This window comes from Trichoplusia ni, chromosome 15 (genome assembly GCF_003590095.1).
Source record: "Trichoplusia ni isolate ovarian cell line Hi5 chromosome 15, tn1, whole genome shotgun sequence".
NCBI lineage: Eukaryota > Metazoa > Arthropoda > Insecta > Lepidoptera > Noctuidae > Trichoplusia > Trichoplusia ni.
The window spans coordinates 9,588,315-9,876,672 of NC_039492.1; the positions used below are offsets into that span (position 1 = coordinate 9,588,315).

General features: G+C 34.7%; 14 protein-coding genes across 20 annotated transcripts in view; 7 read left to right on the forward strand and 7 right to left on the reverse strand.

Annotated features, from left to right (window-relative positions):
- Nucleotides 1-5,611: 5,611 nt before the first annotated feature.
- Nucleotides 5,612-44,699, reverse strand: LOC113501095 (allatotropin-like). 3 transcript variants are annotated; one of them, XM_026882109.1, is made up of 8 exons: nt 44,492-44,605; nt 23,538-23,726; nt 21,516-21,635; nt 20,758-20,868; nt 20,468-20,569; nt 18,951-19,035; nt 14,864-14,951; nt 5,612-7,345 (listed from the first exon to the last, which is right to left on the reverse strand). In XM_026882109.1, the coding sequence occupies exons 2-8, from the start codon at nt 23,722-23,724 to the stop codon at nt 7,301-7,303; spliced, it is 738 nt and encodes a 245-aa protein (XP_026737910.1). In that variant the 5' UTR covers nt 23,725-23,726; nt 44,492-44,605; the 3' UTR covers nt 5,612-7,300. The 3 variants fall into 3 exon arrangements, with proteins under 3 accessions (XP_026737910.1, XP_026737909.1, XP_026737908.1); XM_026882108.1 differs by lacking the exons at nt 20,468-20,569; nt 21,516-21,635 and having other exon boundaries at nt 44,492-44,699; XM_026882107.1 differs by lacking the exons at nt 14,864-14,951; nt 18,951-19,035; nt 20,468-20,569; ... (2 more) ...; nt 23,538-23,726; nt 44,492-44,605 and adding an exon at nt 11,066-12,198 and having other exon boundaries at nt 6,293-7,345.
- Nucleotides 44,700-57,772: 13,073 nt separating this feature from the next.
- On the forward strand, nt 57,773-67,226 carry LOC113501340 (proline-rich extensin-like protein EPR1). Of its 2 annotated transcripts, none has more exons than XM_026882464.1 (9): nt 57,773-57,963; nt 62,226-62,355; nt 62,474-64,516; nt 64,641-64,836; nt 64,944-65,196; nt 65,475-65,738; nt 66,210-66,417; nt 66,687-66,825; nt 67,059-67,226. In XM_026882464.1, exons 1-9 carry the CDS (start codon nt 57,946-57,948, stop codon nt 67,189-67,191), a joined length of 3,384 nt encoding a protein of 1,127 aa, XP_026738265.1. In that variant the 5' UTR covers nt 57,773-57,945; the 3' UTR covers nt 67,192-67,226. The 2 variants fall into 2 exon arrangements, with proteins under 2 accessions (XP_026738265.1, XP_026738266.1); XM_026882465.1 differs by lacking the exon at nt 57,773-57,963 and adding an exon at nt 58,077-58,094.
- Nucleotides 67,227-72,440: 5,214 nt separating this feature from the next.
- LOC113501341 (sodium-dependent proline transporter-like) lies at nt 72,441-78,640 on the reverse strand. The gene is made up of 12 exons (XM_026882466.1): nt 78,149-78,640; nt 78,003-78,074; nt 77,364-77,607; nt 76,696-76,900; nt 76,212-76,350; nt 75,795-75,923; nt 75,221-75,446; nt 74,823-74,935; nt 74,590-74,715; nt 74,080-74,277; nt 72,857-72,988; nt 72,441-72,765 (listed from the first exon to the last, which is right to left on the reverse strand). The coding sequence occupies exons 1-12, from the start codon at nt 78,161-78,163 to the stop codon at nt 72,742-72,744; spliced, it is 1,623 nt and encodes a 540-aa protein (XP_026738267.1). The 5' UTR covers nt 78,164-78,640; the 3' UTR covers nt 72,441-72,741.
- A 5,359-nt stretch (nt 78,641-83,999) lies between these two features.
- On the reverse strand, nt 84,000-89,801 carry LOC113501343 (regulation of nuclear pre-mRNA domain-containing protein 1B). The gene is made up of 6 exons (XM_026882468.1): nt 89,547-89,801; nt 88,028-88,264; nt 86,800-87,020; nt 86,351-86,459; nt 84,646-84,821; nt 84,000-84,222 (listed from the first exon to the last, which is right to left on the reverse strand). Exons 1-6 carry the CDS (start codon nt 89,695-89,697, stop codon nt 84,076-84,078), a joined length of 1,041 nt encoding a protein of 346 aa, XP_026738269.1. The 5' UTR covers nt 89,698-89,801; the 3' UTR covers nt 84,000-84,075.
- Nucleotides 89,802-91,419: 1,618 nt separating this feature from the next.
- LOC113501344 (mannose-binding protein C-like) lies at nt 91,420-180,926 on the forward strand. Its single transcript, XM_026882469.1, has 5 exons — nt 91,420-91,539; nt 134,349-134,666; nt 164,573-164,673; nt 179,227-179,335; nt 180,009-180,926. Exons 1-5 carry the CDS (start codon nt 91,455-91,457, stop codon nt 180,257-180,259), a joined length of 864 nt encoding a protein of 287 aa, XP_026738270.1. The 5' UTR covers nt 91,420-91,454; the 3' UTR covers nt 180,260-180,926.
- On the reverse strand, nt 124,810-126,322 carry LOC113501342. The gene has a single exon (XM_026882467.1). The coding sequence runs from the start codon at nt 126,282-126,284 to the stop codon at nt 124,899-124,901; it is 1,386 nt and encodes a 461-aa protein (XP_026738268.1). The 5' UTR covers nt 126,285-126,322; the 3' UTR covers nt 124,810-124,898.
- Nucleotides 180,927-195,331: 14,405 nt separating the features above from the next.
- Nucleotides 195,332-217,579, forward strand: LOC113501289 (protein FAM135B). The gene is made up of 18 exons (XM_026882395.1): nt 195,332-195,458; nt 206,005-206,222; nt 207,329-207,575; nt 208,341-208,370; nt 208,727-208,870; nt 209,174-209,345; nt 209,585-209,754; nt 210,222-210,428; nt 210,557-210,627; nt 210,711-213,401; nt 213,537-213,670; nt 213,751-213,880; nt 213,953-214,072; nt 214,324-214,512; nt 214,826-214,991; nt 215,624-215,832; nt 216,518-216,765; nt 217,275-217,579. The coding sequence occupies exons 1-18, from the start codon at nt 195,382-195,384 to the stop codon at nt 217,461-217,463; spliced, it is 5,412 nt and encodes a 1,803-aa protein (XP_026738196.1). The 5' UTR covers nt 195,332-195,381; the 3' UTR covers nt 217,464-217,579.
- A 4,005-nt stretch (nt 217,580-221,584) lies between these two features.
- Nucleotides 221,585-256,167, forward strand: LOC113501570 (protein FAM49B). The gene is made up of 4 exons (XM_026882772.1): nt 221,585-222,172; nt 237,118-237,249; nt 244,930-245,207; nt 252,469-256,167. Exons 1-4 carry the CDS (start codon nt 221,858-221,860, stop codon nt 252,731-252,733), a joined length of 990 nt encoding a protein of 329 aa, XP_026738573.1. The 5' UTR covers nt 221,585-221,857; the 3' UTR covers nt 252,734-256,167.
- Nucleotides 256,168-256,298: 131 nt separating this feature from the next.
- On the reverse strand, nt 256,299-258,481 carry LOC113501571 (nuclear envelope phosphatase-regulatory subunit 1). The gene is made up of 4 exons (XM_026882773.1): nt 258,295-258,481; nt 258,002-258,073; nt 257,350-257,484; nt 256,299-256,495 (listed from the first exon to the last, which is right to left on the reverse strand). Exons 1-4 carry the CDS (start codon nt 258,350-258,352, stop codon nt 256,350-256,352), a joined length of 411 nt encoding a protein of 136 aa, XP_026738574.1. The 5' UTR covers nt 258,353-258,481; the 3' UTR covers nt 256,299-256,349.
- A 774-nt stretch (nt 258,482-259,255) lies between these two features.
- On the forward strand, nt 259,256-263,506 carry LOC113501328 (enoyl-CoA delta isomerase 1, mitochondrial-like). Its single transcript, XM_026882451.1, has 5 exons — nt 259,256-259,404; nt 259,590-259,821; nt 260,506-260,652; nt 262,192-262,404; nt 262,795-263,506. The coding sequence occupies exons 2-5, from the start codon at nt 259,591-259,593 to the stop codon at nt 263,053-263,055; spliced, it is 852 nt and encodes a 283-aa protein (XP_026738252.1). The 5' UTR covers nt 259,256-259,404; nt 259,590; the 3' UTR covers nt 263,056-263,506.
- Nucleotides 263,507-265,280: 1,774 nt separating this feature from the next.
- LOC113501327 (enoyl-CoA delta isomerase 1, mitochondrial-like) lies at nt 265,281-268,433 on the forward strand. Of its 2 annotated transcripts, none has more exons than XM_026882449.1 (5): nt 265,281-265,706; nt 266,181-266,432; nt 266,919-267,065; nt 267,222-267,434; nt 267,980-268,433. In XM_026882449.1, the coding sequence occupies exons 2-5, from the start codon at nt 266,196-266,198 to the stop codon at nt 268,244-268,246; spliced, it is 864 nt and encodes a 287-aa protein (XP_026738250.1). In that variant the 5' UTR covers nt 265,281-265,706; nt 266,181-266,195; the 3' UTR covers nt 268,247-268,433. The 2 variants fall into 2 exon arrangements, with proteins under 2 accessions (XP_026738250.1, XP_026738249.1); XM_026882448.1 differs by having other exon boundaries at nt 265,282-265,706; nt 266,146-266,432.
- A 1,624-nt stretch (nt 268,434-270,057) lies between these two features.
- On the reverse strand, nt 270,058-281,138 carry LOC113501329. Its single transcript, XM_026882452.1, has 22 exons — nt 280,912-281,138; nt 280,072-280,313; nt 279,838-279,919; nt 279,626-279,757; nt 279,240-279,394; nt 278,690-278,770; nt 278,223-278,495; nt 277,947-278,038; nt 277,389-277,552; nt 276,986-277,141; nt 276,669-276,746; nt 276,319-276,471; nt 275,650-275,785; nt 275,367-275,501; nt 274,965-275,118; nt 274,376-274,504; nt 274,200-274,296; nt 273,489-273,685; nt 272,802-273,040; nt 271,894-272,665; nt 271,489-271,772; nt 270,058-271,311 (listed from the first exon to the last, which is right to left on the reverse strand). The coding sequence occupies exons 1-22, from the start codon at nt 280,970-280,972 to the stop codon at nt 270,093-270,095; spliced, it is 5,031 nt and encodes a 1,676-aa protein (XP_026738253.1). The 5' UTR covers nt 280,973-281,138; the 3' UTR covers nt 270,058-270,092.
- A 415-nt stretch (nt 281,139-281,553) lies between these two features.
- LOC113501330 (dynein regulatory complex subunit 3-like) lies at nt 281,554-286,279 on the reverse strand. Its single transcript, XM_026882453.1, has 9 exons — nt 286,003-286,279; nt 285,526-285,893; nt 284,855-285,027; nt 284,197-284,406; nt 283,927-284,067; nt 283,603-283,804; nt 282,938-283,123; nt 281,977-282,116; nt 281,554-281,733 (listed from the first exon to the last, which is right to left on the reverse strand). Exons 1-9 carry the CDS (start codon nt 286,100-286,102, stop codon nt 281,586-281,588), a joined length of 1,668 nt encoding a protein of 555 aa, XP_026738254.1. The 5' UTR covers nt 286,103-286,279; the 3' UTR covers nt 281,554-281,585.
- A 324-nt stretch (nt 286,280-286,603) lies between these two features.
- Nucleotides 286,604-288,358, forward strand: part of LOC113501331 (TOM1-like protein 2) — a 15,433-nt gene continuing 13,678 nt past the window's right edge. For 2 of the 3 annotated variants that reach the window (XM_026882454.1, XM_026882455.1), the window contains exons 1-2: nt 286,605-286,740; nt 287,007-287,254. In XM_026882454.1, the coding sequence (XP_026738255.1) occupies nt 286,686-286,740; nt 287,007-287,254 (303 nt within the window). In that variant the 5' untranslated portion in view covers nt 286,605-286,685. Of the gene's footprint in view, nt 286,741-287,006; nt 287,255-288,358 lie in introns of all 3 variants that reach the window. The other variant, XM_026882456.1, reaches the window with a different exon arrangement.

Genomic DNA, 288,358 nt, shown 5'->3' on the forward strand with positions numbered 1-288,358 from the left:
TGATAGCGTAATTATTAAAAACAGTAAAGTGCGAGTCGTATTCGCGACACTCAGGGTCCCGTACAAATAGGCTAAAGAGAAAAAAAATTATGATTCACTTTTATATTTTTTTTTCTACAACGACATAAATTACACATAACTTGTGAAAATTTCAACTGTCTAGCAAATCTAACAATAATATCTATTATTGTTCAGGTCAGTCTGATAACGGAAACATACAGTTTTTGCTACGCCCTGTATACAGTGTCTCACAAATATTTTGGTGTCTAAGGCACAAGAACCCTCTACCTGGCTTTATACAGAAGGTTTCTAGGCAACGAACTTTTTGCGCTATAAAATAATAATTGAAACAAAACTGTATGGAAGTTTCAAGGTTTAATTTAACTAAATTAATTATCCATATTGACAACTTTATAGATTGATGGACTACAATTGTTTAAACTGAAGTTAAAGTTATGTGAAAATGATAGATGACTGTTTTTACTCATTGATTTTTCGTTTTAATATATAAATAATTAATAAAGTATAAATTAATTAAATCTAATATCTATCAGTTTTGACTTTTAACATGATTGAACGATTTCCTTTGTGAGTGTGAAAACGGTTTTTTTTTTAATTTCGTCAAAAAACAATATTTTAGATCAGCTTTTTCTCTACCTTCTATACAATGTATTCAATATCTAAACCCGACTAAAATCCAGACTTTACAATAGAGGCAACTGCCCAATCATCATCATCGTCATCATCAGGCATAGGCCACTCTCATCTGCAGCAAGGTGGGACGACTATATTCGTAAGCCAGCGGGCATTTATTGGAGAAGGAGAGCTGTAACAGCGACATTACATTAGAAAATATCGATAGAGAGACTTTTTTTCGGCTGTGAAATCAACAAATGAGTCCTTCCACTTTGGGTTCAGCGGAAGGAAGTGTCCGACTTCTACTGACTAAAACTCATCCACTTTTCTTCCTTTGCCATTCATAAACGACATCCATGTTAACCGTTTCGGACAATCCCACCGCCCCGACAGGTATCAGGCCCAAAAGGCACCCTAACTACCCAATAACATATGCTAATTTGATAGCCCCAACTAAAGTCCAACTGCCAATCATATTATTACCTAGTTCGTAAACATTCTCATGTTATGCATACACCTGATCATCAGGCACTTAATGAAGTTACTCCAAACTTTGAAGTTCCCGAAACTTCTCACACTCCGCAAGGAAGTTTCTCTGTCATTGTTCGGCCACTGCAACTGGTTTTCAATTAATTTTGTATGTGACTTGCAAGGCAATGTCCAATATCCTTTGTGCCTCGTAAATTCGTTATTTTGTCTGTCTTGTGTTGTCTTATTGGGTTACATATACGAAATGTTTGCATATCTCTAAGGAGATTTCAGTAATATGGATCATACTAGAAATTTCTTTAAGAAACTATGAACTACGAATGTAATGGGCCAAAATAAAAAGGCGAAGAGTAGGATTCCGAATGAGATGGCGTTCGCGTTGCTACCTGAATGCATACCACAAATAATGGAGTGTAAAAAGCACCCCCTTTAACGGCCAAGCATAAATAAATAGTCATGGGCCAAATTTTTTAACTATATTATTTTATTTTAGTTAATTAATTCATATTTAAGACTATCTAAAAAGCTCGATTGATTTTTCACGAAGTTCGATTTGCTACGGGAAGTGGCAAGTACGCAGATCATTTTTGTTAAGACCTTCTTCCGGAGCCTCGCAATGGGTAAGCCGCCGCTGGCCAGAGGTATATAAACTCAAACAAATAGCTAAAGTTATTTACTGGCAAACTGAAACTGACTGATTTATGAAGTCATGTTTTTTTAGTTCTTTCACACTATCTAGTTTATCACAAATCAGTAAACATAATTTCGCTCACGACTCTGTAAACCAGGTAGCTTTAGTCTACATCAGTAAGTACGCTAATTGTCCATCGAGTGAGAGATAAAGCAAGCCTCCATGGGTCAGCTATTCCCCTTTAGTTTGCAGTCAATCGCGTCCCACGTAAACATGTATTCTAAACAAGTGGGAGGAAGACAGCGCGTGGGAATTGACACACGGTGCAGACACGTATCATATTCACAAACAGGGAAAATGCAGTCTGAAATTGTGAGGACCCCCTGGTCCTTCGAGGTTAAGAGGTCACCAACTCTAGGTAGGGACCCTTCCCTACCTAGAGTTGGTGACCTCTTAAGGTAATATTATTGCGTAATTAAGTGATGCAACGGCTTACTCACGCGTATTTATCAGAATTGCCCGAGTAGTTCCTTAATCATGGGCAGACGCGACGGCGTTGTTAGGAGACGAATTCCTGGTAATATAGTCAAGTACGTAAAGACCACTCTGCGTTACGAGTCGCGGGTTCGATCCCGCTTATTACCAGCATTTACGTGATTCACGAATGCTTGAGTATCTAAAAAAGTAAAAATATAAAAAAAGAGTCATAAAAAACTTTTATTGAACATTTTCTGAAATATTCGAACTCAAAATATATTTAGGTATTTAATTTGGATTCAACATCACTTTTCTTGTTATTTTACGAGAAAAGGGCACAAGAACATGCGTAACACAAAATCAAATGTCAAGCCTGAATAGGTTTTAATAAGACTTTGTAAACAGACGGGAAAAAAGTTATTTTAGATATACAATGTACCTGTAAGCCGCTGGGGTATAAGCAGAGGTGTTATAAACCTGTTATAAAGCCTCCTTTCACCTCCTATCCTATTAATAACAATAGAATATTAAAACTCTTCACCGATAAACTTTATGCCTCGATAAATATAATTTTCGTTGGTAGGTTAGCGCTGTGCTTGAAAGACTAGTATGTCAGTTGTTAATATTTAAAGGGTGATGTTTTATAAATGTAAAAAACCGGACAAGTGCAAGTCGGACTTGCGAAAATAGGCTACGGAAAATAAATCTATTCAAAAGTTAAGCTTTCAAGTTTTTGATCGTTGTTTAATCTTGTTTTTTATTTTTATTATTTATTTTAAGTATTTAGCTATAACGGTTCAAGCGACACGGTGACAGATGGACAGGTAGACAGCGGAGCCTTAGTAATTGAATTCAACTTTTACTGATTGATTACGAAACTCTAATGGCCGTATCAATATTATTTTCATTTCGTTATTACAACCGATAATTAAAATTAATATCGGGATTAAGCAACATTCCTACTGTTATAGTCCAGTTTCCTCTTTATCATCACTTAAAAAGAAAACTCCTGGATCCCAGTAAAATATATTTGAATAATATATTAGTATTAAACAAATGTATTCTTTGGATTGGTTACCAAAGTTTTTTGTTAATATTAGTGTGGCGGGAGTTATAAAGGTCGGTTATATTATTAAAGTAAGTAAGGACTAGACTTTTACCTTTAGTTTACTAGAAAAAATGTGGTTTTAGATTGTAAGTATATTTAAAGTTAATATCACCATTTTTTTTTCATTTAAAATGACCACTTATAATACCGGTTCTGGTCCAATTACATTTTGGAACCGCGCAAGTAAACACTTTTTTCTAAAGCGTCTTTTTTAGGCCCACCAGATTCATTTCATACATTTGAAACATCTTCAAAAAATAATCTGCGGTTTATCCGGAATTCAAAGCCGTATACCCGGAAACCAGATGAGGATAAAAACCTTATTATTTACCTTAATTCGATACAGTCACATATGGAATCTTGTCTTAAGACAAAGTTACTTAAAACACTCGTGAAACACTCCTGGCTGCTTCACACATCCGAACTCAGGTAGAGCAGAATGTTTTCTAATTTAAAACACTTACATACTTATGTGTGACTTTTGAATTAAAGTAATACGTCAAGACAATGAATGAAAGAAAACAAGGTGTTCGTTGAGATCAATGAGATTGAATTAATGATGACAATCTTTGTCAATTTGTTTACCTAGTGCAGATAAGGCAATTGCACGTGACTTTTATTTTTATTTATCCATTTAATGAATAAAAAGATTTTTATAAAAAATCATCATTATAAGTGTAATAAAAGAGTTTTGTTGGCTAGCAGTCAAAAAATCACTGGTACTATTTTTGACACTCGCCGTAATAATAATTGTTTGGTACAGAGTCTCGCGGTATAAATGACTTAGAAATAGTAAGGGTCCATCCTGGTACTTTAAGTGTGGGTAACGTTAAGACAGGGACCTTTAATTCAAGTTGACTTGTAATATAGTGCAAGGATAACACCTTTTGTAATTGTCTTAGTACACAACAGCTTTTAAGGCCCATTTCCGTAAATGAACAAAAGTGTATTAGGTGATAATAATAAGCTTTGTAATAGTATTTTTTGTAGTAATGTTTGATTAAATGCCTTAATGCATTTAAGGTTTCCTAACTCGATATTTTTTTTTTAATAATTGTTGGTTTCTTTGTATGATAGATAAGTCAATCATTAGTCAAACAAAACAGTTTAAAAACAAAAACCTACCTATTACGGAGGCACTGTTGTCTGTCCATATTCCAAAAGGATGTATCTCATTAACCGTGATAGACAGATGAAATTATTACTAATGATGTGCTTCTACTGCTGCTATAACTACACTAGTTGTTGCCCGCGACTTCGTCCCCGTGGGTAGAAGATATAAGTTATGATTTATACCTGCCCTGATTTTTCACATTTTCCATTGTATCTTCGCTCCTATTAGTCGCAGCGTGATGGTTTATAGCCTAAAGCCTTCCTCGATGAATGTTCTATTCAACACAAAAAGATTTTTTCAATTTGGACCAGTGCAAACAAACAAACAAACTCTTCAGCTTTGTATATTAGTATAGATATACCCTCTGGTTAATTTGTTTATTGCCTATTTATTGAACTCTCAGTGTCGTGAGTCCGACTCATACTTGGCCGTTTTTTGTTTAATGCGTTGTGTTTACATTCAGAGAAATCGACTTACATTTGAATGTGGAATTTAAACCCAAAGACTTTTCACAGTTTTTCTGTCGCAAGCTGGAACGATTTCACGACGACTCTAAAACTCTTTTCAATTTCATTTATTTTATAAAAAATATTCCATTATAAAAGTAAGTGGAACTATCCAAATATACGATCACATGTGTCCAAATATATTGCATCAACAAAATATACTTTAATTAGATTCAAAATAATTATCTTTAAGTAATGAGTTTAGGTGTTTATTAAATTATCGTTTGGGGGGACATTCCGCTTTGTACGACCTTCTGGTAATTTTAATTAATTAATTGTAAATGTATTGGTGTAATAAGTTTGAATGGTAATTAACTCATAGAGGTGTGGTTTTGAGGTTACTCCATGATATTTTGATAGTATATTAATATACATATTATTTTTATTAGATATTAATGAAAATAATATGTATATTAAATATACTAGCTGTTGCCCGCGATTTCGTCCGCGTGGTTTAAAGAAATATGTTAAGGCTTTTTGTTGTTTTACACATATTTTCAATTATGCCTCGGGAACTACTAAAGAAATCGGGATAAATGGTAGCCTATGTTCTTTTCTAGATCAAAGATTATATGCATGCCAAATTTCATCCAAATTGGTTCAGCCGTTTTTGCGTGTAAGGAATTAAAGAATAAGTAAGGATTGTATGGTGACGAATAGTTAAGCTTGCCACAAGTCTGCTATATCGATCACAACCACTCTACATAGAGTGTAGCGACAAAGGAGATGAAGTATTGAATATTTTATTCTTAAAAAAATATTTATTAGACTAAATCTGAAGCTCACTTTAATGTTAGATATTAAAATGAACCCATTTGAAACAGACTTTCTCACCAGTTACAAAGGTGCTGAAATGTCGAACCAAAATTTAATTAATAAACGCGTAGAGGTATTATCTAACTTATAAAACCTGGGCAACAGCAAAATTGTTGACAAGATTTATATTTGTACGAAAAAACTATGTCAGTTTTACAACGATATCGCTGTCGCGTTCTCCAAGTTAGATAATAAAGACCTAAAGACCAGAAGTTGCTAGCATGGTTGATTTTTAGATTCTGGGGTTGAAGCTGTTACATTTAATTTTAATTAAATTCCATTATTATTGACTGACTTGTGTGTGCTTAAGGAGTGTTAAGTGTGAGAACGAATAGTATGCCCTGGCGATCTGCAGTGTCCTAGAAAAGTAAAATAAAGCATTCAACTTGGCCTATCGCGGTCCATGCTAGAACATAGGCCCCCTTCAATATATTATTGTAGCCAACATATAGCTAGGGTCTTTGTAGATTTCTCTACAAAAAAGGTACACTAGTGTATATGAAGTAAAAGAAAAACAACTTCGATACCCGATATATTTATTTTATTTCATCCATAACGTCGACAGTGGTAATTAACGAACTAATTATATAATGGGTATCCAAACATTCAGTTTTTGAATAATTTATCGCCTAAAAATATTTTATAGTATCCATTACAATATTAATTACATGTATGTATGTAGAGAGAGTATTTAAGACTCCAATATATCTTTATAATTCCATATATGAAAATTGACATGAATAGGTAGAATGTCCCAGCCTAAATTAAAGAATTCACTGACTATAAGACTCGCCTTTCCCCTTAGATAAAGTGAAGATCACATCGAAACATATAGAAACATGAATAAGAATCAAATCAAATCTAATACTAAATACATTTAGTCTTGTACCTCTTAAATTACTCTGAAACTACGATATCATTGGTAAGGATAAGACGATTGGCTTCGTAACCTGACCGAGTACAAGTTTAAAGATTTTGAGTATCTAACAGATGGTAGTATTAACAGCTGTATTTCATAAGTCGCTTTGTCAAAAGACGCCTTTAAGTGTCATGCTGTCTCCATCACCGTCTAGTGGAATGTAGAGACACTAACAGAACGTTAGCCGAGGGTTGTCAACGATACAGCTGAGTTTGCACTCAAAGTCAAAATTATGAAGAAAACAGTTAAATCTACATGAGTATATCATTTTTTATGACTGAAGAAAAAAAAGTTACAATAACAAACATTAATCTACATTTTAGATATAAAGAGTATCTCTATGGACAGACAATTCTTATGCCATCGACATTATACTTTAAATTATTTACAACAATCAATATATCCGAACAACAATACCGCTTAAAATTAACATTTAATGAAGGAAGGATTTTTTTTAAGTTTTTTTTGTTTGCCAAGATATTTTGATATCACAGTAACGTTACAATTTCTGTAACTGAAAGATAATAAAAGGCTATACATAAATATGAAGGCTGTAACAGATAAACAATACGTAGATACTCCAGTTATTAACAATTAAATATGTTTAAACCACGTTCCGCAGTAGTTCTTCTGATGATAGCATGCCGTCCTGCGAACAAAGTCAGGGGGTTAGGTTAGTTATTCGAGTACCGTTCAAAGTGGAGTCAGACTAGGTGTTATGATGTCTTTTATTAATAATTAAACATCTTTTATAAGTCTTCAACAGGTTTATTTTAATATTCAAATTGTTAGATACACAGATACAAGGTAATGCTCTCTTATTCCATTATCATCAACTAACTACTCTATTTAATCTAGGGAGGTTACTATTCTACCATAGACTATGAACCATAATAATCGATACTCAATATTCGACTAACCATATAACATCCTTCCCTTTTACATTATTTACTTGAGATTATACTGAACTACTGACTTATACATTTACTATAAGAACATTTAAGTTTACAAATCAAGTTACTTCCAAGCTAGATAATTAATAACAATTTCTTACTGAAGTTAACTATTAAATTCACAAGTGATGAAGACTCTTATTTTTTCTTAGTTACAATCAATCATATGAAAATACAAACTTCTTAATTATTAATTAAATTCTTATTAATCATGTAGATCTTACTGATGTATCAACTTATTAATTAAACAAAATCTTTAAGATAACCTGGTCTTTTAATCAATCTACCTGATCTGGATGCTCTACTACTTGATGCATCATTATTAGAAATAACTTGCCCTGAAGAATCCCTATCTCTAGGTGTCACATTAGTTTGTATGTCATGTCCTTGAATCTTTTGCCTCTCTACTTCTTGTCTCTCACTAACTTCACAATCTCCTTGATCTACTACCCTGCTCCTATCATGATATTTTCCTCCTTTAATCAACATTTTCCTATTCCTAGTTAAAATATTTCCCGACTCATTTCTTACTTGGTACGATCTAGGTCCACTACCTTTCCTTATCACTACTCCACTCTCATGAGGTTTCTTACCATTCTCATCCTGTATTTTAACAATTTCTCCTTCTTTCAACTCTGGTAAGTCTCTACTTCCTTTATTATAGTATTTTTTCTGAATTTCCTGTTTATTTAAAAGTTCTTGTTTATGTTTGTCCTTCCTATCCTGTTGTAAATCTAATTTTGGCAGAATTGTCTTAATGTTTCTATTGAATAACAATTCTGAAGGTGATTTCCCATCTGTTGTTACAGGAGTGTTTCTATACATTAACAAACCTAAGTAAATGTCTTTCTTATCATAAATTAGCTTTTTTAACAATTTCTTAACAGTTTGTATGTATCTTTCTGCTAATCCATTCCCTTGGTGATGTTTTGGACTTACTATCTTATGTTTAAAATTCCATTCTTTAGCAAAAGTTTTAAATTCACAGCTACTAAATTGAGTTCCTGCATCTGTATAAACTATATATGGAATACCATGTCTTGCTAGGATTTCTTTAATACTGTCAATTGTACTTGTTGCATATAAATTATTTAATGGTTGTATTTCTACATACTTACTATAAGCATCAACAATCAATATGTATGGTTTTGAATATAGAAAAAATATATCTATTGACAATATTTCCCATGGTTTTCTTGGAACTTCTTTCTCAATCATTGATTCTTTCCTATTAACATTCTGAAAACTTTTACATGTGTCACAATTTTGTATCAAATCTTCTATCTCTTTATTCATATTTGGCCAAAATACTGAATTTCTTGCTAATACCTTGGTTTTTTCTATGCCTAAGTGTGCATAATGTATTTTCTCTAATATTTCCTTTCTTTTTGATTGTGGTATTACTATGTTTCTACCTTTTACAATTAATCCTCTTATATTACTCAACTCATCTCGGTAACTATAGAAAATTTTTGCTTTACTATCTATTAATGACTTATTTTCTGGCCATCCCTCTAAGATATATTTATTTACTGCCATTAATTCTTCATCTTTAGCTGTTTCTAACACTAATTCGTTAAGTTTTTCATCTGATATTCTAAAACTTTCCATAATCATGGCTACATGTGTTTCTACTTTTAAATCTGAATTTTCTTCTGTTTCTGATAAATGTGATCTACTCAAATGATCTGCTACTAATAGTTCTTTACCTGGTTTATAATTTAACTCAAAAGAATAAGGCTGTAAAGCCATTCTCATTTTTTGCAATCTCGCTGGACATCTATTTAGTGGTTTAGAAAAAATTGCTACAAGCGGTTTATGATCAGTTTCTACTTTGAACTGACTTCCATACAAGTACTGATGAAACTTAGTTACTCCATATAAAATTGCTAAACATTCTTTCTCGATCTGACTGTATTGTTTTTCAGTTTCTGTCATTGCCCTAGAACCATAAGCTATAGGTTTTCCTTCTTGTAATATGACACTACCTAATCCTGCTTTGGAAGCATCAACACTCAGTATAATATGCTTACTCATATCAAAATAACTCAAAACAGGTGGTTCAATTAATAATTTCTTCACATTCTTATATGCTTTATCTTGTTCAGTTGACCATACAAAAGGTACATCTTTCTTAATCAATTGCCTCAATGGTGCTGTTACCTCAGACACATTGGGAATAAATCTCGCAACATAATTAATCATACCTAAAAACCTCAATAATTCTTTCTGAGTTTTTGGTTCTTTCATCTCTACTATAGCTTTTATTCTGTTCTGATCTACCTTAATTCCTTCTGTTGTTAATACATGTCCTAGGTACTTAACTTCTTTCTTTTTAAAATTACACTTCTTCCTATTAAATTTAATATTATATTCTTGTGCTTTTTTAAGTACTTGTTCTAATATTCTGTCATGTTCAGCTTCTGTTTTAGAATGTATCAAAATATCATCTATATAAAGTTCTACTCCATCAATATCTTTAAATATTTCACTAAATACTCTGTGAAAAACTTCTGGACTTGAAGCTAAACCAAAAGGCAACCTATTGAAATGAAATCTTCCAAATGGTGTATTAAATGTTGTTAAGTTTTTACTATTATTTGATAATTTTATCATCCAAAAGCCTTTATTTGCATCTAAGGTACTGAAATAATTACTTCCCTTTAACTTTGCTATTATTTCATCAACATTAGGTATCATCATTTGTTCTCTTTTAATTTGAGTATTTAAATATTGTGGATCTAAACAAATTCTCATAGCTCCATCTGGTTTAGTTGTCATAACTAATGAACTTACAAAATCTGTCGGACCTTCTGTCTTACTTATTATACCTAATTTTTCTAATTTATTTAATTCTTCCTTTAATTTATCTTTCAGTTTAAACGGTATGTGCCTATTCCTCTCAATTTTGCCTTGCCAACCTTCTTTTAACTGAATATCATACTCATAGTTTTTTATTTCACCTATACCCATGAAAACATCTTTATATTTCTCTAATAAGTCTAGATTTTTAGCCTGAATACTATCAACTGTCTCATTATTTGTTCTCTGAATTAAATTAAATTTTATTAAAGTAGGCAAACCTAAAATAGGTACATAATTCCCTTTACAAACTTGCAATTCTATTTTCTGAATCTTATTATTTATTTTTACTGCTAGTTTAATCTTTCCCAAAGTTTCTATCTTTTCATTACTATAAGTGGTTAATTTACAATTGGTTTTGTCAAACTTACTTATACCAAATCTGTAACAATCATTCGCAGATATAACGTTACATTGTGCACCTGAATCTAATTTGAATTTTAAATTCCTATTCAACTCGGTGAAGTATACATACTCATACCAGTTTCTTTCTGAATTAACATTACTAATATTAATAATATACATATCACACGACTCACTATCGCTGGACTCACTTTCTTGAACAGCTTTTACTGCATCTCTTGCTCTGCATTTTCTTGCGAAATGGTTCATCTTTCCACATTTCTTGCATTTCTTCCCGTAGGCTGGGCATTTTCTTTCACTATGTTGAAAGCCGCACCTCGAACAGTCGAACTTCTTTTCTTTCTGCCCGTCTCGTTTCTTATTCTTATCTTGATTTACATTTTTCTTCTTAATACTCTGTACTGCATTACTCATTCCTGGTTCATTAGCAATCTTTTTAACTTGTTCTTCCGCTAGTTCTGCTGCTTTACATATTTGTATTGCTTTGCTTAGTGTCAAGTCGCTTTCTCTAAGTAGTCTGTCTTTTAATCTCTTGTCAATAATTCCTGTGACTATCTTATCTCTTAGCATTCTATCTGACAGATTTCCAAATTCGCATTCTACGCTTAGCTTCTTTATATCAGTAAAAAAACTATCAAATGTTTCGTTTTCTTTCTGGTTTCTGGTGAAGAATAAATGTGAATTGACACTTTCATTTTTTCTTGGTATGAAATATTCATTAAATTTCTTGATTACCTTTTCGTAGTTGTACGCCTCATTTTCCTCAAAATCGAATGTTGCATGTATGTCCTGGGCTTCCTCACCCATACAATGCAAAAGTAACGCTGTTTGCACTTCGCTAGTTTCATTCTTGGCTCCTGATGCTAATCTATATATTTCAAATCTCTGCATAAATTTTTTGTATTCCTCCATAGATAGGTTTTTTAAGCCTGTAGGGGGTTTTAGTCCCATAATTCCAGTGGATTTCATTTTTTCTTTTTGTGCAGACTCCGCCATTTTCTTGTTTCACTTTGCGTCTTTGTTTTGTACAACCAACTTGCAGAACTCGGAACACGTCAGCGTATCTATTTGAATATGTCACGAACCTGATTTCTTCGATTACGCAGCGCCATGTTATGATGTCTTTTATTAATAATTAAACATCTTTTATAAGTCTTCAACAGGTTTATTTTAATATTCAAATTGTTAGATACACAGATACAAGGTAATGCTCTCTTATTCCATTATCATCAACTAACTACTCTATTTAATCTAGGGAGGTTACTATTCTACCATAGACTATGAACCATAATAATCGATACTCAATATTCGACTAACCATATAACACTAGGTGACCGAGAAAAAATTGTAGAGCAAAACTTTCCCACGTAAATGTGAATGTTGAAAAAAATCTACAATAAATCTAAAGAATGAGTTTTATACTCGAATGTTACCGGGTTTAAGGGCTTGAATAGGACAAAAAAATCATTTTATATATTAGATGATATTGGAGTAAAACTTTGCTTGTACTATGAGTTCTTGAATCAAGTTGCCGTTGTAAAGGAGAGGCCGCTATGAGCTACGTATTACTCCAGCTGGTGTCCTCAACGTCAGTAAGTTGACGTTAAAAGAAATGAGCTCAAAAATGTTCAGTTAACAAACCTATAAAACTTGGAGACCTTTCTTAATTTTTACATTTTCAATCAACATAAAAATCAATTAAGTAGTTAACGTAAGGCTTGTGTAAATATTCCTAAGAAATTTCAAGTAAGTGCAAAAGTTCGTGTGTTGAAATTCGTTGATTTTGTGAACAACCAAGTTTCAATTACATTGGTAATTAAAATCTTTTGCCAAAGTACATACCAACCTACTCATAAATTTCAACATTACAAACTTTTGGAACTTTTTGGGAGGTACTCTTTCGTAAGGAAATTTAAGTTGCCCTTTTATGGTTGCTACAGGCATTAATCTTTTAATGTTTCTATGTTTAAAGCCCGCTATTGTAAGGTAGAGTTCCTTACGCTTTCTTGGAATTATCCGTGTTGTCTTTTGTTTCCCAATAGTCAGAGGAATTGAGTCGGGTTCAACAAGAAACGGTTTCAGTTTACTTAATACAAAGCACTCAGAGTTCTAGAATAACCAATATAGGTGCTAACGACGCGCGACGGTACACGCTTTAGAAAATACTTTTGAGCAGATATTTTGCTTGTTTTATCGATAATAGTGGTCTTAAGAAGGGGATAGTGATGATACCGTAGTTGATTCATTTATTTGAAGTTTATTTGTAGCCCTAAGGCTATCTAATGAACTTATTTCAGTTATTGAAACCTTCTTGATAACATTCAATTCTTGTAAAACGATGTGTTTTTTTTAGATATTTGTAGTTGCTAATAGCAGTATTAAATAACAATACTTAGTATTAGTATCATGCCGTCTTTCTCATCATCCCGTAAAATGTAAGAGTCAAATAGACATCACTTGTCAAAGTATCTTTCTACAAAGTAGGTTTTAGACGATCAATAGTAACTGTTACTTAAAGTATCATGGTTTAGGTGTACCATTTGCATGAAGGACTATCTAGAAAGAACGCGTATTGTCCATCGCTTAGGTACAGGCAAACGCTATGTAGTAAGTGGCTTGAAGCAAGAATCTTCCCGTGCATAATAATTACACCTTACGAACTTGCGTGTGTTTTGTAAAGTTAGATTTATGTGACCTAAAGTCCTTAGATGTAGTTTAGACTTGCAAGCTGACGTGGCTTAGATGTTGCAATATGTGTTATGCAGTTCAAAATATACATTCTAGTACAAATATGTTTATCTGTTTCTTTGAATATTTGGTTTGGTTTGTTGTGGTTTTGCGATGGTTGACAAGTCTAAATTTAAATTATTCTTGTAACAAGCGACTGAATATTACAATAGTAATAAACTAGATCATTCGTAAAAGAGCTTCTGTTAATTTTTGAGTTCTGCAAGATTTTTTCATTTAAACTTTCAACCAAATTTATCTTTACCCTATGTAGCTACGATCAAAGTTTTTCTCCTTGTGATACAGATTCAGTAGAGACTTTTAAATTTTAATTTAAATTCTCAAGCTTCAAAGCGATGCGGAATCAAATATTGACTCTACGTAATATTTCACTTCAAAAGAATTTCCTATCCTCCCACATTTAATATTTATGACACATGTTCTGTGACACGGAATATAGGCAAGTAGATGGAAAGGGCATGTGTCACTATTGAGAGGAAATGATCAAAAGATCCTTCTTTTTCTGACAGGTTTAAATGAGTTATACTTGAAGCTGTATTTTACTTTCCGCTGTCTTGTATTTTTTTTTCACCTTTTTGCACAGATGAAAAGGAGCGACTAAAATCCAACAACAAATGAATACATATTAATATTTGGCTGTACCGCTAAATCTTAAAACACGGCCGTTGGGGTTTTGTAAACGAGACAGCTTAATATACGTCGTAGAGTGGCGTCTCTCTTCAACACAACAATGGCGCTTGGTTCCAGTACAGCGGCTATGGTGGGGCATTTCCATCTATTTGTTTAAGTTCCATGTTTTGTATTTCTGTAGTTAACCTAGCACCGCTTTAATTTATATTTTAATAATGAGATGCCGCAAATGAGGTCGGATATTCATATCGATGACACTTCTGATTATAACTTATGGATACTATTTGTATGTGTTTTCATTTGGAGTATGTAATTAAAAATACTTTGTGTTGTGTCGAGAAATTTTTTTTAGACATGTGAGTTATAATGCATGATTACAAGTCGAAGTATTAAGTCCGCAGCAAAAATTTTGAAAATATTATTTTAATTTATTGATTATATTTTTATGAATTCAAACAATCCAAGTTAATAAGTCGAAATAATTCTTAGTCTTCATTTACCAGGACTTATAAAGAAGATCACCCACTACAAGCTATAAAAAAACTTGTGCAGTATTGAGTTGGTGTATACGTGTAGAAATATAGTAAAAAATATTAAAATTAAATATTTACCTGATTGAGATCAATGAATTTGCGAACAACAGATCGCGCGAAGTCCGGGTTGGTCAGCATCTCGTTTACGAACCAGTCCAGGGGAATGCTGTTAACAAAAAGCTCACATAAATATAACATTTAAATAGCCACACTCCTCTTCTAACGATTCTAATACATTGCTGATTGTAGGACAGTACTAATAAGTGTTGACCAATGCAATGTTTACGAAGACTCTACAAAATTAAAAAAACAGCACAGCTAAGTCCAAAAGTTACGTGTTATATGTATTCTAAATTTCGCCGAAGACACAGTTTTCGTGTCATGAGTAAAAAGGGTGTTACCACGATTGTAAAGGCGCACTTATTTTCGATGGCACAGCAGAAATGTTCCGCGGAAACATTTGGAAACTGTCGCTCGTAACCCCAAATAACGTTTGAAGACAATTTATTATCATTTAGTCTGATGTTAATATTAATATTCACATGAAAAACTATTTATGGAACACATTTCTGGACTTAAATTGTATAGAATCGGATTAGTTTTCTTTATTTATTGAATCCGCTACGGTTGGTAAAGTCTACGATGTGTAGCTTTAAGTGCTACGATCGTAGCACAGTCGTAGCATTAGAAGTCTAATACAGAAATTAATGCTTGAATACTACTTATAATAGGTATGTGTTGAACAGTATATTCGATCGGTTTACTTTGTCTACGTCTTACTAATTAAAAATAGGCTTTTTCACAAACGTGTCAAATAATCATAATTATCGTTTTTTTATGTCATTGTTTAGACGACATCATTTTATTTGGCTCATTAACGTGAAATGTAGTCAGCGAATGTGTCTTGTTAAGTTGATAATGTTCAAGTCATTCATAATTTTGCTGTTGTTAAGATCATTATTTTGGAATTTGTTTAGGTGTTTGATTTTAGATTATGATGAAGAAATAAAAATGTAGACTTACAAAAATTTTATTTTTTGCACACTATTGTTTTTTATCTTAAGTCAATTTGTAGGTATGTATTCTAGTTTTACTAAAATGAAATGAAAATTACAAACAAATACGTGAAGCTACTGTATTCTACATTCTACTATATTCTTCACAAAATGATATTAGGTAGTTTCGATTCAATAAGGTTAAAAGGTGCCAAAAAAGAAAATCTTCGTTTATTTTTAACCCAATATGTAATGTCTACTTATGAAAGTAAACAAGGGCTATGTTTATCCAAGTCAAGAGGTGGCTCGGATTGCCGATCCGATCTGCAAATTCGCAGCCTTATCGGCTAAACAGAATGGCGGGGGCGATTTGTTTGGCCCCAGACTTATCCCCGCAAAGCTCACTTACGGAAAAGTTCGGGTATCTATACCAGGAGTTTATTTCTATTACTCTTTTCTTGAAGAAATTCGATACAAAGTTTTGGCTAAGTAAAAATCGGTTTAATTCTTATGGTAAGTAATTTAAAAGAATGGCTACAAAATATATCTAAAAAACGCTTTCAAAATTCATGGTCTTGTAATAAAAAAAAAGATTTTTCTGCTTATACATTACAATACTTAAATATACAACAAATTCTATTTACGCCTACTTATACTCGATAAATATTAGTTTACTTTAAAGTAACGAAAATCACCGAACAAAATCAAATCTACACTGGACCTATCTACCAAAAATATCCCCTTTCAAAATGCACTGAACAGAAAGTAATTATTTATTTATCTAGATCTTGTATACGTTCATAATGGGATGTCCCACCTTCCCAGCTTTTAACCACAACGCCGATCTGATCAGCATCGGAGCCTTACTCAGCAAATGAGCTCGCCCACGCTGCACTGGACCACAATCGAAACAGGTCTAATGGATATTACTACTTGATTTTTAATTAGATTTGTTTTATCTTTTTTAGTGGCAAATTCTGATGCATAGTTAAAATATTCTATTATATAGATTTAAAAGCAACATAATTATCTCATTCTCATCACAGCAGTTTCAACAATTAAAGAATTCATACATAAGATACAATTTAAATTAACATTTATCGATTAATGTTTTACTACCTAACCAATTCATAACATTTGGTAGAGTCAGATTCTAGTTCTGCGATTATCAAACTAAGATATATCACTGAATATTTTTCAAAACTCGACAGCGTCTCTAACCTTCATAACTTAACTCATTTCTTCATAAGGACGTCTGGTTGTTGTAACTGTTTAAAAATTACCATTTAACAATGCACTTAGATTCAAAACCGCTGTTTCTCGAAATAAGAGTTACAAAAAAAACCCTCGCTGAACTCACCCCTTTGTTTAATTAAATAAATCGTCACGTTGCTTAAACCGCTAACCATTAAATTATTATCGAAGTAAATGTCGAAACAGTAATGTTCATTTGGAAATTCCATAATTAGTTTGTCGTACAATTAATCGTTTTAGTTAATAAACTTGTTCGTATGGTTTCACAGCAAATTAATGGGAAATGATGATTGTTCGAAAATGTTATCTGATTTAGAAAATGACTATGTTTTAAGTTCGGATGGTTACTGTTTTAACAAAGGTTATTATTCACTAAAGTCTCGTCCGACAGTTAAAATCGATTTTAATATCGATTTAAGTATGCTGTTTTTATCATGATAATCAAAATGAGTAAAATCATTTATATCAGATTTATTTGAGTAGAGTTCTAAATATGAGACAGTAAGTATGAAGTCTAGAGTGATCCTTATGAATATTCATGGAGTTTTAACGTACCTTAAAAACAAATGATATCTAATTCAGTTACAGACACTTTAGCGAGTATATAAAAGTGCATTTTAACGTCTAAACTTTTCAGTTACATTCTTAGATAGCCTACACCTTAGATACCAGCTTAAGTAGCTTGAATATCACCAACGCCTAAGAAAGCTTCTTACAATTTTACAAAGGAACAAAACCTTTTCTAATACCTCCAATACCTGGTATTACAGCTTCTAAAGTACATAAAATACGTAATACTACCTGAGAAGTTATTCCAATTTCAATTCTCACGGATCTATCAAGATTCTCCAAAGAGTAAAAAGACACCTCAATTCTTCAATATAAATAAAACACGCCAAACGGCACATACCCCAGTGTTCTCGTCCGCCATTGTGAAAAGAATTATTTAAAAGTGTTTAAAGAAAAGATGCGATTTAAAATTGGAATAGCCTTTCGGAATAAAATATTTGACCTTATTTTAAAAGACCTTTTTTTTTAATAATGTGTGAGCAATGTTCTTGAAAATAAATGCGGGATGAAAAGGAAAGTTTTTAATAAAATTGCGAGTTGAAAATGTTTATAAATACTGCTTTCTCTATTCGTGTACCTATACGGAGCTTTTGTGAGTAAAAATGTTTCCTATATAATAAAGGTTATATTTTATATCATGAGTAGGTGTAGTTTTTAATTATGTTTCTGGTTTTTAAAGTAGTCGTGTTCTCGAAAATCTTTTTTTCCACTTTTAACAAACATGACAGGATACAAGCTTAAGTATCCAATAATCACTAATATGTTCAAAAAAATAGTAAAATGGCCATACTTTAACAAAAATATGTACCACAATTCTCATGTTTTTAGCACATGAAAACTACTTGGACCCTTGTTACTTCTAATAATAGTCGTATTATAGGATAAAACATGACTTCCCTGTCAATATCCAACCAGTGTGTGCCTAATTTTGGGCCGAATAATATAATAAGGCCTTGTTAGTGTCACCTTTTTGCTGTCAATAAACTATGCAATAGAAAGGTTTGTTGACAATTATTTGTCTTGAAGCTAGAATGTTGTACTTGAATTTCATCTCTATGGGAAACTATTTAGAATCCAATTTACTGTGTCAATTTCATAACATAAGGTTGGATCTTTTTTTTCGTTTGTAGTCATTGATAAAATAATCACTCGATATACCAAATTATTGCGTTTATTTTAAAACATCTTTTAAGTTAACAATCCTTTTCCTTCAAAAACAGAAGGAACTTCAAAGAAAGATCGAAAATTCATAGCACTATAATAATAATATGGTTGGCCAAGATTCATCGACTGACTAAGCACAGAATTGTATGTATTTTATAGACTTATTGAACATCAATATTTACCTTTCGAGAGTCTTCTCATCACCACCTTCCTGTCCCTCCCTCTCGGGTGACTCTAGCATCTCCCAGAAGTTGTCCAGACCGTACACTGTGGAGACAAAGCTATGTTATAAAAGTACAAAAAATTTATATATGCACTCATAATTCGTACAAAAACTGATCGTAAGATTAATTCTTGAAAATGATGAGTTTAGTCAAACAAAAAAAAACTTGATGCTTTAGAAAGTTTACGTTATTTTTACATATATTTACAGTTAGCCTGATCGCATTTACTGTTTCATCGGATTGTCCAGTTCAATGGTAGACTAGAAAAAAGTTAACAAATGTATCGTTTTGTTTCGTTGAAAATCTAGGCTTTCATGCCACCTTTAGTACCAGACAATTCAACCTTACGTTAAGTTTTTGAACAAGAATGAGAACAAAGCCGTAAAAAACAATTGAACTCAGTATTACATTCGATTGTTATCAATATAAAGCACATTATTTCTTACAAATATAAGCTGGCTTCAGTATATAAAACTCGGCCAAAACGAGAATTGACTGAAGCGAAAATATTCATTAATAATATCACAAATGAGAAAAGAGCAAATCTTTCCTCATTTCCACCTCACAATGACACATTCACATGACGTAATAAGCAACATTAATACATCTCATCATTGACAATAAAAGCTTTTTATAAGCACAAGAAGCTAAGAGGCTCAATCTTTGCTGAAATGACCTCTCATCATTCTATTCATAAGACGTTAACAAGAGTCAAAAGGAAACCCCTGTCTTCTCAACACACGAACATAAATACAGAGTCAACAGTGCCTGTACTGTGAGCACTTGAGGTAGTGTCGTCGCGAGTGTGGAAGGGAAACGGCGCGATACATTGCACGTAATGGCATCTCGCTCGCACAACAGTGACAGATCCTGTCTTGAGATTTCATAGTAAGTATGTACTAACTACATGAATAAGAGCTCAGACATTCAGGACAGATTCATGTCTTACGAATGAAGAGATATTCTGGTAGACCCTCCATCTTAATACAACCCCAAGTGTTACCACAAATCGTAAGATAATGTTTATATGCTCTCTCTTTTCTGTCATATTATAAGAGGAGGAAAGATAAAACATAATCTTTCTTTTAAAAACGTTTTCTGGCAACGCGGTTACAGAATAAACGCCACTTAATTTTAAGTCGCTGCACCTTTTGCATCTCGGTTTTTTTAAGAGAAATGAAGAGATATTCTGTAACGACTTAAAATTAAATTTCGTTTTTTGATATGGGTATCTATGTTTTTTTCTTTTTGATATTGACGGCACGCCACTGTGAACGTGTTTCGATAAACAAACATCGCATGTTTATGTTGGTCCACGCTGTCTGGCCAGTCCCCTGAGGCTTTCATTCGGTCGATACGAATATTTGTCATATAAACAACATTTCTGCGACTTCAAGCCGGTTTCCAACGACATCCAAAAGTCACTGATAGTGTGATTTCATTGATATTGGATCGGGGATTATCTTGAATTATACCTCCATCGTTCTTTGCCAAACGGGCTCTTTTCCCGTAGCCCCGGGCGATAAGTACGTTTGAGTTGGGTCTGAACGTCCCCCTGGTCACTCTTATTTCTTCCTCTGTTAAAATGCCAAGTCATAGGGGAAAATTAATATAAGTTGTCGAAAGCGAACAAAGCGTTATCACTTATTTATTGCAAGCGTTTATTTTATGTTTTAATCTTTTCCGTGTTTAGCTTTAACTTGTCGGTTAAATGCTTTTTGAGAAGCTTCGAAGCTCTTCAGCGCTGCTTAAGCTTATATTTTACCTTCGTCATTGCTTTCGTCATTACCACTCCTTTTGCCAAAGTCATAGGCTACCATGAGATCGCTTTTGGGGTTAAACTTCTTGCGAGCGTGACCCTCAAAGCTGTTTTGGTCTGTCGACACATGATTCTAGTTAGACATTGTTAAAACATCACCAATACAGTCATGATTATGAAAAGCACACAAAAACAAAACTAGACACGAGGATGAAACTATTGAACGACTTCCAAAGTTTCAATACAACAGGTAACATTTCTCGCACCATTATGAACGAATTAGTTTTCAACTTTCAAACGCCAGTTGTATTTCAATTCATTTCGAATATTTTTCTGAAGTTGAAAACACGCTCCTGTGTTAAGAGAGAATTGAATGCTTCGTTAATTAAAGACAAGTTTAAATAAGTTTTTGAAATTTAGTTATAAGTGTGTTGAATGTACATTTTATTCGAGCACAATCTCGCACGAATGTCATTCGTGTCTTCTCTCTGAATAGAGGAGTTACCGAGTCGCTTACTCGTACGTCAACCTACACAAAATCGAGCGGTAACAAGATTTATATCCTTCCACAAACACCTGCAAAGCAACACAGCTCTGGAAAGGGCCTGTCCAAAGGCTTGGAACCAGTTCCAATTGGATTTAGCTTTCATTGCCAAACACACGAGTGACTGTGCTTAAGTCTGTTACGCGGTCTGGGTTTCGTTAGCTTCGGCGATTTGGCCATTCAGGGAGCGAGGTCGGACATCCAGCCAGGTTCTTTGTACCTTCAGTCTCGGTCTCCGGGGATCGTTTACCGAAATCTCTCGCGACCCCAACAGTGGGACTCTTAAACGTGGGCGTGCCGCGTTGCGCTCGGCTCGTCGGCGTATGTTGTTCTACGTCCCCTTCGGGAATAATAATGTTACGTTTCTTAGATTTTTTACATGAATAAAGATACAGACAGACAGAGTACCGACGCACGGCGGCTACTTACAATATAAACTTATTTACCTTTCCCTAACAAATAACAAGGACATATTGTTACTTTGAATGTCACTATCCCGTCTTCAAAAGACTATGGTAATCGCCTGTATTACGATTCAATACCACAGTCAAACTTTACATACGAATACGCCGAACAATGACAAGTGAAAAGTTGCACAAACTTGCCCTACAATTGTTGATTTATTTGAATTTCAATAAAGGCGAATGTTAGCGGAATAAAATGTACTCCTATAACAAAATTTTCGTATTATGCGGTCCATTAGCGACGAACCTGAACTAGTTATAAGTTGACGGGTAAGATGGATGTCCTATTATGTGTTAAACCCACTCTAGGTTTATCAAAATTTATACCTAATTACAAAATGCATGATTTTATTATTTAATTATGTATAGTGAAAGTCTGACGAGTTTATAAACCGCCTGCGCCAGTATTTATATTACAATATAAAAAAAAAAAGTTATAATTTAATAGAACGTAAAATGCCATTGAACAATTTTTAGATCTATCATTTTAGAAATGATTATAAAATATTTACAAAAGCATTTTACTGTAAATTCGAAATGTTATTGTAACTCAGTTTAATTAAAAGGTCTTAAACAGTGAGTGAGGTAAGTACCCTAAAAACAAACTTTTAATTAAATATCGATATGAACAGACAATAGTTTTGTAAATAGTTATAGTAATAATTAAGGAATTCATTATTGGACAAGAACCTGATTTTCAAGTCGATACTTGATGTATTTATCGTCATTTTCTTTCAAATATTCTACTATCTGAATACATGTAAATTACAAACGTAATATACGAAGCTTAAATATGATTAATGAATTCACGAAATGTCCGCGTTCTATTTATTCTCAATTACTCAAAAACTTTTTTTTATCATTAGAAAATGACGCTTCACTTTAAGAGTCATGACTACGAAACAGACCACGTGAAATAAAAATCTTTTTTTGCTTAGAAGTTCATTAATACTGTTAAAGTTAAAAACGAATAATCCTGCAATCATCTTAACCAACCTGAAATAAAATTGTGTATTAAACAGCATAGTGATTAATTACATGGACAAAAACACAATGGAAAAAAACAAAGGATAATTGAGAAAAAAGGTTTTATTGTACACTAATAAGGGATAAAAAAAAACAGAGTGATTCAGAAATAGGCACAGACATTCACATCAAGATCTTGTACAAAACGTGAAACAGCTAAGATGGTTTAAAAATAGATGAAGGGAGATCTAGGACAAGCCTATTTAATCCCAGATTAACATTTGACTGATCCACGAATGTTTTTTCTAAGTCAATGTGCCTACTTTGTGTTCGTATGTGGTTAAAATGTTTCTATTACGAATCCATAGTTTTTTAAATGCCGCCCGCCCCAATAAATTGAATCCTTGTATCGCGGGGACTGGCAAAAACATTCAAGTCACAAGCGTAAAGACACCCAGACTATGCACAACCATTTTTGGAACATAAAAACGCTTGTCGTGCGCGGGAATCGAACCCGCGACACGTCGCGAGTGATACTGTGAGTTTTTCGTGGTAACCTCAATCACTCTATCTCCAGTGAAGCAGATTCATAATTATCCATCAAATAACCGTAAAAAAACTGCTGGAGAAGAAACGCCTCAACAAACTTCCTATCAGGACGCTGTCTTTCCGTTAACAGCATAAAATAAAATCAGAAATAATTCAATATTCAACAAAATCAAAAACTATACAAATTTTAAGGCAACATGATACATATATTCATCATATATCTATATTCCTGTTTAAACTAGTTTATGTTACATGGTACTCACGTTCAGCCCGGGTGTGTGGCCTGTCACGCTTGCCGAAGCCCCTAGCGGTCATCATCTCGACGTTCTTGAAACCGCGCGTCGGTCGCTGCTGCTTGGTGCGAGCGATACGACCCTCGGGAGCCGCGGCCACCACGCAGAGGCAGGCCGCCGCCGCCACCGCCACAGCCAGATGTATGGAGATATTCATAGCTGGAGACAAGGAGATAGAAGGGTTTAAGGGAAAAAAAAACTGCTAATAAGTCAAATAGAGTTATTTAACCAGTATAATCAATTGAGACGTCTTTACAGGCGAGAAGTGGATGTGGTCGAGTCTGGACGAGGACGCAGGACCGTAGAAACCGACACGAGAAAGGGGAGGCCTATGCCCAGCAGTGGGTAAAGCCTGTGGATGATGATGATGATTTCGCCTTTGGAGATGAAAAAACGATGGTAAAATTTTAAATTCTTTTTTTGGACCAAATCCGCAGCTTTTGCGATAACTACAACATTTTATCGTTTCTGTAATACTCATTGTATTAAATTTCTTTTAGTCGATAAAAATCAGCAAAAGACCTCATTAACTTAACCTGTAAGAGAAAATAATCGATAAATATTTTTCAATAGAGAAACTTCAATTTCATTAGAAAAAAATACCAAACTATAACGTTACGAAGCAATTACTAATAAATACATTTCGAACACAATTCCATCACTTGATCATTTTGAAGTTTTCTTTAAGTTAGTTAAGGATACCCTTTAAATACTCTACAATGTCCTAAGACAACACTTGTAGGAAGACAACTCCAACTCAATGTCAAATGAATAATAATAGACGCTTTCATAACATTATTCGAACTCCATACTATCAAAAATAATCTATAAAAAGAACTTCATCAAAGCAAAAATCTCGACAATCTAAAAGTATTGCCCTTATAGTTGAACCGCGACTGTTCTTGTTCTGTTATATGGTTACTAATGACTCAGAAAGGATAATCCAGTTAAAAATAAACGAGCCTAAATATTTTTTAGACAATCCCTCAGAAATAGGGTAATGTTTTCATGTGCGTTAGGTGCGTAATATGATATTCGATCCCTTGTTAAAAATAATGACTAAGTTATGTTTAGTAAGTATAAGCTTTTTCCGCGACTTTACCCGTGGTTGCCGCTAATAGCAGGAAACATAGGTATTAAACGAGTAAAAAGGAAAGACACAGAATTTCAGCTAGGCTAGAGGAGCTCGTGGCTAAGCTATAACCGCATAGGTGAATCGATCACAGGTTAAGCTATGCTTGACGCGGTTGGTCCGTAGATGGGTGACCATCTTTGTCATAACGAGTTCCTCCGTGTTTCGGAAGGCACGGAAATCGAATTGGAAATTGTAAATTGTGGGTCCCGGCTGATATTCCTACATCTTTGACAGTCGTTACAGGTAGTCAGAAGCTTGAAAAAGTCTGACAACCAGTCTAACCAAGGGATATCGTGTTGCCCAGGTAACTGGGTTGAGGAGTAAAACACTGGTACTTACTGAAACCGGTTAGACTGGTAGCAAAACCCAACAAAGTTGGGAAAAGGCTAGGCCAATGATGATACAGAATTTCAGCTAACTCTAAAATTGATCAAGCCGTTTAAGTGGGAAGAAGTAACAAACACACATTATCACAATTTTTCAAGTCCTATAATAATTAGACAAAATGACAAAAAAATACGAAAAAGGTATCACAGAAAGAGATCTCTACAAACAATTGTTTCTCACTTAATTAACACTCCACAAAAGAGATTTTAGTCTGTATTTAATAATACCAAAACGTGAAATTCACATTTGGCTGGCCAGTCCCTATCTCATGTAAATCGTACAAAATGCTAATTAGAATCCAGCGAAGCCAGACTAAACATAATCGCTAAACATGTACTAGATAGACGCTAAATTTAACATTGTTCTGAATAATCTTTACTAAATATAATTATCACAGATTTTGGGAGACAATTAGTAGTATTCTGATGTCTCTGAAGGCAATTCACTGTCAATTTATTGATGTACAAAAAAGTAGATGCAACAGAAATAAAGGGACAATAAAATATTGCTTGGTGACGACTAGGACTGTTCGAAGTTATGTTTTTGCGTTTGAACAATGGGTAAATTTATTTTCTAGATTTGTAAAGTTTAATCTAACAATTTCATTTTTTGTCCTGAGTCTGTGTGCATGTGACTTCAATGTTTATGAAACCACCGCGACAAAAGGATTAAAATCCTTACTCCGAGAATTTTCATAAAAAATATTTTAATAAAAAATCTACTTCACAAATTCACCACGCTCTTTATAAAACATCACGGCTTAGCACAAGTTCAACTGATTTTATGTTCGTGTTAAACATCAAAATTATATTTTTTTTAATAATTGTGTCAAGTGCTGGTAGCTCGCAAAAGGTAAGTGTTTTGCTGGTATTTTAATGATACTTAAGGTAAGAGCCTACACATTTTTACGTAATATTAAAATATAAGAGCTCAATTAAAAATGTTATTGCGTAAACCAAGCACCATTGTCATATAAATGATAATTATGCTTTCGGCTTACTTAGTTCCCAATATAAGACGCATTTTCTAAAAACAAAACGAATTAAAATTTCGAATTCTCTCTATTATACTTTTAACATTTAAAATGTTATTACATTTTTTATTTACTCTCGCACAATTTCACTAACAAGAAGCGCTAATTCATTTACAAGTCACAAGAAAGAGCTATATAATTCAAACTCAAGCACACACGACATTCAGTTCTAAACCCTTGGGTAATTACCTCTCCGAGCTCAAAGGTACAATTCAATCTGTTTGCAACGTGTCCCAAACTTGCATGTAATAGGATGGCCAGACAAACAATGCTCCGTGTCACCGGCTTGTCAGGCCCAGGGTGCTTACATCCCCCTCTAAAAGTAATATAATTCAATGAGTGCAAGTAGGACAGCACTAGATGATGTAGAGCGGTATCTCTCTTCCGCAACAGCAATAACGTTAGACTAAGAAGTCGTGGTAGACCCCATACCGGACCGTACATCGTACACGGCGAGAAGCCCTAATCCGGAGCTAATCTAACGGTACATCCGGATCTAAATCGCATTATACGATACGTCGTCGGACCGTTTAACCTGTTCTGTATGTTTCACCCTGAGTGAGAACAAGTGCAATGTCTAGATGATGAAGTAAGATAGGAAATAAGGCAACTTTTGATGTATTCGTCCTAATAAGCATGAATGTATGTCCGCTTTATTATTTCATCATAATCTCTGAACGGCGAGACTGGTTCTGGTGCAAAATTAGGTGACCGGGCCCTCCAATACATAAACATGTCGAAGAAAAAAATATCCAGTGCCAAAACGTCCCCATGCTTCTCCTATACAGGGATGACATGCTTTGATGATCACAGCTGATTAAAGTCATGAATAGATATGAACGATTAGGCGCATGACGGCACAAAAGAATTGCGGATACATTAACTTCAACAACTGTAAAGAGAAAATTAAAACGACTCAAAAGGGAAAGTTTTCCTTAGTCCAATTTGGAAGTTGTTATATTAAACAAAAAACTGTTTAACTTTGTACGGAATATCAACAAAAGATGGCGAAAAACGGACGGGTTATGTTTCGTCTCGTACCAGCATTTCACAATGTTGCCAGCTGAACTAAATATTTTTCCCTAAATGATATTGCTCCGAACCTCCTTAAAAGGAAATAAAATTGCAACAAACAAATGAGTAACATTCTTCACCTAAAAATATCTACAAAGAGAACTGATATTAAAAACGTAACAGCAATCTTCCAACTTCATAAAATATGAACCTGAAAATATACTGCAATATCTTAATATGGAGACTAAATTGAAATTGCACCTGTCTACAACAAATTTGTTGTCATTTTTTAGCTTGAATGTTGCAAAGTAATAGTTATTACTATTTTAAATTGAAGCAAACAAGGAAGTTTGTAAACGAAATATTCATTATATGAATTGCAGAAACGGAATATATTTCAAGACAGAATATTATAAAAGGTCTAATATTGGACCATGAAACTGCAGTCCTTTTTTCTCCTGCAACTGGATGATTTATCTAACTGTAAGCAATTTGTTCTGAGTGAAATTTCTGTGCTATTTTCCATGGTAATTTCGTATGTATCCTTTAGGTTATACCAAGCCAGTTTGTTTACGCGTCTCATGAATATTGATAAGGTTTCTTTTCAATATTTTGTACATGATCCGAACGAATATCAATGTCAATCAAGCATGGATTAGGAAGGATCTTCGAATAGGCACATTGAAATGGGACACCACACATTATATTTTTATAACCATTCAGTTTCAAAAAGTATGGCATTGCAGACCTATTAAAAATCTTAAGGTTTTGAATTTTGACACCTAGAGCGTCAACAATCCAGAAACTAGAGTTTGAATCATAATCTATCATTAAACAATATTTTTGTTTCAACAGTTTCATGAATATCTTTTTTACCTTACTATTAACTACATAAGAATCTTTGTCACTCTCATTTTCATTACGTCATTATCGTCATCTGACTGTGATGGTGTTTAACTAGGAGTAACTGCCTATCTGACCTTCAACCTAGTAAACTGGGTAACGAAAGCGATACCCCTTAGTAAGTCTAATTTCATTACGTATGCTAAGAAAAAATAAACACGTAATTAATTTGTATGCCATATGAATTAAGACGTCCTCTACCCAATTTTCTGGTAACTGAGTGCCCCAAGAGTGGTGCCACAAATAAGAGAATTAGAAATTGTTTCCCGAGCTCAATTGGGAATAGACAACAGAGCTTTATTTATTTAGCTAGTTAATTGCAGATTCCTGTAATCGGTGAAATAGTTTGGTACACAGTTAAATAGGGTTCAGTTAGAAATTAACTTGTAGTTGTCCAAAAATTATTAGCTGTAATCTATAAGTTCAGTGTGCAGAAAATTATATAGTCGACGTTTTTAATTCATATTTTACGCACACTTTCTTCACATTAATCTAGTAAGAATTTCTCTATCGTAGGTTTTAAATAACATTCGAAAATCAGAAAGATTTTCCAAAATCAATAAATTTTCAAAAGAGGCAAAAAAGGACCAGAATCTGTGTACTTATTTACTGACCAACAACCAGAAATCACGATAAAACTAACACTGAGATATAATCAGCAGAGTGGGCGTAGTTCAATTATTGTTCTATTTCTAACAGCGACCTATCTAAAGCCAAATAAATTATTGCTTTTCGATACCGATGATCATACTGAAAATCTCAAAATTGTTGGCAACTTGCATTGTGTGGAGATAGAGCTCCCACGCTACGCCCCCGTACTAGTTCACTAGTGGTTCTTCCTATTATTTTTACATGAACCCTTCTAGCCATATGACATTTCTACAATTGTAAGCGAGGGTTATAAGCTAAAGTCGCTAAGCCCACTGAACGTGATGTGTCGCGGGTTCGATCCCCGCATAGGACAAGCATTTGTGCGAAACAGAAATATTCATCCTGATTCTTGGTGTCTTTGCGCATGTGGGTAAGATGGTTTCAAAAAATCATTATTGCTGGAGTTTCTTTTTATTTGAAAAATGAGAATACAAAATGCTGATATGGCGATAAAAGGTCAACTAATCACGTCATTTATCGAAACGAATTTTCATTTTTACCCATTTAAGCGCTTTCTACTGTCGTTAACAATTTTATTGTTAAAACTTCACTTGGCTAAAGGAGCAGAACACATTATAAATTGCAATAAAACCCCTCGTGTCGTAGTATACGCTTCGGATACGCGAGGGATCTCCATAAATTGGTATAAACTGATTTGAGGTTATAATGCTTAAATCCCTATTGGCAAACGTATTGGTAATAGCAGTTTGTTCTTATTAGACCGGGAATTGTATTGTCTAAATGTCAAATCTTCGAATAATTTGATATAATGGTGAGTAGTTTCGGTTAAAACTGGGTACAATGCACCAAGGACTTAGTTTTACACGATTTAGTTAATTGACTCAAAGCCTTATGAAACTTAAGGTTTTAATGCTCATCCAAAACAACAAATAAGAATTCCTACAAATCAAAACCGGGGTTAAGGGACGTTTTTTACTTGGTAATTTTGATTGGTGGCCATTTAATTTGAAATATTGTTTTTCTTTACCCTATATGTGCCTTTAATATCGCAAGTCCGCTTTGCATTTGCGAAGTTTATGTTTTTATTTACTTTGATAGACAATTATATTTTTCAGTATTAGGTCTATTCCTAAGAGTATATCTGTAAGAGTGTACAGGATATACGTCATTTCCGAAAATAACCTCCTTTGATGTACCAAATAAATAAATACCTTTTCTAATCTCATATAAATCTTCTTCAAATTCTAACGCAATGAATTAAACTAGTCAAGCGAATATCTTTGAGCACATAAGAGGAAATTTATAATAGAATAAAATGCGAGTTTATGAAAAGAACTGCGTGAGTATATGTTTACCTTGTGTGGTAAAAAGTATACGTTTCACGAGATTTAAAAGGTTCACGTTGTTCAAACTGAATTTTTCTCCTTTTTGAGGTCGAATTCTCTTTATCTATTAATAGAGTTAGGTAATTTAGGTATAAGTTTTAGCCACTTTTCGAGGCAAGTCTTGGAGGAAAGTTAATATAATGAATATATTTATAGTCTCTTAAAATAGATACTTTTCTAATTCTATCCAAGTATAATCCTATCCGTCAATTTTATTATCATTCTCTCATATTCCTTAAATTTGGGCAACTAGAGTTGTAAATTTATTTGTTAAAGAGTCGATTAGGAGAACTCAATTGAAAATTTCGTACTTCAAAAAAAAGTAAATAACACTCAGACATTTAAAGATATTGTATACACAACTCTTTATTATTTCCGCATTTCAGTAACATAGAAGCCATATGAAGGCATGACGTCCGTATAGAAAATGCAACACATAATGGATCACTATTTATAACTTATCAACCTAGACTTAGAGCTTAAAAGGAAAATCTTAGGTATACTAGAACATTAGATCATCTGCCTACCCACATACGACTACCTGTCTTGATATAATGGCGACGAACACGTTTCCATAATACGCTATTCGGATTGTCTTAAGCTTTAACCTAAATTTTACCAACATAACATTTGGGAATTCTTCATATTGACCATGAGTGTTCCAAACCGCACTCAATTTCAAATTATTGTTGAAAAAATGCTTAGGAAAACACTAATAGTGTCATATTAATCCAATTTCTATCCATTCATCGGCCATTTTAAATAGTATTTACTGAGAGGTATCAAGAATCATCTTGATAAATCAACACATTGATAAAATAATGACATGAAATTATAACAAACTTCAACCAGTCACTTAACCTAATATAATTTCATAAATAGTTACCGAACGCTGGCTCTATCAAAATTGATTACGCAAATATACTTATAATTACTCCTAACTATGACACATGGGCCGTTAGCGGTGTTTTTGACAAGTATGGGCAAGTCCGGTCCCCGAACTGACAACAGACAGCTGACTACGCCCTGTCTATGAAACATGTGCTTGCTTTAAACGTAATTGGAAAACTTAATACGAATAATAACAAATTGTTACCCTAGTAGGTTTCAAGTTTTGCGATGGAAGAGGTGATTGTCAACCTTTTTTTGGAACGAATTTATATTATAGGTTGACACCCTATTGCTCAAGTCATAATTAAAAAAAAACCTATGTTCTTTTTTACAAAAGTAGCAATGGCGGTCTCTTCTAGTATCGTTTTTTTTTTTTTGGAATGTCGTAAATTTTTATACCAATTAAATCTTGATAATGTTGCTTTTCACCTTTTTAGTTTCCATTCACCCCAAATGACAGGTTTTTTTAATAGTAATTCGGAATTGAAGTGTAAGTTATTCATAAGCTGGTGTCTAGTTTTATGAAAGCTTTGCGTTGGAATGGGATTTATCCCAGAGGTCGTGTTTTAATTAGTTTTAACACAGTCAGTAAAAAAGTTAGATTGACAAATGTAGTTCGTTACTCACAAGAAAAAAGAAGAATAAATATTTTTAACCATTAAGTAAACCTTGTAAAAATATTAAACCGCTTTTACAGTTCTTTTATTAAATGACTTATCAAGCGAAAGACACATTATAATTAAAATATTTTTCTTTTATTATAAAATTATGACACTCGAAAATTTTTCTTTCAATTTTCAAATTGATAAAATGTTCGTTAAATTTTTTGCAGATTTTTCATCTTAACAGCTTTTTTGTTATCTCAGGCGGGATTGTCTTTTAGGGTCAAAACGACTTATGAAGAGCTAAAAGCGTGGAATTTACGAAAACCGCCGAAAACTTAAGACATTTGTCTCATTTTGAATATCAAGTTATGCGTAATATAACCATTAATCTCACTTACAAATTAATTTATAAAACAATTTCTTATTGAAACCAAAAAGTACTTTATTTCTTTTGTTTCTTTAATGACAACATTTATTATCTATTTTGATAATTTCGAATTTATAAGTAGTGCAAATATTATTATCAATTTTCAACAATGTGTTTCTAAACATTGGTTTTTAATAAATTTTACCTGACCTCAGAAATAGGATACGATTTCTCTTACAATTTAGTTCTTAGTAACATCAGAGAGCAATAACTTTAGAAAAGTGAGAAAAATCTCGTGAAGGCAACAAATAGTTTTCTTCGCAGCAAAGACCGAAGTTGATAAACTGCAATGCTAGGTACTAGACAGTCGCTTCACTCGCAAACCATTTCTTCCAAGTTAAGAAAATACTTCACTTTGTAATAAAAGATAATATAATACCATCTGAACAAAATATCTCTGTTTCAAATGTGAAAGACACTCGTTTGCGTGGGATTTTAATATAAAATAGTTTTACAGTAAAATACCGAAGATTTACAAAAATAGTTATAAATTTCCTAAATCCAAAAATAGTTAAAAACTATCTAAAACGATAACCATCTTCCATAGCAAAAAAGATCAGATTTTCACGAACACTTCTCAATAATCCAAATTGAAAATCAAATAGGTAATATTATTCTAGTCAAGTCGAAATATTTCTATGCCGACAACGTTTACTTTCGGTCGCGAAAATCGGATTATAGACCGGCCAAGAATTTTACACTACGGATCATACATAACATAGCAAATCACTCAATATCGCATACTACCGACGTCAAACATTTAAATTTATGATCGTATAAAATTGAATTGGTATAGGTTTTTATGTTTCAGTTTTAATACTATTAGCGGTTTTGTACTGTCGCTCCGTGATACTGCGTCATTCAGTTAAAGTTTAAGTTAATTTGTATCAAAACGGCGTATACCCAAAGGGTAAAACTGAAGCCTATTATGTAGGCCCCACTGTCTGTTGTAAGTCAAAAATTGAGCTTAAGTAACGGTTTGTATGGTCATAAACATGAGGAATTTACCCCTTTTTGTAAATTTGTTTTTCTTTGGCTTATATGTACGGAACCCTCGGTGTAGCAAGACCGACTCACACTTGACCTATATGAGTTGGAATTAAAATATTTTAAAACTAAAATATGTCTGCGTACAATGTTCTCAGGCCTATTCCACCGTTAGCAGTGTTTAAAAACTTTTGAAAAAGTATTAAAAAAGCCTGATGATAAGAACATTTCAAACCGCAATAGACAAATTTTTGCTCTGTGTAAAAACATAACAAAATATTTTATTATGATTGCGTACACTTATACTTAACATAAAACTTGGTTTTAAATACTTTTATGCTTTCTGACTTGTCAAACAAAAGATCTAAGATAATTTAACTAAAAATTATGGTAACCCCTCATTTTAGCCTGGATGTCTTTATGCATGCGACTTGAATGTTTGTGAAAGTCCCCGCGACGGAGGGATGAAAATTCCTAAGTGCGGGGGTCACATTAAAAAATAATTGATACCACAGTTTTGAGCATTACGCTTGACTCGCTTTGACTTTCAAACAGCCTAATTCGAAAACCTACTATTTCCATTTCCAAACATCATGAAGCATACGTTTGCCTATTTTTCTTTTTTAGGCAGAAGTAATTAATCTTCCCGCTTCATCAACTAAAGAATCTAAGAAACAGTAATCATATGAAGTGGTAAATGTAATTTGCTGGCCATTAACGAAGTTCAAAGCATACCCAAAGGAAAAGTAAAAGTAATTAATGATAATTAATATATACCTTCAATTAATGGTAAACAAAAATATGGCGGGTACATAAACTGCTGCTTTTATCGATTCGGAGACAGCAACCAAAAGTGTTTCATTCAATTAGGACTCCATTAATTGTTGCCAAGTAACGCATTACATTAAATTTATTAAGCGAAGTACGCATGTCATATTGGTGTTATTTTAAACGTTATTTATTTATGAAACGGTGTGTTATGAGTTTAGAGAACGGTCATTACTTGGAGCTGTTCCAATTTAGTTGATGTCTGGCTGTAAGTTGTTTATAATTGCTTGTTCTTTATGAACTTTGGAAATTACTAATACATTTAGTAATTTATATGAAAGAATATATCATAGAGGAAAAGGTGATGTTTCTAAAAATGGTGTTTTTTTTACTAATCTTCCTATACCTATTTTTGCGAATTATTTGAAGCACAAAAATTCTAGACAGCAACGTCAATTTGCTATTATTAAGTCAAGATAATTTCATTATCAATAATTACAAGAATTTTAATTTGTTTCATATTTCAAGATGTATATATATATACATTTTGAAATACCCAGTCAAGTGCAAGTCCGTAGAAATATGTTAGGGCTAAACCAAAATGCTATGTAAAATCGCCTATAACATTTTTGACTGTACCGCTGTATGACCGTATATCGTGAACCGTAGCTGGACAGTTGCAAACAAGCACTAATCACATATTTCTATTACCGCGTATAAAAATATAGACTAATAAAAAAATATCGAGGCTAAGCAACAAGAAGGCTTCAAGAAAAGAACTTACAGAAAATGTTCACTATTACGAACGCATGCTGTAAAAAAATACGCTGAACCGTACCACAACTTACATTAAACTCTTAACGTTAAACGAGCCACTCGACACCGCTTCAGTTGACTTCAAAACTCTCAAGTTGCAAGTATTTTCAAGATAAAAGCGAAACAGATACTGCATTCGCCATTCAGCCAACACGCGGTAGATCAAATCATTTTTCCACGCGACGCTATGTATGCGTGCGATTTTAACAAGACAGCTTTAATTTGTGAGTGAAAAACTAATTAAAGTTGGTAAAAGGTTGGAAAACTACATCGCTGTGTATTTATAAAAGTGAGAATAAAATAAAATATGCTTTATTTTACAGCATAGCAGTAAAAATATTACATGAAGTGCCTGACAACCTTTGGATTGACAAGAATCAATCTCTACTAATAAATGTGAATGTCAGTTTGTTTGTCGATTGTCATGAAACTTTGAACAGATGTTCTTGGAGGGATTAAAAATGACATAGGGTCTGTTTTAATAAACTTAAAAAAAAATTATTATGCTTTAAAATGATATCAACTAATAATAATGATATGACTTTAAAATGTAAGTTTAACACGCATGTCAAGAAAAGTCAGTATACTAATGTGAACTATACTTTACTCTGATTCCAGTTCCAATGTCTTAATTCCTTTGAGCAATTAAGACGTCCAATTAAATCTCTGCGGTTCAAAATCTCGAATTAATTCAATCATGAACTATTCGAGTAAACACTTCACTTAAACTAACATAATGTTTTGGACCATTTAACATAATTGCGAACTTATTCTTGAACTTTCCAAACTATTGTTCTGACAATCGAAAATCAAAAACACCCCTGGTTTCACACATCTTTGAAAGAATAAGGCAATCTGTCCCGAAAATGTCTGAATATAGACATTATTGAGCCACGGGGAAATATATAACTTTGTTTATGCTAACATTTGTACTAAGCCCTCCGCTAGGTTTGTTTAACCAGGACATAACAATAAAAATTGAAGGCAATTACAAGGGATTATAAATTATAGTTCAAACACAAGTTATTTGTGTTTACAAAGTAAACGCAATGATAGATATATTACTGTATTCCGTGTTGTGTTAACCTCAAAATGGCCGTCGTACATAATCCTTCGGAAACCGTAATTCTAAACATTATGTACTTATTCATGTTTAATGTGTGAGATTACGGTCCGAAACGCCGCCAATGAGACCTTAGGTCCCTATTAATGGGATTAAATTTAATACGTGCTAAACTAGATTGTAATTTACAGTTTTGACCTCAACACATTTGCATAATTTATAGATAAATTGTAATTAACTAATTAATTATGAAATTATTCGTTAAATACAACCTTTATAATGATGCAAGTGAAACAAAACTTAAATTACGTATAAAACTACCTACACAAGAAAATTTTCGTAATAAACTTTTATTAAGTCAAATTCAAAGTGATTCAAACTAAATATTCCTATTTTAAAAACAAATATTGTCAAACTATTTCAGGAATTCAAATTAAGATCGAGTCTCAAACCGTCTCGTCTCAAGTATTTGATATTAACACGTTTGCAAAGTTTCGTGAACGGGTTCAACTGATCACACGATGACGATACGACGGTATTAAACATGCTTAATCAATGGTACACTTGCGATTCATCCTGTCCCGACCGCAGACCACTAATGAATTGAGGGTGGCTACCACGAAATCCCAAAGTAAGATTGCTACAAGTTAAAGAGCGAGAGAGCGTTATCCAGCGTAGAGCAACATCTCGCTTCCACGCCGACAACCATCTTTAGAGAAAAGATGGTGGTAGTAGCCCAGAAATACAACCTCCTCGAATCAACCTTAAAGGTGTCAAATCTTGAAATACTCTATACAACCTCACAATGAGGTACTATTAATTATATTTCATAACAAACGCCATGTCACCGTCTGGTTAATTGAAATTTCTAATACAATGTGCTGGATGAGCTGAGCCAGCGATTTTTGAAACACTCAATTATTTGTTTTCTGTTCAAAATGCTCATCCCTGGGGAGGCTTGTTTTGTGTTTAACGCTTGGTTTGCGATATTTAATGAACATTGGTTAATTAGAAACGGTAAAAAGTACCTTCAGACTGTGTTTAGCATGTTATTTACTAAGAGAGTAACCCTCGGAAATATATTCTGTAAATGCCTAAAATCCTAAAATATCACCAACAATTTGCAACGTACGTCACTCAATTCTTTTTCCGATCTCGTTGTAATACAATTTGCGGATGCTTTCATTGTCTCCCCTCAAAATTAGGACGACTCAATACCGTTATTAAAGAGTGACGTCACGAGAATGTACTACAACTCCAGTCCCTGTACCGAGAGCTCTTAATATACGGCTGTGTCCACTGTGGAAGGGAGACAAGACTATGCGAAAAGTAGCGCTCCGTTTCACTCCCCCTACGGTTGCAGAACTTGTTTAAGATATTGTGGTAAGAGGGCGGATACAACTGAATCAAAATGTGGGTATAAAAGAAAAATATAACAACAGCTGCAACGAAAACACAATGATTGGTGAGAGTGGAAGCTACGAACGTGCTCGGATTTTATGCGCTACGTGAATTTTGAAACCAATTTTGTTTATTACCCGTCTTGTAATCAATTTCTTGAATAGGTATTCATTGAGCACTAATTAAAGAAACAAACTATTCCTTTTAAGTTAAGAATCAATAACACACTTTATTTCTAGCCCAAACTTTAAAAACAATTCAAACCAACAACAAGTCTTAATTAATACAAATATTGTTTTAATGACGACAATAACAAAATTAATACGGAAAAGTTTAAACTAATATTTTTCTTTGAAATCATGTTAAATACTGTTAAATACACAAACTTGAGTTAATTAGAAGTTGTTAGTGTCTGGGACTTGTCGTGTAGTCTTGCCTGGAGGCATTTCGTTTACGTGGGACTTGGAGCTTAGTTAAACTTTGCCTTAATGATATTCATGACTACCTTCAGTAAAGGCTTTATTCCGAAAGAATGGGAAAAGGAAGTAATCATCACACGTGTACGTATAAATCGCGAAAGAAGTAAAAGTATCAAATTTAGAAACAATTTTAAACATAGAGAAAAACTTGAATTAAAATTAACCGCGGACAATCCCGATAAATAAGCGTCAATAAAACGTTATGGTATTTATATAAAGAAGGATCTTCACGATTGTTGCTATAAAAATTTGTATGAGAGAAACTAGATGATAAGATTAAGTTGTTTTTTTTTTGTTTTTCATTAAAATGTGCAGCAATACCGCTACCTTTAAATCAAATAATACAATTATTGTAGTTTTATTGTAGTTTTTAATTTATTATTTTAATATGACAAATGTTTCACAATTTTTAGCACAAGGTGCCGTCTAGCGCCAATCTTACCAATTAATATACTTATATATTTCTAAAGCATAAATTACACCCAGATATTCTAGGTTGTAATCGAAGTCGCTACTTATGATATAGCAGTAAAAGCCACTGACCACTAGACCAACAGACCTGCCAAAATATCCTAATCCAATATAATTGACAACTTAATACAATTCATTAGTTTAGTTAAACACCAAAATTATGTTAATTTAAATCGCGCTTACAATCACGATAAATATCCGTATTGTGTTGATCCAATTAATTAAGTAAAGCGATTTATTTGGTCAGAAATAATAAACAGATAATCCTACAAATTAGTGAACATAAATGGTGTCTTGACAGTTTTAGAAGAATTTTATTGAAGCTTATAAAAGTTTGTGTGGCATTTAGTTTCCATATTAAAAAAGAGGATTATTCTGTTTTATTCCGATTAACGTCATTTTTTTGTTCGTTAACCCATTTGGTCCTACATGTTTTGATAATACAATCCTTTACTTTCGAACTTTTAAGTTGTCACTTTGCTTATGATCGCATTGACGGATAAGGTGGCATTATAATACACTGATGGCGACTTTTTCTTAAACTCTTGACTTTGTATCAATTCTCGTAAAACAGAGCAACTTATACGAAATATTTAAACAAACCACGTTCGTGGGATCGGAAAAAGCTGGTTCTTTTACACACTACTACAATAATTAAATATCAGACTACCGAAACTAAGATTCAGAAAAAACATATATATTACTTGTAAACTAATTGTTTGTATTAAGAAATTTGACCTTAAGAAAAATTATACTAGAAGTCGCCTACGGCGGGTAAACTTGCAAAGATCATAAGAATACATTTCTAAGAATAGGATCTTTAAGTTTTTCCAAGCAGGTTTCATATTGTGTGGGGTAATCACCGGAAAATACATTTACTGGTCCTTACCCCACGCCAGCCTCGGAACAAGGGGTACCCGTAATTAAATATTCATAGCGTTTCACTTTCAGGTTGGTACGGACAGTTACTGAGTAATATGAACCACAATTTTTATATTTTAGATAATACGTTACTTATTTTTGTACGTGAAATTGTTTGTCTGATGAGTTACATTTCAGTGACTTTAGAAATATAAAACTTCTGTAAAAATCATACGGTATATCAGATTAAATAAAAAAGTACTGTTCCCTAATTCAGAATTTGTTGCCCCATTCTAATTCCCCTTTTCCCACCCACAAACAAAAAAATAAAACATTTGCATTAAAAAGTCGCTTAATAGGGCAATATTGCCCAAATGCCTGTATAAATTGCGCTTGAAATGAACATGGCAACACACTAATAATAGTCACGTACCCAACCTGTCACTCGCAATAAAAAACCGTGTAAAAAGCTTCTGAAATTCAGGTACGGCCATTAACTGGCTTATATAGAACCCTTGCTATACTTATATCGAACTGTGTACCTTAAAAAGGATTTAATAATACCATTTTAAGGTGTAAGGGACCAGATGACACTTGAGTATATTCTCACAGATGTTATTCTGACAGTTGTCTGCTTGGCAAACATATCATGAAACTACTCACCGTCATAATAGTCACAACGTAACCGGTAACGTTGTCCTACACCTTCGTAACTGCTCTTTGTACTTGTATAAATGTAGGTGTGTGACCCGTATCAAGTATTTTGATTATTCAAAGCGTGTAGGAAAATAATAATTATTGTACTGTCCAGTCACATGCCATTTTTTAAACAAAAGAGTTTCTATTCAGTCTTCGATTAAACCTCTCTACCGCCGAGTAAAATTTGAATTTCTATCTCACGATTTTTAATTCTGGTGAATAATAACAATAAAAACGTTTATTGCCAGACGTGAATATTACTGAATTTTTACTTTAATGTGACCATCATAACTTGTATATGACATCATTAAACTTTTCAAACTGTTAGCACATTTAAAACGAGTTTTGTAATTCACGTTCAAAATGCATTTGAAATGAATGAATGAAATTAAAACATTTTGATTGGTTCACGGATTTCATTCGTATATATTTTAGCGTCATGGTCGACATTCCGAATTCAAATGTAAAACGTTTTGAACTGAACTGAATATAAATGCTACTTTTTGAATTTGTTCTTTGCTAGTTGTTCTACAAAAGAATACTGATTGAATTATTCGTGTACAATATATTCATCTAACTAAACTGCTTAATACTTGAAATTCTCTATGAGAAACTCTACGCCATTTTTAAATACCAAACCTTGTTGAAACTCTGGAGCATCGGTTAAAAAGTATTATATAAATGTGTTATTGACATCGTGACTCAAGCTTTTAGCTTCAGTAGCTCTATCAAAGCCGACCAATGTAATTATTTACTCAGGATCAACCAGTAATAGTTCGATACAATCTTTCGAAAAAACGACGCTGTCTATTTTTGGCACAGGAAAATGCCAACTTGGACACTTGAGCAACCAATAGTTAAAACAAAAAGTAATCCTTGTGTGAAATAAGTAGGTATACACACAATTATCTCAAGTGGGTACCTAGTTACTGAAATGAGCACACATTTTAAGCTATCTTGATATATCAAAAGTACAAAAAATATGATTTAATTTCGAAAAATCGAGAGCGCTTCGTTTAATCATGTGATAAATTAAATATATTATTTATCTAATATTTCTCCTAAAATAGGAAATGGTTGTCTCATACAGGAAAACGTGAAACTTTTAAAAGATGAAGCCACGCACGACTAATCTAAGTAGATTATATCGATTTGCTATCTTAATTTGAAACTCGATCGAAAAGGAAACTAAATTACCTACTTTTAGATAAACGCCAATAATGCTATTGAGGAAATAAGCACTAATTCATTTCTAAACAAAAGGTTTTGACCGTAAAGCATAAAAAAAGATTTAAATTCAAAACAGAGCTATTATGTAGAAACCAATATTCAAAAACTAAATCAAGCCATAAAATTCTGTTATTGTTTTAAATAGAGAATAATTCACTTTTTTTTTAGCTCCGATTCAAATTGATCGACCATGACGTTATACATAATTCTGATTTCAAAAACTTGGAACGGAACGTTAAGTATGTCCTCTACTGCGGATACGGGTATAAGTGGCCCTTGATTTTCTCTTTTATTTGTTCAAAGATATTTTCGATACAAAATTTTGATGGCAGGTTTTAATAACGACGAAGAACTTTGCTGAATTTGATAATATGAATTTATGTCATACGATAGTTTCGCCTAAGGAATACTAGACTGTTCCACGTACATATATTAATAACTAATAAATATATAAACAAAAATTTGGATAATTTTGAAACATAAAACCCACAAACAATTTGCTTAAAAATTATAATGATTTCTACGTATCCTAAAATTTTTCATGAATTATATTGTGCTGAAAATATAATAAACTGTACCTTTTCGTTACAAATACAATACCAACTGATTGGGTTACCCAATAAAGGTTTCAGTTATAATTTTCGCCGATGGAATAACAACCCTTTTTGACCAAATAATACAAATTAGAATTTTACGATCTCCGGAAGAAATTCTCGAAAGTATTAAATTATAGGTATAACCGCTGGGGGGCTTTTTTTAATCTGACGCCCATTTTTCCAATTTCAAATTAAGAATATAATATAAATAAGAAGTTTTATCAAAAACTTTCTGGAGCTACGCTATGAAAGACTACAATTTTATAGATTCTACATCTCTACCTACATCTTTCTCTAAATTGGTGTCACCTAACAAGTTATCCAGAGTCCTGATAGTTCTTTCGTTCCGACTGTCCATTACAGTTTTAAACTTTTCTCGTTCTTTCTATGCAATTCTAGATCACTTTGAAACCCTCAACATTTGATACCTTTGTAGGATACCAACTAAACCTATATTATTTTCGAAAGACAAAATTTTATAAACGGCTCCATATTGGCTGTATAACGAATGGCCATTACTATAATAAAAAAAAGTTACCTTACAATAATTTGACAACCTATTTTCCCACTAAACAGTTTTGCTTAAATTTCATGAAAGTTCTAAAAAATGCTACAAAAATAACTAGACACGTAAATATTCTTACATAAGAAGCGCATGTAATCTAATGAATACATAAACCTCAGATCCGGGAATACCTCAGTTGCTTTGATAAGGTAGTTCAATGTACATATACTGCATACATATTGGCTTCTTTACAACTTTAATGTCTAAATTACTGCACTCTCTTCTCGTGTTCAATCTCTCCAAACTTAAAATAACCAATCCTTTGGTCGAGCTTCAATATATTAAACTATTCGTTATTCCAACAATTTTAACAAAATATTGCAAGCACATCTTGAATTATGCATCCTTTAACAACATTTCAAATTCATATTTCGAACGCAAGTTTGCCAACATTTGAAATATAATGCAATTCTAGTCAGTCTATTGTTATGATTAAGAATCTTTTTAACCATGAACTAAATTGCGTAATAAGCTGGAAGTATACTATTAAATTTTAAAATGGTACAGTTTTTTTTTCAAGAGCTTGATCCGCACTTGGTCCAAATTGTTTTAATTCAGTTAGCTCTCAATATAAAATTTATTAAAAATATGTCTATGTAAAATTAATTTGTTACTACTAAAATAGAACACGAGATTTTCGGCAAATTATGGCTTTACGTGCTGAGTATTTATTAATCATTTTTAGTTTCGTACTCATTTTTTATTTCTTTAAAACGAATTTCGTTAAACAAATTCTTATTCGTAAACCAGGTCCCTTTTTTCTATTGAATCCTTTATGACATCGGCCGCCGGCGGACAGAATCTGTCACCTAAATACCTGTCCATTGTCTAGTATTTATTTTTAAAACAAAAGATCCTAACCGTGACGACCAGTAATTTTTAGTTCCGTTTTTAAACTGAGGAAATGGAATGATTTCGTCATATGCAAGCGAAATTCGCCATTTTGGATTAAATCTTTGTTGACGACAAATTAGCTTGGTTCCGTTGTCCGAGTTAATTCACAAAGATATAGCATTTATTTTCTGGCTGTTTCATTTTATCTCTATTTCGGATTTGAACTTTGTTTCTATTTACTTGTTTATTGAATTAGAGGTCTCATTTATTATGCATTAAGTACGACTTTGCAGTCATTCAATATTAAAAAAAATATATCCATGCAAATAGTTGATATCTATTTTGAAGTTCTTAGATTTTTTCAGTTATTGTTATTTAGTTAGTAAGTTAGTTTTATTTTTCACGAAAGCAACTGTGCTCCGAATCTAGACTGTTAAAACTGGGATAATTTTCTACAGCTTAAATTAATTGCCGGTTTTTTGATCAACACAAAGAATTAACAACTTCCTGACGACATATTGCCCTTTCGCCTGCCACATCCTACATCCAGACCCAGTCAAACACCCTTTGATCAGATCGTGAGCAACTGTCCTAACACCGGATACCTTTGAACCTCAACTTCGTTGATTGTTAACTCGATAAGGAATTCATTTGTATCCGAAATACAAATATTTCACAAGAATTAGAAAGTTAGCTGCTTGTTCGTTTGTTACAAAGATTCCTGCTTTGTTTGTGAAGATTAATTTTAAAGTTTAACTTGAAAATGGATTTTGTCAATGCAGAAGAAAACCACATAGTTTTCTTCTTACATTTATTTGATTAACTTTTTTACGTTCGAAACTAAAATGAATTTCACTTTTCTTTTTTAAATCATAGAACACATATAATATTACGTGTGTTAGGCGTAAAAGAGTTTTTTTTTATGACTGGATACTCGTATTTCCTATTTCAATTGGTTTAAAATTTTGTACCGATTTCAAAAGGAGGAGGCGTTTCAATACGTTTCATTTGGAGGTTTATATATTTTAATAACATTCTAAGTAACATAATTACGAAGTATTTTTTACAGTATTTCACGAACATAAAAATACACAAACGTAAAACATAATCTTTTGATGCAGATGTAGAAAAATCATCGCGGAACATTTTAATTTAGTTAACCACTAACTATATCTGTAGTCCGAAGTAGTAAAATTTTAATTTCCGCATTTTTTATGTACAGATTAACTGAACAATATTTTCTCAAATAGTTTTTTTATTGATAAATCGATAAGCAATTTATGAAATAGTTTTATCAGTGCTGTCGGGTCTAATAGATCGCATCACATAGGTCAGTTGACACCCCTACACCGATTTAACCATAAACGATGCCTTATAAATAACTTATCACTGGCCGGCGTTTTATTCTTACGGTTATTTTGAGATATTTTTATTCCATGAAATATTTAATAAATATTTTAGGTTAGTTAATTTGGTACGACTTTTTTTTTAAATTGGATTACTTCTCATATTAAATACATATTAAATCTGCAAAAAATTACGTAAATTTATTTTGTGTGTTTAAATTATTGAACAATCAGAAATATTCTTAAATTTAATATTTAGCAATTTTCTAAAGTGCTAAAATTTTTTATCATCAAAAAACGCCCTATACTTTATCTAACTTCAAAATCTACACAAAAAAAAACTCTACGATATTTTTCAAAGAATTCCTGATTTTTAGATCTCCTAAACAAGTTAATACAGTGACTAACAAACTTACCTTTAAGTTTGAGTTGTCCGTAACTGTACGTGTAGTGCACTGTAACACTGCGAGCTGTGTGGTGCGCGTGTCGAGCGCTGAGAAGGTTACACACAAATGGCCACAGAACCTCGCACTCCCCAGTTATATACCCGATAGGCACTAGGGGTACAGCCGAAAGCGTAGCGGTTGGTGCTAAGCTGCTACGCCGCGCCCAGCGTAGGCGTGCGTAGGCATCGGCCTACGGCATGCTACCATTATAATAATGTATAGTTAATAAACTCTTAATCGAATGCATTGTTATAAGTTGATAATTCGATATTTTTGCACTATGTTCACTTTTTAAGGAGGTTTCTAATTAAAAACGATTTATTTTCCACTAGAACGCTTTCCACTAGACGATTCTAAAACGTTAGATATTCAAATCTATGTTGAATTAAATTAAACCAAGAGCAAAATGAAAGATATATACTTTAAAGTAAGAGGAGTTAAAGAATGAGTTTATAAATTTAAAACGCTACGAGAACGTTGCAAGTGTCATTGCTTAAAAAAATGTAACAGTTTTATTAACATCTATTAATTTAACGTCGTATTATCAGATTAGTGAATTTATTTTTATTTTCATGATGTCAGAAATAAATAGGGTCTCGAGTTTCTTTAATGTAGCATTAGGATTGTCTCTCCAAGTGACATGAGAACTACCTTATTTATTTTGTTTTCAATTGAATTTATTGCAATTTGATAATTTATACCGTGTGCATTTCTCATCGTGATTGCATAATTTCAGTTTAATAGTAGTTAGTTATATGTATAATTTTGTAAAATATTAAGTGCTAGGTTAGAGTGAGTCCATGCTCAAATAAAGAAATACAGAGGAAAAATGGGCAGGTACTTCTAAAACCATATATTTTCCTTCCATTCAGAACTGGTCCCGTCAAAAAATACAAAGTTTTATCTATTAGATAGCCATATTGGCCAACGAGGTCCAATGAAAATGCAAAGTTCCGAAATAAAAATGGAAAAGTGTATTGTGATCGAAAAAAAATGCTTTGGAAGTTTAATAAATGTCCTTTGCCCATACTTCCTTCGTTACCAGCTAATTCGGCCTGAAAATTACAATAGCCGTGTCCAGTACGTTGTAAGGTCATCAAAAACATTTCCGAAAAGTTTGAGGTTATTTTTAGAACGAAATATTTTTATTAAAATACTTTTCTGCTTAGGATTCGTCGGTAATTCTTTTGTCAGATATTTCGAGATTTTAAGCATACTTTTTTGTGTCGAGAGGAAAATTGTATACAAGTGTTTAGGCTAAGTAGCTCTTTTTGAGTCCTTTGCAGTGGAGAAAATACGCGTGGAAAAAGAAGCCTTCAGCTAAACTTTACGGCCGTACCTGCCAAATTGAGAGACTGATTAATAATTCGAAACAAGCTAATGAGGGATCAAATCAAACGATTAGACTTAATACTGTTATCAAAATGACATGTCATTACAAGCAGCAGCCTTTCACGATCAGAAAGCCCTACCCAAGATCATATTTGCATGAAGTTCACTATTAAATGATAACGTAGGTCCGACTTGTGCAGCTAACCCTACTTTACGTAACTAGAACTAAAATGGGTTAAAAAAAGCTAAAAATCGTAAGTGCTCATCTGACAGGTAAGGCTGGGGTAACGATGTCAGCTGTGCAGAACAGGCAGGTAGATTCGTTGGACATCTAATGACTATCCTATATCGGTTGTTAGTGAGATGACATGACGTTTTGTTGATTGTTGTTGCTTCATGTATGGTTTGACTATGGCCTAATAAAGCCGGGTTTTGGATAGTAAAGCTGGGTAAAGTCTAAATTATCATAATACGGATAATAGAAAGAAGAAGAAAGCGAAAAACTCCCTCTTTGTTTGTTTTCTATCTTATTGCTCGGGATGACTTTATGCCTGATGCTTTATTTCCGGCAAAAGGACAACCATTATTTGAGTTTCTAGATTGATATTGATAATACAATTTGTAGAGTCCAATTAGCCTGCAACTAGATCCTTTACTAAAACTGTAACAGTTTTGTAAGCGAGTAGTGCGGTGATTGGCTTCCAGAAGTTCACATTGGCAGCAACTCCTGGAACATTCTCTTCCTGCATCATGACCCATTTAATAAGCTGTCCAACCGAACGTATACCACCACAAAGCTATCAGTGTATTATAGCAATACTTTTTGAAAAAAAAACAATATATTCTTTGCATCAACATGATGAGCAGGAGAACTTGTGCGTATGTAGTGAGAGTGTGGGGCTTCTCCGTTTGGTACCAGTTTCTTTGGCTTTCTTTTATAGCCACGACAAAAAAAGGTGGAGTACCTTGATACCACTAATGAAAATATTTATTGTCAAAAAATTTAGGTCTCTTTGTTTAAAAATAACGCTTGTGACCTTTAAAACTCCTATTTCCTAGGGATTGATACTGATCTTAATGTATTATTTACACGATAGACACTTAATTAATATCACTGGACTTGTATTTTGACAGTCTTACGTTATTGTCTGAGGGTCATTTGATGAAATGGTATAATAAACTATTATAGTTGCTAATTGATTATCCACCACAAAATTTCGCCGCGGTTTCGGCACTTTAATTCTAATTTAATTTATCCATACATTGTAACATGACCTGGTTAGCAGATAAACGACATTCCTTTTTCAATATTTAGATACAAATTATAAAAGCTGTAAAAAATTCTGGAAATAATGTTGCTTCAAAATTGTCACGTGATTCATTGTCATTTTATGCATTTGAACGCTTCAAATCCGAAATCGCCACTCAAAGACTATTTTAAGTCAGTTTTCCACTACCAATAAATAAATACTTACTAAAAAGGTTCTAATAACAAATGAAAGCCTGTCATTGGATTCCTCGTTATTATTTAAAGTATATTACAGTGGAAAGTGTTCATTACATAAGTGCGGCGTAAGTGATCAGTGACGCATCCGTATCCTCCATTGAAGACAGAGTATTAAGTAGATGGAGTAGTATGAAAAAGAAAATGACTTGGCAATTAAATTAAGTATTTTTATTTAACACACTGAAAATTAACACGAGAAACCTCAGTAACACAGGATCCGCATTAAAATAAACAGTCAAGTGCTAGTTGGACTGAAACATTGAGAGTTCTGTACAAAAAGGTTGAAAAAAACAATTTTACAAAAATGTTGACTAACCATCTCATTTAGGATTGTTTGATGATTTCATTGGCGTTACTTAATTTCGACCTGTGAAAATGTAAACTCGTTTATCTTACAAGGTTTTTAAGAAATGACTCGTGTCGTCGGACAGACACCGGAACCTTAATTATGAGGTTACTTTAGAACCCTTTAGGTACAGAACGTAAAAAATAAAATGTCAAGAAAATACCCTCACACTCCATTCACTTACTAATCTGTGTCCTCATCCCATACGCCGGATGAAGTGGTTCACTTAATCACTACTGAAATGGTTTTTCAATAGTACTGAGAACACAAACCTACTACATAGGTTTAACAGTAAGTGCAATGGTTCTAACTTGTAATCACATTTGCATGCATACGTCTTTAGTTGGTTTCGTTTGCAAGGCAAGGAATACATAATTTCGACCTATATTTAGCTCTGCCTTTTCTCATTTAACTTTCAAATAAACATTTGGTCTAGAAGTAAAAGGTCCTCTTAAAAAAAAAAGTTCTTAAAAGAAGCAGTAATCGTTTTTATCAACTAATGACGGCTTATTTCAATTTATGTAACCTTTGGGGAATACATTAGTATTACAAATAGGTATCCGACATTAACATTCGAGTTCAAAAACAAATCAATGAAATAGAGAAACCTATGTAGGAAAATTCTGTGCCTGAAATCGTTAATGGGCGGATGCCCTAACATATTCTGTGCCTGTTTCGTATCTCCTTATCTTTGATTTCTGTCAGGCAGGGGTCTGGGACACATCACCCAATTTTGTACGGTCAGGGAAGATCGTAAACCAATGAAAATTTATAAACTGGCAAAAATGTTCAAAAACATGATATTTCAGTCATAAAAATTCAGGTGTTCGAGTATTTTGTGTTCTCTGTGGTCATCATCATCAGACTCTATTCTAACCGGATGCAGCAACGTGCCAGTGATAACAAGGAGTGTACAAGGAGTGATCGCCTATCGAACCTACTCAACCCAGTAACCTGGGCAACACGACACCCCTTAGTCAGGCTGGTAGTGTCAGACTTTCTAGCTTCCGACTACCTGTAATGACTGTCAAAGATGTATGAGTAAAACCCGGAACAAAAAATTTAACGTTCATTCCGAAACACGGAGGAACTCGTTATGTCATGATGGTCACCTATCCATGGAGCCAAAGACCGACCGTGTCAAGCGTAACTTAACCTGAGTTAATTTAACTTGTGTATTATAACTTAACCACAAGTTCTCCTTTTGTGTACTCTTATATCTAAGTTATACTTAGTTGGGCTCAGGACCCTCATGACGGTGTCATGGTGTTCCAAATTTTTGTTGCTGACGGTACGTTTATGTTATGTTCCCAATACGACGCCTCTCACTTTGCTTACATTTTGTCAAATCAATTTTTCATTCGTTTTCTATTTATCCGGAAATAATACTACTTTTGAGTATTATTGAGATTTGTGTGGTTAAACGCTTATACTGGAATATTTAATAACATGAAGTATTTTATTTAACGACGAATGCATAAATGGCTCGCAAAAATAAACTAAGGGAAGAAATCATGTATTAGTGCTACGAATAAATCATGCCTGCTTATAATTATACCATTCAAATACATACGAAATTATTTTTATAAACAGAGTCATGTACCATGTTTATTAAAGAATCAACTTGTTAACTCATGTGTTCCTTTTATTACTGCAAACTTAAATTTTTAAAGAGTATCGATAGGTTATGTTGAAAATACACGCAACAAAAAAGGTACATCAGAAACGAAGCAAAAAGAAAAGTTTTCTTTTATAGCCAATTTCAGGAACAACCGTGAATTTTACCTTTTAAAATACAAAGGCTGGGAATGTTGTAGTCCGTTGGAGCAGTAACAGCTGGCTATCAGGATAACTGCGGAAAATTAACTTAAGTTTTAATGTTTGAAAATCAAAATGTTGAACCGATTTTCATCACGCATAGCTTGGAACACTTCGTACTAATTTACCTTTTAAAGAATAAAAAACAAAATCAAAATCGGTACATCCGTTCACACACGTACACTTAGTTTCGTTATTTGGGTAATCCTCGAGAACGGAAGCTGGTAATGTCAACTCTTACCGACTTAACTTGAAGAACAGTGCAACGTTTCCCGCAATTAGTCGGTGCGCGGCAATGCATAGTGATTTAGACACGAACGCCTACTATACCTTCTAATGTAAGGTTGTTACGGTTGTAAAAGAGACAGCACTACACCTCTTGAAGGGAGTTCTCTTGCTCCTACAACGGATTGTGATGGCCATGGTAGCTACCCTGATCGCATGAAACAAAATATACAAATTGTTTTGTTTCTTTGTTCATAACTGTGAGTCTTTATGAACTTTTGTTACTCGCTGTACCTACCTCGCTGCCTTAGCCGCGAACTCCGGAAATTTCTGTATATTTCTTCAATAGTAAACTATCAACACAAGGAAATTAACTACTTACTTCAGTCCTTATTAATATTAGCTGTTGTTCAATATCCTTTATAATTTCTGTTAAACTGTTTATGTGAATCACGCTGCAACGTAATAAATGGTATCAGAATAATGTTAGTATTATGTAATTTGTTTGGGTTCCATTCTCAAAGGGTAACAAAATAACACTATTAAGACTCCAGTATCTGTCCGTCCGCATAACACCCGCCTGTATCTCATGAACCATAAAAGTATGTATTATATTTATATGTCTGTTGTTGCTGTAATAACAAATACGAAAATAAAAATACGATAGGTCTGCGATAAATGTGATGGCTGACCAAGTTTTGTTGCAAATTTTTTTTAACCCTAGTTGTTCAGAACCATGAGTGTTGCGAGTCCCGCGTGTACTCAACCATATTTTTTTTTTGTAATTTAGCCTTTTCCCTATCCCGTGAGTCTCATGTGAACTTTTCTATTGTTTAATAAAACTATTGTGTCTATTGGCGGAATAGCGAAGTAATTAAATAGCATAGTAGTTTTTTTACTCGTTAATAAGTTTGCAGGTTTTCAGGTTAAAATGTAGGTATTTTTTTCTTTGGTATATAGAATAATATAGTTATGTAAAAAAAGATAGTGTGACGATCTCATGTACTGCAATATAGTAAGCTAAAAATATTATTTGAAACCCAAATCAAAAATCAAATCAGAATCATTTATTGGAACAAAAAGTAGTGAATAGCATTAATTAAGCGTTACTTTAACATCTAAATTAATATAATCCTTTTCAATTATAACAGTAAACAAAAATATACTTAAAATAAAAAGATTACTTTGTTTGAACCAGTTTCTATGTGATTAATCATGTTTGTTTGAAACGTGGGTATTCAAGCTTTGTGTATCATAAAATTGTTCAAGTTACGTAGGATGCATTACTCAAATGAAAGAGATATTGAGTAATTTATGTCAGAAGGATAAATAAAATACCAAAGTATGGATTAATTAATGATCTCCAAGCTATTTTAATTTATTTATTTAAAAAATGACTCTTTATTAAGGAACCTAGTTCTCGTGTCACGGAGGGTTTCACAGACGTTAAGTCAGATACACAACGATTTGTGCCGCCTCACTCTAGAGTTGGAAGAAAGTAGAAAGAAGGAAAATGCATTTATTCGCCGCTATGACGCATATCGCGTAGCAGCATTATGCTGAGCGAGGACCGTATTGCGAGATTGTTACGCATACTACCGCCTCATGTTTGATTTGTATACAATACATATAATATTTTTTTTCTTTTTTGTTATCTTTTTCTTTATGTTATATTAGTCTGTTGTGTTATGTATGCGTTCAAGTTCGCAATAAAACACTTTTTCTTTCTTTCTTCTTTCTTTATATTTATTCTCCTAGTAAAAGTCTTCCATTTTCCAATATAACGAAACTCTTACTTACAATTAATAAAAACTGGCCAAGTGCATCTAGTGCGACAAGCACTCGAGTTGAACTAGTGACTTTGTGTCCTTGAACATAAGCTAAGGAAAAACAAATTGGTGGCTCATCAAATTTATAACGGACAGACAGACAGCGATGTACAAATAGAGTTAATTTTTTACACTTTGGAAAACCTTAACAGTGTCTAAGTAAAAAACGAAATAAACTTTTAGCTGATCGGGACTTGCCACGGAGTGATTCACAAACATAATATATCCATATAATTTATAAGTAATTATGTAAAAGCTTAAATTCAAGACTATATACATAACCACTATTATTCGACAAGTTAAATTTTACCGAATACCTCATCAAGTGAGGATCGCTCAAAGGTAGAAACTGGAAGCTTAGTGCCACATAAGCTATCAAAGAACTACTAACTAAGGCATTATACTTGTTTCATATCAACATAAACAGCCATTTAGGGGTTTTAACCGGTCGACGGAGGTATGGTTCTCGAAGGTTTATATTACGAAACTAGCTGTGACCCGCGACTTCGTCACCGTGGTTAGAAGATATAATTTATGATTTATAACTGCCCTGTTTTTTTTCCTTTGTGTTTTGTCGCAGCGTGATGATTCATAACCTAAAGCCTTCCTCGATGAATTGTCTATTCAACACATAAAGAATTTTCCAATTTGGACCAGTAGTTCCTGAGATTAGCGCATTCAAACAAACAAGCAAACAAACTTTTCAGCTTTATATATTAAAAATAATAGTATAGATAGATAATATATATGTATGTACTTACTTAATAAATGTTTAAGGTTTTGTATATCGAGTACTCTAGTGACATCGTAATATTAGTGGTTTGGTAGCGTTCATGAATGTTATGTACATTTTATATTATCTAGTGATTTATTTAAAAAAAAATAGTTTTTATTTGTCAAGACTACAAAGCCTTAAAAAACTGTTCAAGTGCGAGTCAAAGATCCGTACAAATAAGTAGTTTAAATATTACCAATTTACGGAAAACAATGGGATCCCTTTAAATTTATGACCGTACTAACAGTTGCTTACTCGTCATTGTGATGTTTCCTTGTTTTTTAGCGGCAACAGAATAGACCATTTGTGAAAACGGCACAACAGACGGACAGCGCAGCCTTGTTCTGTTTTAACCATTTGGTTACGGAATCCATAAGAAATGATTTAATGACAATTTAATTTACATCTACCTGTATACCTACCAGTAAAGCAGCAAAAAAATATATTTCTAATCGAAACCGGCACACCGATACGGCTTGCAAAAATATAAATTGTTATTGTTAGCTCAACAAACTTATTTTTACTGTCGGAGTTTTGTGAACAAAAGCGAAACTTGTGAGGCATTACTTTAAGATTTGTGTTTGATTTTATTTCACGTGATCGGGGTAAGCAAGCGAAAGTGAATCACATGTTTTTGAGTTTTTTTTTTATTGGAGCTAGAAACATCATTTAGCTTATTAAGATTTGGGACAGTGACATGTCGGTATCTATCTTTTTGTAATATTGGTGTCTTAGTTGTATATGCATTGAGGCGTTAAAAGAGAACACTCATTTCATTAGTCTATTTAAAACGAAAAAAATATGTATAAAGAAATAAAAAAATATATTAGTGAACGCATTTTATGTACTTAGATTTATTAAGCAAGTTGACGATGCAGACTTAATTTTTACTTACAAAAGCCGCGTTTTCAGTATATATTTTCAGTACTAGAAATTTGTTTTCAAACATTCCAAACTGAACGCCTTTTTTTCAGAAGTTATTTTCATTCAGTGAAAAATTTATCAAGCTTTTTTTTAGATGCATGGTGTCAATAATGTGGGCTTCTACCGTGGTTTAATTTTTTATTTATTTCATTAGTCATCCTGGGCCCCTAGGCACTGGCCTAAAGTGCCTATTTTAACTGCCTATTTTAACAAGAAATCATTCAATCATGAACAGCGAAATGAAAAACTGTAATTAATGAACCTTTCTTTGCATATGTAGAGGAAAGAGTTCTATACTGCTGCAATTCTGCCAGTAGCTGCGTAGATAGGAATCAGTGTCATCAAACTTACTCATTGACGGTCTGATCTCGGACGCTCTTTACCTCCTAAAAGCAACACTAGCACAAGGCCCACGTATGAGTCTGGATCTAACACCAACGAAAGCAACATCTCGCTTCCACAGTCCGAAGTGCCGCAGTTTTATTTAAAGAACCGCTTATAGGTCCCTGAGAGACACTTATTTTCAGCAGACTTCAAAACGGAGGTTGATTTTTATATATATATATTTATAGGTCTGATTTTTTTTATGATTGTGAAGAACTTCGTCCTCGATGCACCGAATATGCTGATTTTTTTTATTGAAAGTTAAATAGCAGTCATTTGATCCCACAAAAAAATCATCAAGTTTGGCTCAATCGATTTTATTCAAGTGTTCTGACTACAAAAAATAATGTAATTAAGCCCGTATGTATAAGGAAATTACTTTCCCAATTTATTTCGCCGTGACCTTCTGAATCCATGGAGGTTCTTATCTAGAGATCTTATTCTTGAATGATTGGTGTGTATAGTGTAATTGATTACACGGTCTGATCTCGCGTCTAATTGTCTGAATCTCATTGATGGATACCACGTTGCTTGAGGCGACGGATTGGATTCACTTAACAGCTTTAACGATAATGAGAGTGATTTTTTTTGTGTTGTTTGGATGAAAATAGTTATGACTTGGCAGTAAGATGATTCTTCTTGTTCGTCTATATTTTAGGCTGTTCAGTCAGGATGGAAAATCACTTACCACTTTACGGATTAAGTAATAATGAAACCGTAAATTTTAAAAAAAAAAACTTTAATGAGAATATGAATTTATTTATTTCAATGAATTAAGTTTTGAGTAGTGTACTCAGTGTAGTTAGTTAGTGTATTCAAAACAAAATTAAAAAGCCAAAGTCGAACTCGCGACCCCAAAAGCTCCCTTAAAAATAGGCAAAAGAAAAACAAACTGTCACTCTTAAATTCTTAACCGAACCAATTGTTGCTAGCCCCGTTTTATATTTTTATTATTCGTCCAGACTATTTAAAATAGAGACATAGAGTATACATATATCATACTTCACAAACAGTCTTGCTCAATCTCAGTTTGAATACAAGAGAACAATCAGAAGTCGGGTAATATTAGCTAGATGTATCTTGCATAACTATAAATGCAACATTATTGAAAACCCTTACGGCACATGAGTGATGCGAAACCGACATCAACTGAGAGAGATAGTCGCTCAAGATAATTATATACTAACATTATCAACCTTATTGGTGAATATTATTGGATAATTCAAACATAATAACTCCATCAGGAACTCTTGACCTATCAGTTTAAATTTGTCTACAGTACCTACCTAGTTTGTTACAAAAAACCTCCGACAGTAGGAAATATAGTACCCCACAAGTTTGAAATGGCTCGACCGATTTTTATCATTCATGTTTAATAACATACGCACATATTCAACTTTAATACAAAACAAATTTAATTGAAATCGCTGTATCTGTTCTTGAGCTATGATGCCACAGGCAGACTAAGCTACGACTACAATCACAAGATGATCGATCACAGATTAAGTTTCACTTGGTTCCGTGGATGGGTGACCATCGATGTCATAATGAGATCCTACGAGTTTCGGAAGAAACGTCAAAGTGTGGCCCACCAGTTTTATTTAAGTACTTACCTTTGACAGTCGTTACGGCTAGCTAGAAAGCCTATCGACCAGTCTGACTAAGTATATATGGAACTTTAGTGGTACTTTTTGACAAAACATACACTTCTGTCACATCACTAACCGCAGTCGAAATATAATTCCAACAGATCATAAACCCATACAACATTCACGGAAAAAACAATTTTATGTACCTACTTTAAGATTCAATTTCCTGCACCCTGTTCTCAAGAACAAAGTAACATGCACTTTCATTGAAAGTTTGTTACTGAATATATCGGAAACGTTTTGCATTGTGTAGCGAATGTTTTTTTACTCCGTATCTTCGCTTCAGCGATACCAGGAAATGAAAAGTTATGAGAAACAAGGTGAATGCTAAAAGCTATCTCATATTGAGATTTCTTACATACGTTGTGGAAGTGCCTTGTGCAATAGATAGTGTGTTATTGTTATGCTATAGATATATATTTATGATTTCAAAACTAGAATTTGAAGAATATGCCGATAGTCGAGTGGTTGAGGACGCCACGCTAAACCCACTGTGCGCGACGTGTCGGGGGTTCGATTTTTTTTTATAATGGGTTTTCGTCTGTTTCAAGTTTTAACTGGGTATATAACAAATGGATGGATGGGCCATCTACAGCTGTCTGCTATTTAAGAAGAAACATCTCGGTTTCCTATTACTTTACTCTTAACAGTTCATGCTAATACTTCGTTAACAAAATATTTACCTAAACTTCCATGCGATAGTTAATTAACTTAGCATTCCCACACCGATTCACTTAGCATTATCGTAATTTACTAGAAAACGCTTTGTTTAAATATTAAGATGAATCTTAGGTACCCGCCTGACAGTAGGTAATTTCGTCCTGTCAAGTGAAACGAGTCAAAGAGATCAAGGTGAAGCTTCAGGCTAAACTTAAACCAACACAAATTAAAAGGTTAAACGCCAAGATTTATAAATACCGTTATCTTCCCCTTAAGTTTGTAAACATGTAGATACTAATACATTTTTTTTAACACACAGCTGTGCAATTAGCCTAAGTGCTGACTTAATTATTCACTGGGCTATTTTTAATGACTATACGTAAGTGTTGACTGAGTTTATAATGTCCCCGCTGTCTCATGATGTCTGCCGCTTTTAATGAATAAAGAAAAAACAAATTAAGAATGTTACCTTCAGTTTCAGATTACAGACGAATTAAGTACCTGTATTACAGTTAATCAGAGCATTGATAGCTTCGTATAACGGTTTCTATTTAAGTTATGGTTCGTGAACTTTTTGTAATAAACCACATTTTTGAATAAAATAGACGCTTAAATAATTACGTATTCAATAAAATTATTATTAGTTTATTAATCAATTATTAGTAAAAAAAAAGGATCAGAAATATTAATAGTATTATACAAAAAAAAAAACTAGAACGTTATCTAACTAAACACACAAAACTATAGTTTTGTCTGATCCATTAGCCCAAATATTATCTTTAATAAAAATCATGGAAAAGCAATATAATAATGTGTCACGTAACACACGTAGCATTTGAATTGGCGTCGAAGGTAAACAGTCCAATATTTGTTAAGATGAGAGGGTAAGAATATTTCGGTAAGGTGGGATAATCACGTAGGTGTATCTACGGCCGATATTGCCATTTGGTTCAGTCTTCATCGATTAGTATCGATAAATAATCTTTGCTGTAAGGAACTAGGTGCTCTTAGAAGCGCTTGCCTGAAAAACATCAAGGATGTCATCAAACGTGACACATAGATACATAAATTATTAAACTTACAGGAAATCGTATAGTCATAAATTGAAATATAAATAAACAGATAATTTGATAAGAAAACGGTGTACTTGTGCACTCCAAGGAAGTTTCTGGGACGTTATTTTCGCGTTTAAAGTTTTATTTTTATATCCTATTATTAGCCGTCATAATAACTACAAAGTTATTTCGAAACCGCAAGGTTTCTTTAAGATATTGAAAATCTGTAAACCTGAATAGTAATTTTCTCGACAACTCCAGACCTTAAACTTGGCAGTCCCTAGTTAAACTAACTAGATTGTACATTAAGTAGAGACTCACTATGTGTGTACGTAGGTACTGTATGTAGTCAATAAGGGGAAAAAAATCTTAACTGTATCGTCATACATTAAAGTAAATACTGGTATCGCCATCTATAGGAGAAGAAGAGACTCTTACTTTCATTAAAATCCGAACACCATTGTCAAAGCGCCACTGTAGGTGCAGGTATAATAGTGTTCTAAAATATTACTTTTAACTGTTATCGCTACATTCTAACTCTCTTTTACTTACGAAACCTGCATTGGAAACTTTTTATTTATGATTCTTATTTAAATTAACCAATGTTTACCTCGTCTGTAAAGTGTCTATGAAAACTATTGTCTATACCGAATTATTATGGCGCACATCCGAGCAAGTGTAACAACTCTACAAACTAATCATAATTTAGTCTTTGGTTATACTTTATGGTTGAAATATTGCTCTGCTATTGGTTACACTTCGGTGACTTAAAAATGGCGCGGGTTTTGTCACATCCTGTTATGTGTTGGGAGAGTGCATGGCCTCGACGTTGATCCCGTTCTAAGATATTTTTCCAAAGCCGCTGCTGTATATATAATATTGACGGTGTTAAATTTCGTGATGGTGTTCCTAAAAAGGCCATGGATTTGATGAAAACGGTAAGGATAATATAATTGCAGTACATTTATGTAAACATTTGTTTGGCTTTTGTTTCTTGTTTTGGTGATATTGAAACTGGCCATTACATTAGAAAAAATATCTCTTTCCAGACATTGTGTGCACGTGGGAGGTAAGTGCCAATAGTTTTTGATACGTAGATAGTGTCCAGTTTCGGATTTACGCATTAAGAATCACCAATATGTTGATTTGTCAATACTCTGATGGCACCCGGCAACTGAGCGTTGTTACGCCATCTTATAGTCCTCCAAATGTTCCGCATATTTTGCAGTTTTGCGATACTGCAGGAGGAATTTAGGCGCTGAAAATCATGCTTTAGTCGAAAGGTATTCCAATGGAAGTCTACTCGACAGTAAGTGGTTTAGTAATAGGTATGTCATTTTCACTTTTGCATTAAATTTCATGACTCGAAGAACCACATGTGCTATAGATTTGTTGTTGTTTAGTCGGTAAAGAAACTATTGTACAAATCAATTAATGTTTTGTATATTATTACACGGTATAGGATGTACTTAATTGATATGGAGAGCTTCGGTAAATACAAAGGCTCGAAAAGTCCTGAATCAGATAACCTATAAATTTGACAAGCCGTATTAAAGTCCAACGTTCAAACGGGTTGTCATTTCTATACATTATACTTCTTAACTCAAGGTTACCTTTTCCTTAAAAAATATCTAGTAGACAGTCAAGTCTATGCAATAAGTTATTTCATAATGCATTTGTAATTTTCCCATTATAGGTAAATATATTCATAAGAATCTTGTATTTACCTATTTATTGCACACCAATTAATAAACTTATACCTCTAATGATTAACACTAATTAGACTTCGTCCCCTGTAAACAATTAGTGGTTATATGTATTGTATGTAAAAAATACCTTAGAATAAGACTTACCTGTTACATAACCTCAAAATCTATTTGAGTTTCTTAAAATGTTATGGAAATGGCATGCTGTTCTTCATCATGAGACAGGTTAATATTTATATCACATTGATTATGCAAAGCTGGAAATTTCACACCTATGTAATGTACGGAACAAATGTAAATTATAAAAATAACAAGTATTTTTACATAAGAATAAGTAAATTTCAGCATTATTCTACTCACTTAAACAATAAGTAATAAGAAAATGATGTTCTACATTTTATCCCAAAGGTCAAGATTTTCTTTAAAAGAGAAGTATGTTTGCTATGCATCAAAATGTTAATAAGTTATCTTTTTGTTAAAAAAGAACATTTTGGAAGAGACACCTTTCCCAATCTTGAGATGGTTTTTGCTGCTAGATGCCTAAGTAAATTATATTCAGTTGAATGAAAAGCAAGTTAAATTAGTTAAACTAGTTAAATCGGGTAAGGAAAACCATTAATGAATAGGTGATGAATGAATGGTTGATCTAATGTTAGAAAAACAAACCTTAGTAAGAAACTGAAATACCAAAGATTCTTAATCTGACACCAACCTGTTGCACTATTTATTCTTACCAAGAACTTTAAATCGGTAACATGGATACAGAGAGTGACTAATAGAAATATTATGATGCTAACAGTAATTGCATGAAATTTGTGTCAACTTTCTTTAGTGCAGAAAAGGAATAACCATATACCTTTTTAACAACGTAAGCTTCTGCCAATAAAGAAAGTTTTCACTTGTGTAGAAAAGGCCAGTTTTACTTACCGTTTTTATTTAATTTGCTGTTTTGAAGGTTATATTTTTCTTTACTTTGATAACTGATATGTTTATGGTACTTATATTGTGTGTATTTATTTATAAATTTATATTGTGTGAGATATTTTGGTCATACTTTTAATTGTAATGTTCAGTGGCTTGCATAAGTTCCTTCCAAATATTGAAGTCATGAAAAGTGGTATTACCAAATTTTGGTATAATTATCAGTATTAATGGAGGCCACTGTTCATATTGATGCTCATAAAAGAGTAAACACAAATTATAGCAATGAAGTAGGTGAAGCACTTGGTGAAGGTTGTCAATGAATATTAAAAACTAAGACTAATTAACAAATAGTAAATTTCTACATATTCACGAGTAAGCCATAACTTTGCTGCAATTCGTTATCTGTCACAGTCTTTTAACAAGGATGATCATAAACCGACAATGCCTTTTATCTATACTGTTTGTTATTAACACGATTTGTAGGATAATGAAATACAAACCAATGACTCCGACCTATTCAGTGCCATTTAGTTAAAAGAAATAATAAATTGCATTATTAGAGTCAGTACAGTAATTGTTGGGGATAATATTCATGTCAGAATGCCTATAATAATTGTGAAAGATTTAAGATGGCCTCCAAATGTTTTAAACACCTGTATTCCCACCTCTAATTAAACATGGTAACTTATGAACACAGGCTAAATCATTAATTAATTCTGATTATAAAATCAATCAGATGAAATAACATGAATTAAAAACCATGAATTGCAATACATGTAACAATTAGATGTGATAAGAAAGGGTATAAGTTTATATGATTGCAAAAGTTTTTCCTAAGTTACATTCATTATTATATGGCTATGCTAATAATTTAGTCATGAGTTAGTAACTAAGTAAAATTCTATCGTGTATACTAATACAGAATATAAATTATTCTCTATCTGAAAGTTAAAACAACAATTTTATTTGCTTCTGCGAAAGTGCAATTAGAAAGAATTATTAAAAGTTGATAAGCAAATGAAATTGCATATTATGGACACCATTTATGGAGTTGGAATGTGTTTGTAAACCAATTAGTCCTACTATGCAAGCATGACTAGACTAAAAAGTGCCTATTCAAACAAGATAGGCATGATATACAAGTCAAGTGATTAAAGTCAAAATTGTTGTGTCACACCTATGTATTGAATACTTCTAGGCTTTTGCTAGAAGAAACACTTACTCCTTAGCTCAATGAAATCGAGCACCCAGTTTCTGATTCATCAATCTTTTATCAATTATTCTGACCATGACTGTGACTAGTTATTTAAAAGAAAATCTACTATTCTGTGCTTTTCAATAGTCACAGTTTTCTCCAGCGCATTTACTTAGATAGACTAAGTAGTTCTTGCCAAAACTGTAGTCTGTAATCATGAGCTGACACAGTGGTGGGGTTATGATTAATTCTTATACATCTGCCTCACGGGAAATATAAAGATACTTGACATAGGTTTGACACATGACTAATTTTTAAATCAATGAGTCTTTTACTTCCCCGGGATATTGTGTTCTATTTTAAGCCCATATGTCATGTGATCTCTTGTATTATTAATGTAGCAGTTTCAGCACTTCTTTCACACATGCCTACATATTGAATTATTCAAATCCTGAGCTAATAGGTTAAAACTAGTATTTCCATGTGTTTTGAACTCTCATTATTCTTCTGAAAGGCTCACAAATTACCTTTGCCATTAAAATAGAATTGTTCAGTTGCCTGAACAATTAAAGACTTGCGTCTTTAATAGACAAATTATAATATTGTTAGGTATTCATAAAAATAACACACATGCATAAAGAAGCAGCTCAAAATTAATCTTATTTGTTATAAATTGTTTTGACAATCAGAGTATAAGCAGTTGGCATTTACCACAAGAATAGATATTTATAAGTTTTCTTTATTTTTCATACTACAACGTTATAATATAACATTGTAGTATTATTATATAATAATATATATATAATACATTATATAATAATGAATAATAATATTCTCCTACTGTAATGACTGATAATAATGTGTTAGAATTATAAATTATTATAAAGGGGGGCTCTATCCATACAAAGTTATTGTTTTTATCTTAAACACTACTTTTGGCATACAAGTTTGTAGTAACATGTAGTACTAAAACAGTATGTATGTTTTCCAATGTCTACAGTGGGAGATGGTTGATAAGAAACTTTATTTCATTGTTTTTATCAGCTAATAGAACTATACTGTTCTACCATATATTATACATATGTAATAATATCAGTCAAGTCAGTTTCAGACCTTCCCATCTAATCATATTTGTTGCAGTCAAAGAAAAATGTAAAGATGTTTTGACTGTGTAGAATGGAATGGTGACATGGTGATATAATTGAAGTTCTGGAAAAAGGCCGATTTTGTATGGAAAGTGATAACCCTTCTTTATTTAATTTGTAGTTCTTAGTTTATGTATACTCTATAGATATGTTTCATAGGCATGGAATAAATTATGAAGAATCATGGGACAATAATGTAAGGTTTGTATTAATTTTATGACATGTTTCAGGACTATGAGTTCCTAGACTTATCTGATGTGAAGGAAGCAGAATTGAACAGACTGCAGTGCGCACTGTACGAGCGGATACCGGACATCTCGGCGACCGCACTCGCCGGCGGCTGGAACGAACCTAATATAGGTAATAACACTTACAAATTACCCATCAAAATATTTATTATTATTAAAAGTTGTTTAGTCGCAGTTTGGCCCCTTCTGAATATCTCAGTGTATTGACACAATGATTCTGTTGGCATCAGATCCGTCATCGTGTTCATCGAGCACGGCGGGCGCTCCGACCGTGTCGAGCAGCGTGGACAGCCTGTCGGGCGGCGAGTGCGAGATGGCGCCCCACTCGCCGGCGCGCGCCGCCCCGCCGCACCACGCGCCGCCGCCGCCCTACGCGCAGCCGCCGCCCGCCTACCCGCCGCCGCACCACCACCAGTGGCCCGTGGCGCCGCCCAACGTGTACGTCAGTCAGGTCACGGCTAACGTCAACGTGCACGGCTACATGGGTCAGTACTACCAGCCGCAGCCGCAGTACGCACCGCCCGCGCCGGCCGAGCGAGCGGCGCGCACGCAACGCCGTGACCGCCGCGGCAAGCGCGCGCCCTCGCCTCCGCAGCAGCCGCCGCCCTACTACCTGCAATACCCGCAATACTACCCTGCGGCGCAGGCGCAGGGCGCGCCACTCTACCACCTCCCTGTCTACCAGCCGCTTGTCTACGGTCCCTATGCCTATCCGCCCTATTATCCTGAGTATCCTATACCGGTCGAGGGTGATGCCGACAAGGGCCCAGAGGACTACCCGCAAGAAGTTGTCATGGAACAAGAAGCAGTAGATGCATATTATGCAAGCGCACACTACGCCGCACCGCCTTACGGGGCGCCCGTGGAGGGCGGCGTAGAGTACATGCCACCGATGTACCTGCCGCCACCCCCGCACCCGCCGCCCGTGCCCCCTGTGCCCATGCCACAACCGCAGCAGCCGCCGCCGCAGACAACACCGCATCAGTTCAATGTACATGCTAAAAATTTCGTACAGGGCCAAAACAAAACGTTTACACCCTCAGATAAGGGTCAAGAACAAAAACCGATGTCCACGCCACCGACTGCTTCGGCATCCGCGGGATCAGTGGAATCTCTGCCAATTAAAGATCTCAAAATTGCCAAAGGACCTGGAAGTCCTAAACAATCAGATCGTGTCAATGAACCTATGCAGGCTAAAATGTCTCCTGGTGACAAAGTAGCCACAACGAATAAATCAGATTTATCCAAGACCTCATGGAACATGACAGAGAATAAGGTTGAGCAGCCACTTTCAAATCAATCTCCGGCAAATAAATCTTTCCCTCCAACTGCACCGTCTACAAATCAAATGACCCCCACAAATAAGATTCAGCCTGCGGTGCCTAAACCGATCAAAGGACCTGCCGCTCCATTTTCGGGTGGTAAGCCGCCTACAAAGCCGGCAGTTCCGCAAACCATTGTCCCCGTACAGCAGGCTGCCTCAACGCCTAAAGCACCATTCGGCAGCAGACAAAAGCGTGACGGCCCCTCTAACCGCTCTCCGTCCAATGAAAACAATGATGTCTCTGAGCGAGCTACGGCCGCTGGCGACCACGCTAAACGCGAACCACCGCTACCGCCGAGCAAGGCCCCGATGCCGATATCTATCACGTTGCACGCGGCCGGTCAGCCGTTGATAGTGACTAACAAGGCGCCATTCGGTCACTCCCGCAAGGGAGCCGCGCCCCCGGAGCCGCCGCCGGCCCCGCAGCCGCCCCCGCCCGCTCCCACCGCGTCGGACTTCCCGCCCCCGCCCACGCCGCGCAACCGGGGCGAGCCCGCGCCCGCGCCCGTGTTGCCGCCGCAGCCACAGCCCGCCCCCGGCAAGTCCTGGGCCAGCTTATTCTCTAGTAAGGCCAGCGGGCCGGCAGCACCCGCCCCAACCGCCACCCCTGCGCCTGCGCCCGTCGCGCCTATGCCCGAGGAGCCTCCCAGCCCGACTACAGCTACTCCGCCTATTCCCCCAAACGTTCAGAAGCCGGTGGCTAAAGTGCCACCGTTCGACGCATCGCCGCTGCAGGCGACGGTAACCGACAAGAGTTCTCCGGCGAGTCGCGCGGCGCCGGCCGCCGTGTCGTACTCGGAGAAGACCTCCGTGAACGCGACGGCGGGGGGAGCGCGCGCCGCGCCCGCGCCCGACACGCGCGACCTGCCCGCCGGCAAGGACAACGCACCCGCCGCGCCGCCGCAAGCCTCGCCCTTCAGTGACGATCCCAACTCATACAGGATGGGAGGTGAGACTTTATTTATCTATTAAGTAGAAATCTCTAACAGCTTATTCCAGTGTAGATTTTCCATTATAGTCAATTTATGTATTGAGTAAACTTTCAAGTAATATTTTCTTTTTTTCGTTTGCAGAATTCTTGTCTAAGTACCAGCTAGATAATCGACCAGTGTCACTATTGCCGCGTGGACTCACAAATCGCTCAAACTATTGCTACGTCAATGCGATCCTACAAGCGTTAATTGCTTGCCCTCCCTTCTATAACATGCTGAAGGCGCTGCCGTATCAAACACGCAGGGGCAAGTCTAGCACACCCGTTATTGACTCAATGTGAGTATTATTCGATTAACTAAATAGCATTTTTTTTGTCCTGTTCTTTATTGTTGTACGTTTAAGAATGATAATGATTAATTTGTGATACTTGACTCCTGGCGCAGGGTGGAGCTGTGCTACGAGTTCAGCCCGCTGTCGAGCGGCGGCGGGGGTGGCGGCGGGGCGGGCGCGCGCGGCGGGCGCGGCGCGGGGCCGCCCGCGCTGGCGGTGCCGGGCGGGCCGCCGCTGGAGGGCGGCGCGGGGCTGCGCGTGCTGCGGGCCGCGCGCCCCTTCCCCGCCTCGCAGGAGGGCCGCCAGGAGGACGCCGAGGAGTTCCTCGGCTGTCTGCTCAACTCCCTCAATGACGAGATGCTCGAGGTATGCCTGTCTCATGGTTATTACAGTTCTTATTTTTTTGTGCCAGCCTTGTCAGTATTCCGATTTTTTTTAAATCAGCAATTGAATTTTCTATACTTAGGTATTGCTATATTATACATAGATGTTACTGTCTCTTTTTACTGCTTCTGAACTTCCTATAAGGGTTTAAGGTGAAAGTAACATTTAACCATTTAAATCAATGTTTTTACCATAAGTATTATTATAATTTTACAAGCTCATTATCAGTAGTCGACAATAAAACAAAATGTAACGTACAGCTGATGAAGCTGGTGGAGCCCGAGGAGCCCCGCGAGGCGGCGGCGGTGGTGGCGGGCGCGGGCGCGGCGCCGGGCGAGGACGACGACGAGTGGAAGGTCATGGGGCCGCGCAACCGCGGGGCCGTGGAGCGGCGCTGGGCCGCGCGCCGCACGCCGGCCGCCGACATCTTCCGCGGCCGCACGCGCCTGCGCCTGCACCGCGCGCCCTCGCACATCGTCACCGACGCCGTGCAGCCCTTCTTCACGCTGCAGCTCGACATCGAGGTACCTCACACTCTTGCGGCAAATGACCACAGCTCTCCTTGCACATACGATACTGTTTTGCAACAAAATTGCGGATGGCTGGACTACAATTTCAACCTACCTCGCACAGAGTTTCAGTCCATTTTTATAACAATGTAAAATAACTCTTTCTGAACTGCTTAATGCTCATTGCTACTAGTCTTCATGCTTGTTCACACAAATCTTGAAATAAATATGTAACACGCGTGCAAGGTAATCATTGCGATAGGTACTAGATTCTTCTTCTAACTGGCTCTGCGACCATCTCTGTCACAGCTAAAGCAATATGTTTTAGAAAAACCAACATTAAAATGATGTTTTTTATTTTTCGTCTCTGAAAGTGATAAAGATCACTTGAATGTTGACAAAATTAGCTGATTAAAAAGTAAAAAATAAATATAAATTGAATTTTAACTCCGAAAATATCTTAATAACAGTCCATAAAATTTTCAGCGTGCCAACAGTGTAAAGGATGCGTTGGAATTGCTAGCCGGTAAGGACACGCTTGAAGGCGTGAACGACGCGTGGCAGCAACTGTCCTTGGAGCAGCTGCCTGTTGTGTTGCTGTTACATCTCAAGTGCTTCCAACTCGACGCCGATGGACACACCGCCAAGATCGTCAAGAACATCGACTTCCCGATCGATTTGAAAATTGATCCAAGTATGTATAGTTTTGTCTATATTATTTTTGATTCTTTGCTCAAGCCTAGTGTGAATGATTAGCTCTAGCTGTACATTTATCAGGCTTACTTTTTTTTGTAGTGGTATAAAGTTAATAACAGTGTACAATGATGTACTTATTTTTCGTCTCTGAATACGTCAAACAATGACATTCATATGTGGAAAGCAATATCTGAGTCAACTATTAATTACTATAACAGTGAAACATAATTAACTTTTGATACTAATATTGTTGTTTTTGTCGTGTAGAAATAATGTCGTCAAAGCTGAAATACACGTCGAAACAACGTATGTACAAGTTGTTTGCTGTCGTGTACCATGAAGGAGTCGAGGCAGTTAAGGGGCACTACCTTACTGACACCTACCATGGACAAGTGGGTTGGATAAGGTGAGTTTAATTTAAATTTTCATTATCTGACTAGTTCTCATAAACTATCGCCCATAGATGTATTGTAGCAGGAAATTAATGAAGTATTTTACAATGATGTAATTTATTTTTCGTCTCTGAACGTGATGCGCAATCACTATAAATGTGGACAAGTTTTACTGAGTAATTAAAAGTACATGCTTCATAAGTCCTATTACGCGTGTCAGAGGATTGTAATGTGTATCGTGTGGCAGGTACGACGACTCGACGGTGTGCATGGTGAGCGAGGCGGCCGTCCTGAAGCCCAAGCCGCCGCGCATGCCCTACCTGCTCATGTACCGCCGACACGACACGCTGCCGCCGCACCGCGCCAGCAAGGCCGACTGACCGCCCGCCGGCCCCGCAGGCCCGCCCGCCGGCCCGCCCGCCGGACCGCCGGCCTGCCCGCCAGCAGGCTCGCCCGCCTGTCCGCCGGCCTGCTCGCCCGCCGACCGCGTCCTTCTGCAGATCTGACTCGCCTAATCATCGTCGTTCTAAAGTACAAAGTTGACGTTTCGTTTAATAGTTTACCAGTGGCGGCGCTGTAAAAACATTGAACCCGCGATGAACGATTGTATAATTAATATTTAGGTTACGAGCATGATTATTGTAAATAGTATTTAGTGTATCCGAGAAGAGGAGGCCGAAGCGTTGCGTGACCCGAAGGACTTAAAGTGTCATGACTCGAGGATTAAAATGCAACTCCTCTTTTCTGTTTGTAATTTTTCTCCTCGACAAAAAGCAATAGGCATGATGACAGATTTGAAATTCTCTTGTAAAATTGCCTTTCTAAACATTGTTTTGCATGAAAAAATGCATTTTATCTGCGTTTATTAAATTGTTCGATTCTTAATTGTCATCATACTTATTATGTTTATATAATTATAAAAAATGTAAAAAAACAATGTAGGTTAACTACTACTGAATTCATGATACATATTATTTCTGATCAAATCAACATTAAACACTGATTTGACGTAATCAACTGTTACATAGTACAAACGGTTTAACCATGTGATATTAGTCACGAATGGACCGGCAAGCAGTTACAAAAACACATATTATTATGTTTTAAGTGTAAATGCTGTATTTTGAAATATAAAACTGTATTCGAAGGAAAAATAAGTAACTTGAATTAGATAAGTTAGTTGTAGCATTAAGATATAAATTCTAGGGTCGTGGAGTATTAACGCTGGCAATGTTAATGGTAACGGTGCTTTGATGGACTGACTATGTGGAAAGTGATATGTACCCTAACAATACTTGTGATAACGGAGTGCTCGGAGACGATAACAGCAGATTGTTTAGTTGTACACTCTACTGTATAGATATTGTTATAACAATATAAGTGTTAAATATAAATAGATTATATTATTATCTCGCCGTTGGTATGATGTGAGGAATGCCTGTTTTTAATATTATTCAAATTCATTGAACTCTTATGTTTATTCTGTTTGAAAATTTTTGCAACAAAGGATGGTAATGTGATAATACTATGTAAACACTGTGTTATCACACGAGTGTTTTCGCGAATGCCAACTTCATTTAACGATCAAACTAGCTGACTGTTGATGTAATGAAACATATGTATTAGTTAATTGATCTATAAAAAAGCATTAAAAATGTGACTTTGCCTCGGAAATGAGCGAAATAGCACACGTGCTCTCGTATGTTAGTGTCCACTAGTTAATAAAATATCTATTTTGATTTTTGTATATTAATGAAAGCATTGCTTTAGAGTTGAGTAGCTAGTTTGATAATACAAAGTTATTAATAGCTATGCTATCCATTAAAATTTATTATTATAAATTGATAATAAACCATTTTGATCTCACTCATATTGTTGTTGTTTGGGAATTATCACGAGTTTGGATGTAAATTTCCTTAAAAATTATGAAGGCAATACATATTGCCTTATTAGGTATTTGAATGCTATTATTACGAAATTGACCAAAAAGTATGGATATTATTTGAAATTGCTGCTGTTCTAGCTTTTCTACTTAGTGTTATGAAAATCATAATAAAGAAGCCAACATTATTTAGGCGTTGAAAATGATATCTTATAATGCACTACAGTTGTGTCCAAATTATAGTGAAGGAGTATTTAATCTTGTAATTAGTCAATTTACTATTACTATAATGAAAACGAAATAGGTTTAGTTTTGTATGATAGTTTACTAAAACAGAGTTATATGTACTAACTTGCTAGGCTTTTTTATGTATAACTTGGTTGTTGTTAATTCGTTTATTTTGGATTGTGGGTAGGTATAGTGTAGTTAGCGATTTTATTGGCGATAACATAATGTTAGTTTACGCGGTTCTGCTTATGAAGAAATATGTGGAAACGACTATGGGATGTTCGAAAAACAATCATGCGCATTTTGAATCAAGACGACAATCTTTGCCCTTTTGCCATTGTTTCAACTGACCGACAAGCCTATGTAAAAAAGTTATACTGATTAATATGTTCCTATATTTTAAGAGCATCAGTTCCTATCACTAACGATATTGAAAATAATACTTATCTAACAAGTAATGCAATATAATGCTTTTTTAATTACTTCTTTTGTAAATTTTGCATTTTATTTAATTTCATGGCCTTTTCAAGAGCAAATTGTGTGATTTTTTATAAAAACATCTACAATTCGCTTCTTAAATACTTTCGAGCTACTGTCGTTTACTCGACCCCCATTTGTAGTATTTATAAAATACTTGTGACGATAAAAACGCTATGACCGTCACTCAATTGAGAATTAAATTGCGTAGCTATTGTAATAATAGGCGACGTCTTGATTCAAATCGCGACAATTTCGACCATCCCTGCGGCATTTATTGCGTAAGGCATGAGTTATAAGATATTGATGCAGCTGCTTGCAATTGTACATAACGATTACATTAAAATATGTTCCATAAGAATAACACGAATTTATTCCTCGTATTTTTAATAGGATTAACATTGTTGATGACCCGCGTAACTGTTGGTCGACGAAACCCACAGCATTTTACTTGCACAAGTTAATATTATTTTCTATTAGTTTTTAATAATCTGTTCCTATCGGTTTGCGATATTTATTTATCGATTGTGAAGCATTGCTGGATTTTCTTTTTTTTTACTGTGTTTGTATGGTTATGGAAATAATATTGTCAAAAACTGCATTGGAATTTGGAAAGTTTACGTTGAAGGCATCATTATAGTTTTTGTTAGATTATATTAATTTAGCTATTAGCTAGTGATACCAGTAACATAGTGAAAGGCTTGTAACGAAAGTTGGTGTATTAGGTGCAGCCTTATCGTAACCGGTACGTACTAGCGTGTCCTCCAGTGTATTAGGTGGAGTTGTATGCGTAAGACTGAGCGCAGGGTCCCCGAATGTCTGTTATTTATGTTTTATTACGATGTGAACACGAGCACACTTAGTTGTAAGATTTTATAGTAACAAACGCTGCCTTTTAGTTAAGTGTCTGTGTTGCGTATTTATTGAATGATAACTAACTTAATTTATATGGAGTAACCAACCTCGTATAGGATCGCATCTCAGTTGAGCGCACTGTATAGAGTCAGATTAATTGATAATTATAAGCAATCGAAACATGTTTTAATAGTTATATTGGTCAGTTGTGATGATCATGACATACATAGTGTATGTGAACTAGCCGCGTTTATACCTTTTTACTGGATCACTTAGTTGGCTGTGACGTAGCCGTCGTAAGTGTTACTGTAGCCACATGTTCGTTCATACAAACTTGTATCAATCGCACGAATCACAAACTTAATGTACATCATTACAATGATAATTATACTAATCAGTATCAATGATAGATATAAAATTGTTGCATTATGTATATTAATTTAAAGAGTTTAATCAATTTGTAAACGTTCCTGATTATAGTTTATAAATATCAGATCAAAATAGTTATGAGTGAAACTATACTACTTTTTAACTAGTTTTATTTACAGCGGAGAGCAGGCTAATTTATATTTTTATTTGTTCGCGAAAAGCAATTTGTTACGATACTTTTAACATTGATTTTCAAACTGGAATTATTGAGTAATATTTTATTGATTGTGTATATCATAGTATATTTATTATCTGAGGTTTCTTTAAAAAAAAGGTAAGAAACCTCGATTAATAGTTATCTTATACATAATGCTTCAGTAATTTCAAATACGGGAGCTTATCACCCAGTTTTAAATAAGATTTTAGTGTCTATTTACTAAACATAATATATTTAATGTATAAATTTTATGTATAATGTTCCGCTCTCTGTATATGTAGCACAAAAAACTTAATTGGGATTTGTCCATAATATAATACATAACAGTTTATGGGCAATTCGCGTTTTCAATGAATTATACAAAATTCATGCCAGTAAAAATATTAATTGATTTTAAACTGTGTAAAAAGCATTAAAAAATAAATAATTTCTTGAAAATAACTAGTCAATACTTTTGGTATCCCTTACCTTCCGTGATTTTGGTGCGTAATTCTAAGAATTATACACCTCAGCAGTTTTATATAAATTGTTTAATTTGTAGATTCTATGAGAACGCGAACCTTGTAACTTGTTTGAATTCATACATATTAGGCCTAGATTGTATTAAGAGTTTTGACCACAATGCTTACAGCAAAACCTACAAAAAAAAAAGTGTAAAATAGTATATACCTAATAGTTATTTTATAGAATTATAGATTGGCGTGACTAGTACATTGTACGGTGGCTGAATTCATAGTCATTGGAGTAACAAGCGTGTATGACTGTTGATAGATATTTCATATTATGTATATCAATTTATAAATATCTTTCACCCAAGTCGTGTCAGGAATTCAAGTCAGCGTGGCCTATAGTTGCGCCAAAATGCCAAGTGATTAGTTTTCGAAAAAGTTCGGTCCAAAATCTACGTGATTCTAAATTATATTGAAACCAAATATTTTTTTGTTATATGTATATCGTACATGTCGTGAACAAGTTGTTTTTGTTTTCAAACTACTCATCTAGTCCCCATCAGATTAATACTGTCTTTTGGTGCAATGCATATTATATTTATTAAAGAAAAAAAATCTATCGTTACCGTCGCCATAAATTATTTACATAAATTTGTTAGTTTGATCACAAAGCAATATCTGTAAAAAAAATGAAAATGGTAGAATCTGAGTAACATTACAATGAACACTTTGGCGGTCTATCTACTTAGATTATAAAACTTTAAAAAAGATGTATGTAGTAATGCTTATCATTATTATTTTTATATGAGAAGTTCATTATTTAAGTTACGGTTAATTTTAGAGATAAGATCCAAGGCTGTATTAATAGAAGGAGTGTTTTTTCCCAATCAAGCGAAGCTGATTTAACGTTTTTATTTAACAAAACAACTGAATTAAGTATTGTGAGAAAAATACTCCTGTTGACCATAATAAATAGTGTGCAATTTAAAAAAAAAAGACAAAAAAAATCCAATGTTTAAACATGGTGCATTATTTATTATGATCAGCTTTCTAAGTTGTTATGTGGATATGTGTGTATGACTAATTATAAAATAATCCTTTATTTTGGTAATAAATTGGTGTTATGAAAAATTTTGTGAATAAAATAAGATGTCATTCTGATTCCAATGTTTTATTTGTCGAAAAACGGGGTGTTGACTGGGTAAGAAACGTAAAGGTATATTGATTTTCTCAGCTATATAAGAATATTCGACACGCATTTTTGCAAATCTAAAGTTCGAGTTCTTTAACGAGTAAGTATGTCTGATAATATCTGAATAAAATAACTTTAATCGGGTTCAATAATAACTTTCATCTCGATATTATTCATTTAATCTACCTGACGAACATTGAAATAAAGATGTCAACTACGAAATTGAGAAAATGTTCACGTCAACTTCTTATTCTTTCACAATCATTTTTCATCTCGCACGATATTCTGAAAGTAAAAGAAGGAAAATTGATTATTGAATAAATCAAAATATCCTGAACGTATAAGCTCTGAATTTTTATTAAAATGACAAACCCACCCTGACTCTGCATTTGAAGATCCCGTAGAAGAGCATGACGATGCCTATAGGCAGAACTGTTAGGGCGACTAGAAGCCAGCCCGCGAGAGCCTCCCCCGGCGGCCATGAGCTAGACCCGCCGGCAAAAATGCACTGCCGAATAAAAAATTACAAGTGACGACGAGATATCAGAATAGATAAATACGTAATTAATATCTAAAAACACCCTGTGTAGGGTAACATATATAAGTACTAGCTGACCCAGCAAACGTTGTTTTGCCTAATAAATTATTTCTAGTTGTATGTATTTTTAATGCTACATTATAAAAAAAAAATATTGTGAGCAACCCTTATCACTCAAAGTTATGAAAAATAGATGTTCTTTTCTCAGACCCTACCCAATATGTATACAAAATTTCATAAAAATAACCAATCCCCCAATATGTAATTAACATCGTGACACGGGAATTTTTTACACGGTGATTTTTTAGTCGTCTTACAAAAGCAGCCCAGTTCATGTATCCGACGTAAAATACCCCTGGGCGCGATTATTATTTTTTTATGTTCAACTAAGATTATAAGTAGGTACGAAAAAAATTAAACAAGATAAATCTGAAATATACTATTAAAAATAATAAAAACGCCGCCGCCCGCGCCCCTCACCATTGTTACAAGGCTCGGACCGCGCTCGCAACAGAGCTGTGTTTCAAAAAACCTACGAATTGCATAAATTGATTAAAAATTGCATTTTAAATTTATTCAAATCTCATAAATACCTATTTTTTTTTATCATGAACGTGTTCTAGTCATTGGATACATGAACTGGGCTGCTTTTGTAAGACGCCTAAAAAATCACGGTGTATATTAGATATATTTTGTGTAAATCTGCGCAACACCTATAATATTGTTCTAAAAGCAAACACATTCGACAGACTCAATAATAAACTACTGTCCAGATTTTACGGACCAAATGACAGTTATTGCACGTTGAATGAAAAAGGAATTAAAAAAACTCGTTTTTTCAATGCCGAATTGAGAAATATACTCTGAAAGTCTGAATGTTCAAACATCATATCAAAGCAACTTTGACATGTTTTACGGTTAAATTTTCGAAAATATACCTATGTTCGAATATGTAGGTATTGACACTATATTGAAGACTAATGAAAGACTGCCTCAGGTTTTAAATATCAACGGACTTAGTTAATAATACAGTGGCCATTTTCCATATCAACTTATCTTACCATCATAACAGCTGGCGATAACGCCCAACAAATCCTCATGAAGACACTAGGGTATTCCCCGACCGCGAAGTACACATCCTCACAGAATCTGGTCTGACCATAAATGTAGGTTATCACAGTCGCCACGACCGCCGCTATCGGCACGCGAGTCTTCGTCGCCGGCCAGTTCATCAGGAAATTCAGTATGTATAACCCACCCTGTGAATGAAAACAGTACTTAAAACTGTGTGTGGTTGAACAAATTTTAAATAGTTAAATTTAATAAATAACGTAGGTTTGGGTCATTTTTACCGAAATCGCAATTCGGTATTAAAACGGGCTGTAATGCCTAAAAAGACAGGTAAAGATAGGCACTATGTTATTTTTAAAATAGACAGAACGAATCGTAATAAGGTTCAATCAAATTCTTTTACTCAGTTTTAAATAATTGTTGTGAAATGTTCAGACACTAAAATTATATTTTTACTACTAAAAGTTAATTATAATTTTGATTGATAGTAAAAGTCCAACCTGTGTACACAGAGTGATGATGCCAATTAGACAAAACAGTAGGCATATGACTATAAGGAAAGCCCAAGTTGTCTTTCTGATGGACCGTCCCGTAAACGTCGACATCACTGTCTGAACTAACAGCGCCTGGAAAATACCCAAAATGATTAATAAATATTCAAGGTCCGCCGCAAGTTTTTAAGTTTCAATAGCTAATTTTATGATTTAATTCACCGGCAATCCATTTGACTCACCGCTGTAGTGACTGACAAGACGAAAAGCGTGAAGAATATTAGAGCGGACCAGAACTGGCTGCCGGGTATCCGTGCTACGTAGTCAGACCACAGGATAGAGGCTGATGACGTTCCTAAAAGAGAATAACATTGTTTATGGACAGCTGGTCAATATTTTTGTCTCCTAGCAACAACAGCGTTAGAAATTAAAGATTTTCTAATGACACGATTTATTTTCGAGATGATGATAGATTTGATTCGTGTCCTATGTCCAAACCGTGATTAGGTCGGCATCGTTGGCCTAAATTAGACGAAATTATAAATTATAAGGATGGTCGTTAGGGTCCAAAGTCGACACATTCACGAGAAATAACATAAGCACTGGGTAGTGTAAAAACACCAAGTAGTGTAGTTAGTACCTGGCCATATATTAGTAACATTTTCATAGTCCTTGTAGAGAGCTCCATGCGTGGCTCCTAGAACGAGTGCGGCTGTCATGCAGCTGGACTTCGACACGGCGAAGGCGAGCAAGGCGGTGGAGCCGAGTCTGTGTGGGGACTGAGGGCAGTACGAGCCCAGCATGAGGAGGGACCCCTGGCAGACCGACATCTCTATTAGAGCATACTCCATTGCTTCGCGCCACATCTGAAATGTATAAATGTATATTTCAAGTCTTTATTTCACAAAGTCTTGAAAAGTTAAGTTCACACCAGGTAATATAAGTAGTTTTGATTTCAAAAAAGAATTTCTTTTTTATGGACTCTATGATAATTATAATTTGTCAAGTTTTTCACACATAGATGCGACTACCACTGCAAACCTTTTTTTTCTACCGGCTACATTATCGCATCGCCCTAGGCGGCACGGGTTTACTCGGCTTATAGGCACCAAATTGGCACGATAAAAATCCGAAATTGTATACTATTAAAATATATAAGATATTATAAATATCATTAAGAATAGAGCTAGAGAATTAGAATATCATAAACATACTTGCAGTCCCTCTAACAGCACGCCCCAATCGCAGGCTTTGAACATGCGTCCGGCGCCCTCCAGCCGTAGCGCGCCCACCGCCACGCACACCAACACAAAGTATGTTAACACGTCCTTGAATAACACCAACTGGAATATTGTCCGTCACTTAGTGAAACAGCAAGAACTCTTGGGAATGGCTGATTCGTTTGCTAATGTAAACACTTGTTCTTTCTAAAACCGACTCCGCACTAAAGGATTTAATCCTTGTGCCGCGGGAGGCGATAGTTATAGATCTACCACGTATTACCATTTAAATTAAATGATTTCAAAAATTCCATAAACTGTTTCGAGTCTTGCCAAAAATGCACAAAAATAACATAAAAATCGTAATTTTTATGTGTTTGTTATGGTAGTGCTAATATACGAGTTACTGACCTTGGAGTAGCTGTACATGCGTTTGATGACGACGAAGTAGATGAGCACCCAGCTGATGACGTAGTAAGTACTCAGCTCCCACACCAAGTTGCCCAAACCGCCCTCCAGACCGTTTCGCTTTAGGTCCAACACGAAGTTGCTGGAATCAGGATGAACGATATTAAAGTGGCCCGGCAAACCCCGTATCGCGTACCCGTATGACGTATCGCGGTTTCACTCCTCGCGTAGTACAATGGAAGCGTTTGTGTGATCGATGTATGCTTGTCTTGAGTCTGGGTGTCTTTGTGCATGTGGCTTGAATGATTGTGAAATCCCCACGACAGTATTCTATTTCTTACCGCGGGAGTCTTTTCTAAGCCATGTATCGGATTAGGTAGAGGTTGAAAACAGATTTTATAGTACAGTTCTCTTCATTAATATATTTGTACCTTTTTAAACTTTGTACAAAAGCTAACTGAATATGTTATTGATTGCGTACGCTTACAAGAAGAATGACTGCGCAGGAGTCTCACTCCCCGCCGGTAGAGGGCGATGCCTAGCGGCGCAGGGTGGATGGGCGGCGGCCGCGCAGTGCAGCCACGGCAGGAATGTGTGGACAGAGTGCACCGTGAGGGCCAGGCACCACGCGCCCGCCGCGCCCGCCGCCAGCGCGCTGAACACGCAGATGGAGAGCATCGCGATGCCTATGCCTGGAATATTAAAAATTAAAAAAAACCAGGGCATCCAAAGACATTACTTGCTTACATTTTGCCATTAACATAGATAAAAAGGTCATCAACGTTTCCTTATCTGAAAGAATTATTGTCTCGTACTGAAAGACCTTTTTTTTAATAGACTATAACTTAAGAAAACAGGAAATAAATGTTGAATAATATGGAGATGTTAGTAGTGAACATTTAGTTAGCCCAAGTTTTATACATTTACTAAGTGTTGCTCGCAGCTTCGCTCGCCTGGATACTATCGGTTATACGGATTCTTGGTCTAATTTGTTGTATCCTGGAAAGCTGCTCTTTTTTCAAACCATGGTACATAGTGAATGTAGATTTCAAGTACGAAACTAAAAATAAATCTTACAATGCTAAGAATACTGGTTCTCTCAAAACTTGACGCTTTCAAACACACTATCCACTGCTATGAAAATAAACAAGGTACCTCTAGACATCGGAGACAAATCCCAGCAGTTAAGTACGCCTTTCTTGGTGGCAACGCCTATCGCGAGTTCCAGATAGAACAGCGGGTATCCTATGACGATGCTGAAGATGTTGTAGAGGAAGAGGAAAGGAAGCAGCTTCCTGAAGTCGTAGAGGTAGGGATGCCACCAGAGCTGGAAGATGCCGATGCAGGAGGAGACCACGAGCTGCCGGTAACTTATGTTGTTTGTCCATCTATCGAAGATCTGAGGAAATACGAGGGTGTCAGAAGCAGATTGGAGTTAAAACGTGTATTGAAGATGGCGGTTTTGTGCAACTTATAATCAAAATAACACCCTTTAGATCTAATGTGACTTTTGTGGGTTAGCAACATAAATTCAAATAAACGTCCGTTAACTTTAAACTGTAGGATGCAACTGAACATTTGTGTCTTGCTTTTAACGATGTAGGGAAGATGATGTAGAGTATTGAGGGTAATTTACAGGGCAAATTACTTTTCTTGGTAACTAAGTTTGCCACCTCATAAATGAAGACTGATACAGTACCTAGTGGAAGCCAGACGCTGGTCCACCCAACGGTAATAATTTTAGTTTAAGACGTGGTGGTAGGCGAGTTTTAGACATGTATCAAATATACCTACTGAAGTTTTTGCAGATAGATTTTCCGTAGTGTCAGTATCAACTGATTCAGTCAAAGTTTTCGATCGAGTGCTCTGAAATAAAAATAAAAATTTAAATACATATTGATTAAGCAAGACATATATTTTACTATGTTTTTAAAACTTACCAAACTTTCACTCATTTTCAGTACGAAATAACATCAAAATAATTAATAGTTTTCAAAAATATTTCTTATGCCAGTTGATATAAACATGTGTCAAAATGTGATACTGTAGTTGTTTACTACAGATTATTTTTGTGGCATCAAAGAGGATGCAGTGAAAGATAAATCTTTATGTTGCTTGAGAAGCTTTATGAGATGTTTGTGTCGCAGACGGATTGCATAATCCGCCGTATTACATTACGGCTAGCCGTTATGAAAAATAGGCTCGTTTTGAAAATATCTACGAAAATAAAAAAGATTATTTTTTACAAAGGTCTAGCCGTCGCTGGCTCTTGCTCTAAAAGGCCGTAGTAAACTGTGATAGGCCTTTATAGGCATCACTATTTTACCGCCCTAGGCCCGCATTTCGGCTGGATTGCAGTTTAAATGCGGTCAGTCTTTCTAGAGCGTTATAGTTCTGTGCTTTCCAATTAAAGTTCTGTAGCCTCGAGAGAAGCCTTAAGTTGTCACCAAGCTGGTCTAAGTAGTGTTTAACTAAGTGGAATTGAACACTCTTAAACTGTCATACATTTTGGTAGTCAAGAATTACTTTGCATATTTCTCGAAGGATTCCAGACAGCATACGTAGTATTTTTATAAAGAACTTCTTATGAAACTTGAAAAAAATATTTTTGCGTTAGGGAATAACAATACTCAGCCTACCAGCACGGATAGCCGAGGTTGAGGACACCACGCCAATCCCACTCAGCGCGATGTGTCGCGTGTTCGATCCAAGCGTAGAACAAGCATTTGTGTGATCCACGAATGCTTGTCCTGTGTCTGGGTGTCTTTGTGATTGTGACTTGGATTAAACTCCTTAATGCGGGGGTCGTAAAAAATCTTCGTTAAGTACAAGAAGGGTTAAATAAATAAAAGATCAATATTGTTAATATAACAAATTCTATAATATCTAGCTTTACATAGTGGATTCGTGGTAGCTAAATAATTAACTAATCGCACCAAATTACGCTACTATTTGGTTTACAAACGTGAATAAACCTTGAATTGTAAAACTGAAAGCCTACACGGTCTTAGAATAATATTATTGCAGAGTGGGAGGGAGACGACGTACGCTCTGTAGCGCGCTGTCACGCTCCCACAACTGAAATAATTGTACTTTAAAACTTGGTAGCAGGCTTCCTGAAGTCGACAAATTACAAATAAAGTCTTTAAGTGAAATTAAACTAACAAAGCACTCTTTAAATAACATGAGTAGTGTGAAAGTAAAGAAATATAGTAAGTGAAGCACATTGTAGAATGACTAACGAATATTGTAATACTTTATATGGATAGAGGTACAATTAACCTAGAGTAGTACGAAAAAAAAGAAAAAATAATTTTGGTAATTTGATTTTTTTACTGATTAATGCCTTTAAAAATAGATAATTATGTAAATAGACGATATAATTTAAATTGCTACCTACTGGTATAAGCTTTTTCAAGTCTCGCTACGATTAGCACAATTTCCCAAAGTTTTAAAACTTTCTTTTGGATATTATAAATGAGGAAGAAAGATTTTACACATTGCATACACAATTAAATTTTTAACACAAAAAGTCAACTTGACTCTCAAAACTTTATAATAGAATGGTAACAATGTAATGTTGCCAGAGGAAATAAGTTGATTATTCGGAAGACCGCAAATGACGACGGCAGCGTTTCCCAAACCACAACCAAGAAATTGTTGCACGGATAAATTGTATTATGTAGTTATCGATAGCTAAATAAATTTCGTTACGTAATATCTAAGTAATAGTTTTATAGAGTATAAAATAAGTTTGAGATAATTAAAAAAATCGACGATGTTTTTAGGATTTATGCTCATGTAACTTTGAGAAACACTGCTTGAAAGAGTTTTATATAATCCACAAACAATAGATTTAATAATCAAATATTAATCGGTAAGTTATAATAATTATATGAAAATATTTTTCTATAGTATCTATTACAAATTAGTGAGTATAATAGGAAGTCAAATGTGTCGATGTGGAATAGGTATTAAAGGTTCAAACATAACCCGAGATTGTGAATAATAAACCTTATACACAAAAATGTAAGGGCCACATTTCAATGCCGTTATGAGATTGAAAAGCAAGGACAATATTCTGTTAAAATATGCTAATGAACTTGAATAAATATTGTTTCTTTCTATATTAACTTACGTGATTAATGCCACGATCCTACGAAGTAGTGTTAGAAGAAAAGAGATGTACGTAATAGAACTCCTCCGAAACAGCTCTGACAGACGGTAGGTCTGAGAATAAGACATCTATTTTTTATCCCCTTGAGTGATTTTTTTCATTCTATAATATTTTTTTGTTCTGCGCCATGGTAAATCAACATTTACGGGCTCAGCTAGGAATATTATGAAATATTTGCAAACTCACCTAAAATAATCGTGAATTTAGTTTTATAAGTAACGAAATTGCAATGTGGCAACAAAGATCATAATTAAATAAATTTAAAAAAGGATGTGAAATGAGAAAGGAACAATGAAGTGAGTGAATTAACACAGTATTTCGTCACCAAACACATCACACACAATAAATTAACACCTCTATAATACCTCAATAACAATGTCCACTTTAAATACACTATATTATTTAAGTAGCATCTTTACACAGAGTAAGTAATACGACAGAGGCGAAGCTTCACACGTTGGCGCAATAAGGCTGTCTATGAAGTCATGCTATCGCAGGCAACCTCAAGTGGAATGAATGGGATAGCAAGACGCTGTGACCCACGTCATAGTGAGGCATATATGAAAAAATTAATTTGATAGATTCTAAAACTTTCAATAAAAACCTTTGAAACATTTGGGAACCGAACGGGTAGTTATTCTTATTAAATTAACGTTTTATTAATCAATGAATTATGAAACAAAAACATTTTGAGTTTTATTTCACTGAGTCCATAATCATGAGCTGACGCGGCGGGGTCGCGAGTCTGACAATCCCGATAAATACGCGTGGGTAAACCGTTGTATTGTTTAATATGTTGGAGTCGTTTAAATTAGATTAAAATTATTCTTTTTTCTTGTTTTATAAAGTATACTCTGCGTAGGTATGAAGCTTTGCCAATGGGCGTTATTTACTCTGTGCTATAAATATTGGAACGCATGTAAGGCAATTAATTATCTGCGACATAAGGCTTACTTCGATCATAATTTAATTATACGAAGTGTATGATTATGTATTGTTAAACTATTTCTTTAAGACAGCTGTACCGCGGTCCTTGCGCCAGTGACATTGGAAATGGACCTTATTGCTTTAATATACATTCTCTTTTACGATGTCACTGATGCATGGTTTTTAGTACATTTATTATAGGTACTTTTTGCTAATCTATTTTTAATCTTATTGCGATGTAATAAGGATTATATTTGTAAGGTAAGATTACAAACGGCTTGCCTCCACCTTTTTAAGTAATAGATAGTTGTAAAAGCGTGACAGCGCACTACACAATGTAGAGCGACATCTGTCTTTCACAACAGTACTAATACTACTTCAAGAAGTGACGGCTGGCCAATAGATGGCGCTATACGAGTCAATTTAATCTATATATCTTATTAACTGTCTAAAAGTCATAATACAGGTTCTTGTACTCTATTAGTACATTTGACAGTCTAAGGTTTTAATAAATACAATATATACGTATTCGATAATAATGTCAGTTAAAAAAATATCAGCTCTCACTGCCTAACACAAGACCATACACTTGTATCTATTCCTAGGCGCCTTCTACCACCTCAAAAAGTTTATTATTACAGTAGTGTAAGCGAGATAGCACATATTATAGCTACATAGCATGATGCGGTCTCTCTCTTTCACAATTGTAACAGTCTTACTTCAAGCTGTGGTGGAAGGCCCATTTATTAGCTATTATAAACAAACCGATCAATTTTCATACTTTCAGTCCGATTAAATAACATATTCTTAGTTTTACACACGACCAATTCAAACAACAGTAGAATCGAAGCGTTAATGTCAAGACAAATTCACTTTTATTCCAACGACGTAAAGTTCAAATTACTTCAAAAAAAATTCAAAATTAGTTATAATTGAAGAAATATGTACGTTATGGTCGTTAAGTTAAGGGTGAATTTGCTGCTTAGATAAGGTACTGTATTAAGAATTGACTCTACACGTTTAGAAACTCCGTTATTGCTATAACAGCGTGAGCAGATCATTGTTAATACGCGACAAAGAAGTTGGCAATCTTATCAACCGTTGCAATTGAAAAGGCTTATTTACTTTGAGTAAATTACTGACGCTAAATTATAAATCAGAGGCTGTATCGAGAGTTCTTTAGCAGAATTGTAGTATGAAGAAACGAGACAGCGCACTATACTTGGTAATTGCATCTCATTTTCACTATGACGATAGTCTTGCTTTGAGAGCTCATATTAAGCTGGTTGTAATGAGTTAATAACTTATCAATATTGTCTTTATATCTGACTGATAAAATATTTCAGTCTAATCAACTTGCTATGTTATTAACGCCAGTTACCTACCCGTAGTAAAAACGCCTTTGCACATTAAAACTTAAGGTATTCAATATTATTGATTGAGTCGTAAATAAACAAAATTTATGTCCAAAAAATTGCCGAATTGTCTAAATTATTGCTGAAAACCACTACAAATTTCACCAGGCACATTATTTTAAACGGTAATTTAATAGCGTATAGTTGTCGGCAAACAACTTAAAACAACACCATTTTCAAATCAATTTTAGTCATGTACACAGTTCCTAATGACTTAAAAGTAATATTATATTTTTTGTGAAAGCGTGACAGCGCAATACACGGCGTAGAGCGGCATCTCCACACCCACCAATATTAACGAAAGGTTTCAAATTCGAATACGTCAACGTCAGTCACGTAGTGCAATAGGGATGACGACAATTTATTTTTCAGTGTCCGTCTTGTATTTTAATGAATAATAGTCGATACGTCAGTTTTCTTTTGACCTGCAAACATAAATTGAACAAATTATGGTGATTGAAACAAACGAGTGACGACACAATTGTGTAGAAATTTTACGATACCGTTACGTCACAAGCTCGTCTCCTAAACTTTAAAGCAGTTTATCTTTTTCAAGTCGCGTTGTTAAGAAAAAAGAAAAAATACGTATCGATTATTTTTTCAATTATCTAAGGGATGAAATAGATTTTTAGTTTTTATACTCAGTCTACCCTAGTACGTTACTGTTTAGACTTCAAGCTAATAGAACTACACAGCATTTTATTAAGTTGTAAGCCGACAAACAACACAATAACAGAACATCATAAAACACAGTATGGTGCGATCAAAAATAACTCTTAAACACACTGTACCACACCTCACTTTGCCGCTACGATATTACATCAACAATAGGGTATTCAACTTTATCTAATAATATAATTCAGTTTAGTCTGACAGACAGATTTCCAAAAAAATATTGAACACGTATTTTTCATTTTATCACATCATTAAGGAAGATTAAGACAATAAAATGTACGGTAGTGGGGGCTAGTAACATCACTTGCTAGTAAAACCGTACTAGTAAGTGACGTCACACGATATTTTAAATCACTGAATCCCCTTATTTTTTTGTTTTATATAAAAGAAAAAATACACATGTCTATCTATTTAGTGGAACCATCATTCATTGGACAAATATTTTTATCAATGGATGGTTGCACTAGTAGTAAAAGTAACGGTCGTCATTATCCTCAAATGATGCCTCAACATTGAAAATTGGCCCATATCCGACATGTTTTAGAGTCTGTCTGTCTGATTAAACAGATTATTTTTTGTCAAATCCCCTATTTCATCTTTTGCCACGTTTCCAGGTCCACACAGGTTTCTCCCGGGCTGTGAGGTCGCAGTGTAACAGCTTGCGTGTCTTGTGTCACACGCTGAAGAGGTCCCCGGCGGAGGGCAAGGGCGCGAGCCCTCCCGTCACGTCGGGCAGACGAGACACGTCCGGTAAATTCTCTATGTGGGATTTAACTTCGGCTTTCACTGCGTATATCTTTTGGAGTTTTATGTTGTATTCCTGGAATTTAAGAGTTTATTTATTGGATTTGTCGAATTATGATTGACATACGTAAGTATGGAGTTTGAGATATAAAAAGATCAATTTTTTTTTTGGCCATCGTAATGTCTATATACAGCTAATATAGCAGACGTCTAAAAGCTATACTTTATTGAGCGTCATTTTCCCAGATGGCTTTTATTCCGCTGTTTTTGGATAGCAGACTGGTTGTGGTCACCACGCCAGAACGATCTCCGATTATGGACAGCATTTGTGTGATCCACGAATGCTTGTTTTGAGTTATGCATGTGACTTGAATTTTTGTGGAACTCCCGCGGGACAAGTGTTAAATGCCTTAATATGGGAGTTGAATAGAATACGAGTGTTGTTTGATATGCGTCATGGCGGCGTATAAATACTTTTTTTGTTTCTTAGTGTGTGTACCTCTAGCCTGGCCTCGGCCTGCTTGGCGAGGTCCCGCTGCGCCTGCGCGAAGTCCCGCAGCATGGCGGCCACGCGGCGCCGCTTGTCCAGCTCCTCGCTCAGGCGCAGGTTGTACTCGGCCAGCAGCTCCACCGCAGAGTTCACCACCGCGCTCAGACTCAACGCCGATTCCTTATCTACCAAACAGACGCTTGTTTAGACAAAACTAATAATAAAAAACATTATTTTGAAAAAAATTATGGAGCAAGTGGCCTGATAGAGGTCTGGAAGAGAAAGGGGCAGGCCATTGCCCAGTAGTGGGATCTAAAAGAAGTTATACATAAACAAAAGGGAACAAAAGAACTTTGCTGGGAAGACGTCATTAATGGTGCCAGATTAGTTTCAAGACAGTGATATATAAGCGTGACAAATGCTCGGTCTCATTTAAATAAAGCAACGAATTTGAATGACATCAACTAAGTTGACTTAAAAGTAAGTAACGCCCTAAAATTGTTACAAAAATATATCATTAATATGAAATCTAACATTCGCGTAAACCTAAGAAACTACTATCATTAATATCAGTCAAAAATATGATTTTTCATTCATTAAAACGAGGAACAGATAATGGACTATTTGGTTATCCAGCAAAAATTGTCGTTTACTATAAGATTCATGAAAAAAAAATACAGTCGAATTAAGAAACCCTTTTCTGTGTGTGAAATCAGTTAAAAATTGAGAAATCTCTGTTTTATGAATTCGCTCGGTACGTTTAAAAATACAGACAGACCACATTTTCTGAAGAACAACTAAATAAAACCTTAATTTCAAAATCTAAAGAAAATGGCTGAAATCTTTTGAGCGATAATACAAACGGTGTAAATAAATTGAACAGTTTTACAGGTACATAAATTTACAAAATTTGCTTAATTATATCTTGTAATAAGCTAATAAGGATTTCTAAATTTTTAGGAACGTGACTACAAAGAGATATCATATTTCGTCTGTATCATTGAGTATAATGTGACCTTTGTGCAAGGTGTAAAGGAAATTGAACCTTAAGGGTATGTGTGTGTATGTTTCAAATGTGTTTCTGATACAGTAAACACTTTGCATTGACTGTACAAATTGTTTACTTATTATTAACTAAAACTTGTAAAATCTAAGATTACATAATGATAAATAACATACATTATGTATTCTCTATAAAAATACCAAGATTATATTAAATAGTGAGTAAAGAAATAAAGGTTCTAAACTCCATTTTATATATTTTTATTAATAGTTTCTCTAACAATTTGGGCAAAAAGTCAATAATTGAAATACACAGGGCACATCAACAGTCTTTATTTATAAATTCCTAAATTGTATTACAATAGTATTAAACTAAAATAACAAGGTTTAGGAGATCACATTAGTTACTTACACATATCACATTATTTAATTGAGCATATCATTATAGAACTATTTAACTCCTAAGTCAATGCTTACATAACAATTAGATTAATAATACTGAGAATCTTGTTATAACTACGGCAAGAAACAAACAAACTAATCAACGGCCATAGAGTTCATTTTCCAATGACACAAATGAAACAAAAAGCACGAAAGGTCACATTTTATTGGTCTCTCAATTGTTTTAAATATTGGAGGAAGAGGAAAGTGTACCGTTGTCGCATGACAAAACGTATGGCGGAATTAATGCGGTGATATGGTGTCATTTTACCTTCTAACTTAGACAATAATTGGACTTCGGAAACTTCCGGTGGGAGCGAAGCGATTCTCTCTCTAACGGCCTCGTCGCTGGACGCACTTGATTCTAACTCTAACAGAGCCTGGAAAGAAGAACAAGCTTATTAATTATACTTTTTATGCTACTTTTTTTATTAGTTCTGTGATGACGTTTATAAAAAAAACGACTTCATTGTACAACTAATAAACCTACACAAAAAATAGATAAGCGTTCGCCTTTTAGGAAAGAAAAGTTTTAGAAATAATATTTAAACACCCCTTTTTATTCAGGGTTCATTTGAGATTCTACTTTCTGCAGCCTTAAACTGCAGGTTTATCTGATTCCTTGACAAGACATAACTAAAAAGGCTACAAACAAATTGATAGTACCTAAGAAAAAAAAAACACTCAAAAAATAAGTAACATAACGAAAGATATATCTACCTTGACTAGTTCCTCAGGTTCCGGTGGGTCTCCAGGCGGAGTCTTGGGGCTCAGCGTGGTGTGCGTCTCGAGATGTCCATCAACCTCCTTGGTCTCGCTCTTCCGACGCTCCTGCTTAGCCCTAGCCTCGATCTTCGCCTTCTTCTCAGGCTCCTTATTATTTTCTACCTCAGTCGACTTGCGTTTGTTGTTCTTCTTTGGGAGAGCGTCGCTCGGGTCAACTGTAATGTATTATAGTTTGGATACAGACTGGGTTTTGTTAAGGGAATGTTATACTGTGGGTCCATAATAATTGCTGCTTTCACAATAATAGTGTAAAAATGTGTGAATGACAAAAAGAAAATATTTGTTTTTATATTATTGTGTGGATATACAACAGTATGTTACTATGTTAGAGAATTTGGTTTAAATTACAATATTTCAAATAGTTATTCGACACACTGATAACAATACTAGTTTTCATTATAATGTGCTGAAGCTCGTAACAATAATGCAATACAATAGTTGATATTAGTAAAGAAATTATAAACATGTGCTATTAAAGCTTGATATATATATATTTTCATTCCCATACTTATGAACATAATATTATTATTATTTAGACAAATGTTCATAGTGAAAGGTATTTTGCTTTCTACACTTAGCTGTATAAATATTTATGTAGCCAATTCAGTATGCACATGCAATACTAAGACACAGCAGTAGCCAAATGGCTTAACAATGTAGTTTTGAGAAATAAATTTCCAAATCAAAACAATAGGTTTGTTAAGTAACCAATTAAACTAATTAACATGATGGTGTGTCAATGACAATGACTTGATAATTTTGTCTTAATGATCTACAAACATTTTAGGTTAGTATTAAATGTTATTGTAATTGATGTATTTGACAAAACTTGGTACTTTTAATTGACATAAATACACCCATGAGACATCCCTAAGCATTTAAAACTAATTTGGCCCAGTTGTCATTGCTAGTTTTGCCTTGGTCATTACTAATACAAAGAAACCCATCAATTACAAGTATGATTACTGGATCATACATGCATAACATAAACACCATGATTTTATTACATTAAATAATGTACATATACAATAAGGACACACCATTACAAACATTATTTTTATAACAGATTCATGTAGTCAGTCTGAGTACAGGCTGTGACTATGCCACTAGACTATTGATGGCAAGATATAGAAAGAGGAAAGTAAAAACCAGAGCAACTCACCAGCCTCCTTAAACTCCTGAATCTTCTGTGAGTCATAGACTCCTCTCTCCTCCCAAATAGAGAGAATTCTGTGCAGGGAGTGCTTAGTCTTAGCAGTAATACCAGTCTTTGCCATATGCTTAAAGGATTCAACGAGGACTTCACCAAACTCCTTGCCGTATTCCGGACCCTTCTTTTTACTGTTTTGTATCACATCATTAGCTAGATACATAAATGTCAGCTGTTTTGTATCCTTAGCTGTAAGGGAAACAATACTATGAAGCCAAGATTTATTAAGAATGTTTAATGTTTTTTAAATGTATAACATTAGACATAGCATATGTTATTGAGTTTTGTTTATTAATGTTCTTAAATAAATTTTATTTGGCTCTGTATATGTTGGTTTGTTAGAGTATTTCCAAGTACAGGATATTGATAAATATCATGACTATTTCAAACTCTATTTATCAATCTACACTTTACAATTACCACATCTAAGGCCAAGCTTATATCACATATACTCAATTGCTTCAGGTACTCAAAAAGATAAACAATATATCATTTATCATTTATTTATTTATTATACATAATATAAATAAATACATAAATGATACATTTCAGTGGTACAATTGATTTGGAAATCTTTTATGTTGATATACATTGGTTCTAAGTAGAGCATTTTTCTTAAACTGTTTTTTTTTGGTGAAAAAGATACCCTAAGATAAGTACCAAATCCACAGAGCATAAATAGAATTACCGCCTATCAACTTCCTATACATACTAAGCTTTCTTCTACATGTGGGAGGAAGCAGTTGCCCAGTAGTGGGACATTTACAAGCCAGTATTATAATAAGGTGAATGAAAAATACCACAAACCATAACAAAATAATGTTACTTTAAAATAGGTATGTATTGAGATGCCAGTAAGTTTATAAAAGTAAAATAGCTTGTTGAATCAAAAAATCTGTTTTAAGATTACTGTTTACACTGTTACAGTTACAATAAAAATTTGCTTGAGTATTGTTGCTATGCAGAAAATTTATACAATGAAAAACTCATTTTACGTTTCTGGGTGCATAGCAACTAAATAGGTTTTGTTAGGAACCATGCACTTAGCAATTAACAGGTTCAGCCTATATCATGCTATTCCTTTCTTGCAATTCATTTTTTCTTTTTGACAACGTTGCAAGTTCTATCTAAGTGTAAACAACAGAAGGTGTAACTATGAACTTCAGAAATAGTGAGTAAAAAGTAAATGGATGCGAAACTGCGAGATAGTAATTTTAAAACTGAGTAAAACAATTATTTAACTGTTCATTTCCAGTATCTGCAGGCTATTACTCTCTACGCAAGCACTAGATTTTTCTATCATTAAAACAAAACAAGCAAAATCAGGATTTTGTTTCGTGAAATATTTCCACCTATGGCAATATAACTTTGAGAAATTCATTTATTAATCTTTAAGCGCAAGTTTTACGTTTTTTAAAAGACTAGGAAATATCAGAAATAAGAAGCACCACGAAATAATATTGTAGGTTACCTTTTAGTATTTCTTTGAACCAAGTTTTGACGACTACAGCGTGGTGTTTTCTATGATGTATCAGCCATAACGATAACGTTTGAATACTCTGTTGACTCGAATTAAGTTCTTGGAGCTTACGAACTAACGCGTTTTCCGTAAAACCAGCCATGGTTCACGATATCACTAAATAAACGCCACGGACCACAACACCACTGTTCATTTGCTTTGACGTTTGAATAACGCCATATTGATCAGAAAAAAATAGTACTCTGCGTTCCGTTTTACGCTAAGGAAAACAGAACGCATAATATTATGTTGACCAGATTTGATTCCATTAATATTGCTAAAGTTTTATAGAATTTTGTAAAATATAAAACAGTGCGACGCGCTCTATTTCATTTGCTAACTATAATGTTTATTTTATTTATGTTTATAAATCACTTGATTTTTACTTCCATTAATTTTATTTCCACTGGTCGAAAATTATTTACTTTTGTGAACACACAAAAGTGGCCGAGACCTACAATATAAATAAACTTGACTTGAATTTTTCAAAAGATTGAAGGACTTACTATTGCAGTACAAGTTTAAGGTGTAAGTTATATGGATACATTTCTAAATTTTTTGGTGCAGCAGTGTAGGTTACCAAGGACAATTTTCGTAACGTGGTTACCGAGGAAGAACATCAGGGTCTATTTTCGTAATTTGGTGACCATTCTCTTGTCGTACAATATATGCTTACTTTAGAATTTGAGGTTTCTATTTTTATTTTTAGGTGTAAAGTCGACTTTATTTTCGAGAATTTAAATCGGGTTTAAATAATAAATAACCGACAAGAGTAGATGTTGCATAACTTTTTGTAAAAACATTATTTCATTTATTCAACACCAGTAAAGCCTCTGTTTAAATATTTAGAGTGGAACATTTCATAAAATTGTACAAATGTAAAGTTATAAGAATATAATTCTGCGGAACATTACCCCCGTTTTGATATTATCTTGTAGTTGCATAAGAATGCATCGGTTGGTGATGTTTAATTAGTGAAGCACTCGTTACTGTAGGATACACACACTGACATATAATAAACATCATGCATAATCATCACACTTTGAAATTAAGAATTTATTTAATTTATAAATTATTTTTGGTTAAGTGTTTTATTTGTTATTAACATTCATTGTCAAACTACACTGAAATGAGTTTAATTGAAATATTATTATACGACATTAATTTCTTGAACTCAATTTGTTAAGGTAAGGCTGGAAAAGGTACCTACTCATAAAATACTTAAATAATATAAATCATGATGTTTTTATTTGAGTCGCGTCTAGTTTTTAACTGAATGTTTACATAAAAGACACAAAAATTATTTAATTTTTAAGGGTCAACTCAAATTAAGTTTGGCCACTATCTTTATAATTGAAAGTATCGAATAGGTATTGATATTATAGAGGAGTTCTATACAAAGTAAATACACGACAATTTTGTATCACAAAGGTTACCATCTCGTTACTTGCTTAAACTTTATTAACAAGGTAATAAAATATTAATTGATGCGATTTAAGCGCCTCATTAATCTAACCTTCTTTACGTTTACATGCGGTGAGTGCCAAGGCGATAGTAATCAAATCACTTGTTTGATAGCGTCTCATGCCATCGACCGGTCTGCGGTCAGCGATGACCATGTGTAATTCTTTCTCTACACACCTGCGCTGTCGCAGCCTTCTCTCAGTTTAGTTTCTGAAGCCTCTGCCGCACGCGCTCCCACTGCGGCCCGGTAAAACCCGCGCGTAAATATTCCCGCGTAAAATAATTCGAAATTCAATTGCGTAAACGTAAAATTAAAAATAATATTTTGACGTTTTCTTTTTATATTGTGCATGTTATTTTTTAATTTAAACAGTTTTAGCAACTAGTGTTTTTAAAATGAATTATATTTTTGGGAATAACGTACCCTGTGTACTTCTGATGACACTGGTTATTCTGGCTAATGCGCAGAGAAGAGATGTTGGTAAGTTAAATTAATATTACTTTTGTACTATGTTATACGTTAAACTTGAATTAATAACCATGTTTAATTAATTAAGTATGATATGCTAAATAGCACCATAAATATATAAAAATAGATGTAACTTGACTTGAAAATCGGCTTACCATTCAATGTTGAATTAATAATTAAATAAATAAGTTTGAATTATATTTAGTCATACGAACATGTAACTATATTTAAACAATATAAACTATATTTAAGCAATAACATTATCACATGACTTCCTAAAAATGATCACAACATAAAAATATCTTCTTCACTAAATTTCATTCAAGAACGGACAATGACCGAAGATTTTTCAAATGTTAATACATTTAGACTGGTTTATATTATTCAATGTCACGAATACTTAAGTTCCTAGACAACTAGCATCGGAAATCAAAACGCCCACATCGTACAGTTATCAGCAAAAGTCTACTACAACGATGACATTTTTAAATCAACAGGAATTAGATCACCAAAGGAGAAACCCGATTCTGGGCCTAGCCGTTACACAAATGAAATATGTACCAAAAAATTCTACTATTTTTCTTTGTTTACCCATTTAAATCTTAGAATCAATTACAATGGCCAAGTCTAAAAAAAGTACATTTCTATTTTTCTATTTAAAACAACCTTTGTAAACCGTTAAAGTATTTATTTTATTGTACATAACTTCATTTGCAAACACTAGCATTAAACAATAGAGTGTACCTAGGATATAATCGATTTAGCGGATATTACATTTTTAAAACTATATCAATATAAAATGAAAAATATACATTATTTACAAAGCGTCAAAAAAGACATCTTCATCTTTGCTAAAATCGGGAAACGTACCCAGAAGAATAAGAATTAGTATTGCCAGTGTTGTATGGCAATACTAATTCTTTGGGCAAAATATAGATCAGCCTTACCGTTTATTTTAGTGTAATTCCTTTTTTTATATTCAAATAATTGTAAAATAAAAAATCTGGTGTCTAATAACTTGTTTATGTAAGCACGATTAAAAAATCATTAAAGGAAATAAATAATTGAAAAAAATCGATTTTAACGCATCGATTCATTTATTTCACATGGATTACACTAGCAAATGTCAAATGCCAATGTCAACGTCTGATAATTGTCATCGTGCTTTCATAAGTGACATTCGCTTTTCGTATCTTCGAGCGCGTGAATGTGTTTTTCAAATTCTCGAGATTTATTACAATATTAAACCTCTGCTCGAATACTGGACTCCGAAACTGATTGCCTTCTGACTGACCCTTGCTTGCATATCGGATGCCTGCATTCCTGCTGACCTTTGCTGGAAAACCGGATCTGGATATTGCTCTTCTGACGATTGGTGGATACTGTACCATGAGTTCATTAATGGTGGAATAGCAACAGACCGCTGCAACACAATAGAAAGGCGAAGATTGGTTGGGTGCTGTGCCCACACCATGGACCAATTTTACTCCTGCACAATTCCTGTATTATTATATTACGATAATCCTAACGAAGGTGGTTAATAAAGAACGATCTTAATAATACAGTTTTTATTTTAATAAACCTATTGTTGCAATCTCAGTTTACTGTAATTTCAGATAGCATCAAAAAATCCCCTGGTAGTAAATACAATGTTTAAATATGTCATTATTGATGTAAGTAGGCCTTATCTAGTAAACATAGTTTTCTGCTGAAGTTTTCACGAATATTAATCTGAATTAATCACTTTTTAAGTAAGTAGGTAGGTACCTAAACCTCATCATGGTAGATTGCAAGCGCTACAGTTGAATAAATACAACGCAGGAGACGGCCATAGGGTCCAGCGATGCCACCTGACAGCAGAGAGTGTGAGAGAGAGACATGAGAGAGAGCGTTGCTAAGCGCGCTCCGTCCTTTATAGCGCACCGCTTGTCAGGTCCCAGGTTTTGAAGGAGGTTTCACTAAGGATCTTGAGAAGGAGGTTTCACTAAGGATCTTGAGAAGGAGGTTTCACTTTAAAAAGGAGGTTTCGCTAAGACTAACAATCAGTGTAAACATTGTCTGATTTTACCAATTTGGCCATTGTTGAGTGTCGTGAAAATTGGACTCGTGAAATCTTCCTAAGTTCTCTAATTTATGGCAAAATTCCAGCTCTGTAACGCCAGGCCCAAGTTTCTATGGAGTTTGGTTTTCTCCTTTCTTCAATTTTCCTACATGAAAAATGGCACTTTGTACATTGTTTTTTTTTTAAACTGACTTTTATTGGTGGCTTTGCTATAATGAGCCATAAATATAATCTTGTAGGTTTTACCTATTAAAACTACTTACATATTTTATGGACAAATTATGGAATTGTAGAAAATCAACTTAATTATTCTTATAAATAATATCTAAACTAAGTCATAACAAACACCAAAAAGCCATTAAGGACAAGCGCGATCCGTGGGTTGTTTTTTTTTAATATTTTCGGCACGTTCTAAGTCTGATTCAAAATATTTATAATGTTGTTTTTTGAGGTAAACTATCGATTGGAATTTGCGTAGGATCATTTGGTTTTTGTTTTGTCTAAAAACTTGAACTATTAAAAAAGTCCAGAAAGATAATCGGAATTTAAAAGCTCAACATACCTAATACGTTTAACTTAATCAATGAGTTGCATAAAATATTGATATAATAAATATCGACTAAATAATAACTTCATAAGCATAGGCTTATTGTGTTATTTTCTATAGGATTAAGCTATGAGTCATATCTAAGCCATAACCCATATGCTATTGGTTATCAAACACAAAAACAATGTAAAATAACTAGTAAAATGGAAGCTGTACTCGCGACACTGAGGTTTCCGTACAGGCTAATGAAAAATTAATAGGCAACAAGAAGGGTGAATTACTATAACGATCGTAGCTTCAGCATTTTTTCATTATTTGTTGTTCTATCTATCTAGCTATCACGGTTCATGAGATAGATACAACCAACAGAAGGACGGACAGACAACTGAGCTTCGGAAATAAGAAATAACAGGTACCAAATATTTTTAAAAAGTACGAAATTGGCCATTACACCCTACTTACAAAATTAACCGTTTGTAAAAAAAGACAACATTTTATATCGAAACCTTGATAAATACTAGTGCAGTTATTTGAGCAAGTTCCTTACGCAATGACAGTCATGCATATTACATATAAGATATTCATACATTAAATTGCAAGATTATAAAAAAAGAGGGAACTCATTACTTTTATGAAATCGTATTTTTTTATAACAATGAGGACATTGTTGTTTCACATGCATTTGAAATTAGTAAAAGTAGTTCTCTATGCCGCGATATAGAAAAAAAACCAAATGACGTACAACATACAGCTTGGCTGTATAATAAATACCTTTGCCAACCACGGAGACGCGCTCGATGTTAATCTAGATGCTCCAAGATATTATTCAATGAATTTATAATTTTTAATCACATTTGAAGTAGACCAATCTAAGGTATCTGTACCGCGTTACATAATAAATGCTGTTGAATAATATAACGTAAGAATGTATAAATAAAGCATTTCGGATTGACAGTGGCCGGCAAGCACCACTTTTACTTTCGTGACACCGCTGTGGGTGTGATTTCTCTTTCGGAAGCCTGCTATTGATTCTCAACGATAGATACATCGTTGTTTCGAGATTACGTGTACCTAGTTCCGCTATTTGCATTTTTAGTTTTATTATTTTAACTATTTTGATTTTTGTTCATAGAAAACCTAGATGTTTATTGTTTTTAGACGTATTGAGTGTGTGCCCATAAACAAGCTAGGTACACATTCTTTTTTACTTTTACATTTATCTCTTCTTAATACAATAACACTAAACACTTATAAACTTGTAGCAAATATTGTATGACCTTTTAAGCCTAAAAAATCAAACAAGATGATAAATAACCAATACTGCTTAGTTGAAAGGGCAAAGTGCTAAATTAGGAAAGCAAAATAAAAAACTCGTTAATTGAATACATGATTATCTACCTACGATGGCTAAGTATCTTATGATATAACTATTCGTGAGTAGTAATTTTACTTACATATTTTTATATATTTATTTTAGTTGTTTTTTTCGAGCACATTATACAATTTAATTCAGAGTTACTTCTAAAATAAACTGATTTATTTATAGACCAAAGAAGATGCGAGGCTAGTTCCGTTAGTTTTACGAGTATATTAATTAACTTGGCTCACGAAGGTTACGGTAAAAAAGTACCTTTTAATTACCATTAATTAATTATCTATTGGTTTTAAAATTAAATTTAGCTGTAGCACGTTATAACACAGTAAGTGGCAACAATGAACTCAACTGTCAGCCATGGAGGTTTAATATCCCCTTTTTCTCTTTGGGTTGAGTGAGCGGGAGTGACTTTAGGAGTTAGACTTTAACTGACCCACCCATGTTCCTTCTTTTGATCTTATACCAGGGCCGAGTTACCTTTTTGGAAAATCCTACTAGGAGGCTACTCAAGTTAATTGAGTGATTAAAGTATATAAGTTTTTTGCTCTACTACCAGAGTAACTGAACTGAACTGAAGCAAAACAGCTGCAGTGTGTTAGCGAAACACATTGCAGGAGATTTACTTCATATGGCTGAATGATGGAAGGTGGTTGGTTGGTCTGTTTACCCTGGCCAGAAAGAGATGGAACGAGGCTTAAGTCTACAGATGACTTTCCAAGAAGTAGCGTATAATCGAGACTTAAGAGAAATACTAAATATTTTCAAACAGTTAAAAAATAAAATAAATGTTTTTCAGACATTTTTTTATTAAGATTGTCTGTAACCTACATTCTACGCGTGCATACAGTATGCGTGCAGTATAATAACAATATAAAGCCATACCGGAACCACGGTTGTAAATCGCGGGAGCAATGAAATCTTTTCGTTATAGTTTCTTAGTCACGAGACAAACAAATTTTGTGCAATAACAAAAAAAATAACGCTGACAACTAAAGAGTATATTATTGGGCGTTAGGTTGTTACCTTGTAAGATCGGAAATTGTGTTAAAAGACCAATGGACGGGCACACAACATGGGCGATTTTGCTGTGCGTCTGTTATGTTCCATATACCAAACAGCTGCTGATAATAAGGGCTAAGTTTTTTAGCCTATAGCGAATTATTGCAAATAATTATTTAACCGTCGTGTCATGCCATTATTTAAGTAATAAGAAATAAGTAACTTTAAAAAATAATCTTTTTTAAGACAGACTTAAAGCTAGCTATGTCTTTATTAACAATTTTTTCCTTCTTTATACAAAGACTCTTTTAACTTTTCAGGACTTAAAATCTTGTGTCGCTGGGGGAAAACCAGCAATCACACTCAGAACAGACATTTGTTCTATACACAAACATTTGCCAAACGTAGGGACCTAACCGTCGTCACCTTGCGTTGATCGTGTTTTTCGTGATCTACACCATTCGAGAATCAGTGCACTCAAGTTATAATCATAGATCAAGTTTTAAACCACCGAGATGTTTGTAAATCACCTTTTTCCTGTTCGTTTTATAGTTTCAGGTTACACGTGACGTGACGAAGCGATATCCGAGGCAGTATGTTTGATTACATACTCAGACGTAATAAAAAAACTTGAATCGAATGAGAAATCGATATTTGAAAAGAGTCTGTAATGAAAGAGTCTGGCTGTCGAAACTTTTTTTTTAATTTTAAAAGGAATGTTTTTTAGGCATATTTTAATAGTAGGCTACGTTAGTGTTTTTTTTATGAATGGTGAAATTGGGTATTCGTCGATTTAAAAAAGCAAAAGGAATACTTAAATATCAAATTTCTTAAAGAAAATCCAGGCATTTTAATTGCAATATTTATTAGTTATTAATTTCGAACAGTTCCTTTTTAATATTTATAAACCAACAGCGCCAGCACCAGTAGATATCAATGACTGTAAAAAAAAGTAGCCTGTCTATGGAAACATGGACTTAGCTTAAAAAAATGTGCCAAATCTTTACATACATCATTTACAACTAGTACTTAGTACACTCTAAGCCACAATCAATGTAGGTAAAATTCGTAGACACCTACAAAAACTCAGATTACAGACTAAATTGAATTCATATTAAATTATTAAAGAACTTCCAGTCCTGTATAATTTATTAAATTAATACTGTGATGATATGTGCAGTTAGGACTTTCTAAAATATGACGGAAATATCTTTAATATCGACTAAATAGCCACTTTGATCTCATAAATCTGTCAGTAATAAGCTTATGGTAATAACTAATTAATTTAATAGTAACTAAGTTTTAGTGCCCACTAATAAGTTTTTAAGTAACAATGCTACAGTTGAGGGTAATAGAATATAGTATATGGTTAAGAAAAAAAAAAACATATGACCAATCTCATGAAATTGTTAGGAGCCAAATTACAGTTATTTCATGTTAAATGAAAAAAGAATCAACAAAACCGTTGTAAAAGAGGCTCTGCTCTACGTCTCTGTATCGTGTAAGTAGTGCGTCTACTCCCATATCAATAAATTTTGTTACACCCCTTTAGGCTATACTTCTGTCATATTGTGAGCGACTTCTAGACTGACTTTTATCTTCACAAACTTTTGATAGAGTCATATTTCAAGTGCGCCTAGTAAGAGTCACGGACGACAGCGTCATGGGACTGTTGACAATAAATAATATTATTAATATTGTTTTTTCCATAAAACCCTTATAAATATTTTTATAGGCTTTATGGAAGGTAGGTAGGTAGGTACCTACTTTACATGTTTACGCTTAAATGGTTTGAACATTTTTATAACTTTAGCATTTAGGACCTGGCTCTCATCCCTGACACACCATGCTTCTTTTAAATTGCACGAACTCTAGAAAATACAAATATTATGAATAAAACTAACAGTTTGAGTCTAAACATTTCGTAGCCGTAGATACCTCACAAAGTGGTGTTAGGTTTCAAATTAGGATGTACTAAGTGGTGTGAATAAAAATCGAGACTCTCACTCTCTACCTACAGTAGAACTTCGTAGCTTACCGATAACAAAGGTAACATTGAATATTTTACAAATTTTATTCATCAAGAATTCTATGCAGTGCAATATCTAAGATTAAAAACTCCATGGCGTTATAAATTTTGATGCAAGCCGTAGCATGCACGCATTAGAGTGAAATCGTCAAAATTGTATTCATCCAAACTCATTTCTGTTATAATCTCAGGAAATTTTATAATCTAGGCATTAAAAATAAATAAAATAGTATTTATCTTATAATAAATTGTAATTAAATATTATTTTGTTTCTAATATTTGTATTATACACGAGGCCCGTACGACACATTCAATGTTAAGTATCATATTTATGAAAAGACATTAGAATCTGATGTCTTCTATAACGAGCTTAATTTTATAATTCATAGAAACAAAGGAATACCTTATTTATAATAAATAATAGACCGTTCTAAATCACATAATAATTCACAATCAATCATTATAAGTTTATTCACTCGTACGTAATTCGAAATAAATTAAGTCTTTTAATCCCGCGGCATCAACATGAAAATTAATTATTTATTTAATTTACCTCAAGTAGGTACTTATTCAAATAGTAAAATAACAAAGTAGGCATACTATATTTTTATAATAACTATCGTGAGACTGATTCATTATTAAATGTTTTAACGGTTTACTCACGCGTATTTATCGGGGTAGCCCGACTAGTTTCGGACCCAACCGGAGTCCTTAATCATGAGCAGACGCGGCGGGATCGCGAGTAGGGTTTTTTATGTAGTAGGCATACTACATAAAAATCCGTTACTAAGGGTTTAATAGTTATTAAGTGCATGATAAAGCCAATTTTCATTCTCTTATAGTTTTGTTCATTTACTCCTCCCAATTAACATTTTGTCTGAACGCTTTAAATGAATTAAAAGCAATTTAAACTACTTAAACTAATTTACATACCATACATAGAATCTAAGTTTAACTATTTGTAGCAAGTTGGAACGAGGAATGCAGACTGCAGTAGCTGTGCTGTTGTTTCAAGATGTCCACAATACATTGGGCATGTGTGTTTTCCCACGAGACAACATATACCTAACCTTTGATCATAGTCGTACTTCATAGTATCATATATCATGTAATATTCTGTAGATAACATTTGTTTGTATGTTTGTGTGTAGGGGTTAATCTCCGGGTGTCTTTGTGCAGGTGACTTAAATGTTTGTGAAACGCGATATAAGGATTTCATTCCATAGTGCGGGGTTCGTTAAAAAAATAATTAAAGTCGTTTAAATAAATTCAATATTAAATATTGTGTCGCTGATGGACAGCATTATTCGTGAGTGCTTATTATAAAGATATTCTATGCAAATTATAAAATCAAAAAATCATCAAAATCAAAATTCATTTATTCAAATTAGGCTACTAAGTAGCGCTTTTTGAAGGTCATTTACATTGGACAGCACCCAGTTTCGCCCACCCTTCACCGCTTCCTAAGTGCTTTTGCTGTGAGAGTCGAAACGGCGCAACAAACTCCCCAGCAGATATCATTCATATTAGCCGAACTCAATTTTTGTCTAGAGCTCTCACAACAAAGTTATCCGTTCGTCCGTGACCTTAAGTTGTACATGTACTTACATACATGTACCTACAGTTTTACATAATTTACAAAAAAAATATACATCCTAGTCGCTTTTAATAAATCTACAAAAAAAACTGCGACACCACATCTCTATATTTTATATTTTAGCAGATACATATAATATCTTTTATGCTAAATAAATACCAATAAATTTAATAATATTTTAATTGTTTTTCTATGGTAAGTATGTGACTATTTTACGACTTGAAAAAAACACTAAATATATCTTTAAACCATCAATTACTTCTATCTGAACTAGAAATACTTAAACTGGACTATCCAGTTTGCTCATTGGGATGACCCGTTGGCCTTCGATGCAGTTCTTGTGAATGACCCCTACATACTTGAGGTACTATAATAAATACCCTTTTAGTATTCATAATGTTATTTTTTCGCTATCCGAGCAGGTACTATGATAATTGTACTAGGATAAATATAGTCGACTGGTTGAGATAAAAAGTCGTAAGTATGTAATTAATGTTATAATTTTATTATTGTTACTTAAAAGTTATGCGAGTTTTATGAGAAAAACAAACATACGACGAAGAACACATTACTTTAATAATTTATTTATTCTGGGGAAATTTTAAAAAGTGCTATTTTTATCTGACTTGGGACGTTTTACTACTTTATTGACGATTTATTGATAAACAAAATATGATTGAGATAATGAGCTGGTACGCCTGGTACTGAAATTTCACAGATAAATTATTATTTCTAGAAGAGTCTTAAACAAAAGAAGACATAGGTACCTAATTCTGAATTTATCATATTGCTAAAGTAGAAAAAAACAAGTTATGTTACCGATTAAATTCTGCAAGGAATAGAATAAAAATGAGCTGATATTAAAAATGAGACAAATAGTGATTATTATTAAACTTTCGACACGAAACATAAAAAAGAAAATAAAAATGGAATTATATAGGTACCTAGATATTCAAATCCATAATCTAACTAATAATTATAAAATAAAGGCATATGAAAGACATAAAAAAATCCGGTATAATTAGCATAAGTAATGGATAACATTTATTATTTTCCTTTTTGATACATAAAATTAACATTTTAGAAAAAAATAGACAGTTTTTTACGTATTAACGTGGAAGGCGTTACGAATTTATAATTTTAAGAATGTACATATTTAAAACACGGGCTTTGGGTATTTATTTTTGACCTCTTGACCTCAGAAATAGGACCTAGATAAATAAGTTATTATAATTATGTTTAAAGTTACGACAATTTAATAATTAGATACTTATTTAACGATATTAGGTAGATATATATTTTTCTTGGTGACACGATGAGTAACGTTTATATTTGATTTATTTTCTAGACTTTTAAAATTAAAATGCCCTGGCGATAATAAAGGTCGTATTTTGTTTAAATATTTTTGATCGTAGACTAGAATTAAAAAATATCAATGACATTGACAGTGTGTATCTTGTTTAACATTAATAAATCATCATTCTTTAAATAATTGTGTTCATTTGTTGGTGACTTATTCTTAACTGAACATATGAATATGAGTGCTCTACAATGCTATGTATAATAATATAAAGCTTAATGTATGTAATAATGGATACCATTTATATCATTGAATACTATAAAATAAAACACTTTTCTGCAATAACAACTTATTTAAGACAATATCCATGACAGATAATAACTGGCCGGCGATAAAGGCCGCCATATTTGACAATACGTCAAGCGCACTTAAGTTTTCGCGCCTTACATAAGGCTGACGTCACAGCATAAGTCACTACTTGTTGGATAATATTACTTGCGAGTTGAATGTCTGTGTCACGGACAGCACGTTTTCAGATGACCGATGACACAAACATCCGTAGGACACTTTCTATGAGCCGGATTTTTGTACATTTTTTTTTCAATAAATGGCATACAATTTTTCATTACTCAAAAAGTCGCCAGTTGACAGTTATTGATTTCAAAATTCTTGAACAAAACATTTTCTTACATTAATTGTTCACAAAACCAGTTTAGTGGTATGTCTTAATATTTCTGTAATGGGGATTTTCTTTACCTAAATGGAGGTTTCGATATTTATATAGGATATATGTGTTTTTCTGTACCATAAATCCTGTAATTTTACATATTATTGGATATTCTTTCCTTTCAAGGTTTGTTACAAAAGTTCGTCATAAGAAATGGAATTTCTTTTGTCTCTTATTATATATTGTAATAAAGTTTTACACAAAGTATGTTAAACTGTTAAAATATGACAGGATTTTAAACCTATGAATTATTAAATTAATATTGAGTAGGTACTTACTGTAATTTACTAAGGCTTTGAACACAAAGCAATAAAATTAGTCTCAGAACCTTGCTCATTTTTAAAGTTACTTTATATAGTAGTAAAGTAGTATTATAGTTTGAATAGTAACCAAATATAGGAAAAATCTGTTTGGGCACGAACAGCACAGCAAAACGATGCTGATGACCGCTTCACACTACACCTTAAACTGAAACTTGTCTCTGTGGAAACGAGATGGCGCAATACACGCTGTAGAGCGCTGTCTCGTTCCTGCAACTGCAACAGTCTTACAATAACTGGTAGTAGGTCCCCAGGGCTCTCAACATGTGCAAGTGTTTCCTTGACAACCGGACCGTGTTCCCGCCCGGTCCCCGGCCAAACAATGTCTTATAACCTGTTTAGACCTTGTTCCTTTGCAGGGACTGACCTATAAAGGTAAACCAGATCATACTGGGACTATTCGCACATCTTTAATGTTATAATTACTTTGTTAAAACTTGACAAGACAAGGAGGCAAAAATTGAGAAAATTTAATTGGAATATACATATGACACGAGTATGTCTAGTTAAACGATTTTTTGGTTAAGGGATGGTTATGGAGTTATTGCTGTATTCCGAAAAATGGGGACCCAAATTAACTGCAAGCTTTCTATTTAATAATTTATGTATTTAAAGTCAGTAAAATGGACATCGAAGCTAATATAAATCTTATGTTAGAATGACTATCTATTGTTTTGAAAAATAACCTATACGATTTAAAAATAAAAGGAAAACTACGCGTAGGTACTTAATTATTCATTTTACTAACACTACCGCTACTTTAACATATACCATCCATGGCGAGAAACCTCATTAAATATAACATTTCCCAAGCACTTACTCTAACACGGATTTAGAAAAATATGCTCAAAGCAATTATTTAAAAAGGCCGGTAAAGATTTTCCCTTTTCGCTGTTACGTCAAACGTGCATTTGCGTTGACACGACACTTTATTTATGTAATCACATATTAAAATGAATTACAATAATATACAAAACGAATTATGTTTGATCGTTTGTTTGTTTGTTATCCAATCATGCCGTAACGAATTTGATTGAAAGGCGACGAATGCAAGTTATTAGCATAACTAATTACCATAGGTAATCTTATAAAGTCTGTAGCTAATTACTAAAGGTTTGTATGTTAGTTACTATTTTATATCTAAGCGAATCCAATTAATGAAAATTCTAATACAAAGATTTTCGTGCCAAAAATTGCACTCTTTCAGTACCGGATGAAGCAGGATGAGCAAAACACCTGATACACTGCAATAGTATAGGTATATAAAATAATAATTATAATGGCAATAACCTGCAGCAATTCAAAGCATTTTAAATCATTTTTTAGAAAATGAATTTAAAAATACTTAAAAAAAATATAGTTGAAAAAAGCATAGAAAAAAAACAAAGACCGAACAGAATAAAATAACACAATTGTTTTTGTTCCTTGAATTATTAAAAACTACTTAATTTGAATTTAGAACTCAGCACGTATTTATGCTTTTGAGAAGTTTTTTAGTTAATCTGTCGAAAGTTGTTCAACATAAATATTGTTTGCTCGATTACTACATTACCGCGTTATCCAACATTTACGTGCACGCCAGCTCATTGTTGTGAAGGCATACACCACAATCAGACCGTTACGAAATTTGGGAGATCTCACTCTTAATGATGCCGTAATTGGCATATACTCGTACTACGCATAAACCGCCATATTGCATTATTGACATAAGTAATGCGAAATATTGCGTTCATTATTAGTAAACTTTGAGTAGATATGGCATAAGTAGAGTCGTTTTATATGTTTTATTTGCAGTTTTCTTTTTTAATTATGTCGTTAAATTACGTTGTTGTAAAATAAATCGAAAATGGTGTATTATTTTTCTGTGAATGGATTTTAATGTTAATGATTGAAATCTAAGTTTAACTTGAAATGTTTACTAGCCTATGTGCGTCTTATAAAATTAAATGTTAATCTAATCAATGAATGTCGGCTACCAGCTGCTGAAACCTAATGCTATCTTTTTGATGTACAGAAGTTTTTACTTGCGATACCTACTTTACTTGCGATAAGATTTTACTTACTATAACCGGTCAAGTTGCGTATCACTGTCACGAGACTGACACACACTGAAGAAAAACAAATTGGTTGAGTGACAAATTAACATGAGTTAACCAAAGGATGGAACGGTAAAAAATATAAATTATACGAATTGACTACCAATCAATGTCTTAGTAGAGATCTACATCAATGAACCATGTACCTAAACTTGTCTCTTGTCTCACTACTGAATACGATTAATAGAGTCACCTCCAAGTCGAGTTTAAACGTGTCTCCGTTTAGTTTTGTCACTTCACACGCTCCTGCGCTTGATTTCGTCGACCCATCACGCTATCAAACGTCTTACAATCTAAATATTTCACAACTACCCACGATTTCTACTGCGATTTCCTAAAACCTTGACTTTTCATGTTGAGTCAGCCATTTATTTTATGATATCTATTGATTAACAGTTAATCATCAATTTAATGAAGGCATATCTGTTTATTAGCACATTACAGCTACGTTTAATTGAAGTGCTAGAATTACTTGCCAAGCACTAACATTAGAGGATGCAAATGAATGATATCCAAGCCTTATCAAAAATATATGCTACAGGTTCATCCATTAACATAAATTTATTGAATTATGCGATTTAAACGCCCATTACAAATCGGCTGTCGTGACCGAATCAAACCGTATCATCGGTCGTGACCGGCAGAATAATCTTAGCATTCAGACAAACTTATCAAGAAGAAGTCACATTCAAAATCATGTGGTGATTAAGGTGTTGAGCATGGATGTGGAAGGATATAGGGGAAGAGGACGACTAAAGAAACGATGGATGGATTGTGTAAAATACGGCATGGCTGCAAATAATGTTTCTTGGGAGATGACGTCACATAGGAAGGTAAGGAAGAAGAAGACATGCGGCGCTCAAATAAAAAATTGGGATAAGATTAAATAGATAGTAAAGTGGGAATGATAAAGTAAGATTGAAAATAATACTTGTTCTGGAAGCCAACCAATTCTAAAAGATAGTAATTGACCGCAAGTACAACAAATTTTATAATACAGAAGATAGATTGGATAATAATAATTCTCGTTCTGAATGTAACAAGTAATAATATAATTAGTTTTGCGTGTTCAACAGATCTTATTCAATGTTGTAACATCCGCACTTCACTTGCATTTGCTATGGTTTGTAATAACTGTGTTTATTGTTTAAAAAGGGTTGTTGTAAACACCGCTTACTAAGTCATTCTTGAGGCTATTGGCAGTGTAAGAGCGAGATGGCGCTAAGCTTTATAGTGAGCCGTCCCGTTTGCACAAAGGCTTGTTAACGGTTATTTTCACAGAGTCTATGTGATAATTATATATGTACAATGACTGTCGAAATAATCGTTTATCGACCGCTTTATAAGAGTAGGTATAAACTTTCACTAAATGCACTTAAATTTCGAGTCGTAAAAGACATGTTTACTCATATCCTGATTGAGATTGAGGTATTATAGTAGGTCTCGTAACATTATTGACTTTACATATATACGTTAAAATTCTCTACCTAATTTTACCGATTTCAAATAATTCATTAGAAAATTGTAAAGTTTTCTAATGTTTTGTTAAAGTTTAACAAAAGTCCACGAGCAAGAAATATCTAACCGACACTATTTAGGTCCGAAAAACTAATTAAATAAATCTATACAGTATCTTAGTGAATAAAATTACTTGTGATTAATACACCTTTGAATTCTTGCAGGTAACCCCCCGATTTTCGTATTAACATACATTGTATTGCAACAAAGTACCTTAATTGTAATTGTTAAATTTTAGGTCAGAACCAACAACCTAAACTCAAGCGTTTGAGCGATTTTTTATCAAATCTCATAAACGGACCTCTGAATAACTAACCTTACTATTATAAAAAAACTATTATGAATTAAATATTGAAGATTGATAGCCTAGTAGCATGACTGTTGCGCATTGGGCTGTTGAATTTTACAGCGTTTTTTCGAACCCCGACACACGAAACTGTGTTCGGATTCATGTGCGTATTAAAAAGAAATAATCGATGTATCGAAAACTAAGATCACTTAACACCTAAGAAATTTTTTTTACCACGTGAGATTCTTAAAATACCACCTAAGGGCAGCTTAAATTCTGACAGCAGGTTGCACATCAACCATACGATGAACCGAACGGCAGTAATTTTCTGATGTTCTTATCGCCCAACGGTTCACCGGTCCACGCAATTCACTATGCCTGACCTTCACATAGCGACCTTATGTTATGAAACACAAAGCTTCTAATAGCACAGTCGTCAATCATATGATACAACTTATTGTAACATCGGAACCTAGATTATATCTGTAATGCTATTAGAATGCTAAGGACAACTATAAATCTAATGCGTTTGTGAGTTTGACTTTTCACGCAATGATTTTGGGTTAATCGCTTTTTGAAGTCTTTGATTTTGTAACTTCTTTATTGAGCCCCAAAAGGATTGTATAAAATAAATTATAATTGATCGATTATTACAGTATACGTTCCACTGCTGGGCAAAGGCCTCTTCCCGTAGAGGAAGGTTGAGCTTTGAAAAAGTACCAACATATAACTTCCAAAAAGTCGCATTGGTACTTTACCTGCTTTGCTATCGCCATCTTTCTTACTTTACGACATTACTATTAAGACATTTGGTTTTAGTTTTTATAAAAATTAAAATGTCAGAATGAAACTGAGAATAAATAAGCTTAAAGCTAGGCAGCAATCAACAATGTGATCAATGTTATACATGTTGCTTAAAATTGTAGGGTCACTTTCTTTTCGAGGTGAACACACAAACTCGATTTTGGCTAATAATCATAGTACTTGCTAATCTGTGTTCGGTCTGCTTAAAAGTACACTTCACTCTTCTTTTTGACTTACACAATCCACAAAAACCACTTTTACCTACTAAGTTTTCTAAAATAGATTTTCTAATAATTAATGCAAAATGTTCTTGCAAGGTATTGTACCCTAGGTACATGTACTTCCCAAATATTAAAGGGAATCTTAGTTGAAATATTATTTGGGAGGTAGAGTCACATTCCCAAGTGTATCGTACCTTCGAACAATTACCTGAAAGAATTTCCTATGGCTGCACAAGACAGGCTATAATATTTTTTATGTGCCATTCACTTGGAGCAAAGATGATAAATGACAAGTAGGTATTAGGTATATGGTAGGTTAATGACTTAAACATACTATCTTTAGTACACATATTTCACGTAGAGAAAAAAAAGTGCAAAATTGTAGAGGCCTAGACACATTTACTTAACTAAGTAGGTATAAAAAGCGTTTTTTTGCTACCTTTGAGTTTTTCAGATACAATCAGTAGCAGGTTAGAGTTGTTTTTGGAATTTCTATATGACAATGGTACTGGCTGGTTTACTAAATGGATCGTTTACATTATTATTTAAGAGAGTGCATTATTACAAAGATGTAAATGCTTTAATTAGTTGCACTAAACTCTAAAATAATGTAAACCGATCATGACACGATTTCTTTTTTCTCAATATTTATTCAAAAACTTTATTGACGAAAGACTCTTTACTAAATTTCGAAAGACCATTTGTTTTGAGTTTCCAAAATCAAAGTTCATGGATTATAATTTATTTAAGTTTGCCTATTACCTACATATTATGCATATGTGTGTCGTCATTTATAATACTTTCTGCGGTTTATGGTGTAAAACACAATGAGCTTGCGCAATTCGAAATATTTGATCATAAGCGAAAGGGCAGCCATTATTCCGATTAGTTTCATGCACACTTTCTTAATTTGTAATTCAATTTACCGTATTAGATTTCTTCATATTGCTGTATATTAATATTTAATTGTGGTTTGTGACCTCATAAACGTTAAATATTTTGATCGAAAGGTCAAGTATCAAAATGTAGTTAACAATTGACCAATAGGTTAAGTATCTAGTGACACTTGAGTAATAGTCCAAGTGCTCGTTACTTTGTTATTATGATGTTAAATATCTCACCACATTAAACTTCACGTAAACTGCAATATTTGGATGAAATATTGAGAATTCCATGAATATCGGTTTATGTGTAAATACTATTTGGTGACTGTATGGGTATTTCATACAAAATATTTAAGTACCTACCTTTTACGAGCTGTGTTGCTTGTTAAACCAATTTCAAACTCAATTTTCTTTTTACATTTTTACCTTTACTGTATCCCCTGCCATTTCTCACGCACATTGACCCGTGGACTATAGCGATTAATATTTTTCTCTTTCTAAACTGCAATTGACTGATTTTTGTTATATATACATATTAAATAATGTTAGCTCTTTAATAACATTGGTAAAACGCTACCGGTCACCAAGCTAAACCCACTGTGCTCGACGTGACGCGAGTTCGATCCGTAGGACGAGTTAGACTCACGCCACAGAGTACCATACAAGTAGGTTAAAGATATCACATCCTCAAATTAATAATCGTAACAACTTTTGGTCTACCTCGATCCTTATTTTTTCGAATTATTGTAATAGCGGCTTTGTCTTGATATACATACAGCTTATTGACAGTCTTACGATCGAAAAGACAGACGCACGGACGGCTGAGGCTGGCAGCCTAAATAATATGGTTCCGTTTTACCCTTTCCATACGGAACTCTAAAACCCTGATAAAAACACCCAGTTATTGAGATATCACATTCATGAACACAGGTAGAACATAGTTTCTGTACGCAAAGTTTATTCGTTAGCTCACCTTAATTGCTTTGTACAAATTAGTCAGAGCAGATTGTGAGAACATTCAAACAGTTTTAACTGTTGCCACTCGCAACCCACTTCGTTATAACTTCCTGATACAGTTTCCGAATAGTTGAGAATTATGTTTTATGTAATTACAACTTTATTGCTCTTTCTCTTTAATTTAACTGTCTGCCTGTTATCTATATCCAATATTATAGACAATTATAGTATCTCTGTAGCGTGACACGATTAGAAGCTCATGGTTAAGGACTCTGGTTGGGTCCGACCCTAGTCAGGATATCCCGATAAATACGCGTGAGTAAACTGTCGTTAAAAAAATACTAGACTTTTAAGGTACCTATATCAAAAAATATATAGGTACTTTAAAAAGACATACTGCTACCTTGACCAGTAGGTTGAATAGGAGAATTGAGGTATTTTCACAATGATGGGACTTCTCATTGTTTTTGTTTACTTAATTGTACTTATTCATTATTTCGATGACATTTTGTAAAAACAAAGTATATACCTTATTACTTATCGTAAACTAAAGGCCAATCGTTGTTCAATTAAATAAATTTACCTGTTTGTATTTTGCTTGCCATTTAATATAGCAGTAACATCTAATGCTGGGCATTATTGCTATAATTCCATATTACCTTAAATGATACTTGGGTAACAAAAGTACATTATAAAATACCTGTTAATTATTTAGAAACATGCATTTCAGTAACACTTTATGAACACGCATTCAACACTCTGCAATTAAAATTGAAGAGCGTTTAACGGTATTGTAGATACAAAATAACAATCCATGTTAAGCAGTGTTCAAACTAAAGATAAATAAAATGCTCCGCTCTGTCTGTCCAGTGCATTTCATTTATTATTTACAGGTATTGAATAAAGCAAGGGATGATACTTCCATAAATTTTAAATTAATATGAAATTGGGATATCTACATAAAAACTCTCAGAACACTTTTATTAATGGTTTTTAGTAAGTATTTTAACTAATTTAACTTAAAAAAAAAACAGAAATACACCAAACGTCAAAAGGAGCTTAAAGTTCTTTAAAGTGTGCCTCAAATGTCAGTGATTGTCAATCTTTGTCACTGGCGTAGCATAAATATACTAGGACTGTTTCCTGCTCGCTGTCAACAGCTAGCAATGACTTTAGTTAGAACACGACCTTATACTCATTACATATGAATTATATCTTAACTTAAATGATTAAAGTATGGTTTAAGTAATCGTATCTTGGAAACAGTGCGTTACCGTACGTACGTATTACGTAAATGTTTTACTTTTAAAAGTGCTGGCAACGTGGTCTAGATATCCAATAGTTGCGACAGGCGTTTTACTTTAAATGCAGCCTATAAAACGCGAATTGAAGGTACTGACTTACTTATTATTAATTTCGATGATAAAATGGCCGATAATTTTAATAAACATAGGCTACATATGGGCTTATAAAGTAGAGGAGAATTATAAATAAATAAAGTTACGTTCGATTTGTTATCTGGATTAATGCTTTTCATAAATATTCGTATTTCTCGAAAACTAATTTAATATTTGTCAGTTGCTATCGTAAAAAAACGTTCAAATTACAAGTTACATAATAAACACTTGATGAAAGAATAAGACAGTAACGCCATCCTTTTTTTTTAATAAAGAATATAAAAATCTTTAAAACTCGATGGCACAATGAATGCATCCAGATCATTATGAACTTGAAATTAAAAAGTAGAGCACCATTTCAAACCAGTATTTTTTTAAAGATTCGAACCAATTTAAATATTCTGTTGCATACAACGGATTACAGAATACCATGTCATTAGGTCAGATTATTGTAAAACAATTGGTTAAGTGCAAGTCTGAGGGTTCTGTATAAATAGGCTAAAGATAAATATATGTGACGAATGTAACTTACCCTTAAATTTATTTTTACCTATCAACAAATTATGGCAACCTTGGTCTTTATTTTCAATATTTGTTGTTTAGTGGCAACATGAATTCTCAAAGGGTCAAGACGGAGCCCTATTTTATTTTTTGATTCTCCGCTGTCCGTCCGCCCGTCCGCCACTAGTGGCCGCCACTTCATGGACCGTAACATCGGACACTTTCAATTTTCACAGATGATGTATTGTTACTTACCTAAATATTATTAAAAATTAAAAAAACGAACTGAAGCAACGCATGGTACGCTATGAATTTGATGGGTGACCACATTTTTTTGCAAATTGGTTCTTCTTTAGCCAGTTTGTATAGAAGCAGTAGTGTCGTAAGTCCGGCTAAGACTTGATCAATTTTTAATCCAATCTGTCTCAGTACCTTTACATTTTATATTACAGCTTACCTTGCACAGTGTACTTACATATAGGTCCACAAACATGTCTACATTTTGATTTGTATTTAATCAAATATTCTACATCTAGTTTTGGGCAAAGAACTGCTTAAAATGTATATTTAAAAACTGCAACCGAATCTCATTACTAGGTTATACCTGAGTTTATAAATGCGCTTGAGTGACCTCCGTACGTTCCTTACGTTTCGTTATTCATGTTTTTAATTTTATAAGTTAATACGGAGTGATTTAAGTTGGAAAATTGAATTAATTAATGAATAGTTTTTCGCGCCTTTTCTTGTTCTTACAGGTTTTAGCCATTTACTTAACTTTGTGTGAAATCAAATGATTTTTGTTCGAAATTTATAATTCGTAAATAGGCAATATCACATTAATTAATGAACCCCGCCGAACTAGGCGACTTATAAATAAAAAAAACGTTTTTTTTAAGTGCTCACATTATTCAATTTCACTTTCTTACAACATTAAAAGTACTTTGGTATTTCAGTTTAAAACTCTACGCGGAAACAAAATAATGTTTCAAACATTTAACACCATTTAGTACCATAATAATGTAAAATATATTATTTGTTACTTCAATATACTTTAAAGTTACAAAACGGATACCAGTATTTAAAAATATATATATTTCTTTCGCTGTAATTGCCAACTTGCAGTGAGCTTACGTGTACCATACTCAAACCTACCCTAATCGCTACACAGGGAGTACCCAGAGGGGCTATCAATAGGTCGTGTATCTGTATGTGTCATATGTATGAATGTAATTTATACGCGTAGAGCTGCATCTTATCTATAACAGCAGCAATAACAATGCTTTAAGACGTTGTGGTAGGCCACCTTATCTTTTTGCTTTCTAGGGGGAATCCTCCTTCACACCCACTTACTGCCCTCAGGAGATAAAGCGAGTAGTGTCAGACTCTTACTGACTAAACCTAACTGCCGAGGGTGGTCGTCCGTTAATGAAAACATTCAAATATATAGGATTTAAATATTTTATCGTTTTTATTCAACGATTACGATTATTAAAATGTGACTTAGCTAAGGAAGCCCTGCTCAGCACTGGGCTTACATTGGCTCGTATAATCATTTATTGTAATAATGCTTTTCAACATGCATATATTAATGTTTCTTTTTTTTTATTTGCAGGTAAGTTGCAAAACAGCGATACTAGAATAAAGATCAAGACATAAATTACGGTAAAGTATAATTGGGGTTTCTATATCTTCGTAAATATTTCTTCAAATAACCAAAGTATTTAGGCATATGAGAATTAGAGCGTGTTCACAATTATTACAATGAATATTTGCATATAAATAAGAGAATGCAATATGTAATTACACATTCATATGTTAAGAGTTTCTAATAGTTTTTAAATCGTTTGTTAATAACTGTTGCGAAATGGATGCCATTGAAATCGGTCAGTTATGATTCTGGGCCCCAATTCTGCTATTTACAATGGCCGATGAATTAATGAATTTTGGCTTAAAATTACAATGTTCGTATTTTCTTATGCATTTTTCTTCAAATACGACTTCATAGTACGGTACGGTATACTCAAGATCAATACAATTAACTTCCAATTATTGTATTGGCAAAATGTTCAAGAGAATAGGAATAATTTCAAATTTAATCCAATTGCCTTTCACTCATCCGCCATTGTAAAATAGCAGAATCGGGGCCCTGAACACGGGTAAAAAGTCATCCCAAATAGGAAAAGGCATTAGACACTTATGATAAAGATAAAGAGACTTTATTTTTGTAAATATGTCAAATTGTGTGTTTATATAAGATGACATGAATTAGTAAAGTAACATTAATAAAGTTCAGCCAATAGCCATATTTAACCAGTAGGCTACAACTTTTGTTGATATTATACCGAGAAAAAAGGGGGCTTGCGTTTTAAGATTCTATTTGGAATCCATGGTTTCTCTAACTGTTTGACAGTGGCTTTCCAAGAAAAGTACCTTTTGAGATTAGAAATGAACTCTTTAGCTTTTGAATATTTTTATATATAATTACTAGCTGTTGCCCGCGACTTCGTCCCCGTGGGTAGAAGATATGTAAGTTATGATTTATACCTGCCCTGTTCTTTTTCACATTTTCCATTGTATCTTCGCTCCTATTAGTCGCAGCGTGATGGTTTATAGCCTAAAGCCTTCCTCGATGAATGGTCTTTCAAAACTAAAATAATTTTTCAATTTGGGCCAGTAGTTTCCGAGATTAGCGCGTTCAAACAAAGAAACAAACTCTTCAGCTTTATATATTAGTACAGTATAGATTATTGAATATTTTATATGTACGGATTTGCAATGTACTGATGGTTTTTCAATATGAATCATGGTAAACAAATGAACCAATTAATATAATAGCTATATGTAAGTTAGCTACATTCTCTTTGACACTATCTTAGTTTAGACCACTTTCACAACGACTTGCCTTCCAGCAATGGTCCTAATTAATCTTTAGGTAACGAGTAGAATTGTGAGATCGGATCTGCGGATACAAGTTACTCTAAATTAATGTCATTTATTGAAGAAGTAGAGTATTCTTGGAGAGATTCTTCGGAGTAGAGCTTTTTATTAAAACTGATTTTTGGGGTGGCGAAACCCAGAGGAAAAAAACGGAACAATATTACTAAAGCGACGCTGTCCGTTGTAAGTCCCTTCTTATGTCAATAGTGCATCTCAGGAACCGTTAAAGATAGACAGCAGATTTTTTCAGAGATGATGTTTTTCTGTTGCCGCTATAAATACAAATAATGAAAATATAAATCGAGTTTAAACGAATTAGAAGATACTTAAAGAGGCAGAAAACCGGTTTAAATTTTTACTTTTTAATTACCGGAAAATTGAATGTAGGTTGTATGTAACACAAAATGATCGACGTATGATAAAAACGTACCTAACAACCGAACCTTACCCAAAGTTTCGAGGCAACATCGCTATTGTTTCCCTTTATCTCACGAATCTCTATACAGCAAGGTACCTACAGCTTGCATTTTCAGATTTTGCGTGTTCTAGTTTCGTATAAATTTACAAGTGAAATTATGGTTCAAGTGTACTAAAGCAACGGTTTACACCGATGCAGGGTGCAATTTACCGTTTCCTTGTTCGCTATGGTACGATACATCTGGAGATAGCAGTCTACCTGTACTTTTACCATGAGTTCTAACAGGATTAAAGCTGTCGTTAAAGCGAGATGCAGCTATAGGCAGACTAGAGCGTCGTCCCCTTCCCACAAAGGTTATAGAGCTGTAGGACATCGTGGTACAGAAACTGGTACCAATGAGCAACCATCGTGGACCCCACAAAATTGTTCCAATACTCACCATCTAAATTAAACCTTAATTTATACGCCATACGATTCAAATTAACATACCAGTTGAATGTGTTCGTAAAATTATTATCCATTTGGCTGGAAACTACGGCTAAACGGTTTACGTTACAATTTCGTGCATCAATTTTCAATTTGATATCGAATTTGTGTTTTTTTTTTGCATGTGCATCTTTTTTGCGGTTTGTTGACAGCGTTATTTATAAAGATCTTAAAAATAAGCTTAATATTACGGTCTACTATTGGTTAAGCCCTGAAAAAAAACTGCTGAACATATGTATTTGCATTATTATAATTGTTTTTCTTTTTAAAGCCTCCGGTCCTGTTGTCAGTTTCTAATCAAATCTTGCAAATTGAATTTGATCCATTTCCCGGTTTCCGATTGAGCTGAAATTTTGACAGCAAGTATATATTGCGTGACAGTACCATATTATGACGTGATGTAGAGCTAATCCGATGCTGAAGCTGGAAGGTGGACTTTAAAACTTCGCTAAAACACCATCGAGTTAAGATTCTTTCGAATTGTCTTTTCGAGTACTTCGATTCTAAAAAAAAGCACTTCAAAAGCTTGTTTTCTTATATTAGTTTTCTTATATAGAGTACTAACTCTTCAGATTAAATAATGGTTGATACTTCATGGTCTTACCACTACTTGTTTATGCATTTTAGTACAGTTTAGTATTTACAGAGTGTAATATTAAAATCTTCGTACATGATCCCAAATCTGTGATTGTTAACTCCGAAGTGACTACCGCCATACCAAATCACCAATTTGCATTGTAGATAATTATGTTGTGTGTACAATCAGCAAAAAAACAGTTGATGGACACAAACGTATGCTTCGGCCATGATATTAAAATTTTGTATAAAGACTTTATAGAGTTTATAGTTTTCGATTCATAATTGAAACGTCATAAAGTGCTGAATTTTGCTTCCACGACTGCAATCGTTTAAGAGTTGACCCCATGGTTTACTCACGTATTTATCGGGATTTCCCGACTAGTTTCAGCCCATCTTTAATAGTATTATCGCGAGTCGAAAATTTCGAAACTATTCGAAAATTCAGACAAATGCGTGTAAGTAAACCATTGAATCTTTTAGGTTTGAATCATCCTTACGATGTTACTGCAAAATGATGTATTTAGAAAAAAATATACCGATGATGGTGTATCAAGTTTTGTTGTTGAGTATATCATAATTATTTCTCTTGACAAATAACGGCTGTCTTGCAAGACATCTATCATGTAAGTGTAGTTATAACTTATGCAAATCTGTCAGGTCATTGCTATAAATGAATCGTTGTGCTTAAATTCGATATCGATTATTGATTTGTCAACATTTAAATTGAAGATGAGAAATACAGGAAATTAATAGGCACTGTTACATTAAATGTTTTTTTGGATGTATACAAAGATATCATATGGTATGATTAACATTAAAAGGTCATCAGTGACGCTGCTGTTTTGAATATTGAATTGGGTAAGGGTTTAGATGGACTAAACAATAAATGAAAAAAGCTAATCAGATATGTGACGCCTCTTACACGATAGGCCGATAACCGGAGAAAGAGTTGAAAACGGTAGCGGTATCTTAACATTGCAATATAATAGAAAACACATAATGTCTGTCCAGAAGTAGTCATATTTGACTAAGAGAAATGATAACTTAACGGATGTTTTAGCAGAAAAGAAAAGGCCTAAGGCTGATCTCATAGTGATCAATGTGGATACTTCGAAAAAAAAAAATTAATCACTTCTCAATTAAATAGTTTTCAACCACAATCCGCATACAGCCATAGTTTCAACAAGGAACCGGCTGCGTGAAACGGAATGTTATCGGAACGTTTAAACCAAACGCATTATGGAACTGACATAATGGTGTACCACAATGTAAACGATCAACCAATTTACTGTTCTAGGAAGAGGTTTAGAACTAAAATTGTGTAATGTCCCTAACTGGAGCAAACGCATAGAGTTTACAATCTTCTAACCATAAATCGAAGACATTCTCTAAGTCCAATCGGTATTAAGAATCTATTCTGATGTTCGGTATTTTCTCACGAGCCTGTTTGTGGTGACGTAATTATAAACTTACTGGTAATGGGAGCGGGTAGAATAATAATATATTTAAATATACATTTAATAGTAGTTCCAAAACTTAAGTCTAATAGATAAGATTTGAATTTCGATAGAAAAAGTAAAGAACGTTGAATAATTTAAAAACGGTTTTTTTTTTCAATTATTCGAAAATACAACGTCAATTTTGTATTTTTTAAGATTCACTTAAGTAAATAAATGATGTTTCGTACGACAAACAGACGAAATGTGCTCAAAAATCTCAAAATTAATAATGTTTCAGAATATATTTCTCCGCAACTTAGAAACCATACTTTACTCATATTTTTACAAAAAAAAAAACCGCTGTAGTGCCAATTTGCGTAACAAATTCAATTAATCGGCTATTAAAATTTATTCGCGAAATCTAATTATGTGTGATCGCGTCCCTGATAGGCTTAAAATGTAGATATTTAATGCGATAGCATCGGCGGCCATGTTGAAATCAGCATAGAGAGACTATGTTTCAAAAGGTGCCATAAATATGGTCCAATGCCTACGTTGGACATTTATTGTATGATTTATCTGCGAAATGAACTCTAGGTGAGGATCCTTTTTAAAGCAAAAGAATTTTAAATTAATATCAAACTTTTGAATTAAAATTTAAAATTAAAAAAAAAATTGAATAATTTCTGGGTACAATAAAAACTTTTTTTTGTAATAATATGTAGTCTACCTACATATTAATGTATTTTTTCTTGTTAAATTATTTGAAAACTTAGGCAGGTATTAATATTTCATTGCTAATTTCATTTTTATTTAAATTTACCAGCTAGCTATGTGTTGTGTAAAAAATCAAACATGTTTTTTTGGTTTAAAAAAATATAATCTTACTTAATTATGAAAAAAAACTAACCTATTCGAACAAGTTTTTTTGATTTATCTTATTATTATTGAACACGTTTCGTCTACATTTACGAGTTGTTGGAAAATATTTTCTCCCAATTTATGTTCAAAACAAATTAAGATTAATAGTATATTAGGGCAATGACATGTTTTAGGCACGGGACTGTGGTCATTCAACCAGATTAGCATAAGTTACCTAAGGCAGTCCATGCGGAAAAAAAAGCAAACGTTATTCAATAATGAGGTTTTTAACATCTTATGTCATCAATTATTTAATCTTTGATCCGTTACAATTCAATAAACCCATTGAAATTGTTTTTTATATCACCAATGATGTTATTGACCTGATTGAGAAAAGATAAATTAATTTTTAAGTTATATTAGGTATATGATATTTAATTCGTGATCATTTATTTTATTGACACTTGACTTTCATCCATTAATGTAAATTGCTCTAAAAAAAATTCCGATAGCTCGGGCACTAGATTTGAGTTAGGCTTACCGTACAAAATACTGAATAGTAGAATACCAATCACTTTAATGATATGAGATGACCTCTTTTGAATGTTTTTCAGGACGACTTTAGTGAATTCCATGATTTAAAGTCTGAGACACGACCGATCTCACGAAAAATAATGCCCATTCTTTTTAATACTATTCTCATCTTGTCGTTCGAAGTTTACAAGAAGTGCTCCTTATTTTCTTCAAACAATTTCTAACAAAAAGAGAGTTCCTCTTTGTACGTATACACGCATTTGTGCTATCCTGTTACACATCTCTGAAAGACTCCTACGCTAATTAAGTTCGGCTTCTAAGAAAATTCAAAGAAACATTGATGACCTAAATGCAGGGCTAAGTGCACCTTTGAAACTTGAGGCTTACTTAATGCTGTTTCACTTTTCTCTTAGTAAGCAAAAGTTGAGTAGGAGTGTAAGTAGGTAGAAAATGTTTGAAAAGAACTTAAATGTGGTTCTTAGTTTTTAATGATGAATTTGCAGGGGAGAGTGGGGGAATTGCGGACACTGAAGGGAAATAAAGCACAACATTCGTTATATCAGAAATAATCAGTCTGTCTTTATAAATAATTAATCTTTCATTATTCATCTACAAAAACAATTATACTTATTAAACGAGATCAATCAACAAATAGAATTTTTTTAGCAAAAACAAAACCTTATGTGTCCGCAATTACCCGTAGCACTCGGGGTAAATACGGACTGACCCTGGGTTAATTACGGACAGCATGGGGTCCCCATCACAGATCAAAATCACAAGTAAAACCAGAAGAACTTTCTGCAGTGCAGTTCTCATGAGCCCACTTGTTACACTTTACACACATAACCGATCACTGTACTTTTTCTGACAATAAATGCAAAAGATTCTTTTCCTGTAAAGAGTTTTGACTTTTTAGCCAATTAGATGTTTCATTTTCTTGAGCTTTTCTTTTCTAATTTCTTTTGTTTTTTTTTTTAATAAAATTACTCCCGTTAACGTAACTTAATCGTTGTGTCGCGGGGAGTTTTACAAACATACAAATTCTTAAGTGCCTCGGAAATGTATAAGAGAAAAAGAACATACAGTCATACACCATTAATGCATTATAAAAAGCTATGCAATAAATAAAAGACCAGAAGGGTAAGTATAAGAAGGGTGTCTTTGTGGACGTGCCACAAAGACACCCAGACTCAGAACAAGCATCATTTGTGTGATCTACTAAGGATCACCCACGACGAAAAGTTATCTTCTGGTCTTTTATTTATTGCATAGCTTTTTGTAATGCATTAATGGTGTATGACTGTATGTTCTTTTTCTCTTATACATTTCCGAGGCACTTAAGAATGAGTAGTTATTGACTAATTTCATAATAGTTTATCGAATTAGGTGGTTACGGATGTCCGTATTTACCCCGCAAAGCTTGTCCGCAATTAACCCAACTGGGTATTTCTAAATCAAAGATAGAAATTTGTCTGTTATGAAAATGTTCCATAAAAACAAACGTTGGCGATCCAAACTTCATATACAAAGCTATCCATAGAAAATATAAGTTTTTACCATTACTTAGTATACAGACCTGTCCCTCAAATTAAAAAACACTAAAAATTGGATCAACCGACACTTTTTTTTTAAATTCTATATACCTTTCAAACAGTGCGCAGCTGGCTGTCGGAAGTTTTTGCGTGACACTAAAATAGCGGAAAGAAATAGATGACAGCACCGGACTACCACGGGGGTCAAGGAATTACTAGATACTTGCTAGTCCGTATTGACCCCGCGTCCGCAATTTCCCCACTCTCCCCTACGTGTATTTCATATGCGTCCTTATGCATGAAATGAAATGAAATTGATTTCTTCAATATGTAAAATCTGATCCTAAGACACTGCTATTTGTCCGGCTGTCAAAAGGCTGTTTCTCATTAGCCGTGATAGCTACCTTTCAAAATTTCTCAGATTATGCATTTCTGTGCACGCTGTAACAAGGAATATGAATAAAACTTTCTGCTTTTGCAATTATTTTAGCCATTTTGGATGAAATGAACTGTTTCGCGAATCCAACTCGCACTTGCCTCGTTTAACTTTTTTCATATTTTCCTATTTCGTTCACTCCAAAATTGATTATTGAAATTTTCGGTAGGTGCCTTTTCTTTAAAGCATGGCTACGTTGCTTCGGGCTTATAAAACGAGGTTTCTGCAACGCGGGCATAGTTCAGCAAAATTGGGCTGCATTTAAAGTGGAATTGATCACTTGGCATTGTGCGCTGAATCCGCTGGAGTCTCGTTAGCTGGCTGTTAGGTCACGATCGAGTTGCTGAGCGACATGTTTATAAGGACATTCTAAAAATATAAATTGAAAATTATATAAATATTTCTTATAGTGTTAAAGCTGAGCTCGGTCTTATTTTAGATGCTGGTTCTGAGTTTGGGGATAAGCAAGTTTATTCATGAGAGCTAAATGGGACTACCCAGCCACACATATTCGTCATTGCCACTCCTGTAAGCCAGAGTCTACAGTCTACACCAACGAATAATACCAAACATCTTAAAGCACAGTGTGTCTCAGGGGAACCTATTCACAGTCTTGGAACCTGTTTTTTATTCTTTAAAAAAATACTCCCGCACTAATGAGTTTAATCCTTCTATCCGGGCGTTTTCTCAAACATTCAAGTCAAGAAACAAAGATACCAACACTCAGAACAAGCATTTGGATCACATAATCGCTTATCCGGCGCAGGACAAAATAAATCAGAAACATCTAGTAGGTAAAGCTGAAGTCAATTTTGCTAGAGTATTTTTTATTCGGAAATATGGATTTATCTAGATCATATAAAGTAAGGTAAAACTATATTTTCGTCCCCGTTTTACATTTAACTAATAACAGTCGGATACTTTCGATTACATCGCAACAGAATTCTCAGTACCTGTACCTTGATATCTCTAAGAAGGATAGTTGCCATTGTGCAAGCGAGACACAACTATATGCAGTGTATTGCACCATCTCTCTCTCTCATTGAAACAAAACTCCTGCATTAAAGGCTTTAGTATCGTCGCTAATACAACTAATTAGAACATTTGAATTCCGTAATGATTTGTTTCCCGCATTGCAAGTGCCTGTTAGAACCTCCCTATTTCCGCGGGAAAATTGGCTAAGGATGAAATACTTCCGTTGCAACTAAGTGTAATAATGATACGGCTAAAGTACGAATATAATTCTGCTTACTATCCTTGTCGTAATAATATCGGATGCCCTCAAGTGTACCAAGGAAGAAGAATTGTTTGAATAAATGTTAAAATTAGCATGGAGATTTTAATTATTTGCCATAAAAAGTATAACCAAACAATTCAATAGCACGAAGCTGTGTATTTTACCTGTTTTATATAAGTAGATACCAACTTATTATCAAAATCTTTAACTATAGTAAATATTAAATAGCACGCCTTTCAATTTCCATTGTGACAAATCTAACTAGTAAAATTGTCAACAGCGCATGCGTAAATAATTAGCTAAGCATTACGCGACCGCACATTTTATAAACATTAAATATATAAAAACATTAGGACATTAACATAATTCTCTATCTACACGCTCTACTTTCCCTGAACAATGGTGAACCGAAAACCGTATCGGTTGTGTTGCATAAGGTTACACATTTAAGGTTTTACTCGTTTCGTAAACTGAAGACTTTTTTAAGTGTGCTGCAGATGTGTAGTTGCAATTTGCTCTGGCTCTAAAATAAATTTGTTGCTATCTGGATAAGACCGAATGTTATATGTTAGAAGATTAAAATGGACCAAACTAATGAATAGACGGACTCCTTAATGTTAAGCTATTTACTATTACAATATGCAGAGACGAGGATGGCGGGAAGTTTGACTTGAAGATAAAGATTGGAAAATATTAGTCCAATAGTAAACTCGGCTTTCGGCTAAAGTAAAGGTCACCACGCTAAACTAACCTCGCACAATGTGTCGCTTATCCTGTCCCCGCGATTCATGAATGCTTGTTCTGAGTCTGGGTGTCTTGAATGTTTGTGAAACCTCCGCAACAAAAAGACTTCCTTAATGCGGGAATCGTTATAGAAAAAAAATTCAAAGCAGAGACGAGACGACCATTTACGTGCAAAAACTAATAGAGGTGGTGATATTGACATGCGTCATTGTTTGAGACTTTTAGTTGTTGGCTATCGGTCACTTTATATGTCGTGTATACGAAGGCTTAGCATTACCATGTAGAAGTACCCTTACCCAATGGGTAAGGGTAAATAGTTAAATTCGGTGTCATCGATATTGATTTCCCATATTAATTGTTGTCAAATTAGAATAATCTGTAAGTAAATACAACATTAATGTTATAATAATTAAGTTTATGTCTCATTTGCAATTTAACATCGACATTCAAAAGTTAATACGATAATAATAAGACACAACCAGTTTATTGACGTACGTCGGCTCCTTTAATGTTTGGAAATTATCTGAAATGTAACAGTTTTGAAGGACGGTAAAAGTTGCTATCGACCAGTGAGTTTTGACCTACATGTTCAATTCAGAGGGTAACTTTAGGTGTTTTGCAAAAATCTCCGGTCGATTTTTTAACAATATTTAAGTAAAAATTCTCTTATCAGTATTAGTTTCATAATGAATTATTTAATAAAAGTTTACTCACGCGAATTTATCGGAGTAGAACCACTAATTTTGGATCCAACCGAAAATCAGTTTGATTCGCGATACCCCCGCCGCTTCAGGTAAGGACTCCGGTAGGTCCCAAACTAGTTGGGCTATCCCAATTAACACGCGTAAGTAAATACGCAGTTGTAAAATAAATAATTATGAATCTTCACGAAAGTTATTAAAATAAGCCTTAGTTCTGTAATTAGGGGTAAATCGTAAAAGAAACACTAATTTTTCACCAAAATATCGACTTAAATTTGTTTAGACAAGGTTGTAACAAATTGCAAGCAATAGTTATATACAATGCGTATTTAAAAAATGACTTCAAAAATAAATTTGTTTGTGGCAGAAAATAAAAACATTTTGGTAACCTATTTTTGTTGAATCTTAAACCAACTTAACAAACAAAACTAATTTCTATTCATAGCCTTATCGATTCAAACTACATCATGAGATAAACACTAAACAACAATTGGACAGTGTATGTACCAAGCACCTGATATACAGAGCACCTTGACGATCTGAAGGTGACTTTCTCTGGCAAACCGGAATTCATTCACGGATTATTTAAAACAATGACTGATATACTTGAGATTAAAAGCCCATACAATTGGGATGTATGTTGAAGTTCCTAATACATTTGTATGCAAAAGTAGAGAGGCATGATGTAGCGATGATTGAGGTAAAATGTTTGTTCTGGCATGAGAAGGTTTTTAAGTTTCCGTAATATTTAGCCTATTTGTAAGGAATCTTCAGTGTCACGATTCCGATTCGCTCTTGGGACGATTTTTTCCATAAAGTTATTTTACTCAACTGTAATCCAGACAGCATTTTAAGATAAGACTATCATTATTAGGAAAATTAAAATGTAATGTATAAAGATGGTAGAAAAAAAGATATAATTAATCGAAATGAAGTATAATTTCTATACATTTGAGCGTTTCCGATTAAGGCTAGACTAACGATTGTGAAAACGTCTTTTACTTAGAGGTGTAAGCATTTTATTTAAAGAAGAAACTTTTCAAACGAGCTCTATATATATAGCTTATCTACTGATGATAGTTATTTACTATACTTAAAAACATACTGCACAATTCTATAGTATTACTTTTGGTAAAATAAATTGGCGCCCATCAGTCGTACGCGCATCTGCTTTCACTTCTCGTCACGTCATTCAAGGCGTCAATTTGTCAGTTGCTGTGTTTTGATCTCTATTACGGTATGTGCGAACAAGATTCCAAGCTAATTAGATAATCACACATGATAAAAATGTAAGCAACTTTCATTATATTCACTCAGCTATAAAGTTGGAAGGATACTCAAATAATGCTGAGCAAAAACTGGTTGTAAAAAATACATCTATAATTATATAACCCCTTCTGACGCAGTTTCTACATCCTAGCGTTTTCCCAACCATGTTGGGGTTGGCTTCCGGTCTAACCAGGTGCGCTAAGCACTAGTGTTTTACAAGATGTTACTGTCTATTTGTCCTCCTGCACAGAGTGCCTAAACAGAGTCCAGCAACCCTATATCCCTTGGGCTGGTTGTCAGACCTTCTAGCTTCTAAATACCCGAATGGCTGTTAAAGATGTATAAAACTTGCCAGGGCCAGGGACCGACAGCGTAGCTTAACCTGTGTGTTGTAGCTTAGCCACGAGCTCGTCACGCACTTGCCACTCTATGCAGTCTGGTAATTGAAATAAAACCATTAACACTATAAGGTGCAAACGTATAATTAAAAATTTACATTGCTCCATTACACATGATAAAATAAAATACGGGTTTTCTAACACCAAAACACAATAAATATTAATGTGCAAAATAAGTTACACGTTGTTATTATCCATAAAGGCTTTGACTTGCTCTTGATACATGCGGTGTTTCTCCTCTAAGGACCTCAAAGCGCTCGATGGTCTGGCTCCTCCCAGGTTCACCATTAAACTGATCTGTACTGGAGGAATGCTTGCATCCGCTTCAGTATTAATACCCTTATTTTTAGAACTAGATTTAGTCCTGACCTTAGTTCGGGCCTCGCTCCGCAACTTGTGTACATCAGGTTTAACTTCTATTTTTTTTGTTTCCGTTTTCTGAACACTTGCATCGTTTTTTTTCGTGGCTGGCTGCTGTTGCTTCTGCCTCTCCTTTTCAGCGTTCCGTTCTCGAATTCTTTGAACATCGGCGGATTTCGATTTCAAGTATGGTGTTTTCAGAATTTTAGAGGACTTGTCATTTATGGATTTATTTACTAAGTACGACGCACTGACTTCCTCGTGCCGCTCTTTACTAGAACCCTCTTTAGCCGTAGCAGTTCTCTTCACTGACACATCTTTCTCAACCTTCTTCTCGGTTTCAGTTTGATAAGTCTTTTTGTAAATCCGAAGACGATTTTCCATTCTTACTTTTTCTGAATACCTTTGTAGACTTCTAGCCCTTTCCAGTCTCGGTTTAATCTTCTCTATATCGGGCCCCAGGCCTCCCAGCTTCACATTCTGTATAGGTTCCACTGTAGCCCGTCTTAGTCGTCGCGGGTTGGAAATCTCGGACACACTCCTCAGATTATCAGGATGATCATCACAAACGTCATCAGGTTTACTATGCATTTCTTCAGCAAAATGTAAATCGTCTTCTTGATCGTCATAAGAGTTATCCAGATAGCTTTGCAAATCTCGATTTAAAAGTTTCTCATAATACAACTCATTATAAGGTTCTGTATTATAAAACCCCGGTACTGGATTATTAGCATCATCGCCAATACTTTCTCTTTCAGTATCACCGAATTCTGGTGAAAGAGAGCGAATTTCATTATTATCCTTCCTCCTATCTCCTTGGTTAGGAGTGAACTGCTTACGGAACATCTCCAAGTATGTGGGGCGTTTAATTTTATCTCTATCTTTATTGACGAGGTAGCTGTTAGTTTGCGACATTTCTTTATTAAGCTTCTCCTTCAATCTAAGGTATTTGTTACCTGTATTGTTTTGTTTTCTTTTCTGATCTTTCGGCACCTTTATGAGCACGTCTTTTTCGTAAAATGGAACAAGTATGGTATCAACCTTTTCTTCGGAAACTCTGGTTTTAATGGACGGTTTACGTTTAAAAGTTTCCAAGCTATCTAAGGATATGTTGCTATCAGTACTTGAGTTTTTATCCATTGTTCTAAACGTAAATTTAAGTCTTTTTCTTTTGCTCATAAATAGATACGACGACTTGTCCATTACGTCAGATTGACAGTGACTCAAGTATGGATATAAAATACAGCCAGGAGGAACGAATGTTATCCAGTCTCTTTGAACAGTAAGTAGTATTTATGTATGTGAAAAAAATGTCCATTGTTATCTGTAAAGAGATGTTCGCAGTAAATAGTGGGATTGTCAGAAGTCCCGACGTGTCGTACTCGTAGTGGGCCTGGCTGGCATCGAGCCAGATTGGAATAATGCGCAAATTGCTTTACGCCCTAGTCGGCAAGTTGGGTGGCGGCATGCACGCGTCGCTCTGCAGTAGCGACGCCTGTCCGTTGCCTCGCTCACCCTGTCAACACCATTTCTGCTTCATTTCTTTATATACGTGTTCTAGAACCTCTGAAAATAAATCAATTAAAGATTTCTTCGAAATAAGATGTGACAGTAATCTTGAAATATTTGGCCTTAAGCTGAGATATGTAACGGAAAGCTTTACTCGCAATAACTGAGTTTAAGCCGCCTCTTTGATATTTTGCCAAACGTTTCGGTCATTTACAGGACAGACCTTTTTAGTCTAGCAATCAATTAGGTTTATTGATATTATAAATATTTTTGCCGATATCAGGGGCATTGATGTAAATTATACAAACTATAAGTTACACAACGATAATTTTGTGCAATACAATTGTGTAGCGAACTGAAGAAAACGTATAGTTTTGACTTCAATTTGAGTGTAAATTCCATCAATAAACAGTTTTTTTCTCTGAAAAAAAAAAAAAACTCCGACCAAAATATTTGAATCACTTGGATTTTCAAGTCGGTTGCACAAAGCCACCCAGGCTCGAAACAAGCATTTCTGGAATTCAAAAGTTCTTGTCCTAGACGGGGATAGAACTTGCAATTGTACTGTCAGATTAGTAGCTGTCGTCATTTTTTTAACTACTCGTCGTAGCTACTTATGATAACAAGGATTTAGCAAGGAAAGAGGAAGCATCCAATCGTAATTCTGTAAGAATAGAAAATTGTTATGCAACTTTCACTTCTAGCATGTAAAGAACATCTAAAGAACGAAATATCAATATTTATATTGAGTCATTAAATTCTAAAGAACTAAATATTATTTTTCTTCATATTTAAACAAACCTCAACTGAGAAGCTATGATAATATATACAACTCAGTAGCAAGCAGATTTCTGAGGGCCTACCAAGACCTTCTAAAGGAATATTACTGCAGATTTTAAAGCGTGACAGCGCTACACGGTCTAGAGCGCCATCTCTCTCCCACACTCACTTTCCAAATAGCTTTAAGACGTGGTGGTAGGCTTTCTGATTCCTGGTTGGCCCCCTGCCAATGTCCGCGGGAGATAACGGATTGGGGGCAAGCCACGACCCGGCCCCACTTATAATTCCCATATAATGCCTATTTTATGCATCCAAAAGAGGTTTACTTTCGACTTTTGTTTTAATTTTAGTGCAGTCGTTCTTTTGGTGACAAAATTTCTGTTTTTAATTGTGTCTTTATAGGTAAGTATATTGTTTGACGAGTCTTATTGATTAAGTTATTGAAATAGGCATTATATATAAAATTCTTATACCATCTTTCCTATATTGATGGATGTAACAATGTTTGGTTGCAAGTGTAGGTCTGTCTATTTCCGTAGACTGTTCCTATTAAATGAAAGTATAAATTTAATCTTTATTTAGAAAGTAGACAGCCAGTAGATTCAATAGTGCACCTAAGTGTAAAATGTGATTGAAAAGATCCACTAGAGATTTGAAAAGGTATTATCATTAAATTGTATTGATTTTAAGAAGCAGTAACAGCGGAAAGTCTTGATTTAGAAAGATACAACAAAATCGGTTAAGCGCGAGTCGTATTCATGGCACTTAGGATTCCGCACAAATAAGCTAAAGATATACTAATCGCTTGGGTAACAAATAAATTTGAGTGTATCCACTGTCAAATGTATGACCATTCTGTGAAAATTAGACTGTCTAGCTATCACGGTTCACGAGGTACAGCCTGGTGATAGGCTAACAGAAGAAAGCGCACTCTTAGTATTATTATTCTGGTTTATACTTTGGGCAAGGATTCCTAGAGAGTATTGGCGAAAGTCTTTTTTTGGTACATCATAAATTGTAGTCTCCCTTACAACTACCTACCTATCTACCAATTGATTGATTACAAATCTTACTGCTATTTCAATATAAACTATTAAACATTATTGTATAAATATCCTATTATATTAGATTGTATAGATTTTATCGTGTGAGCAAATCATCTAATGTCTTTACACCTCATTATCATTTAGATGACAGGTTTATCATTATAAGATATTTGTTAAAGGCAATGTTAACTGCTTCGTGAACTAATCAAACTGTTAAGGCCAACGGTAGCGTACCAAAAAATAACAATACAATGTAAATTAAACCGTAAGTGGTTATTCTAAGGTCTAAAACAGAATGCAAAATAGGTCTATTTCATTTAAGATATCTACAGCGTAAATTGATCTTTACTGACTTATCTTAAAGTTTAAAATAGCGATGTACGTAGGCCTATTTGAGTATTGCATTGCTGAAAATCTATACCAGCAAATTGAATCTTATGTAATTGTAATAAGGGTTATACAGATATGTTTGTCTCGATATTGACAGCTTTGACATCACGATAGCATCGATGACATTTGAATTTAGAACCGGAAAGCTAATTTAAAAGGACCAAGAGGAATGACGTCATCCATAGATCAGCAAGCATACATTCTTTAATTTAGTTGAGAATTAATGATTACTTTATTAATAGGAGCATTAAAATTAATATAATGCAGTAAAAGTGCTATCATATTATTTAAACTAATATAATATGATTTTCCGTTGATTACTTATTATTTTTTTTGCAATACATTTGAAGTGATGAAATCATAATATCCTTTTATAACAGACATTTTTGAATTTCGATAATTTGGTCATCGCTACGTCGCGGTCGGTGCAAGCCTAATATTAATAGGCATTGAATCTTAAAAAAAGTCTACAAAGACCTTGGCATTTGTACATCTTGATAATTATACATTGAAATTGAATTAAGTGACTTGTTACCTATTTAATTCACTGTAATAAATAGGTATAAATGTCAATCGTATTGTTTTTTTACAGGTTATAGGTTAATATTAGCGTTTTTAATCCTTAAATTGTCTTAATATCAAATGCGATTAAAATAAACTATCCATTTTTCAAATTTTTTAAATCCATCGAGTGCCAGGTTTCAAATAATTTAAATATACAATTAAATTATTTATCAGTATCAATCGCGTCTAATTATTTTTATTTTTTTATATCGAACCTTGATGAATTATGGGTTCTTTATTAAAAAAAATTCTTCGCGGACTTACATCGTAGAAAGCGCCTCTTGGCGCCATTGCTGGCGCGCCTTTTTTTAAGCTAACGGCAGAAACAATAGCGTAGAAAGCAGGCATAGACAAAAAATCTGTGTTCAAAGATGTTTTTAAATGTCAATAAAATTTATTACTATAAACAAGACCTTGGCCATTGTTATCGTGTTTTTAAACTGTTTATTTTCCCAATTAGAATAGATATGCATAAAATGGATCTCTCTGTTACAGAAGACAGGTTCACACGTAAATGCAACCTTTTTATTAACACCTCTAAAAAGCTTATTAATGATATATTTACTTAATCTTTGAGTACTAGATGTGATAAAATGCTTTTACTGCTAATCCGTGTAAAGTAGGCTTAAATTATAGCTGAGATTACAAATATACAAGGCAATATAAATTAGAATGGTTTAGGCAACTTAAGGCGTCTACACACTGAAGACTACCAATTTAAGATGTTATAATGTTCAAAAAACTGTAGTCTATTAATTTACTCAAGTGTCTATTAAAAGATTTTTCAAAGTTAGTATTTTTAATATAGCAACGAAAATATAGATTTATCTTAATTTTGACGATTATTGAGTAAACTTAATTTTGAAAAAATCAGACCTATATTTAAGTAGATATCTACAAAATTAATCCCGATGTACAGAAAAAGTGTTTACCTAGATCAAAAAAGGATTACAATATTGAGATGATTGAACACAAGTACATTGACATACAAACATTAGTGTACAACAAGCCTAAGCCTATTTAGGCCAAGGTGCATCAAAATGGGTGTCAATTTAGTTGACAATGATGTCTCGAGTTCTTTACACTTGCGCTTGCGCATTAAGACTTAATACGTACCTGACAATGTAGGCCTTTCACGGCCAACCATTGATCTAGTGTGTAGGCGTCATTGTTAGTGCTAAGTTGTGTGTATAGATGGCGCTGTGATACGAGTGGTAGATTTCGCACTCAATATCGAAAATAATTTATTCATATCGATAGACTGTTATTTAGATTCGAATATCTCGAACGCATTGATAATAAAGGCTCTGATGGTAGTTAAAATTGAGCAATTAGATTTAAGAAACTTGGCAAATATTAACAATAAAATGTTTCTACGTAGTAACTTATAAATTCGGTATCTAAACGTTAACGTAAAAACTTAAGGAAAAAACAAATACATAAAAAATATATTCGGATTGAAATATTCATAACCTTGCATTACACAAATTACAATTACTAAAGGTACCTATTAAATATCATTTTAATAATAATTAATTCAGGTATTGATCAGAATTAATTAACATAACAGACCTTAAATAATCGAATACACCAAATACATATCCGATTACAATAAACCAAGATTCCAAAACGAATACTCTTTTAAGGAAATAATTACAACACATACGAAATCAAGAGTTCCGCCATTAAAATGAGGACGAATCGAATACTCGATATTACTCGATACGATAATCGAATGATAACTCAATTCGATATCAGTAATAACATCGTTGGATTAATGAAAATGCAATTTCCTTATTATTGTTATGAGTAACCAATGATACATTATTGAATATCTGAGGGCCTACTCACCAACTCAAAAACCAAGACATAAAAGCGAGACAGCACTATACATGAATATAGCGGCGTCTCTTTCCCACAGCGGCGACAGTAAGTTTATAAGAGTTTGTCCTCTGTAACATTTAACTCGAACAATATTAATATTTGTATTCCTTTTATGAAATTTAAAAAAAGATGATGTTAATCTGAGCAGTACTTATGTAGGTACAATGTTTTCTCGTTGCAAAAGGTCACAATATCATTATTGTACATGATAAATTGGTCCCAACAAATCGACTACATGTAATTTCAAATATGAAAATGATCTTCCGATACGAGATACAAATTGAATCGATTTATCAATATAAAAATGAGTGGGACACATCCTTAACTATATTGATAATTAAAATGTTCATAATTATTGTTTACGGCCAGTATGTTAAGTACCTAAGTATGTAGTGTTTTTCTAGCTTTAAGTAAAGTTTCGTTTAGAGCACTCCTCATCACGGTAGTGGCTAACAGCTGCGAAACAGGTTTTATTACTTTACTAATCATAATAATTATCAAGTTGACAATTAACTTCGAACAGTCAAAGCAACACCTAACTTCTTACAACAAAAAACTACCAACCTAATCATATTTATCGTTCTGCCAACCTTACGAACTCGAGGGATGCTAGCGTCAAGCGTGAATATAAGTTATTTGATCAGAAAGCCACACAAGAAAATAACACACAACCTATTTTATACGTAACTTTTGTAGCTGTGGAAGAGAGGCATCGCTCTACACTATATTATACGCTATCTTGCTTTATCAACTGCGCTCTACTTTTATCGACATTGGTAGACCCCCAGATTAGTTATTATCTCGATTGACTACAGTGATAGTCCCCCGAGACACGTAATGCCAGGAATGATGAATCACAAATCTCTCCCTATTACTACATACGTCACGGGGTCAATAATATTAAAATCAAAGTTGGAGCATGTTTGGGAATACATCGGGGTCAATAAACTAGCGAATTATTTTTTTGTTCATTTCTTTTGTTATGTTTGCCTCGCTGACAGTTTCCTGTCAATAACAACTAGGTAAAAGAAAACATTTTTCAGAAAATCTCTATTAACAGTGCTAGCCGTTTTGATAATATTTTTGAACAAAAAAAATATCGAGACTGAGAATGTGGAAACACTAGAAATGAACTATAATTAGAATTTAAATTAACACCTATCTAGATAGTTGCTATCTAATTCCAGTTTCATCAATTTATAATATACATACTTTTAATTGATTATTTTGTAGCTACTTGTTTAATATTTTGCGATTAGCCTTATGTTCTGACAGTCTTGAATAACCAAGTGTTGAGTATAGGCAACATTCACAATATGATCTCTATCCATGCTGTCTTTTTTATATCGTCATCCAAGTCTTACTTAATCTACCGTCATCATGTCTGGTGAAGTGTCCTACCGATCTCTATTTAAGTTCCATTTCTCTTGCCGTGGAAATAGATCTTCTAGAAATACGCTTAGTGCAACATCAATTCGATTTGATAACTGACCATAGCCGTCACAATATTAATTGCCCGAACATCCTCACATCTGGATTAAAAAGAAACAATAGTAGGTATTACACCTTGACCTGTATCACGTGAAACAATTGAAGGTCGTGAAGGAACATCATCAATTTTACAGAGCATCTTCCGCGCTCTATAATTATAAACAAAACGGTCTACAGTTCCGCACATTCATAGGAGTATGTGTAGGTAGCTGGGGTTGGTTAACAAGGGTTCCGTACTATCAATCCGAAGCTTAAAGTTGCCAGCATTAGATATCAATACTACTGTATTGTTAATGTAATAGAAGCTGCCTCTACTAGTCTTAATTTCTAATACGGCTCTTGTTACCAACCATCCTTGCCTATGCATGGTATTAAGTTTGCACAGGGGATGCTAAACTTAAGAAATATTTTTTTTTGGAAATCGACAGATTTGTTTTACCTCTAGGGTAAAGGGTCTCAAGATCCGTGAAAGCTTTTTGGTTGATAGCCTGACGAAGCATCATCGCTATCTATTATAAACTATTTATGTATAACATGGTTGAATCTACCGACATCCCTGCAGTCGCGAATTCATCGTCGTTGCATGACCACAACCCTAATTGAATCATCACGTCACACTTTCCGATCAAAAATTAAAAAGTAGTAAAACGACATGCATTTTTCATTCTTAAGACCAAAGTCCTGGAGCACATAAGTCATGATTATTCATGAGCTAGTTCGGGTGGCTGTGCCCTCAACCTTCTTTGAGGGTTGAATTCGCGATTGCGTCTCTTTCACTTATAAGTCTTCTCTAGCGAAAGATCTAATTTCAAGAAAGTGATAAACTATGTAGATCATAGTTTTACTTAGTACGGAAGCTTACGGAACTCTGAAAGGGGAGCAATTGTCAGGTCAATGCGGCTATTGTTTCCTTAATGGACACGTTAACAATACGTAAGAAGCTGGTCTTTCTAGTCAGATGATCTGAAACGCATTGTTAGTGTTCTTATCTGATGATATTGAATGTGAAAGTTGAAAATTGTTTAGGTAGCCGATTTGTGATAGTTTTGATTTATATCTGAAGAATTTCTAATTTTTTTCTTTGTCCTATTAATACCAATTAATGATTAAGCTTTTGAGAGATGCTAATTATAATTCTTTATTAATGCAACAAAACTCGTCGGTTACTTATAATTAAAACTAGGCTACTTTAAATATCCTCATGTTGTTTCCAATATTCATTTTGTAGTATGCAAGTCCACAACTTTATGGAAATGATGTTTTTGAGTAATCGTCGTAATTTAAACAAATAGTTTATTTCTAAGTACTAAAACTGTGGCGGATCGACCCATGACTTCCCATAAAATCATCTAAGCTTTACTGATATACCGTAGTTCTAAGTTGTTCACAATGTACAAAATTTTCCCAACAGCACCTTCAAGGCTCCCAAAACGACAATCCTGGATCCACCACTATCTCACCACAATTTACCTCGCACTTCCCTTCCATGGTCCCCGCGAAGGGAGAACCAGATAAAAATGACGTCGAAACAAACTAGATCCTATCCCCTTATAATAAAGTAGTCTTTTCCGCGCAGTCATTTTTATCTGTTCTCCTTCCGCAGACGTTCACGAACTGGAGAGACAGAACAAGATCACCAAGCAGATACTGGAGGCCTTCATTCAGAAGAAACTCGGCTTGAAGAGTAACATGCCGAGAGCTCCTTCTATTCTGGACATTCTGCCGATGAAGATGACCACGCCGGCGACGACCAGGATGCCGGACATCGTCGAGGAGCTGGAGGAAGACCAGGATCTGGAGAATCTGGAGAATCTGGAGAACCAGCACCTGAAGGATATCCCGGAACCGCACGAGCTGAGTGAAGACGACAGCCTGCAGAGTGTGGAGAGCGAGCAAATCGATTCAATATACAACACACAAGGCATGTATTTCGATTTTCCATTCTCGATTGCATTTGGCAATTTCCTGTGTCGACTCATTCAGTATCTACTGAAGAATGAGTTTGTGGTTCTTTGTGTTCCTCTGCAGATTTTTTGTTTGTTGATAGAAAATAAGTATGAATTCAAATGCTTTTCATATCTTGAAAGTACACACACGATTTTTTATTTAAAATGACGTTATGAAAATGGCTACTAGTTATATAAAACTAGGAATATGTGATGATGTTTAAAATCTATGATTTATTTAGCTCGAAACATGACATCTGACCTAAATACCTATAGAAATGACGAATTCAAATGGAAAGTGAAAGTTCATGTCAAAATGTTATTGTGTCGACATCGAAATGCCTGAACAAAAGTTCAGGACCAACACAATAATATATACACAACTATAGATATACGAAATACTGTAGGCAGATAGCTCATAAGATACTGTATGAAACACTTCCAACTTATTCAAAACAATCCGAGTAAATATGTTTTAGATACTCTTGAAATATGTTAGCCTAACAAATCAAAACCTTGACATTAATCTTAGGCTACTATGTTATAATCAAATTTGTTTAATATCCCCACCAAACATGCGTCAATTAGTGTAGTCAAACAGTCAAACATTTGCCAATAAGACAAATAATACGCAATGTACAATGTCAGAGAAACCACAACCTAAATCTTGCGTTTGGTCAAATATTTGTCAAGCTTGTCTTCAATTGTGTGCACTGCTCATGAAGGTATTGCAGCGCTAACAAGGTAAATTGTGGAAATACAACATTTACTATTTCCCAAAAAATATAAGGCTAATGCAAAACCCACATATTTGTGAACCACGCATCACGTGTGTGACATATTGAAGTGACAGTTACAGCCGCATGAATAGTAAGAAGATAAGTGAAGGACAAAAATTTTTTTTTTCCTTTTTTTAAATGCAAAGGCAGTGACAGTAAAAGGTGGCATAGTTATGCCAGATTTTTATGTGCTTTTTTACATGCAGCTGTAATTTTCTAACATTTAAACAACGTTACTGAGATTTAAATTACTTCTGACCTAGGTCTAAAATCGATTAGGCTTGTAACGAGTAACGATTGCACTCTTAACCACCCTACCTAAGAAAAACTTGAAGCAGCCTTGGCTTAACGATGTTTATCTTGAAGAAGCAGTGGGTAAGCACTCGCTTGATTAATGGTATTTCCTTCTCTGTATGAGAAGCCTTCGGCCTAAGGCCTAAAGAATGATTTATTACTGGCTGATGATAATATTACGTCTTTCGACACCGTCGATTTTTTTTATAATGACATCTTGAAGGCGCTGACATGCAAGTCAATTTTGAGATGTTTAAAATGAGTATATGTCGCTACCTTACGTTCTTGGGTGACGCGACGTAAAAAGGCTTTTAGTCTATAAATGTTTCATTTGTATCTATACAGATAGACAGATGCACGGCGGTTCAGGTTTAGTCAGAGTCTTACACTACGCATTTCTTACCCCGAGGGAGTGGCTGTCCATGAGGATTTCCCCGCCTTAACAAAAAAAAGGTGATAATAAAAATACAACATCTCAAAAATGGCTCACTGACTTTCCAGTATTCAAGTATTTCAAGTGTCAATTGCATTTTCCAGATCCTACTAATGCTACTATGGATGTTTGTTTCTCTTTCACGCAAAGACTTCTGTACTGTTTTGGATGAAACTTGGTACACAGATAGTTTATAACCTGGATTAACACTAAGGATAGTTATTATGTTAACGTGGGATCTTTTTTTATTTGTAGCGGGCGGGAACGCGGGCAACGAGCAGTTTAAAATAATGTTAAACAATACGGACATTTTGAAAAACAATTTAAAGATATTTTATCGAAATCTTTTAATTGCACCTCAATTTATTTAGCTTAGTCTTACTGAGTCATTTAGTGGCTCTTAGGTAATTCAGACAGTTTGAATCATCTTCACGCTAATTTGTTGCCACATCTTTTATTGATATCGGTTTAAAGTTTTTAGAATGTTCTAGACTTAATTGACTTATGAATGTCAGTCATAAAAAGCGAATGAATATTGCAGTTCTTTAAAGGTAAAAAATAATAGACTAACAGACTAAGAAATGCAGATTTGAATAACAGGTATCTAAAACAATGTAAAATGATGGACAAAATGATTTGATTATGCAAAGCAGTTAACATATTAGGAACATGTTTATAACGTATCAAATAAATTAAGAAAAAATATAGAAAAAGACACATACGGACATACTTAAGAACCAACTTAGGTGCACTGAAAGTAAATATTAGGTTGAATACTTAAACGAAAATAAAGGGCACTAAGTATGAATTTTTATCGATTCCTAAATGCAATATTTTTCGCATAGAACCTTTTCTAAATCCGACGTACTTAAAGTCTCGACTTGCAATGAAGCCAATAATTTATTTGATTTCGAAGATTTTTGAAGAAAAAAATAACTAAGATGTAAAAAGATGATTCTAAAAAAAAATTTAATTTAACTCATGGAATGTACCTACATTTTCAGTGAAGTTTATATAAGTATATCAAAGCAGGTAGCGAAGTATGACATGTGGCAAACTTGCAGTCAGAAACACAACCGATCTTCTTTTAAAGTCATTTTATCTTTAAGGAGCATGTTAATACATATATTATCATTTAAAGAACAGTGATTCTTGTAATTCAAGGTGCAACACGATACGTGTGTTACTAAATAACAATCAGTTAGTTTGAGCTTTGAGCTCTATGCCCTAAACCGTCTCGACGATCGATATAACATTTGACATTTACTCGTTCATTTCAGCCTTGGTAAGTTCAATGTTTTAAAGTGAAGTGAATTATGTAATCTATAGAATTACTAGCTGACCCTTTCCTTTTTCTAGTTCAAGTATGTATAATAATAATAATAAATAAATGCGGACAACATCACATACATTGTTCTGAACCCAAAGTAAGTTGCTGAAGCACTTGTGTTATGGAATTCAGATACAACGAAGGTACCACAAACACCCAGACCCGAGACAATGTAGAAATGTTAATTTTTACATTGACCCGACCGGGGATCGAACCCGGGACCTCAGAGCTAGCGACACCTTGAAACCGGTGCGTACACCACTCGACCACGGAGGTCGTCCATGTATTTTTAATGCCACACTATAAAATATAAAATCAAAAAATTTCGTCCAGAAGTAAAACATTTTTTTTAGTGTGAGCAACCCGTAACACTTAGGGGTATGAAAAATAGATGTTGTTCTATTCTCAGACTTACCCAATATGTGTACAAAATTTCATAAAAATCGGTCGAACCGTTTCGGAGGAGTACGGTAACTAACATCGTGACACGGGAATTTTATATATTAGAAGATTTTTATAGATACGTGTCTAAAGGTTGCTAATTGGATTGGATTTTTCTAAGACTTCATTCCGAGGATGTAGCTGTGAGGTGCGCTTCCTATCTTCCGCAGTTGCTAGACGTGGCGGCAACCCTCTTATCCCTTTTCAAAGGATTGTATCTTTAAAACCGTAATACTTAAGTACACTTTAAGTTGATATTTTCAAGAATGATTTGTTTTTTATTTTTACAAATTTCAGTATATTATTTTGAACTTATCGATTGTGCGTTCTACTCAATACTACTTGAATTTTTGTTCACTGATAAAAATATCATTATCAATAATAAATTGTTTTTTTGTTGTTGTGGTCAAATCTATGGCTCCTCTGTGCCATGGTAGTTCCCCTTATTCATATGCCTTTAACTACGTACGTATTTATATAATTATGTATTTAAATAAGTTTGTAAAGTACAAATCACTCTGTAACCATCAACTGACACTGTCTAAACTACTCAATTTCTTTTTTTTTACTTTGCCTTTATATTTGACTTACCTATTCGCTTCCCATTTGACAAATTAACGTTCAGACATTAGCAAATCCACTTAGACCTATTCTTATAGGCCAGTTGTATTTAAAGATATCTTTGTTTTCCTTTCTAAGTGGCTATTATTTGCTTTTACAAATATTATTAACATGTTTTATGACCACTGCAATATTTCTTCATAATATTTCAGTTTTCAAGGAATTCTCTACTTAATACCCGGAATTTCAACCAAAAATATAGCAGAATATACATCTTCATAAATACGAAAATTAATCTTACATTATGTAGGTACTAAATATGCGATTATTAACGATAAAAACTGAAGGTGAATCGTATTAAAATACCTGAGCGCGTATTTTATTATCTTTCTTTTTTTATACCACATTATTGGAAAATTACTCTAGCGATTATAGTTTTTGTGACATATAAAGTTGAGATGAACAATAAAAAATGAGATTGAATGACCTTTATTTTAGTTTTAGAGATAGACTACCTAAAATTTACTTACTCTTAGTGAACCTAAGTCGGTTCCAAAGTAGGTTCTTATGTGCTTTTTTTTCTAGTATTTAAAGATGTTAGGTATACTATCGTTTATCCGAGAAGTTGATGGTTAAACTACAATTGTACAAAAGAGTTAAGCTACACTTGATACGGTCGCTCCGTGAATGGGTAACATCCATATCGTTTCAAGTTCCTCCGCATTTCGGAAGGCACATTATTTACACATCTTTGATAGTGGTTGCAGGTAGTTAAAGGATAGAAACTCTGACGAACAGGGTATCTTTACCTAGTTTTCGGCCACGATTAAAACATCAATCAGTTTTAAGTCGTAAGAACATACTGTTAAGTATACTAATTAGCACTTGAAAATCTATGCACTTTCTTCTACTCGAGAAGATACAGGTTCCTAAGTAAATTAAAAAAAAACATCTCCACAAAACAACGCTATTATTAATATTGCAACAAAAACACCAAATAAATAGTTTTTACTTATTTTTCAATTTTTTATGATTTGGATTTAAAAAAGAACGAACTCCATTTCATCCTTTTTGTTCAAATAAAAGGTGGTCTTGATAACTTCTTTTTACCCAGACAATGGGCGATAAAACTCATCTATTATTAGCAAATACGTTTCAACCTAGGTTCACCCGACACGTTCTCCTTGGGAAGTTCATTGCTGGCATCGCTGGTACCGACCGGTATTCCCAAGTAAAAATGAAAATAAAAGTGTCGAATACCAAACTTAAAAGCAACCTGCCATCGCCTACTAATCACGCAATTAAAAACAGGATTATTAAAAAGTATATTTAAAAAGCAAATATTTGGACAAATAGAATATTGATAACAACTAAAATAGATCCACTGGTCACCTTGACGGGTCATTGATATTAACCATTTTTGAACTTCAGCGGAAAACAAAATGGCCGACATTTGATAGTCTTATCATTAATTGGTAACTAACATGTTATTATATTATGTAAATTGAAATTAACATAAATTATAATATAAATGATATCTTTGTGACTTGATCTTCTTCACATCAAAAAGATATGATTTTCTCGTTTTTTTTTCTTGAACTGACATTTTAATGCAAGACATGACATTGAATTTTGAGGTGTCACCTTCGTTAAAGGGAAAAACATGAAATCATTTGCATAATCAAGATATTAATAAAGCTTAATTTAGTTTTAATTAGTTACTTTTTTTAATCTAATTAAGAGCTTTTCTTTTAGTTCTTTCATCAATATATAATATACCTACATTATGTATTGGGTTTTTAATTTTTAAAAGTAACATCAAAGTCTCAAATTAAATATGGCATATTTTAATCACTCATTAGGGAATAATATAGTTTTAATTAAACTAACTAATTCGGGAATAACTGCTGCTTATTTTATATCCGCAAAATATACCAAAATACCCGGAATCACGGCCCTGCAACAAAGTTATTCAATTGCCTATTAACAACTTTGCCAACTGTATGCAACAAATGAATATAATTTGCTAGTATCAATATCTCTAGCTGTGTAGCTTCCCTTAGCGGCTCGGAAGCTGATAACACGATGAGTCCAACTCAATTTACTCTCAGCTAACACAGTTTGCCCTGACAGGAATCTGAAGGCCCCTAAAGATAGTAGAAATGCAATTTGAACAACACCTTGCCAGTAAGAATAATAACTTTGTTTTGTAACTGAAAACTCTTTTTAATCTGTTTTTTTTATGCAGTTTGGTGCGTTCATAGGTTTGTGAATTAGCTTCAGTTCTTAGGAGTGGGTGGAGTGAATGTACATAGAATAGAATAAAATTTATTTCAGAAAAAAAGAAATTCTTAAACCTCGCTTCCTTTAATGGCCTTTCAATCTAATTGAGCTTTTTAAAGACGATTTGATGCCATACTACACCACTCCGATTTATTTAATGTATGAATCAATAACCCAAAATCACTATTATCGATAATAACTACAAAACTCTACCACTTACAATTAGATTTACCTAAAACCAATCAACAAATCTATCCTATCCTACTACTATTATAAAGGCGAAAGTTTGTAAGTATGGATGTATGGTTGTTTGTTACTCTTTCACGTAAAAACTACTGAATGGATTTGAATGAAACTTTACCACAATATAGCTTATACATCAGAATAACACATAGGCTACAATTTTCTTAGGTCGTAAAAAAACACATTTTTTGCGCTTACATTGCAAAAACGCTGACTGAATCCTACAAGATAGATAGAAGGCAGATAGATAGATAGAAGGCAGGTATAAATTATAACTTATATCTCCTAACCACGTGGACGAAGTCGCGGGCAACAGCTAGTTATATAATAAACGCGAAAGTTTGTATGTGGCTATTTCTTTCTCTTTCAAGCAAAAACCACTTTTTTTTTTGGATTTAGACTAAACATGTACACAGATAAATTATAACCAGGATACACACCAAGGATATTTTTACCGATTTTATGTTCCCGTGGGCAACAGCAAGTACTCACATAAATATACGAAATATTCATAGAAATCTCACAAACATTCATAAACATCCCTGCAGTAATTCGAACTACATGAATACAGTAAATTTAGCGCAAGCTTTAGTGGAACTAATCCGGTTTCAGCAAAGGTTTCCATCGTACCGTGAGGCATTACGCTGGTACCAACATTTCAGAAAGTTCGTCGCAGAGGGCGCCACCAGCATGTGCAACACACACTTAATTATACTTGTAAACACATGTATTTAATGAGAATTACATTTTATAAATGTGAGTATATAGTATGCTACTTATATTCTTTCCAAAATTTTAACCGTTTTCGTTTTGAAATAAAGGTTTACCTACACTTTGTGCTGTCGAGTTTGTTGTTTCTGTTTCATCTCCAATAGAAAAATTAGAAAGCGGTGAAGGGTGGGCGATTCAGGGTGATGTCTAATGTCAACTTTTTAAATGTAAGGTTATTCATTAATATATATTTAATAATAAGGTTTTTTTTTATTATTGCAGCAAAGCCAAATTATTGTTTCTTTTAAACTTCCTTTCTAATTTTAAACTTTGCTTACAAAACAATAAATGATTTTTTGTGCCTACAATCAAAAAGATACATTTTGATATCAGATTAAGTTGAAGTATGATGAGTTGATGTTGATTTTGTAATTTCTAAATGTTTCTTAACTCATGTCATTTATAAACTCAAGTAATATTTAACCTTAACCTATTATTTCTTAGTTTTAAACACAATATTTTATGTATTATAATTACAATCGACAACCGATTAATATTTTAAAAGTCAATTGCCTATTAGTCAAAACCATAAAATATAAATTAAAAACAAAAGATATTTGGTTTGAAATTAGAATTTGATACGTGAAAACACTACTACCCAGAGTTTTATTATTTTTTTACGATTTTTTAAGTATTTGCAGACAGTGTCGCACGCCCTAATGTAGAGATTCTAAGGATACCTCAAAATCTATTTAGCCTTACATACATACTAAAGTTGAACCCTAGAAACATTACTCTCCTTCTACTCAGTCGAGTAAGTAAAGATTTTTTAAACAAATACAATATTCCCTTACAACTAAGTCGTTGTTTATTTATTTCTATTTGCGTCTTAGGAAATCAATCTAAATTATTTTTCGGTGGCTGTTCGTTTCCGCCTTTCATTAACAACAATAGCCCTTCAACAACAGGGTTATAAATTAGTTTTATACAATTGTTTACAAAAAAACATCACGCGATGTATCGTGTAAGAGGGCGTACCACCTCTGAGAGTATCGTGCAATTGTGGAAGAGAGATAGAAGTCTGCCCTTCGCAATCTGCCATCTCCCTTCCACAATTTTAAGTTCTACTGTAAGTAGGTACACTGTAAATGACACCTTTTTTTCCTGCTTTCGCTTTGTGTTCAGCTGACGACAGTGTCAGATTTCGGCACGTGCTTGATTCTAATAGAACTGTGAGCTAAATTTTAGGCCCCTGTAACCTAAAACTTGATATTGACTTGAGTTGCAATACATTGCGTAGTCTCAGAGATTTGGTATCAAACGCCTATAAGCAAAATGCATGATATTTATTGCCCAAATAAGCCTCTCATAATAAAAATCCGCAGCATTTTCAAAATGACGAAGGAATTCCGTGGGATTTAGAACGATGTAACGGATCTTAAGATTCTTCAAACGTTGACTACCTTACAAGGATAATTTTATGTTTGTTTTTTTCATCAAAACGTGCAGTCGATCACGTATCTTTTCTGTGGTTTAAAATTAGTTATTTGTAGCTAAAATTATAGACCAAGAAACTTGTAGCAAGAAATATAAAGTGCAGTATGAAAACCTATTGCAATTTATATGCGAGTAAAATCTAGAATTGTCGGCTTTTATTAACCCATACTAATAATAATAATTTCAGTCTATAAATGTCACTCTGCTAAAGATTTGGATAAAAAATCCTGTGTGTTAACCCTGGTCATAAACCATCTATGTAGCAAGTTTCATCTAATTCCGTCGAGCGGTTTTTGCATAAAAAAGTCACAAACATCCATACATCCACACATACAAAATTTCGCGTTTGTAATATTTGTAGGATAGGATATGTTTCCTGAAATAGTTACACTAGCTTTAAAAACAAGTATATTTACGTAACACATGCCGTTAAGTATTTGTGTACTTAGTTACTTGAAGCTTCACGAACTTGACCTTTCAAACCTCGGTTGTGTCAAGTCTATAATTACTATTAATTACTATAAGTCACCTTCATGGTGTCAACCTGTCAAACTTAATATTTTCAGAGCATAATTAAAACGCAGAGTTATAAGTTAACAGATTACAGGCTTATTGTTCTGGTGGTTAGTGACCCTGACTGCAATACTGGAGGTAGTGAGTTCGATTCACATCCATGACTATGTTTGTGTGATGAGCACAATCATTTGTTTTGTTTCTGGGTGTAATTTATCCATTTTTTTTTTATTAGAAATACTTATTGTACAAGTAAGTCTTCATTGAGACTAGATGAATAAGTGTGAAAGTTGTGAAATAGTGTGAAGATTTAGTAGTAGCAACTAAGAACTAAAAAAAACTCAAAATTTAACTATTTATTTATTATTAATAACGTATGAAGTGGTCTGATTCCGTTGTACAATTAAATTTAAAAGATATTCCTAAGTATCATTTATATTGCATTGGCTATCAAAACGAATGTATATTAAAAATTAGCTATTAATATAAACGGTAGCATTTTAAAAGATTATTATTTTTATAACATAACGACTATTTCTTGCATCTTAATTTCAAGAGTTAATAACTCTGTTTTTATGGCATTGCTATTATTGCAAAAACTTTTTAGTGATTTTACTGTTTTTATTTCAAAACGTTTGTCAATCCTTGATTTAATTTTGTATTTTTTTTATTACTTATCACGTGTTATAAGGCATATTTATTATTACGGAAAATTAAAATAAGTACCTAAGTTATGTTAAAATTGTAGCGTACTTACACGAATAAAACATCGAGACTTCTATTTATTGTAACTGAGTGTTACTCACCTGCTACAAACCGATAAAACGGCAACATAAATTCAGGATAAAAGTATCCTATACGCTACTCCTGGTCATAAACTATCTATATACCGAGTTTCGTGTAAACCGTTCAGTTATTTTTGCATGAAAGAGGACCAAACATCCATACATACAAACTTTCGCGTTAGTGCTTTATATTAGTAGGATAACATTACGAAAAGTATTACAATAAGTAAATAACTAACTTACACTAAAAGCATTCATCGAGCATACTCTGCACTGCTAATCGGCAAAACTTTTTCTCGAACATTCTTTTCAGTTCGTTCTCGAGATGTGGTATCAACGTGCCAAGTTTCCTATACTCAGCAACATTGGTAGACGAAAACGTGCAAAAAGGAGTGCCGTTTCTACTCTGACCTATTTTCCTAGTGTCCTAGTCTACGTAGCAAGCTTTACTGGCAAGCAATACTCACATTTTAATCAGAATCTTGAGTTGTGGGAGTGAAATGGCACTATGCAGCGTAGATTTGTGTATCTCTTGCAAAACTGAAAAAGATTTTTAAGGTGTAGTATCACACGCCCTAAATTGAGCATTCAGATGCCTTATTTAAAAATGCTGTAAATAGTTATGCTGCCTCTATCATTTTGAGGTAGTGACAGAGTATTGTTAAAGAGTTTTTTACAATTTTAAAACGGCTCGTTAAACACCATCAACTTACCTCATTTTAAAAACTTTGCTTTGGCATTCAATGGTTGACATTTTAACTGAAAATACTGTAACGCCTGATAGTTTCTTGAAGCCACAACTTTGTTGAAAAAATTTGCATCTTTGTCACAATGTTTGCGTGATGATTTTCAGCGTCCTAAATTCCATTGATTACAAAATTCAAAAAGCCTTGGGACAAGAATGGCCTCATAACAACATGTATACAACCTTGACAAACTATTCATCTTCAAATAAATGATTTATAATTGCATTGCTTATTTTTAAATTGCACGCAGTTACCATTATAATTTGGTACACGCAATGAAAAGTTATGAAGATTATAATTTAATAAGCTCGATATGCAACAAGATAATTTGTTTTTATGTTAACTTATAATCATACCCAGGAATTAAATATTACTATGAGCAAAATCGTTTTTTTTTTAGACTTTTTGGATCAATGGGTTACATTAAGAAGGCAGAAGAAAATAATACTTTTCTTTAACAGGAAAACAGAATTAATTATTTATGTCATTTCTAAAATATTTTTCACGTCAAATAATACCTTTAACAAAACTATATTAAAAAATGGAAAACCTCCATGTATGCAATATCGGTCTTTTGACCCGTTCGAATTTTAAATTATATTTTCGTGTTGTCCTGGATTGGAATATGCAATTTTGGCGCGAACGAACTATAATAAAACAAGCGAGGAACGGATATTACAAAGTGGAAATATATTTTATAGTAGAAATAAAAAAGATAAAAGTGCATCAACGTCATGCTGAACGTAATTATAATTAAACCGGTCAAATGCGATTTGTCCTGTGCTCCTAAACGACTGAACCGATTTGAATGAATTTTGTAAGCGATTGCTAGGCGCGCTGGATGGTATAAAATCAAAACAAAAAAGTTAAAAATTGACTTAATATATTTCAAAATAGCGACTAATTAAATCAACATATTTTTTTGTCTTTAATTACAAACTGAATAAGCACATCGTCTGCCAGGCCCGCTAGTGTTATAAATTGCCTCTCACGAACACAAACTAATATTTTTTGTCCGTTTGTTACAGGTAGGAGCAAAAAGTACTCGCAACCACCGTTTGAGGCTGATTTGGAAACGAGAGGTTACAATCGTAAGCTATACAATACCTACTTAACTTACAATTGGCTCATACTTCTATCCGTTAAAAACATTTTGAATGTGCTTGTATGGCTTTTTGTTTTACTCGAACGTTCCTTACTTTAAATATTTTATATTATTATGTATTTTTCTACTTTTCATCACGTACAGTTAGATACAAAATTCTTAAATGTCGAATTTTTGTAATTGTTTTCATCTTATTTTTTTTTAGAACAAATTTGTATTATGTAATTTGTATGAGTTCGGAAACTTGAAAAAAATAAAATTACTTCAACAAAATGAATTCTTCAATTTCGATTAATAGTACATAATTATAGTGGTAATTGTTTTTTTAATTATCACGACAATCGCTATTGGACACTGAAATCACCTACCTACCACTAGCGTGGTGATTTTCTTTTGTATTTCTGACATTTCCAGGTTAAATTTGATTATTTCATTCTGTACGGCATCAGTTTCAGAGTTTATCAATACAGCTTCTAATCCATTATTAGTTAATGGCATATAAGTGGTTTCTAATACCTTTGCCTTTCATACGACTTTTCATGATAAATATCTAGGTCTGAAATCCTTCAGGGAGCGCTCGCGTGTGTTACTTTAATTGATTAAACTGTTTCACTAATTGAATCAACATGATGAACATGGATTAACTTGACAAAAACAGTGAGTAATTAGAATACCACCACGCGACAGTTAGCGATTAAAGTTTGTTAAGTAGATGCAAAAGAAAAATATAGCCGAGTATTGGAGGTCATCACGACAAACCCTCTTAGCGCGACGTGTCGCGGGTTCGATCCCCTCGTGTGATCCACGAATGCTTGTTCTGTGTCTGGGTGTCTTTGTGCATATGAATTGTATGTTTGTGAAACACCCGGCGACACAAGGATTAAAAATTCCTTAGTGCGGAAGTCGTTTTTATTTAAAAAAATAAATAAATATTCCATAAGGTTAAAACGGCCCTATTACTAAAACTCAGATATCTGTCCGTCCGTCTTCCACCAGACTTTATTTTGAATGTATTTCAGGTGAATGTATTTCTAACATCAAAAAACGGATAACTCGACTCAATTGATGAAATTGATGCTAAGTTACGATTGGTACAGTTAAAATTTTTATTATTCAAAACGAACAAAGTACAAATCTCATATTTTCTATAGCTTCGCAACATTGCCATTAACTACCTTTCTCCACTTCAAGTAATATAGAATGCTCGGGTAGTCGAGTAGTTGAGGTCACCACTAAAAACCCACTGCGCGCGACGTGTCACGGGTTCGATCCTCACGTAGGACAAGCGTTTGTGTGATCCTCGAGTACTTATTCTGAATCTGTGTGTCCTTGTGACTGTGACTTTTAAGTTTGTGAAACAATTAAATTGCTTTAAGCAGGAATTGTTTAAATAAACAATATGAGGAAGCGAGACAGCACTACATAGCGTTTAACAGCATCTCTCTCCCACAACCGCAATAATATTACTGAAGAGACAATAGTAAGTAGGTCCACTGTTTTACCATTCCCTCTACCTTTCAATTGAACAATGACACTTTCGCATATTAAAACATCATCTGCATTTTCTCTTGGCTTATTGATATCGCCTTATGATATACATGTAATGATAGGGAAGTCTTGAGTCAGTATTGTACTGTCAAAGGTATTATTTATACGTTCGGCAATTGTTTTGTTGTCTCTCAGACTGTAATACTTAAGGATTAAGGTACGTTTCGATTACGTGTCGTTATATTTGTGGTGTCCTTGTGGTTGTATGCATGGATTTGTATGGACGACGTGTAAGTTCGATCCCAACGCAGGTAAAGTCAAAATGTGACTTTTTTCAAATTTAAACCGACTTCCTTAATGTTCTGAGACTACACTGGCAGGCTGTGAATAGAGGATCCTGCGGAATCCTTTTCTATACGTCAAGAGGCCGGTCTCTTATAGGCCTTTATATTATTTTTATATTTATGCCTGTTTTCGTGTCATTGACTAAGCGGTACAACGTTTTAAAATGTAGCCTGGCAATACAAAGGTGACATTAATGTTGTCATCATTGTAGCTGCACGCTGCATGGGCTGTTACTGTTTGTGTGAATTGAAACTCCATTTATAAACGTATTTTCAAATCCTTGGTAGTTATTTCAGGTACAATTTCACAGTAAAAGCCGCTCAGGCTATCCCTAAAAATCCACAACCGGCATTATAATATATTGTATGTGACTATGTGATCTAAGGAAAGCGTATAGTGTCAAAAGTGCGAACTACAACGTTGTTTGTAAAAAGGCTAGGCCTAAAAAACAAAAGGATCGATACCCACTTAGGTGTACATTTTGGCAGTCAAAATTAAAAATTTCCATGTTGTCAAGCAAAAATCAAACTTATAACGACGAAATAACTCCATCATACTCATAGCAGCGAATTCTGAACAAATCGGAACTCCCAGTGTTTCTGTCAATTAGATTTAAACTTAGTTTGCCCTAATTTCATCTCGTAATGAATGAGTTGTCGACTGTCGTTCAGCGCTGAACTTCGCACTATCCTCAGAGGAGCGATCGGTTTATGTTCAATGTAAATGTTCATTTGTTTTTTGAGATTTCGGAGTGGGAGGTTCGGTGTTCCTTTTGATGAGAATTATTTCAATAGATACAATATCTAACTAGTGATAATTTTCTTTGCTTGACCAAAATAATTGTGTTTGGTAGGTAATCAAGGAAATTGACATGACGTTTGAATCCGTTTGATAGGAACGTTTTTCGTGCAATCTCTTAGTTTGCAATTGGTTATGCCAGTCTCAAAATTATTGTACTTTATGAATCCTTATCTTTAATTCTTAATTTAAGATCTGACGTATTTTTTTGGGCACGTAACGTGTTTTTGTTACACTTGAAATGTCTTTTAAATAACTGATAGTTGATTTAAATACCACCCGTATAACGGAGAGGACACGCATGGCGCATAAAGCTACATTTTGAACAAAATTTTAAAAGTTAAGACATAATTTAGCCGAATTTGTTAAGCACTTTTAGAGAGACTAACGAACAGTAATTCATTTTTTGTATAAAAAATAAGAGATAATTTTAATTATGTCATTCCAACCATCAGAAGTAAGTTTTTTCTACGATGCCGACATTTATAAAATCATACATATAAGTGATTTTATTCTATAAAGATAGGTGACTAATATTAAATTGATGTGATTAGTAAATGTTACGAAATGACATCAACCTGCAACTATGTGTCTAAATGACAAAGTTTAAATTGTGGTAGAAAAAATAAACAACTCGAGCCAAATATTTCGAGGACGGATGAAGTGGCTTGGGAAAGAGAATGGAAAATATGAGAAAAAATCTTAAAGGTGATTGATGTACTCCATATTAAAGACAGAAGTACTTACTGAGATAACAAGTACCTAAAACTGATAAACGAATCAATGAATCAATGGAATTTATTTATCTCAAAAAGTATATTTAACATAAATATTAAGACGACATAGCAAAATGAAATGGAAGAACAAACACATGACACCAACTCTAAATTAAAGGGTAGGTACAGAAAGATTTTCAGAAGCAGAAAGATTACTTCTCCTGATAAGTACTAAAATTACTTAGTGTTATCAACTTCTGCAAAGACAAGTTTGTATGTTTTTGACATTTATTACAATTTAAGACATGTACCAGTGTGCCATCCGGTCCGGTCAGATTGCATAGTGACATTTGAACTAGCAAGAATCACAAGGCCACACGATGAAGTAGTCATGCTATATCAGATTCCCGATCAGGAGGCTACCACGCCTTAATGTTATATTATTACAGCTGTGATCGATCACAGGTTTACACGTTTGACACGGTCGGCCCATAGATGGGTGACCATCTTTGTCATAACGAGGACCTCCATTTTTCGGAAGGCACGTTAAATTTTGTGTCCCGTCTGTTATTGGTACCTACATTTATGACAGACGTTACCGGTAGTCTGAAGCTAGGAAGTCTGACAACCAGTCTAAGGGGTATCGTGTTGCCTAGGTAACTGGGTTGAGGAGGCCAGATAGGCAGTCGCTTCTTGAAAAACACTTAGCTGAATCTGGTTAGACTGGATGCCGAACCCAACATAGTTGGAAAAAGGCTAGGATGATAATGATGAAGTGGGACAACGTTCTAGACTTGTAGAGCGGCATCTATTTTTGGCAGCTGCAGTTCAGGGATTTAAGCTTTTTCCCAAAATGCACTATAAAGGTATAGTTTAAGAGCTTGCTAACTAATACTGCTCTATCGAAAAATTATAAATAATGTATGGAATGCTGGCAGTTTGCCAAATGTTCGGGATTATCCTTGGGGTTGGATTACTGATTTGTTATCACGTTTCAGTAATACGGATATATTGTGTTGGATAACAAAATCTTCTGTTACAGATCTATTTTTGGAATAAATACTTGTTATGTTCAGTTTTTATCTTATTATTTTTTTATTTTATCTGCTTAATCCTGGGTCGGCTTCCAGTGCCTTTGGTTTAATATTTGTACCGTATTTTACTACACATTACAAAGTAAAACTATTTGTGAAGATTGTTAAGACATACATCATCGCCAATTACCTCAACGCTAATAAAAACAAAGCTTCTAAAATTAACATATTATTAATAACTGTGGTTAACTATTTATCTCAAAGTATTCCAAGTTCTGAAGATCGAAATTCCATGCAAATGTTGCCACACGCGTAGCAATTACACTTAGTTGTTTATAAAAGTCAAGAGCACGTCCATCTTGAAGTGGTTGCCTAGCAACCTACCGCTCACCAAGTAACAAACATTTAAATTTATCTGTGATCTCTCCTATTCTCCAATTAACACACAGATTTCTCATAATCTGCTTGAATCTTAATTTTAAGACGCGATACAAAGATTTATGATGGTTTTCGACCTGTCTGTTTTCAGTAGAGTTATTAGCAACATTGAAAATTGACACACGGTTAAGATCAATTCGCAACAATGCGAAAGGGCAGCAGGTGCAGCGTATTTTTCTTACACACTATCAAATAGAAAATAATCACACGGGACCATAAAATCGGGATAAAAACTATATCTTAATCCTGGTTATAAACTACCTTTCGTCTAAATAAGTTCAGTGGTTTTTGCGTGAAACAGGAACGAACAACTAAATATTCGTACATACAAACTTTCGCGTTTATAATACTAGTATAGGAGGATAGTAAAAAGATAGTATGATAATTTTGAATCTTAACTACGTGAGTTAAAAGTTCCCAGTAAGTCGAAGGCAAAATTGGCAGCAAGCCTTGTAACGCACTGCCTTGCTAAGTCACTGCTCTTACGGCGAGTTGCGAGTTGTTTTTTTTTTGTAGTTTTTGCAGTTAGTTACCAAAACTGACAGTTATATTTATATTATCAAATTATTTATATAGTAATGGTGTTTTAGAAATGTAAAATTACGATTGATCCAGCATGAAAATATAATATCAAAGTTGACGAAACTAACGCATTTACGAAACATTAAGCTTCAATTCAAATTAAACTTCAATTTATATCGCAATAACTTGTTCTATAGACATGTGAAGTTGAAGCACGTTTTTTATCTGTGGTATAGGAAACAACAGCTGGCACACACCCTACGAAGCCTTAGTACCGCCCTTTGTTCGTTCCACTACTTTTTCCCTTTGCATGGCAACATGCTAATATACAAAGTGCAGCTCTAAGGACTAATTTGTATACGCTCATGACTTTTGGATTAAAAGACGAGAATTTAAATTAGAATACATTTTTAGAAGACATTAAGATTTAAAAAGCAAAATATTCCTTTTTTAAATGCACGCACTGGAATTAATGATTAATCCGAAAATAGTTTTATATTTTTTTAAATGACCAGTTTTACGGCCGCTTTCTATATTCGATCTCAATCCCTAATTTACGGATCGAGATTGACATTTGAATCCATTTCCAACTTTTAGTGTTTCTATAACCGATCCATGGATCGTTTTCTCGATCTTTTTCTTTAATCTATCTTTGGGAGGGTGGATCGAGATTTTAGATTGGTATTTGTACGAAAGTGACAGTTATGCGTTTTCTATAACCGATCTCTGGTTTTGACAAATCGATTTTTGACGTTTTTGATCTATAATTGCGATCCCCAGTTTTTTACGGATTGTACTGAGAAATCTGTGAAAATTGATATATTTTCAAGTGATAGTGTTAGCGATCTTGAAGTATTAGCTCAGCTATCGGACTGGGATAGTAGTGACAGCGAAGTAGAACAAACTCTGTCCTTAAAATTTGTAATTGTGATTGTGATGTATCGAGTGGTTGTTCTGTACTTTACTTGTAAACGGGGGTCAAGGATTTAAGCTGAAGACCAGCGCTCAGTAATTCTTTCTAACCATAAGCTGACGCTTAAACTTTTTGCTTTCGGTATTATAGTTTTTGTGTACTAAGTACACTTTTACCAATATCTGTAATACTGGAATCAATAGATAACGATTATAATATTCTCGATTTGATTTATTTATTTAAAATTATGAAGTATCATTACAGGGTTACCCTAATGCGACAACAAAGAACTTAAACTAAACAAAAATTGAAACACATTACATTATTAAAAACACATAAACACGTCAGTCTGATTTTGAAGAAGTTGGTGGTGTGGAGAGCTCTTGTAAGAGGTGCTTTGGCGAGCAAATATATTCTCGCTGTAGGAACTATCAGTAGGTGCGGGCTTCGCCGCCGCCACACGTAGCGGTCCGGTACACACACTCAAGCGCTGCAATACTTCCGGGTGATTCTCCACTCCACGAAGCACCTTCACCAAGTAGACGACCAGTGCAAACTCCCGTCTCATATACAGTTGATTATTGCCAACCATGCCCAGAATAGAGTGGGATCCATGAGTAGGTAGAACGGATACACCCCATACAGTTTCTTGTACAGGTGGCGCGTAAACTTATTCTGAACGCGCTCGAATATTACCGCTGTATTCTACTCTATAACTGAGACATCGGAAAAATAAACAACAAATAAACTTGCGATTATAAAATATATTATGTTAATGTCAAACTGACTGACAACTTTTTGATTGACTGACGTTCCGTTGCTCATCAATAAACGTTTATTGTCGTTTATGCTTTTTCTAATCTTGAGGTAGAATTACAGTATTTGTCCGCTACGACTTCCCAATCTTTTATTTTTGTATTTTGTGCAATTTCTAGTGACTATACATAAAATAGATAAGCTTTAAGAAAAAAGCCACCTTTTTACTCATTAATAATCGCTGAAGTACTTTTTCTGCACATGCGTAAAACAAAACGTTTAGCAGGGCGATCTATCCGTTTTTTTTCGATGGATTTCGAGACGAGATCGATTAATGAAAAGCTCAATCGAGGGATTGAGTAAAATCTGGATTGATCGGAATCTTAGATTCGGGATCGAATATAGAAAGCGGCCGTTAGAGACACCGATATTTTTATTCAGTTTTAGAAAATGTGGAAAACTTTTGACATATTTATAATTTTCAATTGGATAGAAGTAGGTTTATTATGATTAGAATTTGCACCGCGTATCGTTTTGGCGTGTGACGTGTCACGGAACGGAATCGTGACACCGTGACTCCGTGATTCCGTGACGCCGTCACTCCACATAATATTACGTGAAACGTTAACGGAAACGTTTATGAATGTAGTTTCAAACTTTTGGTTTCTGAGACATCGCTTGCATTCAAACTTCGAAGTTGTAAACACGAACGGAATTTTTGTCAATACTAGATATTGAAACAATGATTATTTGATGGTTTAAAAAAAAATGACGTTTGGCAATGGCATTTACTTGTAATTTATACGGAGGCCATTTTGTTTTATGTTTTTAAAAGGCAGAGTAATTTTAGTTTCCATCTCAAATTCACAATTTCGTTTTATAATTGTTAAATTTTAATAACTGAAAGTAACTAGAAAAATGAAGATTTCGTAATGGCATTGCACAATATTTTAGAATTAAATTATTGTTTTAGGAAACTAGTGCATAACTATTATTTAATTTTATAATAATTGTTCCGTAACAATCTCGTTAATTATAATAGAAAGTAAAAACAAGCACAAATACTATTTTAAAAAAAGAATGGAAGACTAAATTTAAATTAGAATAAGGAATGCTTAATGCCTGTTTAAAATATAGAATTGAGCATGACGTCTTCAAAATAAGTCTTTTTTTACCTGTAAACATGATCAAAGTAACTATATTCAGCCACTATAAGTCCTTTTTGATATACAAAATTGTCTTGGTACTTAATAAAACCCCGTAGAATAAAGCTACAAAGGTAGTCGCACTGAGTCTAGGTCTTTGGTCTAGACCTTGCCCTTTCTCGGTCATCGACGTCGTTGCAGGTACTAAATTACACTTTTTTTTTGGCGTATTTTAACGACATCCGATGTTGATCAGCTAATTGGTAAAGGAGTCTAAAGATATTGAACCCAAGTTTATTTACTTGTTTTGACAAGTGAAGATGCTCTATAAAATGGTAGACAGTATTTTTGAGTCGTCTTCTTTGTGCTGCCACTGGATAATCAACACAGTCAACCTTTTTTGTAGACTCTGTTAAAATTATAACTATTAGTTTAATAAAAACCTTCAAGAGAGTAAGCGCTACAAATACACGGTCAAATAACTTCGTCAAAAATGTTTAAACAAGTTTCAATGTTTTGTTTAACACTTGACTCAAAAAATACACATGCTAAATAGACATCAAATTGAACAAGTCTCATTTGTTTAATTTACAACTTTTTGACACCTAACATATTGTAATTCACTTTTCAAGTACAAAGAGTAATTATTGAGGACAAACTTATTTTCTTTGAATGAACAACATGGTGACAAAAAACATACCAGTTCAGAATAAAATTGTATTCTTTATTCAAACACGTTTCTAAACGGATACCGACATGGGCGACCTACAGCGTTATATAAGCACCTAAACACTTCAAACCTTTAAAAGGTCAATTGCTATGTATCTTGGTGCAGCGGTGAATCGTTTGCGCCATCTTCGTTAGATCGCGCTTGACCACAAAAATGCGGCTTTCAATCCGAAGGTTGCATAAAGGCTTCGCTCATTTTATCATTGTTGGAGTTAGTAGAACCGGCACGATCGCGCAGAGCGCATGCGTGGAGCCGCGCGCGCCAACCAATCGCAGCTTTCGAACCGACGTTATTTTTTAAACGCTTGTTTTAATGAGGTGCCAGTGTGTGTTAACGTGATTTTTAATCTGTGTAAGCATTTGAAGATTCCATTTTAAATTAATTAGCGTCTTATTTACATATTTTTTACTATTTTCTCTTGGAAATTTATCGGTAATGTGAAAAGTTGTTAGGCAGGTATTTAATATAATTTTTAACTTCAGACCTTGACATTAAATATTTAGGTACAAAATTATTTTAATCGATGATGTTTTTGTTTTATTTGCATATCTAATAATACTTAATCTTCTATGGAATTTGAATTAATTTTGCCGTTTTTTGTATTTATTAAAATGTCTATAATTTAAAGTAATAAATCAGTGTCTAGTTTCCCCACGTTCGCGGATGAGTTGGAAAATAGGAAATGCTGATATCTTGTGAAATGTAACCGGACACAGGGCAGCCGCGATTTGATAAATTGCCGATGCATTTAGCAATTTCAACCGAACGCTAAGAACCGGAAGTGTAATATACTACTAGTATACGTTTCATAAATAAATCCATATATTCGTTTACTTCGTATTAAATGTATTTAGGATGTAGATTAATTTAAACTGCTTTGAGGTCTGCCTATAAAAGTGTGCAGGACATACAGTGCATTAATTAATACGTTTACTTATGTCATCGAACCAGTTTCTGAGAAGTTGGCCAAATTGTAATTCAAAATTAATTTTTGGTCGATATTTTTTTGTCAAATATGGTCAAGACACAAAATATCTCTGCTTGAAGGTTTGCTTCGTTCATTCAGGCTGCTTTGCTATTTAAATTCAAATAAACAAAGTGAAGCATTTATTCGAGTGTGCCTCTTTTGTCTTGATTTTTCTGGCCCATTGTGCATTGTGTTTCTCTATCTTCCTTCCATTTCAGTTAATGGTAAAAGTAAAAATAAAGAGTTCATATTCGTTTGGTGGAACTTTTATGAGAACAATTCATATAGAAGAAAAAAACACAAATTAGTAGCAAATAATAAGAAGAAAAAAAAAAGAATTCGTGACCGTTAAAGATAGGTATAAAAACCAGAAAACGCATATCTCATTTGAAGGTCTAAAAAGAGTATTTAGTCGGTTGCTACATTCACAATGCATGGATTGGAAGATCTCAATGTCATTCTTTATAACTTTACCTATCTATAGGCTATATGTATGTATACCTAGGTAACAACAAAACGATGATTTAACACAGCCTGAAATTACCGACTCTTTTAGACAAGTGAATCATTTCTAAACTAAATGAATGAATAGTCGATTCTAGGCACTAAAGGACTTAAAATAGGTCCTAGAAAAGGCCTCCTATTTTGTTATTTTAATATGACCCTGGCCATGATCTTTGGCCATGGCTTAGCCTAAAACGTGACCACATTAAGGTCTTTATGGTTCCACTTAATCAAGTAATCACGCCTTGGAAGTTTAGTTAAATAAGCGTCCATGGACTTTTACTAAACTATACTACCAAAAGACTAGACCTGAAAGAAATCCATAGGTTTGATAGATTGTAATATCATCTACGTAAAAAGTCCAAAGTGAAACTTCATTAAGAAAAACAAGCGCGGAACAGCCAACTAGTTTTCATTCAAGACTATCGAATCTAGTTCTTAAATTAATAAAAATTAATCGAGTAATTGGCCATTAACTGTAAAGAAAAACAATTTAAAATAAAACGACAAAATTAAATTTAAAAATGGATCGGAATTCTTCCCACACTACACGAAACTCAGTGACATATCCAGTTAAACTGGCCTTAAATGGAATATTGTTTTATATTAAAATAATATAAACGCCTTATTCTGTATTTAAATACTCGTATGATATCGATATTGTAATTCGAAACTCATATTATCCAAGAACGACGTAATCTATACAAATGTTACAATGCGAATCCGGCTGTCTGTAAAGTTTCCATTGCCATGTTGTTCCTAGGCACCTAATGAAAAAAGGTCATCGTGCAAAATATCGATAAAATCCCAAAAATATGAAGAAAGGGTCAATCGACAACTTTATTGTGACAGCTTTAATTTATTAACGTCAATTAATATTAAGTTTACAATATAAACGCAATTATTTATGACAAAAAAACTTATAAATTCATTAAAATGTTAAACGAAATACCAAAAACTTCAAGATGGCAGTAAAACTACAAAAATATTTGACAACAAGTCACACATTTCAAGATTACAATTAATTCTAGGACACCATATTCGGATAACAATATGGCTGACATATTTTTTATTCCGTTCCAAATTCAAAAGGATTATGTTTCCTTAAAAAAAAATGGTACGCGAAATAAAATTGAGTCAATATTTATGTTATGAGTCAACCAGCCTTTAAAAATCGTTAAAGAAGGTGACAATATGTACATTTCCGGGTTTTATCATTGTTTTAAAATGTTTTTTGCGAGTGATATGATTGTTATAAGGTCAGACCTTTTACTTAAGCTGTAATGCCACGTGCTCACTATCACCGGAACTTTAAATTGGGCTTGAGAATTTGTAGGGTCATGACGTGGTTGCAAATTGGAAATTATCATTGTACTGACCCTTTTCACAACTTTTTAACAATGTTTTCTACTCATTCAAGTAGCAATTATTATAAGTATATTGTATCTATGTCATCAAAATCTATAAAAACAAAAACCCTTTCACTTAGGTCAGTAGTATAATTGTGTGAAATCTTTTAATACTTATAATTGATATTTAAACAAGATTTTTAATGTTAATAGACGTTTCATTATTTTTCTTTGTCTAAAACTTGTCCGATCCTCTCAAGTGACTTTTGGGTATGACTAATAATGACCATGACCTGTCTAGCTTTTTTTTTCTTTTTTAAAATCATCAAACATTTAAAACAAGCTTATCAAACCCGGAAGGTGTATATTTTTCTAAAAAAACATTAACCAGTTATGTTAAATGTATCTAAGATTACCAGTCTTTATGTGACATTTAACGAATTAATGAAACTAAAATTAAATTTTATTTTATTGAATTATAATTTTTACATATTTTCAAATTTAATTGCTTTATTCTATTTATGGGTATTTTAGGTTATAATTTATGACAAATAAGATATAATTGGTATAAGATACTCGTATCAAGCAGTTACCTAATTAATTTTCAGTGAATAAGAACAAAAATAAACTTCAGTCACGATTAAGAATATTAAGATGCTAACATAATAGAACAGAACTTTTATTATTTCTATCAAACGCTATGACGAGTGAAAAAGGAAAAAAATGTCCGCAGTCAAAAATCTATCTCAGTTCATCACCACCACTTCACACAAGAATAAAAGAGACAAAAAATCTACATAAGTAGCATCAGGAATGCAGTTCCAACATTAGCATACCTAAATGTCATTAGACCTAATTTTCAAATCAACGACTAATGATGATTTAAATAAATAAGTCTAGAGATTAAGTCAAGGCCTTGTTCGAAACAAAATGAGCTCGCAAATTCAGTAATAAATACTTAATTATTGTGTTATTATTTTGTAACGTTTGCCTTGCAAAATGCAGTGAAAATCGTGAACTGGAACACGAGAATGTGTTAAATTACTCTTATTATATATTGCACCTAACCCTAACTTGTAATTTATCATCTCACAATCTTGAAGCAACTGCAAAAATTAATCGATCGTAGGTTAAGCTACTCTTCATACGGTCGGACCGTGGATGATCTATGACTAACTAACTAGTTCCTAGGTAACGGAGGTCATGTTAACTTGTTGTTCCCACCTGCAATTCGTACATCTTTGACATCGTTGCGGGTAGTCAGAAGCTAGTACAACCAGTCTTACAAGTGTTGATCGTTTTGCCCAGGTAAATGTTGAAGAGATCAGATAGAACTTGTAGCTCCTCGTCGGTCCTTTAAAGTTAACGGAAGCATTAAAAATAATAAATAAAAATAACACAATTACAACCAAGAATGTACACTATTTCCAAACGAAACAAGACGGCAAAAAAACAAGACCTCAGAAAAATTACCTTTAAAAAAAATACCGACGCACAGAATTCCGTACACATACAAAAACGATGACCTAATCACATACAATCTACATACACATCCTTGAAGATATCGCTATACAAATAAAGGAAGAACAGAGAATACCTCAACCATCCGGCGTTAACGGAAAACGGAAAATGAAATAAATACATAATTAATGTGCGATAATTACCAAGATAACCGTATTACAACGAATTCCTTGCCCATAATTCTGGCCTTATAATAACCCCAGCGTTTTATACTGTTGACCGAGTTTCGAACGGAAAAAGTCGGTGCATGGTGTAATAAACCTTAATAGTACTCAAGTGTTTTCTTGATGAGTAATTACTATGAGCTATTAAAGTAAGACTTGTTTGTAAATAATGGAAGGAAGACACTATGAAGTGCGCTACGCATATTGTAATTGATGATTTTACTAATTAGTTATAACTATTCAATGAAGACTATTGCGTGTACAGAGAGCAAGCGAGACCGCAAAACGCCCTGAGTAATTCGCCGTCTCGCTTTAACAATGGTGTTGTTTATAAGTTAATAGAAACTTGGATTAGGTATTTTTATAGCCCGTAAAAGTAGTCAGAAGACTGCAATATTACTAACTGCATAGTTCTAAAAAACAAACTTAATCTGCTTTGAGAATCACAGCGAAACTGCAAAAAAATGTTGATGTTGTACATAATTTGCTCTATCACGTATCAGCAAAGGTAGAGGTCAATTTTATTGTAGCAATTTCGATTTCATTCACTAAGTGAAAGTGACTAACCCTGTCTGATCGAACCTACCACCACGAAGTGTGATAGCGTACTACAAGGTGTAGAGCGGCACAGCGGTCACTCACTCCCACACCGGCAATAATATTTTTAAAGAGGTCCTAGTAGAATCTCAATAGAATTAATACTAAAAACATTTGTAGCAACATACATAATTCTATTTCACTATAATTTAAAGGTATAAAACTGCCTCATTAAAACAAGCTACAATCAAAGCTAGCAAGTGTGAAACATTGAAATATAAAAAAAAGTGGTTGTGATATAAAGATGTGGCAAAGGAAAGTCTTGTGTACTCTCATGCTGGTCATGACCTGGGTCGGTCACACCGCGACTGGCAGCTACCAAAATCATATTGGAAACGGCTTGGGAAAAGCAGGTAATGTAGTAAGATTATATTACTTCTAGGGGTCTTTGTGCATGTTATTTTAATGTTTGTGAATCCAAAAAGGATTAAATTCATAACTGCTAGTGTTTTTTTCTAGAAATATATATATTCTTTTTAATTCAGTCCTCTTCCATACCTTTCCATCTGACATCATCTCACAAGAAACACTCTTTGCAGCAATAATCGTCGTTTACACAATCCATCCATGGTTTCCTTGGTCGTCCTCTTCCCCTGTATCAATTCACATCCAAATTCAACGCCGTCCTCACCACATGACTCTCGTTCCTCCGCAAAACATGCCCATACCATGACAGCGGGTTGCCACGTAGTTTTTCTTCACTTACAAACTTAATAATGTTCTCTGAAAAGCTTTATCAGTTTTTGACATTTGACATAGGTAACAGCTATTACATGTTGAAATTATCCTTTATGTAACCCGTCACTCATATCACCCGTAAATTATTCCTAACCTATAAATATACGGTTTAACGAATATTAAATGTCATTCGTCACTGCAATGTCATGGTATGGTGGTATTTATTAAATTATGCTGTCAATAACCGTTTGTAATTTTAATTCGATTCGGGTGTTTATTGAAATATCTTCACACGACAAAAGAACAATAGGTTTTATGTTATCTAATCTTATAGCAATCAATTCATGAATGATGTTTTTAGAAAATTTGAACCCTAGCCTAATATTAAGACAATCACAATTATTAAAATCAATATTTTGGAAATGACAGGTCGACATAGGGCACGTGATTCTTTTAATCGAAGTGTCATTTCCAAACATCAAGGCGTTTTTAATCAACTATAACGACTGTCGAAATGTCATTCATCTATACCTAAAGACTGTACTGTACACTTCCATTTCTGCCGGCCACCGAATCAAACGATTTTGCCGAAGTTTTCTATGTTAACATAGACGACTATAGTTTACTAACTAAGTAGTTACAGAATGAAGAAGGTTCACATAGAGTCAACATTAAATGTGTATAAACCAGATTCCCCGACTATGTTTTTAAATTTGAACTTGAATACACAGGATTAAAGGCTTGATAGTGAAAGAGTAATTATGAGTAAGACGAACGTTAGGCCAACTAATGATTCAATTTGACATTGGCATAACAAAGAAAAACACTGATCATTAATTACACGGTTAGTATTTTTTAACCAATCAATTGTATTCTATTAGCTACGGATCTATTACCAATAATTGTTACATGTGTTCAAACAATTAATCAATATATAATCTTCAACGCAATTTGATCCGTTATTAATATGCGTATGTCATTGCCGCCATAATTTAAAAGTAAAACTAGTCACCGCATTTGAGTGACAGGTTGCGCCAAACTTGAATCATTTGATGCGCAATATGGCGGCTATAATACAAAGTAGAATTTACTGGCTAGTGTCAGTATGTGACCCCAGGGATAACTGCGGTTACCTCTGACTATAACATAATATTTAAACTCAAAAATATTGCGTAAAAATAACATCAATGACCTTTACAGAAGCATTTCTTCATCTAAACATGATGGATGACTAAATGTCATTAAATAAGATAATACAGCATGCAGTGTTGCCAGTTTAGTGCGTACGGAAAAATGTTGCGAGATTAAATTTCTGTTTTGGATATTTAAGTTTAGAACGGGTGAGATTGTTAGAGGGTCACGCAAAGGTCGCTTGATTTTCACAGTCACGCAATAAGGTGCTACCACATTCTCACATAGTTTACCGACTAATTATACCTCTTTTTGTGTGTTTCTATATTCTATTGCTTGCTCAGATGTTGCTTATCGCGAGCAAAAATAGTTATTTGGAATTCAAGTCATCCCTGTCAAACCTAAATATCATGAAAATCGGTTAAATAATTTAGCAGTGAAAGACTGGCAAACCAATCCACAGACATAATTTATGTTTATTGGAATAGTTGCATTATAATTATTTATGATATGAATCAGATCTTTAAAAAAATACCCTAATGCAGCTCTTATTTATCAAATAAAGACATAAAAAATATTATTATCATTTTCTCAAGAACACTGTTTCCTAATTCAGCTTAGACTTGGTTTAAATCAATATAAAACATGTGATCGACCTAGTGTTCAACTTTTATTAAATACATTATATTACACTTTATTTCATTGATTAACAAATTGACAAGATTTGATGCCTGATAACTTTTTCTTTATCTTTTGCAGACTGTATCTCATGAACCATGATAGTTACACAGTTGAATATATTTCTAATGTCAATCCTCATTGAGTTAAAATGGAGCAGAGCTACTTATAATCCGAAATGAAAATTAATAAAATAAAGCTTAAGAGATTAAAATTTATTACCAATACACAAAATAAAAATTATGCCTATGACATAAGGTTAAAAATTATTATACCTAGTTTCCTTCTTACGTCACAATGAATGCAAATTAAATTAAATAGCTAACAGTTGTAAACATTGCTCGTTTCGTAAAATATTCAAGAAGTAAAGAACGAATGAAATATTTAAGACAATTTTCAGAGATACATAGATAAGAATCCATTCTGTAAATCTCATCTTCTTAAATTAAAGACTATTTAAAAGTTGCGTTCCTTTTACTGTCATATCACAGGTCATAGTCATAGCGTTCCGTTTTAAGAAACCTAGACCTACTTCAATAGATAAACTAACAAACACAAAAACAAACTTCTTTGTTTCTTAGATTATAACGTCCAATAAAAGAAATAATCAAACTATTTATTTAGCTTCATAGTATTACTTAGTATGGATATAAGTGAAACTGGTAGTCCGCCATTAAAATAAAACATCGAACGAGCCTTTCCAACTCATTTCGTGTCTATGTGTGCGTGTACGCACTCCACAGACACTGGTGTACACACACACATATGTAGGTACCATAGAAACTCATTACGTTACAACATGGACCTATCTTCGATACATTGTAATGGAATAACGCATAGCAAATAAGTGGTATCGCGTTTAGGAATAATAGTATCGAATAATATTCAGTCGTTAATTATATTTAAAAGTCCTATTAAAAGTCCCTTCTAAACTATAAGTATAAAATATGACGACACGTTACCTTAGTTAACATTAAATAAACATCATTTCATTTATTTACAGTTTCATGAATACTTGTAATTGGTTGAAAATTCTATTTATTTGTTTAATTTTTTTACGTACTACAGATAATTTATATAAATGCTGTCAAGTTTCTTAACGATAAATAAAATAATTTCTTAAGCACATCCGTTAGCTTCAAGTTATTTATTAGAACGGATATGACGATCCAAAGTAAACATCACACTGACCTTTTAAGTTTTTAATGCTCATAAACTAAGTCAATCAATCAACCTGTCAAACTAAGTTCCTTATTAACCCATAAAGTATTAATTAAAAAAAACATGGCGCAGTTAAAACTTAAGAGTATTATTCTCTTAATTTAACAGCGCATCTTTAACTCGCCTAATTCTAATGCAAATATCGCGACCTCAAACGCTTTAAAATTGCTAAAAATGTCATGACCTCAATTCCTTCCGGAATAATTGACCATGCCTTTGCCGATTAACATCTGTCGCGAAAAAGCTTAAGCTGATTGGATTCCAAAGTTTTTAATCATTTAATCCTGATTGGTTTAGATGATTTGAACTTCGAATCAAACCAAAATTATGATGGCTTTTGAGTTTTTTTTGTGATTGTTTTTAAATGTCAATTGTGATGGATTTTGACACCGGCCTGACCTTTCTATTACCAATTGCTTTACTAATTATGTTCCTATTTTTTAAATTTATTTTTTTTATTTCCAGAATGTTCGAGTTGTAACGACGATGAGCTTGGTGTGACGCGGTGGACGATGCCTCTACTCAAGTCAGGAGAGAAGAAATATTACCTCGGAATATTCTTCAAGGTAAGTTCGTTAAACCACTTAGGAATACATGTTCAGCTGTGATATGTTACGAAGAAATTTGTTAGGTTTTCGTGTAAACCTTTTTGAACTGAAATCGAAACGCTATAGAACATGTGTGTGAGAATGCCCACTTGTTCCCTACATCCCTAGTACAATAATATTTTAGAAAAACTTTCAGTAAGTAACTCCCAAATAAAAATAAGATTAAAAAAAAAATTTTATTGACATAAAAAGATCTTCACATTGAAAAAATATTATCACATCCCCAATTGCGTCCTGGTGTTTTTTTTTTGCATAGCTTGAAAGCAACAAACAACGTCGTTTTTTTAATCTACTGCGAATACCAAACTTTTTCATAACAGAATATTGACATCCAAAAAAACAGGGGAACCCCAATAGGCACACATCAGGATCGTATTTACTCTGCAGTACTCAAAGCTCTGCTATAATAATGTCTTAAGAACTAAAGGTTCTGCAGCTAACCAGTGACCTCCACACAAAGCCTTCATGTTCGGTATGCGTTATCAGTGGCCATTCGCGTGGGCACAACTATAACCGCATTGTTTAGATAATAATGGATCAAATACTTTACAACTGCACTATTAAAATGGTAATTAATTGGATTATGTTATGCTGTTTGTTAACCCACACTAGTATATTATGAATGTGACGTAAGCTGGTACTATATCTACTGAGGTTCGGGCAAGAACGTTGTCAGGGTACTTTAGATATAGGTAAGTATATGGGGAGTGATTATGAAAATCCTAGACTGTATTAATTTAATCCTGGTTTACTTCAATTATTCCGATGATAATTTAAAACAAAATATAACAACTAGAAATAATTTAATTACTTGACAAATAATTTGCGCAGTTCTTATAGAGAAAGGATGGGCTGCTATCTTCTATACAACTTTCTATATACAGCAGCTATTTTGCAAGAAAAGCTATATTTCACCGATTCCGATTTGTCTCATTTATCGGCTCTTCTACACATATATAACTAAATTTATGTACACTAGCCTCAATACACAAACAATAAAAACGTGACTCGGAAAAACTTACACTTTAAAACAAGACCTAAAACATAATCTTTGTGTTCAGTAAGATATTAAGTGTCCATATAAACCATAACTGGCTATGTGAACATAATCTTCGTCAACCTCTTTTCTCATAAGTCTTCAAAAGGCAAATAAACTAAAACAGTAAAGTTTATAAGGACAAGTTTCGTGACTATACATTAAACCAGCTTTTATAAATGAGATATTTGACAGCTAATAAACCGAGTTAATTTCCTAATTCGCTGGTTAATGCGTATACGTTTACGCTCAACAAAGTTATCGTTAATCATTAACAGATACTTAAAACTAGGCATGCTTCAATACTGGCTTTATGTGCAGTCTAGAAATACAGTTGGCCAATTTTATGAAGGCATGCGCCGATTTAATCAATCACCTCAGCTTAACACCGTAGACTGCTGGACATAGCCCTCCAGGTCCTTAGCCTTCCGCATTAAAAACGACAAAAATTCTTTAATATTTTGAACTGAAAAGACGAATGCACATCACTCGTCCAAAAGGATGTCATTCCCAATTTGAATTGGTATCTTGTATATGGATGGGGCATTGGAACATTGGATTGGCCCTTAGAATTCGTTAAAAGAATAAATTTAAAATATGACCTCTTTTCTGTTCTTATTCTGTCACATTTTATAAACCGGCCAATGTATTTAGTTCATACGAAATGAACCACGACTGCTACTGAAAAGTATTCACATCAAAACCACCGAATTTTCCGACAATCGTCATACCAATTGTAGCGATTACAAATGCATTGTCCATTATATTTTTGTGAGGGCTCTAAAGAATAGCAAAAATGTCCATTAAACATACGTTTGCGTGACCGTGTTGCGCAGGACTGGAAAGCTTCTTTCGGCTAGTAATAAATCACTGCTGCAAATGAAGTGGAATTCTTAACTTTAAGTAAATAGAATCCTACATAGTATATATTATATAGTATGGGTGGATGTTGCTTACTCTTTCAAGCAAAAAAGGCTATGAACGGTTTTGGACGAAATTTGGTAACACAAATAGTATCTAGATATTATGTTCCCGTGGGGTCATTTTCGATTTTTAGCAGGCGGAGCAGCTAATTTCAAATATTGTAAACATTTAATTTCAGCTTTAAAACTGCCCAATTAATCGTTATTTTTCTTAAATTTTCTTTATAGTCATATCTGAATCATTTTACCCATATTTTAGCTGAGCTCATTTATCCTATGAAAGTGTTTAAAACGCAGTATACTAATGGCTTTTCTAAACTTATTAATAGATCGATGTCTATTGATCATTACTTGTTTACCTTTCACATAACGCTACCATTTAAACGATTCGCTATTGCAACATCCTACCGATACTACAATCAACAATGTAATACTATTAAAACATTCATTCCATATGAAGCTTCAATTCCACTCATTAAAGCCTTTTCAAAAAGTTTTTATTACGAGAACCGCCTTATCATTATTGATAGCTCAAGGCGCGTACGCATCGGTGATGACGATTGTGACTGTGACGTAACAGCGTGTCTCCATGATAGATCGTGACTTTCTCTTTCACTAAACTACACAATACTGAAGCTATTTGATAATTTATGTTTTATATTTGACAGCTGCACTGACAGCAATGACATGATGTTTAAAAAAAAGGAGAGAAAATAAGAGAATTTTTATCACGATCTAACCAGAAACTGTCTGGTCGTCTATGAATCACAATAAAATTTAGATATCAAGGTTCTGATTTCATAATTTTTATGACTCAATTTTGATGAGTTTTTACTAAATTTATCTTAAACATTTAACAATATACAATCTTCGCAATAGAGAAAACAAGGACATTAGATGCAAATACTGACCGCAAACATTCGAATTCTGTGTTAAAAAAGAAATACATAACCGCGCGGATTCCACTGGCGATGGCGCGCATGTGATATAACTAACCAGTCTTAAGCCTCGTTGGGGCGATGCGTGTGATATCGTGCAAGATGCAATACATTGCCAGACATGATACTTAACTTTTGATGGCAGACCTTCGCGACTGCGCAATGTATTGCAACTAGAACAATAATTCTCACATTAATGGACTTTGCTTTCCTGAGCTATGGAACCACTGAACTAATTCCTATTACTTGTGCAGTTATACCATTTCATAGTGAGTCTAGTCGAATAGAATGTAACACCTGTTAATTTCCCGACGTTTCTCAGTTGGCGCGGAGAAAGTTACGTTGTAAGTACTTAGGACTTTAATGTGTAATGGTTGTGACATAAATTATGTTTATTTTAAGAAGTTGGTTTTAGAATCAAAATTTACATACTATTTTTTTTCTTGTCTGTCTATACGAACTTCTTTTACATAAGTGTAATGAATGACGTTTAACATTGTATTCTATTATTTATTATAGTGATCGATGTACAAGGATTTTAGTCTGTTTCAATATGTTTTTTCTTTAATAGTAGGAAAAAATATCTAATTTGGTTAAAATTCGTAGTCGTAGGTTATGAGTTTACACACTGGAATAAATATGAATACCTTTTAATGCTTATTATCAGTAGGTAATGAATATATACAACAGTGCATTGCGGGAAGTATCTTAAAAGGAGGTTAAATTAGTCTACAGTATATACTTTTTGATGCCATACTGCGATGACTCAATACTCACACATAACTAGGTCATCAAATAACTAGTTTTTCTTGTTCAATGCAGGAAATTAAAACAACTTTAGATGCTTGACGAAAGCATCTAAAGTTATTCAAAACAAAGCATTAAAATAATGTTAGAAAAATTTAACGTTACGTACGATTTCGCAATTCGACTATTGATGAAACAATCGATTCTCGATTGTAATGCAAAATCGCATTTTTTTTAAGCCGAAAACTATCTTCATTTCATATCTGCAGTACATAGCAGTAACAACTTACCACGCTTTCTACGACAATCGATATAAGAAATCGAAATAAAAATAGTCCCAACAGTCGGCCATATTTCATTCCAAAGACTTTGGTTGTTTAAAGAAGGGGGAACGAAATGGCGGGCGAAACTCATAAAACTCGGATTATATCATAGACAAACATTTTATTGTACGTGCAGGTGTCACTGTCTATGGATATATTGGAGTTTTTATAGACGATTCAGCCGGCGCTTTAGTGGTATTATCATTGCCATTTCTTATATCTATCGCACCTACGGAAAAGCTGCAAAAGTATAAATGTTATAGATTCTTTTTATTGTATTTCATACTATGATATGTCTAGCAGCAAATAAATTCGATGATTTAGGTATTAAATCTATGGTTCCAATGTTTTAGTTTCTATTTGGAAACAAATCCTTGCTAACCAAAGCTATGACCGTACCAACCAAATAAATATTCTGTGGTAGCAAGCCTGATTCTTATTTGTTGTTATGGATTCAACAGAAATACATCGGTTATTATAAAACGGTTCATGAGATACAGCCCAGTGACAGACGGAGAGATACCAGTGCCTTAGCAAGTGTTTCTTCTTTAACCGCCAGAGTTCGGAACTTGAGATAGGACTCATAACATCACGTTTAACGCAATTTCCATTTCGACTTTCGAAATGTATTATACAGCCATTGTATAATGCCTTCATGTTTTATTGTATAGAAACTAATGTTAACTGGGAAACCGGTCTTGGTCTAACTCACCTTAGTCGCTAAGTCAATGTACAAGAGAACAATACTATAAACATATTTGAGTGTCGTAAACATTTCTAGATATGACATTGTTTGTCATAAGTCGCTTTTAAATTGTAGTTACGAGTTGTATACTTGTATTACAACTTACAATTGTGACAAATATTATCAAAATTTAATATTATTTTACTCAATGTACATAATTAGATGACTTATGATCTAATACTGAAAATTCGCTACGTTTTCATTCAATTAAAATAATTATAGACTTTTTTTTGTATCTTTTCGCATCTTAAATCGAAATTGGCAAGTTTAAAATTTATTTTGTTGCCATTAACATTGGAAAATTAATTTTTCTTGAGCCTCTACGTACGGAACCCGCAGAGTTTAACTTCCGACTCGCACTTGACCGGTTTTTATGTTACTCAAATGTTAAGCAGCGAATAATTGTCATTTAAAACGTCTTAAACCTACATTTTAATTGTTGGAACCAATTTAGATAATAATTAGTGACCCTTGAAAATCGTCCACAGAATATAAATAGCAATGATTACCTCAATCTTAATCCTTTATTCAGTTTGAGATTTAACCCTCGCGGGACTGAAAAATGGCGTTCAAAGTTCATGAATTTTCATTCAAGTTTTCGGTTTGCGAAGCATTATCCGGGCACCAATGGTGCATAAGTAACGTGGGCTCTGCAAAATGTAGTGGAAACACTGACTGACCACAGCTCTCTGCAGAACAAATAGCCATAGATTACACGAGATTTACTAGCTTATATAAGCTGAATGAGTATGCCTTTGCCTGGGCGAGACGCAAACAAAAAGAATTTTAAAAAGTAGATCTAAGAGGGGGCTCTTTATTCAAATAATATTGAAACACGGTGCAATTTTGCCTATTCTATTTGTAATAAGTAAACCATTAACCATATTTTTCTTCATTATTTTTTAATATACAAAAACTTGCTGTCACCAGCTATAGAAACAGTAGGTTTTAAGCAAAATTAAAGTACCTGTGAGAATAAAACATCAATCCAATAGTAAAGCGTAGAAAACAATCTTAAAAACGATGTAGAACAGTGACCTCGATTGAGAGGTCAATGCGTTGCGCGTCCCCATTCATCGTGTCAACGCGTTACGGAGACAAACATTAAAGAAGCTTGCGTTGTGGGCGACACTTACACCTTTATTTGTTCAGCAATTCAATTACATTTGATTCCTACACGCAGTACACTTGCGCAACACAGGATTAAATATAGGCGTATGTGATTCATGCATACTCCTACAGTAAGAATATCTCAATGCGGTGTCAAACAATGCCATTATTACGATATCATTCCAATGTAATTAACGCGGTGGTTAATGTCACTGGATTCGAAATAGTACAATTAGTTCTCAGACCTTCCCTATATGGGAGGAGGACTGAGCCAGCAATGAGACATTTATAACCTAGTATTATTATCACTTAAAGAATTCTCCCTTTATAGTAACGCAGGTGAGAATTTACGCTGACAGGAATAAGGTATATAACCATTAACAATAAGTCATAGCAGAAGACATTGTTTTGTTATGAAACAAAAGATTTTATTAAGTTGCGTCAGTAACCGCAAAACAAATTGGCATCAATTTGAGAGTTGAGACGAGTCTCGTTCGCGCGTTTTTCTCTGACCGCGTACGGATTGTATAAACATTCGAATTTCAAAACTGAATTTAGTCACAGATTAAAATATTTAAAATGCAAGTATGTTTTATTTATTTTTTTGTTGCGTTATTATGTTTAATGTTTTTTTATGTGGTCGAATTGAAATAAAATATTATATTTTACCTATTTAAAATGAGTTTTGGAAGTTATTTTTAACGAAGTAATAACATGTTATGATTTTAATGTAAATCAGGTCTGATAAAGAACGCAATTATTAATTGGCAAAGAGAAAATGTATTCCATGATTAAGTCTACATTCTTTACATTGACAATAGTAAACGAGGATGAATAAATAACAAACATAGCCACAAGCCCGTTCATCACATCTAAATTGTAAATATCGTGTGATTGCGTAAGCTCAATAAGAAACTATAAAATTCGCAGACAGATTGGTGCATTTTGCAAACACACAGCCAAAGCAAATTCAGGAAAAAATTACAGAATCGTTGAAAAAAAAACGACAATCATTGACAAAACAAGAAAACATTAGTTGGTAATAATCGCTAACAAATTCTATATCTTTAAGATACTATCGCGATGATATAAATTGGACAATTGGAGTTTGTTTTTGCAAGATACCTAATATCACAGCGCCATTGCCTCACGTCACACCGCATTTCTTATTAGCCGGTTGCAGAAGCCGCTCATTACGGTGTAAATTGCACCAAACTCATCAGGGTTGACACATATCCTGTGTTTGATATTTTGTGTACGGATTATTCGTAGTATTTTAGTAGATCGTATTTATTGAATAGGACGGACATGTATTTAAAGACATCCTTTAATTTTCTAATTGTGTGCAAGCATAAGTGTTCGTGAGTAAAGGCAATTAATTTATTTTTAAGTCTCTTTTCAGATAGTGCATTAAAAAAAAGACTCCAGTATTAGGAAATAATTAAATAAACCTTGTGTCGCAGGGGGTTTGCTTGTCCTACGCGAGGATTAGCGTGATGACATTAACCATTCGGCTCACGGAACAGTCAGTCACAGCCCATTAGTCAACAATATTACCTTCTCCATACTCAAACCATTACCCGTAATCAGCTAGGTCACCAACTATTAGTCTAATACAGTCACACAGTTAATACAAATAGTGCCAACCCTAATCCACTCGCACCGTGTACGGCAAATCGAACCGGACGGGTGCATTCCGGCTTTCTCCACAACCGGATGGATCGACAATGGTACGACGAAGCATTTAAAAAATTAAATCAATGTTTCGTAACAGAAATTTTGATGACAGATTTATTATTTATATTTTACCTTGACCCCCTTTATGTTTAGCTAAGCTAGATTTTAAGAAAAACGATTTTATAATTCTAATTATATTATAAACGCGAAAGTTTGAATGATTGGATGTTTGTTCCACTTTCACGCAAAAACTACGGAACGGATTTAGACGAAACTTGATACACAGATAGATTATAACCAGGATTAATACATAGGATAGTTTTCATTCTGATTTTATGTTCCCGTTCCAGATCATATGTATCCGATTTGTAACGGGCGGGCCTGCAGGCAACTGCTAGTATATTTTATACTTGGCCACAGATTTCACGTTCATCATTTTCGTATTAAAACAAACTTTCGCTTACACACGCCTCAGCTTAGTCATGTAAAAAATACTAGTCATCATAATCTTTGTCAATTTTAAGATTCATTAAGATTCCTGTCCACTTGTTACCTCATAACAAATACTTAAACCACACAACCACCACTGCTATCTACTAATAAACTGTATTGCCTTTGAAAACTAGTAATATATTCCTAAAAAAACCATTGACAAGATGCTGATGACAAATCTGTCTGTAATTGATCTTTTTTTTTTAAGATCCGTACCCTAAGTTTAAAGGCTTCGTTGTTCGTCTGTTAGCCATTAGGCTGTATATCATACAGCTCATGTAGATAAGCAGTTTATTTTTTTATAGATTAACTATTTCTGTTGCGGCTGTTGACAGACACAAGTGTGATAGGAAACATTTTTTTCTGCAATTTGATTTAGCCTTTATTTATAAAAGTAACCCTTGGTTTCGCAAAACTTTTATCTTACTAAAAATCTTTTTTAAACTTCAGCACTAAGCACAAGCGCAAAAGTAGCATTAAACATTATGACTAGTCTGTTTAAGGACGTTGCGTATGCATGAACACGCTTACTAATTACTTACATACATACAGAAATTACAATCAACATTTCTTATCCATTGATCGCTACGCTTGCACTCCGGGATCCATCAGTACTGGACTATAAATCCTCATATTTTCCTTATAGATACAAAAGCTTGTGGTTACATCAAATTAGAAAGCAGAATTTGACAGTTCGAAATGATAAATTATTCTAACACTACCTTCATTAGTCCAGCATAGAAATATTCTTGTTAACTGTCTAGTTTAGATACTCAATCGTCATTTGTACATCTAAGATCTCTTCATTTAATCATGAAGACATTTTGATGGTCCATTCTTATTTTTACTTTTTACCTTACCTTACTACTACTTATGTTATGTTTTTTGCGCTTATCTATTATAGCTTTGTTAAGGTAATTGTACCAATGCTCGATACTGCCCCAAAAGTTGATGAACAAAACTTTAAATAAATAAATAAATGACTTCACCTCATATTTGCTGAACGCTGAAAGGATTAACACAATCGAGGTATCGTTAGATTGGACTGAGCACCCTCAGTGCTCCTTGTTTAAAAAAAACGAACATGGCGGCTGATTTATCGAAAGAAGCATTTTATGGAATAACCAAGTAATATTTCTACAGCCATCAACGTGTATCAGTAACGCGCAATTGTATGGACATGACATTTCGTTTCGATAAGTCACGTGACCTTGACCAGTCATCTTCATACGTTAGACTTCTACTGACGTCAATAACTGTTGGAGTAACACTTGGCTAGAGAGGCTGTTTGGAGAATCGATCAGTGTTAACAACGGTATAACTGTCAATTATCTAGGACATACATAGTTGTTAACCAGTGTTTTTCATACAAATTTTGATTAGCTGATGGTGATTTTCTAGGGCAAGGTTAGACAATGTCAGTCTTAATTTGAACTTAACCAATGTTTTTCTGTGTTTGAATACCGCCACAATGCTTGGTAAATCCTCGTTAAAGAAATCACTTATTACGGATAAAAACAGCTCTCTTAACAAATTTGAATCAGCTGATGACGATTTTCTAAGGCAAGTTTAGATATGATATCAATCACAATTTGTACTTGACAACATATCTCTACCTACAATCTACAATGATGTAGTGTTAATAGGTACAGCCTAATAAAATGTTAGTTGTCTATCAAATCACATCTCAAAATCTCACGAATTAAGATTACTACATTGTTACACAAAGTTGCCGAATTCTCACAATTATTCTGAAACTGTGTTACGCGACACTTCCGCTTGTCTAACAACAACAATTGGCTATTAAAATTACCTTCCTCAATTATTTTGTATGGAATCCAACTGTCTACGTTTTTAGGTAGTATTTTCTCTTGAGCCATATTTTAAAGTTAAATTGATATGTCTCTTGTTTACATAAAGTAAAAATAAATAAAGTAAATATACCCATGACCTTGATGGTCCGCAAATACTTAAGATGACCATAATATTAAAAAAATGGATGCATTAAGAATGTAACAAAAAAATGCATTAATGTTTGCAAGCGTCAAATGATGATGATGATGAACAATATTATCTAAATATTTCGTATCTCAATAGATGGTAAACGGTTTGACAACAAGCAATAATAAAACAATGATTTATCACTTAGCAAAACTGATAAAATTGTTCCCAGCTCATCTTAAACCTCCTCGTTTTTTGAAGTCGGTTGAAAAATAAGGGTTACGTCAACTAAAACAAAGAGAAAACAAACATACGTTACGTTAAGTCATTATACGACAGATGTTCGTAGTTCGTCAGTACAAACTATTCCAATGCTAGAGAAAGTGGGTCTCGTTTCATAAGCCCATGAGTTATGTGAGTACAATGTACAAAGGTGTAAACATTGTCTTGTCCTACCCATTAATCCTGCTTGAATAAATTTACTGTACTTTGGACATGTTACTATCAAATGCTGAATAGTTTTGAGTGTGGAAATTATTTGTATGTTTATCAGGAGAGATAACGCAGTCGCTCAAAATGTTGACACTTTTTGGCCCTTGCCATACTTGGTTGAGATTCATAGGAACACCCGTAAATGTTATTGTATCAATCTATTAATCATATCAGCCTATCAAGGTTCACTGCTGGATAGGCCTCACCCAAGTTGCGTCACAACACCATGTCCGACGAATCCAGACACATTACTCCTCTTTTTTGGGAAATTATGTTACAACACTAGTCGAATAATAAAAAACAGGTTATCTTTATTAAAAATCGGCATTTAACCTCTACTTACCTCCGAAAATAACAGGCGTGATTACATAAATAGTTACCTCAATTCAAACTAAACATCACTCTTTACTCTAATAAACAAAATTCATAATAACATACAACCGCGATAAACACCAACAAAAAATCTAGACATGTTATACAAACATTAACACCTAAAGTCTAAACCAGTTTCAGAAACCAATATTTATACATGTATGTAGCTACAATTATATTTTAAATTATACATCGGAACTTACTTACGCTTTCAAACTTTCGCCAATCATATTTTTTATCATAATTTATCGCGATGGTCATGACGTATACCATACATTCTTGCCATATAAGGCGAGCTCTACACCAGAGCAAATACAGCAAATTGAAATTAATTTGTTTAAATAAGGCAAAAAATTAAAAGATCACACCCTGTGTCGATCATCCTTCACGGCATCACGAAGTGCTGTGGTCAAGAAATAGCGATTAGCGCTAAGTTTCAGCCCAATTTTTAATTCTTAAACCTATTATGCTTGAGCTAGCAATTGCATTCAAAGGTTTGTGTAAAATGTTAAGAATAAAATAGCTGTCAGACAGAAAATCGCGCCGAAAAAAAAAGCTTCTTATACCTATATTATGCGTATAATGTAGAACACAGTTTACAATTACAATGACACACGAAAGCTAACGCTGGCCAATCACTCAAATGTGACCGGACAAGTTTGGTTCATTCCCATAAGTTTGAGTATTTCTATTCTTACATTTAACATGGGTGTGCATACTGCCTTACGCATACTAATTAACTATTTAAGTATCGCCCGAAGCGTTATAAATAAATAAACTGAAGACGTATTTGTAGTCATAATCGATGTTAAATTAAGCCTCCTTCGCAATTCATTCATGCAGCAACTGATTTGCCAAAGGAAAGCTTGTGTATCATCACGCTTGAGTGACTTAACGGGATAAGCAGTAGACTATCGTGCACGAGTGTATTCGTTTGATAGTTTAAGTCAGCTGTAATATGGGGAGATTTAGGGAACTGGGATTTATTCATAATTTTGGAGAGCAACATCAAAGAAGTACCAAACAAACTAAAATTCTGGTGAAGTTTTTGACTTTTTTCATGAGACTTCAAAAAGGTGGAGATTCTTAATTCGTATTTTTCTTATGAACTTCAGTCTAGCTAAACAGAGTTTGTTAATTATTTTTTCATTTTACGTTAAATAGCTGTCATTTGCTGCAAAATTTCATCAAACTACGCCCAGTACTTTTTATTTGCAGTTGGTGTCAATGATTTTGTTGTTAAAAAAATATTCGAGTATAAGATTTGCGTTTATAAAGTTTACTTTATGCTTTATGAAGACAATTGTCATTGTGTAAGTGAGACAGGGCACTAAAAAGCGCGTATTAACATCTCCCTTCAACACTAGCAACGACCCTTGAATGCTCAAGAACAGGCATTATAAAAAGTTACCGAATGACCATCAAGCATTTCCTAATCGATATTAATCACAGGTTTTTCTACCCGGATATATAAATCTCTTACACAAATTGAATTTCGTTAATAACAGCCTAATTAAACGAGGATGAGTATTGAATACCGGTTGTAGGTTACAACACTTTCGTTTTCCAAAACCTGACGTCAATGTAGGTGGGGTTCAGCCATCACTTATAAATTACGACGTCACTAGTTTGTGCACGCGGTTTTGCCCGTATGAATGTTGAAAGCTGCTAAAAGATGATCATGGGATAATTCAAGGTATAGGCAAGGTATTATCAAAATTAGTCCAGCTGTTTATTCGTGAAGAGTTTACAACGCACAGAACTCGCAGTAATTTCGCTCTTATTCTAAATACTATCTGTAAATAAATTTGGCTAACGTCTACTTCTAGTGAAATTTTGACATTTAACATGCATAAAACATTTCACTCTTCCTATCTTTAGTAGCCAAATCTATTGATGACCAATATATTTAAAATTCTTGTTGATATGACAGTTAGATCCTAACGTCATCGGATGTTCAAGGCCTATTTTAATTACTATGAATGTAAATATTTTGCAATCTGTATCTTAGCCTTTGATTATTCATGTGACATTACGAAATGAATGAAATGTGTGCAGTGTGACGTTCATTTGTTTTTGTGTTCGTACCATGAGTAATGTTTGCGTGGAGGTGTGATTGACACGTGAACAGATGGCAGGTATGTGTTGGCGCCAGCAATATGCCTATTGTATACGAATTGAAGTTATTTTATTATTTTCAAATTGTTGCATATATGCAATGCATAAAGTTGGAGTGTCTGTTTGTAATATTAAGATAACCGTTTTTTACGACATACATTTACATTTTAATATGGAAATTTAGACGGCACACACACCAAAATAACGTTATTTAGAATTTTTGTCTGTCTGTTTGTTCCGGCTAATCTCTGAAATGGCTGAATCGATTTTAGCGGGGCTTTTGTTGGAAGGTAGCTAATGGAACAAGGAGTAACTTAAGCTACTTTTGCTATGAAAAAATAAACATTTATGAAATTCCACGCGGTCGAAGTCGAGGGTACAGTTAATCTCCAATAAGAGCATTGGCATTCGAGTTGAGCCTTTATTTAAAATTTTACAATGAAATAAAGGTACTTGAACGAAATATTCGAGATAGATAGTGCCTAGAACCCTTTATGTTTATTGGGACCTAGATACAGAAGAAAGTGTGCCAAGACAAGCTAAAACATCTGGTTCTTGAACAAGTCTATATCTATATGCAGACTTATAGACCAGCTAGTGGTTCTAAGAGTAGGTTCTCAATACAAGAGTCTCATGAATCGCTTTACAAAGCTAATACGAGTTTACTTAAGTGTCAAGTTATCAATAAAAGCAAACGCAATCAAATAGAATAATAAACACATCCAGTATCTGAAGTTATAATGAAGAAAAATAATTGTGACGGAGATGCAGCATATTAACATATAGCGCTATCTCTTTCTTGAAATAAATATTACCATATAATGTCAAAACACAAATTCCATCTTCAACAATGAACAAAAACCAATTACGACTTTATATGCTATTGTCATGCAATCGGCACCATCAAATAAATTGATTTACTTTAAAAGTCTAGAATATATTGTCTGCCACCACGTCTTAAAATAATATTATTGCAGTAGAGAGAGATGCCACTCTACACCGTGTAGTGCGCTGTCCCGCTCTCACACCTAGAATATTAATTAAGACAGGTATAGAACAAGTAAACCGCAGAAACCTGCGTGTCGTACGTCGGTAAACCGCTTTTGTTCTGCTAACCTAGTTAGTATGCGGCTTCCGTAGTGCGCATGCGTATACTTTCAATGATTCGGTAACATTGGTGTAAATCCCAAGTTCAACGATTCCATTTTAAATTCTTGAATTGACTTTGTATTCGATGAGGTACCCTAGTGTGGTACTACAAAAACGACGAATGAATGGAACATGGCATTCGATAATAATTGAACAGGCTTTGGTCATTAGTCATGTGTTTCAAACTATTGCATTGAACATACCTGGATGCAACATATGCCTATTATAAAAGCAAGTATCCTTAGTTTAAATACCCCAAGTTGAGATACACAATCACAATCAATGCGAAAATGTAAATCAATCTTAGTCTGCATCATATGATCAGGATCCTTATTTTTTGACCCGTTGGAAATCCTCCTGAACTTCTTTCTAGTGAGGGGAAAAGGTGTTCTAAAATACCAACGGAATGGTCTATCCCAATAGTTATACGGTATACATTTTGTTGCAGGCGAACTGGTTCAAGGCTCAACAATACTGCAGGTTCCACGGCATGCACCTGGCTTCCATCTCTTCGCAACAGGAGAATGACAAGCTCGAGCAGTACGTTAAGGACTCTGGTAAGATCTTGGAAAAAAGTACATTAATTTTGAGAGACTTTCTTTTGATTTTATCGATGTAACTCTGGTATTTAGCTGCATCTGGTTGGGATGGATGCCGACCACAACAAAGTTGGGAAAAGGCTAGGACAATGAGTTTGTGTCATCTATAACTAGTGCACCAACATGGATATATCGATTTTTAGGTCTTTTTGCAGACCTTACCTCAAACCATTCCGTTTTTGTATCCCCACATATTGCTTTAATTGCCTCTCGATTCCTCGACGTCATGTTGTCCAATTCCTTTTTTCCCGATACATCAAGGACAAACATTCACTTAGCAGACAATGATATTATTAACAGCCGTTGTTGAATTTCATACGAACTATATCAGTACCAAAACGTGGCATAAAATTATGCTATCGATTGCATTTTAATAAAACGTGGTATTAATTGAATATTAGTATTTTAAATCGTGATTTTTCGGATGTAAATTATATTGCGTGACACGTATATTTTGTCACATAAACTAAAATTGAAAAAATAATAATGAGAACTTACTTAAAAGAGCTTTGTTTTGCTTGAATGGATAATTGACTTCATATTTTTTAAGATTACCAAAAAGTGTCACACCTAGGTCCCAAAGACTTCTAAATAAAATTAAAATCCTAAGGTTAACTTTTATGCTCTCCAGGTTACGGGCGCGAGCACTTTTGGACATCTGGTACTGACTTAGCGGAGGAAGGCAACTTCTTCTGGATGGCCAACGGCAGACCCCTCACCTTCGTGAACTGGAACGCCGGGGAGCCCAACAACTTCCGCTACGAGAACGGAGAAGAAGAGAACTGCCTCGAACTGTGGAACAGAGACGACAAGGGTCTCAAGTGGAACGACTCCCCTTGCTCCTTCGAGACGTACTTCATCTGCGAAGTGCGATCCGATTGACGGGTCACCGCTAGATGGCAATAGTTGTGTGATTGTATAGTGTGCTAGATACCGCCATTTGTATACATTGCCAGCAGCTACGCCTGCCCGATTATTTTAAAATTGTGATAGTTTTTAGAAAACTAGGTTCTGACCAATATTAAAAAAAAAACACCAAGTTACGTGATCTCTACAAAACGTAGCTATCAAATTGTTCTAAATTAATTTACAGATCAAATATCTAAGTGACTTAGGACAAATGGTAATATGAATGCTAGAACAAAATGAATGCGTTAGCCGACATTTTGTTTGTAACTCCTTGTATTAAAACCATTGGTAACTTTGTTTTTTTTTCATAATAATATTGATATAACTTAACCATCTTTTGGTCAGTATAGCTAGTTAACAGTACGTTAATATTTGTTTATTTATTTTTTTATTTACGACTCGAATTAAGTCGTTTTGGTAAGGGTTTAAAACACAGATCTGAATATTGAGACATTATTTTGCAATACAAAATTGTTGCAACGATCACTGCCTAATGATCTTATGATGAACCTACGAGCGGTAGCTCAAAGGGACACGCCGTGTCCATAGTCAAACATAGTGGGTAAATAAACTATAGTTACCTTAGGAATAAATGTATAAAATAGTCATAAGTACAGACAATAAAACTCTTTAAAATATTTCATTGTGTTTTATTTGCTTAAACTATAACAATATAATATACTTTAATGTAGTATTGAGATTAAGACATCTTTTTTTTAAACGATTCTACTCTAAGGACGGCTCTACAGACATTCAAGTTACTTGACTTTAAAAGACAGCCAGACACAGAACAAGCATTCGTGGACACAGAACGGATTGTCATACTTGGGGATCAAACCTGCGACACAACGCACACAGTGGGTTTTAGATGAGGACCTATCTCCGACACTCACCTATTATCAATACAAATAATAAAACACCAACAACAATCGTAATCCATTTATTTATTCTGAAAACCATTTGATAACAAACCTAAGAAATCATTTTATATTATTACATTTTAAGACAGCCAGATCTTAAAAACATCAGAAATAACGTTACACTATACACACAAAACAAAACGGTTTATATCCTCGCAATGTTCGTAATAAAGAGGCGACGGAAATTGTAACATGCGCCACAGCGCCTTCATAAAAAGGTGTCACTCAGCATTAAACTGCATCGGGGGAGCGAAGCTGTGTGGCGATCATTTTCACGCCTCTTCCCAGTACTGGAGAGTTACACAGCAATAACTATATCGTATTTCTTCGAGAAGTTCCGCTTTATGATGAATTTCGTTAACAGGTGTATTGTGTGAAAGTTGTGAATATTATTTGTTATATTTTTATTGCATAGTGATCTTAGGTTGTAGTAGTCTGTTCAGACTTTCCATTTAGGAAATTTAAAATACAAAATTATAATAAAACTGGTCAAATGCAAGTCGGGCTCAAGACACTGAAGGATCAGTAAAAAAAGAAATCGGTGGGATGACAAACAATATTGGGGATAGGTAACTACAAATTTATATTTATATTAGTTTCGTTTGTTGCAACAGGAATACATCATCTGTGAAAATGTCAACTGTCTAGATAGTTATACATAAGATACAGCCTGATAACAGACGGATAGACAATGGAGCCTCAGTAACAGAGTTCCGATATTACCCTTTAGGTACGGATCCCTAACAACATGAAAATTAAATACATTGTTTTACAGCAGAGTCCAGTACTAGTGCCCCGTATTTTCCCAAAATTTATTTTGCGATAACACATCATGAGCCCTCCTCCGTTCTCTACTGGACACAGGCTTTTCCCAAGCCATGGTACTGAGCTCGATCATCAGCTCTCCTTCTCCAAACCCTGCAAATAAACGACAAAAGACAAACGAAACACTGCCTCCAAAAAAAAGCCAAAGCAAATCCGCTTTAAAACGCTACAATACACGTTGTGAGAATAGCAATCATTTAGCAATAGTTACGACCAGTCCAGCTACAATAACCCTAGTTCTCGGCACGTTATGACTGCGTCTTAGAGAGCCAATAACAATAAAATGGCTTCCGGATCCTCCTCGGTATCAAATAAATTGGGCATGCAACTGTTATACGATTTCGAGTTTCACGGAAAGCCGAATGGATAACGTAACTGTCTTATCAATTTTATTCACATATTAATGTTGCATGATATTAAAAATATATATTTTAGTACTGGGATTGTTTTTCTACTTATTTGCTAAGTTGAAGATTCAAACTATTACAAACTTGAGTGGGCTGTGTTGCTTTACATAGTGGCTTCTATAGCCAGCTTCCAGCTCTAGCATCAGACCAGCTCTATGAAGTTTCAGCTAAAAACATGAGCAAGATTTGATTGCGAAAAGACATAGGAGGGCTATGTATTTCAAGAAATTTTAACGATCCTACTACTATTATAAAGGCGAAAGTTTGTAAGTATGGATGTATGGATGTTTGTTACTCTTTCACGTAAAAACTACTGAATGGATTTGAATGAAACTTTACCACAATATAGCTTATACATCAGAATAACACATCGGCTACAATTTTTGAGGTTTCTAATGTGAGGTCGTAAAAAAACAAATTTTTTGCGCTTACATTGCAAACGCTGACTGAATCCTACAAGATAGATAGAATGCAGATAGATAGATAGAAGGCAGGTATAAATTATAACTTATATCTTCTAACCACGCGGACGAAGTCGCGGGCAACAGCTAGTACTGAATAAGTACAAGTTACCAGAAGCTCCTACACATATATCACTAGCAGAAGTGTCTAATAGACTAGGAACTATGCGGTAAAGTAGAGTAAAGAGAAAGCACAACACTTTGTCGATAGATCAGTACTTTTTTTTAAATAAGGTCAAGAAAATGCTGCATGGGCACTAAAACAAATGAAGAAGAATTAAGTAAATAAGTCGTCCAAACCTGAAATACAAATTATCCATTGCAACAGTCATCTGTTTAAATACTTTCATTTTATTTTTTCATGCACTAAATAAAAAAAGCACGAACAGCACATTCCATCCTCTAAACATAAATATTACGTTAAACAGCCCTACTTTTTCACACCAGACAATCAGCTTTAAAATCATAAACTTACATTTGCGATGTATTTTTAATTTTCCACTCGGCTGCAAATTTCTACGACAAACTTACGTACCCACCTGGCCGTTATTTCCTGAAAATTTCATGCGTCCGCCTCCTCGCGGGTGGTGTATGCAAATGAAAGGACTGGGGGCCTACCACCACGTCTTAAACTGAAATTAATGGAGTTGTGGGAAAGAGACGACGTATATGCCGTGTATAGCGCTGTCCCGCTTAAACAACTTCAATAATGTCACTTTCAGTTGTCGTGGTGGGTTTTTGGTAAGGGTTGGGGATAGGGAAGCGGGGAGGTAAGTGGGGGTTGAAGCACGTGGTTCCGAACTTATTAATAACCAAGTCACGTGTCTGGTGAAGCCTTGCGCCCTTCACATAGAGTTCACCGGCGCGCCGCTGCGAGAATCATAGTTATTATTTGAACGACGCTTTATTTATTGAATTTGCAATTTTATTTTTCCAATTAAATTCGGTTTTGTTATGATTAATTAAATATCCGGTGGTCGTGTTGGATTAACTGTTGTGGTGTGCGGTTAGCTTAAAGTTTAATAGTTAATTTGATCATAAATGGGTTCTTTTGGAACGTCAGTAATGTTGTCAAGGCGACATACTATGACATTCTATTTCGTTGAAAATAAATATATTTATATCGTCGTGATGGAATTGACATTTAAGTTTTTGACTAAGTCCTATTCATGAACTATACTCGACCAAAATTCGCGTAAACTGATTTTTGACAGCAGCGTTATGTCAAAGAGAAGACACTCCAAGGGATAGGATAGTCCGAGAGCTTGAGTAAAGTCAGGTGCACTATCTGTTTACTATGTTAGGTGTTCATGTTAGAGTTGGCTTGTGTTATATTTCAGTATGACTTAAGAATGCCTCAATGTCATTTGTTCGATGATAAGTTAACACGTTTGAGTAGCCAAGCCTTATGGAAACCAGAAAATATCAACGGGAACAACTCAGAGAAAAAGAGAGATAAATATTATAAAAATAATATTCTTAATTGAGTTTGCAATACTATCCCTACTATTCCCTACTAATATTATAAATGCGAAAGTAACTCTGCCTGTCTGTCTGTCTATCTGTTACGCTTTCACGTCAAAACCACTGAACTGATTTTAATGAAATTTGGTACAGAGATAGAGTTGACCTTGAGAAAGAACCTATGATAGTTTTTATCCCGGACTTTTGAAGAGTTCTCTTGGAAATGCGATAGAACCGACCTCGACGCGGGCGAAAAGCTAGTTTTTTATATATAACAAAGTCAAATACAAAATATTCCATTCCATTTCAGAATTTCTACAGAAACTAAACTTTAAATACACAAGGTAGGTGTTCAGTTATCAGAGGCTCAGTGTGAGCGGAAGTCACTGCCGCCCAACGGTATCCGCCCGCCCCCGCCCTACACTTGCAATTTCTAAGTAATATACGGTTATATAACTAAGCTGCTTATACACTGGGTATTATTAGAGCGCCCGTTTGTATAAAATGCAAGAAGCAAATAAAGAAAACAGAAAAAGAAATAAAGAAAGACACATAACCAAAAGAAATATTGTTATATACTGGATATTATTAGAGCGCCAGCTTGTACTTAAGTGTAAAATGCAAGAACCGAAATAAAGGAAACACAAAAAGAAATAAAGAAAGACAGATAACTAAAAAATATATATTTCACGACAGCTTTCTCCAAAGATTTTAAAGTAACTAAAATTATCAGCGAAACGTCTAAAGCCTGTGTAATTTAAATTGATTTTAGTATCACGATCACGATGATTAAGGCGTTCAAATGTTGTAATGGAGTAAAGAAATTAACGAAAATATGAATGTAAACACTACATTTTGGGCAATCGTAACATAATAGATAGTGATGGAGTTTCATTTCTACTGCCTGTGGCGTAAAAAACTGTATAAAATGCCCATTCCCTTTCGTTTAGTCAAGCGACTCACATCTGTGTCATGTTTATACATTCGAGAGTATTCTATTAACGACACGATAGTCTAAATATTACTTGTCAATTTCTCAGCACAAGAAACACTTCAAAAGTGTATACAAATTAAAAAGCTTACACCAAATCTACAAAATCATTTCACCAGTACAAAGGAGATCGTAATCCTGTAAATTCGTGTGTCAGCTCTCCGGTCCGTCACTGCACCCTCAAGTCGCGTCATTTCCGCAACGCTCCCAGCCATGCCCCTAAGCCAAGCCACTGTTTCATTCATCATTACCAACCCCAATGTAAATAGAACTCTATGACGTTGATTTAAGGTTGTGTTTGGTGTGAATGTTGAATAAATTTATTGCAGTACAAGGTTTGAACGCCTTGGGGGCAGACAGATATAGTTAGATCAGAGATTATTCTGTTTGGGTGTTTGTTAGAATATATTTGTTTGTATTTTGTATAAATTGTATTTTCTTTGAAATTTTGTTTTAATCTGGTTTTACAGTCACTACATAATTGAGAACTAGGTACATAATTACTTTACTTTTTGATAGCATAAGTGTATGCCAGCCAACCTCTGTCTATTCGTGTATTTTATAACATTTTCCATCTATTTTATCATTGTTAATTCGTAATATAAGATGACCAACAAAACGTCCCAATTTAAAAATAAACCACTTTAGTATCAGTTACCAAAGATTAAGGTTCGCTCGGGAAATCAGAAAAACTGCCGCGTAGCCATGTTTATACCGACCCTTATAAACACGCGGTCGTTGACCTACTGAAACGAATCAGGGTAACTTATAAAAGATTACTTTTCAAGGGTTTCTGACCTATCCATCAGCGTTAAATAAAGTTTTAAGAGAGCATAACAGATTTGTTTTTAATCTTAGCGTTGGTCATGGGTAGGCTATTTGTTTCCAAAGATAAGTAAATGGTAATAGTGTTACACGTTGTGGTGAAAAGTCGAAGTAACTGGGACAAAAGGAATATAATTGTGGAAAAGTTATGGATGTGTACTATTATTTTGATTACTCTGTGTATAGTAATTGTCTTCTTTAAAGTCAATATCAAAATTAGATTTAGGTAGTAAGTACCTAATTTGCAATATATTTCAGTGAATTGTCTAAAAATAACGGTCAAGTGCAGATTGAGAGATCTGGAGTTTGATTTATGACATACATTCTGATGACGGCCGGACAGCCAGCCAGATTTATGCCGTTTCGGTAGGGAACCATAAAAAAATATATTCTTACACGTCATATCTATACTTTAAGCTTTAAAATTATTAAGTTACGATAAAACATAACGGCAACTCACCTACCTGAATCAGTTTAAAAACTTTACTGAGTAAACCTATTTTTTTGGTGACGGTACCACCCCTTTAGTCTTATAATTACCAAAATATTCACGTACAGTCAGCAAGGCAAGGCACTAAAGTATGAATTAAACGAAACACGCTATCGAATCGTTAGGTCATTTTATTATAGTAAGGTCAAAAATTTGATTGCCCTTGTAATGTTACTCTTTCATCAATCAATTGCGTTCTAATGGTGTTTCATTTGAGGTCTTAAACAATAGGTACCAGTAGACGTATTATAATAACTTTTGTGGATAGCAAGATAAGTAAGAAAAACATATCACCAAAAGAAAATGGTCACCTTTAAATGACTGTAAAAGTTTATTCTTAAGCGCTATTTTGATTATCATTATTTGTTGCAGGAGAGGCTGCAGAAATACATAATCTTTGAAAATTTTAACTGTAGGTTTTAACAATAACAAGTTAATGAGATACGGTATGGTAAAATCTGGACGGACAAACATCGGAGCCATGGCAATAACGTTGTGTTTTTAACGTTTTTAAACTTTGGTTACGGATCCCCAAAAATCGTCTATACTCTCGGATAAACACCTAGAGTTACTGTACTGATTCTATTTAATTGCACTTTCAAGAAAACACTAACCTAACAAAACCGCAGCTAAGAAAAACATACGACTTCGCTAACACACAAGAAAAACAATTCCTCAATCTATTAGCAAGACATAAAATGGCAAACGACATTTAAACACGATTACACAAAGAGGAAACAAAATAAAATTGCCAAAATAAATAGATGTTACGAATTAATTGGATGGTGGCCGCAATATGGCCGCTCGGCGCTCGTTAAAAACCTCATCAACAACGAAACGAGTCATTTCTCATAGCTATTGCCAGCCCTTACCTACGTCTCAATGTAGTGTATAGCGAAATTACTTACTGACTGAATAAGTTTTGGGGGCAACTTACTTATATGCATACATGTATATACTATAGGTACTATAGTAGATTCTTTTCAGTCTTATTTTGTATTTTTTAATAACATATAGGTAGTTAAAAACCTAAATCATGCCCTTGTAGACCAGCCAGCAAACTGCCTTCATACTCATTTTTTTATAAAATATATAGTCAGTGCATGTGACAGCACTTATCTATTATTTGAAATGATGAAAATATGAAGGCACGTGGAAAAGTAATTGCTTTTATTTCTTTTGAATTTTATAATTTTAAATTTGCGAATCAAAGGAATAGTTTATTAACGCATCCAGTTCCATACTTTTAATGCACCAAACAGCACGAGACACAACGAAAATCATTAATTATTATCATATACAAAAGCACCTCATTTTAATACAAAACTCACTAACGAGTGAGCAACAAGCCAGCTATGAAAAGGCTATAATTAGGAGTTACATTTCGCTTTTTTTTCAGTCTTCCTTCATTTATATCTGAAGCAATGGATAATGCCTGCTGGCTGCAATTTGCCAGTGCTGCCAACGTCAAAAGGAAAAGCAAGTCTTTGACATTGTAGTCTATTATAAAATCATGGCTCTGATTCAGTGAGGATTAAAATCTTTTGCAACTGACTACGGGGACTTTTAAATTACTTTCAATTGTATTTTTACATGGGTTTGTTCCCGAGACTGTTTTATTTACTGCCTTAGTCTCGCGGTTTCACCCGCATATTTATTTATTTTGTAGGTGATAAACAAAGTTATAGTCGTTCCTAACTTCACTGAACGTTATTTTTCAAAATCGATTCAGTTGTTCTAAAGACGCTGACTACAGTTTATGAATCAAGCATATTATTAATACAAAAAAAAACATCCGCTTAATGAAGCCAGTTTCCATTTCATTTTTGTTAATCTACATGCTTATTTGCCATTCATTTGGTAATTTAACTTTATGCTTTTTGCCTTTTGAAACGAATTCATTGAGAACTAAAATCTCGACACCTACAACCATTACGTTAATTTTTAAATGTTTCGCTTCGAACAACATTTTAACAAAATAAACTCATTGCAACTCATTACAACTACAGCATGCTCCTTCCGTTACTCATCCATTAAATGGGAGAGTTTTCAAAGGAAAATCACTGGCAAAGGTAAATACAAATACTTTCTTTCCCTTTGGCGAGGCAAGGAGCGGTTGCTGGGTGTTGTTAGCACGATACTAAACGATACCTGAGGCCCTATTCTGCTATGGAAATAGTTTTGTTATGACATATTTTGAGAAGGTAGGTATACCTAGTTACGTATATCGATGTAGGTGTTTTCATTATTTGCACGTTACTTATCGTCTAAGGTCTAGCTCATTGTAATTGTTGCTGTATAATTTCGATCTTGAAAGCTTCAGCAGTACTTGCCATTTATTTCCATTTGTAAGGCAGTTGTCACTGTGTATCGATTCTGCATCTAATCGCTCATTTAGGCTTAATAGAAACCCTTATCTTCGACGTCAGTTCTCGCCACCCCACCCACGCCGCCAGCTCTTGATAAAGGACTCCGATTTTTTTTATTCCTTAAGGCAAAAAAGGCGTTCTAAGTTTGACCTGTCTTTCTGCCTGTCTGTGGCACCATAACTCCGGAGCATATTTGATACAGATTTTGATTGTTTTAGACATGTTTGATACAAATCGGTCCATCAATTAAAAAGTTGTGGTAGTTGAAAGATTTTACTATAGATTTTATCTTGTTTGAAACTAGTCGGGCGATCCCGATAAGCCAATGTATCATTTACTTACTAAGCATTAGCAGAATACGTACGCCACTGCTCTCAATCCATACGTTCGGTGTGCGCCACATTTGGTTCTCGTATGCTTTCTGCCTCTCAGGCGTCGATGGACAAGTGACGATCGTAATAAGTGATATGAACGGTTCACAGCGCGGTAATGTGTTAGCGTGTTTGTGTGCCGGCGTTGGAAACTGGGAGTGATTGCTTGTGTGCTATACAAACAAAGTATAGATAATGCTAAAGCTGGTTGTTGTATTTGTAGATGAACTTTTGGAAAAAAGTTCACTTTTTCACCTAGAGCTAGGTACACCAGATTTCTAAATGTGATAGTGATTATTGTGTTGGAGATATACTTAATTCGGGTTTAATTTATTATGATGAGCTAAACATTTTGGAAAAAGACTGAAAAGTCAACATCAGAACTTGATTTTTAATCCAAGTAATTCATCATCAGCCAAGCTTTTTCTCAGCTATGTATGTCAGCTTCCAGTTTAACCGGATTCAGGTTAATACATTGTTTTACATGGACCGATGTCAGGCATTCTAGCTTCTTACCACCCGTAAAAACTGACAAAAATGTATATATATATATACAACAACAATAACCACTAAAAAAATATTAAATACGACACAACAATCCCAAACTTGTCAATACAGTAAAACGTTAAAAACAAAAGCATACACATTTTGTCCTGCAATTCTTTATCTCGGCTTCATACATTTATGATTTATCGTCTCGAGACGGAGCCAAGAAACTTGTCACGCCCATACCTCAGCCTCCATCGGGCCCAAGAGATATGATATAGGGGGCCTACCTACATACCTACATATATATGTATACTAGCTGTTGCCCGCGACTCCGTCTGCGTGGACTTCAGTAAACAGCGTTCGGTGGTCCCCGTTTCCATGGGAATACACCCTTAGTGATCTTATAGCTTTTACACACCTTTTCAATTTTCCCTTAAGGAACTATTTCAAAAATCAAATCAAAAAAGCACAGCCTATGTTCTTTTCCTCGTCAATGTCTATATGCATGCCAAATTTCATCCAAATCCATTTAGCCGTTTTTGCGTGATTGAGTAACAAACATCCAAACATCCACACTTTCACATTTATAATATTAGTTATGATAAAGCTAAATGTATTGTTTTTCTGTTGTGAGGTGTCTTATATCTAAGTATTCTCTCCCGTTTTCTGCTTATTTCTCATAGTGCACTTCAGTATAACGTACGGTTATTCTTGCCTAGTAATATTTGAAGTTGTATGTCACTTTTGCACTTATGATACTGGCACTTGTTAGACTACATTTGGAACTATTTTTTTGGGGTTCCGTATTCCAGAATTTTTACTCAGAAAGGCTTCGATGTGTGTACGTCTGTCACTAGTCTGTATTTCACGAACCTTCATAGCTGAGAAGTTAGAATGTTTTGAAAAATCGTTGGCAAACAAGTTCAGCGATGGTTGGTACGGTCATAAATATGATGATTTATTTTTTTATTGGTTTCTTTCGACCAATTGGTACGAAACACTCAGAGTCACGTATTCAACTCGATTTTGATCGGTTTCGTTAATTTATTTGTAAATAAAAAAAATCCTATACCAACCAGGGTTTTCGCAATAAAAATCGATTGATTTCTTCGACCTAACATTAATCACATCATCTCACAATTTATTTGAAATAAGTACACCATTTTGAAATAAAACTACTTTTACGGATTTTATCGCGTTTTAACGCATTTAAACAATTTTACTAATCTAAGCAATAAAAGGTTCATCCCAAACAGCAAAAATAATGTACTTACCAAAATAGTGACGCCTAAGCATCTTTACCGAATACTTAAAGAACCATCTGTGTTGCAGATTACTCAACAATGAAGAGTCCAAAGCCAGGAATACCGAAACGTGATTATAAAGGATTCAGTAATATCTTATTACAAAACAAAGCTTGTAAATCCGCGTACACAATACACGCGACGCACCAAAACAAGAAATTACTTTCTAAATTTCGTAAATACATTCTTGAAGACAAAGGGTTATATTCAATGTAAGATGCTTCATAAAAGATTGACTTTAACCAAGAAGGTTTTTAATAATTGATAGAGAAATAAATCATAAAAAGAAGAAGGAGCCCGGTGACATTTGGAGGAGCTCGTGGCTACGTTATAATTACACAAATTGAACCATCATATAAGTTAAGCTATACTTGATACGGTCGGTCCTTGGATGGGTGATCGTCTGGCGAGTTCCTTTGTGTTTCGGATGGAACGTTAAATTACTGGTTATTTATACATCTTAGACAGTCGTTACGGGTAGGTAAAAGCTAAAAAGTCTGGCAACCATTCTTACTAAGGAATGCCCTGTTGCCCAGGTAACTAAGTTGAGGAGATCAGATAGGCACATGCTCCTTATAAAACACTGAAACTTGCTGCATACGGTTAGACTGGAAGAGGACCAAAACATAGTTGGGAAAAGGCTAGGATGCTGACAGGTACTGACTATTTAAATATCCAAATTCCTCATTCGGGTAAGGTTTTTCGTGTATACACAATAATATAGCCTTTTACATGTTGCCTTAACTTATAAAACAGTTTTGTACAGACAATAACCCCGATCGAATATATATCACTAATCCAAAAATAACTTTCATAAGTTTACGCTTTTCTCTATATCTATAAATCGGAAAACCAAAACATACATAAAATGTATAAGTGCTCAATTAACTTTCCAACCTCTTTGGAAAATGGAAAATAAAACCGGGTCAGTGCCCCCGGGTATAGGTCAAACTGCCACGACAGTCGACCATTTGATTAAGAAATAAATTTTAATGTTGGAATGTATATATATGTATAGTCATTTGAAAGTTGATGAAAATGTAAGATCCTTATTTTCTTGATTGCAAATCGCTAGACGCCTTTGTTGAATACCTTTGTCTTATCACATTTATATTCATTTTGAGGGTTTTTTAATCCAGGGTATAAACGGAACCGTATTAGGTATTGGGGTCGGCTGTCTGTCTGTCTAACCAACACAAAGATTTTTCTCAGGAACCGTGATAGCTAACTGGGAGTCCACTGTTTGTCCGTCCGCCACGAGGCTGTATCTCAGGAACGGTGAGATTTAGTCTGCTATAAATATGATGATGTATTTCTATTGCCACCAAAAGTAAGGATCCGGTTAAGTTACGCTCATAAATTAGTTGGTGACAAATCCATCAGTCGATGTATCTATCGACTTGTTTCCCTTTAGTCTATTTGTACAGAACCCTCAGTGTCGCGAGTGGCACTCACACTTAAACGCTTTTATTCTTGTCTGTACTTTCTGTAACATCCAAAATACACGAAACAAGCTCGTAAGGAAACGTTAAAAAAATACGAAGAACGCACCTTCCCGTATTGGACTTAAATAAATAAACAAGGGCAAAGCTCTACCTTTTTAGAGATATATACAGATAGTAGCTTACAAAGTACCTAGCGTAGTGACTTCAGGGTGACTGTAATACAGAATGCACGATTTACATTTTGATAACCTAGTCATTTCGGTAGGACATCGATTTTCAATGCAATCGGCAACATTGTGACGAAAGAGAACTTCATTGTGTTACATTTTACCTAGTTTTATAGTCAATGTTTGCAAGAAATATGTTTTTTTTTCATAGTGTTTGAACTACAAGAACTTATAAAATAGGTTTTATTTATTTGATGACTGCACGGATAGCCGAGTGGTATTGTTGACCGCGCCAGACCCACTGTGTAGGACGAGCGTCTGTGTGGTCTACGAATGCTTGTCCTGCGTCTGGGTATCATTGTGCATGCCTCTTTAAACAATTAACTCCAAAGACAAAATAAATCTGTAAAAAAATAAGTGCAGGTACAGGCACTTCATTTTCTTATTTCAAGGGAATTTCATAATTTGACACTTAAGTTTCTTTTACCCAAACAGTTTTCAGGGATTCTATTGTGTTTATTAAAAAAATATATAGTTCGGGAGCTATCATTAACTTCTTATACAATTCAAAAATAAATATGTCAACCAAAAACTGCCTGTAGACGTGGAATCCGTATTTGTCGCGACTGGTTCGCAATATGCTGAGTGGTGTGGTTTGCGCCGCGTCGCATTGTGTGGCACGTCGCTGTCATTGTCATAGCTCCGGCCCCCAGATGTAGTCCCACGAGTACGTGTGTACATTATTAGGTCATAGTGTGAATGCACTTGATACGAGATATCATATTTAAAGAGGGCTCTTAAAAATTCTAAGCTACGACAAAAAAGTGTCGTTGAATACTTTTTGTTTGACTTTTTAACTCAGCTGAAACTAATTGTCCTATTTGGCTCGATAATAATATGTTATACATGCATACAATTTTTGACCAAACCTAACGATTTCAACTTACTCTGAATCTATTCGTACATATATTTTTCACTATTTATATATCAGACATACAGGTTAGTGTCAATTGACACATAACTACTATCTAAGCACACCTACATCGACATAGTACGTAATATCATCTAACATTCCTCAATTCTCAATACCGCTTCACGGGAATCCTGGGAAAGGTTCCAAATAAAGACGCAATCAACCCTATTGGAACCCGGCTTGTCCCGAAGGCGGCACGGCACTATCCTGCAAGCCTCTCGCTAACTCGCCGATTATCGACCCCCAAACCTGAACTATGACCTTTTGCAATAATCCTCCAATTATTTTTTTACAGACGTTTCAAATTCAATCCCACTCGATTTCGTACACCTAGACATTTTTTCCCATTACCTACATCATAACTAGAGCGAGAATTATTTATAGCCATACATTTCAACATTAACGAACGCTAATTATTATGCTAGATATGTAATTCCACAGCCAGGCATCAAGAGAAACGTGAGTCATACTAAGATCGATAACTTGAAACGTGTTTTATTTTTAGGGTGGTTGTAGCTTTGTGAGTTAAGTTCATCATAAACTTGTCCAAAGTACGATAAAAATACGACACGACACGTGGACTAAAGCTTAAAATAATTGCTAGCAGCCGGCGAAGCGCCGACGGTGTAGCGATATCGCAACTGTCTATAACATCGGCTTAGTCGGTCTCGTAAAATCCTAAATCTCACTCAAATAAAGGTCGCCAAATCGCACCCCTGCAGGTATTATAAAATGGCGTCATCGGTATAGAATGATAGTCTTGTGATCGGCAGGTAGGAGAAAGGTTATGTCGGCGTCGGCGCGGGTCCGCCTCCCCCTGACCTTTACAGTGTCGCCTGGTCCCGCGGGAGAGCGTAATCGCGCCGCATTACCACGCGGCGACATATCTGTGCGCTCCGGCCGGCGCACCTGGTGGGTGACGCGCGGCGCGGCCACTGCAGGCGCCCGCCCCGGCGCGAGCCCGCCGCAGACACGCACCGCTAGGCACGAACACACGGTATCCGAAAATATCCCTACAGACCAACTCGAATCACATCTCTATCTCAAATAGCTTTCATCGATCAGAACATTTCATAGTACTACTGAGTATTTTACTTTGAGCATTCCATCAGTACCTATTAATGTTACTGATTTATTCTAAGAACAGAAAGCAAACTCTGTAAACTCTTGTAACTTCTGCAGTTTCTAAATAAGAAATATACACTTAACATTCTGAATTCTGCTGCTGTTGTGAATACAATCAATTCGAAATGCAGATAACCACAGCTATCTTTATCCGCACCGTCTCATCCCTAGTCGTTACGTTCGGGACGGCGCGCGGCGAATGGCGCATGCGCGCTGGCCGCTATTAAAAAATGAATTCCTGGTTCTGGCACTGTGAGCCGTACGTCGGTGTCGGCGGCTGCGTGAGACGGGGCGCGCGGCACTGGACCCGCCCGACGCGAGCAGCGCTAGCGGGCGCCGGGTGTGGTCGTGCAGTGAGTGCAGTGAGCAGTGCTGGCAGGCGGAGAGCGCCATGCGCGCTGCGGGCTGGTAGCGGCCGCGGCATGGCGCGCCGCGCCGCCCGCGCCCGCGCCTGCTCCACACACACACCATGAGCGACCTGCAGGCCACATTCGAGTTCTCCGTGGAACTCTACAAGTTCTACAATGTCGACCTCTTCCAGAGAGGGTGAGCTCGCACACATCATGTAGCTACACCGGCCCAGCAGCCCACCGGGGCATCGGGACCGGGACCTTACTGATAACGTCGATAACAACTGATAAGTGAAATTGGACGAAATGAGGCTGTATTCATCTATTTAACGAAAACACCGTACTCTATTTAAATACAGAATATAAATTATTGATCCGCAGGTATACTAGAAACTAGGTTCATAAATTAATTCATGAGTATTCTATCGCGCATTTAAATAAATCATTATTGAGGTACTTAGTAGACTGTACCTTAACATTGCAATAGCAATACAACCATTAAATACATCATCGGTACATATTTTACAGTCATAATATACGTTTGACATTCGCAAAAGATGCCCTTTGATTGTAGACGTACGCAGACAGAAATTATTGGTAAATTTTCTTTCCCCGCATTACCCCAACTTTAGAGCGGGATAGTGCTATCAAGATAGGAGTATATTGACGAAACTCTAAATTATGAAGACCGGCTACGACGCAGCGTCTGATAATCTAATCGTCCGTGCCTGGATGTTGGATTAAAAACGACTTTTCACTAACTATTGATCCGATACACTTAGTACCTAAGTATATCGTGTAATGCTTTAAAAATCGTGATCTTAAACACATATCTAGAAGAAAATTTTTCGTAGATGTTATTAATATTAACAAAAAGCCCTGTTACTATGAAGACTTAAAAAAATAAGCAAAAGCCCCATCTTATCTCTATTCACAACTGAATACTGCGCTATAGTCTTATGTCTGCAAATACTATTAGATACGTCGTAACATCATCATACAGCTAAACGGTAATTACGAAACAAGTTAAATAATTTTAGCTGTTTGTATGATAAGCTAATTAGATCGCTTGAAGTATTAAGTAGTTAAGCCAAGTTGCCTCCAGAGTCGTGGCTCGTTTGCGTACGTTGTTATGAATAGACAACGGTAAATCTAATGCTGATGTTGGTTTAACATAAGGAGGTTTTAAATCTGAAAAAAGAAATGATTTGATTTATAATTTTGTTTTTTTAGGTTATGTCTTGTGAAGTATCTCATGATTTTTTACTGTTCATGCATTTGTATTGGCGATATAAAAAGAAATAAAAATCATAATTACTATTGAGGTAGCTTTTACGGTAATAATTTTTTTGCAAATTGTTTTTTTTTCGTTTACTTAACCTTAAGAGTCCCGCTTCCAACAAGCTCATGAAAATTTTATATTATTGACGTATGCATAAGAAATGATAAATCGATAAATACTGATATTTCCGAAAATATGAAAACTTTCAGTTCTTTATAATTATATACCCAGAAATTATTACTCTCGAATATGATAAATAATAGTAAATTTATACAATACCCGAAATCCATATATTATATTGATAATCTAGAGTGGATCTATGCATTATAATAATTTATAGTAGCTTAACCTAATGATGCCATCAATCGTTATTAATAAATTCAACAAATTAGAATCATCAATAGTGTTGATAAGGGATTTGATTGCGTTTACATTAAGTAATCGATGTAAAGATGGTATATCTTTAAATTATGAAACATTATTGTTTTTACTATAATATTATAACGAGGTAATTTTTTTTGAGGTTGTGACGTTGTATATATATTATGGTAATCTCAGAAACTGCTTAACTGTTTTTGCTTAACCAAGAAATAGACACAACAGTTAAGACTGACATGGGCTATGGGAATGGGTTCTAGCTCTAGCTAGCTCGAATAGCTACCAAAAGTGAATCTTAATGTACCCGTTCCTAGATATAATTTATATACATAAAAGCAGATCAATCCTTACAAAAAGAACCCTATTTCTAAGCTTCGCTGTCTGTATGTCTATGCGTATATAACCAGTCTTAATAGCTGTACGGGTGAAATTTTCTGGAGATGATGATGATGTATTTGTGTTGCTGGTATAACGACAAACAATTAAAATAAAAATCGATTTGTAGCAACGGTTGGCACAGCCGCTAATTTAATGGACGGCCAATTATTTTTCCAAATTTGTGTCCAGCTCGCACTTTACCGGTTTTATTAAAACTCACTTGTCACCCGTCATTACGTTTGATGCACGCAAATTGCATTGGCATCGCCAACCGACCCTTCAATTAATTTAACAGAGGGGAGAGCTGACTCATACCCTACAATTGGTAATCGTTGATTTTAGCACCCGTTTTCACGAATTACTCATAGCCAGCGAAATTTTTAAATGCTTATTCCTTCTTTTTTTTAATTTTAACGAGTAAGTTTGGATAATTCTGATTTCATTTGAAAAAAGAATTGCGATTTTTTTTTGCTTCTTTTTTTTAATAGTGTGATGCGTTATGACATACCTGATTCAGATGCTTTCAGACGCTTTTTCTTTACTTATTATTGGATTCAATTGGCAAATGAGCCTTTTTCTTAATGATAATCTTTTATCTGCTATTGCTTCAGCAGGTAACAAAAAGACGATAAACTTTTACCTTGCCAACTCTTTTTGTTTTCTACATCTGATTAATTTCATGCTATTGTTTTCAATCCTGGTTCGCAATAGTTCCAATGACTTGAATGTGTGGTGTTGTCTTTTAAAAAAAAATCAAAGTTCCTTTTTAATTTATTTAATTTTGAAGGATTTCTTGAAGAAAGTGGTTCACAAAGATTTACTACAACTTATCAAATGATGTATTTTATTTGATTTCTGTCCTATTGTAAACATTGCCTCAGTATTTTTTCAGCGAACCAATAAAATTCTATGACTGTAATCGGATCAGTAAATTCAATACCATAGAAACCTCTGGCGTGCAAACAAGTGATAATACTCAACCATTGCGTGCCAGTATTGTTAAACTTTTAACAATGTTTTTAAATCTTCAATTGTTTGGCATTTTCGAAGTATTTTTTTCAAAGCATTCCTTGAAATTCGCTTACGGTATGAAAGTTCCATTATAAAGAAAGCGAAGCGTCTGTTTTTCTCTTTTATTATTGTTACTTTTGCCAAAATTATAAGTTCGTAATCATTATTTGTTACCGATTTTTTTTTATGAAGTTCACAAAAATACAAAATGTAACATCAGATGTTGACAACAGATTCTGTGCATACAGACAATATCAAATGACTATATACATCACTACAATTAAAAACATAACTGAATGGCAAAGATTTTTGCCAGCCATTAAAAAAAAAATCTCTTTGAGAGCCTAGAACTCGTTCTGTATTTCAAAATAAACAAATGCGAACGTATCGTAAACGCGTACTGCACTTTACAAATATACTCAGACTATAAATAAAAACACATCGGTCACTTTATTTTGGGACTCAGTTCAGTTAAACTTAATCTCATCTGTCATTAATCTATTTCATAGATATTTAGTATGGATTCAATGTGTTAACAAATATAGTACTCTGAGTATATACATTTTCTAATAAATTAATACTAAGAGAAGTAATGTTTTTTAACGGTTTCAACATATTGATTAATGCAATTTCATACTGACGATTGAAAGATAATTTGTAAATTTTTAGATAGTCGTAATGAGTGACGGGAATCAATTTACAAGACGACAGATTACTTTATAGATAATGTGATATAAATATAGGTACATCTATCTGACAAATCTGAATTTGAATCTAAAATAATTAAATATCATAACATGTTTGTTAAAGATATTTCAGGATTTTCTTCTGATACTTAATTGAAAGGTATATCAAATAATATTCAATGGGTCAATCAATGATATTAAATGAATGGATAATGTTCATTAATTTTAACACCCAGCTCGAGAGTTAGCGCATTGCGTACTTTGACGCCTGTCAAATTTTTTTACAGGCCTTTAAATTTTAAAATGACCTCTTTTCTAACAAACTAAATTCATTACATTATTGCAGCGTCAGCTCATGATTAAGGTTGTGTTAAAGTGAGAAAACCATTGTATTGCAATAATGAATTATTATCACGACAGTTACTATAAAACAACACAACAAATAAATTCGTCGTTCGAACAAACTCAAATCTTCAATGTAGGTACAATTATTGATGCACTTATAACATCTTCGACTTGTTTTCACTGGCGCATGCCATTTACCATTACGGATTACTGAGACGATTTTTCAACCGCAATACTATAAAAAACATTTAGAAAAACAATCTCGTCTTTCATCACATTCCTTCACACGTCAGCACTACAAGGTTATTGTCTAAAATTAACTGTTTTTAACCAATTCGACATTACAATGTTTACTCTTGATTCTGGCAGTTTTACTACGGAACGTAGCGAGTAGGACGTCATAAACACTAGTCAAACACGTAGATAAACTTTTACTGTTTATTTATAATTAAAGAATTAATACGTACTGTAAAAAAGTTAGTACAAATGTACGCGGTATTTTAATGTTTATTTATTTTGACACTAGAAGTAGATTGATTATTGCCCATTTCAAGTTCATGAAAAAATGTTTTAAATGTTATTACTTTTTGATGACTTCTGCTTTGCAAACCACGAAAATACTTTTAGAAAATATATGTCTTCTTCACTTTAATCGTTGCTTATTATAAAACGAAGTTGCTCCCGCTGTCTGCCTGCCCCTAAGTATGCTAACATCTTTAAATCCGTGCAATAGACAAGTTTAGTTTTTATAGTTAGAATCATTCAAGAGGAAGGTTTCTAAGCATAGAATAATAAACAACAAAACTAGTCATTTTAAAGGTTTCCAATGTAATGACTTTTTTCATGGTTTCCTTGCAAACGCTGGCAGTACTAGATAGATCAATATAATATTTCGTGAGAACATACATCTATCTTTTATGGTTGGAGTGTCCGTATCTTTGGTAAAAAAAAAAATCTATTTTAAATATATTTTGTACATGGTTTATATTCTTAAAAAGTTTTTCAGTTATAGAAAGCCGTGATTTTCGGTGATTTTAAAATCTCGACTATTCTGCACTAAGATCTCTTCATGCTCTAATCACAGGCTGTCTGCAAACTCCTTCGATTAGACGTGTCAAGTCTCGCTTCCTGAATCGTCTATTCCTAAGTTCTTGACATAGAACTTGTTCAAGTCTACTTCGACAGTGCCTTGATATTTGACGGCCATTGTTACATTATTTTGATGGAAAATCGATGACTATAAGGTGAGCATAACATGAGAGTTATATATAACCTTTTTGAATGAGCCAAAGGTCATTGACCTGTTTGGACACAAGGTTAGTGCTATTGTTATAGTATGTCTATTTCATCTCTATGTAGTTCATAATGACTGTCTACAGACCGTAACCAGCGTTCAAAACGGGAAGGTTGTCGTGAAGAAAAGAGACACTTGCACACGCTCTTATTTACCGAAATAGCCCTATAATAAAAGCAAAATCAAAAGTTTTTATTTCAAATAGGAAGTTTCTCAGGCACTTTTAAAAGGTTACATTACTGACTCTAGTTGCACGATATAAGATCGTATGGTATAGGTAACAGGCAAGTTTATTAGCTTGGTTGCAATAACATTTTACCGATAATTATGATTTTAAAATCAGCAATTTTCCACTTCTGAAATTCAAAATAAAACACGCCTTTCTAATTGAACTCCAAAATTAAAACATTCAACACACAAAACAATTTAAATGACAATAAAAACATTTACGACAAACGTATAAGATGATTCTATTTTACGTTTAAAATTGCAAATGACACAACTCCTACGCATCGAGACGCTTGTGACCTACTTTATATTTGTGGATCATGCTCCTAAGTGTGTCTCACATTTAAAATAAATAAATAATGTGTGTTACCGCATAATGTTTGCATGCGCTAATATAGGCCACTTTCAGTCTTCATTGATAGAGTATTATGGCACAAATTCTATTGACTTTAAGTGTGTGTAGACATTTTTATATTTGCAATATAATATATATTATTAGACTATTTGCATAAAAGCTTGGTATGTCTCAACGAGGATCGTGATGAATCCAGGAATTTATATTTTTAAATGCTTTCTGTAAGACTAATTACATTTTGCATGAGATTTTATGATATCCATCCAGCAGATACGACTTACATCAAGAAAAACACAATTTTAAAATTATATGTTAGCCGTTGACGAACTGATATAAACTTTTAATTAAACGTTTAAACACGGAACTTTTAATGATTCAATCTATTCAACCGATCCCGGTCCACTACTTGACATAACCTAGGCTTCCCCCGAATTGCACCACGACACAAGGTACTTCTGGATATTATTTCTCATAAATGTTACAATTATTTGACTGAGAAACACATACTGATTTTAAGTAAATAATACATGACAAGTGCCGGCTACTTCGAATTGTATTAGCTATATGATTTTTTCCCTTATATTAAGTAAAAGAATAACAGTATATTTTCACAATACCTTTGCATTATTAGCATATTAATCATAGATAGTGCGAGGCGTACCAGCCCCGCTACTGTACACCTTATAAAACATCCAAATCGATCGATTTAATCGATTTCACCGACTATCATTAATTTGGCTGTCAGCTGGCCGTATTGGAAGAGTTCTTAGAATTGCTTCAAGTTTCAAAGAGGTTATATTTACCCTACTGCTTGTTTTAATCTTGGATAGGAAATAGAAACTTTAAAAATGTTGCTGCAACAATAAAATAACTTAAGTAAGAAGTAGCTTATGCAAAGTAAAGCTAAATAAATTGTGTCAGGTTTTAATTAGTCATATTATAATGCAACTGAATAATAATTAATTGAATGTTTTAGCAAAGTGACATTTCTTCAATTGTTACTGTCAATAGAAAACGTTCCAATTACGAAAATGACAGTTCGTTTGTATATGCTGTATTCACATCGCTATGTTCTTATTAATTATTTTGTTAACGTACTATAAATGTATTTCAGCAAATATAAGTGTGGCTTCTGAATTTTTGTAATAAATATAATCACGCGACTTTGACCACATTAGAGTATTTTTATCAACACTAACGATCCTCGCAACCTCACTCGGCTTGAATCGTTATACTTTTTACCAATTTCACCAAAATATCTCACACAAACTTCACCACACAAAATCTTATTTCACCTAAAAACTATCGCATAGACTCAGTAAAACTTTCCAATCAGGAAATTTAAATGAACCCAAATGAATGCTCAAACAATTAGCAACACCACCTGAAAACTGAAAACCAACTGAAAGAGCTCCGTCTACATAAAATTAATGTCAGACCTGAAATGGAGCGAACACTAACTTATATTTTAGGTTATTTCATGCTCATTTCAGACTCGTTTCAGGCTATTTCAGGCTTTGAATAATAAAGTAATAAACGCAACCGGCTCTCCACGAATTAGAATTATTTCTGGATCTAGCTTTTAACGCTTTTTAAATGGTTTTCTAATTAAGAGCTGCCATAGCATAAACTTTAAATGATGGAGGACTTGAAAACGCTTTTTAATATAATAGTCACGTACCTTTGAGCAAAAAGAAGGCTATGGAATATTATAATCAATGCATCGTCCCAAGTTATTTTAACCGTAAATGAACCAAAACCAACTAGCAATTCTTTTTACAAATTGATCACACATAAGAAGAATGTCATCTTCATCACCTCAACAAATCTCCGGATTCATCCAAACCGCAGCATCACTCGAAGCCAGATTCAAGCGTAATTTTATACATAGCAAAATCCCACAGCAACAACAGTACACAGCAATTATTTTTGCTTACGGCGATGCAAATAGGGAAACAAAGGGTTTGAAAACTCCAGCTATACGTATGTACAAGGTTTTCAATCTACTTGAGTAGTTCCGCCTATAGAGGCTTCGCGGGACTCCGCGTTACCAACCAAGCTATGGATGTACTATATTGTTGTGACAATACCAATCTTGGGTATCAAAGGTAAATGAAGAGTAAGATGGATTGAATATTTACTGTTGGTAGGTTTGTAGATAATGTTGTATATCATTGTTATTAGACGAGCAAATCCAGTGCAGGTACTATGTTTCTTTCTCCAGATAACGATTACCTGCATGAAGAAGATTAATACTCATCTTTTATTGCATTTCAAGTTTATAAAAATGGTAAAAAACTAGTCAAGGAAATAAAAATGTAGGAGTGACTTGTTTAAAAGTGCCTACCTATTTAAACCTAAATGCAGCTTGCATGGAAACTTCAATCATACAGGAAAATATGATTAATATGTTATTTAAGTGATTTCTACACTACAATAACACAAACATGACAATTTACCAATTGCGAAACGAATTGTAAAGAACTTTAGTAAACGAGAAAAATAAACGTACCTCGATCGAACCCCGCGTGGCGTACGAAGTCGGGCACTTTTTGCACCCCAATTCATTTACACCTGTCGCGTCGGTCTCGACCCAAATCAATTTACACCGCAGCTATACCTAGCTAGCCGTGTACCTAGGTATACAGTATACATAGTGCCCCTAACCAACCGCCGTTAAAACGAGAAATGAATGGACTGTCGTATAAGGTATTTTATGCCTTTTAAATAAAGAAAATTGTGAGCTTTGGCAAGTGAGACTGTTCTTGTATTCTTTTTTTGCGTTTTTTGAAAACATGCTCGTAAAACTTGGTAAAAACTTTTGTTACTTGTATGGTGGTTTAATCATGAAATACACACAGTCACTAGATTTAGTTTATTTCCCTCATCAGGCTTTTTATGTTTTGAGCTCGGAAACTGTCCAGTTCTACGTAAATTACTCTCAGCCATTTTTACACTTATGATGTATGATTTAAATAGTTCTGATTAATAATAACAAGACTCTTCTATCTTTAACTCATTTTACCTAGTTACAACATTTCCTTATTGCTTCGCCGTAATCGGATAGGTACCTAAAATTAAAAATAGTTGTCAACATAACGAATTAACCTAATAGACAAAAACTGTTAATTTTAAAACCATCTCCAGAATTGTCATTTGTAATCGGAAAACTACTTTGTACTTATTAATATGAAGATAATATGATGATAGAAAATATGAAGCCCCAGTAATGAATGTCATCTTAGGATCCTGTTCCAAAAATGAGGTTCCGAACAACGATACCATCCTCATTCTTACTATTTTGTAAACTCTTTATAAATTGCAAGCTTTCCCGTGTTATGCCGTCGTTATGACACGTCAGCTCGTTCGAAGGTGTGACTATGTAACAAAGAGATTATGTCAGCCAAAGCTAATTAATCTTTAATCCGTGTGTAGAGCATGTTGATGCAGTGTTCTCTATCGCTTATTATTATGCTACGGGACTTGGTCTGAATTTTGATTCGGTTTGGATTTGATTTAGTACCGCTTAGAAAGAATGAGGTTTTAGTCATTCACTGTGCAGTTGAAGCTTTCTCTAATCCTTCTATTATTATAAACGCAAAAGTTTACATGTTTGTACCTCTTAAATCCAAAATCCACTGAATTAATTTAGACTAAACTTGGTAAACAGATAGTTTTGAACCAGGAATAACACATAAGATTTTTATCCAGATTTTATGTTTCTGTGATATCATTTTCAATTAACTAAATACGATTGAAGTACAAGTAACTTATTTGATAGATTTTTTGCAATCCTCTTAATGCTTAGCCAAATATATTATACTAGCTTTTCGCCCGCGGCTTCGCCCGCGTCGAAGTCGGTTACAGGTATCGGGTTTCCAAGAGAATTCTTCAAAAGTCCGGGATAAAAATATCCTATATTCTTTCTCAAGGTCAACTCTATCTCTGTACCAAATTTCATTAAAATCAGTTCAGTGGTTTAGACGTGAAAGCGTAACAGACAGACAGGCAGAGTTACTTTCGCATTTATAATATTAGTAGGGATAATACGCATTTACCCGACACGAAAAATATTTAAAAAAATAATAAAAAGAAACACTTAGTTTCTAATTTCGAAAAAAAAATGTGGTGTCACTTATTAAACTACAACCTTCATAAACAGGAAAAACCAAGGCTTAAATATTAAAAGTGCCATCATAAGTCAAGCTCTAAGCGACAGTAAAGGTAACTGCTACCTTTGGGAGCCGGCCGTAATGAAGCGTGATGACCCCAATGAACTTAACATAATAAGCCATGCTTATCATATTTACCCTAGATTTTAAGCGTCTCTGGTATATCCTGCTTAAATATTGTGGTATAAATAGTAATTAGGTCATGTATATTGTGACTAAGTAGCTACGTTGACGATCACACTAGCCTAGCTGATGCATTTGTTTTAATTTAAGTGCTGTTATTTGAAGATGGGGGTTGTCCTGGGAAAATATAAAATAGGTCAAGAAGCTTTATTGAGAAACTTGATAGAATGACAACAAGACGGCAATAGAATAGAAAACTTCAAGTATTTTGAATGTATAGATAATTGTCTTGCATTGCAGCATTTGAATCAGAGTTAGCGCTCGAAAAATCGTGGGTTGTTTTCAGGCCAAGATCAATTAAAACAGACCTAAGTATAAATCTTGTGCGATGAACAAGAGAAATTATCAACCATGTCACAAAAATCGGTTCCCTTTCCTATCATCTTCCTTTCCGGCAAGAACTTGAAGTAATATGTTATTTTTCCCTCAGACTGTATCAGGTCCGCGTCGGTCTCCGCGTGTCGCCGAAGGTGCCGGTTCACATCGAGGCCTCGGTGTCGAGCGGCAACGGCGCCGCGCGGACCGGCCGCCCGGCCGCCAACGCGTCCCTCATCGGGGGTCTGGCCGCGTCCCGGGCCTTCCAAATCATGTATAGAAACGAGGAGGTCACGTTACGGGACATCGTGCACTTTAGGGCTCATCTTTTAGGTAAGAAAACGACTGCATGGATAGCCGAATGGTTGATGTCGCCACGCCAAACAAGCAATTGTTTGATCCATTAACAAGCATATGTGTGATCTTTTGATAGTACGGTTTACTCACGCGTATTTATCGGTGGTGGTACTAGTTGGGCTACCCCGATAAATACGCGTGAGTAAACCGTTACATCATTTAATATGTGTGATCCACGAATGCTTGTCCTGAGTCTGGGTGTCTTTGTGCATGTGACTTGAATGTTTGTGAAACCCCCCGCGACACAGAGATTAAATTCGTCAATGCGGGAATCGTTTTAAAAAAAAATGTTTATCTGCTTTTAAACAGACAGGCTACTGAACTCTCTCACCAGCAGCCAGCAACATTAGCTCAGTAGCTTCATTGCAAGAAACCGTTTGGTTACTCCGTTTGGTTAAACTCCTAAATTATTCTACGTTAGTTGGTTAAACAATGGCCTGTATTGTAAGACCTTTAAAGTGCTTGCGCGAAGTGTTAAATGTCGATGGTTAATAGATCGTTTACACAAGCATTCGAGGACACCAGCATATTTTGCTGCCCCATGCCGTCACGTTCTGAGCATATTAGACAGACTATAAAATGACCACAAAAGGATACATAACTGAGAACTCTCTTAGCCAAGATAGGTTTGAGCTAAATTAATGGCAAATATTATGAAACGCTGTGAAAGAATTAGCGACGAAGATGAAAGATTTATTTTATCCCCAAACTAAATATGTGAGAGGTATACATGTCACAGATATTTCGAACATTATCCGTCTCTGAGATTATCTGCTGATTCATTAATGCTTTCGTGAACGTGAATCCTAATCTACACATACTAAGACGCTAAATATATTTTTATGGTACAAGGATGTTTCTTTGATAAAAATAGGGTATTGAGAACGAATCCAGGAAACATGATGCTGTTCTTTTGCGAAAACAAGCTCAATGTACTGTAGAGGTCATTGAAAATTGAATGTCTCATTTCACAATCGGATACAACGACAAGCATTTGGAACTCATTGCTTTCGTTCTTTTAATAGAAGTTGACTGAACCGTTTGTTTGCCAAGAATGTCATAACCTAATTGTTCTTGTTTAGTGGACAGTCGGAATTTGAAGGAGTCGCTGGAGAGGGCAGAGTGGAGTCTTGGAGTGGAGCTGTGGTGCAGCGAGGGTGCCCAGTCCAGCACCCTCGCGCCCGTGTCATGTCGGGTGCTGAAGCTGCACTTCCAGCCCTCGCAAGGCCTGCACTACCACTTGCCGGTGCTGTTCGACTACTTCCATCTATCTGCCGTCTCCATCACTATTCATGCGAGTCTAGTTGCTTTACATCAACCTTATATCAAGTAAGTATATGGTCTACATTTAATTATCACTTTTAGTTGGAAAGATCTACCAAAACCTCAATTTATTATCCAAAATTTGCGAATTTTTAAGTATCAGAAGTACGTCAATATGTTCATTATCTTTATGAACTAAGGAGTTTTGTTATAAAAATTTACCATTTTCATTCGAAGAAGTCACAATAGGCGATACTCACGCTTTTGTGTTATAACTCCTTTTTCCAAACTTTTACGTCTGCGAATGCCATTTATAAATAAGATAAAGGTTATACAAACCCACAGTTTCAATAAAATTGCATATTTAACATGAAAAGCTACAAATTACCGTCCCACGTGTGGCACGGAACATCCGTATGACCTGATCATTATCGCTTATTAATGTCACATTCACACTGTAAATCATCAATTTGAGTTTTTATTGACTTGCATCGGAAACTCAACAGTGACCAATAAATTGGATGTCTAGATATTATCAGTGCCAAGCAGGAACAATAAGAATATGAGCTTCAATAATAAAATACTCGTATGTTGAAAGCTCGTTCCAACGAAAGTTATTAACAACCAATATAAAATATGAACGCTATGAGATTTATGTTCTTAAAATAAAATTTTCGCATTTTGAAACCCTTTTTAGTAGCAGTCAAGACCATTTTTTTTCTAATACCCAAGTCGCATGTTTTTTAGATTTGTAGCACTTAAAAAAATATTTATTTATAAAGAGCGATAAAACATTAAAACTTAAAATTATTTCATGTCTGTTCATCGAAGGAAAAGCATCATGCATTATGTACAAAGCTGGTGAGTTTGTAAACTTGATAACATTACCTTCATTCTTATATGTAGATATGCACACTTGCAAATTTCTCAAAAACTACTGATCCGATTAGAATTATTTTTTGGCATAATCTTGTTGGTAAATAAAATACATATTGTATCTTTGTCCTACCTTTGATCCGGGGTGAAAAGCTAATTACTTTAAACCACGTGGGACTGCGTGGGGATATATCGGACTATCGCCGACTAAAACACCCCGGGCCCCTTCTGCCTAGGCCAGAGTAACGAGATCGTGTCGTTACTAGACAGATATTTTATGCTGTAAGTTCCTACTAGATTGTTTTATTTAGTTCATAATATTCTGTACTGTTCTGTACCAGCACCCCGCGCTCAAGTAAACAATGGGGCAAGTTGATGAAGAGTGCAGGATCCAACTTCAATACATCGGGTAGCTTCGAAAATGTGCTCTTCGGATCCACCGGCAAGTGTGCTGGGGGCAATTCCAGCAAAATTGCACATGCAAGGTAACTAAAAACTTTTTTTTGTTTTCACACACATTTTGATTTTTTCCCCATAAATAAGAGGAAGATTCTTAATGTTGGACTAACGTACAAATCCATTGCCCTAGTGTATAATCTCTTTCAAAAGCATGTTGTTTTCTGACAGTTGGCAACCGGAACATGTAAAAAGTAGGTCACAACGACACTTCTCATTTACAAAGAATGCCACATCGAGGAATACGCGCACATCCTATCCTCAGACAAAGACCAAAAAAATAGTTTGGCTATTTTAAATGAAAAATAAAATGTTTTATTTATTATTTTCAGGCAAGTCCATGCTGAAGTGTGCGGTATTCTGCTGGGCTCTTTAGAGGGGTTGCAGAGTGCTCTAGCAATATGTGGATCGACGGGTGTCCTGCTGACTCCTGAGGAGTCATCGTCAAACTCCGTCTTAGGAGAGGTTGCACAGAGAATAAAGGATCTAAGCGACTTTGGCAGGGTAAGGCCTCATGGCCCCTTTAAATTTTAAACTTTCCTTATTGATACACGTTTTGTTCAAATCCAGGTCATTTAAGTATACTTAGAGAGTTTTTTGTAGTTATTTCTGATCAATAAATACCAATTCTAATAAACCATAACTAAAACCAATCTTCTGTATACTTTCTTCTATTAATAAAAGTAATTTTAAATAATAATTCGATAACCTGTCGCTCTACATATCTTAATTCATTTTGTCAGAATATCCAGAAGTCGGAATGCGGCGAGGAAGAGGAGTGGGCCATGAGTGCGGCTCACGACATCGCGCGGCTGTGCGCGGAGGTGACGCTCCGCTGGCGCGCCTTCCTGCACCACACGTCCGACCGGCCGCACGTGCACCACGCGCTCGCCGCCCGACACCACGCGCTCAGGTACCACACCACACATAAATACGTAACTCCTTAATACACTCTTACGCCAAACCACGTCCACCACAATACAGGAAGCTCGTCACCACACCGAAGTCTCTTTCTCTTTCTCCATCACCGTAATCGATATCATACCATAAATCATGTCTTCTTACACAACGCCAGCGACATTAAAAACGTTTTTGGGTTTTAGTTTTTTTTTTCAATTGAAAACCCAAACTTACTAAGCTTACATTTTGGAGACTTAAAATACATGATACGTTTAGTCGTTGTCCCTTCATGGATACTTACACGATTTTGGTAAATATGACACATCTCAGTAACATTTCACGAGTTTGGAGTCAAATTTCTACACATCTTTAGATTTTTGATTTGCATTTTTTTTATTTCTCGTGAATGAACTTTATCCGCCATAGTAGTCCGCTATCGTTTTTAACTTAATCTCTAAATGCTTTACTTTAACTTTCTAGAATCAAGCGATTCGCGGAGTGCTTCTTCGTGCTGGACAACCCTCGCCACTCCCTGGCTGGTTGCTACGACAGCAACTACCAGTCGTATCAGAGCGTCGGCGAGGTAGCCCGGAGGTCACGGTACCTCGCGTTGCTGCCTCCCCTGCCGGTCCACTGCATCGCGCTTGACGGAGACCCTCATATCATGCCCATTATTTTTGAAGACAGGTAATATTTGTGTGATCATTTGGAGATGTTTTGGTGAAGATACGTAGCGAAAGAAAGCACAATTTGATAGAAAAGAATTTTATTTAGAACATAAAACAATACTGAATGAGCATTTTTATAATTTTCAGATATCAAGACACTGCGGAGTTCGCAAGGCGGCGTTCATTTTTAAACTCAAGTGCAAGTAAATCTGGGAGTGGTATGTACTGTCCAAATTAATCCAAGAAGGTCTCAAAAAGTAGTTTGTTTTACAAATTTTTGTACAATCCTGTTTTGTTTCAGATCCTTTCCTATGTTCGGAAGCCCTCGATGACTGTGCTTGCAGCGTAAGCTCGCTTATGGACTCAAGAAGACCGTCATCGGAAGCCTCCAGAGTCACTCTTACATTACCTAAAACAATCATGGACGTTCTCGAACCACAGTTCAACGCCCCTAAATCTAGTTCTAATGTTGTACAAGCAACTTTAACGTTAGCGCCTCAAAAATCCGCACGTGGATCTCCAAAACGAGCTTTAGTAAAGCAAAATGTAGTCGAGTTACCAAAAGCCCATAATAAACAACTTGAACTGACGGGAAGAAATAGATATATCGTGCAAAACAATCAAATTAGTGAAATTCAACTACCACCGAACAATGCATTTGCTTCGTGCCCAATACAACAAGGACAACAAATGTCCCGATACTCCGCTTCGACATTGCTTGACATCAGTACGGCAAAAAGTGCTTCGAACGTTTCTCGGCTAGGAAAAGAAAAATCAGAGCCCGGCCTAGAAGTTTTCCGACAAAAGCATGAAATAACTAGTGGCGTTAGTACATTGCCAGCCAGACACAGCAAGTCTCTTGACCAGTTAAGAGTCTCGCAAATGACACCACTCAACACTACGCAAACATTAACAAAGAACGTGAGAAATAGTTCTAACTCATCTGTCAACTATCCCAAACCATATCTACCGCCTCAACAAATAAAGCCAACGACATTACCTAGAAGCGTAACTACGACAGCTTACCCAACGAATACTACAACTAGATGCAGCTCCAAAGAGAGAGGAGATGACTATAGGAAAAACATAAGTGAGTTTAGAGAGAAATACAAACATCCAGGTAACATGGCAGGCGGACACGGGATGAATAATGAAGTGTTTCATAATGTAGGATATAAGTATGACGGAGCGATGAAACCTAATCCTAACCAGGTGTACGGCTATACTTTCGGTAATCAGGGTAATCTGCAAGTGAACAATGTTATTCGAAATCCGTTAGAGTTTCAAAGAGGCTACAGTGTAAATTTACCCCGTCCTATGTTGCCTCCACGTAATTCTTACCCACCGGTTAGTGGTAAAACTCAAGTGACTGATCAAAATAACTTAGTTTCTAATAAACACGTACATAGATCGAATTCTACGCACGTGTTTCATCAAAAAGAAAACCAACAAATTGATATTGAAGCTGCTAGAAATCAACTTAGACACGAGCTCAACTATTATCTCCAAAAAGGTGATTGGAGTTACGACTTTAACACAGGGAGTTTGATCCAAAACTATCAAAAGAAGTCAAGCAAAAGCAGTGATGATAGTGGATTTGTGATGACCTTAGATAGAAGTAGCGACGGAACTTCAAAATCAACCTATTCGAAGACACCACCTTCAACGCCACATTCTACAATGCCCTCAGTACGACATAAGAAAAGTCGATCAAAGGAGTCTAAATTAAGCCATACCGCCAAAGAAAATACTAAAATGAATTCGAGTAGAGATTCGCTTAGCAGCCATCACTCTATCAAATCTCGAGATAGTAAATCAGATCGGCACACATCGAAATCGGAGCGGAGTACGCCTAAATCGGACAGAGCAACACCAAGGTCAGGCAAGTCTACGCCTAAGTCTGGAGGCATAACCCCAAAATCAGGCCTAGCTACCCCAAAATCAGGCAGAGCTACGCCTAAGTCGGGTGCAACAACGCCAAAAAGCGGAAGATCGAGTGGGAAACCAGAAAAACGCACAAAACATAAACCTTCCGAGAAGATGACGCAGCTAATGTCAGAAGCTGCGTCATCGTCTAGTGATGAAAGTATACCCTTCGAACTAAGAAGGTTAGAATCATCAGCCAGTGTCCCGTACAGTCTTGATCACGGACCTGAGTTGTTACGACACTGTAGAAGCGCTGCTTCGGTTTTAGATGAGCCTAATTTAAATAATACATTTGGATCCGAATCTTTACCCAATTTAGCACCACCACCAGCATTTGAATCGCCACCTCTTGACATTGCAGATAAAGATTTCAAAATATTACCGCCTGAAAACTTCCTTAACAAAGATGAAAAACGTAATAGGAGCACTTCTACTTCAAGTTTGAGTGAACAAAGTGGATGGGTCTCAAGCGGACGTAGTTCGGGGCCATCCTCACCGGATAATGCAAGTTGTCAATTAAACCAGAATTTCGTTCCCGGAAACTCAACCGTATCTAAAGTGTCGACTAAAACGTATGAAGATCCAAATGAACATCATAAAACTGACGGCGAAACTATCAGTGATTTCAAAAGAACCGTTTTGAATGGAGAACAGTTACGAGAACGGCTTTTAAAATTAGCTGTGAAGGTCGCTCAAAATAACTCAAACGAGAAGATAGAATGCTGTGATAAAGAAGTATGTGAAGAGTGTACGATCTGTAGCGACTCTATATGCACGGATAGCCAATGCGAATATAATAAACTAATGCATAGCAACGGCTTGGATGCAGGATGCAACTCTGATACCTGTTCAGCAAGTTGTTTCCAACAAATGGCTGAAGCGAGTGTGTCAAAAGGTAATCAAAGACACAACTCTTTCAGCGCAGTACAAGGAAAGACTTACACTTCCTCATCAAAGAGCTTGACTGAGGGGACGGTGAAAAAATCTAAAACGATAGGTGACAATCTTCATCCTTACATAAGGAAAGAAATTCCGCAGCAGCCACCTCAACCTCAACCGGCACAAGGTAAATCGCAAACATTAGATAAAACGAAACTTAAAGATAGAATACAATACACGGAAAAGCTTATCGCGGCTGAAATACGAAGTCTGACGGTAGATCGTAATTGCAAGACTAGTCACAAAAAAGGTACTCCGGCAGGTGCAGTTCAGAAGTTCTCGAATAAAGCCAAATCTGAGGTAGATTTGGCTCATTTTATGGGTGACAATGATTACGAACATCTGCCGCCACCGCAGCAATTCAGGGACGCGCCTCCTCCACCAGACCAATTCAAGGTAAACACGTAACATCCATAGCTGATGAACAATTTCGTTTTGGCAATAAATAACACATTTAATGAACTTGCGCATTACAGGATCCTCCATCGAAATCACCAAAGTTGAGTCGACAAAGTAGCAAATCGTCAACACCGTCAAAGACTCCGAGAAAGCAGCCACAGCCTTCTTCGCTGCAACTAGATAATCCTTTATACCACGTGTGTGAGGGTGAGTGGCACCGTGACTTTTGATTTAAGTCAGTTTAGCTTCTGCTACTAACACCATCGCTTGGCTTAACAGGCATTATGGAGAGGCGGAAGCTGCGCCCGCACCAATCGGTTAATTCTAGCGGTACGCCGTCCGGCAGTACGCTTAATAAAAGTCAGAGCACTGGAGAACTGGCCAGTCGAAACGAAACTGGTAACGAATTCACTTTTATAACATTTGTACATATCATAAAGCCATAACTATAAAATATTTATGTTAATTTTATGCTTAAATGTTACTTTATAAACCGATCGTTTTAATTACACTTTTTTATTAATGCTTAATGACTCAACATTTTATTCTATAACTAAACAATCAGTATTTAAATAAGTTGAATAGAATAAATTTTCTGGTAGCGACGCGTGATTTTTTATGTATATTTCACAATGTTTTCCACATTTCAGAACAACGAGAAAGCAATTTAATCAGTATATTCGGCCTAGCGGAGTCTGAGAGATTGTTTGTGAAGTGCCGAGAAGAGTTCAGGCAGAGTGTTAAGTATCCAGGCGCTATTTACTCAGACTTCCCACCAGTCGAGAACTCACTGCCTTACTTCCATATCAGCGATGAGTATAGGATGTTTAATCCTGAAGGTAAGTATTCCAAACAATTGACATTTAACTTCAAGGAAAACTCCTCAAAACCTAATTGATAGTAGTAAGTTAAGAGAATATAATTGTTAACGAATACTTCTTAATAAGAATACGTTATTTGTTAACTTGGATATCAGAAGCAAAGTATAAATTTGGGGAATGCAGCTGTGGTAAAGCGATTTTAAGCAAATAAATCTTTGTTCTTGTCTTTGAAGTTATTTTCTCCAAACGTCCACTTTTTATCATGACCCTGGGAATTGGTTCTAGCTACGAATTTCCCAGCGTAAAGAAAGTATGTTCTTTCTTTTTCCAGGACTGCATTTGATAATCTGCGTCCACGGCTTGGATGGCAACGCGGCGGACCTCCGCTTGGTAAAAACCTACTTGGAACTCGGCCTGCCCGGGGCAAGGCTAGACTTCCTGATGTCCGAGAGAAACCAAGGCGACACTTTCTCTGACTTCGACACGATGACAGATAGGTGAGGTGTAATTATACATCATAAAATAAGTAATCAATATTGCAAGATATTATTATAATTGATATTTTTTTCGTCGGGTTATAAGACTTGTAGGTACCAGTAACCAGTTTATTAACTAACAAAGTAATTACTCATTGCAATCAGGCTTAAATGATTTATTTGCAAAGTATTAGCGAACGGCAATTCATAATTTATATTCATCAATAAAATCATTCTGTTTGTTTAGTGTATTAAGTAGCTTATTTGGTTTCGTTAGGACGGATGCGGTTTCTTTGTGTTATCTTAATGTACTTAATGCCGACGAATAACTTCCTCATCTGCAGCAGGACTTTCCTTTATACTGTACCTAAAAATATATAAATAGGTATTCCCACGGATTTTACCGAGTTTCAAGGCCTCATTAGGGTCATAATTGTATTTGGACAAGTCTGTAACTGTGAGTCACGGTGTACAAAAATAAACAACGAATGCTATCATCAGCAATCACACGGTCGGTGTGGCCGGAAAAAGGTTAACTTCCTTGGAACCCAAAATTAAAATAATCATAATCATTATAAATGCGAGGTCTAGGATCATACTGTCAAATTAATCTATGACGCAAGGCTCTTCACATTGTATTTTGATGTTACCAGATTGGTTCAAGAGATCCTGACCCACATTCAGAACTCCAGCGATCCCGCCAGGATAAGTTTCGTGGGGCACTCGCTTGGCACCATCATCATCCGGTCGGCCTTAGCGAGGCCACAGATGAAACCATTCTTGGGGAAGCTGCACACGTTCCTGTCACTCAGTGGACCGCACCTTGGGACTTTGTATAACTCCAGCGGATTAGTTAATGCTGGTAAGTCAACAAACCGATCACCGATCAGTCATAAGTTAAAACTCCATTATACCAGGATTAGCAATGGTAACCAAGTCGTGAAAACCGAAATCATTCTATCACGCTTTAAGCAGTAGCAGTCTTAATATTTTTGTTAATGAAATAGAAAAAATCACATAGGGCAATGAAAAGGCATATAGACTGATGAGTGATTCGTTCAAGTAGTTAAGATATGAATGAATTTATACGCGTGTTTAATAATGTGATAATTAATAAAAAACATAAAATATATAAGCGTGTTTAAACCATCAATTATTTTGGCAATAAATCATCTCAACGAGTGATGGGCGCACCTTCTACAATTATTTATCAATTACTTAACATTTAACGGGTACCTACATAAAATGCCAAGAGATAACATCGTAATCTCCTTTCTTAAAATATGTAATTAGTTCTAGGTTCGTGAAAACCGGAATAAACCTATTCTGTTTTTATACATATTTCTATCTAAAAAACTAACTTTCTTATTTCGCTCTTTTGAGCACTAAAACTGAACCATTCTGCAAGAAAAAAACGTTAATTCTTTAAAGTTAGGTCGCATACAATTCTAGCCTGTATATGACGTTCATAAATTTATAAAGATTTGTATCTGAATCCAAATCTCTCCAGCTACCAGCTTAATCAACTTTTCTGCTTATCTTTCCAGGCATGTGGTTCATGCAAAAATGGAAGAAATCTGGCTCGCTACTCCAGCTGTCACTACGCGACGCGTCCGACCCCCGCCGGTCGTTCCTCTACCGTCTGAGTGAGCGGAGCCAGCTGCATCAGTTCAAGCACATCCTACTCTGTGGGTCGGGACAGGACAGATATGTTCCACTCCATTCTGCGAGACTTGAGCTGTGTAAGGCCGCGGCTAAAGATACCTCGTTATTGGGACAAGCTTATAGAGAAATGGTAAGTAGATAGTAGATTTGGAGAGTTCTTGCTTTAAAGGAAAAACTAGAGCTTACAATCCTGACTGTCTCTGCTTGCTGAACTTTATGGCTTACTAGTAGTTTATATATTTTTTAAATATTTATTATAACGATTTTAATCATCCGCCTATCAACTATTTTGGAGTCGGCTTCGCTACAAGTACTAGTGTTTTACAAGAAATGACTGCCTATCTGACCTCCTCAACCCAGTTACCTGGGCAATACAATACACCTTAGACTGGTTGTCAGACTTTCTATCGACTTCTTCTGACACCGGTACCGACTTTCAAAGATGTAGGAATATCAGCCGGAACCACAAACCAACTTCACCCGCCCACGGACCGAACTTGTCATGCCTTGATCTGTGATCGACCAATTGGTGCAGTTATCTTCTTAATGCGAGTTCTTTTTTTCTACACCCTGTACTCGAGTAACCTTCTAGACCATATTCTTTCTTCAAAGTACAAAGACTATTTTTTGATTTTCCAGGTACACAACATGGTGTCTCCACTAGCGGCGCGCGCGTCGACAGTGTCAGTCGTGCGGTATGACGTGCAGCACGCGCTCCCGCACACGGCCAGCGCGCTGGTGGGCCGCGCCGCGCACATCGCAGCGCTGGACTCCGACCTCTTCATCGAGAAGTTCCTTCTTGTGTCCGCGCTTAAATACTTCCGATAAACTTAGGAACTGTGACCCTATGTTCTATGAAACAGCATTTATGTTTCCAGCTCTAAGTTCTTCATTATAGGTAATAGGCTAAACTTATAAATATTTCACGACCTGATATAATTATTTCAAAGATATATTTTTAGGTTTGTATTTTAAGGATGTTTTAAAGTCTACATACGAATTATGTACGACATTTACCGCAACTTTAAAATACGTTTTTAGTAACTTAGTTTACTTCTGTCGTAAATCCTGATTTGTATTTAAATTTTTCAATTTAAAAATACGAAACTTTTCAAAAAATCTTTGCTCTGTGAGTAATAGACTTCATGGCCTATTAACAAAAATAATTTCGGATATGACGTATTGGACATGCACTAGAAATTGTTTACACTACCTGCTTTCTAGCACCATTTTATAATCTATTAATGTTATCTCTACATCATCTACAATTAATTTCGTGACTGAAAAAGCTCTAGGATTTTATGTCACTCGGTCAAAAAAACGTTAATTATAAACGTTAGTTTTGAAAACGACTAACTAACAATTGGATTTCTGAAAAGAACAATGTAAATATTGTGTAAAAATTAAAAAAAAACCCGACCCGTGCTGCTGCCGCGTGTAGTTTCGTTTTTTTTTTCAATTATTGATCACAAGCTTTTTTCCAACCTTATAAGGCTAAAATACTTAATAATATGCTCAATATTATTAGATTAAATGGTGTGTTTTCACTTTCTAACAACCGAGGGTATTATTTTGTAACATTCACTTATCTAAGTACCTACTTATGTTCAAAATCACAACCCTAATACTTTTAGCTCCAGTAAAATATCGATTTTCAATTTAACTTAAACAAGTTCTTGGCATTTCCGTTAGCATTTAAATTGACTTTTTCAATGTTTTATCCATTAATTAATCACTTGCCTGTTTACCAATGATTTAGGTGTTTAAATATAATGCAAATGAATCGACTACCACCTGTTCTTCGCTATTTAAAAAAAAGATTTTGCCTACAATTACAGATTTGTCTATGGATCATCTACTCCACTAAAGAGTGACAAATCTATAATAATAGGCTGAATATTTGGATGCACGTTTACTGCAGGACGAATAACATAAATAGAATGTCCCTAACATAAAATTAATTTTAAAAAATATTATTAAAATACTACATACATAGACTACAAGACAGCGTGATAAATATTCGAGATAGAATCCTAACTGTAGCGCGATTTATAAACTACGTTTGGAAATAATGTCACATCAACAATTTTAATTAAGTAGGGTTTAAGACGGATCTTTACACCAATTAATTAAGACTATAATTTTAGCGATTGTAGATAATATAGGTAGATGTTATTTGTATTATTGTTGTCTATGGAACGGTATTCTCAGGTGCAAGTTGTCTACTATTTATGGCCGAACTTTGTCCAGTTTTCATGTAATTATATTTCTTTGTATTTATTTACCGAATCAATGAGTTGATCTTGTAATTAAATATAAGTAGGTGATGAAATGGAGGCGGTACATGAATGTTAGACAACTTGTAATATTAAAATTGTTTCCTTATTTCTCCTACACTTCCAGGCCCGTAACTACATCGCACTTCAAAATTGTTACAACTCTGATTTTGTAAATAAGGGTCTGATCTAATTACAAATATTCGAAAACGTACATTAACCTATCACATACGCTGATTCTGCGATAGGTTGAGTTGACATTATTAAAATCAATAACCGCTGCACAAAGGATATAGGAATAAATAATAGTTAAGATTACAGAGGTTTATTCATGATGTCAGTTTTGTGTTACTCGAGCAAATGGGCGATACAGAAACGTCTATGGCCGTAGCCTTAACGAAATTTAAAAAGTTAGATGAAAAGTGTAAATTTTTAACGAATGTTAGACTGATCTTTAAAAATATACGGTCACCGACATATTAAATAAGTTTCATAGAATATCTTTTCTTATTGGTAGAGAAATAATTTGATAAAATACAGTTTATTAATCTTGCTCTGTCCACTTTTCTCTTAATTAATCTGTAGGTAATGTTTTATACAGGGCTTGAATTTATTGATTTAATATTATTCGATATATTGTGAACTACTGGGATAGTATAATACCTAATTATTGCTCAGTGGCATGCTTGGAGGGTGTAAGGGTTCAGTTTCTGTGGCACTTGACGCTCTGATAATTTAGGAATAACAAATCAATGTAGATAAGTTATGAATTAGTGAAACATTAGATGCAGTGTACCTATTTACTTAATTATACTTTTAGTATTTTGGCATTTAGACGTTCAAGCGTCTGACGAACCAATTGCTGTCTATGCAAGCCAAGCCAAACGCCATAATGGCTCGACAAACAGCCACAACCAGGCATTAGGCTTTATACTAATTCTTGAAAGAGACATATCTATAATGCAATTGTTGGTTTTTGTTATAAAAATAGCTTAAACTCTGCATAATTTTATGTCATGTACCTTGTTCCTATCATTCCCTTTGCTGGATGGTTTTTTTCCTGTATGGGCAGGTTTCTGGTAGCCCTTAAATATATATTTATTTATTTATTTATATATTGTTTTTATGTATGTAAGAACCTACTCGCTACTAACCTACTTATGTTTCGTTTGTTAATATACCTGTTTCAAGCATTTATTTGAACCGCAATGGCCGTAGAAACTTAATCTTTGAAAACCCTTCATAAAACGCGTTACTAGCCATAATAGGTATAGAAAATACCAATTACGTGTGTATCAAGGAGGAAAGGATTTTGTAAATATTATAGAGATGAATTTTATTTGTAAATCGTATGTTTAATGGCAATGTGTCGATGTTATACACTTATGATAATAAATAAATAATGCCTGACATCTTAATTGTCTTTTATTTATTGCCGAAAGTATGAATTGCATAAAATATAACTCACAATACAAATTTAATATCTGTGTTACCAACGCACTCAAATGGAAACAAACTATACCTGACTGTACCTGTTCTTAAACAGTTGCTCCTACTTTTATATTAAGTAGCCTAAAATCTGTCGATTATGTTTTTAATATTATTGAATACAAATAAAAACACCAAAAAAGAAAGTTAAATAGAGATGCAAGTTAAATAAATATCAAGTATTTAACTTGCAAAAGTTAAATAAATATTGTATAGTGTTTAGAGATGAGCCGAGTACACGTTTGAAACTCGGTACTCTGCGTACTCGGCGGGTTTTTTGATACTCGAACTCGGCCGAATAACTCGGTTATTTGATACCGAGTAACGAGTATACTTTTTTTAAGAAGAGCTATATATTAGGGTAAATATAATTAAAACAATTGTTAGTCAAAAAATATTTATTAGTAATTCAGGAAATCTTTCAAAATCTGAATTAATAAAATCAAAATTATGTTAATGATTTAGGAGTAATGAGACAAAACTATGAGAACAGTAATAAAAATAATTAATATTGAAAGTTAAACAAATTAAGTTATGATGCAGGAGCACAAGGATCTCTGCACGTTCTGGTAACAGCATATTCCTCTTTTAACGCGAGCCGACGTCTTGACCGGCGCAAACCTGTTTGCATTTGTTTACGCGCCTTTCGATTGAACCGAGTTACTCGGCAGAGTAATCGGTTGAAAAAAGAAAGAGCCGAGTAAAACTCGGTACTCGTTACTCGGCAAAAGTTTTACTCGGCGCATCTCTAATAGTGTTACTGGGAGGCTCAGCGGTAGTGGCGGTTGTCTCACATAAAGCAGCGCCATCTATGAAATTGTTACCGTACCTCGTAGAAACAAAATGTCGGTGTTGCTATGATTGAAAAAGGTTCTGTTTTTGTGTACAAAAAAGCGTAACAAAAAAGAATAAAGCTGTAAAAGTTCTTTTTCGTTTCATGTTTTCTTTATAGTCACTGATTAGCAGAAGATTTGCCACTTATAATGTATTTCATTTAAAAAGGAAGTGAAAGAATGAAATGCTTCATTGAATAAAAATGAGTAACCGAGTATATAATAAGCACATAATAAGTAACTATATTTTATAATACCACTTTTTATGAAAACATGGTTGCGTGTTAAGAATTATCGATACTGTCCTTACACTACTATCGATAACGCTTCGTTCTGACAACACTGTGTCTTCGTTTCATGACAGTTGGTCCGCCGCAGTCGTGGTGTGCGTTAGGTTCTGTGAACTACTTTATATTTATTGCTATTTATAACAAATTGGGCGTGTTTTATTTAAATATTAAGAAAGAAAAACATTAAAATATTGTTTAAAATTCCTATTTATACCTTTAAAGTTAGTGATAAAAGAACATTTAAGTGACATTTTTAAAACTGTTAATGTAATAGGCAATGCAGTGTTCGCTATCGCGCAGAGTTTTCTAATAAATTGTGATTTATTTAATCTACAATGGGGAAATTGTTGAGTCTTTTGTCTCGGGACGACTCGAATTGTTGTTCGTCGCCGCGTTACGATATCTTTTTGGATTTCGAGAACGCCGCGCCCACGGATACTGAGCGCGATGTTTACGAGGATGTTCAGCGAGTGTTGTTGGACTCGGAGAAGATATTAGAAGAGATACAGTGTTACAAGGGTGCGGGGAGAGAGATACGAGAGGCGATAGCAGATCCTTCGCGGATGTCGCAGGAGCGAGCGTGGCGCGCAGTGCGGCCGCTGGTGGACAAGCTGCTGCGCTGCTACAACCACTCCCTGCAGCTGCAGCGGGTACGTCACTCACACACACAACACGTACATCACTAACACCTCACTCGATCCTACTCTTTATCTCATAAATGTATTATTTGTGATATCACAACTGTCACTTTTGCAGTTTATGTGGGTACCTCGTAAATTATATAATTTATACTTAGCAAGATAGTTGTGGTAATACAAGGGGCATAACACAGTTATTAAGATATATATAAAGCATTCCTTTCCGCTCCAAAAGTAAAATAAAATGGAATGTTGATTACTATGAAATTAATATATAAACTAAATAAACCATAACAAACTGATTTACCCACATAAATTTAAGAAATTCTTCCGATACACTTAATTAAAAACTCTCATTAACACAAAATGCTGATATCACTTTGCAATACTAATACAGTTACCGCATCATAAAAATAAAATCATGTAAACATTAAATATTAAAACACGTGAGTCTCATTGCGTTATCTCGTGAATGCCGCATCCTGTATAGTGCTTAGATAATTGTGATAAGATAGCTGATGTCACGTTGATAAGTTCTCACATTGATAAAGCCGTAAGCAAACACAAAACAATTTTTATCAAGTGCATATGGAAATATTCACAATATTTATTACTAGCTTACAACACTATATAATAGTTTTAAAAATTCCAATTATTAAAAAAAAATGAAATGTATGTTGGAGTCAATTCAAGAGCTCCAATTTTTTTTTAATTTAAACTTTTATTCTGCCTCTGGGAATATTACTGTGTAGAATTGGTTCCTCTTAGATCAAGTTTTACTTTTTATAAACTAGATATTATTGGCATACCACATGTAAAATTATGCTTAAATAATATTTATTTATTTTTTGAAGTAAATTAGTAACATAAGTACTATAACTTAAGGGAAAACTGCATTTTCAAGGCATGCACACAAAAAATTTGCTTCATTAGCTCATTGGTTGAATTTAATTGTAATTATAGTGATTAATTTTAATTTGCTTAACTAGGGTCACCCAACTAAACTGGTTTTAGGGAAATTAACGTAAGAAATATTTTGTTTAATTTTAAAATAAATTAATAATAATAAACATTATCCTTAACCAAAACGCAAATCTTCAAGGTATGTCTTGTTTACAGTCTAGAAATAAGCCTTTGGTATTTTCGCATAGACCTATAATATCGCAATGTTCGATTTAAAAAAAAAAACGCCTGGATTTCCGGTAATTAGTGCTCTGATTCATCAACTATAATAATTATTTCTCAATTATATTCATGAAATAAAGAATGAACCATTAACATGTTCTCAAATCAAAGCAGACCGCTTGCCGCCTTATTTTTGTCTGTGGGTTGGTATTAGCCTTCCGGTTCTCGTCATTCATCGTGCGAAATGTAACACAATGTTGCTTCTACCGCACTCTATCCTCGTATAGATTGTATTTACGTAAAGAAACCAAAACAATGTAGGTGGAGGCTAAGTCTAAACACACAAACTTGACACTACAAGAAGTCTATCACCCAGAGGTTTGCAAAGTAAACTTCGAGTACATACACTCCAAGAATTTTAAAACATTAAAAAATGAATTAAAGAATATGAAATAAAGAAACAAATATAAAAACAGAACACGCGACAGCCTTTACAAAATACCCAGGTATTTATCGATCATATTTATCAACAATGAAAAAATAAAGGTAACTTGCTGACAGTCTATAATCTGCTATCATGTTACGATTTTTAACAGACATCTGAGATAGCTTAGGGCTTATGCAGTGTTGCATACTTGCATAGCATAGCATAGCAGTAACGTAGCCGCGAAAAAGAGCACTTGAAATAACGTAAATTTGATTTGTCGCTTAAAAGACGCTTTGATGTCTAAGAAATATGAATCTGAATAGTGCTTCACCGAGGTAGGTGTATCTGATTGTATAGGTCAGACAATCTCTTCGTTAAGATCAAGCTTACATCAATTAACGTGATTTAAATGAGAATGCCACGATACTCGAGCACAAAGCGGACATAATCTAATTCAAATGAAATTACCTAAACAATACCTATTTCGCACTACTCGGAATTAACATAGTCGTTCCGATTCGCCTAATGCCCGCTATAGAGATATCATTGCATGTTAACATTTATTTTATTATACTGTTTGGCGGTTTTGTGGGGAAAACATCCCATTTCCTCGTTTTGTAATAATAATATTATTATATGTGTTTTTCACATAAATAATTAATTTTGTGCGTCCAAACTTGTTTGGCGAGCAAAAATGCTTGTATCCGTTACAAAATTAAAAGTACATTATTTTAAAACTGCATCGATCATTGTGTTAATTTAATTATAATTATGAATTCCCTGCTCCCTAATGAGTTTGATGTGGTTGAAAACACACGATATAAATATAAATAGCGTTAAATAATAAAAAGGAGGGTGTCTATTATACCGTGAAGGCATCACGCTAAACACGCGTGTTAAAAGGTTACCACCCACTGTTTGCATGCATTGTATAGGAGACTAAAACAGAAGGTAAACATTGACAAGCTCATTGATCATTCATACATAGATTTTTCTTGGTATAGGTCCAATACTTACGAAATAAATACATCATTATTCATAGTTCTTATGCGTTTGCTTATTAACTTATTTTTCCCTGTAGCGACTGGAGAAGCCATCACAAATACAGCTATTTCAATTAATGACCGATGATAGTAATTATTATAGTAACTACGCGTTCAGCGTTCCAGTAGCCCTGACTTTGAACAAGTCTGATGTATTCACAGTAACGTTGACAGCCAACTCCCCCATTTAGAGACGTGACACGTCACCAAAGAGGTGTGGTGTCTTTATCAAGTTTCTTAGCTGGAATCATGACTCAACTATGCTCAGTATAAACTACGATAGCTCTTATAGACGGCGAGACATCATAGACTAATCTTCTAATATATAAAATTCTCGTGTCACGATGTTAGTTACCGTACTCCTCTGAAACGACTTGACCGATTTTTACCGAATTTTATATGCGTATTCAGTAGGTCTGAGCATCGACTAACATCTTTTTTCATACCCCTAAGTGATAAGGGTTGCTCACACTAAAAAATAATAATTTTATTTTTTGTACGAAATTATTTGTTTTTATTTTTCTATAATGTGGCATTAAAAATACATACAACTAGAAAAAGAATATTCGGCAAAACAACGTTTGCTGGGTCAGCTAGTTACTATAAAAAGTATTGTATATTTAAACCAAGTTTAGAAGAAAATGGGTCTTCTGTAACCGCTTTACAACCTTCGTACGTATTCAGATTGATTAGGTTTTTATTCCGATTGTGGAGGACGACATTCATTGCGGTCGCTCTGTGATAAATGATATCGCGAGATATACTTTATAGAAATGTAAATAATGCCTACATACTATACTAAGGTATTGTGTGTAAAGAAACTTGACACTAAATAGGTACCTATCGTATTCTCAGCTATGTTTTCCATCGTCATTAAATGACTACTGGTTTCGCATTGACATATTGGAAATCTTTAAGCATCATCATAAGGATTGTATTAACCACAACGATGACACGAATCGATATCTTTTCACTAAATAGGGAAAGCCCGTCTCCTTTAAATTTCCTTTTCTTTTGCCCTAACAAATTGAGTGTAGGAGCTTACGTACTGTACATATAAAGGTCAACTTTTCCACTTTAGTCTATGATATTCTGCCATAGCAATTCTGCCGATAGAATCCGCACATGGGATCAAAATTTGTCCCAAATGTGACTCCATTTTTAGTATGACAATGGAATGATTCCGCAACCTCAGTGACTCACAGATTACAAAATTCGGGATTATACATTTGCAAAGACACAAAAACCTGTCTTTTACAGTTCGCAAGATCTAAAGAAAATTATTCATACACTTCCAAGGTTGTGTAGCCTTGTAATATATAAATTGTGAAGTAATATTCAGATGGTTTGCCGGCCGGATACACACATAAAAACGTCCGTTTAGATCGACGTACACAATCGGTAGCACTCGGCTCTCAGCAGGCAGACTGGCGAGTATCTTTTAGGCACATATTGTACGTGTTTCCGGTACGCAGCGAAACGTATAACATTCGCTCCTTATTGGGTGTGTTACTCATACTCAAAACATGGCTGGGAAATCGATGTTTTGAACGATTCAATACGAATAACATCTGCCCATCGGGTAAAAGTTTTAATTAATGTGAACATATCATTATCATCGTATTAGTTAAGTTTTACCGATTATTAAGTATTGAGTTTTCCTATTTTTCTCTTCGCATCCCTCATCTATCTAAACGTTAAATACCATCTCGATGTATAATACAATGTACAATTGTTTGTTTTCCCAAATAAAATAAAATAAATAAAATAAAAAGTTAATAATACTGAGACAATCAATAATATTGTAAAAGTTTGTGACGTTTGTAGCGGATAATCTAAGGATTTACTGAACCGATTTTGTAAAATCTTTCACAGAAAAATGCCTCGTTATTGCTGATTGTTATTAACCTGATTGTTCATTATAAATCAGTCAATAGCATACTGAACATAAACATCACGCATTCTTAAGAGGTCTAATAGAAGTTTTCAATATAAAATTCAGTCTTAACGTATCTAGGTTACAAGAAGACGCTGTGACAATGTCACTTTATCAACAATTAACAGGATGTAAAGCGGCCGTAATGGTTTCCAACGCATCTACCAAAAAAGGGCGTTGTCCTAAATTTCCTGTCACCAAACAATACTAAAAATAATAATTAATGACAAACTAATCAATGTTTTGTTATCATTATGTATTTAAATGTTACAATAATAGTAGGAACTTATAAATATTTTGTATTTATTTTTATTCCACGTTTAATGAATGACTTTGTGTAAATGCAGCTAATTATAAAAGTGCTTGCAAGTTGTTTACCGACTTTATTAAGTTTCAATCGGCTTGAAAAATAATTATTCAATGCAATCAACTCGAAATAATGAAGTCAATAAGTATCCTCTTGATCATGTTTAAACTTTTCGACGAACGAATTAAACAATGTGATGCCAAACAAAATCAAATAAACTTAAATATTCCACGCCCGAGTCCCAAAACCCTTTAACCACGGAAATATTACATACGAAGAAAAATCTATAATCACCCTGAAATACGTTAATAAAACCAAAACAACTTCATTTACCGACATGAGTTAATATGAAAAGTTATTGCATGATATCCTTGGTTGGTTCAATCTCGGCAACAATTTGTGTAACACCTAATGAAATATAGTGCATGAATCAGACTAATTTAACGAAATCGAGTTATTTCAACGTAGATTCTATTACGTAACCATTAAGACTCATTATACAAAAGATACGCGTGTTTATAATCGCATAAACATTATTTACTTGAATATAGTCTGAGTATTTCGATCTATAACAACACAATGAGAGAAATAGTTGTTTTTCTTGCTTGTTTGTTGAAAGAAATATTTGCAGCCAGTTATCCATAAACAGAAACTATTTCTTCAGTTGAAAACTGTGTTGTACATGCTTATGCTAGTAATGGTTTATCACAAAAATACTTAAGGCAACGCTGAGTAGACAATATTAATCCCACAACAATTCTCTATCAAATCAGCTCAAAATATATTCTGATTCTTTATTATTAGTAACCTACTGAATAAAATTCGCATAACAGAGCATAGCAATTTTTATTGTAATGGTGTTATTATGATATAGTTCCAATGCTGATTATTGCAAAAGATATTCACGACCAACTAAATCTATTCTCTTTAGTACTCTAAGTTGAGTATGCCTAAAAGAAAGATGAGACTGAAGTATTAAATAAATAGCTCTAATAAATGTATCAACAGGTCACATCTAGTTCAAGGTGTAATACACGTCTGTGGTAAAAAGGATTTACGAAAATGAACCGTAACCCTTTGTTATTAAGGCGTTGGTAATGGCAAAGTGGTAATAATAAGATCTAGTCGGCTAAGCCACCCACATTGTGCTCCTTTATTAGACGGAATATTCAGTGTATGTAATAGACTTCTATTAGAAAATAGTTTTATCAAAATATTTTCGACTTACCTCATGATTAGTTTCAGGAGAAAACATTTTGCTCAGCCTTCGGCTTCCTTCAATGAAGCGAAGGGAAATTCAATCATTTTGATGATCTCGTTAACCTTTTCTGCAATCATGTTAAGAGTAGAAAATACGTTGTGAATTTTTAAAGATTGACGAACCTTGAACAATAACGCCTATTATAGTATTTAGTATTATAGCATTACTATTTAGTATTACTATTATAGTATTACTATATAGTATTTAAGGTAGTAGAAATGTTCCATTCCTGCTTCATGCAATTCTAATGCATCTTGCTTGCGAACCTACCGTATATTCATGAAAGAAGTATTTAAATTGGAACAGGACACATAAATCAGTTCGAATTAATCAAAATTATATCTAACCTCAACAATTCGAATGTAGGTCACGTCTTAAAATACATTTAAATTACTTTTGCAATAATTTTGTTTAATACAACACAGTTAACGTTGCTTCCTTTAGCGTAATTAGAGCAAATGCTCTACTTATTAATTATCCAATTTACGTAACGATAATGACGGGGTGACTGCACTTTCTATTGCATTTGCCTTTGTTCCGTTCTAGCTAATTAAGACTTCTTTGAGAAAACCTAAGTTAAAAAATAAGTACCTTCAAATTATTTATATGCCTTATCTATTGGTTAATTCATGGCATTGACAGAGTCAATATAACATTATTTTCTGTTTAATAAGACTTTATTTCTTAAAAACGATAAACCAGAACCTGTTACCATCTTTTCCTAAGGATTGACAACCTTCGTAGAGGGTATTTCCGACTATATTTTTTTTACAAACAAGGTCTCCCGCATTATGGATATTAATCCTTATGTCGCAAGGAGTTTCAAAACATTGAAGGCACAAAGATATTTAGACTCAAGCATTCGTGAATCACACAAAAGCTTGTCCTACGCGGGGATCGAAGCCGCGACACGTCAGGCATAGTGGGTTTGGCGTGGTGACCTCAACCACTCGGCTATCAGTCTTATTTATTTTCAGGACTCTTGGATCAAAGTTGTCTTTATTTTCACTCGTCATGATATACAATAGTGAATAGGTTCCTCTTCTCTGTAAAACCGTGCTGACCGTTACCGGCTAACGTACGGTTCGTGCATATCATCAATATACCGCCGCAGTCTCTTTAACGCACACTTCTGTCAGTCGAAGTGTGACGTTAAGGGGTTTCTTACAATCAAGTAGGAAGTTACGATTTAATCTTTTATCGATCGTCGAATCAAAAGAATATATGAAAACTGAAAGAATAAATACACTAAGCCCAGCCAGCTTAAACGTGCCTCTTTGTTGTCTGCAATACCATCTCATCCGTGGCATTCGTGAAATAACCCATACTTTTGTTCACCAGCTACGAAAACAAACAGTAACATGATAAAACAAAAATGTCTCAAAATAACTATAATATGCAGCTTACCTCAGTCACCCCACGCTCATTACATGTGACAATCATCCAATCAAAACGGTCACAACTCACATAGAAGTCGCGTGAGAATGTTCAGATAAAACATGTTGCATCCTCCGAGGGCAATGGAACCATCAATTTATTTGCCTTATTAGATCTTCTGATTTATAATACATAAATTAATAAGGACTGTATTGTGACTGGACGAAGACTATGGACCAATTGTTTGATACCTAGTTACTATCGTGATATTGAATTGAATTATGAGTATTATATTTAATCAAGGACTATTTTCAAACCGTGTCCCTTCGTAACATTTTATTTTAAGCATTATATCAATTTAATAGTATTACCAAAAATTGACAATACCGGTGAACTATGATGAGTGTTTTTTCAGACCTCAATAAAGCGCCCCTTTTTTTCACTTATGCGCTCAGAGAATTGTAATTATAGAACGGTTATATGATATGATTTCACATGTTAAGGAAAATTTATTTTTTTCCTTCCTCATAACAAATGGCGCATGTTTACATAATGAAATAACTAGATTGACTCAATCAAGCATGTGTTAAATTAATTAACTAAAGTCAACCGATAACGTAACCCCTTTTGAATATCTATATGAGTTATTTTGTAAATAAATGTGTTATCTTTCAGCTAATACATTCGTGTATCCTGAACACATTTAGCGATTCAAAAAAATCGCACGGGGGCTTATTCAAGTTTTTTGTTGGGTCGGGAAAAGTAGATTGCTCTGTTGAAAGTAGACGGCATACCAAGCAACATTATCCTAGCTCCCAGTGGTCTCCACAAAGCTCACTCTAACACGAACATGCTGATAGTTCTTGCAATATGTAATTCTCCAGATTGCCATTCCCAACCGCAAGGAGCGGTCCATTTTAGTCAGAACAATGACAACAAACGTCAAGGATACATGAGTAATAACATAGGTACTGAGTTTTGGATGCACAGCCATTCTCTGTCTCCTCGATAATCGTTCGGTCGAATGAGACAAAACTACGTTTTGTTGCTGGCATGACGTGGTATATTGTTGAATAGGGATCCTTATTAGGCGCGGTGCGGCAAGGCGCGCTGCGGCATTTCGCAACGTGATATCTCGTACGGGACATACAATATTCCGCGACCGAACCACCGTTTTTATGCCTCTAAAAGTTCGGAAGACAGCAACGTATTGTATAATGTATTATAAATACATAAATGTATATTTAGGAATTGTGACAGAACGCTTTGTTCCCCCAGTTTCGAATACGTAGCTATGTAATGCTTTTACATTATTGAATTGGGATCATTCATGACTAATTAAACTACCACATTCAGACCTCCATTATAACTACATCCGACCATCTGGCAGTATACAAGTTGCCATAATTAAGTTAAGCAGGTGGTTAATATACCCTTAGCTCGGGCACGGTATCCTTGGATGGGAAATCTATTTATAACCAAGCCACTGGGCAAAATTATCGATGAAAACCAATTTCCCAAAAACCTTATTGTATCTGTTTCTGTGACGACTTTTCCAAAGTAATCTGTATTAGACATTTTTCCTCTATTTTTTGTGGCTCAATTTCTAAGGATAGAATTATAATTGGTGATTATTGCTTGACGAATACAGTATAAAAAGAAATATTTTACTTTCAGATCTCAAAAAAAAATGCTCTTGAAGTTAATAGGAAAGCATTGAGAAATGCTATCATCGTTATGGTAACTTCAAGGTAAAAGTTTAGAGTTTAAAAAGCCTAACTTGAAAGTTAAATTTCACAACAAAAACCATTTTGTTGAGCAGCATACGTTTTACTTGGTTAAGTAAGGAGTTTTGACAAACTTTACCAAGATTCCAGCGTACAATGGCACTTGTGTTTCTTGGAGAAGTATTTATAAAGATCCACAAAACGTTCATTATAACGAATTCAGTTCTTGTTTTTGCAAGCAGTAATTGCCGGTGTGTTTTAACTAAAGGATGTATTAACCTGGACAAGTATGCCATCTGCCTGTCAACTATCATATACATACATCAAGAATACTTTTTCACAGACTACAATTGGCAGGTGCAAAACGTCCGCAAATAGTAAAACGCACTTAATTGTACGTTTTCATACCGACCTTTTTAAAATTCTATAAAAAGGTCTTGTGCGCTCTGTCACTGCCGCACATGCCGCAATAATTATCTTTAGTCATTCATAAGTGAATAAGCCCGGCGGTATTTAAGTATCTATGATACTTGTTTGATTGCACCTGCACAGTAAACCTCCATAGAAATACCATAACATCATAAAGCGTTTTCTTTAAACAACAATCTGTCTTGGAAATATCTGTCTACGAAGCCATGTTATGTTATGGGATGGATAAGAATTTTCTGTAGAACAAAGAATTTGAAAAGCGTTCTAAATCTGAGCCTGTTTTGTTTTATCTTGACGATGACAGCGTCAAAAAGATGAAATCTAGATAAACCTTTCTTAATTACTTTGAAGGCTTAAGTAAGCGGCCAGTCAACAACAGCAGTCAAAACGGGTGTGGGAGGTCATGATAGCGCATAAATTACAATTCACAAAGTTCGGACGACAATGTACTGGATCCCGAGTTAATCCCGTATAAAAATACTCATATTTCAGCATGTTATGAAAGCCAACTTGAAAGTCTCGGTTGCAACGATAATTTATGTAACACCCTGTAAGCACGTCCAACTTCGACCACAAGTCCACAACACGAGTGTTTTGCACGCAAAGCACCGCTCTGTACAAACTTAGGCACAAGTATTGGCACGTTAGTACCGCCACACCATAATATCGTATTGTTTGAGTGTTATGTCGCCTAGTGGGTGCAATGCCTTTACATATTGGCATGTGGGCGTTACTCACTAGAATTTCATTAATTTGACTAAGTTATGCATTGAATTCTGCGTGGGCCGTTGCCCGCCTTAATTGTACGTAATTGTTTACTTAATACGAATTGAGTAATTTTAATTACGCATATTCAACGCCATTACGAAGTTGCAAAAAGGAATGTTCTGTTAGAAAACGGTTGAAGTAGTCTTGCATTATGTATTCGATAGGAGTAAAAAGATCCAACTGTGTATTATGAATACGAAGATGTCCTAATAAACGTTATAAATGCTAATTGGTCGATAGCATGACACAGTGGGCATACAGCCCATACATTCATCAGGCCTTATAGCTGTCTGCAACCACGAGACAGATGATCGTGATGTGGAACCAAAGTTAATGGTGCATGGAGTACGTTGCACTCGGATATAGGAATGCATACTTTCTGTTTACACCGAGTAATTTAACTAAGATTCTTCTAAACAAAAAAAGTTGAGAAAATTACATTGATATGCAGAAAGCATGAAATAATGTGTGGCAGCATGTCTCGTCTCGATACAAAAAGGTAAAAAAAAGAAATCATAGTAACACCAATTTATTCTTATAAAACATAACTATAAATAAATTGTAATTCAAATCGCAAAGTTAGTTGCAATAGCGTGAAGTAAGTGGAATGTGAACTTCTGTTTAAATGTTAGAAGGTGAACTGTTTTACAATGCTTCCATCGCTCTAGTAAACATTAATAAATGGTTATTATACAATATAAACCGTAACGTTTACTGCTGTGCACTTACCTGATAAGTTACAGCAGTCTGCTGCGATAAACGATACCAACTCAATTGCTTTAATGCCTGGATTTTGCAAACGGGCCGCTCATCGAACTACGATATTATTACCGGTAGATGGCTGGCAATTCTTCTCCTTTCTCTACCTCATGACGAAACGCACAATATTAGGGATTTTCTTCGAAATCCAAACTCATGTAATAATATATCTTGATAAGTAATGCTCTATAAATACTCTAAATGTCACCCCGCATTCGCTCGCTCAGCTCAAGTGAACATCTGGCGGAATTTATTGCTCAAATCTCGCAATTGGTCAGTAACTGGTGTTAATTAAATTACTGCGTTCAGCTAGTGTACTCGCATGATCACTTAATTGAAGCCTGCGGGGTTTTTGTACAATCTGTACTGTTACTGTTAATTTATACATTCTTACTTAACTTTACTGTACTGGACTATAGAGGTTGCATCTTAAACGTCACATTAGCTTAATGCCTTGCAAATAATTTGCTTTTCTGTGCTTCGCCGCTTGTTGTTCGCGAAAGCTTAATGATGTTACGTCACCCTTCCTGTTATTATAAGGGACCCTTAACCGATCGCTGGCCTCGATTTTGACGTAAAAATTGATAGAAGACGTAAATTACTGTTTAGTCAGACAAATGTTTCGTCGCGGTTGATTAAGCCGATTAAGTACAGGATTCAATCATTTAAAGTAATCGTTCCTGTTACTACTTGGTATATCTTAATTATTACGATGTTTCATGCAATATTTACTTGTTATACCGTTTTAAAAAATCATTTCCTTTTCACACTTGCGGTTTATTCTTCGTTGCCAACACGTAGTACCGGAAAATACTGTTACTTATTACTCAAACGCGAGTAAAATTTAATTCCAAGAAATTTTATAGCTAAAACGTTGCCTTTGTTAACTGCTTCGGCCTGCCAAGGTAAATAAAAGCTTCGTGCTCGATCTCCCCGATATACCCGGCTTCAGCTCCCACAGATTGTTAAAAAATGCTGTGTTTTCAATTAAGTCTATACGAGTCCAGTGGACATAGGCCTCCGCTAAATTGTGCCACAAAACCCGGTTGTTTGCCTTCCGCATTCACTCGACCATCTACAGGCTGGCTATTTACGTAGTTACTATCTATTGTAACAAATACAACGAGACTTGGCGAGCTCCAGCTTTCAAACCAAGTGTCTACTTGAATTTTAAGTGTTTTAATGGACAGATAGCGTGCTCTATTATGTATAGAGATGAGATTCGAATGCTCGAAATCCATAGTCCGATATATTATCACCTACCGTATCTGTGCCAATGACTAATTTACCTGTCAGTTACAATAACTCCGCAGTGATTCCAACCTTGGTGCACAAAGGAGCGCTTCCCGTGATAATTTGACCTCCTTGACACGTATGCGTCGCGAACTTATAAATATCCATATACGGTATTACATCATCTTCGATGAATCCCAGAAATATCCCGTCTGGTAACGTAATAAAAAAGAACGAGCCATCCTCTCGCCACGTGATTCACCACGTTTTAATTTGTATGAATCAGCAATTAATATATGCGTTGTACTCGTGAAGCTTGTTCGGAAGTGTGTTTTATTTACAAAGTTATTTTTGTGTGACACGCGGTTTAGCGATAAACATGTTAATTTTGTCGTGGATTAAAGTGCCGGTAAGTTCATTATTCATGATGTCTTAAGGCTTTGAATTTTGTTACATGAATTAAAAAGCCATTGTTCTAAGTCGTCTTAAGGAAGGGTATTTAAAAATATATCGATGCTATCGTTGCTTTTATGCACTTTAACATAATTACTTCATTCGTGAACATAATTATCGTATGTTACAATTGCATAATAACTTAGGTCGTTGGTGCTAAAAAGGTTGAGGTCAATCCATTTTCTAGTGCTAATCTAAAAGCGTATGACTTATCTAGGAAATAAATCCAGGAGTTATGTTTGGGTCGCGTGACCGTAGGCGACACTGTTCACGGTTACACCGCCCACTCTCATTTTCATAATACACGTAACCCCGCTTTTTAACAATGGTGATTTATACATTATGTGATACTTCATAATATGGGGTGGGGAGGAAGGGGGAAGAATAAAAAGGGCCTTTTAATTACTCAATGTCTGCTTGACATTCATAGCGTGATGCACAAGTTCAAAGTAATAACCGTCAAACTACCTGTCGGCAAGTTGATTATTCTTGACACAAAGTATAAAGTACGAGTATTAAACAACGATTACTCCAAGCTGTGAGGAACGGGCGGGAAGCAATAAATAACATTGCGATTGTAATATCTTTTGAATTATTAATCTTTCAGAATATTTTTTTTTTTTAAATTCAATTACGTATCTAAATGTTATTTAATAAGTGTTATTTACGGCAGTTTTCCTCATTTTAAACATTATGTTTTCCCTATTAGGTATACTTATGTCAAAAGCTCATTCAAGGAACAGGGGTTAAAATGTCGCCTTTAACTGAAAAGCGTTGTTATATTCAATGGATGCACTAGCTAAACAGTCAACATTTCCATTTAGCGACTGGTTATACAGCGCATTAAGTCAGCCCATAAAACTTCATCATAGCAGAAAAGTTTCAGCAAGGAAATACATAATTCATTGATAGGACATAAACAGAAGCGCATGACGTGATGTGAAATGCAGATAAGCTGGCAGAGTGGGTCGCTTAGGAAACAGGAACCGAGGGCAATGATAAAATAATCGGTAACATTCGTTCCCTTACCAATAACAGACCGATGCAGACTAATCGCCTGAAAACGATCGCTTCCTGACTTTGTTTGAAAACAGTTCACGATGGCTCCAGTTTATAGCTAGTGCTGTCACACAATACCGATAGCCTAGCTTTACGCATTTGATCGCCCGATTGGCAACGACGATCAACGACCTATCGATAACATAACCTGACCTAATAAATCGATTCAGTAGAGCGCACTCCACTCCGGAAACCGTAATGATCTCGTAAAACATCAAATAAATATCTTAAGACGATTTTCTGGATTATTAAGTCCATCTCATCGTAATTTTGATATTTTTCGTAACCAAAGTAAAAGCATCTTGTTTTATCACGCTTCCGAGAATGTATGATAATGTCCATACAATATTCTGGAGTTCCAGACGATTCAGCTCGCCTTGAATAAAAAGCACGTACTTTTGTAGCTCTCAGGGGATTGTACTTGGCGCATAGAAGTTTTACCGCTGAATATAACATACACTCCTTCGCGTAGCTGTCTAGATATTTTCCTCTTAGTGTCTATTTTCAGTCCAGTAATATCGTAACAATACCTGTCAATAACAGTGCACAGTTTGTGGGTTTTCCACTTTCGTGCCATGCTTATTTGGACGTTAAAAACGGCGCACAATGCATAAAGTACCGGCTTTAATATGAACGGGGAAAATGAAAAACGTTTTCTTTTGACTTTGCGAAGCGCTTTGTTGGCGTATCTGGTTTTAATTAGCTACGAGTAATGCAAAATAGAGCTGTTTATCATGGAGATTTTCGCGTAATTAAAGTTTCTCTTGAGCTGATGTAGTGGCGTTTTATTGGTCTAATTGAGATTATTGACTTTTCTTCTTAAGTTACTTCGTAAATGCCCAATATTCACATTTTGTTTGTTGACCAAGTATGTTAAATTTAAGACGCTATAATATGAGGTTAACGAACTGAATAATAATGTAAATTTAATAATCATGAAGAGGATCCTCACGCAAATAAACTATTTAAGATTACTAAAGTTGTTACAAACTAGTTTTAGTACTTCCGTCTACTTTCTTGAAGTATATTCACGAAGAGTTCCTTTGTTCGCAGGTTGTTCCACGACTGCTCGGCTCATTAGTAGGAGGTGCAATGAGTCCAACACAGCATCTGGAACAGCAGCAAGCCCTGGTCAAACAGTTCGCAGAAATATTAGAATTTGTCCTCAAATTCGACGAATACAAAGTAAGTATCTTAGATCTTCATCATCATCTTCTCTTTATACAATTCACAAAGCCGGTGCATTCGGTGCACGTTTTTAGTAAATTTTGCCCTCATCCTTATTGACTGGCTTTTGGCCAATCTCTAAACTACATATTGAGCTTCTAAATGAGATAACTAACTATTAAATTTTCTAGCCGAAACGAAGAAGAAATCCACATAATCACCCTACTAGGTACTACTGTAATAAAAATATGATTATACCAGGCGTCGACTCAAACGTGTTTTAGCGAAACCACAACCGTATTAGGGACCCCTTTAGCCGGCATTCCCTGACCATTAGCAGGACATTTAAGTTCAACTGCAGTAACGTGTAAGCTTAACACCCCCCAAAACCCATTCAATTACAACTGGCCATACGGGAACGGCATAATTATCCCTTTGTCTGCCAAAAGGGAGTGGTGTATATGACGATATTAAATATTCCTAAGGGTTGTTACTTGCAGCAGGTTGCTTTTAACACACGGTTTTAAAACCACATATTTATTATTTATAGAATATAGCATCCCAAGTAACAGAATCAGCAACAGCTATTTTTTATTACCTCACTTTGCATAATACATACATACATATTTATTTGTACTTATACTAGTTAAATAATCGGTTCGAAATGAATATTCATTGGAAATCATTGATGAGTAAATTACTGTATATAAAATGCCTCACACATTGAATTAATTGGAATAAGAACAAGGCATCCCGTGAAATATGGTTATATTTAAGGTAAAATCTGAATTACACTCAAGATGCCTAATAAGCTGGCCAGAGGCAAAGATAATATTAGTTATGACAGCAATTGACACAGACATTTGAATCTTCTTCCAATGTACAGCCGGAACGAATATACTGCCTGTATTTATTTTGTTTAGGTCCAAAAAGTCTGTTGTTCCAAGTCCTTGCTAGAAACCACGGCACCGAACAACACGCTATGAGAATGCTACATCTATTATGCAACACCTTTTACCCTTGCCCCGCCCGCTCTGTTGCCATTTTATCATAAAACTTTATTTCTGGGTTCGGTCGTAATTATGTATGTTAATCTATTGCATTACTGTTCGTAATTTTACTTGCTTTCAACTTGTTCCATATATTATAAACTCGTTGTGAATTTTTTGAGATTCTTGATGGCTAAAGCTTTTTGTTATCAAAATGTTTTATTACATATGTCACTGTTAAATCCTGACACAAAGTTTAACAGTAAATCCTAAGATTTAGCAACGTTTCATGGAAAAAGTCCAAACCGTGCTATGAAGTATGGACATCGTTAATTTGCAGACCTTTACGACCATTCACTTGGTATTTAACTAAATTCAAATGGCAAAAACGCGATACAGTTCTATATTATGAGATCTACAGATGAGTCCTTAAATGAACCAATAGGTTTTTACAGTGACATAATTATGCATTCAGGTAATGATTCGATACGAAGTCTCATTTGTGCATATTACGTCTGATGTTCTTATACTCTTTAATATTTATCAATAAAATTCTTTCTTTATTATACTATATACTTCGTTAGAATGTCTACAATCTAGATTGTCAGTCAACCTGCCCTTTCATGCAACCTGCTTTCGAAAGTCGCCGTATAACGACTCAGAATATTTTATTCCAATGCAATAGAGGCTTCTATTCTTTACAAAAATACAGTCTGGGGAAGATTATTATTCTTCTAGAGCTTTGTTAAAAAAACTTTTTGAACTATCGCACCTATATAAGTTTAAATTCAACTCCAAATATTGTCTCGTTTTAATAATTTGCGATCATAATTTCAATTCTATGACGAATGACGCGTTCTTTGTCGAAAACTTCAAAGACTTATTGTGCGTAACCCTTTATTATATTTCAGGCCAGTAATAATAAATATTGTTTGACAACATCTTCCCCATTCATAATATGGATTATTACCCATTGTTTTCGTAAAGTACTATAGTTTACGCTTAGCAAACAATTGGGCTCTGTTTATCGGATTTATTATTTTCAGAATATAGGGCTGATTGTTGTTGTTATATTCTTTCAAAATATTGATTATGTCACCATCGTTTGTGTCTCTAGCTTGTATTTTTTCAAGCAAAATAAATAAGCCACATTAGTACATTCATCATTTTCGAGTTACTTTATGTCATAAAGAACGAAGAGAGGGTTTAAGGGAAATCTTGTAAGAAAAGGCAGTCGTGGCATACAATTACATATTAATTGCTGATCATAAAGAACTTTTATTAACATCGATAAAATTAACTCCGTTACAGAAGTTGGTTAAAAAAAATATTATCGTCTTTCACGATACAATAACCATGAGAAAAGAAGATTAAAATTATCTGTATAAAATTACTATAGCCAATAAACAAGTTATATTGTGGAGCTCACTGCCTCCCAGGATCAGTAACTCACCAACAATTTATATCTTAAGAAGAGTGAAGGAACACTATCTTTCCATTTAATGTTGTTTCTATTTATATGTCACTATATGTGTATCTATTATTAGTTAAGATATTGTTAATGCACTCTTAAATTGCAATTTTGCAAACTGTTGCCTCAATTACTTTTCAAATTCTCTTATCGCTGGTCTGTTGGAAGAACTTTCTTTTAAAAATAAGCAGTACCTTTGTGAATTACTATTAGAATTTTGAGTCCTCTGTGTGTACTTAAATAGTAAATATATAAATAAACAAACTAACGGTCATCATAAACAACTAATAGCAATAAAACAATTGAGTAGAGAGTACATCGTACTGTACATCTAAGCAATATAAAGTACATAATTCAATTGCTGGAGCCCTTTTGACCCTAACCTTGCGGTGTCGTTGCTCACAGTTCAATGACTGGCTTGGCGGCGAAAGATTTCTACTTCTATGAGATATACCAGTACATTTTCATATATTTTGTCTGCAGCTGTACTATCAATATCATTTTTATCAGATAAAATTCGCTTAGCGATAGTTTTGTTTGTACTGACTTATCGTAGGATATTTTAACCTCGAATGTATCCAAATCTTTGTTGGATTCGGGGAAAAATCGTTATTCCATTTTTGCAGGCCTTTGTTTTTTTCATGTTCAAAGATTTTGTGAGTGGGAATGTATTTTCCTCTAATAACTAGTTCAGTTTTAAGCTGACATATACTCTCAGCATTTTCCCTAGTTTTTGCATTTTTGGTTACCGTATGGAAACTTAAACGGGAGTTAATTCTCAAAAATAAACAAAACACGGCTTCCATACATCCATCTACAGTATTGAGCTAGAAGAAACATAAAAACACAATTTAATAAAAACTTCGAGACCATTTATCACACCTGCCAGTAATAGCAACTACGTATAAAATGATATATCTCTTAGTATTTCTTGATTGATGTTGACACTTATGATTAGTTTTCAAACAAACATAAATATGATTCCAAACATGTATCATAACTAGTTATAAACCTCTATCGAGTAGCATCATTACTTGTATTCATCGATCAGCATAATTAATCAAATGCTATCTAAATGTTAGTCATCAAGTAAGTAGGTATAAGGGAGTGAATTGAAGGCACTGTGGAAAGTGACGCCGCGGCTGACCTCGGCGGTGGCGGTGACTCACAGACATCATGCATCGAATTTATTCACTTTTATTTCTTTGTCATTCGATACAAATGAAAATTTTGGTTGTAGTCGATAAAAATACGTATTTGTTCGGTTTAATGGGATAAGGTTGGTTTGTCTCCGATCGTTTATTCAGAATGAGGTTTTGCATTTACATTTGTTCGGCCGATTTTCGACCTTATTTGTGTAGAGTATCTTGTATCCTTGGTTTGCGGTATCGTGTAATGCCCCATTTACACTCTTTTTGTTCCCCTTAAGCCTTTTCCTAAACAACGTTGTTTAACTTTTTTCTGATACAGTACGATTTGTTATTTCAAAGCTTGTCTTTAAACCTGATGTTTTGATTTCAGCTAGCCTGTTATGATTACCAACTTGTCTGTAGTACTTGCAAACTTTAATTATTTCAATCGTTATTAGAACAATTTTCATTTATGAAATAGCAGACTTTTCCCGTTTATCGTTCTGAGAAACGATCGAGTATCACTCTGTTAATTTTTTGGGTCTTAAATATACATTCTTAACATAGTCTTTAAAGATTTCTTATTGCAAATACTAATCCTTTGTACTCAAAGTCGATGCTAATGGGTTATGTAAAATAACGATGCTCAAAAGACACACCCCTTTAAATTGATCCCCTGGCCTTCTTAGCGTAGGTCTTGTGCATAATTAACTGTTTACGGCGGAGCGATCACCTGCTAGGACGATCGATAGACTTTCGCACGAAACGATTCTCGGTAGCTAGAATTCGATATCTTAACATATCAAGTCGGGTTAATGCTAGTGTCTTATTCTCTAGTTTATACAAAAGTGATTTCCCTGTCAAATCTCATTTGAAGCAGTGATTGTCTTTAAGTCATGGTGTCATTCTATCACAGTCACAGTGATTAGTTGATATGACAACATATTAAAGTGACCAGCTTGCCAGAAATCGATTATTGGAAAGTCTTTCAAATGAAGTAAGATACTCGTTTAATTCATAGTAGTGTCTAAAAATACCAAACTGGTGTCGGTAGTAGTTAGTAACAAGCGAAAAACATTATCTTTTTTTTTAATTACTTAGTCACAGTTTTTCTATGTTCACAAAAACAATACATGCCTAAGTAATCACTTAGTAGCGTCATTACCTTTCTGATTTCCTCTGAGACAAGACAAAATAAGAATGGAGGTCACAGCTCCTTTTCAGCAGTGAATTTTCACATGAAGTTATGTTCCATTGTTTTTATTTATTCACAGTCGTGTCCCCACTTCAGGTCAAGGTTTTCCCGATTTCCACTTTTCTCTATCCAAACTTGTTAAGAATTAACCCCAGCTCAACATATTTCGCCATTAAGATGATCGGGTTGAACAAGCATAAATATGGATACAAAAATCTGTTAGCGTTAGACGATAAGCTAGTTCGGATTAGGTAACCCACGAGCCAAGGAACCAAGGATAAGTAACGCTACTAATAGTACACTAAATACTGTTGTTTATATCTGTTTTCGTTGGAGGTAGCTTCCCATAGATAATAGCGATGTTATTGTTATTACCGCAAGGACGGAAATTTCGGATAACAGTACCCAAGGGCTCTATCCGTTCTTGGAAAATACGGACTCCGTACAACGTACAGTATCTACGTGACTACAATCCCTACAAAAGGAAATGCGACGGAAATCAGACGGAACCACATCTCCGCTAATGATAATGAAAGCTGTCAGAATCCTCCACGTTTACCCGGCCGTGTAATTAACTCGCACACTTCGGAAAGTAATTTCTACGATGTGTATTTAAATAGAGGTCTATATATGTATAATCCATATAGACCTCACATTAGAAGAAAATTTGTTATAGAAGACGTCTTTGCTTTGGCTTTCCCTAAAACTCTGGAATTTGACCTCAAATAGTAGGGCCAAATTCCAACGAATTCAGATCCTTCGCGTCTGTTTATCTGGGCAACCCAAACTATTTACCTAACATAGTATTATTCAAAACAATTTTTGTATTTTATTGTCACGAACGTGCAATCTAACCCGTCATTAAAAAAACTTTATAGGCTGTGATGAACGTTAAATGATCCGAATGAAATCGGATACAAACGGTGTGACCTAAATAAGCCTATGCACAATTCTTAATTAGCTGAGCCTTGAGCTCCATACTCCTGACTGATTACAGAAATAATATCTAGGTGATGCAGACTTTACATTTATTCTCTTGGTATCGGAAAATACATCTTAAAAAAAATACAAAGATCCATGAATGCTTCGCAGCTGTCAAGGACCGAAACGGCACGGGAGAGTTCCGTCAGCCACTCAAAATAATTACTCGCTCCTTACTCAAAGTATTGCACAATGCAAGAGACTATTTTAAAAATGGACTAGCCTATTGTTTTAAAAACAATCTACGATGACCAATCGATCTTGATACTTTTAATAATATTGCTTTTAGACTACTCATTGTGAGTCTATGATGAGGCCATTGTAGTAATAGATATTATATGCTGACGTATTTTGAATCTCTCCTTAAACTTAGTTATGAAAACAGATGATATTATTGAAATTGGCAGTTATATATCAACTTTTTAGATATCATGGACTTTCACGTTGCATGTTTTATAGACATAAAGATGGGAATAACGTGATTGCGTACTTCAATTGTTCAATAAATTGCCCGCACCGCATCGCGATGAACGATGCCTATGGTTTTTGCAGCAATCAGTTTTTACTACTAGCTTTTATATTACAAATACTGAATTCTAAATTGCTCTATTAAGTACGATAAATTCACTATTAGGTTCGCATTATAACTTTATTTCATCTAGAAAAACATCGGCCGAAAGAGTTAAGATCACAAAAAGTCCTGAAAATATTAATAAGCACAGGATAATGCTGGCTTAGTTCATTTACTTTTAATTCTGATTTAGGTAATTGGATTACGTGCCACCCTTTTAATAAGGAAAATATAAGCACTGAAAAAGTGCGCCCCAGCTAAAACGCTGTTCCCAAAATTTGCATTTTTGAACAATTATTTTTTGGAACAAAATAATCTATTTATTCGTTACCCAAATTCGTACGATTAACACACAGTGTGTTAATTATAAGAACTCTATTCCAAGGTAGAAAATACAAATTAAATCTCTGAGGGTGGTCATGCATCCAAGGTCACAGCCTCACGACAAAAATATTTGCATAGTCCCACCTCTGGCAATAACAATATCTAACATGGGGTTTCAATATAAACATGAAGTAACGAACAATGTATCGTTATGATAATCTCGGGACAAATCGCATGCTCATTGCTCACGCGTCTCCTTTGCGTGGGGTCTACGAAAATAATCCGCGGTACCGTCGCTGTTACTCCAATACTAGACAACAACACCTTTATTTTTAAGCAGTAAGATTCATTTTCGTATATCAAATATTTAATTTTGGTATTGCCGTGAATGAACGTACGTCAGCTATTCATCTCGGCCTGTCATATTGAATGTATTGCATTCGCGGTTATTTATTTTTTTCTGATGGACCCCATGACGTAGTATAATCGGACTCACGCTGAGCTTAATCATCATTAAGCGATATACGTACAGTGACAATGACGCCCAAGGGATTCTGGGAATAACTTAATTATCACGTTTCGAGTTCTCTCAGCGTGATATTAATTGCAGATTGCTGTATATTGTTCAAGATTATTTGTCGCCTTCGTATTTGTTTGTTTACACGGAAAACAAAAGCGCTAATAAACACACATTTAGGCTGGTGAATATAATGTTTCAGGTTTCACTAATATTTAAATGTATGTATGGTTTTCTATGGACGCAAATAGTGCAGTCTCATGACTGCTTGTGTTTTTCCTGTGTTATTTAGTTACGTTTATTTATTTAATCTTTTACGTTCAATTGTGGTACATAAGGAAAAATATTATGTACGTATAATATACGTTTACTTTCTCTCTATATTAGACACTCTAGCAGCATTTCCTCACGCAGATCATGATTATACCTGTAGTGTATCCTACAGACTTGATTTGGTTGATATCCAATTAATCATACAGGTTACAAAAAATCCTTAATTGATTCTCCTTTTTTCCAACAGATGAAAACACCAGCGATACAGAACGACTTCAGCTACTACAGGCGGAGCGTGTCCCGGGGTGGTCTGATAAACGCAGACCTACCTCCCGGAGAAGAGCCGCACATAACCGCAGAGGTTGCGAACAGAATGTCCCTCTTCTACGCTCAAGCCACGCCGATGCTGAAGGTCCTGTCCGAAGCCACCAGCCAGTTCGTGAACGATAACCAACAAGATTTGGAAAATACGACAGAGACCCTCAGCACTATGGCCAAAGTCTGTCTCAGGATGCTCGAAAACCCGTAAGTACTGTCCCTTTTATCTTTATTGGAAAGTAACCCTGTCAGTTTTCTCGCCTTAACTGTCAAAAACTTGCCTAAATGGTAAGTGGCAAAAATGTGATAGGTGATTAGGCGACAGGAAAGTTCGTCTTCTGTACGATTATGAAACGGGGTTCCAAATGTTTTAGACAAACCGCTAAGTACTTAACAGAGGACTTATCAATTAATTTGCTGTGACCTTGTGTAAAACTGGAATCTATATTATAACAACCAGTGATAACTTCCAATTACTGGTGTCGCAAAACAAAAACCTAGGCTTGACCATTATGCACCCTCTTGAATCATGTCATTTAAATAAAAGTGAATATTAAAAGCCACGTGCCCTCCTTCTCGTGCCGTCTCTTCGACACGTGTCGAAACCACTTCAGACGACCTCGTTATTGTTTACAGCCCTCGATATGCATGTTATTACCCTGACGCCATAAATAAAATGCGCTGCGTAGTAAGCAAACATACAACAAGAGACAGGGAAGATAAAATTTTATTAAAAAAACGGTCCCATATTTTGGTATAATCAAGAAAATGGCAAGACTTAAAAGAACACACACTGAATGCAAAAAAGAAACGTTATTTCGCTTGAAAAATTATGAAAAGAAACTTTGTGAGAAATTTTCTCAACGACAGTTCACCCCGACCTCGTCGCAAAACTCTCATTTCAATTGCGAAAAGTATCAAGATTTGCGGAAAAAAAGAAATCGTGTCAGTGCCGCAGTCATATGTAATACATACTGTTTACAGTACTCCAGTATCCAGCACAATACGACGTACGTTTTGTGATGATCAAAAGCGCCCGTAATACTGCACTCGTTTCAAAACTAGACCGACACAGTAAACCTGCCTGGCCGGAGCAAATCTCAAATTACACCTACGAACTCGGTTCTCAAACGTGAACCGTATTCCTACGTAATACGGATTATAAGGAACACCTGTAAATCTTAAACTCTGAAAATCTATTTACGAACGCCTCAGTTAATGTCTAATTCCGACTATCCGAGTTACTTCAGCAAATTAAAGTTGAACAAGGCTACAAAACTTATTGTCTGGCATGTGCTCGACTTTTATTGTTTAGTGGAGCAACAGCTGTGGACCATGATTAATAGTGCGGAAGCCTTCTCCCGATATCTTTAAAAGCGGGTTATATTTCACTCTCTGACTGTTTATACTAAAAGTTAATTTAAGCCGGATGATTTAAACGAATCAGTCATCGAAACTCAACGAAACTAATAGGGTATTTGACTAAATCTAATAATATAAATCAGTTATGAAGACAGATTGCCGAAAAATAATGAATACGTATTTTTCACGGTCTCACATCATTAGAAGTTAGGAAGATTAAAAGCATTTCAGATTATTAAAAATGTATGGTAGTGGGGGGCTAGTAACATCACTTGCTAGTAAAAAGCGTACTGGTAAGTGACGTCACATGATTTTTTATTTCACTTTATCACCTTTATTTTTGTTTACAAAATAAAAGAAAAAAATGTATCCCATATAGTTTACAAATTTGTCTTAAGGACTAAACAAATTTTTGTCATATACCCTATTAAAACATGCCCAATTTTTTCTTAATAAACAGAAGCTGTTGATAGTCACAACAGCTAAACACAGTAGTAAAGTCATCGTGGTCAGTCCTGTCCGAGTTATCCTTGTAACAATGCGAGGGTATACATTTCAAATGAGGATCATGTGTCGGAGCCCCGACATCGATACGCTCCAGCCACCGTCAGAACACATAATCGTCGGGACATAAATAAAGATAAACCAACTGTCACTTGGGTAGACACGTGCCTCGAGTGTCTCAACATCAGTACACACGCACCGGTACCACTTAAGGCGCAATCCCTCGTCTAGAACCATTGTCGAAGCTAGTGACACGATATCGAATAGAAAGTATCGATACTTTACTCATGAGTAATATTGATAAAAAAGTATCGTACTCGTAAAAGAATCAACACAAAAGCATCGATACCTCAAAGTATCGAGTTCTTATAAGTATCTTCTGTACTGTACCTTCATTCAGTAAGAGAAAATGAAAAAATAGCAAATGGTACATAAATATAAGATAAATAACAAAAGTATCGGTATCAAAAAGAAACCTACTCGATACCATAAAGTATCGATACTTTTTTCGTGTCCCTAGTCGAAGCTCCACTACTCAAGCCCTGACCAATTTAAACAATACTTGTTAACATACAAACTTTACAAAAGCAACCGTAATTACCGTTTGAGCTTACGGTTTCAAAGCGTCTAGTTCACAGCTGTTATTAGGATTTTAGAATCAAACTCTGACAACAAGTAATAAGCGAAAAACTAATAGACAACGTTTTATATCCCCCAAGACCTACTGATTGGACAGCAATTACCTACCAGTAAAACTAATTTACTCCCTTTTCCCTTGTCTGTCGAGGGTGGAAAACAGAAATGCTCTTGCAACTACCAAGTAAAAAGTAATTCAAAGCAATTCTCTGAATTGTTTTCCACTTCCAACGATTTTCGTGCAAGCTATCGGTGGAGTGCTCCAAAATTAGTTTGGCTATAAATCCATTCGGCCTCGACAGTCGTGTACCACATGTTACTTGATAACTAAAACATGTGTCCTATGTATCGTGTATCATATCGTTGGACACTGCATTAATTGCACATTGCCGGTGTAGCCATAATAACGTTGTTACATCACTGCAGGCAGGCGCCACATAATGTCGTGTTTTCCAATTACTTTCTCGGCGTGTCCGTCGCATGCGGACTTTGCCATAACCGCCTCCTACGCTTCCTTGATTTGTTACTGTTCCCCAACTTACCGTAAAGTATTTTGACTTGTTTAGGTTACCGATTGCCTTGTTTACGTAGTTTTCAAACTCGAGACTAAACAAGTACAGATTATTCCGAGTTATTCACGTTCCTGTACCGTTCGAATGTTGAATTGTTTACGCGATCCAACCGAGAGTACACAAGTTTAATTAAACCAGAGATAACGGCTTCCTCCCTTGCATTTCCTTATCAATATGAAGCCGAGCGAGTTGCGTTGACCGCGTAATTTCGTTCAGTACCTCGCATCGATTGGCCCCAAGTGACCGCTTCCGTGCTCTATGCAACTTCGATATTGCATGCATAATTGACAACTAGTTCGAGGTAATCGGTACATTGTTCCGTCGAACAATTATTATGCCTATCCCTGTATAGAAAACCGTACTCATCAACTGCCTACATATTGCGTGAGGAATTCAACACCATAGAGTTTTTAATTACTATGAAGTTCTCTTCGCAAAAACTACGAAAGTATTTCCCCTATATCGTACAATATTCGTGCAGCTTATCGTAACAGCGCCAGTTGCAAAAATTATGCACGAAAGGAGGCGTCAATCGTTTGATGATGCAATTGCGTGTGCCTAAATGATGAAATAGAAAGCGGATGCTTTTGGTACAAAGAGGTTACATACTTTGATATTTCAGTACTTACTTTATCCTTACTAATATTATAAATGCGAAAGTAACTCTGTCTGTCTATCTGTCTGTCTGTCTGTTACGCTTTCACCTCTAAACCACTGAACTGATTTTAATGAAATTCGGTACAGAGATAGAGTTGACCTTGAGAAAGAACATAGGATAGTTTTTATCTCGGACTTTTGAAGAGTTCCCTTGGAAACGCGATATAACTGACATCGCGGACGCGGGCAAAAAGATAGTATCGAAATAAAATAGGATTTAAGCTAAATAGGATATTTAACGAAAAATGAAATCCGTCGTCAAAATCCGTATCCAATTGTGTTGGGTTTTCGTTGTCAACAATCACTCATATTTTATTATATTAATTAAAAGCTGGTGTACCTATAAAAAGAATTGTTTTCAATTGAGATAGGCGTTTGCGCCAGTATTATGACTGCAAAAGATAAACTTGACGTAACTACTCATTAGGTAGTGACTATATGAAATAAGTAAGATAATAAGACTAGACAAGAAGAAGATAAAAGAATAAAAGGCTTAGGGCCGATTTTTCAATTGCCAGATAACTTTTATTCAACGAATATGTTTGACGTTTTGACAGCTTTTGGATAGAAAATATGTCAAACGGCCATATTTATTCCTCAGATACAAGTTATTTGACGATTGAAAAATCGGGCCTTAGTAGTACATATATTTATCTAACAAAATAAACAAACTATAAATAACTTTCGACCCAGTTCCTTTGAAACAGTTAAACGAAAACTGAGACTAAGTATATACAGATCACACCTTAAATCCCATCTCAAAATTCAACCTCACTCCACCGACTTCTATTCCTTCTCCTTCTCTGTCCATGCAGCGCGGCTGTGGAATGCGCTGCCGCCTAACATTCGCGACTCCCAATCTATCAGTATATTTAAACGTCGTGTCAAAGAACACTATCTTGCATCACTAAGATAGCTTAACGTCCTTGTCTTATGTTATATTATATATTTATATAAGTATATATTTTATAAATATTGTTTTATGTTGTGTATTTGTTATTTTTATTGTCCTATATTTGTCTACACACTGTGTTTATGTTTCTTTTTGTCATCTCCTGTCGCAGGTCTGCTGGAAGAAATTTCTTGAGAAATAAGCAGTACCTTTGTACCTTCGGTGTTTTTCTTTTTATACGAGTTTTACTCTGTGTCTGTTGTGTGTACATAAATAAATAAATAAATAAATACATATTCAAATTGTAAGAGCAGTTAAAAAAAACAAGTGCTTCTGATAAAATTCTCTCTCGTAGCAAAAACAGCGTTTGGATAAGAATGTTATCAATTTCGGAAGCTAACAGTAACGCACAAGACCAAGTACCCAATGTTCTATCGAAAGTGACAATGTCGACCCGACACGAATTTCAATTGATGCCACTGGCTATAAAAATGGTCTGCGATTTGTCATAGAAACTCCTAAAGAGGTACAGCATTTTCAATGTTAATTCTCACCTAATAAATTTGGCATAGTTAATAAAGTACTTTGGTTATCGAGACAGTATAAGGCGCTTAGTAGAGCCAGAGACCTACCACCATTTCTTAAAATAAAACTATTATCTCTTTTTTTCGAAAGGACTCCCGCACTTAGGAATTTTGTGCTTGTGACGGGAGTTTCAAGAAATTCAGGTCACATGCTCAAAGACACCCAGACTTAGAACAGTCATTCGTGGATTACGCAAATGCTTATCCTACGTGTGGATCGAACCCATGACACGTTGCGTAGAGGGTTTGGCTTTTAAACCTATACCACTTGGCTATCCGTGCAGGTTAATTGCATTTTTGCAACCATCTTGTAAAGGAAGACTATTGAATTTTAGCAAACAAAAAAAATACCGAACACTCTTTAAAGCCGCGTTGCTGCCAATACTATAAGAATCTTACTCAAACAGACCACTTCAGGTGGCATGTCCCTGGATAATAAAATATCTTCGCATGCTTATGGGGGTTGCCGTAAGTCTACCGTGAAAATGGGTCAAGGTGAGTCGATGGCGGTCATTTTTGTTCTAGGACAAAGGGCCCGTCGTACGCTCAGGCTGTAAACTCCGACTACTGTATCGCTACTTTACTTAAATACGTAATATTACCTCCCTTTTATTGTATTAGTCTGATACTACCTAAGTAAAGTTTCACGAAAATTTAAGATCTTGAATTTGGCCTGGGGTAAATCTACGGCTCTACTCCTATTTTTTTATCATTGGTGTATGTATTTTAATATTACTCTATTAACATCGCTGGTAAAGACGAATTTTGAAAAGGATTCCCACCAGCTTCATTGTATCACTCTGTCCTTTGTGTCGTTCAAGATATAATCTGTATTTCCACTCGGATTTAATACTCTTGGGGATAATATTAACCGAAGCTGTCTAGTTTTAATGCCGTAATAGTTTGATCGTAAAATTCGGCTGTAGAGCTTCATCTCTGTCAATTGAACTAGGTTTAAATTGACGCATTACAGTTCATCCCTATCATGACTATCAAGAGATACCTTCTAAAAGTGATAACTAAGGGAGCTACCTCTTGAGGCTGATGCAGCTGTAGAATAGAGGTGCTACTCTACTCCATGTAGTTCACCGTCTTTCTTCAACAATTACATCTACTATTGAAAGTGGGGGTAGACCCCTAACAGTAAAAACTTCAAATGGCTTAGGTTATATAGATTTAGAGATATATTGAAGCATATCGTCACAACTCATTGTGAAGTCGCACTGTATTTAGAGTGACGCAAATATCGGTTCATCCAACGAATATTAAAGCCATATTAACATTGTGTCTGCGTATTTGATTTACACTCGAACCCACTCGTGTTTCCGTGACGTCACAGCATTTCCGCCTAAACCCCGTCCTGAACTAACATGTAAATGTTAGTCAGCAGGAAATTTGATTAACCTTTTGTGTAAACCTTCGACAATGATCGCAACTGATAATATTATTCGTACCTACCCACCTACCTACTTGTATACCTATCTCTACCTAACAAACTCTACTCTGCTGATTTATTACTTAAAGTAAATGTTTGCTTGACGGCTTCTAGATTTTAAAAACAATGTATAATTGATAGCTTTGCAGAAGTATATTACAGCGGCAAAATCTAAGCAAAGCATCTTACAACGTCCTCGATGTGCGTGCATAAGAACGCATATAAAATACATGTTGTAAAAAATGCGTTCTTTTAAGTACCGAACGTCTGCTCCCAAATCAATGCAATAGAAATGTTAAACAAAGTAACTAATCATAATTAAAGTATAATGAACAGAATATTTAATATTTTCGACGTTCATAACAGTATCTAATTGTTATCAACATTAAATCATTAGCAATTAACGAAGCTGGCACTTCCATGGTATACGCTACTCACTACACAAATACAGGTAGAATAGTTCATATTCACAAATATACAGTTTGTGAGCATACCTGCCGGCATACGGGACCCGGCGGCCCGTGGGTGGCGCGACCCGAATCGACGCTCGAAGCCCGGCTCCCACATAGTTTTATTATGTCGTAAAACCAGTAAACATACACATGTGACCCCAAACAAACGCACCAACTTCTTTATTTACATGTCGCATCAAAGAAAATGATACCCTAGTTCCTGAATTTCGTGCGTAAATTGGGACGTATTAACATAATTTCAAGAAATCTGGATCCAAGTTTATATAGTTTATGAGTTGAGGACACGATAATAACTCGGCAATAAAATGATATTAATAAATGACACGGTTAACATGAATTGTGTAATTTTACAGGAAACTCGTGGCCCAGTTCAGTCGCGAAGAGACGTCGCTGTTAGTCCTCCGCGTGATGGTGGGCCTCATCATCCTCTACGACTGGGTCCACCCCTCCGGTGCCTTCTGCCGCTCGTCCTCCGTCGACGTCAAGGGCTGCGTCAAGTTCCTCCAGCAACAACCCCCAACGAAAGCTGAACCCCTCCTCAACGCGTTAAGGTATACGACGAAGCATTTGAACCACCAGTCGACGCCGAAAAACATCCGGACCCTGCTGGCGGCGTGAGGGCAGCACTCGAGCCTTGCATGTTGCTGTGGAGAATAATGCGACAATAATTAACTGTGGGGATATCTCGGCACGCGTTTGTTTTGCTCCTTAGTGATACACCTACTATCTATATTGAATACATTGATCTCTATTATAATTGACTTAACACTGTCACTATTCGTTACAATTTGACAGCTATCAGCGTATAACAGAGCGTATTATAATAGAGGTCAGTGGTAGAAAACATAATATCTATCTCTCATCATATTGACCGTGGACCACTATTAATCCAAAGCCAATTCATATGGTTAAGTTAAGCTGATGACAGCTTCCGACCATGTCAGAGATCAAAGTAAAACGACGCAGTTTATAAAAAACCAAGAACACTTTGCTATTTCGATGAGAGAACTGCTTGCATTCTTTGAGTTATTTTGATATGGAATCCTGCGGGTGAAAAATAAAAGAAATCTATAAATATATCCATTACCTACACAAAACTTCCTTTGACTAATTTCTTGTATGAATTTGGGGTATGAATATACGAAGTTAGAAATATATGAACACGAAATTCTATTTTTCTTACGTTAATAGTTAGCGAGCTTCAAAAGCAACATATTAAGTAGAATTATTGAGAAACTCCCTACTACCCACATTCGTGCAAGGTTTCATTCAACCCTCTACGTCACAACAGAATTTTACGTCAGTCGTAAGTTAGCTTTTATAAAACTATGATGATAAGGCTTAGACAACTCGTATGTGTAACGTAATCGAAGAAGTATTATTTACATTTTAATCTAATGTATAAAACTGAATTGGGTCATACTGTTACCACAATTTATTGTGCATTTTTTCCAAATAAACCGTTACTGATATAATTCCCCGTACACTGGGTAATGCAAGTCTCTGATGTACGCAGACATTAATCTTCAAGCGACCACTGCCTATACACTCATGGAGTTTCATTCAGCTTGCGTCGTTCCAGAATTAAGTCAGTCAGAAATCGGAGACTTGAATTGTCTCGAGTGTGAATGACCCATAAACTGCACTTAACCCATAGGAATATTAACATCAATGTCAATTTATTGTTTCATTATACTTAGATACAACTAATAGTTATACTTTGTCTTTATTATAAATTTATTGATCCCAGTATTGGATGGTATTAAATAATAGATATTGTAAATTTTTATATAGCACAAATTATATTGTTACGCATATCCCTTTGATGGGTGGTGATTTGCGTTTGTATTCGGTTCCAAAGATTTATTCACAATTGTTAATTACTACTTGTTTCGCTCAACATTCGTGCGACATATTGTTTTAAGACTGAGATGTATCTACCATCGATTGTTACACACTCACGAAATACAACTCCTGTATTTATATTATGACAGAAATGTATAGTTGACGTAAAACTATGCCTTATACAATGAAAGTTAAGGGCGTACCTAGCGTATATGAGTATTACAATGCCTTTTCTAAAATTATTATAAAGTGTTAAGTATCTCGTGTTAACAATGTTGAATTTATGCATGTACCACTGCCTTGATGTTAACTAACATAATAATTTTAAATTGAATTTATAGGTATGATATAAATGTTTTCACTATTGATGTATTAACTCAAATATAAGTATAACGAAGCATGTACTGTTTATTTACAAGTTTATAAGTGTTAACAGTTCGCGGCTCCCTCTAGTTCGTGTAATGCCCGCTAGGTGGAGCTCGAAGGTGAGATTACTATATTTTTTAATTATATTGAAAGCCGCTGATTACGCTCAAAATCAATCTTTGAATGTTAATTTAATTCTACTTCTTAAATAGGATCTCAAGTTATTGGTCCGATTGAAATTAGTGTTTCAGTCGATTCAGCGATGTCATACTGCATATTATATATACAGTTCACTTTAGCATAAGTTTTATGTTTCCATGAGGAAGGTTATGGGTAAAGAAGGGCTCATACATGTTTATTTCTATTTTAACTAGAAGTAGTCCTACGTGTGAGTGGCGCACACCTGGGGCCGAATTATGAAGTGTTACAGCCATTCATTATAAAAGAGAGATGGCGCTAATTTTGCATAGCTCCATCTGTCTCTACAACGTAATGGTTCTAGTGCATCATATTACGGCACCTAGTTATTTCGGGATGAACGTCTGTCACCGCTTCCGATCGTCGATTGTCGCAAATTTATTGCGTGGTTCGTGCGCGCAGTCACTTAATTTCTTGCGTCTTCTTATCTATCAACTGTAGGCAATTTCTTTATCTATTAATAGATTTGCATTGCATGAATTAACCGTCTAATTTACTTCATACCTAGTATTATTAATTACTATATACTGTCGACGATACCCAGTTAAAATCACTGTCGGTAGATTGACTGAAGTATGACAAGCTTTTTTAAAACTTTATGATCATAAAACTAATTCTGTTAACTTTAACATCTAGTTGCGTGCAATGTTTTAATAGATGGCGTTAAATCTGTCAATTGTAAGTAGTGTCGGTAAAACAGTGCACAGAAGATTTTAAACAAGGTGTATATTGTAAACATTGTCGCAACTACTGTACTTAGTCTATGTCGCTATTTGGAGGTAGTTACACGCTCCATCGTTATTTACATTATAAAATAGCTATCGGTATCTCGTTTAGCACAAACACTTGTCTTTCGTGTATAGTAACTTAGTATTAAATAAAATTATTAACTTAGGATGGTTAGTTCATTACTTGCACAGTCAGCACAATACTTTATGATAGTTATTATATAAATATAGTACCCTTGTTGAATATTATCTGTAATGGCGACTGTTGCTTGCAAGGATCGACTCAGGTGTGCACTCCGAATTGCATTTACTGTGAGGAATTGAACGTTGGAAATAAATAAATCGTTCCCTAAATTAACACTGCCCAAATTAAATAAATTTTATACAATATTTTTTTATAATCGATAAGTTGTTTAAATTTATTCCAATGTAATGATAATGTAATTAATTCCAATTACTCCATGATGAGTCTAAGCATACTTTGAGCAAAGTAAGTAGTGTTAGTTGGGCGAAAACTATTGAATGCTTATGATTGTAGAAGATAAAATTATAGAAAGGGCACTCGCGGCCAATGTGGATGTTTGTGAGTAGTAAAGATTACGAAGATGTTTCACTAATTAATTTACGTTATTAATTAATCACTTGCATTATGTATTAACCCAGAATTTATTATATAACTGGCATTTGTTAAAACTTTAGCCAAATCTTTAGTAAATTCTTCTAGTAAATTAATATGAATGCAATATGTACTAGTTATGATAATTGTTGTATGTATTATTTGAACTGCAACACTTTGTTATTGTTTAAGGTGGTTTTGTATGATAGACCTATTTTCTTAGTTATCATTTATTTATTGTATATAATAAACACACCAAAGTTATAAGTAATAAACAAACTTGGATAGATTCTTGTAAAGGTTGTTTTATTGATGTATTTTACGCCTGTATGCCCTTAATTTAATCCTATTTCCATTCATTGGCCTTTGTAAATAGCAGAATTAGGCCTCTGGCCACTATTAAAAAAAGCCATATATATTGAAAGGCAAGTTAACAAAGAAACAATTTATTCTTAGCTTATGAAATATGTACAGTAAGTAGTTATGTGTTGGCTGGGCGCGGCTTGAGGATGAGCTTGCCGGTGTCGTCGCACGACATGTTGAAGTCGTTGAGCACGGAGCGGGTGCGGGCCGTGATGATATTGGGCGCTACCACCTTCCTGTGGACACCCATCATGAACAGCAGCACTGGAACATATTATCGTTTTTATGAACTTGTTGTCCTTGTTGTATTGCGTTTTTTATTATGTATGTTATGGGTCAAAAGACATTCCAAGCAACTATTTCTATTGGAAAAAAATATTTCGTGGGCCAGTTGATAATATACAAGGTGGAAGGGACGTCATACCGATCCCGAGGTCCAGGGGTTCTCGACATGATTCCATACCGTTTTTCATCGGTCTTTTGATGAATCGGTTTATTCAAGCGGCTTAATAGCGACCCCGCCATTGCTTCAGCTCATGATGAATTGAACATTTTGACGTCACTGTCGGTTAGATTTGCAAGAGAGCGATGACCGACGAGTATCTTTACGAATCAGCTGATGCCTTTTTTCGTGAAAAGTTCTAAATAATGATTTTCGTTATGAAAATATTATTGAAATACGTAGGAAAAATTATTTTATGACACATAAAATTAAAAAAATGCAATTTTCATGAAAAGTCTGATGAAAAATACCAACGCAGGGGGGTCTGGAATCATGTCCAGAACCCCTGGACCACAAGATCGGTATGATCACATTCACCCTAGTTAATGTGTATTGTGTACTATGGCTAATTTACTAAACAACTACAGTGATTATACTTTGCTTTCGTACATATTAATTTCTTTGTGAAATAGGTGATAACAAACCGTATCCGAAAACAGTCAATTCTCAAAAATAATTATAGGAATTACAATGGAAAAGTTAAAAGTAGAAAAATGTTAATGTCCAGTGCCAAGACTTAAGTGCACAAAAAAATATATATATTCAGACTTTGTCAAAACCCTTTGAAACTATAATTCAGACCTTTTTAGGTATGACTATGTATGTCAAGACTTACCTAAAAATGTGGAGGTGAGGGCAAAGAAGGGATGATTCCAGAGAGACTGTGTTAGAGATACAACCGGAGTGAGCGGGTCCATAAGCCAGTGATATGCCGCTATTGCCGTACACACCGATACTACTATCAGCACAACTGAAAAAAAAAATGTGTATGATACAGTGATATCTTACAGAGGTTTTAACTCTTAGGATAATTGGCACAAAAATATTATCTCCTTATTGTGCTATTTCAGAAAACATGTTAAAACTAAGTAAATCATGTATTACCTATAACCTATGTAAAAAAAACATATTTTTAGCAAGAAAGTATAGATCTATTGTAGTAAATCATGAACGGATATGAGATAAATATCCCTACATTTATCTTATAAGAATACTAGGTATTGCACGTGATTTTGCCCGTGTAGTTAATAGTAATAATAGTTTCCCCTTAGCCTTTCTCAGTAAATTTGTTGATTAACAGAAAATAATCCTGATATTTTCACACTCACACAAATAACTATTCAGCCTAATAATAATAGTATACAGTGGTGCAAAGCTAGAAAACAAGATTTCATACACAATAATCTGTATCAAGGTGACTTGGAATTCAATTCTGATAACTTGTACTAAATATATACACAGTGAAGAATAAGTTAATTGTTACTTACTTCGCCATCTCATAGTAGCCGGCTGCAGACATCCTATAACTTCAGTCAGTCGACGCTCAAAAGCTTTTAAATCTGAAACGTCAGAACTATCTTTGAGACGTCGATTCATTATTTCCTCGACAAAAGGAATCTCTAAAGACTGTTTAACGACTAACAGTTATCTACATTGTAACGAATGATACCTTAAATAATTATCTAAACCATTACGTTGCTAAATTATTATGAAGTTCCGAGTGCAAAGTGCTTATTCTGATTATACTGGACAAAAAACTAAGTATTCCTATCATAGTTACCGTCACACGCCGTTTGTTCCAACGACATTTTGTTTTCACGAGTAAAAACAGTGAACATTACATTAATGTTTGTTTTTATCTTCCTACATATTGAGCTTAAATCCTAATCTACGATTATTTAATACCTCTACAATCGAGAAATCAAATAGCAAAAAATGCGTTTGTTGACGGAATAACTGTCGACTTGACATTGACAGTTTTCTTTCAAAGCCGTGAATTTTTGACAGTCTATTTCCACAGATGTTGACTACCACAGATAGTTGTAGCCTAAACACTACGTTTGTGAATAAAATGGGATGAGCTTACATGAAAAAAAGCTAAATTATTTGGTCTTTAAGAATGAACGTTAAACCCTGCAATCAAATCTATTAGAATTTTGTGCAAAAACACACTTGATTTCAACAATACAAATACTACAATACAACGCGTGATCATGAATAGCTAGAACAGGAGAATGAAATTATTACTCTGATTAGACAAAGTTACAGCTAGGTCCACAAAGTCAGGATTACCCTCAGTGATACGCACGATACGTGCTTATTCAATAAATTATTGGAACCCACTCGTAGAACAACTTAAGGCAATTAGTTCGATATAATTATAATTACTTCAGCTATATGAAAACTAAAATCTAGACTATTTAAATAGTGGCAAGGGAATAAAATCTAGGACCGCAATTTATGTTATCTTAACCTTATGTGCACTAATTCACAGTGCACAAGTTCACACGGTTGCACAGTCACATAAATGATTTTTTTTCTTATTGACTACATGGATAGTCTTTGATTTGAATATTTTTATTCAACTCGTTATCAATTCTATAAAAACTTTTAAGATATTGTTTTTTAACGGAGGTCTAAATATTATTACTTGCACACAATGTTGTGGTTTCCCAAACCTATTTTAACGACTACTATCTACTCCATTTATTTCCTATTATCTAGGCATCAGTTAATCAGCAACTCAGTGCCTGCTCCAATATAAACGGACACGCACGCTCACACTACTCCATACGAACTTCATAACAGTGATAGACAGATAGTCCAAAGTTCGCCTAACGTCGGTGGAACTGCAATAAAATTAAATTAAAGTGCTTGTGAATTAATTAAGGTGTTTATTTGTTATTATCTAGATTCCCTGAAAATGTCAATGCCTTAAAATATTCGAAGAAGTTTCTCACGTTTACTGTCAATGAGTTTTAATAACAAGTGTTTTGTCGTACTTTAACATTTAATTGGTGATAACTAAGATAACTTTTATACTTAAATTAACTTGTTTTATGTGATAATTTTCAGAATGTTTCCTCTCAGACAAGTTTTAAGCCATGCCAAGAGAGTGGTGCCAGGTTTTAGGGCTATGTCCAGTTCAGGACCTCTGGTGGACACAGCTGTGGACGGCGAGGGCATAGCAACAGTTACTATGCAGAGGTTACCAGTAAACAGTCTGAATTTAGACCTTCTTCGTGATTTAAGTAAAGCTTTAGACGATGTCGCGGATAAGAAATGCAAAGCAATGATCTTAACATCTGTAAGTCTTTCATGTATTACTTAAACTTGTAATAATTTTTCCTAGAGTAAATACATTGATAATACTTATTTCTTCATTCTTTTACCAAATTACAGAAGTAGTAATCAGAACAAGCAAATTAACTCTCAAATTGAAATATTGGTTCCAGTTCATTGACTTGCTTGAATTTGTCTTATCTACAAGCAGTTTTTGTGACAGAATGTGTTTAAAATTACCCATTTTACACAGCTAATCTCATAAATTACAGTACCTTTTAAATTACATATTCATTTCAAACTTTGTTTTAAATTTTTACAACCTGCTTAGTATTCTAATTTAGTAGTGCTAGGATAAGGAGTTCCAAATTTTCTCACACACTTTGGTTAATAATTAAATTCAAACAAACACATGAGTCAGAAATAATCAGAATAATGATAAGATATAAAATAAAATTGTTTATAAAAAAATGTTTTTACTAATCAAATAGTAACTTGCAAACTGGTATGATACTTGTTTAAAATGAAAATAATACAATTAAATAATTTTAAATTGGAAAAATTGCTGTAGGAAGGATAGGAAGGTTTTTATTTATAAAAACAAAACACAGGTATTATTAAGTAAATTGACTGAAATTCTTTTGAATTTTACATCACAGTAAAAAAAAAATGTGAATCTCTATGATAAATGATGAATGCTTGTTTTTAGGCTTCCCCAACAGTATTCTCAGCCGGTCTGGACATTATGGAAATGTACAAACCTGATATGAAGCGAGTTGAAGAGTTCTGGACGACCCTTCAACAAGTGTGGGTCAAACTCTTTGGTGCCAACTTTATTACAGCTGCCGCTATTAATGTATGTATTTTATGGAATTATAAAATTATCTATCATTACTTCTTTAAAACAATATACATGTAGGTAGGTAAATAGTGGTTTGATAATGGGTAGCAATTTCTTTTTTTTTTTCAAAATGTAATTCAGTAACAGAAATTAGCTACAGACTCGTGCTAATTTATGATGTACCGTCATATGTGGCATGCTTTTTATTTATTTTAGTATATTATTTTGTTTTTTGTTTACTTCAGTTCCGTTTTAATAATAAAAACCTAAATTAAAATTGCTTCATCTGTTCGGGTTCTATGACGCCACTTACAGATAGACGTCAAACTTATAAAATAAATCATTTACGTCGGGTTTAAAAAAAAATAGTTCAGTATTAATAACAATTTTACATTTCAGCACATTTCATATATTATTATTATCATCTTATCTCTCGCTGGCAAAACATTTGATGAATAAAACAAACATTGCTATTATTGTTTGAATAACATCAGTACAAAGTGCGATGTACGCCAACAAATCTCTCTATAAATGAAGTCCAAAGTCCAAAAACGAACAACAATAAAGTACTTGATAAAATGTAGTGCAAAGTCCAGTTTGGATATGACTGTTTATGTTTACGTTGCGGGCCAAAGTCCAGTGGGACATGTTTTAAAACTAATGTTTTTTAATAAGAATTTCGAGGTCAAGACAACTAGGCCTAACTGAGTCGCTATTTACAATAGTCGATTGTATTGTCAATGAGTGTTCCGCCCCGCACTGAATTTTTAATTATTGTGTTGGCAAAATGCTTAGGACAATACGAAAAGTGTTTATAATCTAATTTCAATTCATTCATCCAGCAGAATCGGGGCCCTGTCAGAAGCTACTGGTCTTCTATAAGACTTTGGTCTTTGTCGGTATTGCATAGGAAGTAGAACGCGTCAAGTGCGAGACGGACTCGAGACACTGAGGGTTCAGTACAAATAGGCGAAAGAATAATATAATGCCAAAAAAATGTGGGATCTTTGCTTTTTCTTACATAAAAACCAATTCTATATCTTCATAAATCGTACAAATCTTAAAAATAAATTAGAACCTAAATTTAGAAAATATCTATCTGTCAAGACAAATGAATTTGTTGCAAAATATAATTAAATAACTTACTAACAATATAATTTGTTGTTTTTCCACGCTTATCTAGGATCTTGATAAGTAAGTATAACTCGTCTTAACCGTGAGAATAAAATTATAATAGAAATATAATATGTATGTATAATAAAATATTTCAAAAAATCCTACCCGAAATTAGTTTACAATTCTCTCATTGAAGGCTTACCATACTAGCAATAATCTGAAAAGTTGATATTAAAATTAAACTTGTATTTAAAATCTCTTGCAAAGAATTCACATTCGGCTTTAACTTTCGGTTTTTTGTAGAAATTAATGTGCTGATTTGCATTAAATCGATAGATGCCAACTCAAAACGCAAATATTTAAATTGAATTCCATATCCTGTACCGTATTTCATTATTAACCTCTTTCATGTATAAATATGTTATTCTTATGTTCCAGGGCCACGCCCCAGCTGGTGGCTGTCTTCTATCCATGTCCTGCGAGTACCGCGTCATGATGAGCGGCAAGTTCAGCATCGGTTTGAATGAGACAGCCCTGGGCATCGTCGCGCCGACGTGGTTCATGCACACCATGACGAACACTATTCCTCAGAGGCAGGCTGAGATCGCACTAACTACAGCCAAAATGTTCTCCGTTGATGAGGCTCTGAAGGTATTATTCGTGTTTTTATGTCTAGAAATAAAATGTATTTTTACAGTTATAAATTTCTTGAAGCGGTTTCAAAATAATTTATAATAATACATGGTTTACTCTCGCTTATTTATCGGGATCACCCCGGCTAGCTACGCTTTTTTTCCTTAAATCGTCTATGTACCATTTCCGTCTATGGAAAAAACATTTTTCAGTAGGTGTTTATTAAGAAAGCCAATGCTTTATTTTGTTTTTCGAAAAAAAAAAATACTTGAAAAATTAAGATCTGATGGAAATTTTGTATTATTTGCCGCATTTTTTACTCACTTCTTGCAGAAAGTTAATTTCTATGTAAAGCATTAAAATTTCACTGGTAAAACAGCAGTGTTTATAATAAGATTGTTATTACAGGTCGGCCTCATCGACGAAGTAGCGTCAGACAAAGCGGACGCCGTAGCCAAATGCAAGCAATTCGTGAAGAAGTTTGACAAGATCCCCGCTCTAGCGCGCTCTATGACCAAACAGAAGATAAGGGCAGGCCCGCTCAGGTGGATGGACGAAAATGCTGACCAGGACCTTCAAGAGTTCCTCATGTTTGTAGGCCACCCCAAAGTTCAGAAGTCATTAGAAATGTACGTACAGGCGTTGAAAAAAAAGTCTGCTGCTAAGTAGGTTATAATAGTCATGACCAGATTTTGTAGACGAAAAAGATGAAAAAAGCTTTGTAACCAAAATTAGTCAAGGGTTCCGAATGCATTGAATATTTTGAATCAGGAAATCTAACATTATCTCTTATAAATAGGAAGCGAGATGGACGTTCTACATAATGTAGAGCGGTGTCCCTCTTTCACAACTCCTAAGTGAGTTTTTGCAAGATGTGATGGTAGGCTCCCTGATCTCCTGTCCCGTTGTGTCCGTTTCCAATGATCGAAATCAGATTAGGAGATTATATTTTTACAAATGAACCGTCTGGTTCTACTTTAGTTACAATATTTACCCCGTTACTAGAAATAGTAGGTATTCTAATCAACTCAAAGATGTGTATAATTTTATTGAAGTTTGTGTGAGTTCCATTGTAAACAGTTTATTGTTTAAATAATGATGTATTATAGGAATGTGTAAAGAATTTACGAAATTAAATATTTATATGTATATTTATTAAGTGGCTTTTTTTTTGCTTTTGTGGCTGCCTCTGTTAGCCAAAGAATGATATTAATGCATGAAGGAAAGGGAGGCCTTTTCCCTACAGCGAGACATTAATGGCTTCTGCTTCTAATAATAATAACTACATAATACAATTTTATGAAAGTTAGAAGGAACCTAAATTATAATAACTATCAATATACATTATAAAACGAAGTCGCTTCCGCTATCTGTCTGCCAATGATAAATCTGACATGTTGAAAAATAGCTTGTTCTTTACAAGCTATTTTTCAACATCCAGTCAGATTGCAACCTTTAGATCGAAGAAAAAATATATTAAATGTCAAGTTTAAACTGATATTACAAAAATCCATTTTAAAATGTCCGAGATACTTACGACCTAATAAACACTATCGGCACGACGCGCGACGACCCCTGAGCCGCCTATAACAATTTCTACTTATTCAGCCTGACCTTACGTAGGCCTAGTGACACTCTTAACTGCATTAATAATTAATTAGTAAGAAAATTTTAAATATCCACATATCCACTTTCAAGTTGAAAAGTTTATTCATACGTTTAGTACTTTAATTAGGATAAAAATAAACAGTTTTTTCGCCAAGTTCGATGTTTTCGAATAAGAATTGATTTGAAGAAAAAAATGGCTGGACATTGCGAAATAACCCTGTATATTTTGCTAAATTATTTAAAACATTGAATTTGGATTTTTTATAACAGGATTTAGTTTATGTAGCCATGGGAGTCAATGAAATAGAAGCATATTTTATTTTCTCCGTTTCAGAAAATATGTCTTTACTTATGTCTTAATACGTTCCGTGTGTGTGTACATGTAATATGGCGTAATCTACATTATATCATTTCACATCATTATTCACGTAGCCTTAGTTAGATCTCCATTTGTACGATTTTTCCACCACCAATTTTATCATCAAAAGGAGCCAAAACTCTTCATTAAGTCAATATTATATTTTAGCGCGCTCTCATTGGATCCTACTCGAGCACATTTGCAGACGGTTTGCATTCGGTAGCTCTTTAACACTTTCAACCCTACAACTTTTAAAAGGCTTATTCTTATCTAACTTATCTATAGGATAATAGGATAGGATAAAGGCCCCTTTTTCCGGGGTGAAACGCTAATTACTTCAACTCACGCCGAGGGCACGGCTTGGGGATATGTCGGTCTTCCACCGATCAAAAAACCCCGGCCCCTTCTCCTAGATTAAAAAAGTATGTCTTCTTTTAAATTAAAATTAAATTACTTGCTCAAAAATTCGTACTACACTGTAAAACAATAAATTCTTTGAATGGATTAAAAAACAAATTGTTGACCAGTTTAGGTCTTAGTATGCCTTAAGCGATACATTATATTAATTTAGAACGTGTTTAAAGTCCTACTAGAATATTAGATCGCGTTTAAATATTTCTGTACCTGCATCTGGTTTCATATTGATTAAAAGTCAACCATCAAGAAACAACCACTAACGCCTTTATCCCATTGATATATTAAAAAATCCAAGATGCACAATCGTGAATAAAAATAACGCTCGAGACCGTCCCAAACGTTCACCAATTATACTTACTTACTTGTATGACGTTTTTATCATGTAGGTATATTATAAGAACGTACGTTATAATATATATTAGTCTGTTCAAAGGGTGTTTTACGTTTATCCTGAGTTTGAGAAGCATTGCTGTCGTAACAATAATGATCGCGATTATTTATGTGCGTGTGTGGTTTACGCGACGTGAAACGTACTGTGTTGCGTGTAAAGTAACGACAGACCGTTGTTCTGAATACAGAGATTCATATAGTGCGGTGATTGCTATTTATCAATGGCAATAATTAGCAAGATATTGTGTAGTTACAAGATATCGCTTATATCGGTTTCGTCCTTTAGATGTCTTTAAGTAAGATAAGATATCTGTTGTACGCGACTAGAGAAATTACTGATATAGGATTCCCCAAACAAGAATTTCGTTATTAAAGACAGTAACACTTTAGATTTTCAGTGGATCGTGGAAACCATAGTGAAAGTCGAACCATAGTTTAAAAGATACAGATAAGTTTGACCTGTGTCCCCGTGTATCGTGACCCTTAAATAGTACGGCTCTCTCTAGTGACGTTTCCCGTGAATCAAAAGAAGATTATTACGCCTAAGGTATAGCTATAAATAAAGATATGTAGGTTGAAAAAAAACTGTTCTTTTAAAGTAGCTCAACTCTCATGGGTTAAATTACTTATGTTATGTGATTTATATCAGAAGAAAAAAAAATATTTGCCTAGATATCACAGCTCTTTGTTCGGTAGATGTAATGGATATTCTTCCTTAACAGCAGGTTCATATTTAACAGTAGTTCAATTTGTTTCGGATATTAAGCGACACACGTTTTTCCCGCTGCGAGCTTTATAAACAAACCCGCTCAATGTGTTTTCCGCAGTCACCGAGTCGAGGATATTGTTTTAATTAAGAATTGGAAATGTAAACAAGGATAGTCTGACCTGAAACCTTATAAAGCATTGCTTCTAACATCTCACAGCATTCATAGAACTAAGCGTAGACAAGTGACAACTGACGTTAAGATTTTTAAAAATTTTAGAACTTTATTAGATCGCATTTTTTTTTAAATCGAAGGCACAGACTTTCATTATGTTGCATTGGCGAAAAGTGTCCAAAGAAGTCGCAAGAGTTGCTGTTAAGACAAGATGTCTGTCCTCGGCGCCAGGAAGGCCGCTAGTTGAGCTGTCTATAGACAAAGAAGGTATCGCTACCGTCCAAATGCAACGAGCTCCAGTTAACAGCCTTAATGTTGAATTAATGAGAGCGATCCACGATTCAGTCTCTGACTTGGAGAAGGATAAATGTAAAGGCATGATTCTGACTTCGGTAAGTGTTTTTTTTTGTTAAATTCAGTTTAAATAGATAAAATTCTATTCATACTTTTATTCTCCGAAATATAGTATTTTGAATTGAATTTGTAGTCTGTCGATGTGTAGCGGCTGCTTAGTATACATAGTTTATCTGTTTAGTGAAATCATTATCGGCCTAGCCTTTTCCCAACTATGTTGGGGTCGGCTACCAGTCCAACCGGTTTTAGCAGAGTACCAGTGTTTTACAAGGAGCGACTGCCTATCTGACCTCCTCAACCCAGTTACCTGGGCAACACGACACCCCTTGGTTTAGTGAAATGTTGGTGATAAATTCATAAAAATATATTGAGTGAACACGTCGACTTAATTGCATTAGTGCGAGAGCCGGCAAAGTGGTTGAAGCGTTGGTCAAGCACAACTGCACCAAGTTCCACGAAAAAAAAACTCTAAGTACTATCTTCTATTGGACCAAAACGTCTGAGTAATGTGTGCTTGTTTGCAGGCGTCTCCAACAGTCTTCTCAGCGGGCATGGACTTAATGGAATTACATAACCCAGAAATAAAGAGATTAGAAGAATTCAGCAGTTCTATGTTTGATATTATTTTAAAATTATTCTCTTCTAGTATTGTTACGACAGCTGCAATTAACGTAAGTTATTTGCAGTTAACTACGTCGACATTGTAAAAGACACTGCAAATATATTATTATTAGTTTCAATATCACCTTATTTCCCCAATATTGCCAGGTATTCAATTCAGCCCATATGTAAATGTTCCCAGTGTTATAAATAAAATCGTTTTTCAGGGTTACTCCGGTGCAGGCGCTTGTGTAGTAGCCTTAGCTCTAGACTACCGTACTATGACGACAGGTAAAGCTAAGATCGGTCTCAACGATACCGCAGTTGGTATCTCACCCGCCCAATGGATAGCCGAACTTATGACCAGGATCATGGGAAAGCGGAACACTGAGTATGCACTCACTACATCTCACATGTTCTCCGCGGAACAAGCTGTGAAGGTTCGTAGCCAAGCCATTTATAAAGTGTGGTTTACAGGGCGCCAATTCTGCTATGGATTGAATTCAATGGCCGATGAATGAATGAAGTTTGTCATAACATTTTTTGACAATGTTCGTATTCTCTTAAACATTTTTCTACACAATAAGTGGAAATTCAGTACGGGACGGTACACTCAAGGTCATTCATTCATCGGCTATTGTAAATAGCAGAATCGGGGCCCAGGATCCTTGTCTCATTAAGAATGCTGTACGTCATGACTGCGAATTCAAATCCAATAACATTGATGGCTAGGTGACTAAAGTCCCTTAAGACTCTGAATATTACTCACCAATAAAAAAAAAGGCAGACCCACAGCACGACGTGTTGCGGGTTCGATCCCCGCATGGCGCAAATAGAATAGAAGGTATACGTGTGATCCACGAACGCTTGTTCCAACAAGTCTTTTTATACGTGTGTGATTTGATGGTTGAGAATCAAGCCAATAATTAAATACCTACTCATTAACAAAAATGTTAGACTCGAAATAAAAATAAATATTTTCCAGGTGGGACTTATTGATGAAGTAGCAACAGACAAAACGGATGCCGTACAAAGGTGTAAAAACTTCATAAAGTTACACGACAACATAGTACCGGCTGTTAGAAATCAAACTAAACTGTCTCTCAGAAAGGACTTCATTACTGATTTCAAGGGAAACCGTGAACAGAATCTTAAGAACTTCATGAACATGATAATGAACCCTGCGTTTCAAAACGGAATAGATCAGTATGTACGTAGTTTAAAACAAAAAAAGGCTAAGTCAACAGCTTAAATAAATTAGAACTCGGGTGTTAGCAAATTAATAGTCGTTTCTGGTGCTTTTGATAAAGAAATGTTTTTACCATACAAGCTGCAACGAAATATATTATTTTATATTTGTTGAGAATTTGAAACGGCAGTTATTATGTCAATATCGTCTTTTTTTAATATCAATAAATAGGCACATAATTTAATAAAAACTTTTTTTAATCCACCTCCTTCTCTTTCGTTGTGTTGAACATAATGTTTAAACTCGGGCACATAACTTTGCCACCAATCAATTTCAAAAATCATTTTTTATATTTTATTGTTCACATATTTTTTGTATACTGTCGTCTCTAGTTAAGGGAGAACACAGGACAGTTACTCTTTCTACTTAATTTTAAGTCTTACAAGTGTACAGCCTTTATCGTAAGCAATGGAAAAGAAAATTGATTAGAAAAGTCCCGGTTAATATGTTCACTGTATGTTCATACGAAAGCTACTAATATGACATGTATCATGTTATTAACATTATAATTGAGATTATAAGTACATATAACAATGCTAGCTGTCCCAGAAAACGTCGTTTTGCCATATTAATGATTTCTGGGTAATACATAAAAAATAGGCGTATGAAAAATAGATGTTGTCCGATTCTCAGATAAAACTTGTCAATATGCACACAACATTTCTTTTGAATTTTAAACATCAGATATAGGCAAACGTCGAAATTAAAATTGATATCGTTTTATTGCTATTTTTCTTAATCAAGATAACTATGAGGTAAAATGAATTGCGTAATTGCACACAGGAGGCGACGTAATAATATATGTAACGGGAAAATAGCAACTTGGAATTCCTAATTATAAGATGTTTGTGAATCATAAGAATCTTATTATTTTCCTTTTTTTCTTTATTGTCCTGTTAGTAACAACTTTTTAATAAACTACTGGGCAATTTATATAATACTGGATATAACACACGATTTTTTCACGACTCAAACTCCAATTTTTAGATACCTTCGAAAAAGGAAAACGGTTTACGATCGATAAAGATGATTATTGAACACGCGAATTATTATTAAGGTTCAAATTATAAACATATAAGAATAATACATTGTTTTAAGATAAAGATTAAAACGGTCATTTGCGAATCGGTCTCGCGAAACTACAGGTTCCGTACGAGTTCCGGCTAAGCAAATGGCTCGCACCCTGTGCCCCGGGAATGAGAATCTTATATGCATTAATGCACAAAAGTAAAAGACGTGCATTTCTGCAAACTTGCCTGATGCACTCCAGAAGCGAAGCAGTCCTATCAGCATCCTAGTATTGGTATATTGAACAAGAAGGTACGAGCTTTGCGTGAAATGAACCCACTGCTTAAGGCCCTGAAAAGAGTCGAGAGCACGTGAAAATAGAGTGCGGCAATTGCTTCAGCAGAAAACGCCCTTCACTTCACTCTCTCAATGTCCTTATCGCCTAGCGCCAGTGCACGGGGGTCGCAGACTACCGGGCGGGTACCTCGGTACACCGAGCTTCATCGCAGAGGCCTGTGAACGTTCCAGGTGACTTCTGCGCTTCTGGAGGGGGTTGGGATGGCTGGACTGACAGGCTCTAAAGCCACCCCACGCATAATGGGCCGAGTTTGAGCCTAAGTGCGGCTAAGTATGCCCATTACCACTAATCAATACCTATCGTCCCGAGGCTAGTGGTTAACATGTGCCAAAGTACATAGATGAATCACATGAGTATTTTAGGGCCATAATTAAAAACACATAATAACGGTAATCATTTATTTGAGTAGGATATAAAAAATATTATTAACTTTTAGTTAACTAACGAAGAAACAAATAATTAAAAAAGGAAAACTAGTTTGACTTATTCACTTTGAATAAAAATATTGTCTTCGATAAGGTTTTTGTATAACAATTCTTTGTTGTCCTTCCTTAACTCCACAAATGGGACGGTATCATGGCATATCAACTTTGCATGAAATGGACCTTGATCTAAGAAGGTTTTAGTGTAAGCTTCTGTCACTACACTAGTTTTTATCTCTGGGTTTACTTTTACTCCATACAATTTAGCAGACACAGTGGCGGGCGGGAGCTTAACCCATTCTTCACCGATTTCTCTTGTGTCATTGCGAGATACGACTTCGATATTACCGTAATCAACGTATTTTACTTTGACAAGGTTCTTAGCTTCGCTATATTGTAGAATAGACGCTCGATACCAGCGACCGTCTTCAGGGAAAATAGCGACACAAGCTTTATTTTCGAATATACCCTCCAGTGGCGTCATGTGAGGACTCTCAGTCTGCAGGGCATCAAACATGTCTTCATAAACTCTAGTAGCTTCGTCGTCCAAGATTAAATTCAGTTGTAATGTATTTATGTCATTTATGATCGTAATATTACACGTGAACTCTTCCGGAATGTCGTTTGAGTATGAAATATAATTGTTGTTAATGGTAGAATCCTTTTCATCAACATCTGTTTCAATTTCCAAATTTTCATTCTTCATATTATTGCTATGGTTGGAAGGCGCGAACTTCCTGACAAGAGCCTGCGTTCCGTCCGAGTATTCTGCCATTTCGAAGTCAACTAAATGATCGTTGATCCAAAGTTTATCAAATTTCAATTCTATGGGTGTGACACCATTAACTTCTTCCCCACTTACTTGCACGTGACATTGTTTTTCCACCACAGACTTATGTATGTAGTCTAGTGTTTGTCTATCCCATTGTTTACCGATGGGATGGATGCGGTTCAGAACACATTTATGAGCTTGTGTTGGTATTTGATGAAGAGGAACGCTTTTTCTAAGGTTTTCAAAGGAACACAATTCTTCGTTACCGTAGTCAATGTAATGTATAAGGCAAGTGGAGTTTTCTTTATTGACTTTTAAGACTCGGCCTCTGTAGTAGCGACTGTCGAGGAAGAACAATGCAACGCATGGTTCGCCGGCAGTCCATGTGTTGTACCGAGCTTTCGGATCTGGTTTCTTGAAGCGAACGTCCAACGCTTTACGAATAAGGTCCAGTGTATCATTTTGCGACACATCGTGTAAGTAAATAATACCGTTGTTGTCTATGTAGCTGGAAAGAAGAAATAAACACAATTTGATGTTGGGTTTTATATGAAGACTTTGAAATTGCCAAGTCATGCATTATTATGTTTCTTTCTTCTTTAATACACTTGGGATTATAAAAAGTATGTATATATTGATTATTGTATGATCGAAAATCTATTTTGGCAGGTAGCGCAATACTTACGTTGGGAGTGCAGTGAACTCCTTGCAAGGCAGCGGTTCTGGCGGCAGCCAGTCAGTTATGTACATAACATTGGATGATTCCTGCTTAGCTCTAGTGCTCTCTTCACCATCACTGATTGAGACGGGTGTGATTCTATCATTATTGTCATCTGTTTTATTCTCAATTAATGATTTTAATGGCACCATTGGCATTGGGTCCAGCTGGAGCCAATCATTAACTGATCCCGTTATGTTCAGAAAAGACAGTGTCTCACCAAGATCTTCCACTTTCTTTTCAGATGTAACCTGGAATAAGAATATGGATTTTAATAATATAAATAAGGCAGAGGCTTGATTGACATGGAAGGACTCTCTCTTACTTAGATAGTGTCGCTCTTGCAAACCGCTTTAATAGTATCAGTCTTACCTGTGCCTTATCAGGTACTCCAAGTCCTTGTTCCACAATTTTCCTGTTCAAGCATCTCCATTCCGACTTGTTGGCTTCCAAAGCACTTCCTTGCGTCGTGTGATACACCCAAATCTCAATAGGCATACTATTATCAGTAAAGTTGCCTTGAATTGTAATAAATATCCGCCTGTATGCATCAAGAAGTTCTTTTAAATATTCTTTAGTGAGCGATGGCCAGTCTTGACCGACGGCGGGCATGATACCGTGTAAGTGGCATTTCATCGCGGCATTGCCAAGCGAGGTAAATTCTGGAGGTAATTCTCTTAAACTAGATTTTGGAATGATCTCAATGACTGCAAAATCACTGTAAAATAGTTTAGCCTTTTCGTTCTCAAGCTCTATAATGACAGCACGGCGCCATGTTTTTGATTGGACGCACGGGGCGCAACAGTTCTCACCCACTTTCCAATCTTCTTTAATTGGGTTATTCTTTGCGTAATACTCTTGTATTTTTGCGAACAGCTCATCATATGACTTTTTGTATTGAGCGAGTGAAACATAAATGTGTGAGGGTGACTGATAATGTAATATTTTAGCTTCTAGCTTCAGAGGGCCTTTGTCTTTAGCCTCTAATTCGTTGCTAGTGTCGAGTTCTACTTTATTTTCTATATTATTTCGCCTTAATATTGTTATTTTTTCTGCCTTCGGTTTAGGTGGCGCTGGTTTATGCAATGGTGACTTATTTGTTACGACTAGTTCTTCTACAAGATCTTTGTTGAACATGTAAACTCTGTAAACATGTGAGTTTTGGCTTTTTATTAAAGTATGACATTGTCTATAAGTTAACTGAGTAAACTAGTAAAGTATATTAATATTTTCGAAGGAATATACGAGTCGTTTTAAAGCAAAAAAAGTTTCAAACTTACCCAAAAGTGATTGCAAACTTGTGTCTGATCATTTCATTGTTAATACAAACAATATTATCTGGGTCTTGTGTATCGTACAGTGTGACGCCGACAGATCCCCGGCTGCGGTAGTCCCTGCTGCGATTCTCTTCCACTTGTAACTCCAATACCCTACCTTCATACTGTTGGAGGAGGTCAACCGAGGCGGTGCTCCATTTCTTATTGTATGGTGTGATGCCGGCTAAGTGGCATTCCGTTGCCTGTTATAAGGAGTATTTATTGTATTTATTATTTCAAAATTTTAGATTTATTACAATAATATAGAGAATAAGACAAAAATATTAGCACTTTGTTTGAAAATTAAATTCATGGTCAAAATTATTATATTATATAAATAAAATAATAGTCATTTAGTTTTAACTTCTTATATCAACCTTAAGAGAGACAGTTATCGATTCATTATAGTTGATGAGGATTAATAACTACATGGAAATTCGATAATAATTATGTTCATAAAAAACTACTGGGCCCCGGAGTCAACATTTTAACGATAAAAAAAGCACGTAGGCGAATCGGTTTAGCAATCTCTGATTATTTCGTGTACATACATAAAAAAAATAGTTGAAATGAGTTTTTTTTTTTTCAAAATCTGTAAATTGGTTATCAGGTAGAAAGTACGAGGAAGCTTATTATTAGTGACGTGCTCACCAGTGCGCTGAGCGTGGTGTGCTTGTGCCGCAGATAGCGCAGCTGTCGCCAGTGCGGCAGCAGCGCGCGCCCGCAGTCCGGCAGCAGCACGCGCGCGCGCCCGCGCCCCGCCAGCGCGCGCACCTCGCCGCGCGCCCAGCGCCCGCCCCCGCCGCCCCCCGCGCCCGCCTGCTCCACGCACACCGCGCACGCCATGCCTACACAACACCGACATTAATAATACACGCGGACATCATCACATACGTTGTTCTGAACCTAAAGTAAGTTGCTAAAGCACAAGTGTTACGGATTATGACTGCACGGATAGCCGAGTGGTTAAGGTCACCACGCTAAACCCGCTCTGCGCGACGTGTCGCAGGTTGGATCCCCGCGTAGAACAAGCATTTGTGCGATCCACGAATGCTTGTTCTGAATTATGGGTGTCATTGTGCATGTGATTTGTATGTTTGTGTAAACCCTCGCGACACAATTATTTAAATTCCTTACTGCCGCAATCATATTTTTTTTAGTGTTAACAATGTTGCAGAGTTATCATACGCAAAAATATAAGTGTTTTTACCAATGACGATCTTTCTTACACATGCATGGTAACAAGCAAATCAGTATTCTCAAAATTTCTCTCAATATTAAGAAAATGAAATTAATGATGACGGGAGTGAGATCGAAAATTTTTATTTTCCAGTTAAAATTGTAAGAATGACAAGTTAATACCTATTTCTGGTAAATAAACAGTTCCAACATTGGAAGCTAAACTGTATTCCTGTTCCAAATCTTCAGTCAATTTCTCATATATATCTTGCAGATGTTGCTGTAAATAATTACAATTCATCAAATTAAGTTCGATATTTTTTTATATATATTAGTAATCTCTAAAATAAATCTCTTACTTTTCTTACGAAGAAGTTATCTGGGCTGATAACATGTGTAATAATCACTGATTCTTTGGATTCACATTGGAAATCGTTGTTGCTCATGTACAGTTTAGGTTTTTCTTTTCCATTAATTACGGCTGGATACTGAAACAAATAGTTGATGCTCAACATTTATTATTTATACATAGACGTTAAGTAACTCGAATAATAGGTCCTTTTGTTGGCTGAGACGTTTTTTCCCATAACCTGGTGAATGACTGGAAATTGAAGCATTTGGCACAGTACTATCTTCGTAAAATTCTTAAGAGTATAAGGAAGGAATAGTTTCAAATTTAATCCAATTGCCATTCATTCATCGGCCATTTTAATCGAGAAGTCGTTCAATACGACGACCTGTACGTCATTTGTAATCTTATGAAAGAATCTCAATCTCTAGTTTCTCAATCTTTAGTCCTTTTGTACAAAACAAATAAATATGGAAGTAGGTATTTAAAATCCGATTGTGTTAACCAACTTCAGTTGCTAACCGTACGTCTTATTTGTTGTTATTCGAAAAGTGCTATTTTTACACGATTTTTTTTAATAATGTGTAACATAAACTTACCTTTGCTTTCGGGTTCGGCATTCTAGCGCATTCATGGAATACCAGCGCGTGGGCAATGCTGACGCCATGTTCAAAAGTCGTGACGTCACACTCCAGCTTAAAATCCACGTTAGATATGGGGATCACTCGACGGACGTGAATTACTGCTTGTTTACTAAAATGGAAATATTTAAAGAGATGAGTGTGGAAATAAAATAAAAGAATATAATTTATTATACGATAGTTGTGGAAAATTTAGGGACTATGATTATTTTTGTGTTTGAAGGCTGGTGTAGCGGCGATGGCTTCTTTTCTAGGTGGAAATGAAATGTAAAGGCGAAAAAGGAATAATTTTTTTTTACACAGATAAGCGCTTGATGATTTTCTGTTACGGCAAACCGCATCATTGCAAATGTAACTTACTTGTCAATTATTTGCTGAATGAGGAAGGAGTCGTGGCTTGTCCAAGCGCCAGATATTGGTACACAGTTAGCCAAAGAACAGTTGATAGCCAGAGGATAAGGACATTGGATTTTTGACGGAGGCAACAGACGTAACCTGAAAATACAAAGGGTTAAGCACCAGAAATTCAAGTGTGATTTTTATATTTGTCTTTAGTTTTTGATCATGGTCGTTTTCAACATTCTTTTAAGAGATTTTGGATCAAAAACGACCGCTTATCAATAATATGGTTTATATTACTCACTTGTCGAATGACACGCATTCAGTGTTTCCAAAATCGAAACAGAAAACCTGTATTTTAGGTTCTTTCAAATCAACGTCGATGACGCGACACCTCTGCCACATATTATCAACTTTGTTGTATACTAAATATGTTTTACCTGCACATATAATTGTTATAATATTATAATGTTCGTAAATCACGCAACTTAGAGATTATTTCACAGGAGCATGCAGACATTTTCGACTATTTCTAAACTCGCAATTCTGGCATTTAAAACTGATTACTATTCTCTAGTTTACATTTCAAAGACCATCCGGATACTTAGACAGTAAAGGTTGCCAATGGTTTTCTCTAGAAAAGATAAAACAACCGTGTCTACTCTACCAAAAAGCACAATTATGGGGTTTGCGTATGCAATCTTTTTTAAATACAAGCTCAGTTAACAAGCAAAACTGTCTTCATGAATGCTCGTGTGTTAGCGCTATTAACGCTAAATTAGGAATCATTCACAAAAACCTAAGTTTGAAGTGTCTTTCAAATATTGGCGGGATGAAGAGCTGTAGTGGCGCCACTGTGTTGCGTTACTTAAGCACGACTTGTTACAATACATTTACTTAAAAGGCGCCTCTACCCACATTTAGCGTCGATCTGCAGCACTTACGATTTTGACCCATTTTGAAGTATGCTTACCCGGTACTATATGATTGACTGAAGGCTTAGCGAAAGACGCAGCGTTGCGAAACTCTCTCAGCATGTCTTTAATGAGGGCCTGAGAGGATGCCCTTTGTACGTAGAAGTTGTGAGGGTCCATTATATGAGAAATGTAGACAATCTCCTGCGAACCTAATTGGTGAAAATTTGTTTATTGTTTTAGGCTTAGTATTTGCCTGGCATAAATTCAAACTATCTGTATAATAATATACAAATATTACAAATGTAAGCCCGTGCGTGTAAAGTTTCGAGCATACATAAAAAAATGGGTACGGCTTCACATTAAAGGTTACGGAAAAATAAAGGCAGCATTTAAAATTTATATTTACCCTCCCGCAGATGTTGTGGATGCTGGCTTTCAGCAAATGGGGACACTGGTTGCACAATAGGCTGCTGGTAATTGTTATCTAAAAAATTAATAGACACACATCATGAAAATATAATCAAGGGGTACAACTGTCTGCAGACTTTAGTAAATTTTAAAAAAGGAATTAGGAATGGAGTTTATTATTTAGGAATGGAATAAGTATTTTTTTGAAAACTAGACAGACATTTTTTTTAACTCTGACTATACATAACATTAAAGGCTTGAAAATAATCGCGTATGGTCTACATTTTACAAATTACTCCTAATGACGTTACTTACTTGGAGTTATGTAACTCTTAGCGGAGTTCTCACTGCCTATAGAATTGAGAGAGGAAACAGATCCACTCTTACTACGGTACTTTGGTACATTCTGGAATACTGTTGGAGTTTTTCTATTTTCCTTCTCCACTTTTGGCTTTTTTGAGGTTCTTACGTCTGATGGAAATAAACGTTATAAATTAATGAGATATTTTAAGAAATGCATTTTTCAGTATTTTTAGGCGCTAATATTTTGATAAACAAAACTTTCTTTTTTGTTTTTAAACATATTGATATTTTTCCTATTAAAACAGACGGTTTTTTTCCGAAAGTTGAACGAAAACCATTTAGATTTTAACAGTTTGGTAGGACAATTATATAAGTAATCTTAGAAGTCGGCAATTAAGTAATTTATGCTGTGTACCTTTTATTAATTCCGGTGGGTAAACAGGATTAGGTGGTGGGGGCGGTATCTCTATGTCATCACCTAATTCTGACGCCGAATACAATTTATATAGAGACTTGACGTTCCCTTCCAAGTGCACGTAGTCATTGATTAATGAACACAGATCCTCATTTACTAAGACTCTGTAGAAAAGTAAAAAGTATAGGCAAAATTGGGACAAAATTTGAGAGTGTGTTAGAGATATTTTCTCAGCGCAGATATATCAATAGGCCACAAAAGTGTTTTAAGACCAAACTATTGCGATAAAGTGCATTAGTCTCTAGACAGAGCCTTATTGAATAAAAACTATTAAGCATCGAAAACGTGCGATCTTATCGTTATTTTTATCAAAAAATTGTGAACTTTCAGACTGCAGCTTTAAAGTTAATTTCCGCCATAATGTACATCGTTTTTATTTCGATGCTAACAATGCTAACAAATTCAATTAATTTATTTTTTTATTAAGACACCTGAGTATTCAACTATAAGGCTTATCATATTGGTTATAGTACAAGCAATATGTAAACATTAACTTACTTTAGAGATTCGTGGTTTGATTCCTTCCTGTTAAGATACCAAGGACTGTCAACTACATTCTTTGCTTCTTCTAAAAGAGCTGGTACATTTATCTACAAATGAGAGATACATATATCATTACACTTTTTTTCTGTTATAGAATACAATTGCAGTACAAAAACGATCCTTATTCCTTTGTGATAATGACATTATGCACAGAACAACAATTATTTATTTGATGAAGAAAAGAAATCAATTATGTGTTTTATTTACTAGGTTCTATAAAGTAAAACAAACCTGATTAATTTTCGATGTATCAGAAGCTGTTGTAATCATTTTCAAAACACCTTTAGCTTTTTTTATAGAATTGGAAACCTCCATTTTAGCTCTTTGAAGGGAGTCTTTCTCTGAACTTTTCAAATGTTTTATTATCTTCATCACTTCCTCTTTATGTTTCTGTACTATAGAGCAGAGCTTAGAAAAGTGGTGATCAACTTTATCAATTATTTTAGCAATGTCATTTGGTGATCCTGTATCTGTATCGTAATTGTGAAGTAAATATCCGATATCCTAGAAAAAGAAACTCATTTGTTATATATCATAGTTAGATGTTCCACCAAGTCTGCAAGGAATATAATTATGGTTGTGAAAGCGTGACAGCGCAATACACGGCGTAGAGCGGCATCTCTCCTCCACACCAGTTATAATATTTCTTTACTACTTGATAGTGCTTAAAGTATTATTATTAATAATGAAATACATACAACAGCCGTCTTTGTAAGTCGTCGAAATATCTCATCTACTTTAGGAGATAGTTCAATCAATTCTTCAAAAAATGTTTCATTCTGAAAATAAATAATAACATAGATTACTGCACAGTATAGTTGATTTCATAATACAACGCTGACGGCATGGGTAGCCGAGTGATTGAGGTCACCACGCGAAGCCAAGTGCATGCGACACTTGTCGGGAGTTCGATCTTCGCATACTTCGCATACTGTCCTTTTGCATGCGACTTGATTTTTTGTGAGAACCACCGCCACTCAAGGATTCTAGTATGATGTATGGGAGTAGTTTCTTAAGAAAAAAATAATGTATAATAAAGAGTATAATAATATATGTATAATAATGGTTATTTCAATTCTCCTTTCAGATGGATTGTAAACTTTCAAGGCATGAAGTTTACGATACCAGGGAGGTTTTTGTATTACAAGTAAAATTTAAATATCCTTCAGTTGGAATCACAGACTGATATTTTCTTTGAAAAATTTCTGCATTTTTGTTGAATTCTAATGTTATACTATTTATACTTACAACCTCCTGTAAGGATACCACATCATGGTTCTTGCACGACTTCTCACCACCCACCATCATACAGTCCATACATATGGGTTTCTTACAATCTTTGCAGAAGTAATCCAATTTCTTTTCTTTGTGTACTTTGCAATTGATAGGCTCAGTTGATGCTTCTAATACAAACAATTATGTTTAGCTTCAAATAATTTATTTAATTCCTTACTACTAAAACTGGTAAAGTGAGGATAGAAATGTTGCAATATTTTATTCATAATTAATCTTTTTTAGAAAATGTCCCTTTTTATTAATATTAAAATTATTGAGGATGCACTCAAAAGCAATGGTGCTTTATTCATCCACTATTATATAACATAAAATATTTATCAAAAATACAGTTAACTTACCAATTAACTGTAGTTTATGGTTCTTGAAAATAACAAAGTTCATATGTGATCTTTTAAAGCAAGCTGCACACATCACCGTGTCACATTGCTTACACATTTTAGATGTAGTTTCATGACACTCTAAACAATTAGCTGTAATAATTAATTTTAATTAATTAACAATGTTTGAAAATAATTTTATTTTTTTTCCTTTCTTTAGTTAAGTTGCATACCTTCAGTAGTCTCATCTTTTAATATGGTTTTTAAATCAAGGAAAGGGTCTTCTTCCGGTTGCTTTTTGATTACTTCGGAAGTCTATAAATAAATAAGTAAATCAATGAATAAAAGTAAAATATCCTTTAAAATAAAAACGGACAAATTTAAATCCGTCTCCTTTTTGAAGTTGGATGAAAATCAACCAATTACATTACATTAAATCATTCCAATGTATGTATTTCTTCACTTACCCTCACAAAGTTTAATGTTAGTTCACCAACCATGTGAACATTGATTGGAAACTTTTGATGCAATTTCAATTGATTTCCCAATAAATCTTTAGCCTCCGTGTTTGTGACTTCTGTATTTACGAAGCAGACCTTACACTCCAGTGGCTCTGCACATCTTATGACGCTAATGACACAGTTCTCACACATAGAGTGGCCACATGGCAGGAATAACGGCCAGTTGCATTTCAGTTTCGATGATGTGACTAAAAATAATGTTTTGATTGGCATTATATTTAAAACTACCTATGGAACTGTGGGCAGTATTTTTTTTTAATATATCTTTATAAAAAAAATTCTGACTCAAAATTTGTATTATTTTTTATTTCTCGAATAAATTTGTTTTACTTCAACAGTTTCTATAACATAAACCTTTTAAGTAGTCATAAAATTTAAGCTTTTGCCACATATACTGTAGGTATGCAGTAAAAGCTAAACTTGTATAAATATGAAGTTTAAGAGTATTTTTTTGTTTTATTAGTGTAAAATAAAGACAAACCTTTTTTTTTAATTCAAATTCGGCCCTACACGGCCCAATGACCAATACGTACCGTACATTTTATTTCGCACTCAGTAAGATTTATAAAAAAATTCAAAAATAGACATTTCGTTATCAGTTTTTGTTTACATTCCATGTTTAATCCATTACCGGTAAAAAGCCGGCAGTTAGGGTCAACATTCGCATGCCTAAATACAGTGCGCAGTTAATACGAAATATGTCATAAGATTGATTTGTTTGAAGTTATGATAGCTAGTTGATACTAAAAATAGTACGGAACAATTAAAAAATAGCTAAATACTTACACTGCATTAAATACAGTTGACAACAATTCGGACAAAACTTTTTCAAGTCGTCCTCGTCCATGGTTCTGATTCTGAGACTAAAGTTACTTTATTTCTATCGTGTATAGATAAGAAGTACGCAAGTAAAAATAATAGTTTTACGTAGGTAATTCTAAACAAATACGGTGTTTGTTATTTTCTGCTACCTTCGCAGTTTTCAAAAACAAAGAACGACATTATATTTCGTATGACAGATAACGAAGAAAGTATACGAATTACGACACTTTTTTTTCTGGCAATTTATTTTCATGTTTCCGGTCATCAGAATAAAAAATGTAGTATATATATAATTGTATAAATAATATATAAAATTTACTGAACAAACATTTGCTTTTATCAGGCATTTCTTTTTAAATCGTTGCAAAGTTTGGATTTGTATGCCCGAGGTTCAGGACCAAATCAAACGAAGTGCCAATACTACTTTTTCAGAGATATTTTCTGAATTACTCTCTAAGAAACCACTGACTAATGGTGAAGTAAAACATCATGAGTAAACTTGGATATGTGGCGATCAATGCTCACACCCCTATATGGGAAGAGGCTTGCGCCGAGCAATGAGAAATCTAGATGCTGATATTATTAAATATTAATAAAGCCACGAAGGTGTAGAAAAACATTTATTTAAAATTACATGATTATGTGTACTCGTCTGCGAGTAGGGCTACAGCGTCCGGATCCATGGTGTCAGTGAGTGACATATAAAGGTCGGACCACTCCTCTCGTTGGTTGTCTATAAAGTAGTTGATCTCCAAAATACGGTCACGGTTCCGCTTAACTTCATTGCTGCAAAATATAATCAAATATAGCTTCAAAAATGCACACTCGTTTATAAGATTATAAGTTCTGAGGAAGAGAGCCATATTTTAATATAGTCATCTAGTACATCTTTTACGCACAGAAAATAGTTTGCTACTCTACTCTGATTTTTGCCATTTTCGTCCCTTCTGCAAGCACAATCCTTTTATCTACGGCCTTTCAAACTTTTTGGTTTATGATGGTCACATTATACTAAGGAATGAAACTCACTCGTTAGTCCCTTGCACCAGGTCATCTCGCCAAGTATTAGCGCGGGTCATGAGGAGATCTTCACGCGCGTCTATGAAGCGCATGTGGTTATCTGATGATGCAGCTACTACATTCATCATCATGTCACGGTCCATCATTATCTGGAGAGGAGCCAAGGCGTAAATAAAAAAAGAGTTATATCACAGGAGGTACACACATCAAAACAAGTAACTGTGAAAGAGTCTGTTGCTTTGGACATCATGACCTGTCCTGCAACAGGAGCGCGGGGCGTATTCATTCGTCGTGCTCTTTCACTGCTGCGTCGGCAGGTACACACGCCGTTTCAAAACCTAATAGTTTGGTATTATACGCAAAGATGGTAAAAGACCTGACGGAATGTCATTGCTGCCTTAGAAATTGGGCCGGCCTTTGGTGTGGAACGACACCCGACACCCTTGCCCCATCCCATGTTTTAAGTTCAGCGTTCTCGCCGGGCGCTGCTGCTGGTGACGCGGAAACCCTTACTTAAACCCCGTTCGGGACAAGGAGACCAGGTGCACGAGTTCTTTACGAAGAACTAGCAGAGCGATTGGTCGACTTTACCCATGATCAGAATGCTGGTCTGTATTTTGCTCCAATAATTAGCATTGCCATACAACTTGGCAATGCGGCCAGCCTTCTAGGCACGTTTCCCGACTTTGGCAGGGATGAAATGAAGACGTCTTTTTTGACGCTCCGTAAAATATGTTCAGTTTTAAAAATGACAATATTAAATTGAGTAATGTTGTGAATAAAATAAGTATCTACTTCTAGCTTTTTAATAATCTTCACCATTGAATGCATCTTGATATTAAACCTGCAAATAGACTAAGAATCTGGTAATACGTAATCAAAATGAATAAAAAGCTTTTAAACATGTGAACAGTAAGTGTTTTAGTTTATATGGTAGAAACTGATAACTGTAGAACGATCTCGTACTCACATCAAAGAGTTCGCGAGACGCGTCTCCCAGCATGACCTTGTTGCCAAGGTATTTCGACAGGATCTCGAACTGGCGCGTCGACCATACTCCCTCATGCTCGCGCCACGCACCGAATGCTGTGCGCGACGCCTCCAGAAGTTTTGTTACTAGTTCTGTCATATTTACAGCAAACTGGACCCTGGAGTCCTGGTAATCGAGCCAACAACTTTATAAAGATTAATAGCCTAAGCCTAAGGCCAGAGAAAATAAAAAGATGCTTTATGATAGGTAAAAGGTGGAGAACACTAAAATATTTATGATCGATCAGATTGCCTTAGCAACCAAAACCTTTAACTAAGACCAACCCTCCTCGGAATCCTACAAAGTTCCTGGGACCTTTGACATGGTAGTTCCTTTTTTCGGATCGGAAATCATAAAATGACATGGCAGTCCTGCGGTTCAACAATAATTACGTTTGCTAAAAATAAACTCTAATGCACAATAGAGTGTTGGATACAAGAAAGTAACAAGACCATCCGCTTTGCGGTCGCGTTAAAAATATGTCGGTTTGAATGTCTGAATACCTTTGGGATATCAAGAAAAAGTTAAATCATCCCAGACGACATCGAGATTGTTGTGACAAAAACCTGTGAATTAACTCGTAAGTAATCGATATTCCTTCATACCTCACACTGTTCAAATAGCTGCATTTCAATGGTCATCAAAGCCTTCCATAGTTCATACAAAGTTTCGTGGAACTGCTCCCCCAGTTCTATCAGCAATGGTTCCGCCTCCTCGACTGCCATCTGCTTAGCATCGATTTTTGAGGTGTACTCGTCTACCTTTGCCATGATCGGCTTCTTCTTTTCATGGAATTCATCTAATGTTCTAGATAGGTAGAAAAAGAAAAATAATGATCACCTAAATTAAGAAACCTCTTACTAAAATGCTACCGGTTTTCTTAGGCACTAGAATACGCAACAAACTGTTTATGCACTATATCTACACACTTTTTGCTTTTCTCAACGCTTTCCTCCAGAGCAGTGTCGACAAGATCTTTAAAAAGTTTAATTTCGTTTTGTCTCTCTGTGTATGCTTCTTGGGCAAAGTCAACTAGAGTAGCCATTGTTTCCACATACTGTTCCCTGTACCTGTACAAAACATACGCTATTATTTAAACCAGAACATAAATTCTTAGGTTCAGTTAGAATAATAATTTTCATGAGACGATAAATACAAATAATATTCGGGAAAAATAAATGAATCGGGCATATGCTTACTGGTCAAAATAAGCTTGTAATTCTCCCCCAAAACTGAGCAATAATGCGCCGTCAGGATCCTTGTCAAACATAGTGTCGAGGAGTTCAGGCCCGCTTAGGTACTCCACGAACGACATCGCATAAAATGTCACCTTTGCATCGTATTCTTCCTTAGCAATTCGTTCTTGTTCCGTCTTTTCATCAGCTTCATCCATTTTTCGAATCAATCCTCTGGGAGAAGAACGGGATAAATTTAGATTTCTTTAAAGTGGTTGTATATATCATTAAGCTGAAAACTGAGAGCAGCGCAAGATACAATAGAGGTTACGGGGTATAGGGTCCGGGGGAATACGGTTAACGATGGACAGGACCTTCAGTTCAACTCAACATGATGGCGTTCACACGGGATGTTGAGTTTTCGAGGGAAAGATATACTGAACAAATTAGTTTTCCCGGGGGAAAGTGGAGTTCATCTTTGCTCTGCCTATAAGGCGACAAAAATTCTTCAATTACTTCAGTGTAAATAAAAGTCAGCGCTCAGCGCTGTATGGACTTTTTAAAAAAGAAAAATGGGTTCCCAAAGTAGAGGTTTCCTCCGCAGGCATTCTTGGTTACTTTCAGCCAGACAAGGATAGTTTTGTATTGTTGTAAAGTTCAAATATTTTCATTAGTTTCATACCTAAACAAAGCCTTCCCTGACTCTCTCTCCTCTTCGGTGATGATCTTATAATCTAGGTAAGTGACTCTGTGAAGAGCAGCTCTTACGAATGCGTAGGCATTTGGTTCATCGCAGCATGGGTTGCCTTTGAAGCTAACAGATCGGAGCTTGCGGAATTGACGAAGGTATGCCATCTGTCATAAAAAGATGTAAATCAATACGTAATAGTAACTTTATCACTTAACCTTTAATCGAAAATACAAGACATACCGCGACAATGTAATTAAGAGGGAAGGATCCGAAATAATGATTGAGTGATGAGGTTCCTAACAACCTTCAACTACAATATTATAAAAGAGTAACGTTAATGGTATACTCCCTACTAATATTATAAATGCGAAAGTAACTCTGTCTCTCTGTCTGTTACGCTTTCGCGTCTAAACCACTGAACTGATTTTAATGATATTTGGTACAGAGATACAGTTGACCTTGAGAAAGAACGGGATCGTTTCCCGGACTTTTGAAAAGTTCTCTTGGAAACGTGATATAACCGACATCGGCGCGGGCGAAGCCGCGGGCGAAAAGCTAGTATTTTATATTTTTCTCGTTATACACGAGTAAAACAATACTTAAATGTAAAATTTACTATTGTTCGCCTATTAGATTTTAAAACGGTTCCTTAACCTACCGACCTCCTTGAAATCTTCTATCAAATTGTCACCAATACTAAACACAAGTAATTTCTCAAGCGATTCCAAATTTTCCAGTTTCCTTATCTTGTTGTGAAACAACGTTAGCACCTCCAAATTAACCAGAGCGTCTAATTTCTCTATTTTCTCAATTTTATTAAACGACAAGTCTAGTTCATTAAGTCCAGTTAATTGTTCAAGATTCTCAATCTTTTCTATCAAATTATGAGCTAAAGTTAGTTTGGTAAGGGATTTCAGCATCCATAGATGATCGATTCTAAGGATGTTCTGGAATTCCAGGCGAACTACTTCAGCTTCTTCGAGATGTACGCCTTCCTCAGCAAATAGTCTTCCAGCCTCTTCAGTGGGACCTGAATTGAGAAAATATTGAAGTAATAAAACGAAGTTTCAAACAATGACCCATTAAATCGATGAAAAGTATCCTCAGTTTTATTAAGTGACAAAAATTAACATATTTACCGTACTCTAGAATACATCGTATGAGCATAGCATTATCTATTACGCCAGGTTCCACATCGGGGTGGATAATAAGGCTGTTTAGAGATCTTTTTGGCGGCATTTTAACTGATTAGAAAGTAATTAAACAACTCACAAGCATTTATAATACGAAAGTACTACAATTATATTTATTCTCGTTGCTAAGTTACAGTGTTCGATAAAAACGTTTTGTTTAAACTGAAATAACTCTTGGATACTACTGAACTTAATGAAATAACTTTCATTATAATGTAATAATAAATAATACATGTGCTCATCGTAAAACAAAAAACGTTTATTAATACGTACAAATATTCAACATTAAGAAAACAATTTAGGACAGAGTTTTTAACATTGGCACTTCTGATTAATAAATTATGTTATTCTCTGCTCATAATAATTGCTTATTATTATCTGCGGTTACTGTTATGCTGGTTGATTTGTTTCCTCTTGCCTACCTAGTAAAATACAATAATTATTGTGAATGAAATTTTCTCAAAACACATAATTTTTACATTGATCAGTATCACTTAAGACCGTTTCTGAACGTAAACTGTTTTGTTACTCTTGACAGCTGCTATGTGTTTTTAGTCTGTGAATTGCGTTTTTGGTGACAAGAGAAATCGGTGAAATCATTTTGATAAATACTTGATTATTTTCCAAAGATGTCTTTCTTTGGTGTAGGAAATCCTTTTTCTACGCCGGTGGGTCAAAAAATAGGTAAGATAATAAACATTTATAACTCTTTAGAGCCGTCTGAAATAAGTAGTTATCGTACCCTATGGTCCATTTCTTTTTGTTGCGCACTAGAAAATCAAATTTCTCTTTGTTGTGGTGTAATGATAACTCAGCGTTAAGTAATTTTACTGTTATTGCTATTGTTTTATTGTATTTGTGAGACAGAAGGTTTGCGTTGCGTTTTATTAAACAGGTGTTAATTACTTTGACCCTTTTATTATGATATGCGTGATGAAAAATTGTTTCAGAACAAGCTACAGATGGATCGCTGCCGTCAGAAAATTGGGCACTCAACATGGAAATATGTGATATTATAAATAGCACTCCGGATGGGCCCAAAGATGCCATTAAAGCTATAAGGAAGAGGTTGACTCAGAGTGCTGGCAAGAACTACACTATTGTGATGTACACACTGACTGTCCTCGAAACCTGTGTTAAAAACTGTGGCAAGTCTTTTCATGTATTGGTGTGCAGCAAGGAGTTTATATCTGAATTGGTAAGTCAAGATGTATTCACCAAAAAGTTTTCTATAACTATATTAAAACAAAGCAGACAATAACATTGTGCCTTATCAAACAATCATTTAATGTCATTGTACACTTCTGTATACTTCTGATAAGTAGCTATACACAAACCATGACAAGTATATTTTCCTAATTAGTATCATCAGGTACTTACAAAATTAATTATTCACTTAAGATTATATTATCTGCTCTATTAATTACTAAAGTCTAAGGTTTGTAGGTCAACCGACAAATGTTGATGTTATCAAATTAAATATTGTGACATCTAATTACACCAAAAAACAAGTTATGAAAATTTCCAAGCATTGTTGAATCATTTGTGAATGAATGAACTCCCCTGTTGCTGATAACTACTATAGGCTGTATAGTCTATAAATATTCATATAAGACTTGTCATTGGTAACTTGGATCTTCGCTTATTGATAAAAAAACGTGGAATACATGATAAGATCTGTGCCGCTACAGGATAAAAAGGGTAGCTATTAAAATAAATTATAACAGTTATAAGGTAAAACCTATGACGGTTTAAATTTCATACTACTTTTTCCTATATTTTATACAAACTCAGTGTGACTAGCCAGGGAGGAGAGGGTAAGCGCTGGAACTGATTTTGGAGTGTAATACCTATAAAAAGCCACATTATTTCTAATTGTCTTAGCTTAGATAAAACCCCGAAACACACCTTCAAATAAAGTGGACATGGGGCAGCTAGTACACTTATAAATAATATATGTACTGTATATAATATTATGTAGGGACCTTTAAACATACAAATAGTTATGTGTATGTAGTATGAATCCCATGAGTCATTCATTACATACCTTATGTTATGACTGCTCTGTAATATGAGAATGTATGAGACATTTATACATAAACATACATATCAAAGCATAAAAGACACAGAAGTACATAATTTACATAACTGTTTATTATGGTTACATAAATTAACATGATATATTGCATCATAATAATCAAGATTATATATTATATACTGCTTATACAATTTTTGAGAAGGCCTATGCCTAGCAGTGGTACATTAATTGGCTGGTATTGTTATAATATACCTGTTGTAAATA

Coding starts and splice junctions, on each gene's coding strand:
- LOC113501340 (XM_026882464.1), top strand. Junction 64,837..64,943: donor ACACCCGTTATTGACTCAAT/GTGAGTATTATT, acceptor CTCCTGGCGCAG/GGTGGAGCTGTGCTACGAGT. Junction 66,826..67,058: donor GGACAAGTGGGTTGGATAAG/GTGAGTTTAATT, acceptor ATCGTGTGGCAG/GTACGACGACTCGACGGTGT.
- LOC113501289 (XM_026882395.1), top strand. CDS start 195,382: ATGAGCGACCTGCAGGCCACATTCGAGTTCTCCGTGGAACTCTACAAG. Junction 207,576..208,340: donor TTACATCAACCTTATATCAA/GTAAGTATATGG, acceptor TGTTCATCGAAG/GAAAAGCATCATGCATTATG. Junction 213,881..213,952: donor TTTATACCACGTGTGTGAGG/GTGAGTGGCACC, acceptor TTGGCTTAACAG/GCATTATGGAGAGGCGGAAG.
- LOC113501342 (XM_026882467.1), bottom strand. CDS start 126,284: ATGGACAAGTCGTCGTATCTATTTATGAGCAAAAGAAAAAGACTTAAA.
- LOC113501343 (XM_026882468.1), bottom strand. CDS start 89,697: ATGGCTGGTTTTACGGAAAACGCGTTAGTTCGTAAGCTCCAAGAACTT. Junction 86,460..86,799: donor AACCTGAGGAACTAGTCAAG/GTAGATATATCT, acceptor TCTTCTTTCCAG/GCTCTGTTAGAGTTAGAATC. Junction 84,223..84,645: donor AGGCCGAGGCCAGGCTAGAG/GTACACACACTA, acceptor CTTAAATTCCAG/GAATACAACATAAAACTCCA.
- LOC113501571 (XM_026882773.1), bottom strand. CDS start 258,352: ATGTTCACTGTTTTTACTCGTGAAAACAAAATGTCGTTGGAACAAACG. Junction 258,074..258,294: donor GGAACAAACGGCGTGTGACG/GTAACTATGATA, acceptor CTGACGTTTCAG/ATTTAAAAGCTTTTGAGCGT. Junction 256,496..257,349: donor CCTCACCTCCACATTTTTAG/GTAAGTCTTGAC, acceptor AATATGTTCCAG/TGCTGCTGTTCATGATGGGT.
- LOC113501570 (XM_026882772.1), top strand. CDS start 221,858: ATGGGGAAATTGTTGAGTCTTTTGTCTCGGGACGACTCGAATTGTTGT. Junction 237,250..244,929: donor TCAAATTCGACGAATACAAA/GTAAGTATCTTA, acceptor TTTTTCCAACAG/ATGAAAACACCAGCGATACA. Junction 245,208..252,468: donor CTCAGGATGCTCGAAAACCC/GTAAGTACTGTC, acceptor GTAATTTTACAG/GAAACTCGTGGCCCAGTTCA.
- LOC113501329 (XM_026882452.1), bottom strand. CDS start 280,972: ATGGACGAGGACGACTTGAAAAAGTTTTGTCCGAATTGTTGTCAACTG. Junction 280,314..280,911: donor TCAACTGTATTTAATGCAGT/GTAAGTATTTAG, acceptor CATTATTTTTAG/TCACATCATCGAAACTGAAA. Junction 275,786..276,318: donor AGTCAATCATATAGTACCGG/GTAAGCATACTT, acceptor TTATATGTGCAG/GTAAAACATATTTAGTATAC.
- LOC113501095 (XM_026882107.1), bottom strand. CDS start 11,870: ATGGCGGAGTCTGCACAAAAAGAAAAAATGAAATCCACTGGAATTATG. Junction 7,346..11,065: donor AGTAAAAGCTGTTCAAGAAA/GTGAGTCCAGCG, acceptor CTTTGTTCGCAG/GACGGCATGCTATCATCAGA.
- LOC113501344 (XM_026882469.1), top strand. CDS start 91,455: ATGAATTATATTTTTGGGAATAACGTACCCTGTGTACTTCTGATGACA. Junction 134,667..164,572: donor TTCAATATACAACACACAAG/GCATGTATTTCG, acceptor TTTTATTTCCAG/AATGTTCGAGTTGTAACGAC. Junction 179,336..180,008: donor GCAGTACGTTAAGGACTCTG/GTAAGATCTTGG, acceptor TATGCTCTCCAG/GTTACGGGCGCGAGCACTTT.
- LOC113501341 (XM_026882466.1), bottom strand. Junction 76,351..76,695: donor CCTGCGCAGTCATTCTTCTT/GTAAGCGTACGC, acceptor TCCTGATTCCAG/CAACTTCGTGTTGGACCTAA. Junction 74,278..74,589: donor TCATCACTCTGTGTACACAG/GTTGGACTTTTA, acceptor TTTCATTCACAG/GGTGGGTTATACATACTGAA.
- LOC113501328 (XM_026882451.1), top strand. CDS start 259,591: ATGTTTCCTCTCAGACAAGTTTTAAGCCATGCCAAGAGAGTGGTGCCA. Junction 260,653..262,191: donor TTACAGCTGCCGCTATTAAT/GTATGTATTTTA, acceptor CTTATGTTCCAG/GGCCACGCCCCAGCTGGTGG. Junction 262,405..262,794: donor CCGTTGATGAGGCTCTGAAG/GTATTATTCGTG, acceptor TTGTTATTACAG/GTCGGCCTCATCGACGAAGT.
- LOC113501330 (XM_026882453.1), bottom strand. CDS start 286,102: ATGCCGCCAAAAAGATCTCTAAACAGCCTTATTATCCACCCCGATGTG. Junction 285,028..285,525: donor TGATAGAAGATTTCAAGGAG/GTCGGTAGGTTA, acceptor TTTTTATGACAG/ATGGCATACCTTCGTCAATT. Junction 283,124..283,602: donor AGCTATTTGAACAGTGTGAG/GTATGAAGGAAT, acceptor CTCGATTACCAG/GACTCCAGGGTCCAGTTTGC.
- LOC113501327 (XM_026882449.1), top strand. CDS start 266,196: ATGTTGCATTGGCGAAAAGTGTCCAAAGAAGTCGCAAGAGTTGCTGTT. Junction 266,433..266,918: donor AAGGCATGATTCTGACTTCG/GTAAGTGTTTTT, acceptor GCTTGTTTGCAG/GCGTCTCCAACAGTCTTCTC. Junction 267,066..267,221: donor TTACGACAGCTGCAATTAAC/GTAAGTTATTTG, acceptor ATCGTTTTTCAG/GGTTACTCCGGTGCAGGCGC.